The sequence below is a fragment of the Vidua macroura genome, chromosome 28 (assembly GCF_024509145.1).
Source record: "Vidua macroura isolate BioBank_ID:100142 chromosome 28, ASM2450914v1, whole genome shotgun sequence".
NCBI classification, from domain to species: domain Eukaryota; kingdom Metazoa; phylum Chordata; class Aves; order Passeriformes; family Viduidae; genus Vidua; species Vidua macroura.
In genome coordinates, this window is record NC_071598.1 from 5,549,894 (window position 1) to 5,838,251 (window position 288,358).

At 48.1% G+C, this 288,358-nt stretch overlaps 1 protein-coding gene across 4 annotated transcripts; it reads right to left on the minus strand.

Annotated features, from left to right (window-relative positions):
• Positions 1-13,701: 13,701 nt before the first annotated feature.
• LRRTM4 (leucine rich repeat transmembrane neuronal 4) lies at positions 13,702-231,745 on the minus strand. Of its 4 annotated transcripts, none has more exons than XM_054000715.1 (3): positions 230,983-231,735; positions 227,461-229,007; positions 13,702-15,042 (listed from the first exon to the last, which is right to left on the minus strand). In XM_054000715.1, the coding sequence occupies exons 1-3, from the start codon at positions 230,984-230,986 to the stop codon at positions 14,821-14,823; spliced, it is 1,773 nt and encodes a 590-aa protein (XP_053856690.1). In that variant the 5' UTR covers positions 230,987-231,735; the 3' UTR covers positions 13,702-14,820. The 4 variants fall into 4 exon arrangements, with proteins under 4 accessions (XP_053856690.1, XP_053856693.1, XP_053856692.1 ...); XM_054000718.1 differs by having other exon boundaries at positions 14,956-15,042; positions 227,412-229,007; positions 230,983-231,745; XM_054000717.1 differs by lacking the exon at positions 13,702-15,042 and adding an exon at positions 110,786-111,066 and having other exon boundaries at positions 230,983-231,745.
• Positions 231,746-288,358: the final 56,613 nt, after the last annotated feature.

Genomic DNA, 288,358 nt, shown 5'->3' on the forward strand with positions numbered 1-288,358 from the left:
TTACATTTTAATCATATCCCAAATATATCAAATTCCTTCAATTTCATTACAATTCAAAACAAATCTATCAGAGAGGTTATTTTCCTGACATGCAGTTCCAGGGCCGTAGATTTTTTAGGGATTTAATTATTCCAGCTCCTCATCACAGAACCACAAATCCAACCTTCAAAAATTATCCTAGCGCAAGGCCCATGGAATTCAGCTGATATTAAACACCAGCAGGGCTCCATTATCAGTTTTTGGATCTGAACATGGTAATAATAGCTATTCTTCTTTTATATTAAAACTGGATCTTCGGGAAAGAATTCCTTCCCTCGGCAACGCTGGTAAATGTGAACTCCCTGGAATTTTTCAGTCCCACATCCATTATGGATGAGATTATGATCTGCTCAACAATAACAGGGAAAAACACAGAGAGACAAAGAGATTTGTTTTGGGAAAGACTTCTTGCTCTCAGGGAAAAAACCACACAATATACCTGAAAAAATATACTTGGAATAACACATCAAGTCATCTTCCATGGGATGAAAGAATCTGGTTTGGTGTTTAGGAAAGAACTGAATTTTGCACAGCAAAACAACACCAAAATATTCCTGATTTGTGTGCCTGTGAGCAGCCCTCCCTTGAAAAATGTAAATTATAAATTTCCCTGCTTTCCCAGCAAGCGAAGCTCTGTAAACCAGGCTTACCTTTGGCTTTAAATGCATGTTTACATTGATAACTAAATTGAAAATTACATCTCCTGCATGCATTACCCACGCTAATTCCACAGCCCTGGCTGCAAATATTGACAGAGCTCTAACTCATTCATTAGCCCAGATACTTACAAATCATTTGGATACTCCCAGTTTATGTCAGCTCCATTTTCCATGCTGGGATCAGGCAGGAAAGGGCAGCAAAGCGCCACAACTTCAACATTTCTGCTTCAAATTCCCGGGCAGGGAGGTGGTTGTGGGTGTTAAGGCTGAAGATGGAGATTTAACTGATTCTGGCAATTTATGGAGCTGCTGTTTTCTACCTTCCCCTAAAGCAGCTGCTCCTTCCCATCCCTGACCTTTCCCCAATCCATTTACAGATGGATTCACCAGCTGGGAGCACAAACAGGGAATTTGGGGCAATAAACTGGGAACTGGCTTGTCTTAGGCTGGGGGTGTGTGTTCCATTGCCATCTGTCAGAGGTGGGGCAGTTATTTCTGTTCATTGGGCAGTTTTTTCTTTATCTCTCCCACAGCCAATCCTCCCTCCAGGAGATCTCTGCTGTTCATGGCCAGTGAGTGTCCCTGCATGGCTGAGAAAATTCCATCATCCCATGGGGAGAGGCTCTGCCCAGGGGAGCAGCCAAGCATTCCTACCTGGATACAATCTGAGGCTTTGGGACACCACAGCAGCCTGTGCCCACTGCATTCCCAGAGGAGCAGCTTTCTGCCCCACTGCATTCCCAGAGGAGCAGCTTTTTGCCCCACTGCATTCCCAGAGGAGCAGCTTTCTGCCCCACTGCATTCCCAGAGGAGCAGCTCTCTGCCCCACTGCATTCCCAGAGGAGCAGCTTTCTGCCCCACTGCATTCCCAGAGGAGCAGCTTTCTTCCCCACTGCATTCCCAGAAGAAGCCCAGGCCCATCCACACCAGCCCTGGAGCTCCAGAGGAAAACTCCAGCCTTGTCCAGGATCCTGCTCCAGCAGAAGCACAGCTGGCACTGCAGGAGGGCTGAGCCCCCATGGAATGGCACTGCTGCCACCACCCTGACCCACAGCCTGCCAGGGCCTGCTCTGACTCTGGCAGGGTTGTTTTTCTTTTTCTTATTTTGCACTTGTATTTATTTTTAATTTTCCTAGTTAAGAACTGTTATTCCTGCTCCCACATCTTTTCCTGAGAGCCCCTTAATTCCAAATTTATAATAATTCAGAGGGAGGTTTTTTACATTTTCCATTTCAAGGGAGGCTCCTGCCTTCCTTAGCAGACACCTGTCCTGTCAAACCAAGACACTGCTAAAAGGAACAGAACGGTTGAGGTTGGAAAAGACCTTGAAGGTCATCGAGTCCAGCCATGATCCAGCACCACCACGGTTACCACCAAGCCGTGTCCCCAGGTGCCACATCCAGGGGTTTTTTGGACACTTCCAGGGACGGGGACTCCACCACCTGGACAGCCAGGGCTGGGCAGGTTTAGAAACCTGTATGAACCAAACGAATTGCAGAAGGAATGAATTTTATGTGCCACCAGGAGACGCTGGTGTGTTAAATTCTGGTGCTTTTATGGATCCCACTGGATCTGTCCCCTCCTGGAACAGGATTGGGATGTCCTTGCTCCCCACAAGCAGTGCTTGACCTTTCACACCCTCCAAGTATTTTACTGAGACCTCGCTCCCTGTGCAGCACCAGCGCCTCCACTGCAATCCAGGATTGGATTCTACATAAAGTTCCACATAAAACCAGGCTGTACTGTAATGCTGACTAAATACAGACAAAGGGGATAGTCCTTGCTCATTTTATAAACTGGTTTTATTTTAAAAAGTGCATCTATAACAATAAAATCCTAGAATATCCCCAGCTGGAAGGGACCCACAAGGATCATCAGTGGGAATTGTTGCAGCTGCTCTCAAAACCCCAAAGGTCAGAGGATGTTTAACAATATTTCTGAACTGAACAGAATATTCAATTATATGCTCAGTGTTAGCCATTCTTTCTGCTATAATCTCTGGTTTTTTTAGGTGTAAAAGCACCTAAAACAGGAAAGGAAATACTAATTGTAATGTAGTACCAAAAAAGGAAATAATCACCACTGCCCCCAAAATCTTTCCAGTTCTCTCATCAAACTGCTGGTGGCTTGGAAAAAAAATTAGTTTTAATTTGTTTGCTTTTATTTCTTAAGCTTTTGGCCACTTGAGGCAGGAAGTTTGAGCATCACAACCTACACACAATCCCTGGCACCAGCCCTGGCTCCAATAGGGGCAGCGAGAGGGAAAAGTTGGGATTTTCACATGGACAGGGCAGGACATTTCATTGCCCATCATTCCACAGCCACTTTGCAGAGAAACACTTAAAGATCTCTGTAAACCCTTGAGAATAAAACAAATGATTTTGGGCTCCCCCAAGAATGTTCAGCACAAAGTTTACCACAAAGTAAAAGCCAATATTGAAAATAATTTCAAACATTTGATGGGCACAATAGAAGGAGTCCAGAAAAGAGCTGCTGACATTTCTTCAGGATTCTTTCAGAGCTAAACTTGCAGTAGCCATTGATTTTTTTGTTTTCTTCACAAGTATAGATATATTATTTAATACAACCCAACAGTTTGTAAACCAACTTTCTTGTGCTTCTGAAATATTGATGGCTTTTAGAAGGTTGGAAACTTGACTGAAAAGACTCAGTTCCACATATGAGGTCTAAAATGATGCAGCTAAATCTATACCAGAAAAAAAAAAAAAAAAGAGAGAGAGAGAAGGAAAAAAACCAAACCAAACAAACAACAACAACAACAAAAAAAAAAAAAAAAAAAAAAGAAAAAAAAAGAAAAAGGGGAAAAAAAACCCCAAAAAACCCAAACCAACCCCAACCACATTTTTCTTAACTGCTGCTTTTTATGGGTTTTAAAAGCTGACATTCATCAAGGTCTTCCTAAAAAAAAATCCCCCAAAACCCAATATGTTTTTCTTTCCCTTGTTTAAATGGACTTGTTGTTTTTTCCAAAACTTTACTTCTTGTTGGTTCAAAAGTCTTCATGTTAGGCCTTTTTAATTGAATAACATCACTCCTGCTCTGGCTCAAAAATCAATTATTTCAGAGAATACACCAAGAAAATTTGGTCTAGACAACTTTCCAATACTCCTGACACGAAGTTGTCAGCTTACACTGTGCCTCTAAAAGGCTTTTACAGTATTTCCATATTTCTACAGTAATGGAGATGTTTTTGCAGGGAAAGATTCCACTGTGCTGTTATTTACGCTAAAACAACCACTAAGATTCCAATATAAATATTCCTAGCCAGGGTTCCTGCCTTCCCTCCTTTCCTGGGGATGGTTACAGAGCAGGGATTCACAGGAGAGAGGACAAATATTGAGGGGGCCTCGAGCTCTCCTGGGGTCCCCTGTGCCCCCTCAAATTGCTCCTGGGACACTGGGGAGTCCCTGAACAAGGAGCTCATGATGAAAAAAAAAAAAAATATTGGGGTTTAAAAACAATCTCCACTTGCTGGTGTTGCCAACCAGCTTTTCTTAAAGAGTTTTCTGCAGTTTGAAGAGTGAGACCTAGTGGGCTACACAAATCCCACCCAAAAATCCCCAGAGTTGAAGCAGGGTTACAAAAATCCCATCTAGAAACTCCCACAAACAAACCAGGGCTAAACCAATCCTACCCAAAATCCCCCAGAACAAAGCAGGGGTGAAAAATCTGCCAGAATTCTGTGTGCTGGTCATGCAAACAAGAGGGAAAAGCTTCTGATGTTTTCCATGGATGCTCCCCACATAATTTAATTCAGGGAAACTGAGGCAGCGAGTGCTGAAGCAGGGAAAAGCACTTAAAATTTGATGGATTCAGGCTCTGGAAGAAAAAAAAGGGGAGGATAACTGGAGTTTATAGCACAAATCCCAGCTGCTCTGGGCCTTTCCATCCCTCCTAATCCATGACTGTTTTTACCAACAAAGTGTATTCAGCCACTGGCACAGGGCAGGTTCAGGATCCACCTGATCCCAGCCTCGCTCCCTGGGGAATCACCACACCTGTGGAACACCTGCTGGTCTTTGCAGCAGGTTTTTCCTCACCTGGCAAGTCAAAAACTGCTAAAAATGCAGCTTTGCATTCATAACCACACCCCAGGCCTGGTCCTGCCCGGCCTGGCCAGCTCTGCCCTGGCTGCTGCCCAAAATCCACTCTGTCTATAAAAATGAGAAGAAGCGTCACATAAAAGTGGAGGGTCAGCTTTTAAACCCCACCCTGGAGGGTTTAAAAACCAAGCAGAGCTGGCACTTCATGACAGGATTTATGGGCAGGGTGGGATTTGCTCAAATGCTGCACTTGGAGGCCTTTTCCAGCCTTAATGATGCAATGATAAGGTTCCTGCTGGGGTGAAAACTCACATCCCTCTTTTAACCTCATCCCAAAATACAACTGGTGTAAAGACCCTCTGGACATGATGCCAATGAGAGGTTTTTCCTTTGCTGTCAGCAGCTTTCCTCCCTACATTTCCACCCTTTATTTCCCACAGTACATCTGCTTGCTAAATTCAGATCCGTGCCTGTATTTTCCTGCGCTTCTGAAGCTATAAACTGATTTTCTGCCTGATGGGCACAGACAGAATTTCCCTGAATGAGGAGCTCCAACCTCAAGGAGGTGTTCCTAGCACCAGGTCCTGTGCAGCTCTAACAAGCAGCCCTTTATCATCTCCATCAGTTAATTTAACTCTGAGCCTTCAGATGCTGCAGCACGGACTTGTTTTACTTCATCTACATCTCTATCGACCTGTCTGTCATTTACATTATTTATCAAAGCCTGGCAGGGCATGCAGAGCTCCACCAAAACCCTGCTAAAACAGCCAGGCCCTGCCCAGGCAATCTGCTCTTTTAAAGATACAAGGTTTGACACGACGGGAAGGGCTGGTGTGGCACAGAACAGGTGCTGGACACGACGGGTTCCCCATTTTTAGTGTAATACTGATCATCTCGGGGCTGAGGTCAGGGATGCTGAGGAGGAAGGAAGGGATGGCTCCCTGCAGTGCTTCCTGAAGCTTTCCCAGCTTTTAAACTCATTTCCTTGCCTGAAATACCTGACATTTCCTGGGGTGCTGCCCAGGGCTATCAGGGAAGGTTTGCTCTCTGTGGTTATTGCAGCGGGAGGGCGAAAAGGCCCAGCAATCACAGCAGCCCCGAGGTGGGGTTTCCACTGAGGACTGAAGGTTTTACACAAATCCCACCTGAAAATTCCCAGGGCTACAGAAACCCCACCTGAAAATTTCCAACAAACCAGGGCTGCACAAATCCCACCTGAAAATACCCACAAACAAACCAGAGCTGAACAAATCCCACCTGAAAATTCCCACAAACAAACCAGAGCTACACGAATCCTACCAAAAAATTCTCACAAACAAACAAGGGCTACGCAAATTCCACCCAGAAATTCCCACAAACAGAGCAGGGCTACACAAATCCCACCCAAAAATTTCCAAGAGCAAAACAGGGCTACACCAACCCCACATGAAAATTCCTTAGAGTAAAAATAGGACGACCAAACCCTACCTGGAAATTTCTTACAATAAAATGGGGCTACAAAAATCCCACCTGTAAACTCCCACGAACAAAAGAGACCTATACAAATCCCACCTGAGAATTCCTAAGAGTAAAACAGGGCTACAAAAATCCCACCCGAAAATTCCCCAGAGTAAGCCAGGGATATACAAATCCCACCTTTAAATTCTCAAAAGTAAACCAGGCCTACAAAAATCCCACTTGAAAATTCTGACTAACAAACCAGAGCTAAACATATTCCACCCAAAAATTCCCCCACACAAAGCAGGGCTACTACACACATCCCACCTGAAAATTCCCACAAACGAACCAGGGCTACACAAATCTCACCCAAAAAATTTCCCAACAAAGCAGGGCTACACAAATTCCACCTGAAAATTCCCACAAACCAACCAGGGCTACACAAATCCTACCCAGAAATCCCCCAAGGCAAAACAGGGCTACACAAAATTCCCTCCCTCAGAGACATTTCATTTTGCTGCAATTATTAACTAAAAACTTTATTAAATGGGAATAAAACATCAGTTCCCTGATCCCAACCCAAAGATCCTGGAGTCAGTGTCCAGGTGTGTTGCTTTGTACTGTGGTATCCTTGCCTTGACAGCAGCTGATGGATTTTAATTTATTTATCCATCTTCACCAGGGCATTACCACATCTCTGAATGTTTCTATCACCCATCACATGAAAGCTAAACCCCACTTTAAATAACTTCAATAACTTCTTACACCTTAAGAAAGCCGCATTAAAACAACGAGCAGAGAGGGATGCACACTTTACAATACCCAATTAGTACAAGTTATTTTCATTTCTACAGTTCTAAACCCAGCTCCAGTTTGAACTTTCACGAGTTTAAGCACCAAGAGCCCTCATGCTGATCCACTGGACCAGAATGAAATTCAAGCACTACTTCAAAACTTATTTGCATAGAGAAATATAAACCAGGAGGCATTTGCATCTCACCAGGGGCAATGTCGGTTCTTTAAGGATTCACATCTACTCGTTCTAGCTGATTTTAGGAGAAGGAGGTGACCAGAGCCCCCCAAGAAAAGCAAGGAGCTTCTGATGAGCTCCAGATGAAGGGAATCAACCACTAAACCAAGCCTAGAACCTCTCATCTGGGTCTTAACAGAGCTGCTGCGAATGTGGGGTGTTTCTTTTTAATCAATGTAAAAACCCTTTGGTGAGACAACTTTAAACTCCCTTTAAAACATGTTTTGATAATCCAGTTTCTACAGAGTGTTTTCTGAGAACTTCGAGGTGTCCCAGAAAGCACAGGATGGGCTTAAACCATTACCAGCGTTCCAGAGGGCTCAGCACCTCTGAGGTTCACTCTGAAGGTTCACCCTTGCGTTTTCTAGCTCTTCTGAATCATGGGCAGGAAGGAAACAGCCCAGAGGAGGCCCCAGGATGATCAGAAGGATGGAGGAAAGGCTGGGAGGCTTGGGATTGTTCACCTGGAGAAGAGAAGCTTTGGGGTGACCTCACTGTAGCCTTCAAGGACCTGAAGGAGCTGCAGGAAACATGGAGAGAGAACATTTCCAGGGGCTGGAGTGCCAGGACACAGGGAACGGCTTCCCACTGCAAGAGGGCAGGGCTGGGCAGGACATTGGAAAGGAATTCCTCCTTGTGAGGGTGGGGAGGGACTGGGATGGAATTCCCAGAGCAGCTGTGGCTGCCCCTGGATCCCTGGCAGTGCCCAAGGCCAGGCTGGAGCACCCTGGGGCAGTGGGAGGTGTCCCTGCCATGGCAGGGGTGGCACGGGGTGGGATTCGAGGTCCTTCCAAGCCAAACCATTCCAGGATTCCATGATTTAATCTTGCAGGGAGAGCAGAGGGAGGGAACAGCTAATTCCTGGAGAGACTCAGGGATATCCTACCGATCCCAATCCTGCTCCAATGAGTCTTCAAGGAAGATGCATTGTCTTAGGTTGGAAATGGGGGTGTGTGTTCCATTCCCATCTGTCAGAGGTGGGGCAGTTATTTCTGTTCATTGGGCAGTTTTTTCTTTATCTCTCCCACAGCCAATCCTCCCTCCAGGAGATCTCTTCTGTTCATGGCCAGTGAGTGTCCCTGCATGGCTGAGAAAATTCCATCATCCCATGGGGAGAGGCTCTGCCCAGGGGAGCAGCCAAGCATTCCTACCTGGATACAATCTGAGGTTTTGGGACACCACAGCAGCCTGTGCCCACTGCATTCCCAGAGGAGCAGCTTTCTGCCCCACTGCATTCCCAGAGGAGCAGCTTTCTGCCCCACTGCATTCCCAGAGGAGCAGCTCTCTGCCCCACTGCATTCCCAGAGGGAGCCCAGGCCCATCTCCAGCAGCCCTGGAGCTCCAGAGGAAAACTCCAGCCTTGTCCAGGATCCTGCTCCAGCAGAAGCACAGCTGGCACTGCAGGAGGGCTGAGCCCCCATGGAATGGCACTGCTGCCACCAGCCTGACCCACAGCCTGCCAGGGCCTGCTCTGACTCTGGCAGGGGTTTGTTTTCTTTCTTGTACTATTGCATTTCTATTTTTAATTTTCATAATAAAGAACTGTTATTCCTGCTCCCACATCTTTGCCTGAGAGCCCCTTAATTTCAAAATTATAATAATTCAGAGGGAGGTTTTTTACATTTTCCATTTCAAGGGAGGCTCCTGCCTTCCTTAGCAGACACCTGGCTTTTCAAACCAAGACATGCACAAACCATGAGCAGATCCAGGTCTGGACAGAACCAGGACTGTGAACATCCAGGCCTGGCCCCTTCCTGTGTCTGGAGAGAAAGTGAACTGTAAATCATTCCCAAGGCACATGCAGATAAGGCCTAAACTAATTAATATCAGAATTATTGATGCACAGCAAATATTTTGCAATGAATTTATCTGAAACTCTGCCACTACTTTCCCTTTCCCAGCATTGATTTATAAATCATTGAACAAACAGTGGCATGTCCAATAAATACTTTATGAATGTTTGCCAGCCATTTATCTTACATAATATGATATAAATACATTGCAAATACCGCAATGTTTGAGGAGACCGTTTATAAATTACAACTTGAATATCATCAACAGTTTATTGGAGTGTTGCTCCCTTTGTCCAACACGGAATTTAAAAGGGATTTTCTAACCCAGGCCCTTCTATGATTTTATGGCAAGATTTTATGATGGATTTTGCTCTAAATTATCGTGACCACATTTTCTATCCCAGCAGGACACTGACATCACCGTATTTGCCAACCTGCCCTCTCTTTCAACCCTAAATCCCAGGAGGATTTGGGAAGAAAATGCTTTATTTTCCCTCCCTCATCAGCCTCTCAAGATGCCCTGGATCCCGCTGTTCTGAGCACACCCTTTTAGCAACGAGAGCCCTCCAGAGCACTGGGGAGCCCGAGGCGCTGATTGAAAGTCACGAGCTGCTGGAGTTTGTGCCTTATCAACTTGATTTTCCTCTGCCTTTTTAATACACAAAATATCACCGGGGGGGTAGCAGGGGAGGGGGGCGGGCACAGAGGCCTGGATTGACTTTGTCACTGATTTCTGTCCCGCTCGCACCAAAAGTTGTCACTGAGAGCAAGCTTGCAAAGAGTTGGGTTTAATCACAGATTCACCGGGTTGGAAGAGACCTTCAAGATCATCGAGTCCAATCCAGCCCCAACACCTCAACTAAACCCTGGCACCCAAGGGGAAAAAAGGGGTGAAGAAAGGAAAAAGGCTTTTTTTGGCATGTAAATGAATCCCATTTTTAGCACAGAATTGACAGAATTCACAGAATGACTGGGTTGGAAGAGACCTTCAAGATCATCGAGTCCAAACCCAGCCCCAACACCTGAACTGACCCCTGGCAGCCAGTGCCACACCCAGGCTTTGTTAAACACACCCAGGGATGGTGGCTCCACCACCTCCCCGGGCAGAACATTCCAGAACTTCATCACTCTTTCTGTAAAAAAACTTTTTCCTCACATCCAACCTCTGTTTCCCTTGGGGCAGCTTGAGAGTGAGAGACCGAGAGAACCCTGCCTCAGGGGCAGGTGGGTTTGTACCAGCCTGGGATCTGTCCTGGCGTGCCTGTGGCAGGGCTGGGATGTGTCCCCTGGCTCCAGTTAGGACTGACAGCATTCCCTGCTAGGCCTGATTTACTTTAAGCTGCCCACGGTTTATTAAATCCCAGCAGCCGGCCCCCAAGGCCAGGAACGGGCACTAAGTGCTGCTGGAGTAACTGCACGGAGCAAATGAGGGATATTTGGTGTTTTGCTCCACTTGGGACCCAGCTCTGCTGTGAGTTTGAGTTCCTTTATTGAGATTTTCTGCTTAACTCTTTTACAGAATGGGATCAGGCTGGGGAGTTTTTAATCAGAGAATATGGAATGGTTTGGGTTGGAAGAGACCTGAAAAATCCATTTCCAACACCTTGTAGGGACACCTGCCAGTGTCCCAGGTTGCTCCAAACCCCATCCAACCTGGCCTTGAACACTTCCAGGGATGGGCCAGCCACATCTTCTTCCCAAAAAGGGGCAGGTTTATTCTTATTTTTAATTTATTCTTATCTTTACCATACTGATAATGACACTTTTTAAAATCAAGATATTCAAACCTCATCTTCTCAGTGATGAGCAGGATCTCTGTGGATCAGAACGTTTCCTGCTCTTGCCTTGAGGAATGGGTGGTGTGTCCCTGAAAATTGCTTTCCTCCATTTTCTGGGGATCCAGAAGGTTTTTAATTCCTGCCCTCCAACAAGCCCAAACTCCAAGTCAGTCTGAGCTTTCTTTATTGCTCTCACTCTTATGAGGAAGGCATTAATATCAGACAGGTAATTTATTTTTCTTAATTTAAGGCAAGGTTCCAGCTTGATGGACTCACAACCCCACCAACCCCCCCTTCCTTTCTACAGCTTTAAACAAGTGACAAGTGACATTTAAAGGAGCCAAAAACACCTAAAAATTAATAACTTTCAATGCACACTACATTAGAGCCTTAAATCTTCTGCAGCTCGAAAATATCTATAAAAGCACTAGATTTGCCATGGCCATCGTGCCAAATTCCTTCAGGGACTTTTTCCAGTGGGGAGTCAGGATGAAATTGTGTTTATCAATCTTCGGAACACTTGCAATTCATTACTGAAAAGGGCAGCTTATTCCAAAAGATTTTTAAATCTCACAGCGAAATATCGCCAGCCTTGGAAATAACTCGGAGCGGGAGAAGTGCTGGGACAGGCTCTGGGATGCAGATCCCACCCCAGCATTCCCAGGACGGGGGAATTTCAGTGCCCCACGGACATTTGCAAGGTGACGATGAGCGAGGGGGAAAAGCAGCATCTGATTTTCCCCAAAATCTTGGGGAATCTGTTATTTAAACCCATCAGTAGTTGGTTTTTTTTTGGAGATCATAAATTTCACAGCTTTGGCTGGGAGCTCAGCAGCTCCTCTGGGGGCTCTGTGACCTCCAAGATGCCACCAAAGCCACCACTCACTAACGAGGTCCCTTCGTTAACGCCCCTCTGCTGTTTGCTGGGAGAGGAATCCCTGGGAACACCATCAAAGTTGAATTTTTAGTTTTTGGGTCTTACCTGGAAACCGGTTGAGTTCCTCCGTTCTCCCTTGCAGAGCAGCCACTTCCCTCAGCAGAACTGTGTGAAGAGGAGTAGAAAGGCCTGGCCTAAAGAGAGTTTGGACACGGTCTGAAGCTGAAGGTGCAACAGAATCAGGAACTGAGACTTCAAAAAGAACACGACAAATATAAAACTCATAACAAAAGGCTGGGGATCAACACATTAATCTTGGCTTTTGACATTATGGCTGGAGAGCAAATTTTGTGTAAATTTCTTTGGCTTTAATTGCAGGCAGGAACATTAAAATTTTGATTTTTTTAAAATCTGGAACCCCACATCAGTTTGTAAAGAGTCCTTTTGGTCTGATCACTTGAGCTCCGCCCAATAGCTTCTGCTTTGATCCAAAGCAATCCAGGACACAAATTTTGGCTCTTCCAGACTTCTAGCACTTGAGGAAGGTTTAACTTCATGCCATCAACTCATTCTTGGAGCATTTTCTCCTTTGTTTTTAAGGGCACAAACAGAAGTTATGGGCTTCTTATGCAAACTGGCATCAGGGTATAAATAGAGGAAACCCAGCAACATTTCAGGCAGAAAACCACGAATTTACCCAGAGATTGTGCCCACAAGAGTTTGTTTTGTTCCCACAATTCCCACTAATTACCAAGAAAATCTGTAATCTAATGTCAGTTCCAAACATCCTCCAAATCAATGCTAAAATTAGGTTATTTTGAAATAAGGAAATAAAAAAGGGAGAGTTTGTTTAATTTTGCCTTCTCTTTCAGTAGCTTTTCCCAGAGCAGAGGAGGAAGTTGCATTCAAGAAGATTATAAATGAAATTAAAAAATAAACAATACATTCTCCAATATCCACATGCCCAGCAGGTGGGGGGTTAAGGAAAAAACACACCAAGACCAGAAATATTTCTGGGTGACATTTCCTTCCCTGGTCCTGGCAGACACAGAACGATCCTCTCAGAAATTACACCAGGATTATTCTGTTAACGACCCTTAAAATAAAAACATTTTCCATTCTCATCCTTCAGGAGCACGGGAATGCTGTTCCCCTTTGGATATTTATTGGAATGCATCCTCCTGCTGACCTGGACCTGACAGAAATGAGTGGGAGCTCTTTCATTTTCAGCTGCACGGGTCAGTGTTTTAAACTCGTGCTTGGAGCAGTTTTTCCCTCCATCCATGGCTCTGCCAAGGCTGACAGATCTCAGGAGATCTGAGCTGGAAACTCCTCACCTGGATTTTCACTCCATTTTCTTTTCCTTTCTGGCCCAAGACTTAATTCTAAATGCATTACCTTCCACGCATCAGGTTCACTCTGTGTGTCCACGTTTCCCTGCCTAGCCCGGCACATCCATCCCCGTCCTTCCTTGCCTTCCAGGGAAAAATAAATCAGTTTTCCAGGTGAGAAACACAGGAGACAATAGAATATTGTGTTTGTGAGACAGCACTCAGCACTTGCAGGAATTCGTTAAGCCTTGTGACCAGGATTTCATGTAACACACCCAAATAAATACCTGAAATAATCACCAAATTCATTCTGTCCTAAACTTTGTCGATGTGTTATTCCCCGCCCCAGATAAAAACTCATCCCTTGTGTTCTAATCTGAGCTGGTTTAGCTCCAGCTCAGGTTTGCAGATGAAAACCCTCCCTTCTGATTAAAAACCCAACTTTTAGTTTAAAAAAAAGGTTGTTTTCCCTCTCTTCCCCTCCCCCAGCTTCCAAATCACCTCTTTTTTTAGACAAACCAAATAAATTGAGCTTCTTCGGGCTCAGTTTTTTTTTTTTTAGTTCAGAACAATTCCCTGATTTCCTTCCAAGAGGGGAGGAACAGGAGCCAACATTGTCCCCTCTCTCCATGGGATCCCCGTGTCACACACCCAGAGAAATCATTCAAACAGTAGCGTGGCTGTGGTGTCCCAACCACAAAATAATATGTTTATTTTTTTTTTTCCACCACTTCTTTTTTTTTGTTTGTTGTTGTCATTTTATTGATAAAAACTACACAAAAGCTAACTGATCATAATAATTAATAAAAAACAAAACCAAAACCCAAACCAAAAAACGACGTTACACATTCTGCTGTGTTTTAGAAATTGTGTCATCCAGTGAGTTGCACTAAATACTCTTTAAAAGATTTTCCTCCTGATCCATTTCAAGCACTTCACTTCCATTTTGGTTCCCAAACGTCCACGAATTTTGCTTAACAAGCACCACTGGCCTGGAAATCTGAGTCGTGACTCCGTTGCAGTATCTCCCCCCTTATTTTTTTAGAGCCCGAAAAGGAATTAGAGTGTCAACAATGAAGCACAATGAAGATAAAAAAATCAAAAGCCCCCTCCATAGTGTACAGCCTGTGTCTTAAATGTACATGCACCCGAGTTTCTTTGTTTCTGCTGCATCAATTGCCAAGGTCCTTTTGGTTCAACATAAGCTTTAATGCCCATGTCTGAAGGTTGAAATATTAATGCTCAACCACTTAAAAAACAACCCAAAAAAAAAACAAAAACCCAACCCCCGAAAGGAAAAAAAGAAAATATAGAGCTATCTTTTGTTGGTTTAAAAAGAACAAAAATAGTCAACGGATATTTGTAATAAACACTTAATAAGGGAACATGGCTGACCCTCCCCAGAGCCTCGCCCTCCCCACCCCATTTATTTTTACCTGTGGTTCTCCTTCCCTGGAACCGTGCAATGTAGAAAAATCAAATATACAAACAAAACTCTTAATCCATCCCTTTATGTAGCTAGAGTGAAATCTATTTGTTGCTGCTGTTGTTGTTGCTGCTGCTGCTGTTGTTCTTTTTAATAAGAACTCGACAATCTCTCTCTTTAATATTTACATCGAGGAATTCGTTTGAAAGTTTAAAGCAAAGAAAATCCCGAAGTCCTCCGCGCGCGTTCCGCGCGCCGGCGCTCCCGGCCGCCGCCGTCCGCGGCCCTCGGAGCGTTTGCCGCCGGAACGGTGGCGTTGGAGCGCCTCGCCTGGCCTCCTCCCAGACGAAAGGTCCCTCCCAGAGCTGTCCCCGAGGCGGCCCCCGTCAGTTGGGTATTCTCTCGATGTAGATGGCCGGGGCGGCGGAGCGCGCGATGGTGGCGATGAAGCTGTGGTCCCGGCCCAGGTCCAGGTTGGAGGCCTCCGCCGGCTCCCGGGACACCGTCTCGTAGCCCTTGTTCACGTGGAGGGGCTTGTGGGCCTGGCAGTAGCCGATCACGGGCTGGTCGTAGCTGTAGTAGGGTAAAGTCTTCATGTGGTGAGGGACCTGCACCAAAAACGGGACCAAAGAACAGCAGCTGTCAGCACCAGCGCCAGAGCCTCGTGCCCGTGCAGCATCACCAGAAATCCCAATGCGGCCTCAACCCCCCGGGATCAGCCCACAGGAGACAGCCCTGAGCGTTCCCAGCTCCCTGCAGCACATTCAGGCCCCTCTGGAGCAGCGCTGCCAGGCTGGGAGAGCTGCGGGTGTTCAGCCTGGAGGAGGAAATGCTCCAGGGGGATCTTAGAGCCCCTTCCAGCGCCTCAAGAGGCTGATAAAAGGGAGGGAGAGGGATCTTTTATATGGACAGCGGTTTTACACTGCCAGAGGGCACAGCTAGAGGGATATTGGGAAGGAATTCCTCCCTGGGAGGGTGGGGAGGGGCTGGGCTGGAATTCCCAGAGAAGCTGCGGCTGCCCCTGGGTCCCTGGAAGTGTCCAGGGCCAGGTTGGAGCCACCTGGGATAGTGGGAGGTGTCCCTGGCTATGGCAGGGGATGGAATGGAATGATTTCAAGGTCCCTCCCACCCCAAACCAGTCCAGGATTCCATGATCTGTGTCCCCACTCCCGGATGGATCCCCTGCCTGGCAGAGCTGGAGCCAGAGCAGAGGGATCAGCCCTCCCTCCCTCTCTCCCTCTCCCCAGTTTGCGGGCAGATGTTCAAACTGCTCAGATCTGACTCTTTTGGATGACCCAGCTCTGAAATACAAACCCAAGGGTTTGTAAACCCAGCGGCTTCCGTAAACTTTCCCCCTTTCCCAGCGCCTGGAAATGCACTGAGTGTTTCCAGCGCGCCCAGACCGGCCTGGGAATGTCAAAGGCAGAGGCAGCTGGCGGTGGGGGTGGTGCCAGCACAGCTGGAACATCTGTTCATTGTTTCCAGGACAAAGCTGCTCACCCAAGGTCACGGTTCCTCGTGTTCTTTATCTTCCAACCTCCCCCAGATAAACGCTGTAAAGCAGCTCCACTGCTGCTCACCAGAGCTGAGCACATCCCCACCTTGTACAAATGTATTTCCAAACCCTGCCAGATCCATCCTGAATCCCAACTCTTCCTTATGTAAATCCTCAGAAACTGCCAGCCCCCCACCTGCTTTTTTTTCTTTTTTTTTTTTCTTTTCCTTCCATAAATATTCTACGCTCGCAAATGTTAATTCTACGACTAAATATGATTTATGGCACAACATCAGATACAAATCTTTGCAGATAATTTTATCATCTGCAAGAGATGAGCTGATCAAGTCGAAAGAAATATGCTCTGAGGGAGAAAAACACATGTGGCAGGAGAGAGAGAGGCGAGAGTTGATTCTAACGCTGCCAGCAAACCTGAGCTCATTATAGCTGGAGATATCCTACACATAATCCAATCTTGGAGCAAATGCCTTTTGATTTTCCAGGCTGAACTTTAAGTGAAGACCACAGAGCTAATTTCTCCCAAATTTTCATTGCTCGGTGCACTTCACCCCAAAAAAAGCATGGAAAAAGCAAAGGCATTAAAGCTAATTGGGAAACTTTGCAGGGTCAGAGTTCCTCTTGATGTGGATCCCCTGCAGAACGCTGGAGAGATCCCAAAATCCTTCCAAGAGCTGGAATTCAGCTGAAAATATGATTTGACATGGCAGCTGAGTGGCAGGGACGCCGAGGACGAGCTGCTGGGAGGAATTTGATGGGACAACTGCGCTCACTTGTGGATTCACAAGAACCTGGATCTCCCCTGGATAGAGCAGTATCTGTGCCAGTCCCTGTCAGGGCTGAGCTGGCCTCAGCTTTAAGGCAGCTCTTTATGATTCCATAAAAGACAAGGACTGTTTGTGTTCCGGAGAGCTGAGGGATGGAGGTCCTGGCTCGGCAGCAATAACACACAGCCCATTAAGCACCTGAGGCCTGGCTGCAAGCTCCAAACGGGAGTCAGAGTGTTACAGATACATGTTATAATATTGGCTTTTCGCGAATACTAAAATGGATTTATATGTGTGGTGTTAAAGTAACTTTGTTATAAGATACAGTTTTCATTTCTGTTGTCAATTAAGCTCAGTGCAGTAGCGGTGTAAGCGTGCCTGTGTTAAAATGCCTGCTGGGCTGGGATAACATCCCACGAGCACAGGATGAGGACACCTGCACAGATCTGCCAGCCATCAGCACTCACCCTCTGAAGGCAGCGTGGGCCAGGGCCCAACAACTGCGGGGGATAGAGAAGGACCAAACCCACAACCAGGGAATGTGCATGCTCTAAAAAGGCAGAGCCAAGGAGGAGCCGTGCTAAACAGTTCTTGGAACACGTAAACTACTTTGGGGAAGAGTTTACTGTGCATAAGGGCCTATGAATGTGCAACAGGCTGATGAAATTAAAAGGTATTTAAGGGGTACCCCCGAATGGAACAGGGGGGTCTTGGCTGGGGCTGTAATCTTTGCTTTACTTTGTCTCCTATTGTCCTTTACTAAACTTTTTACATTTTCACAGGAGAGTGAACGTGTTTTGCACAGAAGGGACTGTAGCAGCGTGGGGTTTAGATGGTGGAAGCTGCTACCACTCCCCAACAAGCATCTCCTGTGGAAAAGCCGCTTGGGGAGGTGTTACCCTGATTTTTTAAGATTTTCTAAAGCCTTCTGAGTTTGCATTCTTGTAACAAACTTTCTCACACAACTTTCTGTAAATAACTTATTGTTTTGCATTCCTTCATAGAGGAGAAAGTTGATAAAGTAGTAGTTTTGGAGTCGTTGGAGAGGTGGCACTTTCACCCTCCAATCCACTGGCATCTTTAGAAAACTGTAAATGTTAGAGTGAGAAATAAAACTCTCTCTTTTTACCATCTCAAAAGCAGAAGCGTGCGCCGTGTTTTCTCGTGTCCTGCAGTGACAGGGAGGGATTCAGGCAAGGCAGCCGAGTCCACACACCGCACTCACCACGCTGGGCTCAGCCAAGAGAGGCAGGAGGGAATTTTGTGGGTCAGTTCCAGTGAGGGTTTATTCCAAAGGGAAATCGGGGACAAAAGACCTGTGGTGTGCACAAGGTTTGAATTTGGGGTCAGTGGCCAGTGGTCTGAGGGCACGGGGGTGGCACAAAGGGCAGGGCAAAGGGCACTGCCCTGCAGGGCAGACAGGGCTGGCCACCAGGGATACCACAGCAAATGAGGGAACGGGGAAAGGAGAAACCACGAGAATTTGGGACATCTGGGGAATTTGGGACATAAGGAGTTGTGGATGCGACAGTTTAGTCAGAGGGAGAGAAACAGATCGCTTTCCTAGGCATGGTTCTGGGAAAAGCTGTGAGAAGGCTGAGAGAAAGAATTAAAACAATCTTGCAGCTGGTGTTTTGAACAGTTGTTTTCTCGTGAGATGTTTACCAAAGGGCGTCTTCTTAATTAGCCAGTGGTGTGAGGGGCGTTGGTTAAATGACAAATCAGGCCCGCCTGTATCGGAATGGTGGATAGAAGAATGGGTTCCTAATAAACTCAGACTAGCCTTCAGATGAGACCTAGAGTCTGTGTGTCACCTTCATTTCCATTCCTGACTCAACGCTGACAGGGGCTGGTTCATGGGGAAGTGCACGACTCCATGGGAAGTCCTTTCTGTCCACCCAGGTGGGGGAAACTCTATGGTGAGTCTCTCCAAGGCAATGCTCTGGGGATTTCCCTGAGGGGGAGGGATCCAGAGGATTCCACAAGGGACCAGGATTCCCACAACATCCCTGAAAAGTGACAAACACTGAGTTTTTCCAGCCCTTTTCCAGTGATTTAATAGAATTTCTCGCTAATTTTCACTTCCAAGGTCTGTGCCCATACAAATCGCTGCAGTAAGGGTGGCTGGGTGGAGGGAGGGTGGATATTCTTTATCGGTGCAAAAATAAAACAAAAGAGATGTATCAGGTTAATTTGCAGGTTAAATAAAATCAGGATGTTGCGGGTTAATTTGTAGAGCATTTTTAGGATAATGAGGCCCAGCTAGGGGTTCTCAGGCCTGGCCCTCGTGCTGCCCTTCCTCACCCTCTTTTGGGGCCTGGATTTCACTAAGGGAAATTAAAGAAGTAATTGTGTCAAATGAATGTGAGAAGCTTTGTCCTCCAGTAAAGACTGAAGGCAGAGATGCCACCAGCCCCCTCCACCTCTGACAGCCCTTGGGAAGCCTCTAGAAGCAGGAAAATAACCACAAGGGCAATTCAAACCCTGTTGGTCAAAGGGAGGACGCCAGGACTGTCCCACAAAGAGTCCTGTCCTTCCCTGGGAAACAGCTTTGCATTTGCAGGAAGACACAAGGGCTCGGTTTTTATTTAACCCTGTAGGTGACACCTGAGCCCCCAGAAAGCTTTTCCAGGACACAGCCTTGGCCGTGGAATCTGCTGCAGTTGTGGGGACAATTGTGCCAGCACTCATCCAGGAAAATGATGGAAAACACTGGGGATGCTGTTCACTCTACACAGAGCTGTTACTATTCTATTTTTACAGATTCAGAGATCAACAAAACACATTCAGTATCATCTCAGTTGCAGGGAATTAATTTTAGAAGTGTTTTTGTTCTGGGTTCTGAGGTAATTTCTTTTTTTTTTTTTCACTCCTGCTATGGAACTAATACCTGAGACACTCAGATATAACCTTGCACAAGTCATTTTACGAGCTGTAAAATGAGAAGCTTCAGTCCTGCCCCTGCTCGTCCTTGGAGTCTGGAGCTCTTTGAGGTGAGAACTGTTTGTGCAGAAACTGAAACAACCCAGCTGTGACCTAAGCTGGGCCTTTTCAACTGCTTTGGCCTCCAAGAGACAAAAAAAAAAAAAAAAAAAAAATCAGAACAAATTCCAGTCAAATAAATTTTTAAAAATACAGACAAATAAATACAGCCCTGGGATCGCGTCCTCAAGCACTGCAATGAGCTGGTGGAGTCCCCATCCCTGGAGGGATTTAACATGGAATTATGGAGTGGTTTGGGTCGAAAAGGACCTTAAAGCCTGTCCAGTGCCACCCCTGCCATGGCAGGGACACCTCCCACTGTCCCAGGTGGCTCCAACCTGGCCTTGGACACTTCCAGGGATCCAGGGGCAGCCACAGTTCTCTTGAGCTGCTGTGACTCTGCGCAGCATTTTCTGAAAATCTTCTATTTAATTTTTCTCTTTTCATTTCCATTTTAATTTCCCAAACCAGCACTGCCCAATTCTTACCCGAAGCACTGAACTTTTTTTTTTTTTGCAGCAGCAGGAAAACAGAAATCAGCATGAGAACGAGCTCCAAAATCACCGACACGCAATGAGCAGTTTGGGTTGGGCCCGTACGTGGCACCAGGTAGAACTCTCTGCCACACTGTCCGTCCTTCCCCGGGAGGGTGGGAGAGGCTGGGATGGAATTCCCAGAGCAGCTGTGGCTGCCCTGGATCCCTGGAAGTCCCCAAGGCCAGGCTGGACGGGGCTTGGAGCAGCCTGGGACAGTTGGAGTTGTCCCTGCCATGTCAGGGGTGGCACCGGATGGGCCTTGTGGTCCCTTCCCACCCAGCCCATTCCATGATGATTTCATTATTCTATCCAAAATCACAAACAGTTAACTAAGCAAAGCCTGGAGCTGTTCCCCTGCGAGAGCTGGAATTGTTCAGCGGGTTTTGGGCTCCAGGCCTGGATTAGTTTCCCAGTATTGACTTCTGAAGCCCACACCCCACAGACCTCCACTCTAAACGTAATAAATGTTGCATCCAAGCAGCCGCACGCTTCAAACAGAGCTCCTGTTATGAGCACAATTTACATAAATCCCCAGCCACGGGAGGAAGACAAAAGATTTAGCGGTGGGAGTTTAAGGAATGCAAATCCTCCTTGTCAAGTCCAAGTGACACTGGAGAGGTTTCGCTGCAGCACAAGTGCTCCCCTCAAAACCAGCTGGAGTAGCTGGAGCCATCAAAAATTCAGGGAAATTCCGACCCGCATTGAAATGGTGTTTCCCAAAATTCAGGGAGATTCCGGCCTGCATGAAAAGGTGTTGCCCGAAATTCAAGTTGATTCTGTTCTGCATTGAAAAGGTGTTACCCAAAATTCAGGGAGATTCCGGCCTGCATTATAAAGGTGTTTCCCAAAATTCAGTGAGATTCTGGCCTGCATGAAAAGGTGTTACCCAAAATTCAGGGAGAATATGGCCTGCATGAAAAAGGTGTTTCCCAAAATTCAAGTTTATTCTGTTCTGCATTGAAAAAGGTGTTACCTGAAATTCAGGGAGAATCTGGCCTGCATGAAAAAGGTGTTTTCCAAAATTCAAGTTGATTCTGTTCTGCATTGAAATGGTGTTACCCAAAATTCAGGGGAGAATCTGGCCTGCATGAAAAAGGTGTTTCCCAAAATTCAGGTTGATTCTGGTCTGCATGAAAAGGTGTTACCCAAAATTCAGGGAGAGTCTGGCCTGCATTATAAAGGTGTTACGTGAAATTCAGGGAGAATGTGGCCTGCATGAAAAAGGTGTTTCCCAAAATTCAGGTTGATTCTGGCCTGCATTGAAAAGGTGTTAACCAAAATTCAGGGAGATCCTGCTCTGCATTGAAAAGGTGTTATCTGAAATTCAGGGAGACTCTGGCCTTCATTATAAAGGTGTTACCTGAAATTTAGAGAGAATCTGGCCTGCATGAAAAGGTGTTGCCCAAAATTCAGGGAGAATCTGGCCTGATGTTAAATGGTGTTACCCGAAATTCAGGGAGATTCAGCTCTGCATTGAAAAGGTGTTACCCAAAATTCAGGGAGATTCTGGCCTGCCTTGAGAAGGTGTTACCCGAAATTCAGGGAGATTCTGGCCTGCATGAAGAAGGTGTTTTCCAACATGCCCCGCCTGCTTTTAACCTCTGACAGCCACCACTGATGTTCAGCTCAACCTTCAGGCATCCAAACATGCAAATGCAATCTGGATCCTTTGTCTTTTATCTTTCTCTGACACAGCACTGAATTCTCTCAGTTTTACTTAGGTTGAAAATGTCTGGGAGTTAATTAGCTGTGATTATTACACAAGAAAGTTCTATTAATAATAGTCAGTTTAGAATTCAGCCTGGGCTTCTGTTTTTTTTGTAGATGCAGCCATTAAAACCTAGATTTTTAGCCAAACATCAACAAAAATCCTTGCTCTGGAACTTGGAAAGCACAGCAGTAGGGATGTAACCTCACCATATTCCCACTGGAATCAGGGAGCTTTCAAGGATTTGGACTGGGGTCTGAGTGATGCCCAGTGACCTCATTTCCAGAGTGCTTTTCTCTCTCTCTCTCTCTCCTCTCCTGTGTTAAACACTCACACATTCTTAATTCCTTGCTCTGCCTCCCAACAGGACACCTCAGACAAGCTGGAATCCAGCCCAACACGATCCCTAGGATGTGGCACCTCCCTACAAAGTAATTCCAGGAGGGAATACCAAGTTCTGTGCCCAGCTGCAGCTCCTGCCTGGGTATTTCCCTCTGTGCCCACAGCAGCAGCCTCATTGCAGCACAGCCTCCTCGGGGGTCAGGCAGATGCGAACTCTCTGCCTCACTTCAACCAGATGAAATCACCCGTCCCGGGTTGAAACAATTCCCTGGTGTTTGTTAAATCAAACTTTGGCCGCCCAGGTTTTGGGAACAGGTCTATTCTGTGGTGGAGATGCGATGAGTTTGTTCTTCACGCTCGTTTTGGAAGACATGTCCCTCATCATCCATCATCCTGCAGGGCAGGAAGGTCTTTGTGGAGACTCAGGAATGGCCGTGGCTGTCTGGGTGACTCACTGCCAGAATTCCCAACAGGAGACAGGGATGTTAATCTGTGGAAGGACTGGCAAGCCCAGCAGACTCTGGGGAGAAGTTTGGATGGAGTGGAGTTTGTTTTTTCCCTGAAAGGAGGTGGTGCAAAGGCTCACACTGTCACAGGAGCCTCAGACAAATGACTGCTCCAGAAAGAGCCTAAGCCCCGCATCCTGGCAGGGAAAATGATGCATTTTTGAGTCCCAGGCTGTCTCAGCTGCCTCAGTCTGGACAGCTTGGCTGTATCCAGGCACTGTTTAGACACTGCAGTTCAAACCCTTCTACTCTGGCGCCTCTGTTTTCAAAGAGGAGGAACAGCCTGGTTTAAAAACTCAACACCTGCTCCGCCCCTCCTGCTGGAGGCTGCCAGGGGACAGCCAGCCATGCCCTACAGGGGACACATTTCCCTCTTTAAACCATAAAAACACAGCATGAATTTCCTCTGCTAGTCGAACATCGTCTGGTTTCACATTTGCTGGGAATCTCTAATCCAGGTAAACTGATTCCTCTGGAAGTGCTTGCCCAGTTAATGATTGCATGAATTAATTACACGCAACTTTAGGAGCTGTCCACATGCGGTGGAAACTCGGAGTTGCAAAACGGGGAAGCGATGTTTTCTCATTAGCGCTAATATTTAGTCTCAGAGCACCATGACTTCATTGGTGAATTAGCATCAGAGCTGTTGATAAATCAAATTCAGAGTTCATTTCCAAGCCGATCATAATTTAGAGTAAAAATAAGCAAGATGTTCTGTGGTAGCGCGGTGATTAGCGGAGCACGCAGCTTCACCTCAGAGACAGATTGATTGGGCACATTAGGCAGACAGAGCTGGGATAAACAATTCCAGCGCATTTCACGCCGCTGAAAAATCACAGGCAACAGCCCTGGAACATCCCTTTGGAGGCAGCGCAGAAAAATATCCCTATTCAGGAAAATGCCCCATCAAACATTCCCATCAAACACATTCCAAAGGACAAACACAGGCGCTGAGCTTAGCGCTGAAATATGAGCAGGTCTGTGTGTTCTGCTTCCACTTGGAACAAACACAAAAGTGCCTGGCTGCTTTTTGGAACAGGCCTTTTGTTCTGCAGTCTGTGTTTCCTCAGGTAATTTTCATTGATTGAAAGAAAAAAAAAATTAAAATCTTGTTTATTAAAATGTTTAGGTGCTTGAGCATCAGTGTGCTGGGCTCTGAGCAGGTTTGTGAGCTCTGCTGTCACTGAGCTGGTCCCTGTGACATGTGAGCAGCTCAGGAAAACTGCCAGCTGCAGTTTTGCAGTTTTAGGTGAGGGTCTCCAAGCTCCTCAGTTAGCCCAGGATTTCTGAGAGCTGCAGATCCCACTGGGAGCCCCACTGGGGTTGGTGCCTGCATTGGAGCAGGAGCCTTTGGGTAGCTGGGGCTGGAGGTGCAATTCCCACAGTCAGTCTCCTGCAATTTCAGTACATTTCCAATTTACTTCCCACTGCAGACAGAATCCATGGCTGGGCCGTGGCTGGGCCTCCTCTCTCTTCTTTTCTCCCAAATCACCTCCATGGTCTGTGCAGCTGCCCCCGGCATCGAGGGAGGAGGCAGCAGCCTCAGGCTGGAGAAAAGGTCCCACAGGGCATTGAGCCACTGCCCCAAAATCAGGAGTTCCAGCAGAAACACCAGCTAAATGTTGGTTTTCTCCAGGAAATCCAGGACAACCTGCTGAACATCCACCAGTGGCTGATATTCCATGGAGATGGGGCAATTCTTGATCAGTTCCACAGGGATGGGGCAGTTCCTGGTCAGTTCCACAGGGATGGGGCAGTTCCTGACCTGTTCCATGGGGATGGGGCAGTTCCTGATCATTTCCACAGGGATGGGGCAGTTCCTGGTCAGTTCCACAGGGATGGGGCAGTTCCTGGTCAGTTCCATAGGGATGGGGCAGTTCCTGACCTGTTCCATGGGGATGGGGCAGTTCCTGATCATTTCCACAGGGATGGGGCAGTTCCTGGTCAGTTCCACAGGGATGGGGCAGTTCCTGATCTCTTAAGCACTTGTACACACACAAATAAACTGGAATATAAATCCAAGTGTTGTCCAGAATTGAGCTTGTCTTAAATAAAGCCCAGCTTTTCCTTGGATTCCTTTCTCTGCAGGCCGTTTCCCCTTGTCTTACTCTAATTTCCACTGTGAGAAATTCTACAAAGAGATCCTACGAGCATCCTGCATCCATTGCTGCCCAGGGATAGGGGAAAGTGTCCCTGCCCATGCCAGGGGGTTTTAATGAAATTATTTTAAGGTCCCTCCCCGCCCAAACCATTCCACGATTCTGTGATTTCAAATCCCACCCCGAGCTCCACTCACTTAGACTTGGATCCTGCCAGTCTGAGAATTAAATCAAGGTCTTTGGAATCAAGCCTGAAATATTTTGCAGGATGATGGGGTTGGGCATAGGGTGGCTTCTTCAGTGTATGGAATGGAAACCTTTTCCATATAAAAATCTAAGCTGGAGAAAAAAGTTTATTTTTGGCATGTCTCAGACCACGTCCTAGTGAAAAAAGTTGGTTTCAGGGGACATTTGGAGCCTAAATTCTACAAAATTATCATTAATCTTGTTAATTCTTGTATTTCTATGGGAATGAGATCCCAAAATTGGCATGGACTGACAGAAGAGACGTCTTGGCATGGAAAATGTAGAGAAACAACAGACAGGAGACACAGGACAAAGATGCTGCAGCCCCCAGTTCCTTCTCCAGGCCCTATTAAAGGTCTGTTTGTAGCTCATAAAAAGCCAACTGATAATTAGTAACTACAGGAATTAAACAAACATCATTGTGTTAGATGTGATTAGAGGCATATTAACCTAAGAAATTGCACGTCTTGGTAATAAGCAATTTAGGAATCTATGGGATTATATAATACTTCATAAAACTGGTCAATTTAATACAAACTGAATTAAAATACAGCTATTAATTTCTAATTTGAGATGAAAGCATTCACCAGCTTCTAAACCATCTGCAGGCCAGCCTGGGTGCAGCAAAGAGAGAACTTTGTGATTTATTGGGTCACCCTTGCCGAGTGCATTCCAGGTTTGAAAGCCCTGTAACATCACACTGACAGTTCCACTGACACTGTGAACTGAATTTGAAGCTTTCCTCGCCTTCCCTACAGATAAATTCCTAATCCTCCTTTCCAATCACACAAATGCCTTCCCCTTTAAAGCAGAACCTCTCCACGGACTCCTTAACTGAGTGTGTTTTTCTAGAGATCAGGAGGAAAATCATCCACACCCCACTGCTCCCTCCATGGGCAGATTTGATCTTTCAATCAGGAAATGAAAAGGTTTCCCTAAAGGAAACTCCCAGAAAAAAGAAAAAGCCTTCTAAGCCTTGTTATTGTTCCTTGGGCAAAATATTTCTTTTAAATGGCTTGATCTGTTTTTTATGACGTGTCGGGCTCCTGACGAAAAGCCCCACTGATGAAAAACTCGGCATGAGATGCACAGAAGCCTTTGATTTTCCGCCGTGGAGGGCTGATCAAATAAACAAACTATCTAGATATTCTAATTAGAAAGCCATTAATAATTGCTTTGAGTGCTCTTGGGATTGTTTCCTCTGGAAGTTGACAGGGATGGGAGCCTGGGGGTCAAACAAAGCTTGGGGACAGCGATGAGTCCCTCAAATGCAGCCCAGTCCCTTGGAGCAGTTCCTTATCCGCAGGTGGAAGAATCCCGTTGGGAGCCTCTCCATATCTTTGGGTGCCCAGATGCACAGACTTTCCAAAACTGAAGCCAACTCAGCTTTTATTTAGACACTTAAAGCCCATTTTTTTTCCCCCAGGAATTTGTGCTCCCCACTCACGGCAGAGCTGCAGACCGAAGTGAGTTTGGACTCGACCTCTCAGGCCAGGCCAAAGGTGCCTCCAGCCCAAGGGGCCGCAAAGAAAGAGCAGAGAAGGTGTCAAGAATCCCGTAACGACTCCCCCGGAGCCTTCTCCTGACCTCCAGCACTCCCAGCTCGCTGAATTCCTGCCATTTCAGCCCCGAAATTCCATGGAGCTGGACCTTCCATGGTATTCCAGGGCCTGGAGCGTCCTCACATGGAGCTGGGGCCAGAGCATCGTGTGGGGAATGGGGCACATTCTTCAAAAAGAGAATTATGGCAATAAAGGAAGAAGTGCAGTTGCTCTTCCATGCGGTGATCCAAAAGATGGCAACCTGCTCCCTCCATTACTCCCAACAAATAAATCCAGGATTTAATAGGAACATCTGATAATGTTGCTGCCACAGTGACAGATGTGGAATGAGTGGAATAAGTCCCTGTCTCATATTCAAACACTGCTTTTCATTAGATCTGCCCAGAATTGATGGGCTGCAAAAGAGCTCTCCAGGAATTGATGGCTTCTCCAAAGGTTTTTAAATACTGTTTCAAGTTGTGCATTGATCCTGTACATCGAGAGAGCAAAACTGTGTTTCCTAAAGCAGGGGGAACACGACTCAAATTGTACAATATTTTGTCCCAAAGATATGAGAGGGTATAAACAAGGCACGTCGTGACTGGGGATCAAACCCACACCAGCGTGAGAAGAAAGGGATAAAAGAAATGGGAAATTTTCCTTCACTGTTACCTATTTATCCTAGACCCTAAAGGTTTTGGCTGCAATCAGGCGAATCTCAATCAATTTTGATTAAAAAATTGCTTAGAACCACATTTGTAATTGGCACATTTGTAATTGGCACCAATTCCATTTAATATGGCAATATTAAAAATAGACATAATATCCAGCCCCTGAACCCCCACCGAACTCTAAGAGGACAAAGTCCTGCTCTGCCATCATCTGAAATTCAATGCTCAACGCTGGCCTAAGAGAGCAGATAATTTGGGTTTTTTTCAGTCATCTCAAGGGGTCGTTCTTTACAGAAAATGGGTGTCAAGGGAAGGAATGAGTGGAGGAAAAATGAGAGAGATGGAGGAAAAATGAGAGAGATGGAGGAAAAATGAAAGAGATGGAGGAAAAATGAGAGAGATGGAGGAAAAATGAGAAAGATGGAGGAAAAATGAAAGAGATGGAGGAAAAATGAAAGAGATGGAGGAAAAATGAGAGAGATGGAGGAAAAATGAGAGAGATGGAGGAAAAATGAGAGAGATGGAGGAAAAATGAAAGAGATGGAGGAAAAATGAGAGAGATGCTCCTGCTGCTGTAGTTTCACCTGAGCTGGGGTTGGGCTGGGCTGCAGCAGCCTCTCCACACCCAGAGCTGCTGATCAGGAACATCTGAAATTCAGGGAGGAGAAGGAGGCAAAACCTCACGAGTGGGAACTGAGCACAGTCCAAGGACTGATTCATTTCTGCTGAGGAAACAGGGAGAGAAATTCCCTCCAGAGGGAGAGAAGCCAGAAGCCGTCGGCACTCCCGGCTCCTCAGACACGGGAGGGAGCTCCTGTTTGTACTGGAGGTCCCAGCAGGGTTCTCCTCCTGGGAAATTCCAAAGTTTTAATTGCCTCCACTGTCTCCCGACAGAGAAACTGGTGAGGTGCCACCAACACGAATCCAGGAGCAGAGTTCCTTCTCCTCCTGGCTGTGTCACTTCCACCAGCTGTGAGCAAACTGCAGCCCCCCGGTTTCCAAAGGGTACCAAGGGTGACTCATCCATGGGACTTGTGCTGGGGTGAGGATTTGTGTCACCACCACCTGCACGCAAAGGAAGGAACAATCCCTGCCTCTGGCAGCACCAGGAGCTGAGCCGGAGCAGGGCAGAGCCCGAGGGAAATGATTATTTTATGTTGAGGGAGGGCAGTAATGGAGGGATGGGGATGAAGATTGGCAGGAAGGTGCCTGGTGGGGGTGGCACTGCCAGGGACAAAGGCTGCAGGCTCTGGGCTCAGGGCTGCCCGAGGGCAGTGGCTCCAAGTCAGCAGAGAGCTTGGAGAGGCTGGAGCACATCCTGACCCCGGGAGCAAACCCATTCCCAGCTCCAAACCCATGGAACACAAACTCTGCTGGGAAAGAAAAGGAAGTCCTCACCCACTGAGCGTGATGCTGCTCAGCAGAGGATTCCTCATCCAGTGAGGGGTGATGCTGCCCAGCAGAGGATTCCTCACCCATGGATGGGTGATGCTGCCCAGCCCAGAAGAGAATTCCTCACCCACTGAGGGTGATGCTGCCCAGCAGAGGAATTCCTCATCCAGTGAGGGGTGATGCTGCTCAGCAGAGGATTCCTCACCCATTGGGGGTGATGCTGCTCAGCCCAGCAGAGGATTCCTCACCCATGGATGGGTGATGCTGCTCAGCCCAGCAGAGAATTCCTCACCCATGGATGGGTGATGCTGCTCAGCCCAGCAGAGGATTCCTCACCCATTGGGGGTGATGCTGCTCAGCAGAGGATTCCTCACCCATTGAGGCTGATGCTGCTCAGCAGAGGAATTCCTCACCCATGGATGGGTGATGCTGCTCAGCAGAGAATTCCTCACCCATGGAATGGTGATGCTGCTCAGCAGAGAATTCCTCACCCATTGAGGCTGATGCTGCTCAGCAGAGAATTCCTCACCCATGGATGGGTGATGCTGCTCAGCAGAGAATTCCTCACCCACTGAGGGTGATGCTGCTCAGCAGAGGAATTCCTCATCCAGTGAGGAGTGATGCTGCCCAGCCCAGCAGCTCGAGGAAAAGCCACCTCCCTGCACCTTCAAAACTCCTGGCTGCCCAACTACAAAGGTACTCCTGGTAGTTACAGCTGTGTAGCTCACCCCGACTCCCCTGTGTCAAAATGCGACGCTGCAGAGTCAAACGAGGACTCCAAGCTCCCAAAAATCCCCAAGATCCTTGGATATGGAATGCTACAACTCCGTGTTTGCTAAAGCCTCTCTTCACGGTGACAGAGCAAGCGTTCGAGCACTGCTCATCTCTGACAGGCAAAGCAGGGAGGTGACAGCAGCATCGTTACCGAGCTCCAAACACTCCTGGAATGGCAAACAGGGAGGGCAGGAGGGGCAGGCCAGGGGCTCAATCACACCATCAAAAAATTAATCACAACCAGGGCTTCGTGCTTCAGTCACGTCCTGCAGAATCTTTGCCTATCAGAGATCAAGGGAGCAGAAAATGAATGTGAGAGCGTCCAGCATTGCGGGCAAGGACATTCCCCAGTGAGAGAATTCTCTGCTGATACTCTACAGAAAACAAATGACTTTTTCATTCCTCTGGGCAAGTGTTGCAATGTGCAGGGGAATCATCAGTAAAGGCATTTCAGAATCCCTGGGAAAGCTGGAACAAAGATGGTGGGGACTATCCTGGGCTTAGCAGTCTCTGCTGCTGCAGAACTGAGCAAATCCATTCCGCTATTACATGAAACAATGGGAATTATTAGCGAGCAACAGTAGTTTAGGGACACTGTTAAAGCAGAACAAACGTCTGGATGGCATTAAAAAAAAACCCCAAACCAAGCAGAAGCCCCCGATAAACCAACTGGCAAAGCAGGCACTGTATGGCAGGAGAGGAGAGCACTGAAACACCAGAAATGAAGGTTTAATGATCAACCCCGAGACAACTGCTGCCACAGAAGCTGTGGCTGCCCCTGGATCCCTGGAAGTATCTGAGGCCAGGTTGGACGGGGCTTGGAGCAACCTGGGGTAGGAGAAGGTGTCCCTGCCCATGGCAGGGGGCGGGACTGGGTGGGATTCAAGGCCCCATCCAACCCAAACCTGATTCTATGAAATCTCAGCAAACTGGCAGAGAGAATATGCAGCCAAGGTGGTGAAGATGCAGAGAAAAAGATGCTCCGAGTTGCGTGTTCATCACGGAGAGGCAAAGCAGAAAAATCTGAATTTTGCCCCATTTCCAAGCCCCCCCAGATAGCCACTGGGAAATGGCTCACAGCACTGAGGAGGACAGATGTGAATTCACTGCCTTTCTGCTACAAGACCACTCGATGTGCAACAGCCCTTCCAACCACTGCACCCCGTGCAAGCAATGGACCGTGTTCCTGTCTCACCGTCTCGTGACAGGATTGTTATCAACTTGTGACTGAACAACAATCTTGTGGGGAGTCTCCTCAAGGACAGGCTATATATATACATACATATATATATATATATATAAAATATATATTAAAAAATTATATATACATACATACATACATATATATAAATATATATTAAAAATTATACATACATACATACATACATATATACATACATACATATACATATACATATGCATATACATATACATATACATATACATACATATATATATACATATATACATACATATATATAAAATATTTAAAAAATTATACATACATACATATATATATAAATATATATAAAAATTATATATACATACATACATACACATATATATACACATACATACATACATATACATACATATATATATATACACACACACATATATCTATATCTATCTATATCTATATCTATATCTATATCTATATCTATATATCTATATATCTATATCTATATATCTATATATCTATATAGATATATATCTATATATCTATATATCTATATATCTATCTATAGATATAGATATAGATATAGATATAGATATATAGATATATAGATATATAGATATATATGCCTGATTAATTTTCTTCTTTTCCCCACTGCCTAGATTGCATAGCAAGCAAACGTCCTAGGAGCAATGGACCAATAAGAGATTTCTAAACTGAACTGCGGGCTTTGGAGATCCCCAAGCTGGCACTACTACAAGTTGACACCATTCTGCCCAGGACAGAGCATCCCCCGGCGCTGCGGGCGGCAGGATCCCTCAGGAGCCCAAGCTGCCCTGTCCGCAGCGGGGTGTGTGAATCCGAGCCGAAGCCTGGGAACACCTCCGGGAAGCAGAGTTCAGCCCCATCCAGCGGGAGCGAAGCGCTTTCCCCGCGCAGCTGAGCGCTCCTGGATGCAGCCGGGAGAGGGCTGCAGAGCGCCCGGGCTGCCGAGCCAGCTCGCCGCTCACGCCGGCAGGGCTCCGGGGTTTCGCAAAGCCGAACAAATCTGTCTCCTTCCCAACCCGACACGGGGAATGTTAACGAGAAAAAGCAGCCGCTGCCCTCTCGGGCCGGTCCTGGGGCTCGGGCACAGCCCTGGTGATGGGCGGAAAGGAAAGGCAGAGGTTCAAAAAATCCTTCAGGGAAGTAAAATCAGCCCCGGGAGCCGGGTTTGGGAATATCTGCTGCTCATGTCAACGGGGCAGCTCCTCTGAACAACCAGCCAGGCACAAACCAAAGGGGTTCCAGCCACTCTGGTATTTCCTAAGCTGGTTCTGTCTGGGCAAGGCAATGCCAGTGTGTCCAAAGGGGTCAGCCAACAGAGAACTCTGCTTTTTCAGGTTCATTTTCCTTGGTGGGACATGGGGCTGCAGCTGTTAACAGCGTCTGCATGGGATAATCCCAGAATCCCAGAGGGTTTGGGTTGGAAGGGACCTCAAAGCTCCTCTCTGACATGGGCAGGGACAATTTTCCTAGACGAGGCTGCTCCAGGTGTTGTCCAACAATTCCAGGGCTCCATGGGCAGCCACAGCTTCTCTGGGAATTCCATCCCAGCCCCTCCCCTCCCTCAGAGGGAGGAATTTCTTTCCCTTTCCTGGCTCTACACCCACTGCAGCCACCTGGAACAAACACCCAATGCCTGCTTCACCGGTAAGATCCAGGTGCTATCCCGACTTGCTCCCTGCCTGCACGAGGGCAAAACGCTGGGAGAAGAAATCTAAAGATAAAAAAAAAAACAAAAAAAAAAACCTCTCATCAACCAAAATCTGCTGCTTGCTGTGCCCAGAGGCCTCGACAAGAGCTGGAGCTGCTCTTGGTACCCGACGCTTGTGTGCTCAGTGAGCCCTTGCCCTGCAGAGCTTGTACTCCAGACAGGAGTGACAGATGAAGGGTGGGAGAAAGCAAAACAGCAAACAAGAAAAAGATCTCGCACAGATTGAGGGACAGATTTTTCCACGAGCCAAATGCATGAATACAGAGCTTTTATCCCCAGATGACTCCCCTCGTCATGTGGCTCCGTGTGTGTGTTTGGGAGTGGAGGCAGCCCAGGAGGAGCAGATCTGTGGAGCACAGGAGCTGGTGGTGAGCACACGGCGTCCACGCGTCCACCCCGCCAGGACTGACCCCAGTCAGGCTCCCAGCAACCCTCAGCAGGCCTTGATGCTCCCCCAGCGTGAGGGAGATGTTACAATCAGAATAAATCTTTCCTGTATTTAATATTTGCGCGTTTCCCTAACCCATCAGTTTCCTACTGGATTCTTGGCTGAGGCTGATGTTAATGGAATCCTTGGATGTCAGGCTCCGGGGCGGCCCCAGTGCAGTCACTCAAGGACCACAGTGACAAAAAGACCTTCTGGGGGTCACCAGAAGGGGCTTCAGAACTCTCAGAATCTCAAATTCTTGCCCCAGCGTTGCAAATCAAGGGCCATCAAATCCATTAGAAAAACCCCTCCAATTCAGAAAAGCGAAACCATTAAACCGCTTCTGCAGCCCAACACAGAAAATTTTATTTTATCTCCATCAAATTAAACTGGTTTTATCCTTCATCAAATCAACAGGACTTCAAGGTGTCCAAGGCCAGGTTGGACGGGGCTTGGAGCACCCCGGGACAGTGGCAGTAGCCCTGCCATGGCAGGGGGTGGAACTGGGTAATCCTTAAGGCCCCTTCCACCCAAACCACTCCAGGAGGGTTCTCCCACTCATATAAACAAAAACTGGGGAAGGGAAAGGATCTGGGGAAGGGAACAGAGCTGGGGAAGGGAACAGAGCTGAGGAAGAGAATGGAGCTGGGGAAGAGAATGGAGCTGGGGAAGGGTCTGGAGCCCCAAGAGGGAGCTGGGAAGGGGCTCAGCCTGGAGCAAAGGAGGCTCAGGGGGGACCTTGTGGCTCTGCACAGCTCCTGACAGGAGGGGACAGCCCCAGGTCGGGCTGTGCTCCAGGGAACAGGGACAGGAGGAGAGGGAACGGCCTCAGGCTGGGCCAGGGCAGGCTCAGGGTGGATACTGGGAAAATTTCTCCATGGAAAGAGTTGTAAAGCATTGGAATAGGTTGTCCAGGATGTGGTGGAGTTCCCATCCCTAGAAGTGTTCAAACACCATGTGGCTGTGGCACTTGGGGCTGTGGTTTAGTGGGGACCGTGGTGGTGGTGCCGTGTTGGCAACGGGATTTGATCTTAGAGGCCTTTTCCAACCTTAACAATTCCATGATTCTATTTAAGCATCCATTAATTCCCTGTAATTCACAGAATCACAGAATTCACAGAATCACAGAATCACAGAATCACAGAATTCACAGAATCACAGAATTCACAGAATCACTGGGTTGGAAGAGACCTTCCAGATCATCGAGTCCAGCCCAGCCCCAACACCTGAACTGACCCCTGGCAGCCAGTGCCACACCCAGGCTTTGTTAAACACACCCAGGGATGGTGGCTCCACCACCTCCCCGGGCAGCCATTCCAGAACTTCATCACTCTTTCTGTAAAAAACTTCTTCCTCACATCCAACCTCTGTTTCCCTTGGGGCAGCTCAAGGCTGTGTGCTCTGGTTCTGTCAGTTCCTGGAGACAGAGCCCAGCCCCAGCTGAGCACAGCCACCTCTCAGGAGCTGTGGAGAGTGCTGAGGTCAGCCCTGAGTGTCCTTTTCTCCAGGCTGAGCACCCCCAGTCATGGGGTTCCCCTGCTTGTCCTTCACCCTGGGATAAAACACACGGACTTGCACCAAAACACAGCAGCCACCAGAAGGCCCAAGACCTGCAGGGACTGTGACCAGCCTGAGGAAGAGCCTTGAGCCTTCATCTCTGTATGACAACGATGTCACCACAGCAGGAGGAGCGACAAAGTCCTGCAAAGTGCCGGTGCCCAGCTGGGCAACGCTTGACACGATTCCCCTTTCCCCCCTTTGTGCTGCAGGTGTGGAGCGAGCTCAGCTTCAAACCCTTCCCTACAGCCCAGCACAATGGGATGCGGCCGTTCCCGTTCCATGGAAAAAGGGAACATTCCATGGGGAAAAGGCGCCCTTTGGAAGCAGAACAAAGCTCCCAGCACTCCCTGACAGCCCTGATCCGCCGGGGGCTCTGTGGGCAGCAACAGGAACGGTTTTATGGACTTGTAAAGGGGAAAAAAATGATCTGCTGGAAATGAGTCTCTCGCAGTAAGTGCTGGGAATAATGAGCAGCTGCAGCGCTGCCTGCGGAAGGTGAGGCTGAGGAAATGCAGCCTTAATGTGCACGGAAAGCAGGAACGGGGCAGGCTCCAAGAGCTTTATTGGGCATGATGGAAACATTCGGTTGTCAAAGGGAACATTAAAAAAAAAAAAAAGGCAGGCTGAGGTAGGGCGTGTTATTTAAGCACATATTTATCTATCAGAAAGCAAACAGCTGCAGGTTGGAGGGGAGGGTGATCAACCATGGAGCCTCCACCAGATGGTTTGGGGCTGACAAATGAGGGCGTGAGCTTCGAGGGATGTTTCCCCCCCTTTTGCCTGGGTATCAATACAAAAGGAAAATAATGAAGTGCATGTCTGTGTGTGTATATCCTTCCAGATGTTCTCCTCGAGGGCTCTGCTGTGACTCCGTGACACAAACGACAGCTGGAATCTGCGTGTGCAGACTTCTTGTGCTGGAACATTGACCCTCATAAAATGATGGAATAACCTGAGCTGGGAGGGACCCACTGGGGTCACTGATGCTGCACAGACGCCCCAAAATCCCACCCTGAGCATCCCTGGGAGCGCTGTCCAAACACTCCCGGAGCTCTGGCAGCCTCGGGGCCGTGCCCATTCCCTGGGGCAGTGCCCAGCACCCTCTGGGGTGAGGGGCAGGATCCAGGGAAAGGCTGGAGCTGTGCCAGGGGAGGTTTAGATGGAGATTAGGAAAAGGCTCTTCCCCCAGAGGGGGCTTGGGCACTGCCCAGGGGCCGGGCACGGCCCCGAGGCTGTCGGAGCTCCAGAAGTGTTCGGACACCGCTCCCAGGGACGCCCAGGTGGGATTTTGGGGTGTCTGTGGAAGAGCAGGAGTTGGCCTGGATGATCCTTGTGGGTCCCTCCCAGCTCAGGGCGTTCCCTGCTCCTGATCTCCGGCCTGAGCCTGCCCTTGCCCAGCTCCAGCCCTTCCCTGGCTCCTGCTCCCTTCCCGGAGGGCAGGGATCCGAGCTGCCCCTCCTGAGTGCTCCCCCAGTCTCCTCTCCAGCAGAACAGCTCCAGCTGCTCCTCCAGGGCTCCTCCAGGCCCTTCCCAACCCTCGTGTCCCTCCTTTGGCTGCTCTCCAACACTCCTTCCATCCTGTTATCCTCCCATCCCCTCTTCCGGGGCTGATCCAAGCTTCCCCAGCACTGCCAGGGCCACCTCTGGCCGTGTCCCCACGTGCCACATCCACTGCTGAATCTCCCAGGCACGGGGACTCCCCCATTTCCCTGCTGCACCCCCCTGACCTTTGGCAGCTCGTTTATATTCAAATAAAGGACGCAGCATCGCTGAAGGAAACTGAGAATCACTCCTTGGAGCCCCCCTCCACCATTTCCCCAGGTAAATCAGAGGTGTTTGCTAATTTACATAACGAGCTTTGTGGCACTGAGAGCCTGAGCACATCCCCCAGCCCAGGGAACGGCAGAATTCCTTGGCTTGGTGTAAGGAAGGGCTCCTGCATCCTGAGCAGGGAAATAAGGGCATTTTTTACAGAGGCTTTTTGCCCTCTGGGCTTCATCAATAGGAATTCTCTTCACTCTTGTCACAAGACAACTCTGGCTGTTGGTAACTCCCCTCTTGGAGCTCTTGGAAGAAGCTGAGAGAATTCCCTGTTCCTAAAAATCCTTGTTGTCATTTAACCCCAAACTGCTACTGTTTGACCTCCTCAAGGAAAATCCATTTCCCTAAATTTGTCCCCAGAAGCAGTTATTGCCTTTCCTGCTTTGTTTTGGGTAAGGGTGAATTTCTTCTTATTTCCCCTGTCCCACGTCCATATTTTCAAATCCTGCAGAAGCCTTGGGAAGCTTAAACCTAATTCTGGAATTATTACCTTTGTTCCTTTAAGAGGCAACTTTTCAGGAAGCTTTTAAGCAGCAATAAACTTCAGGAAGTTTTCTTCTCGGTGAGGTATCCGTTGTTTTGTTCATTTTTGAACTCCCTTATCAGTAAAAAAAAACCTGAGATTTTTTTATCACAGAACTTTCAAGATACTTTGGTTTCAGGGAAATTTGTCTCCCCTGTATAAAATCCTAAAAGTTCCAGCTTTTTTCAAGCTGATTTTTTTGGGGATAAAACACCTGGAAAGTGCTTTCCAGGCCTGCTGCTGATGGAAGGTATTGGCCAAAACACTGCCTAGAAACAACCCTGGGGCTGCCTCTATTTCAGGCTCTTTCCAGAGGTTGGGTGTTTCTCCTCTTTCCTCAACTTTTAAAAAGTCACGAGGAAAACGTGGGGAACTGGGATATTCAGCTGGCTAAAGATGGAAACTGAATCATCTGCTGACTTTCAAAACTGTGAAACAGAGGTGAAAATTGGGGAAAATTAAGGGAGTTGGATCCCAGCCTCCTGGAACGCTTCTGTAAGTCCCAGAAATTCCTGATATATTTAAGTTACCTGGGAGTTTTTGGAAGTCTGTGGTTAAAGGAGGCTGTTCAGATTATTTCATTTTTAAACTTATTAAAGTGAAATTTAGCCCTGCTGTTGTCCAGGTCTGTGTCCACTGCAGATGGAAGAGCTGGACCCCTCCAGGATTAACTTCTTTAATGATTCCATCCAACCCATGGAAACTTCAAATTTCTGGGCAGGGGGGACTTGGCACCACAAACTTGGGCCAGAGCTCCAGAAAAACAAAACTTCTCTGGGTTTTTTAATTCTCATCGAGGTTGTTCAGTTTAGCTTGGATCTCATCAGTGTTTAATTGTGCTAGAACCAGCAACAGCTGCCTTAAATCCTTAACTTTTTATGGAATTGTGAAACTAGAAAGACACAACTGAGCCTGTTTCCATAAAAATATGGAGAAATAGATGGATATTTGTCACCAGAGGACACAAGGAAAAACGACGCACCACAGCTATGGTCACGATGAAGAGACTAATTTATTTTTTTCTGACTCCAATCTTTTATAGTTCTCAAAAGGTGCCAGTGGATTGGAGGGTGAACGTGCCACCTCTCCAACGACACTGCACAAACTACCTGTACGTCAAATTTCTCCGCCTCTGTGAAAGAATGCAAAACAACAGGTTGTTTACAGAAAGTTGTGTGGGAAAGTTCTCTACAAGAATGTAAACTCAGAAGGCTTTAGAAAACTCTTAAAAATCAGGGCGACAGATATTATTCTCTAGATGCGCAAGTAGCAGTGAAGATTTGGGGCTTTTAGTTCTATTAATTCAGTTGGTGGCTTCTGATTTACACAGGGGAGGGCGAGGAGGGGCTGGGATGGAATTCCCAGAGCAGCTGTGGCTGCCCCTGGATCCCTGGAAGTGCCCAAGGCCAGCTTGGAGCCCCCTGGGACATGGGAGGTGCCCCTGCCCACGGAGATGGAACTGGATGAGCTTTAAGGTCCTTCCATCCTGAACCATTCCACGATGCCACGATTCTCTGACCGTGGTGCATCTTTTGATGCATTCAGTTTCCATCCTGCAGATGTGGTGCCCCTAAATCCCAGTGCCTGGTGATCGGAAATGCTGTGAGCGGTAAAACCCAGCCCCAGCACCTTCCCCTCTCCTCTCCAATCCCTTTTTCCCAACTCCAAGCAGCCTCGCTGCATTCCTCTGTTCTTTGCCATGGAAACTGATCTTGGCTGGTTTTTAATATTGTTTATTAAATGCCAGGCCCCCTGGAAAGGCTGTTCCTCCCAAAGCCTGGCTGTTTCTTTGGGAATGCCATGGCCATTTCTCCAAACAGGGCTGGGTGAGGAAGGAGGGCGTTGGCGTGTCCTGGAACATCACCCTCAAACCCGAGCTGCTGTCAACAGGATGATGCAATTGAGCGCGGATTTGGTGATTTGGTGCCTAAAACTCTTTTAGCTGTGCCATCCATCCCAGAATCCAGCAGCAGGGAGGGTTTGGGAGGCTCAGGAGCACAGCTGCAGTAGCTGAGCTCTTATCTTCAAAGGCAGATCTGACCCCACCGAGCTCAGCTCATTCCCACCAACTGTTTGCCTCCCACCGAAGCTGCTTCCCGTTAATTTGTGTTCTTTTGATGTTGTCAGATCCCACGCTGACCCCAAACCTCCCAGCTGTCCCCCAGCTCCTTCACCTGGGCGTCCCTCTGTCCTTCTCAGACCCCCTTCCCACGTCTGCACCCCAGATTAACACTCTCCACCTTTTATCCCACAGGCGTCTTTTACAAATAAATCCAGAACTTGGCAATGGGGTTTCTACTCTTTTTTTTTTCCTGAATTCTTCCAGCCAGGGCTTGATCCAAACTCAGGGAAATAAAAAATGAGCAAAGAAACTGCAGCCCAAGCCCCCTGAACAGCCCCGAAAGAGCTTTTAGGGTTGAGACACTAATGGAGATTGGCAGTTAAATGCAAGTGGAACAGAATTAATGTGAAGCCTTTCCAAAGGCTGGGATCCGTGGATGCTTTTCCAAGTGCCACATCCAGCAACAGCCCCAGCAGAGCACAGGGAGCAGCAAATGTGTGCCTGGCAGTGGCTGGGAATGAGAACAACGTTTTTGAGCAACCCTTTTCCTGCCAGTACCATGGGATCCAGGGGTGGATCCATCAATCCTTCTCCCAGGGATAGATCTCAGCTCATGGGATCCAGGGGTGGATCCATCAGTCCTTCTCCCAGGGATGGATCTCAGCTCATGGGATCCAGGGGTAGATCCATCAATCCTTCTCCCAGGGATGGATCCATCAATCCTTCTTCAATCTCAGTTCATGGGATCCAGGGGTGGATCCATCAGTCCTTCTTCAATCTCAGTTCATGGGATCCAGGGGTGGATCCATCAATCCTTCTCCCAGGGGTGGATCCATCAGTGCTTCTCCCAGGGATGGATCTCAGCTCATGGAATCCAGGGATGGATCCATCAGTCCTTCTCCCACAGATGGATCTCAGCTCATGGAATCCAGGGATGGATCCATCAGTCCTTCTCCAAACTCAGTTCATGGGATCCAGGGGTGGATCCATCAATCCTTCTCCCACGGATGGATCCATCAATCCTTCTCCCAGGGGTGGATCCATCAATCCTTCTCCCAGGGGTGGATCCATCAGTCCTTCTCCCAGGGATGGATCCATCAGTCCTTCTCCCAGGGATGGATCCATCAATCCTTCTCCCAGGGATGGATCCATCAGTCCTTCTCCCAGGGATGGATCCATCAGTGCTTCTCCCACGGATGGATCCATCAGTGCTTCTCCCAGGGGTGGATCCATCAATCCTTCTCCCAGGGGTGGATCCATCAGTCCTTCTCCCAGGGATGGATCCATCAGTCCTTCTCCCAGGGATGGATCCATCAATCCTTCTCCCAGGGATGGATCCATCAATCCTTCTCCCAGGGATGGATCCATCAGTGCTTCTCCCACGGATGGATCCATCAATCCTTCTCCAATCTCAGCTCATGGGATCCAGGGGTGGATCCACCAGTCCTTCTCCCAGGGGTGGATCCATCAGTCCTTCTCCCAGGGGTGGATCTCAGCTCATGGGATCCAGGGGTAGATCCATCAGTCCTTCTCCCAGGGGTGGATCCATCAGTCCTTCTCCCAGGGATGGATCTCAGCTCATGGGATCCAAGATTTCACTGAGATTTCTGCTGCCTCCTCCATGTGGCAGCAGCTTGAACCACTCCAGGGAAAATCCAGTCCTCTATTCCCTACCCAGCAATGGGGAGGGGGAAGGAACTGCACGTGTTGGACATTCCTGCAGCCCACTTGGATGGAGATTTAACCTGGAGCCCTGGATTCCTGAGCCAGGCAAGGAAAGCTCCCCAGGGAAAATTTTCGGCTGGAAAATACTCTGTGTCAATGAGGCAAAACACGACTAATTTGGTGCTCCTGAAGTTTTATTGTGCAATTCCAAAGGAATTTCTCCTCTTCTGTAGCTAAAGCTGGTGAGTAAACAGTTCCTTATAGCTGTCTTTAGTTCATTTACTGTATAGATGGGAAATGTGTTTTCGGGAAATAAACCCAAACCAGTCACCTATTTCAACCTATGGAAAAGTTACTGCCGCCATTAGGAGCTCACAGGCTCTTCCAGGGAAATATGACCAGGACAGAAAAATGTGCACTGCATTCTTGGAATATCAGAATTATTCTTTTTTTTGCAGAACTCCCGTGAAATTAAAATGAGCAGGGTGAAATTTGGAGGGTATCACTTGAAAATCCAAGGCCATTTTGAATCTGTGCTCCAAACCATTAAAGGGCTCAGCGATGCCTGCTTAAATCTGGAGCTGTCTGGGGGCAGCACGAGGAGCTGTTCTGAGGATCAGGCACGACAGAAATGACCAGAACGTGTTCCAGATGGCAGGGCCACATCACACAGCCCCAGATCCAGGAGGAGAAGCCACAACATCCTTTTATCAGTGAGATGTTGTTCTCTAGGGAATAACAACACAGATGGAGCTCCTGTCTCCAGCTCGGGGTGGTCTCATCCGTGGGGTTTCCGGCACCTCAAACCCCTCTAAAAGCCTCTAGGTGGGAATTGCTGGTTTGTGATTTTGTTCCAAAACCAGAGCCATGTGAAGCCTTTCCTTTAACCCTTGCCAGGGAGATTCTGGAGTGGATAAACAGTTCGATAAAAACAGAAACTCTCTTCAACTGTTCTGTATCTTTGTTTTTCCAATAATTCTGTATATCTATATTTTTTTTTTTTTCAGGAGTTACATCAAAGTTACATCCATCCCTTCCATGGAGTCACCAGTTTTTGGTGCCTGTTTAACAACTGTCGGAGCAGGGACATTCCAAAGGCACCAAACACCAAAACTGCTGCTCCTGCCTGGCCCAGCCCCCCAGGAAAGCATTTCTCCTCTCAGACTTAGGAGCCAAATACACAGTTCCAGAGGCAGCAGAGGCAGGGGGCAGGAGAATACAACCCCAGCACAATTAAGGGAAGCAGCAGAAGCCCCTCGGTGCTGGGGAGCATCACCGAGTGTCACAGCATCCACGGGGACATGGCCAAGCTGTCAGCAGCTAGTTCCAGCCTGTTCAGCTTATTCCAGCCTGCTCCAGCTGATTCTAGCTAATTCCAGCCTGTTCTAGTTCATTCCAGCCTGTTCTAGTTAATTCCAGCCTGTTTCAGTTCATCCCAGCCCGTTCTAGTTAATTCCAGCCCATCCCAGTCTGTTCCAGCCCATCCCAGCCTGTTCTAGTTAATTCCAGCCCATCCCAGGCTGTTCCAGCTCATTCCAGCCTGTTCTAGTTAATTCCAGCTCATCCCAGCCTGTTCTAGTTAATTCCAGCTGACCCCAGCCTGTTCCAGCCCATCCCAGCCTGTTCTAGTTAATTCTAGCTCATTCCAGCCTGTTCCAGCTCATCCCAGGCTGTTCCAGCCCATCCCAGCCTGTTCCAGCCCATCCTAGCCTGTTCTAGTTAATTCCAGCCTGTTCTAGTTAATTCCAGCTGACCTCAGCCTGTTCTAGTTAATTCCAGCTTTCCAAACCAAGACACTGGGCAGTGCCCAGCACCCTCTGGGGCAGCTCCTGCTTGTGAACCTTTTGGGATTTGTGCAATGTGAGCATGGAACAAGTTGTCTGCTCCCCACCAGCCCCAGCCAGCAGCAAAGGCTTCCTGCAGGCCAGCATTAATTCCACGGGCACACCCTCCCACCCAACAATGGCTTTTCATTGAACAATCTCCCAACAACAACCACTTTGAGTATAATTAAGTAATTAATTATATTTTCTAATCTATTAAGCCTTGATTGCTTATCAAAGCATTCAGCTGGATCATTTTCCTCTTGTCATTTCCAATTAATTTTTTTTTTTTTTTTTTAAGCAAAGGAAAAAAAAAAAATCTCTCAAACTTCCCAGGGAATCAGAAGCTTCACTGGAGCAGAAAGAGGAATTGCTGATTTCCCCCCCACTTTTGGCTTACTGAGGAGGGATGTGCTCACTAATAAAAAAATACCAAGACTTTCTCAAATGCCCGAAACTCACGGAGCTCTGTCGAAGTCCCCAGGACTTACCCTGCTTTACTGGGAATCCAGGCCACATTTCGGTCTGGATTGCTAAAAATCACAGAAACCCAGGCTGGTTTGGGATTAAAGATCCATTCCCACCCCTGCCATGGCAGGGACGCCTCCCGCTGTCCCAGGGAGTTCCAGCCTGGCCTTGGGCACTGCCAGGATCCAGGGGCAGCCCCAGCTCCTCTGGGAATTCCATCCCAGCCCCTCCCCACCCTCACAGGGAGGAATTTCTTCCTAAATAACAATGAGTATGTACCTCACAGTGTAATCACAAAATCACGGTTTAATCACGTTTCCCCCCCCCCCCCCCCACATTAATCTGTCCTGTGACTTTAGGCAAGCACAGAAAACAAGTGAACATCCAATAAAGGGGAAGAAAAACTCCTTGCAGATCCTTATTGGCTTCGGGAAGGAATTTTTTGGGAGAAAACCCATACAAATGTGGGGAATCATTGTTCCAATGCGCTGTTTTTTTACATTATTTTAGTGTCAGGAGGCACTTAATGAGATGGAGTTTATTTGGTCTAACAACACAGTCTGCTCTGGCCTCATAGAGAAAAAAAAAAAAAGAATGTTTGAAAATAATGCCAGGTAAATGAAAACTGGTAAATGAACCAGTTTTCCTTCTCCTTTTCCAGTTGGATGATGAATTTTTTTTCCACCTACAGTCCATGGCAGGAGGTGAGTGGTTACTCAGTTCCTGGTGGGAATCTAATCCAGCTGTAATGGACTGCACAGCCACAGCTGGAGTGCTCTGGGTTACACAAAAGAGGAACCACAGTGTGCCACACATAAATACACACTACAGAACTGTAATCTCAAATAATTCCATGGATAAATGCAACAGAAAACCACCAGTTTGTGATTACAGGACGAGGAACTGCAAAATACACAAAATAAGATGTAGAACATATTTATGAGAGGGGAATTCACGCCTGATGGAAGAGAATAATCTCAGTTATGTTGGTGTGGAGCCAAAATTTCCCTGCTGACCGTGTTGGGAGGGCTCAGGATGTGCTTGGGCTGTTTGTTCCCCTGATGAGTGAGGACAGGATTTCTGGGGAGCACAGGAGTGGGGATGGAGTTGTTTCCTTCCAGCCACGGCAGCTCAGCCCTGTCTGCCCTGGCAGCGCCCTCCTCTCTCGCTGCTTTTGGAACTACACCTTCTCTTCTCAGCTCTGGGATATTTCTCATAAGGACACTGCGGTTTTCCCTCCTTTCAGGCAGGGAGAAAAGTCCCTGCAAATCCAGCACGTTCCCTGGGCAAGGGGCTAAAGGTGCCCAAGGTCATCTGGGAGAGAAGAGCCCTGGAGAATTCCCCAGCCGGGAGCTGCTCCCTCCACATAAAGCACAGGCAGGGGGAATAAACCGAAAACCCAGAAATTACCTGCAGCCACCTCGGAGGAGAATGAGTGGGAAAAGAGGCTTTGGAAAAGGGAATGGAATGTTAACAATGCTCCTGGCTGCTGGGTTTAACCGGGTACAGGGAGAGGATGGCGGGGCTGGTGTGCACACCAGGGGCTGATGTTCACACCCAGGCTGTGCTCACACCCAGGGGCTGGTGTGCACACCCAGGGGTTGATGTTCACACTCAGGGGATGATGTTCACATCCAGGGGTTGATGTTCACACTCAGGCTGGTGTTCACACCCAGGGGCTGATGTTCACACTCAGGCTGTGCTCACATCCAGGGGCTGATGTTCACACCCAGGGGCTGATGTTCACACCCAGGGGCTGATGTTCACACCCAGGCTGTGCTCACACCCAGGGGTTGATGTTCACACCCAGGAGTTGATGTTCACACCCAGGGGCTGATGTTCACACCCAGGGGATGATGTTCACACCCAGGGGCTGGTGCTCACATCCAGGGGTTGATGTTCACACCCAGGAGTTGATGTTTACACCCAGGGGTTGATGTTCACACCCAGGGGATGATGTTCACACCCAGGAGTTGATGTTTACACCCAGGGGTTGATGTTCACATCCAGGGGTTGATGTTCACACTCAGGCTGGTGTTCACACCCAGGCTGATGTTCACACCCAGGGGCTGATGTTCACACTCAGGCTGTGCTCACACCCAGGCTGTGCTCACACCCAGGGGTTGATGTTCACACCCGGGGTTGATGTTCACACCCAGGGGCTGGTGCTCACACTCAGGCTGTGCTCACACCCAGGGGTTGATGTTCACACTCAGGCTGATGTTCACACCCAGGCTGTGCTCACACCCAGGGGCTGATGTTCACACCCAGGGGATGATGTGCACACCCAGGGGCTGATGTTCACATCCAGGGGCTGATGTTCACACCCAGGCTGTGCTCACACCCAGGCTGTGCTCACACCCAGGGGTTGATGTTCACACCCAGGGGCTGATGTTCACACCCAGGCTGATGTTCACACCCAGGGGTTGATGTTCACACCCAGGAGTTGATGTTCACACCCAGGCTCTGCTCACGTTCAGGGCTTTGCAGGCTGATGTTCACACCTGGCTGCTCCCAGCCCTTCTGCACCTGGTGCCGCCCCGAGCATTCCACATTTGGGTTCTTTCCCACCTGTGTGATCCCAGGAATCGTTCACATGGACTGACTGAGTGGCTGCAAGTTTTCCCCTCAGACTGGCATTTCTTGACCCCCCCCAGGACATCTCACAATTTAACACCCAGACGAAGCTCTCAGTGACCCCCATTTTCTGCTCTAAATGGCCCATTACACATCCTTAATTACCTATTTATTTTTAAGCTTATGTGTTAAAGTCTAATTCTTCTATGTATTCATTAATATATTAATACATAATATATTATGGATAACCTAAAGAGCGCTGCAAGATCTAAATCTCTTCAATTAAATCTTGGGCAATGTTGAACCTTCCCCACTTCACTGTGGGCTTCAGCCTGGGCCTGGAATGGGCAGGACAGGGGAAGCTCCTCCATGGACGAATTCCAGGCACAGGATGTCCCAGGGATAAAATCACCTCAGGTAAAGGAAAGAGGGGACAGACCCACACATTTTCTCCTTTCACATCTCTTGCCAGCCCAACATGGAATTCCACATCCTGTGATGGACTGAGATGGAAGCCGAAGGTTTTCCCAGGCCGACATGGAAAAACCAGCACTGGGCTGGGAGGCAGCAGGGCCCTTTGCTCCCCTTGCCTGGAGAAAGCGAATATCCAAATGGGATCATCCAAATGTCTGTCCTCTCCTCCCCTTTCCCCCCAAACAGGTTTCCCTCATCTCTTCCACGTGGGAACAACTTTCCCCTCAAGTGCCAGTTCCAATTTTGTCTGTTAATGACCCCAAGATCTGTTTCACGCTAAAAAAATTGAATTCTCTTAAATCCCATCTTCCAGGAAAACCAGTGGAAGCAACAATCAAACAGAAAACTTTCTCAAGGAAAAAAATCATCAAATCCATGGGATTCAACTTGGAGGGGAAATTAATCTTTCTGTCAATACAGCACAAACAGGTTTGCTCATCCTTCTCCTGGGTATCGAAAGTCATTCATTCCAAACCAGATCCATGGACGTATTGCCATTTCCAGCTGCTGAAACAATGCTCCAGACAGGCACTAAACTGACTCTGGGCAGTAAATAAATTTCCTGCCTTATTGACTGAGGTGAATACAAAGAGATGAAGCACTAAATCCTGCCCACGGCATGCCAGCTCTAATCTTAACTTGTCATGCCAGCTAAAATTATATCCAGCTCAGGGCAAGTCAATTCTGCCTCCAAAAGATCCCTAATAAACACGTTAGGGAAGATTTGGTTATTTGTGAAATCTGGGTGAAGCCACAGCTGTCTGGGAGGAGGTTGGGGTGAGGTGGGGTCGGTCTCAAGGGACAGGATGAGAGGAAACGGCCTCAAGGTGTTGCCAGGGAGGCTCAGGTGGGATTTCGGAAATGGATTTTCCACCGGAAGAGGGCTCGGGCCTTGGAAGAGTTTGCCCCATGGAATTGGTGGGGTCAGTGTGTCCGGGAGTGCTCAGGAGGCATCTGGATGTGGCACCTGGGGACGACGTTTAGGGGTGGTGCTGGAGCTGCTGGGGTGACTGGAAGGTCTTGAAGGTCTCTTCCAGTCTTGGCCATTCTGTGAACGTGCAGACCTTAAACACCGACCCGTATCCAGAATTCTTCCATCCTGGAGAACCCCACTGTTGCCCTGAGCAGCTTACAAGGAGCATTTCAGCCTCAGGGGAGAGCCTGTGCAGCCCTCAGTGTCCCACCTGAGCTCCCCCAGGTCACTTCACAGTCTGAAACGTGGTCTGGGGGCATTAAAGGCCTGAACAAACAAATGGTGGTCGCTTTCATCCCTGCTGTGTCCCTCTATAATTTCATCCCACAGGGACACCTCCCACTGTTCCAGGTGAACCTTGGGCACTTCCAGGGGTCCAGGGGCAGCCCCAGCTCCTCTGGGAATTCCATCCCAGCCCCTCCCCACCCTCCCAGGGAGGAATTCCTTCCCAATGTCCCTCTAAACTGAAGCAGGAACAAAGGTCAGACAGCAGATGAACCAGAAATTTCCCATATTTTCACCTCTTTTCAGAGCTTTGCCCAAAAACCAAGGAACCTTCTTTTCCCTTTTGCTGCTGTGCTGAAAACAGGGAGAAAAGTTGGGGAATTCAGCCACTTGAGCCACAAAGAATTTAAAGTCTAAGACAATGTTCCTTTTTTGGGCTGGCCCTGGAGGGTGGTTTGCTCTCAGGCACACGAGACTCACAGCTCAACCACACAGATAAAACAGAAAACTGACAAATAAAATAAGAAAGTGACAATTAAACAGGAAAATTTGGGTATTTTAGGTCGCTGCAAAATACAGCAGCTCCAGATCCAAACACATCCAAATGCTTTTCTCTCCTCCCCACTTCCCACACTGTTGTTCCAGCACAGCATCGGGAGGTGCAATTTGAGGTTTTTTCCTTCCTTTCATTAAAAAAGAATTAATTGAAAAATAAATCAAGACATAAAAATATTTCGATATAAAGAGAGAGCACCACTTTAAAGCGACTGGACCTGCTCCTGGCTTTGGGGCTTTATTGGGATTTATGTCATGGAATGGCAGAGTTTTTCAATCACATCAGCTAAGAGCTGGAGATAAGATAGAGCCAGAAAAGGAATTACATGGGATATAACCTGTATAATTTGGCTTTATGGCTGGGGAGAAAAAAAAAAAATCCAAGGCAGTCACTGAAAGCCTGAGTGATTTTAAGATTTCAGCTTTAAAACAATTTATTTACTGGGGGACAAAATTGGGATAAGGATTCAAAAAGTGTCTCTGGGGCTTCAAAACTTGGATCTGCTTGTGAGACCTGCCTGAAGCTCTCCAAGCCCAGTTTAAAATTTGAGTGCCCGTGAGAATTTTGAGAGCACGAAAGCAGCTGGGGTTATCTGGGGGCTTGGAGTTTTTGGGGTTGGTTTTTACAAGGGAGGTGATCACACAGCTGGGAGGGAACATTCAAATTCCTGAACACTGGAAAACTGAGGATAGTTTTTTTTTTAAAAGCGGAAGAGGGTTTTTTGGACAAAAGCCCTGATTTTTCTAAACTAGGCAGGAGAACACCCCAAGGAAGGATGGAGGACACTCAAAAAGCCAGGCCTGAGGTTCCCCGATGTTCCCCAGGTGTCGCAGCGTGGGGTTTAGATGGTGGAAGCTGCTACCATTCCCCAACAAACGGGATCTCCTGCGGAAAAACCGCCTGGGGAGGGATTCAGGCAAGGCAGCCGAGTCCACACACCGCACTCACCACGCTGGGCTCAGCCAAGAGAGGCAGGAGGGAATTTTGCGGGCCGGTTCCAGTGAGGGTTTATTCCAAAGGGAAATCGGGGACAAAAGACCTGTGGTGTGCACAAGGTTTAAATCTGGGGTCAGCGGCCAGTGGTCTGAGGGCACGGGGGTGGCACAAAGGGCAGGGCAAAGGGCACTGCCCTGCAGGGCAGACAGGGCTGGCCACCAGGGATACCACAGCAAATGAGGGAACGGGGAAAGGAGAAACCACGAGAATTTGGGACATCTGGGGAATTTGGGACATCTGGGGAATTTGGGACATCTGGGGAGCGCAAACTGGGGTGGGTCAGTGTTGTGAGGATCTGTGGGGAGGTCTTCTCTTCCAGCCTAGGTGGAGGCTCTGCGGTGTGTTCTTCTAGGGCAAGGCCCTGGGGATTTCCCTGAGGGGTTCAAAGGATTCCACATCCAGGTGGGTCTGTAGCACCTGGCCCAACGAGCCCTGACGTTAATTGGGGTCTGCAGGCCTAATGAGGGGGACAAGGCACCCCTCTGACCCCGTTAGAACTGAGCACAGCAGCTCCTCACCCAGCCCTGCTGTCCCCGAGCCCACCCTGTGCCACCCGTGTGACACTCGCCTTGACACAGTGACCTTTGGGCTGAGGGAGGTGGGGACAAAGCCGACCCCAGGCACAGAAATATCCCTGTCACTGCTCCGGGCTCCCGGCGCTTCCAGCGGCCGCTGCTTCCCCCTGATCCTGGGTTTCTGTGGATCCATGGATCCTGGGGGATCCCCCTGATCCTGGGTTTCCATGGATCCATGGATCCTGGGGGATCCCCCTGATCCTGGGTTTACTATGGATCCTGGGGGATCCCCCTGATCCTGGGTTTCCATGGATCCATGGATCCTGAGGGATCCCCCTGACCCCAGGTTTGCTGTGGATCCTGGGGGATCCCCCTGATCCTGGGTTTGCTGCAGATCCATGGATCCTGGGGGATCTCACAGATCCTGGGTTTCCGTGGATCCATGGATCCTGGGGGATCCCCCTGATCTTGGGTTTGCCATGGATCCTGGGAGAAATGGGGAATTCAGTCTGGTTACTATGGAGAGGAAATAATCTGATTTAACCCTGGGAGATCCCCCTGACCCCGGGTTTGCCGTGGATCCTGGGGGATCCCTCAGGATCCTGGGTTTGCCGCTGATCCGTGGATCCTGGTGGATCCCCCTGATCCTGGGAGATCCCCCTGACCCTGGGTTTGCCGTGGATCCTGGGGGAAATGGGCAATTCGGTCTGGTTACTATGGAGAGGAAATAATCTGATTTAATCCTGTGAGATCCCCCTGACCCTGGGTTTTCTGTGGATCCTGGGGGATCCCCCTGATCCTGGGTTTCCATGGATCCATGGATCCTGGGGGATCCCCCTGATCCTGGGAGATCCCCCTGACCCCAGGTTTGCTGTGGATCCTGGGGGATCCCTCAGGATCCTGGGTTTGCCACGGATCCATGGATCCTGGGGGATCCCCCTGATCCCGGGTTTTCTGTGGATCCTGGGGGATCCCCCTGACCCTGGGTTTGCTGTGGATCCTGGGGGAAATGGGGAATTCGGTCTGGTTACTATGGAGAGGAAATAATCTGATTTAACCCTGGGAGATCCCCCTGATCCCGGGTTTGCCGCGGATCCTGGGGGATCCCCCCGATCCTGGAGGATCCGTGGCTGCCGCGGCACGGGAACCCGGAGCAGCAGCTGCTGGGAGGGAATTATCCCGCCCTGGCAGCAGCCCTGCTGTTGGTTTTGGGGTAGGATTTGGGATTTGGGCCCTGCTCTGTTTGTTCGGCGGAGCAGGAGCCAGGGGAGGCCCTGAGCAGCTGCTGTCAGGCGCAGGCAGATATATTCCTAAACACAACCAAATTATAAACCCTCTCTACCTAACGACCCACAAAAAAAGCACTTTCCAATAAAACCCTAAACAATAACGAAACTTTACCCAAATGAACCAAAAAATCACTCATACAATAACACTTAACCCAATCAAAACAAAACCAAATATAAAAAATAAACTTTACAACCACAAACCATAATCTATCCTAAAGCCTTTCACAAAAAATACCTAATGAAACTCAAGACTAACCGCTAAAATTATAAAATCAAAACTGCAAAAAATCTAAAACCAACTGAACTCCAATAAAAAAAATTAATAGCATATAAAAAATCCAAACTACCTCAAAAATAATCAACACTAAAGCACAACTCCTCCTAACACCCCAACTGCTGATACTAAAATAAATATTCAAAACAAAAATTCCCTCTACCCACCATACCACCAATACCATATGAAACAAATTACCCTCGTCACACAACACACCCATATTAACAAACTATATCACCCTAAGGTTTTAAAAAATAATTACAAACTAACCTAAAATTTAAAACTTTCATCTCACTAACAAAAAATCCCAAAAAATAACACATACTAAAAAAAACTCCACCGTACAACCAACTACCAGGCCAGGTCACCTGTTCAACACGTCCTGGGCTCCAGAAAACGTTCCCAGGCGGGAGCAGCGGGAAGGGAGATGGGGAACTCGGGCTGGTCACTATGGAGAGGAAATAATCTGATTTAATTGACACCCACTGTGCCTGCTCTGTTTTGATGTTCCTGAGGAAAAATTCTCTTCAGCTCCCGCCCAAAGTCACCTCCATAAGGCCCAATTTATCCAAAGGTTTAAGGCCCTTATTCCACCTGCAGGAATTCCAGAGGGGACGGGGCGTGACCTCATACACAGCTGGTGTGGGTGTGACACCTGGGGACAGGATCAGCGCTGGGCATGGGGCTGGGGTGTGACCTGGTGACCTCAGAGACCTTTTCCAACCTTAACAATTCCATGAATCCATGACTGCCTCTTTATCTGGAGCTGGGTCGAGACGCGACCACTAAACGGAAATAATTATGGAATCACAAAATCGTGGAACGGTTTAGGCTGGGAGGGACCTTAAACCCCACCCAGTGCCACCCCTGCCGTGGCTGGGACATTTTTCCAATGGATATTTTTCAACCTGGCCTTGGACACTTCCAGGGATCCAAGGCAGCCACAGCTGCTCTGGGAATTCCATCCCAGCCCCTCCCCACCCTCACAGCCAGGAATTCCTCCCCAAAATCCCACCCATCCCTGCCCTCTGGCAGTGGGAAGACATTCCCTGTGTCCTGTCCCTCCATCCCTGGTCCCCAGTCCCTCTCCAGCTCTCCTGGAGCTCCTTCAGGCCCTGGAAGGAGCTCTGAGGTGTCCCTGGATTCTTCCCTTCCCCAGGCTGAAAATGAGGACATGACCATCTACAATTAAAAACACCCCAATTTATAAAAATCCCAACTCAATCAGCTGCTGGCAAGCAGCTGGATACAAGACTCAGAGTCGTGTACACACAGAACTTAATTGAAATTAAAGTTATTAAGCACTGCAATAAATTCAGCTTGGGTGGATGAATGGCAACACCCTTAAGGAAGGAAGGGGGAAAATGGGTTTAAATAATTAAGGATCTATTTATGAATGTTTTCCTGAAGTATTCATGAGAGTCTCTTCAGAGGGATAATAAAGGATAAAATAGAGAATAAATAGATTCCTGGTGAACAGCAAAGCTTTTCTCTGAGCTGCAAACCCCTGGAAGGAATATTTGGAGAGGGGGCGGCAGAGGTGAGAAATTCCAGCTGGGGGCTTTGGGGTTGTAAATTCGGGGGCATTAAAACCCTGAACAAACAAATAGTGGGTCACTTCCATCCCTGCTGTGTCCCTCCGTAATTTCATCCCACAGGGACACCTCCCACTACTCCGGGTGAACCTTGGACACTTTGGGAAAGACTCAGGCAAGCACAGCTCAACCAGCGAAGATCAGAACCGGCCAGTGTGAATCCTTGAGACTGGAGAAGAGCTTTAATGCCATCGAGTCCAACAGAACCAGCACCACCACAAAACCGTGCCCCCAAGGACACCCACAGCTTTTGGAACGCTCCACCACTCCCATGGGCAGCCTACGGAATGTCCTGCCCGGGGAGGTGGTGGAGCCTGGGTGTGGCACTGGGTGCCAGGGTTGAGTTCAGGTGTTGGGGCTGGGCTGGACTCGATCTTGAAGGTCTCTTCCAACCCAGTGATTCCGTGAATTCTATTCCAGTGCTTTACAACCCTTCCCATGATTTTATTTTTTTTTTTCCCTTTTATCCAATCCAAACCTTCCCCGGTGCAACTTGAGGCCGTTTCTCCTGGTCCTGTCACTCCAAACCAAGATCTTTGACCCTCCCCACGTTCCTTTGCTGTGTCTGAGGTCACAGAACACACATTTCTGGCCATCACGGTGATCACTCTGCAAAGGTTAATTGGCAATAACCAGGGAATGATCTCTTGCCTTGTCGCAGAGCTCTGATTTGGGTAATTGGAGCTTTGTTCCATGTTTTCATTTCCAAGACTTGCTCCCAGGGCCGCAGCGACACTTGAAATGACAAACTGCCCCAGACAGGCTAAGCGAAGTTTCCCAAACTCCCTCTGATTCCAAGACAAAGCTGTCAGATCCTGGATTAGAGGGCTCTGGGGCTGCCTTGAGGCTCTGGAATACCTGCAAAGCCTCTGGGATCTGGGGAGCCTGCAGCTGCTGGCCTCAAGGGCTGTCCCTGGGACAATGCCAGTGCCATCCCAGTACAGCTGGAGCTGCAGTGGAGCCCAGCACTGAGACCTTTCTCCATTCTTAGACCTTTTTTCAACTTGCTGCATCGACATGTCTTGTTTTCCTGTGGAATCTTTCTGCTTGGTAAAAACATCCTTTTGTTTGTGGTCAGCTCCTCCTTTGCTCTAAGTCATAAATTCTCTTTCCAACTCAACACAACCACAGCCAGGGAGCAGGGAAAAGCTCCACGGCCTCTCACCCCAATAGATTACCATAAAACAAGGAGCCAGAAGGATTTATGGAATGTTTCCCTCCCTCTGGGGCAGCAGCATCGACAGCCGGTGTGTTTTGTGGGAGCAGGGAGAACAGAGGATTCCCGAGGCTCCTGGACACAGCCCCAGTGCCGTTCCTTAAATCAGGAAATCGCACCTGAGCAAGGGGCTGATTGTCCAGAGCAGCTCTGGCTGCCCTTGGATCCCTGGGAATGCCCAAGGCCAGGCTGGACAGGGCTTGGAGCACCCTGGGACAGTGGGAGGTGTCCCTGCCAGGGCAGGGGATGGGATGGGATTTAAGGTTCCTTCCAATAAGAGCCAGAATGAGAGATGTGGGACCCCAGGCGGCTCTTCAAAATGCAGTTTATTGTACCCAAGATGTTACAGCAGTCCAGGGACGTGGGTGACAGAGCCTGTGCCTACAGCTGTCAGCCCCAGCTGCAGACAAGCCTGAAGACCCTTTAATTTTGGTTACAATGCATTATATACTTTTCCTTGAGCATTGTAATACATAATCAACCGATCAATACCTTTACTATTACCTATAACCTATCATTACTATCATTGCCACATTATGGTCAATACGATCCAATCACATGAGTTAGTACGTTAAAGTTTAAGCTTAAAGTTGTTTTTTCAGTTTTCTTGCAGTGGAAAATTCTTAGGCTTTTTTTCAACTTGCCACATTGACAGGTCTTGTTTGCCTGTGGAATCTTTCTGCTTGATAAAAAGATCCTTTTGTTTGTGGTCAGCTCATCCTTCGCTCTAAGTCATAAATTCTCTTTCCAACTCAACATAACCTTTGCTTTCTTAGTTGTCCAGTAAGACTGGCTCAGCAAACCTCAATTTACACATCTATTATTCTTCTATATCAAAACTTGCTTCCATCTCTGTTCCGTTCTCAGGTTCTACATTCAGAGATCTTTCTGCCAAGCACACAAGTATCTGTGAGACTTTCTTGTCAAACTTCCATCCTGCCCAACACCTTCCCACCCAACCCGTTCCATGAAAAGATTCCATTTAGATCAGTCCCAGCTCCCATTGCTCTGTTCAAGGTCTGGGGTTGTTCAGCCAGACTTGCTGCTGGAATATCAGTATTGATTTCCATTCTTACAGTCCTTCCTGTCATCAAACCATTGCCAGGAGCTGGAATTCATCGCCACAGCCCGGGCTCGATGCGATGGAGATGGGCCCATGGTTTATGATGGGTTTTATTACGGACTTCCATCAGGTGTATTGTAAACCAGCCCAGTTAAAGGGACTTAATTAATGAGAATAGGGAGCAATTGGTTTGTTTGATTTAGGGAGGGAGATCTCACCACACAATTAAAATTAAATTGTCATTAAATGCATTACAACAGTTTTTCATGAGTATGGAAGTGCCCAAGGCCAGTTTGGAGAGGCTTGGAGCAGCCTGGGACACTGGGAGGTGTCCCTGCCCATGGCAGGGTGGTGCTGGATGGGATTTAAGGTCCCTCTGACCCAAACCCTTCCAGGATTCCATGATGGGCTGCACTGGGCAGAGCTGGAGCCGCCGGGATGCAGCAAAGGTCCTCCGTGTTTGGAAGCTGTGCCCTGCCCAGCTGCTGCTCTCTCCCTGTGCTCCACTCGGGAGCTGGGTTTGGTTTGGCAGGGAAGGGGAGAAAGCCCCTCCAAGCATTCCTGTCTCACCTCAAAGCTCTCATCTCCAAGAGAAAATTGTTTTACTCTGCCTCCAGCAATGGAAGGCACACAAAACCATTCCCTTCTCCAGCTGAAAGTGCAAAACCAGGAGAGGGAGCTGGGGAAATTTTCACCTGGACCGAAACTCTCCCCAAGGCAGCTCCCTCCCTCCCTCCTCTCTAAAGGGAGGCAAGAACACAACAGGTGCTTGTTTGTGAGAGGGATGTAATGGAGCAGAGCTAAATTAGAGAGGGTTTGAGTGCCATGTTCATCTCCTGGATCTTCAGGAGGATCCAGCAGGTCTCCAGCTGCCCCTGGCAGCTCCCTCCCCTGCTGCAGGTGGCTGCTGCTGCGGCTGTCAGAGGGGAGCTGGAACGGAGGTGCTGCCTTGCTGTGATGAATTGACACCAAAAACCCATCTGTCTGCAGGCACAGCTCAGCCTCCAGATAAATAACCCCAAATTCAGGCTGGGGAAAAAAAGGGAAAAATAGGGAAAAATACGGGGGAAAAAAAGGGAAAAAAGCTGCTGCTGGGGAATCTATGGAGCTGCCAAGGGAGACGCTCCAGAGGGGTCAGCCAGCCCCGGCTCCCGGGATGCACCCCCGGCAGCAGCAGCTGGAATTCGGAGCAGGGTTGGCACCGCAGCCCCGTGTCCCAGGCTCGGAGGTGCTGCAAACACCACCTGCCCTTCCCTGGGCCACATCCAGCCCTGCTGCACCTGCTTTTGCTGGCAAGGAGGCTCCCGGATCCCGGAGGGAGTAGCCAGACCTCCCCCAGCTCCACAGGGAGGACACTGGGCTGGCTTGTCACGCACGAAATTTTAGGTTGTAAGTGGCTGCTGACTTCCAGAACGGAGTGAATTCAGCTGCAGGAGCTCAGGGAGGGATATTTGTTCAACCCCAGCACGCTCGGTGTCCCCAGGCTCTGCAGGGAGCACTGCTGGGGCAGCAGGGCATCACCCCGACCCTTCCCCGTGTCCCTATGTCACCAAACAAACTCCACGGCCCCCTGGGCAAGACCCCTGGCCCCTCACGACCTGGCTTCTTTCCCCCTCTCAGTTCCTCTAATTAAAAACGTCCCAGCTCCATGCAGGCTGCCGAGCGTGCCTGCCATCCCCAAACCCAATTTCACACAATGACAGCCTAATTAATCTTCTTCTTTTGTTTCCCCGGCATCCGGACTCTGCTCGGCTGTGGAACAGGGGGGAATCTTGCTGAGAACACATCTGTCAGGATTGCAGCACGGAGGGAGGGATCCAGCAGGCTTTGGGGTGATTTTATCTGTATTTATAGAGCCCTGCGCCTCTCCGGAGCTCCAGACACACGTAGGATGGGACAATCTATACTGTAATGTCCCGAATTTCCAGAAACACCCGTGATCCCAGACACCAGAGCATCAGAATGCAGCAGGAAAGGCACCTTTTTGCCCGGGGAGACATCATCACTCCCACACACAGCTCTCAGGTAGAGAAAGATTATGTGACTCGGCCAAGGTCACCCAGAAAACGGTGACAAAGCTGGGAGCTGAGCCAGCGCCTCACGCCCTCAGCTTAACTCCTCCAACACTTGGTTCCCCAAAGCCTGCATCCCCTCCTCTCCTCCGGGGCTGGAATTGCACGGACTGGCCCCTCCTTAGCTCTCGTGGGCTGGTGTGGGACTGGAAAATCCTGATTCTGGCGCACGGAGACACCTGGACGCAGCAAAGTTCCACGCTCCTGAACGGAACCAAACCCAAGCTTTTTGTTGGATCTTTATCCCCCTTGGGTGTGGATACTCTCAGCTCAGTCAGAGAGAAAGAGAAAGGTTTTCTAACCAGGCGACAGCCTGGGAAACAGTTGGGAAAGAATGTAAATAATTCTCTAATCTACCTTGTTATTCACATTGTTTATAGATATGTTTTGCCTCTGTGCGTCATTCGCTGCCCACCAATGGTGTGGGATGTTTTTACTCTAAGACCAATGAAATTAGCCTGCTCGATGTTCTCTATATATAGAGTGGTACATTTGAAATGAGGAGAGAGCTCATTTTCTTTTGCCTTCTGATCTGGAGTTCCCTGTTCCCGTCCTGCTCAACGGCGTCACTTGGGTGCCCAGGGCCTGTGCCAGCTGTGCACCCTCTGACCCCGTGAAAAGGCGGATGAAACTTCCCCAAATCCGTCTGCAGTCCTCCATTCCTGTGGGAAACAACGTCCCAACCTGAGCCACTTCCTGGGCTGCTCCCACGGCTGGGGTTATCCTCCCAGAATATTCATTTCTGTTCTTCATATTTCAGTGTCTGACACTGTGAAATGGCAAGGTTGCCACAATTTTCACTGAGTTAAAGGTTTTGAGACCTTTCACCTAGGATATGAACGTGAAGCAGAGCCTCAAGAGCTCCACAAAAATTCCGGGCTCACAAGAAATGTGTTCCCTGGTGCTTTGATGGGGGTTGGAGCCTGGGTTTGACCATCTGGGCTTGTCAGGGCTGAGCTGAAATTACTTCACCACAAAATAATGAAAGGTCACAGGATTTCAATCAGGATCCTGGGCCAGTGTAAATCTCGTCTCTCCGTGGAAGCTCCTGGTATGGAGTAGGCTCAGGCCTGCTAAAGTCAGGCTCGATTTATAGCTTCGATATCAATCAATAAAATTTGGTGCCCAGGTTTTAAATGAGAGCTAAATTTGTCTCTGCTTCAAGGCAATGCAGCTACATCAGTGCAGCTTCTTACATTTACACCCACAGAGTTGGAGCAGCACCTGAGAATTTTCCAAAGGCAAAGCTCTGTGGTGATTTTTCCAAATTGGCTCCCTAAATTTCTGGTAATTGCTAAAGAAAGTATTTGGCTAATGAGCAGCTATACCAACCACTTCCATTGGGAGCCACAGTGATAATTAGGAAGACAAAAAGAGGGGGAAGGGAGGAGGAAGAACCTCCAGGTTCCTTGGGATAATTATAATTTGTGTCAGGTAAGACAAATATTTCATTTTGGGGCAACAGGTAGCTAAGGAATCGACGTGGGCTGCTCCAGTCACAACATGTCAGGGGAAGTGGTGTGATCCCATTGCTGCAGTCGTGCAATTAAGGCTGGCATGTGGTAATTAGCAAGGCAGGTGCACTCCGCACATCCTCCAGGGCTCCGCGCGAGCTCTTGGCTCCCATCATCCCACCCCAGGTAAGTGATCCTGGAGACAGAAGGGAACTGATACCCCCAGGGTGCCAAACAGAGGCTGGGAAAGTTTATTTATGGTGGGCGTGATGGAGAGCAGTGAGAAGGGACGGAGAGGAATTGGGGTGGTTGGGAATCTCTCTGTAACTCGCTCCCAGTCAAGAGCAGGGTGCTGGAAACCAACTTCACGCAAGATTGAGGAGGACCTTGCCAGAAAAAAAACATGGAATTATCCCACCCAAGGATTTTCAAGTTCAGTTATCAGCCTGGGAGTGGGGAATGATCCACAGAATTCTGTTGTGATGCCAGAAACAGGCTCCCCAGGGAGGTTTGGAGTCACCATCCCTGGAAGGGTTAAAAAAGGAGCAGACCAGGCGCTTCACTGTGGAACTTTCCCATGTGGTGGGATCTTGGACAAAGGTTGGATTGATGGTCCTGGAGGCCTGTTCCAGCCCCAGTGATTCCCTGACTCTCTGTGTGTCCCACCCAAGCACAATTCCAAAAGGAATTGCCCTTTGGAATTGTGCCTCAGATCCTGCCTCGGCGTTATTTGTGCACAGGGAAGAGCCAAGCTTTTATAAACCTTTCTGGATGGAAAAACCTGAACACCAGGAGCACGCCTCCCACCTGTGAGGTCTCCTGAAATTCTGCTGCCTGAGAACCCCTAGAAAGCATCAGTCACTGTTACCAGGAATGAACACGCCGGAGGAAATTCCTGCCGCTGCTCCACGAGCTCCCCGGCAGAGCTAACGAGAGCCGCAGTCCACGTGGCAGAGCACAGAGGAAAACAATTAAGAGTTGTTGTTCCCTTCTTCCTAAATACCAATATTGATAAAGCGGTGGAACTTAAATGACCGTGAGATGTTTTTATGGTTCCTGAGAACTTCCTGAGATATATGAAGTGGGCTAAGGAGTTAAAAAGGAGCATAAACTCCCCAGCTCCCGGCCAACAACAAAGTGCTCCGAGGCAGGAAGGAGATGTCACCTCTGGAACAGTTCAGGAGATAATTAATTGTCTGGAAGAGCATTTTTTATCATCTCCAACACTAACGAACTACTCACACAATTCAGCTAATTCAAAACGCTCGCTTTTATGCCTCCCACTAAAAGAGAAAATTTTTCAAAGCTACCCAGGGGCATTTGGGCGCTAAATTTTCATAAAAATTAATGGGAGCTGAGCCTCCCAATTCCCCCAGTGCCTCTGAGAGGCTCACACCAGGCACACACAAGTCCTGCTCACTCTGAAGGCTCCCGATGCATTCGGAGCACTCCTGGTTCTATCCAGAGCACGTTTCCCTGGGATGAAACGCCAGGAGCTTTTCCACTTGGGATGGGACCCTGGGCTGGGATCCTCCAGCAGCACCACGGGGCCGGGGGCGGGCTCAGGAACAAAAATGAGTGGGGTGGCCACTGGAAAGGGGGCCAGCATCACCTGGAATTTCTCTCCTAAGGTTACTCTGATAACGGACAGGACACAGGGAATGGCTTCCCACAGCCAGAGGGCAGGGGTGGATGGGATATTGGGAAGGAATTCCTCCCTGGGACTGTGGGGAGGGGCTGGGATGGAATTCCCAGAGGAGCTGTGGCTGCCCCTGGATCCCTGTGCCAGGGGCCAGGTTGGGCATGGCTTGGAGCACCCTGGGATAGTGGGAGGTGTCCCTGCCCATGGCAGGAGGTTGGAATGACACAAACTTGAAGGTCCCTTCCCACCTAAACCCTTCCACGATTCCCTAACGGAAAGTCCTGTGCAAACTCACAAGGGTTCCATGACAGCAAGTGAAGTTTCCTTTGAAGAAGAGCAAGCAAGAGTTGCCTTCTCTCCACCTGTGTCACCTCCTCTCTCCGTGTCACCTCCTCTCTCCCTCCTGTGCCACCTCTTCCTTCCCCCGTCTCATCCTCCTCTTTCCACCTGTGTCACCTCCTCTCTCCCTCCTGTGTCACCTCCTCCCTTCACCTCTGTCACCTCCTCCTTCCCCCTGTGTCACCTCCATTCTCCACCTTTGCCACCTCCTCCTTTCCCCTGTCTCATCTTCCTCTTTCCACCTGTGTCACCTCCTCCTTCCCCCTGTGTCACCTCCTCCTTTAACCTGTGTCCTCTTCCTTCCCCCATGTGTCACCTCCTCCTTCCCTCTGTGTCACCTCCTCCTTTAACCTGTGTCACCTCCTCCTTCCCCCATGTGTCACCTCCTCCTTTCACCTGTGTCACCTCCTCCTTTCACCTGTGTCACCTCCTCCTTCCCCCTGTCTCATCCTCCTCTCTCTCCTGTGTCACCTCCTCCTTTCACCTGTGTCACCTCCTCCTTTCACCTGTGTCACCTCCTCCTTCCCCCTGTCACCTCCTCCTTCCCCCTGTGTCACCTCCTCCTTCCCCCTGTGTCACCTCCTCCTTCCCCCTGTGTCACCTCCTCCTTTCACCTCTGTCACCTCCTCCTTCCCCCATGTGTCACCTCCTCCTTTCACCTCTGTCACCTCCTCCTTTCACCTGTGTCACCTCCTCTCTTCCCCCATGTGTCACCTCCTCCTTTCACCTCTGTCACCTCCTCCTTTCACCTGTGTCACCTCCTCTCTTCCCCCTGTGTCACCTCCTCCTTTCACCTGTGTCACCTCCCAACCTTTCTGCGCAGATCTCTGCGTCTTCACAGACACAATCCCATTTTTCCTGCTGATACCGACACAAACCCGAAGGAGATATTGCCCAGATGGGCATTTGGAGCATCCTGAACAGGATGAGCCCTTCGTGACACCAAAAATCTCAATAACCCCAGCCACAATCGGTTTCACGTGCTTGTTTTCAGACCGTTAAGGGCCCTCTCTGGAACAGTGAAATTGGTGCTTGCAGCCCTGACAGCAAAGGACAAACGCCTTGGCAGGACATAATGCTTCCCTAAGAATAATTAAATCCAAGCGTGGTGTAAATCCCAAGGGTGCCTCTCCTTTGGTAGTATTTCTATCAAAAATCTTCAAAACCTTAACTCCAATATTTGGAATTTATGGGTTTCCCCCGTGGTTTCAAGGTGAGAGGCAGCTGTAGCAATGCTTTGGTGCTTCTGCCTATCTTACCTTTTATTTAGGCCAGGAAAGAAAGAGAGGAGAACAAAATGCTGCCCTGCATGCCATGGCATAGATAATTTCTGTCTGAACAAACACAATTAAAGGGTTTCCAATAAAAAAAAAGGCCCCCTAAGCCGCCCGGGTAAACAGAAATACAGTAGGAACAGAACTGTTTACATTGCAGCCTGAACGTTACAGAAATGTTGGCCCCAGGCAAGGTCAGGAGCAGGGATTAGGAGACACCACAGACAGGTGGAACAAAATTTTCATTATCTTTGCTTAAAAATAGGTACCCGATGCACGAAAATGTTCAGTAAATTGCCCCAGGTTTCTGCCAGAGAACCACCAAGTGCTGCAACTAAACACTCCCTGCTCAAACTCTGATCAAATGCAATTGAGGACAAGCAGAGACACGAGAAAAGAGACAAACTTATTGATCCTCCCAGCTGCATCAACAGACAAGAAAAGAACATTCCTACCTCAGAAGAAAAGGAAAGAAAATTTCTAGCTCAGCAGAGGAAGGGGGACAGGGTATTTTCATGCACAATGTCACAAGGTTCCTTCTGCTTCCCACCCTGGGAATCATTAATGGCCTGTAGGGCTGTGGTGTCGGTGTGTGATCTGGGTCAGTCGTGTCCACCACAAAGACCCTGATGTTGGGGTCAGTCCAATGTCCACCACAAGGATCCCAATGTTTGGTTTAGTCCAATGTTCACCACAAAGATCCCAATTTTTGGGGTCAGTCCAATGTCCACTACAAAGACCCTGATGTTTGTTTTAGTCCAAAGTCCACCACAAAGATCCCAAATTTTGGGGTCGGTTCAATGTCCACCACAAGGATCCCAATGTTTGGGGTCAGTCCAATGTCCACCACAAGGATCCCAATGTTTGGTTTAGTCCAATGTCCACCACAAAGACCCCGATGTTTGGGGTCAGTCCAGTGTCCACCACAAAGGTCCCAGTGTTTTGAACAACTGAAATTCAAATTTTAATGTTTGATCCGACATCAAACACCTGCACCCTCTGGTGAATCCTGAACCTCTCTGGGTTCATCTGTTGGCAGATCTGAGAAGAAATCTTGTCCCAGGAGCTTTGGGATAAACTCTGGATCCCAGGAACATGAAGGATTATTTCCCCATTCTCTTGCTAACAAAGGCATTGCTCCATTAACCTCTCCCAGCTGGAATTCCCTCCATCAATTCATGTAACCCTTTAAAACATTTCCTCTGCCCCTCCTGTGGTTTTAAACCTTAAGCTGTGCTCTAATCTTGGCTTGGGGAAGTTGCTGAGGCGACGGATTTGAAATGTTAAACCCAACTGGTCATGGTTGGGTGAAAATCCAGTTTATTCAGCCATGCTCCCACCCCATCGTATTAATTCCTGAAACCATCGCTGCCTGACGGCCTGAGTAAAAAAACTGCAGCTCCATCATCTTGGAAGTGGAGGAGCACCAGGCCACAAGCTTTTCCTAGTTTTAATCAAATATCCTTACCCAGCTCCTGCAGGTCAGCTGGTGTCTGCAGAGATCTGGTGCTGTGCCACGGCAGGAATTGCTCTGAGCCCTGCTGGCTGAGGTTAACCACATGATACTTTTATCCCCAGTTGTCTGTTCTGTTTATACTAAATAAGACGTTTTGGACCTTTAAGGCTTGCTCCGAGAGTAAAAGAGGGAAAGAAAAAGCGCGCAGTTTGTTTTCACAAAACTACACTCACTCCTCCATGTTCCTCCTCCTAGACTGCATTATCTGCAAATAAACAAACAACAAAACACAACTCTCCTTTACTTTTAACTAGCCAAAACAAACAAAAAAGTCCCTATAATTTTTTTTCCCCCTTTTCTTTAAACCTGTTTAGAACTACTCTAAACTAAACACCCAGAAAAGCAACAGCAACTCACACCTGTAACCCAGAGGGCCAGGCCTGGGCCACAACATTTCCAGCGGCAAAAAAACCTAAAAAAACCCTAAATAAACCAAACTACAACCCATAGAAAAGACTTTCTGTGTTTATCTCGCTTTTAAAACAGCAAAAGGTTTTATTATTTAGTATTACTTAAGTTTGCTTATTTAATAAACATTTTTTCCACTTTTCTCCAAAAAAGTTTTTTCCTCAAACCAGTCAAAAAAAGAACCAATTAAATCTACTTGCTAAAAGAACCCCTTTAAAAGTTCTCTCCCAAATTTACCCTAAGCCAAAACAAATACACCTGTCCATTTTGTTTCAAAGCACAGCCAGCTCCCAAAAAAGCCTCAGGCTTGGCTGGCATGGATGAGCTTCTCCCAGTCCAGGGAGTGTCCATCTTCTGAGCCTTCAGCCCTGCATGGGACAGGTGACAATTTCCCTGGGGACCAGGCACAGCCCCGGGTTTGCAGCGTCCAAATCCTTCCTGGCTTTGTGCAAAAGCACAGCCTGAGCTGCCCACTGCAGCCCCTTTCCATGCTGGAACCATCCAGAGCGAGTGGAGAGCTTAATTCTTCGGTGTGAGACGGTTCCACTAACATTAACTGGTAAATCCAGCATCATAAACCCCCAGAAAGGGCCAAAAGTAAAGCAGTGATTTATTATCTCTGTTAGTCAAAGTACAAAGGGAAAATCTGATCAGAAGGGCAGGATAACATTGTGATTTAACCCATCCTGACACACAACAGGAGCTCTCTGCCATTCCCCAGACACACAAGGACTGCAGCCAAGCTCAGACTCCTGGTTTAAACCTCACCAGAGCCAGGGGAGAAAAGGCAGGAGCAGAAATAAAGCAAATATCATTGGGGGAAAGAGGTTCCTGGTTTAAACTTCACCAGAGCCAGGGGAGAAAAGGCAGGAGCAGAAATAAAGCAAATATCATGGGGGAAAAGAGGTTCCTGGTTTAAACCTCACCAGAGCCAGGGGAGACAAGGCAGGAGCAGAAATAAAGCAAATATCATTGGGGGAAGAGGTTCCTGGTTTAAACCTCACCAGAGCCAGGGGAGACAAGGCAGGAGCAGAAATAAAGCAAATATCATTGGGGGAAAGAGGTTCCTGGTTTAAACCTCACCAGAGCCAAGGGACAAAAGGCAGGAGCAGAAATAAAGCAAATATCACTGGGGGAAATAAAATTTGAGTCTTCTCCATGAAAGCTCCCCGGCCTTCCAGCCCCAGCAGGGAGTTTTCACTCACTCACTTGTACCTGGAAGTTTTGGGTGGGGCTTGGAGCGTCCTGCTCTAGTGGAAGATGTCCCTGCCCATGGGGCTGGATGAGTTTCAAGGCCCTTTCCAACCAAACCATTGCAAGGTTCATGATTTTCCGAGTGTAGGACAGAGCAGATAAGGCCCGGCAGAGCCAGAGCAGGCACCTGGTTTGGAATATCCAGGGAAAGATCCTGTGGTAAATTAAATCAGAGCGCCACGGAATGCTGCACAAGCTGGGAGGAATGAATGAGAGATCAAATTTGCAGCTACTTAGCAGACACAGCGAGACAATTACAGCGCTGAGAGCTACCCGGGCAGGCTGGTACATCAGCCTGCTTTTGCACAGGGCCATCAATAGGTAATTTGACTCGGGAAAGCTCTCTGGGATGGCTTGGGGTTGGAAAGTGATATTGGAGAAGAAATCTCTGTGTCCATGGGGCTTATTCTGCTGCAGCAGAAGCGATTTCATACCTTCCTCTGTGGATTTCCTCTGCAGTGCAACGAGGAGGAGGCTGTAAATGAGAGGTTGATGACTCCTTGCACTGATTTTTTTTTTTTTTTTTGAATAGAAAATGCTGTTACTGTCTAAGCAAAAAGTTCTGGGAGCTGCAGCCACCATCCTAGACATTCTGAGGGCCAGAGGCTCAGCTCTGAAATCATCTTGAAAGGTCACATGGAGGGAGAGACAACCTGCTAGACAATGCAATAAATAACATTTGGAATGCCAAGCCTGAAGTAAACTTCCAAAAGACTTCTCATGAGCAATGCTGAAGGAGGAAGATGAAAGGATGAGCTGACACGGAATGGAACAGCAAATAGTGTGCCACTGGTGGTGGGAAAAGGTTCTGCTTTAAGGATTCTAAAATGCATCAAAATAGTCATCACAAGAAGGAATCAATAAAAAATCCAAACATCCTTGGAAGGTGCTTATCAAAACCTCAGGGATGTGTAGTGCAAGCGTGTTAAAATGGGATCTTGACTATGAATTGATTCCACGGCTGGATGAACAGATAAAACATTAACCCAGAAACGGCTTTAATTACCGACCCCCTGAACACAACACCCACCTCTAACAAATGCCTTGTAATTTAGTCAAAGCACCTAATGATCACCAGCTCAGCTCTCAGAACCTATAAATAGCTGACCTCTCAGAGCATGGGATCCCAAAACCCAGATAATGAATTCCTCGGGGGCCCTGCTCTAACTCTGCCTCAGAGTTGTCTGTTAATATTCAGCTCATTTTCCCCTCCTCACATGGAAAATATCGTAAAAAGCAGAGGCTTGGTCCAGAGCTCACCGAGGAAATCAAGGGGCATTTTTTATTCTCTTTAGTAGCGGGAGGCTTGGAGCAAAGACTGATGGAGAACATTATCGTGCTGTGAGATGAAAAAGACATTGCAGTGCTCAGATGTCTCTTTTCAAAGAGAGAGTGCCTGTGCCGGGGAACTTCTCGTGGCTCGAGTGCTGCAGCTCTGGAGCAGTCAGGGGGCCAGGGCAGGAGGAGGGGATGCCTCGGGTCAGGCTGTCCCTTGATGCCATTTTGGGACTACCTAAAAACAGAGGCCAGACAAAATTAAGGGAATAAAAAGCATTTCTATTTACCGAAGGGCCTTCAGGTAAGTTTAGGGCAGACAAAGCCCCCCAGGGGCTACACCCAAAAATGGACGGCGGGTCCCGGGTTTCACACTTTTGTAAGTTTGGTCCATTGGCATATTGGGGTTCATCTCCCAGTTCCAGCTTCAGGTGATGAAGTCATTGAGCCCAAGTTTGCTGCCCCCAGGTCACTTTTGTTTCCATCTCTGGGCCCCGAGGCAGTGAGGTGTCCTTGGTTCCCAGCCTGGAGAGGAATTGCTGTGTCTGCCCCAAATGGGGAAGCAGCAGCTCACAGTGAGTTTGGAGTTCAGAGTTCTGCACTGAAGAACTGCAGGGTTACAAATAGATGGAAATAGAAAAGCTGAAATCCTAAGGCATCACTTGGTGACCTCATCAAGAGAGGCAGGACAGCCCCATTTGAGGGCCCTGACAACCAAAGGAGAGCCTCTCCCTCTCTGTGCCAGACCTGCAGAGCAGATTTGAAGGACAGTGGGGTTTTTTCCTCCACCAGCCCCTCAGTGGCTGAGCCCCAGCCCCTGCTTAGCTCCAGCTTTTATTTGACTCTCCAGAGAGCTCATTCTCTCTCTCTCTGGCCTCATTGCCTCCCACGGGAAGGAACCAGGACAGAGCTGTCACCACTGCACCCTGTGGCACGACACCGCTGCCCTCCTGTCCCCGGGGACACCCAGACACGGTCACCCTGTCGCTAGCAGCAGCTCTGACAGCAAAACCTCTCGGCACAGCCCAGCAGGGCCCGGGGAGGCTGCCATCCCCTTGTTGTGACGTTTCCCAGCCTCCTGTGCTCTACCGGAGCAGAAGATCCAGAGCTCCTTCCAAGGCCCCAAACGAGGTCCCCCAGCAGCTCTGTCCTGTCCCACCAGTGCCCCACCATCCCTTTTCCCAGTCCTCACTGAAACATAAACTTTAAGAGATTTAGAGATTATAGAGGGGCTAAGATTTTAGTTAGAGATAAGCCTTACTAGAGTTAATTAAAATAAAAGGATTCTGTAAGTAGGCCTTGATGAAGTTAAGAGTTAGTAGTTAACTGATAACTGATTGCTTGTCAACACAATGTTTAGTTAGCTGGGTTTGTAATGAAGAATACAGAAACTGACAAACAGCTTTTAGGAACATGAGACAATTGTGGGCCTCCTCTGTTCTGAAACCAATTGAAGACGGGGAATGGGAGTTCTACCAAGGTTCATTTGTCATATTTGCATTGAAAAGGTAGAAAGGTCAGAATGAGGAAGACTTCATTTACTTCCTCATTTTGGGACCCCTCCCCATGGAAGGGACCACCCACCCATTTCAAGGAACAAACTACGCATGCTTAATAGCTTTTGGAATGATTAGCACACGGAGCGAGGAATGGGATGTACCAAGATGATGAATATGTATTTGTATTTTGGGTATTCAATTCTGGTGTGGATAAAAGGACTCTGTAATCATTGGAAAGGTGCAGTGTGTATTTGGGAGCTGTCCCGCACGCTGCCCGGCGCCGCAATGAACATACATTTCTAACTTCAAACTGTCAGAGAGTTTTTGTCCGTCACAGTTGGGTATCGGTGCTAGATCAACATCCATATTTCTTTAATAAATCATCATCCTGCCTTCTTTCATAATTAGGGTTTCCCCTCCAGCTTTAGCATTTGGAATTAATTTGTTGTACATCATTAATTCCCCCTGTAATCTTTTCCAACACCTTCCTTCCCTGGATGTTTGGAAGTCCAGCAATTAACTCCTCTCATCTCCCTTTTCCTGCTGCCACCTCTCCGTGCTCCCAGTTCTGCTATTTCACTTTTTTAACTGGCGCTTGTTAGTTCCTGACAGCCAGTAGCACCACGTGAATGATTGTCTCTCATTAATTAATGGTTTTACATTAGGCAAAAAAGAAAGGATGAGCATCTGGGGGGAAAAGCAGAGCACAGGAACTAAAAATACGGCTTTGGCTGTCTCCCTGTCAATGGATGGGGTGATGAAGTATTGCTCGTAGTAGACAACTAATTAAAAATGTGAGTTTGGAATGAAATAAATTATCAGCTGCTCTTATTTTCATAGAGATCAAACCCCAGCTGTGCTCAGAGCTCCATAAGGTCATGGGGGATGTATTTCATGGCAGGAGGAAAGGAAGGAATCATGGAATATCCTGAACTGGAAGGGACCCACAAGGATTATTCAAAGTCCAGATTCTGTCTCTGCACAGGACGTCCCAAGAATCCCACGAGGACACCAGGAGCCTTTGGGGAGAAAGGTGGGGGAAGGAAAATGATGAAAAACCACCAATTTCTAAAAAAAAAAAAAAAAACCAAAAAAAACCAACAACAACAACAACAAAAAATCATGGAATAGTTTGGGTTGGAGGGACCTCCTTAAAGCCACCCCTGGCATGGGCATGGACACCTCCTTCTATCCCAGGGTTCTCCAAGCACCATCCAAGCTGGCCTTGGGCACATCCAGGGATCCAGGGGCAGCCGCAGCTTCTCTGGGAATTCCATCCCAGCCCCTCATCACCCTCAGAGGCAGGAATTCCTTCCCATTATCCCACCCAAACCCACTCCCTGGGCTGACACGGAGCTGTGCCCTGCAGGTGACGCTTGCTGGGGACACCAGGAGCTCCCTCTGGCCTCCAGGTCCCTGTGACACCGGGACAGAGCCCTGTCCCAGGAATCTGCCAGAGGAAAACTGTGATCAAACCCCACCGTTATCACTTCAGCCTCCTCTCAGAACAATCAGCCATCCTTGGAGGGAAGAGTGAGCAGGGGAAAGTGATCCCAGCCCTTGCCAGGCCCCATTTCATGGAGCAGAGGCCGGAGCAAAACTGGGAAATCAGGAGATTAAGGAAATGGCTGATTCCGTGTGCACACAGGGACGTGCTGTGGCTTCATGGATACTCCCAGTTCCCTTGGAGGGACCATCTGGACAGCCAGGAATCCATGGATTGAGTCCCTCATATCCCATTTTGGTAGCACAGACTATACCTGAATGCCTGACTGTCCATGCCAGGTAGGAAACAAGCCCAGAGTTATGTTAGAGAAAAATTAATTAACACCAAGATAAAAAGAGCTGCTGGATTCAACCATAGTTTACAAGGACATAAAATGATAAATTAACCGAGTTTGAAACGGAAATTGCACATGGTAATTGCATGATTTATATTACACAAATAATGAATTAATATTAATTAATTCCAGAGATCTGGATTCTATTCTCCTGGCAGCACAGTTGCTGTGCCAAAGAGACCTTCATCGTTCCATCTTGGTTTGTTCAAACAACTTTCCTTTAATCCTCTTCTTATCGGGACCGTTCAGATTTGCAAACTCTTCGGGAGAATTCAATTTTTTTGTATCCTAATTCCAAATATTTAGAAAGCACCTTGAGACAATCTCAGAAGAACAGATGCTTTAAATTCAGAGCTTGGGAGGGTTTGAGGTGGTTCTGCTTCATTTTTTCTTTACAGAAAAAGGCATTAAAGAGGGAAGCACAACTCCCAGATCCACAGGTCCAGTGCCCCGCAGTGGATTTCCCTGGCTCCATTTTCCCCATGGATTGATCCCTGGATGGGCCATTCACTCAAGAGCTGGACTCGTGGGTCCCTTCCAACTCGGAATATTCTGTGATTCCATGATCCTCGTTAACGGACTGCCAGTTGGATCACTGGGATAACGGATGTGCCACCTCCCCTGACACTAAATCGAGATTCCTACAGTGCCTGACATTCCTTTGGAATGCGGGTGGCTCCCAATGCCGTGGAGCAGCTCGCCCAGCCAGGCAGAGCCAAAGCAGCCTGAGCAGCGGCGAGACAGAAGAGGAAATGCTTCCTGCAGGAGAGGAAGCGCTTCCTGCTTGCAGAAGAAGAGGAAACCCCCCTCAACAGGGATATTTGGGTGCCAGTCAGGGCCCTTGAAAGACCCAGGCCCCTGTAAAATCCCCATCCCTGGAGGTGCCCAGGGAACAACTGGACGTGGCACCCAGGGCTCTGGGTTGACAAGGTGGGGACGGGTCACAGGTTGGACTGAGTCATCTTGGAGGGCATTCCCAACCTCACGGATTTGGAGATCACCAGGAAAGTGTGAAAACCACGACATTTTCCAAACTCCTGCTCTTCTTTTGCTCAGAAATGAATTATTAGGGATGCCTGGAGCACCGGGGCAGAACCACAGCCCCACATCCTGATCTGGGTGGGCATAACCCTGAATGAGGAGGGCAGTGACAGGCAGGGAACGAGGAGAGAGAGCAGGACAGCAGGGAAATCTGTTCCCTCCAGCTCACAGTGCCCCTGGGAGCGGGTGACAGTGATTTATCAGGCACTATTAAAGTGTCACAGTGTACCTGTCACTGCTGCTGCTCCCAGAGCTGTGCCGTGCCCGCTGCACGCAGACCCTGAGCACAGAACGCTCTGCCGGGGGAGTGCAATGGGATCTGACACTCTTTGTTCCTCTCGGAATCAGCACAAATCAGAAACGAAACTTTCCGTGACACTGCTGCTGTAATTTGGGAGGCAATTTTGTCGGGAGTGTGTTTGGAGCGGGGTTTATGTAAGGAGTGGGCATGGAGGGGAGGGAAGGATGAGGAACAGGGAGCTGTTTGCAGTTCTGGCAGGAAAAAAACCAGCCATGCCAGTGTGTTCTGCTAGTCAGAGAGGCAATAACCAAATTGCAGAGCTTCCCAGCGGCTTGTTCCCAGAAAAAGCCCTAATCCTACATGAATCCTCACACCTCCGTACTCCCGGGTGCGGAAAGGGCAGGGGCCAGGCTCTGCTGAAGCACCAGGACAGAGGGAACAGAAAAGGGAACCCTTGGATTGCTTCCCTCAAAATCACTGTGCAAGAATTTGTCTTTTGAAGTCCAGTCTTACAAGGAATCAGCATGGAATTTCAGTGTGGAATCAGAGCCTGGATCCCATATCCCATACCCTCCCATCCCATATCCCATGTCCCACATCCCATATCCCATATCCCATATCCCATATCCCATATCCCATATCCCATATCCCATATCCTATGTCCCATGTCCCATATCCCATGTCCCATGTCCCATATCCCATATCCCATGTCCCATATCCCATATCCCGTGTCCCATACCCCATATCCCATGTCCCATGTGCTGTATCCCATATCCCATATCCCATGTGCCATATCCCACGTCCCATGTCCCATACCCCATGTGCCATATCCCATATCCCATATCCCATATCCCATATCCCATATCCCACGTCCCATGTCCCATATCCCATGTCCCATATCCCATATCCCATATCCCAAATCCCATATCCCAAATCCCATATCCCATGTCCCATATCCCATGTCCCATGTCCCATATCCCATGTCCCTTTTCCCGTATCCCATACCCCATATCCCATGTCCCATATCCCATATCCCATATCCCATGTCCCATGTGCCATATCCCATATCCCATATCCCATATCCCATGTCCCATGTCCCATATCCCATATCCCATATCCCATGTCCCATGTCCCATACCCCGTGTCCCATATCCCATATCCCATATCCCATATCCCATACCCCGTGTCCCATATCCCATATCCCATATCCCGTGTCCCATATCCCATATCCCGTGTCCCATATCCCACGTCCCATGTCCCATACCCCATGTCCCATATCCCATATCCCATGTCCCATGTCCCATATCCCATATCCCATATCCCATGTCCCATGTCCCATACCCCGTGTCCCATATCCCATATCCCATATCCCATATCCCATGTCCCATATCCCATATCCCATATCCCATGTCCCATGTCCCATACCCCGTGTCCCATATCCCATATCCCATGTCCCATGTCCCATATCCCATATCCCATGTCCCATGTCCCATGTCCCATATCCCATCCCATCCCACGTGGCACAGCTGCACGGTCACTCCAAGGCCAGGCTGGACGGGGCTTGGTGCACCCTGGGACAATGCAAGGTGTCCCTGCCCATGGCAGGGGGTGGCACTGAATGGACTTTGAGGTCCCTGCCCATATCCCAAACCCATTCTGGGATTCTCTGGGAATACCCATTCCAGACAGACCATCCATAAGCTTTGTCCATCAGTTTTCCAAGGGAGCACAAGATTCGCTCACCTGAGGTCAAGCACCCCATGACACCAAATTCTTCACCGGGTCTGGGAAGTCGTGACTCCCATCCCCAGTTTCTGGGGAGCTCACAGGAAGAGTTTTGTTAAAAATCATGGAATTCCAGAATGGTTCGGAATGGAAGGGACCTCAAAGCCCACCCGGTGCCACCCCTGCCATGGAAGAGACACCTCCCACTGTCCCAGGGTGCTCCAGCCTGGCCTTGGGCACTGCCAGGGATCCAGGGGCAGCCATAGCTGCTCTGGGCACCCTAAACTACGCAGGACACTGAATCTCCTTACTACAAGTTTAATTCCCCCTTTTTCCGAGGATTACACGATTTTAGTAAGACCACAAAAGAATATTTGCATGTCCGCCACTCCTCAAATTTGTGGAACTTTAATCTGGGAAGATTAGGCCTGTTCCACTTCGGATGCTTAATAAAACAGATGGGGAACAAAAAGCCTTAAGTAACTAGTGTAGAGTTAATTTTCTCATTAAAAAGCTCTAATTTCCACTGCTTTTTTTCCCTCTTTTGGAGGATTTACAGCGATACAGCCATGCGCTCATGTATATCCAAGGGATAGCTTTGGAGATAAAAGAAAAAATCCTGTAACCTGTGGGAGATTTATTTTCCTAAGGAAGAATGTAAATTTGGCAGAGAAAGGCAGAATCAGGAGGATGTTGACAGCTGCCTGAAAAGAATTATTGGAGGAAATCTAATTTTACCACTGGAAGCAGATCCCGGCAATGAGATGAATAACGGGGAAAACAATTTTCCATTAAAAACACTTCCATGGGGTAGTTTTCAAGCAGCTGAAGGATGGCTCCACATATGTGTGGATAAATTCATAAATCAAGGATCTGCAGACAAATAACAAGGAGGAAATTCAATCCAACCCTGTATTATGTCCACATCAGCACTTATTGATGAATAGACACCAATTCTGGAAATATTTTGCTTCTGGTGAGGACTTCTGAGGGAAATATTTTCTGCTTGCATCTAAATCAGGATTGATGTGTATTTTATGAAGAAAAATGCTACTTTCTAGTGAATGCTAGGCTTTTAAAGCGTTGTTTGTCCTAAAAATCAAACACAGGTTGACTTTTCAGATGTTCAAATGTGTCTGGACCTGAGAGTGGTGTTTGTTGGGGTGTTTTACCTTTGGTTTCTGCAGTCACAAATGCACATCTGGTAATTCCTTACTGTTTAAGCTACTTAATGTGCCACATAAAGCCTGTGTGACAAGAAACGGTATCAGCTGAAGCTTTGCAAAAGAGAAACTCCGTGGATTTACAGAGCAGGTTCCAGCCTTGAGCAGCAGGAAAGTCCAGGCCTTCATCCAAAGGAATTTTTATCAATGACACCGTTTCTCCAAAATTCATCTCCTTGACCTCACTGCGTTCGTGAGGTTTCGGGACTAAATGACATAAGGGAGCAACTAAAAAGAGAGGAAAGAATTTATGTTTTCTGAGTTTTAATTGTTTTAATTTAATTTAATTTAATTTAATTTAAGTTAAGTTAATTGTTTAATTGTTTTAATACTCCTCCTTACAGGAAGCCCCTTTGGATAAGGGCGGGGACAAGAGGGAATGGCTTCCCACTGCCAGAGGGCGGGTTTGGATGGGATAATGGGAAGGAATTCCTTCCTCTGAGGGTGATGCGGGGCTGAGATGGAATTCCCAGAGCAGCTGTGGCTGCCCCTGGATCCCTGGAATGCCAAGGCCAGGCTGCAGCACCCTGGGATAGAGGGAGGTGTCCCTGCCCATGGCACAGGGTGGAATTAGGTGACTTTTTATTTCCTTTCCAACCCAACCCATTCCATTATAATATTTAATCCTCTTCTGGATTAAACCCTCTTCTCTCTTAGGCCCTTCTAACCAGCTCCCACAAAAAGCATCTTTCTCCTCCCCTGGCCCTTCCACTTCTCTGTGAATGGGAAATAAAAAGATGTCAGTATTTGATGTCATGATGTGATTGAACAGATCTTTTTCACCTTCCTGAGTAAAGAGACAAACCCCAGATTTCCATTTTTTTTCCCTCCCTTGCTTCCCAGTTTGAATGCCTTTGTCTGACAGAAAGGAGAAGGAAGCCGGGAAGTAAATCCATCATGGAGAAGAATAGTGAGAAGTAAGTTATAATACAGGTGTCATACATGATTTAGGGGATTCTGGCCCTAGAACCAAACAGCAAAGCTCCTCATGCAGATTCATTGATAACGCCCTAATTTATGTGACAGCATTTAAGGAAAAAAAAAATAAATTATGAAGCAGGAATACACAAAAATAAATTTCCTTCAACACAGCCTAAATTTAATAAAGCAATCTAGCAACTGCCAGCCAGCAGGGCAACTCCAGAGTGATTAAATAAGGAGGAGCATAAATTATGCAACGCAGTTAATCAGCGTGGAGCTGCTCTGCAGGGCAGGGCTCACCCAGGAGAGCACCCACTGCACCCCTCCATCCCCAGAGCCCCCATTCCCTTGGCTCAGCATTCCCACCCCCCATTCCATGAGGGTTTTTTTTCCCCCTGCTCATTCCCGGGATGGGGTTTTGGGGTCGTGCTGGAGGTCAGGCTGTCTCTGATGTTTACTTGAACGCACAAAAAGGATTTCCTTCCCCACCTTCTGCTTGTTTGGGAAGATTAGGGCTAACCTGAGCAGTGTCCCGGTGGAAATCTGGGATTTATTTTCCATACAGGCTCCTTCCACTGAAAAGCAGTAGTTTGAATTCACATTTATCCCTCTGTTTAGCATCGCTGGCTGGATCTATCAATAGCTTTCTTTCCCAGCTCCTAATGTTAACAGAAGTTTCTCTGCATCCACACGCGCACAGTTTTCCTTTGCCATTTCAAAGGCATGAATTTATGCTGGCAAACCCAAATGCATTTAAAGGGTGTTAAAATGGCATTTCCATGAGAGGAGCAGCTCAGTCTCTCCATCACCCACCTGAGCTGAGGGACCAAAGTTGGGTTTTTTGTGCCCAAAGCTTTGATTTGGATCCATCGCCCAGGTCCTTCTGTTCACAGATATTTCCAAGTTATTCCCTTGGGGAGTGTTGGGATTTATGCAATTACAGCCCTCCAAAAACCTGGAAGCTTGGAAGTTTCTCTCCCTCTGCACCTCACTTTCGTCATCTTTAAAACTCCTGTAAGTGAGCGCTCAATTCATTGAGATAATGAGGGATGTGCAGGGTGGAAATCATGAGGTGTCAGGATAATTTTAATTTAGCTGAGACTGACAACTGTCAGGCTCCTTTGAAAGTCGGAGTTTAAAAATAAACTCTGTATTATGAACAATTCCGGATGGGAAGAAATTGGAGCATTATAAACAAAGGCTTTATGTTCTATTGATTGATCCTGTGCCACTGCCATTAACAGACAGGATGGAAATATCTTTGATTCAAAGCAGTATCAATTTTTAAGCCCCTTAATTCATGGATTCTTACTTTTCAATTTTTTTTTTTTTTTCCCTTCTTTAATTCAGTCCTAAAAATCTCTGCTGAATTGAGGAATTAATCTCCAAAGCAGAGCAGGAATTCAGCCCCGTGGTCTGCTCAGCTCTGGGTTCTTGCTCAAGAAATGCCCCCACTCCACCACAGTGCCAAGATCTTCTACCTGAACAGGCAAAAACCCCTTTCCTTCTCTCAGCAGGATGAGAAAGTGGATTTCTTTATAAAACACAATGCAGTTACGTCGTGAAGAGCTGGCCCAGGTTTCACTGTATGAGAAGAGAGTCCCTGAAGTGGACAACTGAACGCACCCATGAGCCAGAAGCAGCCCAGGGAACCACAGCACAGCTCAAGGGGCAGATCCAGGTGGACCAGAACCGTTTCATCTATGAACAATTTCAGGCCAGGGGGGCAGATTTTTAAAGCCGATTTCACATTTAAGGCCGAGGATGTGATGGAGCCCAAGGAAATACGCCACGGCTCCTGACACCGCAAGTCTTTATTCCAAGCAGAAGGTCATGCCAGGCAAAAATCCTGACAAAATGTCCTGTAAAGCTGCCCTTTCTGAACTCCTGGCGGGGGCAGATTCCTCTCACCTCCCCTTTGTCCAGCCCCACACAATTATGCCCCAAACAAAGGCACTTCACCAACCTCAACGCCTCCCACAATTCCCTTCCCTTTTCCTTGTTGATGAAGATGGAAAGGAAAAGCCAAGTATTGATTTCCTTGGAGTTTCGCCCAATTTATCACCACCAAATTCCCAGTTAGAGGCATCTGGCCATCTTCATGCTGGACACCTCATGAAGAATTAAGAGTCAGGGAGCACCCATCACTTTCACAAATTTTAACTGAAAAGACGTGGGAAATAATAAGAAAACTGAATATAATCCCTGTTTCTCAGAAGGGGCATTTGTGAGAAAACTGGGCAGTGAATTTTTACCTTCTCTCCAGTTTGACACAGCCAGAAACAAGTCAAGACTTCCCTAACTTCAAGGTGACTTTGGAGATATCACTTTGAAGTTTCCCACGTATTTTTGCTTTTTGAAGTTAATTGAATTCAGTCCAGTACCAAGCAGACTGGAATTAGACCCTTGCAGCCTTCTATCGAGGCAGGAACCTCTGCATAGTGCCTAAAATGCATTTTTTTTTTTTTTTTTGGTGCATTTTCCTTGTTTATCAGGCCCAAATTCTCCACAGTGACCCCCACGGAATGCCATTGCTCAGGATGCCTGAAGAAAATGCGGGCCTCACGTTTGCCCTGGCCACCTAAAACCTCTCGCATTATTCTCACAAATATGTAATATATGTCATATATGTCTCTCAGAAATAATATTTACCCACCCTAATCTTTGTGCTCTCTGTAAAAACAACTGTCAGAGCAGTTTATTCTTTAATTCTGCTGCATAATTAAAACACTGAACCTACGTCAGCCTTGGAAGGGCTTTGAGGAAGTCAACAGGCCTGAAGTAAACAACAAATCTGGTCCATAATGAAATTTCTCTGCATTTCTGCTGCAGAAATAACTGTAACATGTGAGGGATCTGTTGGCCAAAAATTTAGAAAATGTGGCTTAAACTTAGCCCAATTTCTGGGATAAAACTTTCAGCTCAATCCATTCAAATGGCTCAGTCTAACACTTTATTTAAGAAGCTTTTGAAGAGACAGACAAACGTGAGGCAGCTTAAAAACCAGAAATGTTTTAGGGCAAACAAGATTTTGGGATTTGTCCCTCCTGCTTCAGTCTGCACCAGGAACTGAGGGATGAAAGCCCTTCCTTACCCCAGCCAGGTGTTTTTTTTTTTTTCTCTGGTGTGGACCAGAGATTGTTTAAATCATGGAATGTTTTCAGTTGGGCCCACGCAGCCCCTCAGCTCAACCCTCACACCCTGCTGTGCTCCTCTAATTAAATTGATTACTAATTTATCTTGAATTAAAACTCAATCAGCAACGACCAAACAGCACCACCATTAGCTCAATAAGGCTGTGCCTTCAGCTTTACTCCAGGTTTAATCTTGTTAATCTTTTCCTCTCCCAGCAGAGGAGAAATGGGAGTGTGTAAAACCAGGACTCCTCTGGACTCGGGGTAATTAAAACTGTGCTAAAGAGGTGTGAAAAATAAACTTGTTTTAGCACCAGGATATAAGAAATTATCTCACCTTGCTCCAGATTTTGGGAGAAGTCCCCTGCAGACCCGGCTGAGCCCGCAGTTTATGAATCTCCAGCCTTCCTCTGGGGGTTTATTAATGATTCAAGATGCACAAACAAACAAAGACCAGTTTACGCACAGGGTGGCTTTCAACCATTCCCAAATTCCTTCAAACCCCATCAGAGCCAGGCTGGGATTTATCTGGGCGCCCTTGAGCCGTAACTCCTCAGCTCTGCTGTGCCTCGGGACTGTGATTTACTCCGGGTGACCTTCCAGGATGTGCTGCCTGGGAAGTTTTATGGGGACGTGATTAATGACGAGCCCAAAGTGTGAGGGATCCAGCGTGGCCCTCCGGGTGCTGAGCGACCCTCTGGCTCTGCCCCAGCTCCTCCTCGGGCCAGGGACACGAGAGATGAGCTGGAACAGGGCACGTTTCCCTGAACGCCACGGAAAGCTCTCCCCAGTGAGGGTGCTGAAGCCCAGAGAGGCCACTGAGTCTCCGTCCTCGAAGATTCTCCACCCCCAGCCTCAGGTGACCCTGCCCTGAGCTGGAGAGCTGGAGCAGAACATCTCCAGAGGTGCCTCAGCCTCAGCAGCTCTGGTTCTGCAGGGCACTTCAAAGACGAGCACCCCGGAGAAGAGGCTGCTACTGCTCCCACACATGGAATGGCAAAGTCTCCTGGAACTGGGTTTTAGTGGATCAGAGCATCAGGACAGAATCCCACAATGGTTTGGGTGGGGACGGACCTTAAAGCCCATCCCGTGCCACCCCTGCCACGGGCAGGGACACCTCCCACTACCTCAGGTTGCTCCAAGCCTGGCCTTGGACGCTTCCAGGGATGGGGCAGCCACAAATTCTTTAGGCAATGAGAGAAAATAATGAAAATTATTCTACGTTTGCGCCTTTCCCCCAGCAAATCCCACGGTTCTGTACAAAATGGCAACTCCAGAGCACATCCCAGGGCATAATTTGCTGCTTCCAGAGGTTTTTTTCCTGGAAGGCCTCCACCTGTTTGTGTTTGAATTTGGGAAGAGCTGAAGTCCCTCCTTTGCCTTTCCCCTTCACCACTCATGTTGAGATCCACGGGATGATCCCAGCTGTGTTCTGTTCTCTCTTGCTCAGTATCACAGAATTCCGTGCAGCTCCCACAGGCAGTTCCTGAACACTTGGCAAACAATTTTCCCAATCACGATCCGCAGCAAGATCCCATTGCAGGCCCACTCTCCTGTCCATCAGACTGCCATTAGCAAAGAGAAAAGCTTTTGCTTGGAGCACTGCCCTCCCTCTCTGCCATCCCAAAACCTCCCACTCAGCTCTGGAAATAACAGCTCGCAGGGCTCGGGAAGGATCCAGCAGGAATATTCTCCTTTTTAATGAAGGGATCAGGGGCTTCTGGAAGCAGGGGTGTGCATCAATCATGCTCATTAAACCCCAAATTTGGCTCCTCTCCCCATCACTGTCTCTTTTAGGCACCTCAGGAGTTTTTCCAGCTGCTCTGAACTCCACAGTTCCCACAGAAGTTTTTGGGGTTTGGTGCTTGGGGTTGTGATTAAAAACAACCTGCCCACAACCAGAGCTGTGGGCAACTCTAGTGCAGCATAAAATTAGATCCAGAACTCTCCTCTTCCTGAATCTTGCAGCCTTGGGCTGCTGGGAGAGGCTGCCATGGGTCCCAACAGGGCTGTCTCAAGGGAATCATGGAATTTGTCTTGGAATGGACCTTGAAACCACCCAGTTCCAAGCCCTGCCATGGGCAGGGACACCTCAGAGTAACCCCAGACAGAGACAAGGTGACAGCAGAGGGAAGGAGATCCGTTCACAGAATCCCAGAGGCCCTGAGGTTGGAAAAGCCCTTCCAGACCCTCAGGTCCAAGCTGTGAGCAGTCCCCAGCTCGTCATTCAGCCCAGAGCACTGATGCCACGTCCAGGTCTTCCCTGGACACCTCCAGGGGTGGGGACAGGAGCCAATGGACACAGAGAGGTCCCTGGCAGGGAAGGAGCACCTTTACCTGAGGTGTCCTGAGGTCAAACCTCTCCTCTCCCTGTGGTAACTCTGCTCCTGCCAGCCCAGTCCAGCAGCCAGGGACAGACACCAGGACACAGGGACAGACACCAGGACACAGGGACAGACACCAGGACACAGGGACAGACACCAGGACACAGGGACAGCAGCCAGGACACAGGGACAGGCACCAGGACAGAGGGACAGCAGCCAGGACACAGGGACAGACACCAGGACACAGGGACTGGCCCCGTGACACAGGAAAAGGCTCCATGACACAGGGACAGACACCAGGACACAGGGACAGGCACCAGGACAGAGGGACAGGCACCAGGACGCAGGGACAGCAGCCAGGACAGAAGGACAGGCTCCAGGACGCAGGGACTGGCCCCGTGACACAGGAAAAGGCTCCATGACACAGGGACAGACACCAGGACACAGGGACAGGCACCAGGACAGAGGGACAGGCACCAGGACACAGGGACAGGCTCCATGACACAGGGACGGACACCAGGACAGAGGGACAGACACCAGGACACAGGGACAGGCTCCATGACACAGGGACGGACACCAGGACAGAGGGACAGACACCAGGACACAGGGACAGGCTCCAGGACAGAGGGACAGCAGCCAGGACACAGGGACAGGCGCCAGGACACAGGGACAGGCTCCAGGACACAGGGACAGGCTCCAGGACACAGGGACAGACACCAGGACACAGGGACAGGCACCAGGACACAGGGACAGGCACCAGGACACAGGGACAGACACCAGGACACAGGGACAGGCACCAGGACAGAGGGACAGGCACCAGGACACAGGGACAGGCTCCAGGACACAGGGACAGGCTCCAGGACACAGGGACAGCAGCCAGGACACAGGGACAGACACCAGGACACAGGGACAGACACCAGGACACAGGGACAGGCTCCAGTGTGCTGAGGCCATGCCCACATCGAATTAAAATGCTGAACCAGGCTTTATCCACTTGTTTCTTGCAGGATCCATCACTTCCCTGGCTGATACCATTCCTTATCTCTGGCCTGCTCAGAGCAGGGCCTGTACATCACTCCACACAACAGGGCCCCGGTCCCAGGACACCTCAGCATTCCTCCCGTATAAATAACAATTTGTGAGTGCAAAGATTAGATAAACACCTTTTCCATAACCCTGGCAGTACATCTGCTGCTCTGAGAGAGCTGAGATTCCTTGGAGCTGCTCCAGAGGTGAATTTGATCCTTTTACATGGACTCCCTTCGGAGTCTCCTGATCCTTTCCCGTTGACGCATGCTCCTAACACTTGTTTCTGAATTATATCCCAGCACAAGCTGGCTAGGTAATTTTCCACCTATTTAATTGCAATTTTTGCCTCAGATACATCCACAGGAAGCCCTTCATTTCACTGAGGGCTTTTTAATTTTTCACCCTTGTAAATAAAGGTAACATCCATCATATCCGAAGTGTGTAAGAGATCCAACCTCCTGAGAGCTCAGCACACTTGTTGAGATGATCCCGGGTTAAGGATCTGAGGTAAATTTCCTTGAAGAAAGTGTCTGGAGTGATATTTATCCTCAACAGACTTGTAAGAAGTCCACAGAGAGGTCTGGGGGAGTGAAGGAGCCCTTTGCATTCCTTGTGATCATCCCCAGGTCACATTCCCTGCACAAATGATCTTCCTGCTGAAGCAAAGAAAAAGAAATGAAAGAAAAAGCAAGTGGGAAAATAAAAAGGATCCGCAAGGAAAGCCAGAGGCCCAATTTAACAGCAGCTTTTCATGCGCTCAATCAAGCTTTAGGTTTCTGTGTTTATCTTTGATGTTTCTCCAGCAGCTTCAAACCGCCAGAGGTGCGAGTGCAGAGCAAATCCCGAGCAGTTCCTGGATTTGGGAGCTGCCCACAGATGTTCCATGTGAGCCCTGGCTCCTGTGGGGATGGATCTCCACGGCCTTCAGAGCAGGGAGAGCTGAGGCTGCTTTTCCCTGGTCAGGGAATGCCTGGCCGGCTTCCAGAGGATCCCAGAATGGTTTGGGTGGGAAGGGATTTTAGAGACCCTGTGCATCCCTTGGAGTGCTGTGCAAACGCTCCTGGAGCTCTGGCAGCCTCAGGTTGTGCCCATTCCCTGCGGAGCCTGGGCAGTGCCACCCTCAGGAACCTTTCCCTGATCTCCAGCCTTTCCCAGAGAACGGGAATCCCCCTGCCACAGCTCCAGGCACTGAGGAATTGCAGAGATGCTGGGCCTCCTGCATGCTCAGAAAATTTTCTGCTGGGCTCGTGACACCATTAAACCACTAACGAGGTGGTGACGGATCCAAGACTGGACTCGATGGACTTGGAGGTCTTTTACAGCCTTAATTTTGTGACTCTAAACACCCTGAGAAAGATTCTGTCATCTCTGTAGGACATGGAAGTCCAGATTCCCACCCTGGAGCAGCTCTGCCAAGCAGGACCTTTGGTGAGGGATTTGTTACCGAGGTGGGACATGCCCCGTGAAGAGAAGGCAGGAATTAATCCCCATCCAAGGTTCCCAAGAGAGGAATTAATCCCCATCCAAGGCTCCCAAGAGAGGAATTAATCCCCATCCAAGGCTCCCAGCCCTGGCCCAGGGAACCATCAGGCAGAACTGGACCTCCTTCCCCACTGGATTTGGAATTATTGGAATCATTAATGTTGGAGAAGACCTCCAAGATCATTGACTGAGCCCCGCCATGACTGCAAAAACTAAAAGTGCCCTTTCTGCTCCTGTTCTGAACATTTCCAGTGGCTCCACGACTTCCCTGGGGATCCTGTCCCAGCATTTATCCACTCTTCCAGTGAAGGAATTGTTCCTGATATCCAGTGTCGCAAGGAGAGAAATTCTGATAGCTCTCATTTTAAAAATATATAAAAATTAACCAAGGGAGTGGTTAAAGACCAAAGCACAGCCCAGAAAGTTTGGGGAATTTTAAAAATATATATTTTAAAAATATATAAAAATTAACCAAGGGAGTGGTTAAAGACCAAAACACAGCCCAGAAAGTTTGGGGAATTTTAAAATTATATATTTTAAAAATATATAAAAATTAACCAAGTGAATCGTTAAAGACCAAAACACAGCCCAGAAAGTTTGGGGAATTTTAAAAATATATAGTTTAAAAATATATAAAAATTAACCAAGTGAATCGTTAAAGACCAAAACACAGCCCAGAAAGTTTGGGGAATTTTAAAAATATATATTTTTAAAATATATAAAAAGAATTTTAAAAATATATATTTTTAAAATATATATTTTAAATATATAAAATAAATAAAATATAAAATATAAATATAAAATATAAATATATAATATAAAATATAAAAAATATATATTTTTTTTTTTTTTTAATTTTTTTTTTTTTTTTTTTTTTTTTTTTTTTAATATATAAAAATTAACCAAGTGAATTGTTAAAGACCAAAACAGAGCCCAGAAAGTTTGGGGAATTTTAAAAAGATATATTTTAAAAATATATAAAAATTAACCAAGTGAGTTGTTAAAGACCAAAACACAGCCCACAAAGTTTGGGGAATCTTCGTCCTTCAGACTTGGACTGGACAAGGCCCTGTGGAACCCTGAGCTCCAAAACTGCCTCCAGAGGCTCCTTCCGAAAGAAATCTCTCTAGTTCTACGACTCCGAGGTCCTTCATCCTGCTAAATGCTAATGCTGCCATGAAAAAATGCCCAGAAAATGTCACATCCTGTGGCACCACAAACGAGTGAACACAGCGCCGAGCTGAAAACGAACAGGATTTTATAGAGTGGGTGCCTGCAGCCTGTGAGCACCTTGGGGAAAACAAGCTGGCAGTCCATGCCAGAACATGCCAGCAGCCTGCAGGGATCCAGGGCCGCTGATCCAGCACCGTCCAACGGGAAAGGCTCTTCATTTTGCTGCAGATTCACACGTTCTTTTTATAATTCCTCGATGTTAAACCCAGCTAATGATAACCCTTCATGCTCTTCCTCCATCAAAATATTTCGGGGGTTATTTACAGACGGGGAGAGCTTTGCTTTGCCTGCTGCCTGTTTGAGCCGTTGGATGAGCAGGGAAAAATCAAACACAAATTCTTTCCATGCCTGTGCAGCTTCCCTTGGAAAAGCTGAAGGAAAAAACTGCATGGAATTCATGCTTTGCTTCGGGTTTTTTTTTTTTGTTTTTGTTTTCTTCTGGTTTTGGGGGGTTTTTTTTTTGAGCAATTTCTCAGCTCCTCAAAGAGAAATGCCAGGAACTGTAATTTGGAGTCCTGCCTTGCTTGCTACGGATCATCCCCACCCCAAAACGTGTGGATTGGCAACGTGCTCCCAGTTCCCTCCGGAGAGCAGGAATAATCTGACTTTTAATGGGAATTTGGACCCGGCAAAGGAGATTTGAGATCTGACTTTACCTCAGTGGTTCAGGCACAGCGTGGGGACCACAGAAATAAAGGAGTCAGAGCTGAGGGAGAAATAGCAGGAATGCAACAGGGGTGGGACTGGGATTTGTTCCAAGTGAGCCCCCATTCCTAATTCAGGACCTTCATCTCCTAAAGCACCCTCAGAAAGCAAATCTGACCCATTCACTGATAAATTCCCAGGATTAAATATTCCTAATTTTAAGCCTTTCATTAAATAAGAACCCAGAGTTTCATTAAACATGTAAAATTCAGCTCATCCTGGCATTAAAAACGACTAAAACAGCAAATAAATACACAGAACATTGTGATTTATTTTCTTTTAATTCACTGTTTTTCAGTCAATCCACTAGCAGCTGGTAATTCTGACAAGTTTGGGACTGGCACTGCTGGGAAAGGATGTTTTTCTGTGCTCTCCAAAATCCTTCAGCAGCAATTGTGAGCTAACCCAGGGACTTCTCCAGCACCAGGCTGCTGCCAACCAGCTGATTCCCAGGCAGCTGCCTGATCTCCCTCAAAATTATTCACAGCTTGGGGATGGAAAAGATAATAAACAGATGGAATAAGATGGTGAGAGGCTGGAGAAGAGAGGGGATAAATAAAGGTTCAAAATCTGCCAGCTGGGGAAATATGAGCCAGTAGGTACAAAGTAGGAGAAAAATGAAGTCTTGTCAAAGAGACAAGAGTGATTTGGTCAATTTTGGGAATGAAAATCCCTCTGTAATGAAGAAAATGAATGGAACAGCCACCCGTCCCAGGCAGCAGCGACATTTTCAAGCAATACTGGTGTAAGTAGTGAGCTGAAAATTTCATTTTTAGGGACCTGCCAGCTGCCAATCCAAAAGACAAATCTCAATGAAAGAATGTGTTGTGTGCCGGAATTACTTTCAAAAATCAGTTTTCACAGGATCCTGGGATGGTTTGGGTTGGGTGGGACATTAAATCCCACCCGGTGCCACCCCTGCCATGGCAGGGACACCTCCCACTGCCCCAGGGTGCTCCAACCTGGCCTGGGACACTGCCAGGGACCCAGGGGCAGCCACAGCCTCTCTGCTGTTCTGTTCTGGAAAATCCCATCTGGAAGGTGAGCCCAGGTTAAAAATGAACAAAAATCACCTCCGGTAGTGGGAATCAGGACCATGGAATGGTTTGGGGTGGAAATGACCTTAAAGCTCCTCCAGCCCCAGCCCTGCCATGGGCAGGGATGCCCCTCACTGGATCAAAAGGATCTTCCCTATTTCCATCTCCTCATCCACGATTCTTTTAAGTGGCTTTAATGGCCGGAATTCCACGGAAAAAGATCAAAGCCCAGGCTGTGGGTGAGGGGTTCTGTGGCCTGGCCATTCAAATGCCCATTTTCTCACATAGATTTTTGGTTCTCATTCCCCACCAAGCCCTGCCTGAGCTTCCGAGTGCTGAGAGCCAGCAGAGACAGTATTGTAGGGATGGACAAACGACCAGGAAAATGGAGAATGGAGGGAATTCCCAAACCAGCCCCGTGCTGTGCTCCTCCAGCTCTCCAGTCTCCTGCAGCTGTGCAATTTAGGCTGCATTTAGAGCAAAGTCAGGCTGGAAAATAATTCCCCACCAACAGCATTCCCCAACTTTTGGCTCAGGGAAGGAGCTGACGATTACCCTGTTGGATTGTTGTGTGTTGAATGCAGGATGGAGTAACAAAAACACGGGATCATCCCCGGCAGCCTGGGAGATGTCCAGCGCCATGCCAGCCTCTCCAGCTGGGCTGCTGCCCCCACTCCATCCCCTCCCTGCCTGAACACAGCTCCCAGGAGTCCCAGAGCAGCTCCTTGGCACGAGGAGGCGCCGATGTAAGGGATGAACGGACACGCTGGAGCTTTTATTCCGCTGGGCTGCAGGTGTGGGGAGCAGAGCTTGCTTCCCACGAGGAATTAGCGCAGCCCTGCACGGGCCAGGGAGGGAAGGAGGAGCTGCCCTGGTTTCCTTTGCCTTCAGGACGACTCAGCTTGAGTGAGAGGACAGAAACCCCACGGGCCGTGCACCCCATGTGCACCACACTGCACCTGAAAAACTCTGGGGTGAGAAGTTCCAGATAAATCACTGCTGCTACAGGCCTTGAAATACTTGTTCAAAATTGACTTTAACGTTAAAATTCCAGGTCCTGGGAGTTTCAGCTGTCCCAAATGGTTCAGGGCAGTGCAGAAATTCAGGAGATTTTCTCTGTGTCCTGCAGCACATCCTTGAGACAGCTGTTCATCCCAGGATTCCATTTAAAGCACAGGATTTTCACCTTTCCCTCTTAAGCCCCAGCTCCTCCCACCTCTCCTGAGCACAGTGACTGGGCTGAACTGGGCAGGGAGCATGGTTAAAATGGGATGATTTTTTGGGATAAATACCTGGTAATACTCTAAAACCACCGTGGAATTCCGGCTGACTAAATCCAGGCTCTGTGCACCACACTTGCTCCCCAAATATTCCTCAATCCTGGTGCTAACCAGCCCACTGAGAGCTTGCAGTGAGTGTGGGACTAAGCGTTGCATTCCCATTCTCCCCAGGCAGCAGAGAGCCAGAGAAAAATCAAATATCCCTATCCAAATACCTCAGAGCAAATCTTACAGACATGGGGATTTAAGTAGTTCAGAGAAAAAAAAAAAATCAAAGGATGTTAATGGTTAATATCTTGCAAAACATCATTTCTTGCCTCTGTGCTGTCAGGAAAAGCTCTGAGAAGAAGCGGTTTGGTGAAAAAGGATGAAAGTCTTGCAGACATGGAATAAAACCAACTGTAGGAATCTGCCAGAGTTTAATTCCAGAGGTTTTCCTGCTTAGTTAAACTCCAAACTAAGGACTCCACGTTCCTGCCCAGCCTGGGCAAGAATAATTCCAATGCATTTACAGAAAGGTGCTGAATTCCAGTCGGTCAGAAATCCTGTAATCAGGAACTTCTGGTGGGGATGGTTTTACTCCGATTATTTCAGTATTTAGGATTTGGGAAAACAGCCATGGGATTTTTGCTCTGCCACAAACAAACCCTGTGAATTGCTGTCCCACCTGTATTTGGGCACTCTGGGCCCAGAGTTTGGTGGGTTTCTTTGAGCAATTTCTCAGCTCCTTAAAGAGAAATGCCAGGAACTGTAATTTGGAGTCCTGCCTTGCTTGCTATGGATCATCCCCACCCCAAAACGTGTGGATTGGCAACGTGCTCCCAGTTCCCTCCGGAGAGCAGGAATAATCTGACTTTTAATGGGAATTTGGACCCGGCAAAGGAGATTTGAGATCTGACTTTACCTTATAAATGATCTTTAAGGAATGAAGAATCATCAAAACGCTCATGAGAAGCACTCCCAGATGTCACCTTGCAGTCTCTGCAGGACATGGGGAGCCCTCTGGGGAAACAATTCCTTGAGGCTCAGGAAATCATCTTTCCCTGCCTCTCCCAGCTCCTCCTGACAGGCCGGGCAAGGCCCCAGAGTGACATTTTAATTACCAGGGAGCTGGAATTTTTGTAGTGATACTGATGGAGACCAGAAAAAAAAGGCTCGGGCTGACGTGCTCCTTGCTTGGTCTTTGCTTATTTCAAAGCACAGGATGGCAAAAGCAATTTATAAACTACAGCTGCATCAGTGCTGTTGGTGTTGAGCTCCAGGGGAGCAAATTGGTTCCTCATTCCCAGTTCTGGCAGAAGCCACATCCAGGGAAGGAGCAGGGAACCACAGGAATCCAAACCCAGCTCAAACTCTGGAATTCCCTCCTTGCACCAGCGCTTGCCAGAAGGAAACCCTCCCAGTTTCAAGTGGAAGTGAGGAGTTCTGGGATGGGAGATCCCTTTCCATCACTGTTTTCTGATGGGTCTGAAGGCTGTGCCCTCTGCTGAGCAGAATAAACCAAAGCACCACAGGTTGCCCAGAGAGGTTTTGGGTTCCCCATGCCTGGAATTGTCCTGGGACGGTGGGAGGTGTCCTGTGACATGGAGTAGGACTGGATGATCCTTCCAATCCAAACTATTCCAAGGTTCTGTCATATTTTATAGTATAATTTTCTTCATTCCGTCTGATAAATCTATTTTTCCTCCCTTTAGCTAATTCACAAACAGAATTTCCTCACCGATTTCAGAGGGTTTAGGAAGATCCTCAGGCAGACCCTAATTTGTGTGTTAAATCCCACTGCTGATTTCCTGAACGTGAACATTCCCATCGCCTTTGCACTCCAGCTGGATCGGGTCAGACCTGATTATTCGGGGAGGTAAAGTGGAAGTGTCAGCAGGGAGAGATAGAGGATTCACTGAACACTGGGACTGGCAAACGGCTCAGATTTTAACTTCTTCTATTTTAACTGTCTGACAATTCTTACAGGCACCCCGAGTTTTACTCTGTTCTACCTTAACTTGAACGGAACCAGGTGGAGGAAAATGTGTTCGAGAATCTCCTGACCAAGAGGCCAGCACTGAGGAGCAGATGATCCCTGCAAGATGCCCACGTGCAGAGGCTTCAGAAATGGCTCGCTGACCAAACTCCCCTCTCCCAGTTCACTTCCCGGGCCTCTCCTAGGTGATCAGCGCAGCAGGGGAGGTTTGGCACTGCTTTTAAGCCTCTCAGCTGCGACCGCAGCTCCCTGGGCCTGCCCGGAGCTTCTCCCCCTCACTGCAGAACTCTCAGGCTGCTGTTTATTTATTACGTCCAGAACAGGCCCCAAAGCCCCACAATTAAACCCAGTAATTCATCACTGCCCTGGGCCAGCCAGCGCTACAATGACACGTCCATTAGCCACCCCAAAACCAGGACTAAGTGAGAGGAGGAAACTTCCAGCGCCGACTTTGAAGCTTCTTTAAAACACAAATTTAGGGCGGACGGGGCTGTTCCGAGCAGGGGCTCTGCCAGCACGTTTGAAATGGGAATTTGGCTGCAGAGGTCACGCAGAGGTTTGGGAGGGGGGCTGCAGGCAGCTGTGCATAACGCAGGCTGGAAAAGGCTCCGGGGCAGGCCTGGGGCACAGGAACGCAGCAAATGCGTCTCTGCTTGCGTCAGCCAGGGGAGCGGGCGGGACTCGGGGTGATTTTCCCAAATTTTATAAGAAATGGGGGGTTGGAGAGCCAGGCTCTGGTTTGCAAAGGGATTTTGGGCCAAGTGAGAGATTTTCCCCCTTAACAGGAAGGTAAAGGATGCACCAATGGAAAAATCCAGCACAGTCACCATTGTTAGACCTCCTCGTTTTAGCTGCACTAGGAATCAGTCAGGAAACAGCTTCTGGAAGGATTTGGGCCTCTCTCCCTGCAAATTCCATTTTCCCTGCCATCAGTGGGCCAGCACATTCACATTTTCCCCTCAGTGACACCAAGACTCCACCCCTCCATGTCCATTGGCATGAATAATCCTCATTAAAGCTGTGCCCATCCCCGTTTTCCCCTCAGTGACACCAAGACTCCATCCCTCCATGTCCATCAGCATGAATAATCCTCACTAAAGCTGTGCCCATCCTCATTAAAGCTGTGCCCATCCCCATTTTCCCCTCAGTGACACCAAGACTCCATCCCTCCATGTCCATTGGCACAAATAATTTTCATTAAAGCTGTGCCCATCCCCATTAACACTGTGCCCATCCCCATTTTCCCCTCAGTGACACCGAGCCCCCATCCATTGGCACAAATAATCTTCATTAATGTTGTGCCCATCCCCGTTTTCCCCTCAGTGACACCAGACCCCATTCCTCCATGTCCATTGGCATGAATAATCCTCACTAAAGCTGTGCCCATCCCCATTTTCCCCTCAGTGACACCAAGTGCCCATTCCTCCATGTCCATTGGCACAATTAATCTTCATTAAAGCTGTGCCCATCCCCATTAACGCTGTGCCCATCCCCATTTTCCCCTCAGTGACACCGAGCCCCCATCCATTGACACAAATAATCCTCATTAAAGCTGTGCCCATCCCCATTAAAGCTGTGCCCATCACCATTAAAGCTGTGCCCATCCCCGTTTTCCCCTCAGTGACACCAGACCCCATTCCTCCATGTCCATTGGCACAAATAATCTTCATTAAAGCTGTGTCCATCCCCATTAACGCTGTGCCCATCCCCATTTTCCCCTCAGTGACACCGAGCCCCCATTCATTGACACAAATAATCCTCATTAAAGCTGTGCCCATCCCCATTAAAGCTGTGCCCATCCCTCAGTGAAATGTGCCCATTTTCCCCTCAGTGACACCGAGCCCCCATCCATTGGCACAAATAATCCCCATTAGTGTTGTGCCCATCCCCGTTCTCCAGGCCTCCCCTCCCAACTCCCACCCACTCTCTCTGAGCCAGCAAAGTCACGGGATCCCTCTCCAGCAGCTCTGGCTCATTTGCTGCTCCCAAAATGAGGATTTTCTCTTGTCCCCAGTGCTCTGAATGCAAGGCTTGGATGCAAATATGCCCGGCCCCTCCCTCCTGGAGACAAATATGGACAACTCCAGTTATTTATTCCCCATTGTTGTTCCGACTTTAAACTGCTCTTTAAAGCCACTGCGATCTCTTTCTAGCAGTGGAGGAAAAGAACTCTTTAATCACTAAAAGTGCATTAAAAATTCAGCACTTGAATCCTGCCTAATAGATTGATATTTCCCATGAGCTGGCAGGGGAAGATTAGCTATTAAAAATTCCCCTGTCCACTGGCATGTTAAATCCACCTGAAATTGGGCCCTGCTTGTTTGCTTGTTTGTTTTTCTGGTTAAAGAGACACTTAAATTCTGACCTCCTCACACTTTAAATAAATCAGGGAAATTTATTTCTGTGTTTTTACAGGGTTTTAAGGCCGGCTTCCATTTCAAGAGCTGCAGACGCTGGATCCTGCCTGTGCTTCCCAAATTCCCAAGGCTGCCTCAATGTTTGCAGGACACTCTGGATGAGGAGCTAGGTGCATTTAAATCCAGGTCTCGTAAACCCTGCAGATTCTGCTTTGTCACCCCAAACTCCATTAGCTGGGACGAGGATTGAGCTAAAAAAGACACAAACACTGCAGAGAATCAGGAAATCGGGTGAAAGATTAAATCAGCCTCTGGAAATGCAAATTCCTCCCCACTGATGGATTATGGGGATGTGGGGAGGAGTTTATTCACGGGCTAAAACCAGGGAAAATCATCAGCTCCTTCCTCAGTTCTCCATTCCTCCCATCCACCCCTTCAGGGATCTGCCCTTCAAGAATCAAGCCTCTGGTGTTAAAATTATTATTGAGTCAGGCTTGATGATCTCAGAGCTCTTTTCCAACCTCAGTCCTGGAGTGGTTTGGGTTGGAAGGGCCTCAAATCCCATCCAGCTCCACCTCTGCCACAGGCAGGGACCCCTCCCACTGTCCCAGGGTGCTCCAAGCCCCGTCCAGCCTGGCCAAGCCCTCCAAATGTGGGCTGGAGACTGCAGGAGTTTGAAGTTTGAGACGTTCTCAGGAGACAAGTGTTCCCTGCTTTTTGCTGCCTTATAAACAACAGGGCTGGAAAACAAACAAAACCCCACAATTTTCCCTTTGCTCCAAGCCTGGCTGCTGGCGGCAAACCCAAAAACGCTGTTTGCAGGATCCATGGATGATTTTTTTTGTTTGCAGGATCCATGGATGATTTTTTTTGTTTGCAGGATCCATGGATGATTTTTTTTCTGGGATGTTTACCACCAGCTGAAGGAACTCGGGGCTCTCCTGGAACAAGGAGTCTCCTCGTTCAACTCATGTGCAGCGACCAGAGGCCTCAAAAAGGGCATAAAAAGAACTAAAATTATCCCAATCAGCATGGAAAACACTCAGAATTTCATCTCAACGCTCGGATTGTGGTCAAGTTTTGGGTTTTTTTTTTGCCTTTTTTCTCATAAAAACAACACAAATGCTTTGAATTTGATCAATGCTGGACACGTCAAATCTTTATGGTCACAAAAAGTAAGAAAAAAATGTAATTTATAGGCAAATCCACCCTGTCTGAATTCGCCAGCTGAGCGAATTCTGCTCTGACAAGATCCCGTAGATAAATTTCTGTTTCATTTCATGGTATTTCTTCCAGCGTGATGTTCCAACCAGAAACCACACTGGGAACAATTTTGGATGGAATAGAAAATGATAATGTCTAGACAGCAACGCTGCCTGAAGTATTTTCAGGGAGTATAAAAAACAAGGATTAGCAGCAGCTCTAATAGCTACAAGTTAATAATGACAATGTTAATTTTAATTTTAATGATTCGAGGTGGGCACTTAAAAAAAAAAAAAAAGAAACACAAAACATAATCAATGACCTGGAATAGGAATTTTAATTTGGAAAGCCAGACAATTATTAATCATTTGTATTATTCAATTAATAGTGACTTTTCTAATTAATAGGATGCTTTATGTCCCCATCTGGTATTTAAAGACATCATTCATTTTTATTTTTGGGAAATAAACAGCTGCAAAGGGGGTTGATGCACTAATGGGAGAGGGAAATTAAGCACTGGATTTGCTTTTCCATTTTAGACCAAATAATTCCCTTGGAAAAGAATATTTTTTTTAATGCTCCAATGATTTAATGTCCTCTATCCCCATCTACACCACCCCCCCCTTTTTTTTTGTTTTTTTCTATTCACAGAACATTTTCTGTGGAGAAACCCTTAAAATTGTGAAATCTAGGAAGTGTTTTCATGCAAATATTTACACAGGGAGCAACCCAGAGTGGAACTCAGCACTTCAGATAAAATATACATATAAAAATATTCCTCCTAAACTTCTTTTGTGTCTCAAAAAAGGCAGCTTGGACTCAGGAGGAGCCTTCCAGGGACTTGTCACATCCAAGGAGGAGAATTTAAAATTCTGGTTCCACCGAGGTCAAATTAAATCAAACTGGAGGTATTTAGTCATCGCCTCTGTTTCGTGAAAAAAAAAAAAAAAGAAATTATATGGGTTTGGGTTTTTGCAAAGAAATATGAAATAGAAGTGTGAGAGTGGCATTAAAAACATGATAATCAGGTTTTGTCAGAACAAAAACAACAGCTTGGGGGATCTGGATCCTGTAGGGTTGGGAATAATGGGAATCTGTTCCTTTCTGTCTCACAAAACCCACATTTGGAAGAGCTCAGCTGAGTTTTGCAGCTCAGATCCCCCAGCCAAAGCTGCTTCTTGTCTTTTCCAAGAGTAAGAAAGAAAAATGGGGAAAAAAACATAAAAAATTCCACACTGGATGGGGGAGAAACCTCACACAAAACACTATATATTATTTTTTTAATTAAAAAAATATTAAATTAAAAACAATTTATTACTTAAATAAGTATTCATTTTAAAATGATAGCTGTAAAAATTTGAATAATTATAAAATAGTTATAATTTTTATTATAAAATAATAAATAACTTTTTAACTAATAAATAATTATTATAATTTTAAACGTACTACTTTTATTTAATTAAGTTATACTATAAATGTTTTTATATAATAAATTTCTATTTTATATATATATACTCATATATTTTTATTATAACTCCTAAAGTTCTAACTAATTCTATATTATTACTTTACTATACTATAAACTTTTTTTTCTATTTTGTTTATATAATAATGGGCCAAGCAGCTTCCAGCACCTTCCTGGGGAATCCAACATTGCCCCTTCCCTCAAAATGCCCTTTTTCCCTCTGGAGGGGTTGGTTTACTCAAGAACTGTTATTCCTTTTTCACCTTTTTTCTCTCACTGCCCTAGAGCTGCACGCTGGGCGCCAAAATCTGTCTTGGTTTGCAGAGCCAGGTGTCTGCTAAGGGAGGCAGGAGTTTCTTTTGAAATGGAAAATGCAAACCCCCTCTCTCCAAATTATTATAATTTGGAAATTAAGGGGCTCCCAGGCAAAGGTGTGGGAATAGAAACAACAGTTCTTTACTAAGAAAAATTAGAAATATAAATGCAATAGTACAAGCGAAAAACAACCCTGGCAGAGTGAGAGCAGGCCCTGGCAGGCTGTGGGTCAGGGTGGTGGCAGCAGTGCCATTCCATGGGGGCTCAGCCCTCCTGCAGTGCCAGCTGTGCTTCTGCTGGAGCAGGATCCTGGACAAGGCTGGAGTTTTCCTCTGGAGCTCCAGGGCTGCTGGAGATGGGCCTGGGCTCCCTCTGGGAATGCAATGGGGCAGAAAGCTGCTCCTCTGGGAATGCAGTGGGGCAGAGAGCTGCTCCTCTGGGAATGCAGTGGGGCAGAGAGCTGCTCCTCTGGGAATGCAGTGGGGCAGAAAGCTGCTCCTCTGGGAATGCAGTGGGGCAGAGAGCTGCTCCTCTGGGAATGCAGTGGGGCAGGAAGCTGCTCCTCTGGGAATGCAGTGGGGCAGAAAGCTGCTCCTCTGGGAATGCAGTGGGCACAGGCTGCTGTGGTATCCCAAAGCCTCAGATTGTATCCAGGTAGGAATGCTTGGCTGCTCCCCTGGGCAGAGCCTCTCCCCATGGGATGATGGAATTTTCTCAGCCATGCAGGGACACTCACTTGCCATGAACAGCAGAGATCTCCTGGAGGGAGGATTGGCTGTGGGAGAGATAAAGAAAAAACTGCCCAATGGACAGAAATAACTGCCCCACCTCTGACTGATGGGAACGGAACACACACCCCCAGCTAAATCTTTCAACTTAAGACATTGGATCTGCCGATCTGCCAATGGATCCGCCAGTGGATCCACGCAGGATCCGGGCTCCTTCCCTGGAGCCTGGAACGGGCACTGCCGGGCAGGGAACGGAATCGATGACTCCAACATTATTGATACCCAGTCGATATCTGGAGTTATCAATTCTCCTCCCAGCCAGAGCAGCTGTCCCAGGTGATCCGGGGGAAAAAATGGGGATAGGGAGAAGAAGGAGGGGGAGGAAAGCGAAGGAAGAAGAAAAAAAGGGTGGAAATAGAGAGGGAAGGAGAAAAGGGGGGGAAGTGAGGAAAGAAGAAAAAGGGGTGGGAAAGAGAGAAGTAAAAAAAGAGTGGGAATAGAGGGGGAAGAAGAAAAAAGAGTGGGAAAGAGAGAGGGAACTAAAAAATGGGGGAAAAGTGAGGGCAGAAGAAAAGGGGAAGAGAGTGAAGGAGGAAAAGGGCTGGAAATGGAGAGGGGAGGAGAAAATGGGGGGAAGTGAGGAAAGAAGGAAAAAGGGGTGGGAAAGAGAGAAGTAAAAAAGGAGTGGGAAAAGAAGGAAGAAGGAAAAAAGCATGGAAAAAGAGAGAGAAGAAGAAAAGGTGGGGAAGAGTGGGAAAGAAGAAAAGAAGGGGGAAGAGGGAAGAAGAAAAATGTGGGAAAGAGATGGAAGGAGAAAAAGGGTGGAAAAACAGAGGGAAGAAGAAAAGTGGGGGAGGGAAGGAGAAAAAGGGGGGAAGAGAAGGAAGAAAAACAGGGGGAAAGATGGAAATAAACATGGGGGAAAAGAGAGGGAAGAAGAAAAGTGAGATAAGAGAGGGAAGGAGAAAAAATGGGCAGAAAAAGACAGGGAAGAAGAAGGGGGGAAAAGAAGAAAAGGGAGGCAAGGAAGGAAGAACAGGCGTGGAGGAAAAACAGAAGGGAGAAAAGAAAAAGAAGGGGGGAAGGAAAGAAGGAGGAGAAAAAGGAAAAAAGAAGGGAGAAAAAAGGAAGCAGAGGGGGGAAAAAGGAAAGAAGAAGAAGGAAGGGGAAAGAGAAAGAAGAATGGGAGGAAAGGAAAGAAGAAGAATAGGGGGAGGAAAAGAAAAACACCCTAAGATTAAAAATTGGAAATAAAAGCCCCAACCAGAAATAAAACTCCATCCTCCATCCATCATCTGCTCACAACATCATCCATCAGGCTGGAAGTGCTTACATGAAGGAAGCTCACATTCCCAGCCAGCTGAAGATCCTGATTCCCTGGATAAGATCTCAGATAAGATTTTTTTTTCCCCTGGTACAATTTCTCATTCTTCGGCTTCCAGCCCAGGGCTCTCCACAGGGGCTGGACAAGTTCTACAGGTGTTGGATGTTCTCCCTCCAGGCCAGTGCCTGGCCCACTGTCTGTCTGTGAAATATATTCCATTTAGAACTGGCAAAATGAGTCATCTCACAGCCTGAATTTCCCACTTAAAAAAAAGAATTAAAGAAAAAAAAAAAAAAAAGGAATTAAAAAGCTAATTATTTCTGTAACCAGGCAATGGGATAGGAAAAAATCGCAACCAGAGCTTCAGCTCCTCAGAATTTGCTGGTTTTGCTTCTCTTTCCAGTGGGTTGGGGTTTAACGCTAATCCAGACCCTGCTCTGGTTCAAACATTCCCCAGGATGCTGGGGCTGGGTCAGATTTTTACTATTTTCTCCAGGGCTCTGTCTCATCCTGACTGTTCATCTCCAAAGAGAGACACAGATTGAGACTGGGCCTAAATAAATTGATTATTTTAAGTAATTTCAGTATTAAATCAGGACAGCAGTTTGCAGCCCAGGCATGGTGTAGATGGTGAGGATGTTCTTTAATGTGTTTGCTTTAATAAAAAGGGCCATAAAACCGTATTGAATTAAAGCACTGAGGAAAATGGGGCAATAAACACAACTCATCCCCTACAACCTCCCAGACAGAGCCTACCTGCCTTCCCTAAAGTTACTCTGAAAGGCAATTTTCAGGGAAGCAAATGGGATTCAGGAATCCTGGCCACAAATTGAAGGTTTAAACTGATTTTTCATCCCGGGGTGAGCAGCCAGGTGTGTGCATTTATCCCCTGGGAACTGAGTTCTCCATGGCACCTTCCTAGGGCAGGGAAGTCACAGGGCTTGGGACAGGACAGGGCAGGACAGGTGACCCCCACACCTCCAGAGAATGCCAGGAGGGTTTGGCTTGGAAAAAAACCCTTAAATATGTGTCCCAGATTGAAAGGCAAGATGCATTCCCTTTGCCATCTGGATGGCAGTTGTCTCCTGTTAACCGGGCAGTTTTCCTTTTCTCTTCCACAACCCATCCTCTCTCAGGGGAGACACCTGCTGTTAATGGGCTACTGAATGTCACTGCGTGGCTGATAAGAACTGGAACATCCCGTTGGGAGAGGCTCCGCCCAGAGGGAGGAGCCAAGCATTCCTACCTGGATACAATCTGGAGTTTCTGGAACACCAGCACGGCTTTTCCTGTGCTGGATTTCCCCAAGGAACAGCTGCCTCTTCCACTGCAGGAAGATGAACTGCACCCTTTTCTACAGGATCCCTGCTCCAACAGAGCCACAGCTGCCACTCCAGGACTGCAGCCACAATTCCAATTGGACTGCTGCCAACACCCTGACCAACAGGGTGTCGGGTTGTGTTCTGACTCTGCCAGTTTAGTTTTGGTTTACTCATTGTTTATTTTACCTTTTTATTTTCTTCCCTAATAAAGAACTGTTATTCCTGCTCCCCTATTTTTGCCTGAGAGCCCCCCTTAATTTCAAATTTATAACAATTCGGAGGGAGGGGGTCTGCATTTTTTCCATTTCAGGGGAGGCTCCTGCCTGCATTAACAGAAAAACCTAGACAATATGATCCTACTAAATATGATCCTATGGGCAGGGACACCTTCCCCTATCTCAGGGTGCTCCAGGCCCCATCCAGCCTGGCTGGGACACTTCCAGGGATGCAGGAGCAGCCCTGGATCTTCAGGCCAGGCTGTCCCCACTCTGTCCAGGACCTGGACACACTCAACTCCCTGTCCTGGCAAATCTCTGGAATCAACACTCCCAGAGCTTTTGCATTTATTTTTTTGTGCTTTGGGATTTGTTGGATTGCAAATGAATAAACCCATCAATGGCATGGATTGGATAATGAGAACAATTATGTGGGAACTCCCGGAGGTCCTGGGATATTGCCTGGTAGTGATGCAGGGAGAAAGTTCAGATATTTCCCATTTAGCCATTCCAAGTGCCAGCTCTGGGCACAGGCACCACTGAAAGGGAGGAAGTAAAAAATAAGGAACTCCAGGATAGATTCATTCCCAACAAACAGGGCACTTGGCGTTCACACAGGCAGTTCCAGCTTAATGTGATATTTAATTTAAAGCTTGGGCTGCTACACGAACACTCCCAAAGTTATTTTATCCCACAGAATCCGACTTTTATTTGAATTCCTTCCCATTAATGCTCTGGGTCAGTTCTGAACAGGCCAAATGGAAACTTGAACACAAACACCACGACAAGCCCATGGAAATTTTCACCTTATTTATCTCCTCCCCTTTCCAGGACTCCTATTGAACAAAATTTGGTGGTTTTACCTGTACCCAGGTAAAGAATTCCACGGGCTTGTCCCTTTCCCTGCCTGTTGGGTGTCAGGAATTTTCCTGGAGGAGCCAATGGAGTTAAAGGATTCTTCCACCACAAGCTTTGACTTTCAAATGGAAGCCGTGGGATCAAGACAAATGCATCATTCCAGTGCCCAGAACGGAGCTGCTGGAGCTACAGGAAATGGATCCAGGCCATGGATCATTAGCCATGTGTGGAGTGCTGCTCCCAGAATTAATGGATGCTGTGGCAGCCTTGGGACTGCTGCAGCCTCTTCCAGTCAGCTGCAAAAGGACGGAGGCAAAATTCTGTTCTATTTTTTCCCATTTCTCTCTCTCTTTTCTTCTTTCCTGTCTGCTTTGAGAATCCATGCTGCTGGGAGCTGCTCTACGGAGTAAATCCTGATCTGACTTGGAGTAATTCATGCCCTGGCTCTGAGTAAGGGCTGCTGCTCAGCATTAACCCAAAGCTGAATTAGCAAAATTAGAACAGTACTAACGAGGAACTGCCACACCTTTCCAGGCATGGGACATTCCGGAATGGAATGTCTGCCCACCCCCTTGCAATCAGGGTTTGGGCACCTGCATAGGAAAACCACAAAAAAAATTCTGATTTTATTGCTCAAATGTCAAACTTTGGTGCTTCTGGTTTGAGACTGGCCATGAAATCCAGGGATGTTGCTTCCTCTTGATCCTGCACCAGTAATAAAATCCTGGAATGGTTTGGGGTGGAAGGGACTTAAATCCCACCCAGTGCCACCCCTGCTATGGGCAGGGACAGTTTCCACTGTCCCAGGGTGCTCCAGCCTGGCCTTGGGCACTGCCAGGGATTCAGGGGATCCAGCCACAGCTTCTCTGGGAATCCCATCCCATCCCATCCCATCCCATCCCATCCCATCCCATCCCATCCCAGCCTGGAATTCCTTCCCAGATAACAAACCCTGTGCAGAACTCAACAGTCCCTAATTAACAATTGCCAGACATCCCCTAATTAACAATGTCCACGTGCAGCCTTTTGGCTGAGAGTTTCCAAGTACTTTCTAAACCTTGGGATGCATCCCAGGACTCAGAGATCAAACAGCTCCTTTGGGATTGGGAGCGCTGTCAGAACCTGGAGAAATGAGGAAAAATCCAACCCATGGAACCTCCACTTGCACAAAGCAACAACGGCCCAGCACCGATTCCAAACTCCAGACCCTCAGGACGGACCCCACGATGCTGCAGCTGCTCAGACAGGCTCTGTCCCACCTTTAAAGCTGAAAAATGCAAATATAGATCATATTCCAAGGAATCTGGGGGATTCCTTACTTATTAAGTAATTTCCTAATTATTTTCCAGAATCATTTCCCTGTACAGACGTTCCAGTGGCTCCCTGGTGACTCCAGGCCAGAAGACTTTTCCCATCTCAGCTCATCCCATTCCATTTGTTTCTCCAAAACGTCCAACAAACATTCCAAGGGCAGCTGTTTATTTTAAGGAAATAATTCTTGGCACATAAAAATACGGAGCTGCCAAGAGATTTTCTCTTTTACCCAAAGCCCTTCCCTGACCTGGGACTGAGGTGGGGCAAGGCCCTGATTTCCTCCAGTTTGAAATGAAGGGAAGAGCTCAAGGAACAGCAGGTCTCAGATCCCCACTGGTGACTTGGGCACATTTACCTCCCCAAATCTGCAAATATTCACGTACAGGTGTATTTTTATCTGAGGTGCCACAATGTCAGTGCCACTAAGCCCCAAATGAACTGATTTTTACAGATACTCGCAAGACCCCCCCCTTAAAAAGAAATAAATAAATAAACAGAAGGCGCTGTTGGAAGGGCAACGGATGCAAATTCAATATCTCCTGATTTTATTCCAGGCTTTTGCCAGTGAGTTAATGAACAATCACAGACAAGCCACTTCATGTTGTTTCTAAATACATTAATTAGGAATAACAACACTCATCTCCCAGGCAGCTCCACAGCTGAAGGTGCTGTGTGGCAAAGATTTCCTTTTTATTGTGTTTAAAAAACCCACCCCCACTTGGAGATGGAAACAATTTGCCAGAATTTTCCACATCAAAACAAACAGCAACTCCCCCCAAAGCACCACGAGCAGGAACAACAAAGCTTTGTTTGCTGGGGGCACTGCTGAGGATCCAAATTCATTTGCCATGAAAAACTGCAGATTTAGGGTCATGCTCCACTAAACAAAAGGCAAAGGGCTCAGGGAATTTTGTAGCAGGTTTTTTTCCATGCCTACCTATCCCTTTTGGAATAATGTATCATATATGTTTAGAGAAATAGACATTGGATTTGCCAACTCTCCCAGTTCTTGCTGAATTTGCTTTCCAGACATTTTGGAGATGCCAGAGGAGGGGGAGGAGAAGCTGAGGCATCAGGACATTCCTGTGTCCACCCCTCTGGAGTGGGGGGCTCAGCAGCAGATCCTCTCCCACAGCTGGGATTCACCACAGGGCCCCACTCACCAGGACAGCGACACAAATTATTGAATTCATTTAATTAATCCAATATCCCAACAGCTGGGAGAAGGAAAGGTTCTGCTGCGGTTCCCTACGGAAGATGGGAGGCACAGAAAAATGGCTTCAATTTCCACACTGGACACACAACACCTGGGACTGGCTTTGGAATTGCAATATCCAGAATGCTTTGGGTTGGAAAGGACCTTAAAGCTCATCTGGATCCAACGCCCTGCCATGGACAGGGAATAGTTTTGCATTTGGTTTTATGTTTTATAGACAAAGTAAAGATGATTTCACTGTTGTCACATTGTTTTGGGTACTGAACTCTTGAATTCTGTCTCTGTTGGAAATTCAGGAATAGAACAGCCATGGCTGAATTGGCTCAGCATGGTGACAGCTGCAGGGTCTGCATTGAAAATCCCATTTTTCACTGATATTTCAGAAATCCAAACTTTCATGGACTCACGCTGGGTCAAAACCCGTTCTGAGAGCTCCAGCTTGGCTCCAGCCAAAGATAATGCCAATATTTGCATCAGCTCCCAAAGAACCAGGCGGGATGGTGACACACTTCTGCTAAAGAAGGAAAATTTGGGGAACTCTGAGTAAGGAAAATCTGAGTAATTTGGGTAACTTTGAGAAGTTTGAGCAACTCTGAGGAATTTGAGTAACTCTGAGTAACCCTCAACACCAGGTCACAGGAAGGTTTGGCCACCCCCACATCTCACCTTGACTGCAGGGGTGTAGAATCAGACAGAAAGATAATGCCCTTAAAATGTCTCACAGAAATGATGGAAAGAGCCAGCGTTTAATCTTAAAAGTCATCATTGATCATTTTAAGGACTCTTTGACGTCCCTCTCTTGACACAGTGTGATTCTCTGTAATTATCCCTGCAGTCTGGGAGTTTGGCACAGCACCCTGGGAACCCCTGGGATAACTGCTGCAGTGAGTTCTGTGTGCTTTGCAGGATTTTGAGCAAATAAAGGGGGAGCCACCAGACTGGAAGGAAATTCACAGAATTCACTGGGTTGGAAGAGACCTTCAAGATCACCGAGTCCAACCCAGCCCCAACACCTCAATTAAACATCTCCCCACCCAGCAGAGCCTGCCATGAGACCCGCGGGGAAATCGCTCACGGGGCCATTTCCCCCCCAAACCCTGTGCTGCAGGGCCTGGGAGCTCCTCTGAGCCCCACGAAAATCACATTTCTGGGCACCAGAGGCCACAGCCGTTCTGCAGGTGCTGCTTTTGCCTGCGGCAAAATATCCCCTGGACGTGCCTTGTGGCCTGGATGTGCCACCCTGGGGGTGACACAGCCCAGGTGCCCTTTGCCTTCTCACCTACCTGGACACGCTCCAGGAGAACGACGGAAATCATTCCTTTCCTAAAATCCAGGTAGGCACATCCACGGCCTTTCCCTCACTCACTCCGCAATTACCTGGCTGAGATAATTGTTCCCCTCTCTCAGGTCATTCAAAGCAGATTTATTAATTGTATAGGAAAGAAAGACGTCGACAATGTCTTCCGTATTTTCCTTTATTAATTTTTAATTATTTTCTCTTAATTATTAGGACCCACTCTGCAATGTCCTGGATGAATGCTCATAATTAAAGTTCAAGTATTTGCTCTAAATTAAATCTGATCTCAGCTCTTGGGCAGAGGGAGGTGTGTGGGGGGGATTTTTTTTTCCCTGTTGAACATGGAAAATTGAGGAAACACATTTGTTTCTGCCATCCACGGACGAGCTGCTTCTTTTCAAGACAAATATTCCCCCAAGTTAATTTGGAGGTGGTTACATAATGCAGAATATCAATTTTGGGGTGACATATGGGCAGAATAACAATTCCAACGCAGCTCTGGAGTGCCATGGACCATTATTGCTCCATAAAGGACCTCGCTGGGGCCACACGTTCATTCCGTTCCCTGCAGCTGACAAAAAAGCCAGAAAATGAGAAATACTTCACATTTTCCCACATAAACACTTCCCTCAAGGCCACAATCCCTCACTTCCTGGCATGGCCCCAGTTTATTAATCCAGCCCCACTGCAATGACAAAAGAATTCCACTGTGGGCACCACAAAGTCCCTTTTCCTCTGCCCATCCAGCAGTTTCCACATAAAAATTGGGATGAACACCATGAAATACAGCCCTGAAAACTCTTTGCTCCCATTTTAATACAGCCCAGAAGTTGCCTGAAAACACTCCCTGAAAATTCCCAATCCAAGGGAAACAAGCCCTGAAAATTCCCAATCCAAGGGAAACAAGCCCTGAAAATTCCTAGCCCAAGGGAAACTAGTCCTGAAAATTCCCAGTCCAAGGGAAAGAAGCCCTGGAAATTCCTGATCCAAAAGAAACAAGCCCTGAAAATTCCCAATCCCAGGGAAACGAGCCCTGAAAATTCCCAATCCAAGAGAAACACACCCTGAAAATTCCCAATACAAAAGAAACAAGCCCTGGAAGTTCCTGATCTAAGGGAAACAAATCCTGAAAATTCCCAGTTCCAGGGAAACAAGCCCTGAAAATTCCTGAACAAGCCCTGAAAATTCCCAGTTCAAGGTAAGCAAGTCCTGAAAATTCCCAATCCAAGGGAAACAAGCCCTGAAAATTCTCAATCCAAGAGTAACAAGCACTGAACATTCTCTATCCAAAAGAAACAAGCCCTGGAAATTCCCAATCCAAGGGAAACAAGCCCTGGGAATTCCTGATCCAAGGTGCTCTTTTGTGCTCCTGTTGCATCCCTTTTGGTTGGACAGGTTTGTGCTTTAATCCCAGCAGATTGTCAATGGAATTACAGAGAATTCCACTGATCTAGTGAGGCTAAAACCTGTCCTGGAGAATGAATATATAAAAATAAAATTGAGAAAATAAAACAATTTTTAAAAATAAAATAAACATATAAATATATAAATATATAAATATAAATATAAATATAAATATAAATATAAATATAAATATAAATATAAAATAGAAATATATTTGTATCTCTGGACCTGTAATGCTGTTCATTCCTCCAGGTTTGATCCTGCAGGACTGCCCAGCCATTCCATGGCTTGGAAAGCACAGAGAACTTCATTTGCATCATGAATTTCAGGGCTGCACACGTCCAGAACACAAACCCACCACCTTCCTCCACTCATTTCATCGGATTTTGATGATTTACACAGCTCTGAATGCCAACTTGCAGCTTGGGCAGCCCAAGAATGAGCACACAATTTACACGTCTGGGCTTAGCAGTGGAACTCTGAGCTTCAGAAAGGCAAGAAACCACCCAAATTCATAATTCCGTGTAAAAATTCCACTCTTCAGCCATCCTTTCCTGTTCCTATCTCACGTGAAATTCCCTTACGCAGGCCTCTGACACCCAAATTATTTCTCAGAGACCTTCCACAGCGTGAGGGCCCCGCAGCATTGGAAAACCATGGGAAATCTGGAAAAAAACCAATCCCAAATCAGAGTGCTAAACCAGAAGTGCTTTGGGGGGGATTACCCAGAGTTAGAGATCAGTGGTAAATGCAGAAGGACTTTCTCCATGCTCCCTCCAAGCATCACTCCCGACATTTCTGGGAACTATTTTCAGCATTTGATCCGTGCTGGCGTCAGTTGTTGCTACCCAGAGTAATCTCCTTGCACAGGAAAATAAAAAGGCTCCGTGAGATTATGTAAAAGCAGCCAGGAATAGCAGGGAATATAAATAGCCAGGATGGAGGGGCTGGGAGCAGGCACACAGCAGGGATCTGTGGGCAGCACCAACCTCTGCGCGCCCTCAGCAGCAGCTCAGCCTTTGGGCAGGACCTGCAGCGTCCTCGGGGATCCTTTGGGCACTTTGGGGCTGGCATTTTGGGAGCTGGAGCAGCTTTTGATCCGTCAGGGCTGAGCTTAACCACAAGGGCTGAAATCTTTCATTTCCGGCACTGGAGCAAAGCTGGGACCTGTCCAGAGCTGGGACCTGAATAAAGCTGGGACCTGAATAAAGCTGGGGCCTTTCTAAAGCTGTGACCCATCTAAAGCTGGGACCTGAATAAAGCTGAGACCTGTCTAAAGCTGGGACCTGTCCAGAGCTGAGTCAGGTCTAAAGCTGAGACCCATCTAAAGCTGGGACCTGTCTAAAGCTGGGACCTGTCTAAAGCTGGGACCTGTCTAAAGCTGACACCTCTCTAAGGCTGGGACCTGTCCAGAGCTGGGACCTGAATAAAGCTGGGACCTGTCCAGAGCTGAGTCAGGTCTAAAGCTGGGACGTGTCTAGAGCTGGGACCTGTCTAAAGCTGAGGCCTGAATAAATCTGAGGCAGGTCTACAGCTGAGTCCGGTGTAAAACTGAGGCCCATCTAAAGCTGGGACCTGTCTAAAGCTGAGTCAGGTCTAAAGCTGGGACCCATCTAAAGCTGACACCTCTCTAAAGCTGGGACCTGAATAAAGCTGAGGCCTGAATAAATCTGAGGCAGTCCGGTGTAAAACTGAGGCCCATCTAAAGCTGGGACCTGTCTAAAGCTGAGTCAGGTCTAAAGCTGGGACCTCTCTAAAGCTGGGACCTGAATAAAGCTGGGGCCTTTCTAAAGCTGGGACCTGAATAAAACTGGGACCTGTCCAGAGCTGGGTCAGGTCTAAAGCTGGGACCTGTCCAGAGCTGGGTCAGGTCTAAAGCTGGGACCTGTCTAAAGCTGAGTCAGGTCTAAAGCTGGGACCTGTCTAAAGCTGGGTCAGTTCTTCCTGTTTGTTTCTTAGGGGAGGAACATTTTATTTCTCAGGGGAGGAACCAGTTATTTAAGGCCATTTCAGTTTTACCAGTTTTCATGCTTTTTAAACAGCGCTTTCTCTTTTGTTTTTGGTTGTTTTGTTCATTTGTTCTCCCTGCGTGTGCTCTTTAGTTCTTCTTCCTCCATCCCTGTGATTTCTGTGTTCCATGGAATGAAGAGCCTGAAGCAGAACCCAACTTTGATCCTGAGCCCAATCCCAAAACCCCCTGACTGCAGGGAAAAGCTTGGCAGGAGTGAGCTGGAGCTCCCATTTCTACTGAACCAGCTCAAAGTGAGGGCTGTTCACAAATTCCCAGATCCCCACTGCTGGCTCCACACGAGCTGCCCAGGGCCCTCGATTCCCTCTGGGCTGCAATTCCCAGAGTTTAATTCCCACCTTTGTGCTGGACATGATGAGCGGCCTGCAGAGAAAATCGGGAGGGGGGGGGAGCAGTCAGGAATTTTGGGTGATTTTTTGGGAGCTCATGATTTCATCTCAGCATTTTGGCACTTCCAAAAGGCTGAGAAGGTAAATTTTCACGTTCCTCTGGTATTTCCAATCCCCTACTGCAGTGTTTTGCGGCTTAGCTGGAAGAAAAGCTCATGGAAAAGGGATGGCACAGGTCACACACGCACTGGGTAATTCCAACGAGAACCTATCCCGGAGCCACTCTTCCAGAAAAGGTGTGATTCTGTTAGAAAGGATTCTTCACTGAGGGGAAAAGACTCTTAGATCCAATGCACACATTAAAATAACATGGCCAGAGGAAAAAATTTCAAGAGGGAATATTTCTATGGCAAGGATGTACGATAACAACCCTCTTTAGGATATAGGAGTCTGTTACTGAAGTTTACAGAGCTTCCCTGGGAAATGTTGGTGTTAGCAGTCAATTCTGGGTTGGATACTAACTCGATGCATTAGAAAACTATGCCAAAGCCCACTTTTGTTCTTGCCATGAAAATATGGAAAATAAGGTCTACGTATCACTGCTGGGGTGAGCTGGCATCCGACGAGATTTATGCTGTTTGAAACCCCCTCCCAGCACCCTCAGAAAACCCGAGGAGTGAGGAACTTACACCTGGTTTGCTCCAAGGGGGAGGAATGATCAGCACTTCCACCAGCCCCAGTGAGCAGGGCACACGAACATCTCCCCACCCAGCAGAGCCTGCCATGAGACCCGCGGGGAAATCGCTCACAGGGCCATTTCCCCCCCAAACCCTGTGCTGCAGGGCCTGGGAGCTCCTCTGAGCCCCACGAAAATCACATTTCTGGGCACCAGAGGCCACAGCCGTTCTGCAGGTGCTGCTTTTGCCTGCGGCAAAATATCCCCTGGATGGGCAATGCCAGAGCAGGGAACAAAGCAGAGCAGGGGAAAAGCAGTGCAGCAGATTAAAGGAAAATCCAGAGAAGTGCTTTTCTGAGCAGAATGTGCACGAGCACTTCCCTGAGTGACAGCTCAGGATCTCCTTAAATCAGGCGGACCTGCTGGAAGGACTCCCCTGGCTTTAGCTCCTGCCTGTAGCCAACCCCTCAGGCACTTCCCCGCTCGTCTCCTGTCAGTTTCTGGCTCCGGGGAGCCCCAGATCTCACCAGCCTTGGTCCCACTGTCCTGCCCTCACCTGAGAGCTCCCTGCCCATGCTGTGAGGCCCCCGAGGCCCAGGAACTTGGGGACAACGTGGTGATTCCATTGTTCACAGGGAGCTGCCAATGAAATTCCCGGTGCCACCGCACCTTCCCGGGCCCTGCATCCTGCCCTGACACATCCAGGCTGCATTTTCACTGCTCTGAGCAGCTCAGGTCTCTGAGCACGTGGCTCTGCACTAGAAATCAGTTTCATACCCATCTTGTTCAGCACAAGATCCTCCAGTGTTTACAGATTTGGCCATAAGTCGCAACTGAAAATATTAGGTTTTATCCCTTCTCCTCTCAAATCCTTGTCTGTCTGTCAGATCACAGCAGAAATTCCAGATAATGAATATAAAAAGTGCCAGTGCCAAGCCGGTACCTAAAACCCTGCAGTTTTATCCTGAAACTCTAACGCAGAGGAGAATAAAGTTTAAAGCAGATCTCAAGACACCATAATTAAGAAATCTGCGACAGTCTGAACATGAAAAGCCAAAAGGCACACTCTGCTTTTAATTCATTCCACTCCTCGCAAACAATGCAGATGCTCCGGAGCCGGGAATTGCGTTCTCTCGCTGGGAGCACGGGAACAATGGGATGTGAGGATGATGGAACGCCAGATCCAGCCCCGTCTACCACTGCAAGCTCAAGGACTGCACTGCTCCCTGGAAAGTAATTAATCTTCTTCCTCCTGCCAGCCTCTCATCTACCAAACGAGTAGGAAAAAATCCCCGTGCCTCCCGTGTCTGCAGCAGGAAACTCCAGGGCTGTCTGCATGCAGAGCATTGGTGATGAGCTGTCCCGCATCTTTTGGGGGGATAAAATGCCTCCAAATTTAGGGTTTCTGAAGATTTTCTTTGTGTGGCCGATACCTTGGGTTTTAAGGTTTTCTGTCCTGTTTTGGTGTGCAGCTTTTAGCTTTATATTAAGTGTTACTGGGATCTTTTCACAGGGTGGTGAAGACAAAACAATCCTACTCTAGCTGGAGGCTCAAGGACAATCTCTTCAAACTTCAGGCCCTGTTGTCTTGTTCTTTTAAAAATTTTAAAGTTCCTTTAAAATTTTTCTATGTTTTCCGATGTTTACATATTTTTACTGGAGTTCTCACGCACTGCTCGTTTAAATAATGACTGTTTTGCATTCTTCTTTGTGGGAGGAGAGAATTGATGGGCTGTTGGTTTGACCAGTGTGCTTGGAGAGGTGGCAGTTCCATCCTCCAATCCACTGCCACTTTTGGAATTCTATATATTGCAGAGTCAGAAATAAAAGTTACTTCCTTTTGCTCTTTTGATCTTAGTGTGAGTGCGTGAGTTATTTCATGTCGTAGTGCAACAAGGCCCAAAGCACAAACGACGTGAAAAGAGGAGGGCGGGCGGGCAAGCAAGGAGAATGAAACTTCATCGTTTGAAGCCATTAGTTGGACAGTTGACTCCTACATGCAGATGGACTAAAACTTATAAAAATGTGAGATCTCCTGACCAAGAGCCATCTGGGCACTGCCAGGGTGTGGCCTCTGAAGGCACTTCAGGAAATCTCCACTTTACTCCTCTTAACTCCCTCTAGGCTCTGTTCCAGCTCCAAAGAGTCCTCCGGGCCTGCCGGGCTGTGGCACCACAGGTGGCAGAGCTGTGTCCAGGGAAAAGTGGGGTTCCACCCCATCTGTAAAGGTGTTTTGTCACATTAAAGGGTTAAAAGCTGCCCAGGGCAGCACAGTTTCCCCAGGCCGGGCTGGATAGGGTTTGGAGCGCCCTGGGATAGTGGGGATTATCCAGGGAGGCACAGGATGGGATTTAAGGTCCTTCCAAGCCCAACCCTTTGGGGGTTGTAAATAAACAAAGTAACTCAGGTGAAATACTGCAATTATAAATATTGCAACCGTGTTAATGGTGCTGCCACTTTCCCGCTGCCAAAAATCCCTGGGCTCTGGGAGCCAACCTGCATCCGAGAGAGGCAGTGAACATCCATTGCTCGTCCTACCCCCGGCCAGAGGGGGTTCCTGGAGGCAGCCGGATCCTTGGGAATCACTGTGTGCCCCCGGGAGCAGCCGGATCCTTGGGAATCACTGTGTGCCCCCGGGAGCAGCCGGATCCTTGGGAATCACTGTGTGCCCCCGGGAGCAGCCGGATCCTTGGGAATCACTGTGTGCCCCCGGGAGCAGCCGGATCCTTGGGAATCACTGTGTGCCCCAGGGAGCAGCTGGATCCTTGGGAATCACTGCCTATCCCAGGGAGCAGCCGCATCCTTGGGAATCACTGTGTGCCCCCGGGAGCAGCTGGATCCTTGGGAATCACTGCCTGTCCCAGGGAGCAGCCAGATCCTTGGGAAACACTGTGTGCCCCAGGGAGCAGCCGGATCCTTGGGAATCACTGTGTGTCCCAGGGAGCAGCTGGATCCTTGGGAATCACTGTGTGCCCCCGGGAGCAGCTGCATCCTTGGGAATCACTGCCTATCCCGGGAGCAGCCGGATCCTTGGGGATCACTGTGTGTCCCAGGGAGCAGCCGGATCCTTGGGAATCACTGCCTATCCCGGGAGCAGCCGCATCCTTGGGAATCACTGTGTGTCCCAGGGAGCAGCCGGATCCTTGGGAATCACTGTGTGCCCCCGGGAGCAGCCGCATCCTTGGGAATCACTGTGTGCCCCCGGGAGCAGACGGATCCTTGGGAATCACTGTGTGTCCCAGGGAGCAGCCGGATCCTTGGGAATCACTGTGTGCCCCCGGGAGCAGCCGCATCCTTGGGAATCACTGCCTATCCCAGAGAGCAGCCGGATCCTTGGGAATCACTGCGTGCCCCAGGGAGCAGCAAAGCTTTTGGCTGACCTTGTCCCTTCTCTTCCTTTTCTCGGCGTTCTGATTCCCAGCCAGGGCTCGAACCTTGCAGAATTAAATCTCAACTCCTGCAGCTTCCAAGTGCTCTCCCTTTCCCGTCCCAGATCATCCTGACTAATTGCTGTGAGTGGACAAAAACAAGGAACGTTTGCCAGGCAAACAACGAGGGAATCACAGCAGTGCCAGGGAGGGAGATCTCAGTTTCAGCCCAAAAGGAGCCCCCAGTGAGCCAAACCCCACCAGCACGGAGATGAGGATCTGTTCTGCACGTCTGCAGCTGATTCACGGTGCCTTGGTGATGTTCTCAGGAGACTGAAATAAACATATCTGGAATTCACATGTGCCCATTTCATCCATTTATATCAGCGGGGCTTCCAAGTCTTTTACTAAGAAAGCACAGCTAATGACAGGAGGCAAATGCTGATTCTGTTTGGTGGCTCTCCCTCCATTCAGGTTCACCGATCAGGCAGACAAATTAAGAAAGATGGTGAGCTGATCCAGGAGCCATTTGTTCGACATCTCCCCGAATCAATGCCTGACACAACGAAGCATCTTTGTGCAATAGAATTTTATTTGTCATCTTGGGCCAGAAGCAGCAGTTAATAATTCACTGCACAGCTCCACGAAGCTCCCTCGCTCTCTTTCACACAACCTTGCGGTTTCACAGGCTCTTGTTAGGAGCAGCTTAAAATAGTCTGTTATCAGAGCGGCGGTCGCTGTCAGAGCCCGGCAGGGGCACTGCTGTGATCGTTCTGACAAGGGAGCAAAATAAACAAGCCAGGAACTTCGGGAAGGACGTGGACACGTGGAATTCATCCCCACGGGATGGCTACTCCGGAGCTCAGACCCAGAGAGATGGAGGAAAAAGGGCAAATCACCAACGCTCAGCTGCTCTCCCAACCTCGTCACTGGAACCATGGGAATGCTTTGGGTTGGAAGGGGCCTTAAATCCCACCCAATCCCACACAATCCCCCTGCCACGGGAAGGGACACTGCACCACACCAGGTTGCTCCAAGCCCCATCCAACCTGGCCTTGGAGTCACTTCTGGTTCAGGTTTGGATTTTCTGCTTCCCCAGGTCCTTGGCTGCTGGCACATAATCACCTGCTCGGGGTGCCTGAGGCCAGAACAGTCAGGCTCATGTCACGGTGCCTGGAAATAACAGAGTGGAGAACACGGGTAAATATTCCAAGCAGCCAGGCTTGGTGATCTCTGATCACCACAGAAAACCCCAAAGGCAGCAAACGAAACTCTCAAGTAAGAGGAGCAGTTCAGAAACGGCGCCTCCTCTGAGTCCAGCACACTGTGCTCCATTCTGCAGGGTCAGGACACTTCCCGTCCTCAATCTCCAACCTGCCGCGTCTGGTTTAGCTCAGCTCCCTGATTTCCAAGCTCACGCACCAGGGTGTCAGCGCCAGGCGTCACCCCGGACTTCACTGCACCACAAAAGCAGCAATTCACACCCCCGCCAGGTCTTCAGGACAACAAATAACATTGTTCTCTGTGGAATCAGAAAACAGCCAGAGGCAGAGCTGCTCCTCTCAGCCGTCCCCAAACCTTCACTCACAGCTCCGTGCAGGCGCTCTCTCCTGCTGGGCAGTCCCCGGGGAGTGAAGGTGAAGCTCACCTGAGCAGCTCAGAAAGGCTCTAACTGCCCAGGGCGCAGCTCTGGGACTTGATCCAAACAGAGCCTGACAGAGGAGCCGTTCCCACTGCTGCCTTAGACCCTGGCAGGGTCATCCTGGGGGCCCACAGACCCTGAGGAGGAAGATGCTCAATGCAAGGGTGAAGGGAACTCCAGGCACGGGGAAACTTGTGGCTGAGGGAGTTGGGAATGTCCAGCCTGGAGAAGAGGAGGATCCAGAGACAGCTCAGAGCCCCTTCCAGGGCCTGGAGGGGCTCCAGGAGAGCTGGAGAGGGACTGGGGACAAGGAGGGACAGGACACAGGGAATGGCTCCCACTGCCAGAGGGCAGGGATGGATGGGATTTTGGGAACTGGGAATTCCTGGCTGTGAGGGTGGGGAGGGGCTGGGATGGAATTCCCAGAGCAGCTGTGGCTGCCCCTGGATCCCTGGCAGTGCCCAAGGCCAGGCTGGAGCCCCCTGGGACAGTGGGAGGTGTCCCTGCCATGGCAGGGGTGGCACCGGGTGGGGTTTCAGTTCTTCTCCAAGCCAAGCTTCCCAAGGTTCTGTGCCATTTCCTTCCTCCAAGCCAAGCTTCCCAAGGTTCTGTGCCATTTCCCTCCTCCAAGCCAAGCTTCCCAAGGTTCTGTGCCATTTCCTTCCTCCAAGCCAAGCTTCCCAAGGTTCTGTGCCATTTCCTTCCTCCAAGCCAAGCTTCCCAAGGTTCTGTGCCATTTCCTTCCTCCAAGCCAAGCTTCCCAAGGTTCTGTGCCATTTCCTTCCTCCAAGCCTGCTCCCCATGGCCAGCTCAGTTTGTTCGGGCAGGAGGGCAGAACCTGCTCCTCTCCTTTGCTGTGACAGCACCTGTGGGTCACACCTGTGTGTCACACCTGTGGGTCTGTGTGTCACACCTGTGGGTCTGTGGGTCACACCTGTGGGTCTGTGGGTCACACCTGTGGATTTCTGGGTCACACGAGTACATCCCTGGGTCACACCTGTGAAATTTTGGGTCACACCTGTGGGTTTGGGTGGGTCACACCTGTGTGTCACACCTGTGGGTCTGTAGGTCACACCTGTGGATTTCTGGGTCACACCTGTGGGTCTGTGGGTCACACCTGTGGAATTTTGGGTCACACCTGTGGGTTTCTGGGTCACACCTGTGGATTTCTGGGTCACACCTGTGGGTTTGTGGGTCACACCTGTGGGTCTGTGGGTCATACCTGTACATTCCTTGGTCACACCTGTGGAATTTTGGGTCACACCTGTGGATTTCTGGGTCACACCTGTGGGTTTCTGGGTCACACCTGTGGGTTTCTGGGTCACACCTGTACATTCCTGTGTCAGGGAGGAAAAATAAAGTTCAAAGCTAAAGACTCCCAAATTTTTCCCTTGTTCAAGCACAGCTCAAGCCCTCTCTGCCTGGGCCGTGTGGACAGAGGTCTGAGGGATCCCAGGAAATGGGGATTTGGTAAAACGAGGGATTTGGGAAAACGAGGGAAAACCCCGACATTTGGCTGTGCAGTGTCCAGTGAGATGGATGGCCAAGGACAGGTGTGGCATTCTCATTAAATCCCTGTCTTGGGTATGTTTAATTAATGTCGTTGTTCTCTATCAGATCAGTAATTAGGCGAATGCCTAATTCCATCCCTGATTTTTAATTCCTGATTAAAAAACAAAGAGATTGTAATTAAGGGCTGGGAACAAGGAGCGCTGGAGTTGGCAGCAGCGTGTTCAGGTGGTTCTGAGGCTCTGCTTCAGCTCCGAGGGGATTTACCCTCAGACCCCAGCTGGATTTGGGCCACGTTTCCCCCAGTAAATATTAAGTATGTAAATATTAACTACGGGGGTTTGTTATTTTTTTTTGGGCTATTGCGTTTGTATTTTTAGTTTTCCTAGTAAAGAACTGTTATTCCTATTCCCACATCTTTGCCTGAGGGCCCCTTAATTTTGAAATTATACCAATTTGGAGGGAGGGGGTTTACATTTTCCCTTTCAGGGGAGGCTCCTGCCTTCCTTAGCAGGCGCCTGTCTTGTCGAACCAAGACACGGCTTTGATGAATTCTTGAGGTTTTTTGATAGCGAACCTAGGAGCAGGCTGGCTGGTGCACACCGTGGCCTAACCCTTGCAAATGCACTGCAGCACTTTCCCCTCACCTCCCTCTCCCTCTGGGCGCTCCTGGCCACGTTCCAGAGGCACCGAGAGCTGCTCCCTCCCCGAGCATTCCCAGGGATTACCCGGAATGGGGGGATTAGAGCAGTGCAGGCAGCTGGGAACCCCATCCCCCTCCTGCCTCCCCTGCTCCCCTCCCCCGGGTGGGAGAGGGAAAACACAATGGAAATGCTTCTGGCGGAGTGTCCCTAATTTAAGTTTTAGCCCCTGGTTTTATCTCTTTTTGGAAAAACAAGGAGTAACTGTTTGGATCCTGGGGTGTGAGAAGTCAGAGCTGGCTCGGGAAGGAGCTCGGGGCTCCGTCCAGGGTTAACAAGGGAAATATTGCAGGGAGAGAGGAGCCTAAAGTGGATTATCTGGGGGTTCCTTCTGGCTTTGAAAACAAAGAGGAGTCTGTGAGCCAGCTGATTATCCCAGTGTCCTCAGCCTGAACTTGGGGCCACCGGAGGGACAGTCCCACACCACTGGCTTGGGCGAGGGAAAACCAGAAATAAAACAAGGTGGAAAAGGTTTCTAATTATTTATTTCGGCCCCTGGAGATAAATTCTGTCCTCAGGGGGTGCTGCACGTTCCTGCTTGCTGCCCACCCCATGGCTGGCAGCAACGTCCCACAGGTTTAGAGCAGAAATCACCCATCAGATTATGATCATATCCCACCGAATTTTAGGCAATTTGTGATTAAAAACTCCACCAAAACCCATTAATCCTTCATGCACAACCGCCCGATGTTTGGTTTTTAGGGCAGCTGGAGGTTTGGTTTTGCTCTCTGTTGCTTCTGTGTACAAAATTCTGACAAAGGAGGATGGATTTCACATCCCTGTAGCACCAAATCCCAGGAAAACACCCCGGAAAAGCCACCCCGCTGGCCAGGTCGCATGGAAAACAGGGGGCAGCACACAGTGTCACCTCTCTGGTGGCACCAACCACCGTGGCAACACCTCCCTGACACTGATGCAAACTTTATAACAATTTCAGTGCCAAAAGAGGAAGGAAGGGGAAAATAATTCCACCAGACACAGACACAGCTGTGCCTAAATTAAAATATAAAGCCCAAGCAGGCTTAGAGAATATCCTGATTAGCCTTGAAAAACTGTTGTGCATTAAAGAGACCCTAGAATATATTTCATTTTTTTTTCAGTCCAGCGGAGGAACCCACTGGTGCTCTGCCATTTGTTCATTTACAGCAAATATTAACACGGGGCCCAATTTTCTGCCTGGCAAAATCATTTTAATTTTTACCAAGACGAATGTTTGGAAGGGCGAGGAATAATTAAATCATTTTCTGCTCCAAAAGAAGCCTCACGGTCTCGTCGCGGGGTTCCAGTGTTTTGTAAATCATCTAATGATTTTCTGCTCGTTTAAATATTGCCTCTCCGTCCCAAACTGATTAGCCAAGGGAAAAAATACAGGGTGGAGGCACTTGCAGGAGGGATAAAGTTCCTAAATCATCCAAAGGTTTCCTGCTCCTGGGAACATCCCTTGGCCTGGGAAACTGGAATAATCCGCAGGGCTGATTTTGGAGCACCAAAGCCCTGAGCAGGACACCCAGGCGCCAGCCTGCACCTGCCACAGGCAGGTGGAGAGAGGAGATCCGTGTTTGGAGCTCAAAGCAAGCTTGATTCCTATCAGAAATCTAACAAACGGCGCCAGAGATCCCTTCAGTACCGATTTACAGATTTCCTCTCCTTGCCATAATGAATCTGGAATTCACCGCTGCTCAGTGACAGAAAATCAAGTTTTAAAAGCACGAGGCTCATATGGAGACAGAGTTTTTAAAGGACTGGAGGTTTTCTTAGGGGGGGAGGGAAGAATATGACAAGTTAACAATGGTTGCAAATTATATTAAAATCTTATTGAAAAGAAAGGAAGACTCGCTTGCTCCTACAGGCAGCGAAACTGTAACCTTCCAAAAGCATCATTATTCTGCTGTTAAAATGACAAAAAAAATAACCCTCTGCCCCCAGAGATAATGCAATTTATTAGTATTTCAGTGCTGAATGCGCTTGTCAAATATTTAATCATCCGATTCTTTACATTAGAAACTCTGTGGAGGGAGTCTGCCACTGGGGAATAGTAACAATCCACAGGAGTGGGAATGGTTTTGGAGGATACTTATGGAGAAGAGCTGGAGATGCCAGTGGGGGAAAAGGTTCTGCTGCTGTTGTGCTCTGAGGAAAACCTCAGGAGTGGGTGGGGAATGGGAACTGTGGGAACAGCCGGGCTCGTCCTGATGCATTTTGGGACTACCTAAAAACAGAGCCAGACAAAACTAAGGGAATAAAAATAATTTCTATTTACTGAAGGGCCTTCAGGTGCATTTAGGGCAGACAAAGCCCCCCAGGGGCTACACCCAAAAATGGACGGCGGGTCCCGGGTTTCACACTTTTGTAAGTTTGGTCCATTGGCATATTGGGGTTCATCTCCCAGTTCCAGCTTCAGGTGATGAAGTCATTGAGCCCAAGTTTGCTGCCCCCAGGTCACTTTTGTTTCCCTCTCTGGGCCCCGAGGCAGTGAGGTGTCCTTGGTTCCCAGCCTGGAGAGGAATTGTTGTGTCTGCCCAAAATGGGGAAGCAGCAGCTCCCAGCGAGTTTGGAGTTCAGAGTTCTGCACTGAAGAACTGCAGGGTTGCAAATAGATGGAAAATAGAAAAACTAAAATCCTAAGGCTTCAGACCAGGCCTTGATTTGCTCGATGCACACCTGAGAGAAGATTTTCACCCTGGGATTTTGGGGTGTCTCACACACAGAGAGCAGAGATTCCTTGTAAAGAGGCGTGGGAGCAACAGGCTCGGGGAATGCTGGCCCTGAAAGTCTGCTGGGTGCGGAGACTCCAGGAAATCTGGGATCCCTGTTAATGCGGGGGGCACAGCTAGAAGCTCCAGAGGCTGGTGGAGCTCCTGAGGCTGGTGGAGCTCCAAAAGCTGGTGGAGCTCCTGAGGCTGGTGGAGCTCCTGAGGCTGGTGGAGCTCCAGAAGCTGGTGGAGCTCCTGAGGCTGGTGGAGCTCCAGAAGCTGGTGGAGCTCCAAAAGCTGGTGGAGCTCCAGAGGCTGGTGGAGCTCCAGAAGCTGGTGGAGCTCCAAAAGCTGGTAGAGCTCCAAAAGCTGGTGGAGCTCCAGAGGCTGGTGAAGCTCCAAAAGCTGGTGGAGCTCCAAAAGCTGGTAGAGCTCCAAAAGCTGGTGGAGCTCCAGAAGCTGGTGGAGCTCCAGAAGCTGGTGGAGCTCCAGAAGCTGGTGGAGCTCCAGAAGCTGGTAGAGCTCCAAAAGCTGGTGGAGCTCCAGAGGCTGTTAGAGCTCCTGAGGCTGGTGGAGCTCCAGAGGCTGGTGGAGCTCCAAAAGCTGGTGGAGCTCCAAAAGCTGGTGGAGCTCCAGAGGCTGGTGGAGCTCCAGAAGCTGGTGGAGCTCCAAGAGCTGGTTGAGCTCCTGAGGCTGGTCGAGCTCCAGAAGCTGGTAGAGCCAGCCCTGATGGACAGGGTGAGGTGCTGGAGGCTGGGGACAGGACAGGACAGAACCTGAGTCTCACTCCTGGATTTTCCTCTGTTTCCCTGAGCACCGAGGCCTGAGCTGACAGAGGGAACAGCATTGAGTTTAACTCGGAATTTAACACAGCTGGCACAGCTTCCTTAACTCTGCACCATCCTCTGGCTCCTTCCTGCCCAATTCCCTCCACACTTTGTTTTCGTTGCTCCTCCCCAGCTGCTTTCCCTCCCAGTGTGCCCATTGCCACTTTGCCTCTCGATGTAAATCAGGAGTGCACAGAAAATCTCCGTGATAAAACACCTGCTCACTTCAGAACAATCCCCAATCCTGACAAGTGACCTTTCCATCACACTCCATCCGCTGGTGCCAAGAAGAATTTCAAACCTGTCTTGCCTGAGGAACTCGGGTGCTTTAACCTGCAGAGATTTATGGCTCCAGAGAATATTTAACTTATGAATAAGCTGATTATTGTTGGCCCCACTTTGTAACAGAGCACTTTGAGTCAGCAGTGTGGCTGAGTGAAGCCTTCCTGCAGGTGAAATGTGTTTCCATCCGTCATTCCCAGGAATCCAGCTCAGCACTTTCAGCAGAACCCCTGCCCTGCTCCTTCAGCTCCATTTCTCACCCTCCCCTTGCCATCAGGATCTGTGGGGACAACTTGGACACAGCACAGAGCTGATTCCTCGACCCAGAGCAGCTATTCCCAACACAAATGTGAGCCAGGAGGCGAAAACCAGACCAGGGAATGCATGGAAGTACATTCCAGCCAGCGCGAGAGCTGCCCCCAGAAAATGGAATTTCCCTCCCAGGAAAATTCTGCTGTTTCAAAATTAATTTGCTTCTAACGGGAGACCAAGACAACGCCTGCTACTTCCAGCAAAAGAGCTCTGGACTTGTTTCAGCCCTGTAGACAAAAGATTTTTAACGTTTCCAGGAACACAGAAACTGAGAACACCGGCACAGATCCCGGTTTTATGTACGTAACGCCCTGACAGCCACAAATGCCATGTAAATCTAGGCAATTTATACTGATTTATCTGCAGCCTGAGCAACAGCAAACTACAGACGGAACTTTTCTCCTAAAGGATGTGGAATTCCAGCAGGCATCCACACTGGTCGGTTAATTATAAATTATGGTTTTACCCCCTGAAAAATGGCAAAGTGTCCCTGTCACATGGGCTGTGGTCTGGAATCCATATAAAGATATATTCACCATCTGATTCACATGGTCAGAATTCATCTGCAGGACAGGAAAATCACCCTCTGCACCTCCTCTAATTCACTGCTATTCCAAGAATCATCCTGGATGACCTGAAAGAGGAACCACGACGGGATCTGACTGAAATTGAACCTCCAGCCAATGGTGTGAGGTTGCACCTTGTGCTCCAAGGCCCCACTGAGAGGGAAAAATTATCAATTAATACCACTGAGACTTAATTCTCTTTGTCATGATGCCGCAGGTTTCAGCTTTTCTATTTTTCACATTCTGTGCTGCTTTAGTGTGTGGGTCTTGGCTCCATATTATGGGATGGTGAGCTCTCTGCACAGAGCAGGGAGACAAAACAATTCCTTCTCCAGCTGGGGACCAAGGACAAATGATCCAAACCTCAGGCCCAGGAGCACAAACAGCGTGGGCTGGAGAGAGAAAAACAAGCAGGATGGGACTGCATGGGCTGGAGCTGGAATTGGGCAATTAACTCCAATATGCAAATGGACCAGAACTCATAAAAGTGTGAGACCTGGTGACCAGCTGTCCATTTTGTGACCATTTTGGGTTCATCTTGGGTGTCGCCCTAACTAAGCTCTTTTGCTGCCCAAAGCAGATCTGTTAAAGCCTCCTAATGAACACCTACTTTATTATGTACCCACTTTATTCTTTAACTCCACCAGGTCTCTGTTCTAAGTCAGCCTCCACAAGGCATCAGTCAAATCTATTTTTGCTGGAATTCCAGGAGCCCCTCAACCCACAGGACTGTGGTGTTTGTCCAGAGAGGCTGGGGCTGGCCCTGGATCCCTGGAAGTGTCCAGGTTGGACACTGGGGCTTGGAGCAGCCTGGGACACTGGGAGGTGTCCCTGCCATGGCAGGGTGGCACTGGCTGGGATTTAAGGTCCTTTCCCAGCCACACCATTCCACGATTCCATGGTCCTGGCATCACCATTCCATGCTCCCTGGTATCACCATTCCATGGTCCCTGGTATCACCATTCCATGGTCATTCCATGGTATCACCATTCCATGGTCCCTGATATCATCATTCCAAGGTCCTGGTATCACCATTCCATGGTCAGTCCCTGGTGTTACCATTCCACGCTTCCTGGTGTCACCATTCCATGGTCCCTGGTATCGCCATTCCAAGGTGATTCCATGGTATCACCATTCCATGGTCCCTGGTATCACCATTCCATGGTGATTCCATGGTATCACCATTCCACGCTCCCTGGTGTCACCACTCCATGCTCCCTGGTGTCACCATTCCAAGGTGATTCCATGGTATCACCACTCCACGCTCCCTGGTGTCACCACTCCATGCTCCCTGGTGTCACCACTCCATGCTCCCTGGTGTCACCATTCCGAGGTGATTCCATGGTATCACCATTCCAAGGTGGTTCCATGGTATCACCATTCCATGGTCCCTGGTATCATCGTTCCAAGGTCCTGGTATCACCATTCCATGCTCCCTGGTATCACCACTCCATGCTCCCTGGTGTCACCATTCCAAGGTGATTCCATGGTCTTGGCATCACCATTCCACGCTCCCTGGTGTCACCACTCCATGCTCCCTGGTGTCACCACCGTGCACAGCAGCAGCAGCAGCAGTGAAATTCCAGCGTGCGGGAGCTCACCACCCCCGGCAGTGCCCGCCTTGCTCCCGGCAGCTCCCGGCGCTCACAGGGTGTGAAATTCCCCTGAATCAGATCCGTGTGATCCGCAGCAGCTCAGCGGGGCCGACTCACACGTCGCTAAAAGGCACATGAGCCCCCCAGATCCCCTTCCTGGGAGCACAGGGATTGACTCATCCTGCCCACTCCCAAAACTCAGCTCCTCTTGCAAAATAGTCCGATTTTATCTCTCAAAGTTAAATTTATGGGGTGGGGCTCTGCTGGAAGGTGTCCCTGCCCATGGCACGGTGGGGAACGAGATGGGTTTTAAGGTTTGTCCCAACCCAAACTGTTCTGGGATTCTGGGATTATAAATTCTAGAGCCCCTCACTGAAAATGGAGCTCCTTCATTCCCAGTTCACCACACATGGATTGTCACATGCAATTTATTCCCTTAAAAATTGAAGATTAAAGAGCCACAAGTGTAGAATAAAAAGGGACAGCAGGGGAATAAGGAAAAGAAAGGGTTGTTGTCTCCATACGGAAAGTGTGCCAGGCAGTGAAATGGCGATATTAATATTAAAATTAATATTAACTGAAGCTGAGTCACTTTGCCGTGATGAGCGCAGAGTTACGGAGCAGGGTGTGGGGGAGGCAGCAAAGGGAATGAAAAGTGACAATAAAGGCACCGATAAACCTGAGCTATCGGAGAGTGGCACTGCAGGGGAGAAGCCACACGTTTCTTGTCCATATTTACTTTACCAAATCATGGTTTGCTCTCTGTCACTGACATTTACCGTGCTGAAAGGCCGTTAAAGCTCACCTGGCAAATTCCAAAAGCCATTCCTGGCCTGATCCCCGTGTGCCCGCTGAGCTGGGGGCACAGGCCTGGAACGCAGGAGCAAGGGCACGTGGGGACAATTAACCTCCCCCTCGTTTGCCTCACCCAGCACAGCCCATCCTCCCTCAGAACAGAAGTTCTGTCAAAGAGTTCTGAAGAAAATGTTCCTGAACAAGCCCGTGGCTCAGACATCACATTCCTTCAGCTGCACTTGGAATCACAGAACCCTGGGATGCTTTGGGTGGGAAGGGACCTTAAATCCCAGCCAGTGCCACCCCTGCCAGGACAGGGACACCTCCCACTGTCCCAGGCTGCTCCAGCCTGGCCCTGGGCACTTCCAGGGATCCAGGGACAGCCACAGCTGCTCTGGGAATTCCATCCCAGCCCCTCGCACCTTCCCAGGCAGGAATTCCTTCCCAATATCCCATCTAAATCTCCCCTTTCCCGGTCTGAAGCCATTCCCTGTGTCCTGTCCCTCCATCCTTGTCCCCAGTCCCTCTCCAGCTCTCCTGGAGCCCCTCCAGGCCCTGCCAGGGGCTCTGAGCTCTCCCTGGAGCTTCTCCTCTCCAGGTGAGCAGCCCCAGCTGTCCCAGCCTGGCTCCATTGGGCACACAGAATGTAAGGAATTCCCTAGAAAGAAGTTCAAGCAGAACTAGAATCAAAACTTTCAGATTTCTCTGTTTCAATTTTCACACCAATTTATTCATCAGTGAATTAATTTGGCTCAAGGGGGGCCATACATAAAAAATCTGAAATATTCAGCCCGAAAAGCCCCTGGACACACCTGAGGACTGTAGGTCTATGGGGTGGGTGGTTTCCCAGAGGGATAAATCTGCAAAGGGCACACCACCAACACTGTTTCAGGATTTCTTACAGGAAAAAGGAAAGCCAAGAAGTTCCAAAGGCATCCAGAGAGCAAGAGAGGAGGAGCAAAGGGCCGAGAGTTCCTGCCCAGGGCTTCCATCTCTCCCTCTGCTTCCAGCTGCAAACTTTGCCACATCTAAACCATGCGGCAATTTCCTTGGCTCCCGAGCTTAATGACAGCTTTTGGAATAAATGACCTTTCCCAATAAGATTTGGGAACTTTATGCATGAAGTGGATATTTATAGATGCGTTTCCAACCTCTGGAAGCGTTTGAAGGAGTAGTTTCCCAAGTTTTTGTTACACATTAAAGCCCAATCTAATTCCGGGGTGTTTGGGGGATTCGTTCAGTCCGACCCAGCGAGTCCTGGGTTTGCAGGGGGAGGTGGGAGAAGGCAAATGCAAACTGTCAAATCCCATCTCTGTGAGGGCTAAAATCTCAATTGAGGACTTGCGGAGCTTGTCAGGAAAATTAATTACCCTCTTGATTTAAGGAGTTCATTGCTGTCCCCACGGACAAAGGCAGCATTTAACCATTCAAATCTTATATTGGCCGACAAGTGACAGCGACTCCTAACACAGCCAGAATCAAAACAGAGCATATTTAAAATAGCCATCCCCAGTGCTTCATCCCTTCTGTGATTTGATTGGGTTTTAGCAAAATTTCCCTCACCTCAAACCCTTCAAAGATTTGCCCAGAACTCATTTGAGTCATCATTTTATTGCCTCAGAGCAGAGATTTGCAACCTGGGCTTTCTGTGACATCAGGACGTGTCAAAAATTAACAAAAAAATCCAGATTATGCGGAAAATGCTTGGCTGGCCACAGAATGCACCCACTCCATGCCTGGCTCAGGGGGATGCTGTCAGCCCTGGCAGCTAAACTCTAAAAAAGAAGAAAATCGGGATTTGCTTCCTCCCACGTTATTCCCTTGTGTCCAGTAAGTTCCCCAGGAAAAGGGAGCCCAGCGAGTGAAAGGTTTAGTGCAAGACACTGACCAAGCAGAAGCAGAGTGTGCAGACAGGAGATGAAACAGAAGTCCTGAGAAAAAAACCAGGTTTTTAATGAGAAAAATGGGTTTAAACGGGTCCAAAATCTTGGATTTATTTTGGAATGGAGTATTTTTTACCACCCCCCCCCCAGAAGGGAGAGTCAGCCTAAACAAACCTGGAGCCACAGGCTCAGGGAGAGAGAAAATAAACACAAACCACATAAATCTCACACAAGATCTCCAAGGGTATGCAAGGGAGAATAAAAATAATTGTTCAACCATCGCTGAGACGTGACAGCAGCTGGAAAAACTGGGGAGTGCACAGAGGAGAAGCTGCAAAAAGCGGGATTTGGCAAACACAGATCAGAACCAACCACAGAAACTGCCCAAGCACTTGTCCGCCTGGGATCAGAAATGATGGAAAACTCACAAAACCATCTTTTTTTTTCTACCTTCCTGTCCATATAAACCCAGCAGTGCTGAGCAGCCGTGGTGGGATTGAGCCTCAGGATCACTTTATGGAGGGGGAGGAGTTCCCAGCGCTGGTTTGAGTGCCCAGCAGGATTTCTCAATGTCAGCAGTGAAGTGAGGCCATCACCCTGCTCCCCGTGTCCCATAAATCACACCAGGAGCAATAAATCCCCAGCTTTACACCCCTCCAGGTAAAGGGCGAGTTGCCAGCACTGTGAGGAAAAGGAGCTCAGTAGTGCTCTTGTTCTTTGCAGATCTTTTAAACCACCACCAAAAGAGGCAGAAATCACCTCTCCTTCCCTGTGTGCACGAGCCTGACCCTCCAGGACAGCGTGTCCTCGCCCAGCACAACATTCCCTGCTGCCATGGCAGGCTTGGAATCCCTGACTGGTTTGGGATGGAAAAGACCTTAAATCCCACCCAGTGCCACCCCTGCCATGGGCAGGGACACCTCCCACTGTGCCAGGGGGCTCCAGCCTGGCCTTGGGCACTGCCAGGGATCCAGGGGCAGCCACAGCTGCTCTGGGAATTCCATCCCAGCCCCTCACCGCCCTCCCAGGGAGGAATTCCTTCCAAAAATCCCATCTAATCCTGCCCTCCTGCCTGAGTCCATTTCCCCCTGTTCTGTCTCTTCGCTCCCTCCAAGCCCAGCCTGGCCCTGGGCACCCCCAGGGATGGGGCAGCCACAGCTTCTCTGGGCAACCTCTGCCAACCTTTGAAGCCTCTCAAGTCCTCTGTGAAGATCATGAATAGTTGAGTTTACTTGGATAGTCAAGCCAGGCTCAGTGTGTTAAAAACCAAACAAAATTCCCCAGCAGATCAAGGACTACAGGAGGTACAATTAACACAAGTGCCCCAAAATCTCACGGGATCATCGGGGTTGGAAAAGAACATCGAGTGCGATCACAGAAACACTGCTGGGGCAGCAGAGTTTCAGACATGGAACTGCTCCTCCAGGATAGTTTTCCTGACTATGAGGCCTTTGTCAGGCTTAGCTAGAAACAGAGGCCAGACAAAGTTAAAAGAATAAAAAGTATAAAAGCAGATGTATTTATTGAAGGGCCTTCAGGTACATTTAGGGCAGACAAAGCTTCCCCAAGGGGCTGCACCCAAAAATGGACAACGGTCATGAGTTTTTCAGACAGATTTAAGTTTGGTCCATTTACATATCAGGGGTTAATTTTCCAATTACAGCTTCAGGTAATGAAGTCATTTACCCCAAGCTTGCTCCCCCCATAACTTACTTTTGTTTATACTTTCTGGGGCCTGAGGCAGTGGAGTGTCCTTGCATTTCAGGCCTAGAGGGATTGTTTTGTGCGACCAAAATGTGCGGACAGCAGCTACCACTCTATAAAGTTCATTTACATATATATATATATATCTCTATATATATGGGTTTATATACATATATACATATACATATATATATACATACATACACACACAGAGATAGATATAGATATAGATATAGATATAGATATAGATATATAGATTAGATATAGATATAGATATATGGAGTTTAGAGTTATACACTAATGCACTGCAGGATTTGAAAAAATACAAAGGCTGAAATACAAAGGCATCAACTCCACCAAGTGCTCTCTGAGCTGACAGACAAGTGCAGGACAAAATTCATTTTCCCTTCCCTAATCTCCGTGTGGTGGAAGCGCAGGGACCCGGCGGAGGTTTAGGGGATTTATGCTCCCAATCTCTGCCCCTCCCCACACGATTAATGCTGGTTTACACTCCATTAGAAAATCGGGCTATAAAACTGCCTTCACGGGGATGAGTCGGTCTCCAGTTGTGCGAAAGAGTAAGCGAAACTCGGCTAATTTTATTAGCGAGATAGATTTCTTGTCACGGTGTTCACGTTGCTCCTGCAAACTGCTGCAGAGCTGGGCTTATCCTGCCAGCCCAGCAGAAGCAAGAATGGGAATGCCCAGAGTCAGTCTGCTAAAAAAAGGGAGGAAACTAAACCAAAAGGGAGGCCTGGGCTGGAGAGGGGAAGGATAGAAGAAAGATGGCAGAAGAGGGGAAATGTGGTCTGGTTTAAAATTGTGAAAAATGTTTTTGTGATTCGTGTCAACAGGCAATGGAGATCAGCAATTGGAACTTTCTGGCCCAATAGCCAAATAAAGCATTGAAATAGAAGGAGTATAGTAGAGTAAAGAGATGAGGTAGCAAGATGCTTAGAATAGAGTAGAGGAAGTTGTGGTAAAGCTAAAGGGATATTGCAGGAAAGCAGCTAAATGCTTACGTATAATAAAAAACTTGATGCACGATGTAGCAGACACCGGTGCAGGGCCTCCTCCAGACAAGCAGGACAGGAAGCCAACAACCACCTGGAGAGGTTGTGAAATTGCTGATCCCAGCTAATTGATAGCTGCTGATTCGGGCTAACACAAGCACGCTGGAAAACGCTGTGTAGGCTTAAAGCCAGCGCGCTCTGGTGAACTTGGAGTGGTGTGTGCCCTCAGGGGAGCGGTGACTCCCCGGCCACCCAGCGCTGCTCCCTTGCTTTCTTTGAAATAAAAGATACAGAAATAAAATCCGCTTTGGCTACCGAAATTTTGTGTCAAAATCAACAAGCAAAAATGTTGCACTGTATTTGCAAGGGTCAGGCCACAGTGTGCACCAGCCAGCCTGCTTCTAAGTTTGCTGTCAAAGCCTCAGGAATTCGTCAAGGCTATTGGAACGTAAATTGTGCTAAATTAAGAAAGAAGAGGCTGAGAAACTGAATATCAAAACTACCAAAACTAGATAACAGAAGGCTGTGAAACACCTGGGCTGTGACCAGTCATATACTCCCAAGAAAGGCAAGCAGAAAACGAGTGAACAAAACAAAAGCACCAATCAAGAAGTGTGCACTTAGTTGTTTGTAGAATCTATAAAAGAGTGTGTAATGTAAACAATAAAAAGCTTCTGCTTGATCACATTGGTCAGTTGTTCAAGAGTCCTAGATTTCCCACAATAAAATAGAAAATCCACAACATACACACAAAATTGAAAAAAAAAAAAAAAAACAGAAGAAGCCTGCAAATAGAATAATTAAGTCATAGAATCATGGAATGGTTTGGGTTGGATGGGATCTGAAAATCATCCAGGTCCAGCCCCTTTCACTAGACCAGATTGCTCCAGCCTGGCCTTGGACACTTCCAGAGAAGGGGCAAAACCCCTCCAGCGAAGCACTGGAGGCTGACTTTAAAGAATCCAGTGCCCAGCCCTGGCCACGACAGGTGGTGGAGCTTCCTGAAGCTCCTTTCTGCCCTCACCAAAGCTCTAAATTGTACAAAACTCTGGCTCTATTTTACTTTCCTGCCACATTTTCCTTTTCTGAATTCCCCCCCTTTCCTCTCCGCCCTCAAACCTCCTCGGACCATCAACACGGCGAGGGCGGGCAATTCCCAGGCTGCCAGGATGAAACTCTGGGATGCCTGGGATGCTGCAGGGCTCTGCAGCAGAGCCCAGAATGAATCACGGGCGTGCACGGAAACGAAAGCAAATCCAATCCAGCCTGAGCTGCGCCGTCCATCATCCCCAGGGCCAAGGGGGGACTGGCAGAGTGCACAGCAGCACCGAGGCGCCCGAGCAGCTTTTCCCGCCGGGAATTTTCCCTCGGGATGGGGCAGGTGTTGGAATGCGTGAGACAGAAGCCTCTCTGAGTTCTGAGAGAGAGAGATAAGTGCAGGGGCTGAATTGAAGCCTGGAGAGAAACTGAGATATGTTAAAGCTACATAAATACGAAGTAGAAGCGTTAAGTCTTAGTTTTAAGTAAGTAGAAATGCATTTTAAGTGCCTTAAGAAAATGAAGTATTCGCGCAATAAACAACTTTACTACAGCCAACAGCTGCTCTTGGAAGACCCCAGACCCACAACAAGCTCAACAGGCAGGGACGCTGGAACGTGCAGGCATTGCTGCCCTAACATCCACAGACGGATCAGACAGGCATTGGGGAGTATTTACAAATAAATGTGAGAGTTTTTGCATTATTTAGCAAATGGTCACGCACCAAAACAAACGTTCGGGATAAAGAGATTTTTCCAAGCTAATGATCCGACTGCAGAGAACAGGAACCACGTGGATGTGGGAGAGCAGCACCATGAACTGTCAGCTCCAAATGCCATTTTGGAGTTGGTTTTTATTGGGGTTTTTTTTTTTGCAGACAGCATGTTGAAAAGGGGCTTGAAAGAGCAATCAGGGTTATTTTGCAAATTGCTCTGGAAAATCCGTGAGCACACGGGGAGAAGGCATAAAAGAGCCTGTAAATTTAACGGGGAGAAACAAACACAATTATCCAAGGCAGAGCAATTCCAGCCGCTCCAACACTTGCTCGATACAGAACGGGATCTTAATCACAACAAGGCCAGAGCAGCTGGATAATGAACAGCCCCTGCGAGTGCTGAGCACCCTCAGCTCTCCCAGCCCCAGGAATTGTTCCCTCCACCTCCCAATTTACAGCTCCGGGAGGAGGGAAGGGTTTCCCGTCTCTGTCACCACACTCGCTGATTTATTTTGTGCGTCACCTGTCCCCAGCCAGGCTCTGGTTCTTCCCCGCTCTGTCCCATGCTAGGCAGGTAAAAACCACCAAAAAGAGAGGTTCTGTGCCTCTGTTAGCTGGGGGTCCTCGCTGAAAGGCTGAAACACAAAAGGTTTCCTGGCAGGACCCCAGGCAGGGCTGATCCCTGCCCAGCACTGGGGTTTGAAACAGACTGGGGAGCAGAGCCTGTCACGGGGGAACGCTTTGGCCCTCATCAATATTGAGTCCAAAAATCAGCATCAGCTGATTGAATGCTGGTTAAATTAACTCAATTAACACCTTTACAATGGGAAATTATTGATAATAATAATAATAATAGCAATAATAATAATCGTAATAATAATAATAATAGCAATAATAATAGTAATGATAGTAATAATAGTAATAATAATAATAATAATAGTAATAATAATAGTAATAATAATAATAATTTACTAGGTTTATATATGATAATAATTTACAGTAGTTTACAAGGAAATAAAGAGGTGGGGATAAAATCATTTCAGGTAAAATCCAAGCTGGGAATTCAGCTGGTGGCTGCTGTGTCCCTGTCTACTGTGTCAGACACAAGGAATACTGAAATTATCCAAATCCTGTGGGTCTTGGTGCTCTTCCAGCTCTGTCTGATTGTTTGAGACACCTCGCTATTGACTTCTCTAAAGGGGATTGGAAAACACACAGCAAACCCAAACAACTCAAACACACAGAACAATCCCAAAGAGCTGAACTCCAACCTCAGCTCAGGAGAATGTTTTTCTCCTCTTAAATTTCTTTTCAATTTCTCTTAAAAGAGAGAAAGCCACATAATGTCTCTGACTTTCAAATCTGCATAAATAACCTGAATAATTGATGAGTTTTGCACTTTATAACCATTCTGCACTGAATATGAATTATTCTTTAAAAAAACCTGAATAAAGTTGAGAAAAATAATGGATACATTAAGAGCATTTTTGGAGGATGAGAAACAGAATTGGCATAGAAATGTGGAATGGTTTGGGAAGGAAGGACCTCAGAGCCCACCCAGTGCCACCCCTGCCATGGCAGGGACATTTCCCACTGTCCCAGGGGGCTCCAACCTGGCCTTGGGCACTGCCAGGGATCCAGGGGCAGCCACAGCTGCTCTGGGAATTCCATCCCAGCCCCTCCCCACCCTCCCAGGCAGGAATTCCTTCCCAAAACCCCATCAAATCCTACTCTCCATAACTTTGAAGCCATTCCCTGTGTCCTGTCCCTCCATCCCTTGTCCCCAGCCCCTCTCCTGGAGCCCCTTCAGGCCCTGGAATATGCTGGAAGCTCTCCCTGGAGCCTTCTCTTCTCCAGGTGAACATTCCCAGTTCTCCCAGCCTGGCTCAGCTGCTCCCACATAATCCCAGCAGGTTGATTCTGGTTCCAACTGGTCTAAAATAAATTCCCAGACTGGTTCCGTTGCACCAATTCCTATTTTAGAAGGACCCCACTGGAGTGAGACGCAGATGTTGACTCTGCTTTGTCCTGTCTGTGCAAGCCTTTAATTCCTTGAACTCTGTGTTTTGTGTGTGTCCAGCACAGCCCAGACTGCCCCAAATTCCCCACCTGCATCCCCAAAAACTGTGACCAAGGGCTGGAATTCCCTGCAGGCGGTGGGTGTGTGTTTCAAGGGCAGGCTGGAATGAGGTGCTTTGTCATCCCTTTCAGCCAAACACAAACCAAATCTGTTTTATGGGGTAAACTTTCAAAAATAAACCCCCACATAATCAGAGTGATGTGTTCATTTAATATAAACACTGAATGAATTCACTGTAAATGGTAAAACAAAATTATTCCATCTCAACACCACCAAATATCAGGATATTCTCAGAATGAAGTGGGAACCCTTGAAGAAGATGTTTTGAATTATAAAGTTGCTCTGCCAGCAGAGAAATGTTTCCGTGAAATGCTTGAAGTTTTAATGAAATTGCACATTGTGACAGAAAACTGTTCCCTAGAACATGTGTGCTCATTCCCACTCTGCAGCGATGGCTTTGAGGAGCCAGGACTGGGACGTGTAGAATGATTTTATTTCAAGTACGTGCTGTAAAGCACAGCCTGCCACCTTCAGATCAGCGGTTCCTGATAAAAGCAAGGTCCTGACAGTAATTAAGGGAAGGGAAAAGGTTCCTGGAGCTGCCTGGGGTCTGTGTGCTGTGGATCAGCGTCTTAGGCTGGAAATGGGGGTGTGTATTCCCATCAGTCAGAGGTGGGGCAGTTATTTCTGTTCACTGGGCAGTTTTTTCTTTATCTCTCCCACAGCCAATCCTCCCTCCAGGAGATCTCTTCTGTTCATGGCCACTGAGTGTCCCTGCATGGCTGAGAAAATTCCATCATCCCATGGGGAGAGGCTCTGCCCAGGGGAGCAGCCAAGCATTCCTACCTGGATACAATCTGAGGCTTTGGGACACCACAGCAGCCTGTGCCCCACTGCATTCCCAGAGGAGCAGCTTTCTGCCCCACTGCATTCCCAGAGGAGCAGCTTTCTGCCCCACTGCATTCCCAGAGGAGCAGCTTTCTGCCCCACTGCATTCCCAGAGGAGCAGCTTTCTGCCCCACTGCATTCCCAGAGGAGCAGCTTTCTGCCCCACTGCATTCCCAGAGGAGCAGCTCTCTGCCCCACTGCATTCCCAGAGGAGCAGCTTTCTGCCCCACTGCATTCCCAGAGGAGCAGCTCTCTGCCCCACTGCATTCCCAGAGGAGCAGCTCTCTGCCCCACTGCATTCCCAGAGGGAGCCCAGGCCCATCTCCAGCAGCCCTGGAGCTCCAGAGGAAAACTCCAGCCTTGTCCAGGATCCTGCTCCAGCAGAAGCACAGCTGGCACTGCAGGAGGGCTGAGCCCCCATGGAATGGCACTGCTGCCACCACCCTGACCCACAGCGTGCCAGGGCCTGCTCTGACTCTGGCAGGGGTTTGTTTTCTTTTTTGTACTCTTGCATTTGTATTTTTAGTTTTCCTAATAAAGAACTGTTATTCCCGCTCCCATATCTTTGTCTGAGAGCCCCTTAATTTCCAAATTATAATAATTCAGAGGGAGGGGGTTTGCATTTTCCATTTCAGGGGAGGCTCCTGCCTTCCTTAGCAGACACCTGGCTTTGCGCATCACGACAATTGGGCACTGATGGAACTGGTTCTGCTGATGGTTTTCCACAGCCACCTTTATCCCAGGGGAAAGAAGGGTCCTGCCCAGGCTGCACCCAGTCAGGGAAAAATGGGATTTTATCCCCAGGGTGCACTTAAGGAGTAAACAGGAGAAAAACCAGCTCTGAAAGGGAAGCAGGGCTGAAGAAGGGCTGAAAGAAACTCGATGCCACAGGAAAGGAGAAACCTTAAATACTGGCAAGAACATTAAAGTCATTTGTGCCTCTTGCTTTCACTCGATTCAGGCCCTGTTTGCACCTGAGGCTGGGAAATCCGAGTTTAGGGAGAGCAGAAATCTGTGGGGTTCGGTCCTTCTCGCTCCCCCTCCTGCCAGACACGAACAAACCCCCTAATTGTCAGCAAACCAAATTAATAAATCCAGAAAGGAAAGCGTTTTGTGACCTTTGCCTCCCACAAAGGGGCAAAACCGCAGAGCAGCAGCCCAGCCCTGCAGTCACACACTCTGCCAGGGGAGAGGCTCCCTTCCCGAGGGATGTTCCCAGCCCAGGCAGTTCCAGGACAATGCCAGAGAACTCCAGAATGCCAGGCAGTTCTGAGATAATGCCAGAGAACTCCAGAATGCCAGGCAATTCTGAGATAATGCCAGAGAATTCCAGAATGCCAGGCAGTTCCAGGATAATGCTAGAGAACTCCAGAATGCCAGGCAGTTCTGAGATAATGCCAGAGAACTCCAGAATGCCAGGCTGTTCCAGGACAATGCCAGAGAACTCCAGAATGCCAGGCAATTCTGAGATAATGCCAGAGAACTCCAGAATGCCAGGCAATTCCAGGGTAATGCCAGAGAATTCCAGAATGCCAGGCAATTCCAGGGTAATGCCAGAGAATTCCAGAATGCCAGGCAATTCCAGGGTAATGCCAGAGAATTCCAGAATGCCAGGCAATTCCAGGGTAATGCCAGAGAACTCCAGAATGCCAGGCAGTTCCAGGACAATGCCAGAGAATTCCAGAATGCCAGGCAGTTCCAGGATCATGCTAGAGAATTCCAGAATGCCAGGCAGTTCCAGGACAATGCTAGAGAATTCCAGAATGCCAGGCAGTTCCAGGACAATGCCAGAGAACTCCAGAATGCCAGGCAGTTCTGAGATAATGCCAGAGAATTCCAGAATGCCAGGCAGTTCCAGGACAATGCCAGAGAACTCCAGAATGCCAGGCAGTTCTGAGATAATGCCAGAGAATTCCAGAATGCCAGGCAGTTCCAGGACAATGCCACACATTTCTGCTGCTGCCATGAATCCCTGATGTCCAAACACCTCCTGCTGATGGGCACGAAAGGACCCAACTCCAGCTCCGAGGAGCCTTCAAACCTGAGGAGGATCCTGTAAGGAAAGGGCTGTCAATCCCTGGATCATTCACAGCTGTGAATATTTAACCCAGGGAAGAGGAATGAATTCTAAACAAGGAGCCACAAACGCTGAGAATCCTTCAATTTAAGCGTTCACCTGTTTTGTTTTTTTTTTTAAACCACAATTTTTTCATTAGACCATTTTCCCCTCTCTCCCCCAGCCCCTGGCAGAGAGTTTATTGTTGGAGGATGTCATCGGGGCTGCTTCAGATCTGTCAGAAATAATCTTCTCATCTGCCAACTTCTCCCGGGGAGGAGATGAGCTCATGTTCCGACTGACAAGACGTGCTGAAGAGCCTGGGCTTCTCGGAGCCTGTGAGAAGCTGAAGTTCCCCCATTGTGTGAATCCTGTCAGAGTTGGCCCTGCAATTTTCCTAATGACAGCTGCTGTCAGCCGAGGAGGGGAAATTGTTCTGTTCAGCGGGGAAGGCTGACAGGAGCTGCAGAAAGGGCCTGGGCGCTGGAGGGAAGAAAAAGGGACCAGGTATCTAAGGGAAGGTGTAGCAAATTCACCAAGCACACGAGAAAGACTCGACTCGAGGTATTTTCAGCCTCCTTCCAAAATCCTGGGGAGTTATTTACTCTAACAAGAAAGGAGTGACATAAAATTAAATAAACCAGCTCAGGAATACTGTTTGAGACACCCAGCCAAGCTCACAAAGGTGTTTGGTGTCTGTAATGCACATTTTGACTCCATTTCCAAGGGCAATTGAGATTGTCCAGCTCCCACATGCTTTCAGAAGGAGATCTGAAATTATCTGAGATCGTTTTTAAGGTCATTTAAAGAGCTTCATTAGGTGCCTGTGTGCATTTTTTTGGAGCCTGTTTCCACTCCTTCCTATGGTAAAGGGGACTCATCACAGAAATATTGCAATTTCTTCCTTGTCCTAGAGCCAGAGATCCACCTTTGCAAATACACTTTTGTGGAGACCCATCAAGTTTGGAGATGGACAGAGGGACAGAAATTGCAATTCCACCATGCTCCGGTTGAATGGAAATGAGGAGAACAAACAGAACAACAGGAGGGCTCCACGGTGAGCTATTCCTGCTCTGCCAGCACCTGCAATTCCCGTTCCAGATCTTCCTCCTGCTCTTCCACCACCCTGAGCAGGTACAAAGGGTGGGAAGCAGGAGCAGAAAGGGGAGACCTTCCACCATCTATAGCCGTATTTCCAGTTTCCTCCTGGACCTTGTGGAACAGCTCTCAACAACCACCCCGTGGGGTTTGCCACATGTTGTTAAAATATCACAAAAAATACACACATCAATTACACACAGGGGCACGTGGCTCTTTGAAAACGGGTTTATTTCAACTGAAATGCATTAAATCAGGTTGGAATAAGAGAAACTATTATCATTACTCTCCAGCAGCTTGGATAAAGGATTGTTTAAGTGCATTCCAACCTGCACCATCTATTATTGATTACAAGTTAGGTTGAGCAGCTACAGACTCAGCGTGGGTTTGTGTTCCCTGTCCCTCACTGCCACACTTTAGAACTTTCACTGCAGACTCAGAGTGATGCATATTCAGCTCTGGAGGAGATGTTTTACCCAGACTATGGAAATAAAAATTGTTCATGGGTCCTCCAGCATTGTCTGCAGCGTTTTTGAGCCGCCCAGGTCAAAGGAGCCCTCCCTGTGCAGAGAGATTTGTTCCACACTCTCATCCATTCCCTAAGGAAATCTGCAGCATGTTCTCTCATGAATCTCTCAAAAATGACACCAAGCTGAGGAAACTTTCAGAGCAGGCCTGAAATTCAGTTTTGTTTCTCCTTGTCGTTTGTACTGAGGGGCACCATAATTTCCTGGCAATACCAGACAGCCCCAGCTCAGTTTGCTCCCAGTTTCTCATCCAGTGCTTCCTCCAACCCCCTCAAACTCTGAGCTGCTCTTTCAGGACCTCAGCATCACATTGCTGATGATGATGATGGTGGGGATTTTTTACCTGGCTCCCAGAGTCACTTTAATTTTGTGTTTATAAAGGTGTGCTTAATCTGCAGTTTAATTTTCATCAAGTGACTCGTGTCTCCTCTTCATCTCTTGGTTTCTCTTGTATTTTAAATATAACCATCTTTTCAATGGTTATATGTAAAATTATCACAAACTTGTGTACAGAAATGCCTTTGCTACATGAGGCCAACCAAATTATCCCAAAAATCCAAGAAGAAAATAGACTTTCTGCCATTAACCAGTTGTTTTAATGACCCTCCAAAGCTGCATCCCTGCAAGCAGGGCCGTGCTCAGAACACCTGAAGTGTGGGGAGGAGACAAACGGGACAGAGTGCACAAATTCCTTGGGCCCAGGAGTATTTCAGAAACGTTCCCAAGGAGGGAATCCATGATTTGAGCCCCCACTGGGTGAGGGTCTCAGGCAGGTCCAGCTGGGTGCAGCACGTGGAACTCCAGCAGGTTTTTTACTGAGGGTGCCCAGGTCAAAGCACAGCTCTGGTGCTGAGAAAAGGGAAAAACCAAACCCAGAGAAAAAAAAAAAAATATAATGACAATTCAAAATTCATCATCTCCTAAGGAAGAGATTAAATGTGATACGAGCAGGAAACTCTTTTCCCAAATGGGGAAGGAGACTCAAGTGCAGTAGCCTGAGGTTCCAGACTTGTATTTGTTATGCAAAACTAACTAAAAACAGACCTCAGAAGCCCACATCATCACAAAGTCTGGAGAGATTTTTATCTCCTAAACAGTTTTCCAGCTGTTGCACTTGTAATTAACACCATAACAGCTTTTTGCCTTTCTAATTTCTACTCCCAGGGAAAGAAATGATAAATCAAGAAATGAGAAAGGGAAGCTTTGCTGGACAATTAAGAACAGCCAAACCAAACAAAACCCCTGCCAATTATTTCCAGCTTAAAATCTTGTCGGTGTCTCAGTGGCTTTAAATCCTATTCAGGTGATTAGTCAGTTCCACTGTCAGAAAGATTAAGAGATTGATCTTTGAGGAGGATTAGAAGAAGATTTTAGTAATTTTTCTGAGCACAGTGCATACTCTAAGTGGGAAGTTTCCCCTCCTGGACCTTGCTTTGTATCATTAGGAACAATTCCATTCCTTCCCTCCTTTCACAGCCTCCTCCCGTGGATGATCAGGTGACAGAGCCACGCACAGAGCACTTAGAAAACATCTGAGATAAACACAGCCCCGTGGATGTGGTGGTGTTGGGGAAAACAAGGAGGAGCAGCTGATCTTGTGGGAGCAGCCAGTTCTCCATGAGCCACCCGTGACCCACAAGCCACAATTTAGGGAGCTCTGTGTTGTAGAGGACAAAACCAGGGTGATGTTTGTTCTTAGTCCATGCAGATCCTGGGCTGCTGCATCCTGGGGGATGGTCCCACCAGCAGGTGCGCCTGAAATAAAGCCAGGCTGCCAGGAGCTGCAAGAAAGCATCAGTCCTAGGAGTTATTTTCCTTTCCTACTAATTCTTTCACATCCTTTTGCCCAGAGCAGCTGTGGCTGCCCCTGGATCCCTGGAAGTGTCCAAGACCAGGCTGGACAGGCTTTGGAGCACCCTGGGATAGCGGAATTCCACCCATGGCAGGGGTGGAATTGGGTGGCCCTTAAGGTCCTTCCAACCTAAACCATTCAGGATTCTGTGGCTATACTCACAAAAAGCAGCTCAGGCTGGGGAAACCCAATGAAAGCCCTCTGTACCCGTCAGGGCTTCGCTGAAACCGCTGGGAGCTGAAACCTCCCCAGGAGGAACCTGGCGGAGGCACCAGCGGTGCCAGTTTGGCAAAGCCCTCCCTGCCCCACAGAGCCCAGGCCCAGCTGTGATTTACAGAAGGTTTCTGGAGGTCCCGGCCCTCAGCTCTCCTCCCTGCTCTCCTCATCCCATTTCCTGGAGCTGGAATGCAGGAGCCCCGAGCAGGACAGAGATGAACATCCCTCCCTCCGTCCCCAGGGGCTGCTTTGAATTCCCCCAGGCGCAGCTTTGGCTCCTCCACTGCATCCCTGTGGGTTTTGAACTCCCCAGGGGAGCTCAGCTTGCCCCCGGTCCGATTTGTGTTGTGTTTTCGGTGGTTCTGGTCAAGGGGGTCACGGAGAACATCCAGCTCTGAGCAGACCCTCCTGGAGCAGCTCCCACTTTATCTGGTGCCTCGTCTCTTGATTTTAATTCCTCACCCCATTTCCTTTATAGCTTCTGAACACAGTAACAAAACCTTTAAGGTTTCATTCACCATAATTTCAGTATTTCATACCAAATAACTTCATTTTAATGCAATTTGAAGTGTTCTCAGCACCACATTATTTGTACCTCCACCCAATCAAAAGTACAAAGCTAACAGCTTTATTTTTCCGCGACACCCACTGCCTGGTGCGGGGTAATTCCAAGCACTGAAAGCTCCAAATGGATGAAACACCACTTTCTTAAGCACCTACTGTGCTTAAAATTTCTGGTTAGGCCAAAAATCTCATTTATTTCCCACCCAGGGACCTTTATAGAGAGATGGGAAAGGCCATGGCCTGAAGGGAACCCTCTTCCCACCCTTACTGGTGAACAGAAACATCACAAAGGAATTGTTCCGTTTGATTCCTATAAAAGATCCTTTAACTTTGTTGTAGCATCTGCATGAAGCCTTTGACTTCTAGCTCAGAATTTCCCAGCTCTGCATTTTGCATTTTTTCTTAATTCTGCACTTTCAGAAGCTGAGAGGAATTCCCTGTTTGTTCTCCCTGAGTCTGTATTTTCTTTTCTTTCAAGTCACTGAATAATGGTTGTATAAGGAGAAGAAAAGAGGGGGTGAGAGGGATCAGAATTGGGATTTTTGAGCTCCCTCCCTGCCCATTGCCTGAGCATCACATGGGGCAACAATTCAATTTAGAGCAAGATTGACAAACAACACTCAAGCCACTGAGAATTGTCAACTCCAGGCAGAGGAGAGCAGCCACGTGGGATTTTGGAAATCCCATCTTCAATATCTGCATCAGGATGCTTTGGCATCTTCTGGAGGTGTGGAGAACACTTAATTAAAGCTGATTCACCTCAGAGCTCCCAGATGTGGAAGGCAGTAGATTGAGGCAAAACTGTTAATTAAAGGCCCCCTGTCCAGACAGCTTTCAACAACTTGCCCTCAGAAGAGGAAAACAAAAAGTCTCAAGAAGGCATTTTTATAAAGGATTTCCTGGGCATCTCAAGGGAGCAGCAGCTTCCAGGGCTCACTGCAGTTTTGGTCCCACTGGATCTAAATCTGGATCTGAAGCTGGATCTGAATATGGATCTGAATCTGGATTTAAATCTGGATCCAAATCTGGATCCGAATCAGGATCTACATCTGGATCTGAATCTGGATTTAAATCTGGATCCAAATCTGGATCCGAATCAGGATCTACATCTGGATCTGAATCTGGATCCCAATCTGGATCCAAATCTGGATCCGAATCAGGATCTACATCTGGATCTGAATCTGGATCCCAATCTGGATCCAAATCTGGATCCGAATCAGGATCTACATCTGGATCTGAATCTGGATCCCAATCTGGATCCAAATCTGGATCCGAATCAGGATCTACATCTGGATCTGAATCTGGATCCCAATCTGGATTCCAATCTGGATCCGAATCTGAATCTACATCTGGATCTGAATGTGGATCTAAATCTGGATCCCAATCTGGATCCAAATCAGGATCTACATCTGGATCCCAGTCTGGATCTACGTCTGGATCCCAGTATGGATCTGAATCTGGATCCCAATCTGGATCTGAATCTGGATCCCAGTCTGGATCTGAATCAGGATCTACATCTGGGTCTACATCTGGATCTGAATCTGGATTTAAATCTGGATCTAAATCTGGATCCAAACCCTTCACACAGCGACTTTTAGAGAGGAACAAACCCTGCCCTGGACAGGCAGAACCTGTGCAAAGGCAGTTCTGGCTCTCCTGGGGGCTGGAAATTCCTGACAGGAATTCTTCCAGCTTCCTCTTTAAATACACAAAGAAACCAAAGCCTGATGTTCTAAAGGACAATCCAAGGTCGTCAGGTTTTGTGGGGGTTTTGTGGGGGTTTTCCTGTTTGTTTGGTTTTGGTTTTTTTGTTTTTTTTTTGGTTTTGTTTTTTTTTTGTTCATTTGTTTGGGGTTTTTTGGTTGGTTTTGTTTTGTTTGGTTCTTGATTTTGTTAATTTTCTTCGGGCTTTTTTTGGGTTTTTTGGGGTTGTTTGTGTGTTTTGGTTTTATTTGTTTAAACATAGCATTCCCCCCAAGAGTTTCTGCTTCTCCTTCAGACAGCTTGAAAGCACATCTCCAAAATGCATTTAGGACATGTCTGCACCCTGGAAAGCCTTGTTAGCATCCTCCTTTATTTGGGGAGAACAAAGCAAGTTTGATTCAAGCAGCAACTTCAACAAAGGGAGCAAAAGAAATGTTATTTCAGTTAGGAGGATAAAACCCTCTGCAAGGGCTTGACAGCCGAGAGGAAGATGCAGCCTCAGAGAAACGGAAATCATTAAAGGGGGAGCATCAGAAGGCAAAACTACTGTGAGGAGACTGAGTGGAGCCTCAGTCTGGGCCAAAAACTCATCCAGGCCCGGCTCAGGGCTGGGGAGGGGATGGAATGAGCATGGAATGAGCAGAGGGAAATGAATTCCAAGTAACCCAAGACTCGTCGGCCCAGTGCAAAGCTCTGCACTGTGTTAAACATCGCCCCCGAGGGCTGAGCAGGCACAGCCGGCGCCAGTGTGGGATTGGTGGGGAAGGAAAGATGGTCCCCCATCCCTGAGGGAGTGGGAAGGGATGGAAAAATGATCCACATCCATGAGGGAATGGAAAAATGATCCCCATCCATGAGAGAATGGAAAAATGATCCCCATCCATGAGGGAGTGGGAAGGGATGGAAAAATGATCCTGATCCATGAGGGAGTGGGAAGGGATGGAAAAATGATCCTGATCCATGAGGGAGTGGGAAGGGATGGAAAAATGATCCCGATCCATGAGGGAGTGGGAAGGGATGGAAAAATGATCCCAATCCATGACAGAATAGAAAAATGATCCTGATCCATGAGGGAGTGGAAAAATGATCCACATCCATGAGGGAGTGGGAAGGGATGGAAAATGATCCCCATCCATGAGGGAGTGGAAACATGATCCACATCCATGAGGCAGTGGAAAGGGATGGAAAAATGTTCCCCGTCCATGAGGGAGTGGAAAAATTATCCCAATCCACGAGGGAATGGGAAGGGATGGAAAAATTATCCCGATCCATGAGGGAGTGGGAAGGGATGGAAAATGATCCACATCCATGAGAAAATGGAAAAATGATCCTGATCCATGAGGGAGTGGGAAAGAATGGAAAAATGATCCACATCCATGAGAGAATGGAAAAATGATCCCGATCCATGAATCCATGAGGGAGCGGGAAGGGATGGGGAAGCAGCAGTCCCAGCTGGTGTCACCGTGTCCTGTGTGAGGAGAGGCTGAGGCCCCCTCGGTGGCACTGGAAGTGCAGCACAGGGATCAGGAAAACCGAAATCCAGGGAAAAGGCAAACCCAAAACTCTGCTCTGCTCCTCCCCCCTCTCCTGGCTCCGAGACCACAAGACACCCCAGACAAGGAGACCCCTCCTGAGGACAGGCTGGCAAACCTGTGCAGGAAGGAGGTGTGGAATTCCACCCCGCTTTTCCTGCTGCCAGGGAACAGGGAATTCCTGTCCCCTGTGCAGAGCCGGGGGAAGGAGCCCCTGGCCAGCCCTGGCCGGCCCAGGGTGAGGCTGCTGCTGGTCCCACCCCGTTCCAGAGTCCTCCCCAAACTGGGGGTGCCCGAGGCAGGGAAGAAGCAGCACCTGGGGAACAATTTCCCGGTTGCTGTGAGGGAGCCGTGGAGGATATCCCTGATTTCCATCCCTTCGTTTCGTGGGTCTCCTCCCAGCCAGCCCAAAGCTTCCAGGGGGTGTCTGGAATAAACACACCTGGTGTGGTGATGCACAGGGCGGTGAGGTTTTGCTGCCTCACATGTCCCCCCACATTCCCTCACGGGCCCAGGCTGTTCCCAGCTGGGATCAGGCCGGGGAAGCACACCCCAACTGCCAGGGCTGAGAGAAGTCACCCCAACTGCCAGGGCTGAGGGAAATCACCCAACTGCCAGGGTTGAGAGGAGCACACCCCAACTGCCAGGACTGAGAGAAGTCACCCCAACTGCCAGGGCTGAGAGAAGTCACCCCAGCTGCCAGGGCTGAGAGAAGTCACCCCAGCTGCCAGGGCTGGGAGAAATCACCCCAGCTGCCAGGGCTGGGAGAAGTCACCCCAACTGCCAGGGCTGGGAGAAATCACCCCAACTGCCAGGGCTGGGAGAAATCACCCCAACTGCCAGGGCTGAGGGATGGCTCATCCTGGTTCTTGTTCCTCAGCCCAGCTGGCACAGCTTTGCTCCAGGGAGCACCTCTCAGTGACACCAGTGCCCACCTGCCCGAGCTGAGTGACACCAGTGCCCCCCTGCCCCATCTGAGTGGCACCAGTGTCCAATCTGAGTGGCACCAGTGCCCACCTGCCCGATCTGAGTGACACAGTGCCCGATCTGAGTGACACCAGTGCCCGATCTGAGTGACACCAGTGCCCAATCTGAGTGACACAGTGCCCGATCTGAGTGACACCAGTGCCCACCTGCCGATCTGAGTGACACCAGTGCCCGATCTGAGTGACACCAGTGCCCAATCTGAGTGACACAGTGCCCGATCTGAGTGACACCAGTGCCCACCTGCCGATCTGAGTGACACCAGTGCCTGATCTGAGTGACACCAGTGCCCACCTGCCCCATCTGAGTGACACCAGTGCCCACCTGCCCGATCTGAGTGACACCAGTGCCCGAGCCGAGTGACACCAGTGCCTGATCTGAGTGGCACCAGTGCCCGATCTGAGTGACACCAGTGCCCGAGCTGAGTGACACCGGTGCCCCCCTGCCCGACCTGAGTGGCAGCAGTGCCCAATCTGAGTGGCACCAGTCCCGCCTGCCCCATCTGAGTGACACCAGTGCCCACCTGCCCGACCTGAGTGGCACCAGTGCCCGACCTGAGTGGCACCAGTCCCGCCTGCACCCAGAAGGAAACAGCTCCTCAGCCATTCCCAGCCCCAGAGCGGCAGCACCTCCGCGGATCAGACACCGCGGGTCTCTCCTGGCGGGTGGTGCCGCCTCCAGAGCAGTTTCTTGTTTAAAACACTGAACCCTCACGCCTGCACAGCACAGAGCCTTTAGGTCATCACCGGAGCCACAGTAATAATTAAACCTCAGAAGAGGAAAGGGAAAAATGCTGAAGATTAAACTTCCCAACTGCTGCTGAGCGTCTAACAGAAGTTTCTGACCACCGCAGCAATATGAAGAGATTTTTAACGGACAGATTGGAGTAAGTTGAAGTGACAGGAGTGGGAATGAACTGTTGTTCAATAGGAAGTGACAGTGAGAACACCCAAGGGCTGCTGCTTTACTCACTTACTGTGATTAACAATGTTGTCCACAAAGATTGAAACTTAATTAACATTTTTAAATTGTGCTTTGACATTTTTAGCTCTTCCTATAAAAGCACTTGTGCAGCTGTGTGGTTAAAACGGAGCTTTAACTGTTTGAAGCACGCGCCCACTGGAGGCTGACTGTGTTTGACTCCTGACAACAAAACCACCGAAATCCAGATGTGGCCAGCGTTCAAAGAACTGCCCCGGGCTCCTGGAGTGATTTGGTCCTGGGATCAGAGCCCTCCTTCTCAAACAGGATTAAAACCCTCACAAAATGTTCCATTAACTTTGGCAAAAGCGTTTTGCTCAAATGGGATCTTGGAGCAGAGGATTACAGTAAGCTTGACCCTGGTGAGTTGATAACACACTATCTTTGGGTGAAAAAAAAAATAAGAAATTCAAGCTTCTGCAAGAACTCTTTGTTCACTGCTCCCACTGAATTTCCAGAGTGAGCTTCCCCATTAAAGCAGGAGCACCAAAGAAGATGGAATGGGACAGAATTATTTACTTTCCTTGTAAAAGGGCAGGGCCCGCAGGAGGAAACACAGAATTATGAGTTACTGGAAGAATTATTATTATTATTATTATTATTATTATTATTATTATTATTATTATTATTATTATTATTATTGAATTTGACTTATGAGTTAGATAAATGAGTTAAATAACTTATGAGTTAAATAACTCAGAATTATGAGTTCTTCTTATTATTATTATTATTATTAAAATTATTATTATTTGACTTTGGGGTGCTGAAGTCAGAGTTCCGTGAACTTTCCCAGTCTCCCGGGAGTTTAGCCTCTTTTCCAGGTCACTCCTTGGCTTTTTCACAGGTTTGATCCAAGGACAAACAGTATTTCTCTTTGGGTATTAAAAAATAGGACAGAAGGACTCTGGAAAAGAAGGAAATACAATTCTGATTCTGTTAAATCAGTAAAAGAAAAGACATAACTCCTATATAAAATACGTGGGAAAGTGGGGAAAGAAGGAAATTTTTTTCTGAGTTCTGGTAGGAAATCCACATCCCCTCGAAGCCTCCCACGTGCTCCAGGGAACAGATCTCATCTTTTGAGTGGGAACACAATGGATTTAACAAAATTCACTCTGCTGGGCAAAGGAATGCAAATATCTGGAATTATAGAAACACTGCAGCAGGGCAATGTGGACATGGCCAGCCAAGGCAGGCTATAGGAAATAACTCTGTTCCACGGAATATTTAACAGCTTCATTTAGAAAGCAGAGCTGCTTCGCCTTTCCTGTGTGCACCAGGTGTGTCAGGACACAATCACACGCATCAATCCATCCAAATCAACCCCAAACCAGAGCCTCTTCTAGAAAAACACAATGCAATTAGAAGGAAATGGTCAGCTCAATATTGGCCCAGTAATGAGAACTGCCTCGATGAAATGACTATATTCATTTAATTAAAAAGCCCATTATGGACCCCATTCCAAGTGCTGCTCACTGAACTCTTTCATATCAATCTCATTTGTGTGTGCAGCATGTTTGGGGCTTTATGTTGATTTGTGCAAGCAGGTTCTGGAGAACAAAGTCTTGGGGGAAAAGCACTTGGCCCCTCATGAGAGGGTTTTACGAGAGACAGATGTGTATCTAGATGCATATGAGCACTAATGGTTATTTTCTAAACTACCTGCAGCTCAGGTTCAGGAGTAGGAGGGATGTAGTAATTCCCAACCCCGAGCACAGCTCAACTCCACGTGCAGCGGTTGCTGAATCACCACAGGTTTCACTCAGGTGGTTTTAGAAGCATCCACGCCACCCTGGAGGAAGGAGGGACCCGGAGGGGGCAGCTGCAAACCCTGCAGCAGCCCCTGCCCGTCAGGAAATCCAGGGGAAGCTGCACTTGTCACCCTCAGGGGAAACGCAGCAAGGGCGGACACAAGAGGAAAGGACATTTTCCAGCGGTTGCATGCCCAGGTTTTGGCCCTCGCTGAACAAACAGGAGTTGGACCTGAGAGCTGCTGAGGAACATCAACCACTGCTGTGTGAAAGCACTGAGGGAAAGCACTGCAGTTTTTTTTTTTTTTTTTTTTTAGAGCAAGTGAAAAGGCTTGTAATCAGCCAGATGCACAACTTCTGCTTTGACAAGGCACTGCAGGGATAAGCACTTGGATTTTTATCCCCTTTACCTCAGAGGCTTAAATACTATGGAGCAAAAGCACCTTCAATATGCAGAATCACTGTCTGGACAGACAAATTCCAAAAAGGTAACCCCAGCACAGGCAGAGCTGCAAAATATTTGCATGTTCAGCTCAACCCCACCCCTGAGCTGACCCAGCTGTGAGAAATTTGCTGCAACCTGGGAAATTATTTGGAATCTGGAAGATTATAACATAAATCTTTGCTTATCACAGGCACAGCCCTGTGTGTTGGGTGATAACTATCCAACATCCTTCCCCACCAGGCCCCTGGTACCACCAGTTGAGCAGGAGTGGCAAAGCAGGAAGAAAATCTGATTTGCACATCTGATTTCTGCAGCTTTTCAGGGTTTTGGGGGCAAATGTTGCCTGTGCAATCGAGATATGCTAGGAATCTGCATCTGGATAACATCTCGACGGAACGCAGACTTGGGATGGCCTGCAGGTTAAAGGGGGGCTCAGTTCCAGGGCTGAGGGGCTCAGATCAATAACAGGGTTGAAATATTCAATTCCAGGGCTGAAAGATTCGATTTCAGGGCCGAGGGGCTCAATTCTAGGGCTGAGGTTCTCAGCTCCAGGAATGAAATACTGAGTTCCAGGGCTGAAGAGCTCAATTCCAGGATTGAGGGGTTCAGTGCCAGGGTTGAAATATTCAGTTCCAGGGCTGAAATAATTCCAGGGCTGAGGGGTTTATTCCAGGGCTGAAATACTCAGTTCTAGAGCTGAGGTTCTCAATTCCAGGATGGAGGCTGAATTGCAGAGCTCAGGGGCTGAATTCCAGGGCTGAAATACTCAATTCCAGGGCTGAATGGCTCAATTCCAGGGCTGAAATTAACAATTCTAGGGTTGAAATCCTCAATTCCAGGCTGAGGGGCTCAATTTCAGAGCTTAGGGTCTCATTCCAGAGCTGATGGCCTCAATCCCAGGCTGAGGGGCTCAATTCCAGGGCTGAAATATTAAATTCCAGGGCTGAGGGGCTCAGTTCCAGAGCGGAGGGGTTCAGTTCCAGGGCTGAAATCCTCAATTCCAGGGCTGAAATCCTCAGTTCTGGGGCTGAAATCCTCAGTTCCGGGGCCGAAATCCTCTATTCCAGGGCAGAGTGTCTCCATTGCAGGGCTGAGGGAGCTCAGTTCCAGGGCTGAACTCTGCTGTTAACATTTAGCCGAGGTCCAGCCGTGCCAACACTTGAATTATTTACGTGATTGCCAATGTTAAGACCCAGCATTTCCAAGAGGGGCCTCGTGCCCTGGCCTTTGGCACCGGCAGCTGCTGCTAATGAGGGCGTGTGATGCCAGTGATCTCCATCCCTGTTCCAGCTCCAGTGGAGCACGCTGGGGGCTGGAAACCACAGGCTGTCCGTGCTCCCAGCCTCCTGGAGTTCACAGAGCCCTGTCCGTGTTTGCAGCCTCCTGGAATTCCCAGAGCTCTGTCCGTGCTTCCAGCTTCCTGGAATTCCCAGAGCTCTGTCCGTGCCTCCAGCCTCCTGGAGTTCACAGAACTCTGTCCGTGTTTGCAGCCTCCCAGAGTTCACAGAGCTCTGTCCATATTTCGAGTCTCCTGGAATTCCCACAGCTCTGAACGTGCTTCCAGCCTCCTGGAATTCCCAGAGCTCTGTCAGTTCTGTCTGTGCTTCCAGCCTCCTGGAATTCCCAGAGCTCTGTCCGTGCTCCCAGCCTCCTGGAGTTGACAGAGCTCTGTCCATGCTCCCAGCCTCCTGGAATTCCCAGAGCTCTGTCCATGCTTCCAGCCTCCTGGAGTTCACAGAGCTCTGTCAGTTCTGTCCGTGCTTCCAGCTTCCTGGAATTCCCAGAGCTCTGTCCGTGCTTCCAGCCTCCTGGAGTTCACAGAGCCCTGTCCGTGTTTGCAGCCTCCTGGAATTCCCAGAGCCCTGTCCATATTTCCAGTCTCCTGGAATTCCCACAGCTCTGAATGTGCTTCCAGCCTCCTGGAATTCACAGAGTTCTGTCCGTGTTTCCAGTCTCCTGGAATTCCCAGAGCTCTGTCCGTGTTTGCAGCCTCCCAGAGTTCACAGAGCTCTGTCCATATTTCGAGTCTCCTGGAATTCCCACAGCTCTGAACGTGCTTCCAGCCTCCTGGAATTCACAGAGCTCTGTCCGTGATTCCAGTCTCCTGGAATTCACAGAGCTCTGTCCGTGTTTGCAGCCTCCCGGAGTTCACAGAGCCCTGTCCATATTTCCAGTCTCCTGGAATTCCCACAGCTCTGAACGTGCTTCCAGCCTCCTGGAGTTCACAGAGCTCTGTCCGTGTTTGCAGCCTCCCAGAGTTCACAGAGCTCTGTCCATATTTCCAGCCTCCTGGAATTCCCAGCGCTCCGTCCGTGTGTGCAGCCTCCTGGAATTCCCAGCACTCTGTCCGTGCGTGCAGCCTCCTGGAATTCCCAGAGCCCTGGCACACACAGAGGGGGCCATCTGGGGCACAAGGCTCAGCTTTTAGCACAGATTCTGGCCCACTTTGCAGAGCTGTCGAGCATCTCTGCTGAAAGCAGCCTAAAAAGCAGCAAGGAGCCAGCAGAGCTGCCTTGTTTGCTCTCACAGCCCCTCGGAAAGCCGGGATTTTGGGGAGGCTCACGGGCCATGATGTCTAATCCTCTCAATGCAGTTATGTCCCACCAGATGTGCCTGAGTGCTCTGGGCGCTCCTCTCCAACCTCCAGGGCTGTGCTGGCCACCAGCAGCCTGTCTGGGGGTCACGGGGTTAAATTTGGGTTCTCCTGGACCTTTGGAGATTGCTACCAAACACATCTGAAAGTTACTTTCTGAGAGTAAAAGAAGACACCAAAAATATAAGAGGGTGATATAAAGGGTCATTTATATCACTGTAAATGCAAGAGAGGGAAGAGTGTGACCAGCATTAGAGATGCTGCCAGAGTCCAGACGGGCTCCGTTTCTTCTGGAAGCTCATCTTCTGAATCCTTGGATAAGAGTATTTTGTTCTCTTCCACGTGTTAAAAATGAAAACCTTTTTGTTTTCTTAGATTTCCTGATGGAATCTGGACAAGCATGAGCGGGAAAATCTCACCCTTCAATCCACTGAGTAGCACCAGGTCTTAGTTTTCCTGCAGGGACCAGCACACAAACAATGAAAAGATGCAAATCATCCCCTCACTTGTGCAAAAAAACATCATGGGACAGGGGAATGCATTGTATTAGACCCACCTGGACACAACTGCTCTGTCAGGAAGTGTCATCAAAGCCTCTTTCTGAGACAACAGAAGAGGCAGAGAAGAGAAAAAAAATAAGACCTATTTTTAAGCCACTGTTTAAAGATTTTATTCTTCTCCACAGCAAGGCCTAGCAGGGAGGGCCCAGCAGGCCTCGCTCTGCTCACCCCTGGGGTCTGGGAGGCTGGGGGGAGGTTCAACTTTCTTAAAAGGTGCCAAGCAATGTAGCAAGCACATTTCTCTCTCTCTCAGGATTTTTTATTGAGGTGCACAGAGAGAAATGTAAGGGAAAACAATTTCTGTTTCTGCTCCTTGTTTTTCTCTTGTGGAATGTGTTTGGAGAATTGTTTACCCAGAGTGAGCGCTTGGTTGGACCATGGTGGATTGTTTGGGCCTGATGGCCAATCCAACCCACCTGTGTCTGGGCTCTGGAGAACAGGGTCACGAGTTGTGAGTGAGTGAGATATGATAGTCAGAGAAAGCAGCATGTAGTATTTAGTATCCTCTTTTATATAGCATATTAACGTATTATAACATAATTATAATAAAGCAATCATTCAGCCTTCTGAAATAGAGTTAGACATCATCATTCTTCCCACTAAGTTCGCCGACATCTACAACAAAGCAACATGAAAAGACTTTTTTTGCACTCCAGGTTATCCTTAAAGCTGCACAATGCCTGCAGCCCCAGTTTGGGCAGCCTCTACCCCCAATCAGCTGTGACCACTTGGGAAGGCCAAGCATTAACCTCGGCCCTTTCTAATGACTTTCAGACAAACTTGGCTTCCTCCCTTCGTCCACCAGGAAAAAAAATCCAAGGAATTTAAAATTGCATCGAGCATTTTGTACTCGAGTGCTGTGTCCAGCTCTGGCCCCTCAGTTTGGGAAGGACCCTGAGGGTGCAGAGGGGACAACGAGGCTGGAGAGGGGCTGGGAGCACAAACCCTGTGAGGAACGGCTGAGGGAGCTGGGGGTGCTCAGCCTGGAGAAAAGGACACTCAGGGCTGACCTCAGCACTCTCCACAGCTCCTGAGAGGTGGCTGTGCTCAGCTGGGGCTGGGCTCTGTCTCCAGGAACTGACAGAACCAGAGGACACAGCCTCGAGCTGCCCCAAGGGAAACAGAGGTTGGATGTGAGGAAAAAGTTTTTTACAGGAAGAGTGATGAAGTTCTGGAATGTTCTGCCCGGGGAGGTGGTGGAGCCACCATCCCTGGGTGTGTTTAACAAAGCCTGGGTGTGGCACTGGGTGCCAGGGGTCAGTTCAGGTGTTGGGGCTGGGCTGGACTCGATGATCTGGAAGGTCTCTTCCAACCTGGTCATTTTGTGAATTCAGTGAATTTTAAGGGGGCTGTTCAAAGGCAAAGAGCTGCTAAACTCCCCGCTGCACTTTTGAGGGACCATAATTTCACTCCAAAATTAGCCTTTGCTCGAGCGGTTGTTGGGATCAACACAAACCCTCTCGTTCGCCTCAGCACGGCCTGGACTTCAAAGGTTTCTGAAAGCAGCAGGCACCGAGAATTATTTACCACAGAGGGATGGCAGACAGCTCTGCACAGCCCTGTTTGTCCAGAAACTGCAATCCCTCTGCACACAGGATGCAAAAACAAACAGCAAACACAGCACTGACCGTGGAGATTTGCTTTGAGCTGCTCCAGCACCAGGCACTGCTCGACCCTGAGCAGCACACACCCAAATTTTGCATGTCTGCACATCAAAAACCCACTGGGGATGGCAGGCAAATGCTGTCAAACGAGCCCAAAATCTCAGTTTGGTGCTGAGTGACTTGGTTCTGACTTGCTGTTTTCCAGGAGGTTCAAAGCCTGGGATTCAAAAACCCCATCAGGAGTTTCGACACGATGCTTATCAGTCAAAATGAGTGTGTGTCAATAGTTTTGACAGAAAAGTGATTATCTGCGTTATATAAACCATGGAATTTCATGACTATTCCTCAGCATATCATTAAAATACATTGACATTTCCATTTAAGTCATCTTGGATGTTGCTGTGACTCTCCTTTACTGCTACTCATCCTGAAAGGGGGTGTGGAGCAGGGAAGGGCTCTGAGCTGCTGGAGAGCTGGGCTCAATTCATGGGCAGTTCCTTCCATCCACAGCTCCCGGAAAATGCAGGGGAAATCTGCTTCTGCAAGCATGGGATGTGCCCTTGTCCCCCTGCAGAGAGGAGATGGCAGAAGAGACGTGTGGGGGGAACAGGGGATAAGGAACAGGAGCCCTCCTGGTGGGAGATGGCTGCAGAGTCACCCTGAAATCACAGAACCATGGAATGGTTTGGCTGGGGAGGGACCTTAAACCCATCCTGTGCCACCCTGCCCAGCCAGGGACAGCTCCCTCCGTCCCAGGCTGCCTCAAAGGGGTGGAACTGGCTGCTCTTCCCAGCCAAACCATTCCTGTGATTTTCTGATTCCCAGATTTCCCTCCTGCCGCTGGGAAATGTTGGTTGTTCCTGCTGGGAGCATCTCCACAGCAGTGGCAATTACCCCGCAGGATCTGTCACCTTAATCAACCCCAGAACAGGACAATTTATTCTCAATGCAACATTAATTTCAGACAGGCTAAAGTGAAACATTTTAGTGGCTTAATGCAAAAAAAGGGGGAGAAAAAGCAGATATCCCACTAAACAGCAGTAGTTAAGGATAAAAGGGAAAATAACAGCCATCATGGGATGGAATTCATCCCACCTGTAGGAGAAGAATTACAGACTGAATGCATAGTCAGGAAAAATTAAAAAAAAAAAACAAAACAAGCAGGGTTTGCCTTATCCATGGAATTAAATCCAGATCCCATAGATAACAACGTGTACCCCTGCGGGGTAGTTCTATGCATTAAATACCTGGGCAGGTGCATTTTAAAGCCCTGAGGCTCCTTTGAAGCCACCTGTAACTCAAATAAAAGTTTCAGCAGCGAGACTGGATGCAAGGTTGTTTTTTTCAAAAAAGATAACCCCGTTGTATTTTGACACTTTCAACAGGACATGCCTTCAGCTCAGGAGTTTCAGAAGGGGTTTTTGGGGGTGGAGTATTTCGGTTTTGCCTTCTGGGTTTCTTTGGAGGCTGAGCTGTCACAAGTTACAACCAAGCACTGTGCAAACAAGCAGAGCATCCATGGAGCAGTGCATTGGAAACTTGGATTTATTCAATGCCACACTCACAAAAGCACTTTCTCTTATTTTACCCATGGATCAAACAATGGGGGTTTTGTTACTTTTATTTCCAGCTATTCTTTCAAATATTCTTTGGACTCCCAGGTAGCTCTTCATGGAATTCAAGAAGTTTACAGCATTTGGGGTTTCATTGCATGACCTCTCCTCTAACTCGAGGTTGGTGCTTCCTAAAGACACCTGATTCCTGTCCTTTGGGAAGAGACTCAGTGAGATTTTCTTCCCTCAGTGAGCTCTGTTGGCAAACTCGTTTCTGCTGCTCCATCAGAGATTTTGGCTTCCCTTTCCAAATGCAAATATCCAAGCACATGCATTTTGTAAAAGCCATAATGGGAATTTATTTACACTCCAAACCATCAGACCAGTGCTTGTCACCGGAATGCAAATACCAGATGGAAAACACTCCACCACTTCCCAAAGATCCCACTTCTTTAATATTTTCTTCCCAGAATGCCTCCACAGTGAGTTAAACGCATTGCAACCACTTCTAGTCAGCAGAGGCCTGGCTGTGGCTGTCACCCCTGTCACTGCACGCCCAGAAACCCAAGGATTTCCGTGGATTTTTAAAAAACCAAACAAGCAGGGTTTGTCTTATCCATGGAATTAAATCCAGATCCCATAGATAACAACGTGTACCCCTGGGGGGTGGTTCTGGGTACGTAAATGCCTTAAATACATCAGCAGGTGCATTTTAAAGCCCTGAGGATTCAAATCCCTGGATTTTTTAAAAAAAGTCCACAGGGAGCGAGTTGTGGGGCAGGAGGAGGTGACGCAGCCAGGGCCACGCTGCACTTACAGGTGGCAAAGCCAGGAGTTTGATGCTCAGCCACCAGGCACCTCTGTCACACACACAGGGCAGGAGAGCTGGGATTTGGGGGAGAAATTCCTGCCTGGGAGGGTGGGGAGGGGCTGGGATGGAATTCCCAGAGGAGCTGTGGCTGCCCCTGGATCCCTGGCAGTGCCCAAGGCCAGGCTGGAGCAGCCTGGGACAGTGGGAGGTGTCCCTGCCATGGCAGGGGTGGCACTGGGTGGGATTTAAGGTCCTTCCAACCCAAACCATTCCAGGATTTTGTCATTCCATAGTCGCCTGCAGCTACCAGTGGTGTCCCTGTTGTTTGGGGAGCCAACGCACACAAGCATTTCTCTCTTCTCTTAAATTCTCTTATCCCCAGAGCTCTTATCTCCAGATCCAGCTGTAGGTGCTGTTTCAGGCCAACCCAACATCCATCCCACGTGGAACTGGAAGAAGAAAAGTGGCTCATTCCAAGGAAAACATGGAAAGCTCTGCATCAGGGAGTCAAGAGTGTGTGGTCTTGGCATTCCCTCCATCAGGTAAGTCCTTTAAAAAAGCACACATTTTTTTTCTTTACTCTTCATCTCTTTGCTGCTTTGGCCTCCAGCAGTTCCCGGGGACGCTCTGCATCCCCTTTGCTGGGACATCCACAGAGCAGAGCAAACAGCTTCCAAAATTAGTTCTGCTCAGCTGTCTTTGAGTCACATCCCTCCAACCTCTGTGACTCCCAGGATGTGAATGCAGCTGGAGGTAACGTGCAGACCGGCAGGATTTAAACAAATGCAAGATTTGCACTTGCTGGCCCCTAAATCTGCTGGTGCTGAGCGACCTTGTTTGCTCTGGCTTGGAAAAGGCACCAGCCTGCTCCAGCATGGGCCAGCCCACGCTCTGCTCCCTCTGGAATGGGAGCACTGGGCGTGGTGCTGCAGGGAAGAAGTTTTTATCCGGGGGTGAGATGGGATCAGGCAGCCCGTGCTGTGTGCCCTGGGAGGTGCCACCGTGTCCCCAGGGGACAGGCAGGCAATTCAGAGCAGCCCCTGGAGCAGGGAGGTTATTCCAGGTGTTTCCAGGAGCAGCTCTGCTCTCTGTTCTCTCCCTGACACACAAAAGGCTGAAAGAACAATGTAATTATGCTCGTGAATCAGCAGCACTTCGTTATGACAATATGAGAGGCTAATGAAAGCAGCTCCTTTCTGTGTCACTGCAGAGTTACAGCGGGTTTGGAGTTGGGGAGAGTGGAGCTGGGAGATATTAAAGATTCTGCTCTTCCTTCCTCCGGAGCCAGGCGAGCACCCAGCAGATAACACCGACAGCTTCCACTCACAGCAGCAGTGAAAAGGCTGCCATTAAATTAACACACTGCAAGGCACACTATTATTTTGTTCAAATATGCTTTTGAAAAATCCTCCTGGAGCCCTGAGGATGTGGCACAAACCCAGCGTTGCCTGGACTAAAGGAGGAGCTGCCCCAAAGCCTCCCGCGGGCATCTGTCACCGAGTCTCCCGGTCTGAAATGTCCCATCCTTGAAGTCTTGCGGGATTTCACCCTCATGGAAGGCCACGTCTCTATTCTGTAACTTTCCTGGATTTTGCCCGTTGTTTACTCTGCCAGCTGAAGGGCTGACAGGCAGCAGCGGTCACGTAAATCTCACGTCAGGGCAGTGACAGGCGAGCAAAGAGCTGGCTCGAGTGGTCCCCTGCAAACTACAACATCAACAAGAGCTGGGCACAGAGGAATTCAGGAACAATTGAGGAAAACAACTTCACCCCTCCTGTGCAGATGAAAGCGAGCTCTGTTTCTTTACATAAATAACATTATGCTGGATTCTACCATCAGATTTGCTTCACAATTTCAGTAAGAGCTGCCACGCAGACATTAAGAGTTCTCCTTGCTAATACTGGTTCTTAATTTGTCATTTCTGAGCTCGATTGAGGTTATTCTCCCCCTCACCCTCGATTCCTGGAGCTTAATGCCAGCAGTAACTCTTTCATCCACTTAAGTGATGGCATGTTTATTGTAAACAGAAATTAATCCCCAACAAAAAGCAGGAGTCGGTGAAGAGTTAAATCAGAAATGGCCAGCTCCTGGGAACAACACACACGGTTTCTTTCTGAGCTTCCCCAAAAATAAAGCACAAGGCAGGGCTGAAACTGAACCAAGCCTAAGCCTAAATAAATCAACCTGTTGTTAAGAAGAGCCAGACAAGGTCCAGGAGCACAGCCTGTTAATAAATCCATCCCTGAGCACACAAAAGGTGTTGTTGAAGCCCAGCATTTTATAATGCTCCAGAATAGAAATGTTTTTCTTTAACAACACCAACAGATTCCACCCTCAACCCATGATCCTGCCAATAAACAGCTCATTATCAGCCTTGTCCTTATGGCTCATTAATTTTTTAAAAAAGGGGGGGAAAGAAATGGAGAAAACAAGGGGGATCAGTGGGGTCTGATGAGGATTAAAGGGAATGATGGCTCCTTCTGCCTGTGCCCCCTGCTTGTCCTTCCTGCTCCAACCTCAGCATCATTCCTGGTCTGGGGGAGGGCAAAACACCAGAAATAAACTGTGATCCTGTGCCTGAGCTGGGTTCCTTTGAAAAAACAAACTTCTCTGGGTGCTCTGTGTTGAAGCAAAGGACCAAGGATGTAAAAAAAAAGGGTATGAGGAAGGGAATCTGCATTTAAGCTACTGAGAAAAATTGTACCCCCGATTTGTGAACAATTGTACCTTTAAAATCCCTGTCTCAGCTCTCCTGAGACAACTCCAGAGCAAAAAAAAAAAAACAAAACAGTTTGGAAAGGCTTTCAACAGATTTCAACATTTCATCTCCTTCCATCAACTAAATTTTGCCATTTGGTAAAAAAACCATTTGGGGTTTTTCCACCATTTACCCATTTGCTTCCATAGGAACAAACCTGCCGGAACAGCAAAGTGTTTCTGGAGGTTTCAGCCTGAACATCCAGAATTCCCAAAGCTTCTGCAGTGAGTGGGTGCACCGGAGCTGCTCTGCGCTCCTGGCAGATCAGATTATCCAGGATTCATCCTCCTGGGGGAGCATGGAGCTGATCCTGATGAGTTATTGCTGCTTTCTGAGTTATTGTCCAACCCAACCTTTTGTTCACAGGGAGGGGAAGAGCTCTATTTATACAAAAAAAATTGAAATCATGTGCTCTAAAACCGTGCCTCCCTGAGCCTCAAAGCCTGGCAGTGACACTGCTGATCCAAGTCAGCATCCATGACCTCCTCCAGAGTTTCTGGGATGACTAAAATTTAGGCCAGCACAAGAAGTGGAGGGAAAAGTTTAAAACCCACCACAAACTGTGGTTACTGACAGTCTGGTCAGAGGGAGAGAGTCAGGTAAACTTTCCCAGCCGTTGCCCTGGGGAGTTTTGGGAAAGCTCAGAGAAGGAATTAAAACAATTCTTAATCTTTGCAGCTGTTTTCTCGTAAGATGCTTTACAAGAGGGTGTTGTGTCTAATTAGCCAATGGTCTGAGGGATGTTAATTAAGAACCAATCAGGTTCACCATTGTTGTAACTGTCTATAAGAAGAACGGGTGGTTTTTGATGAACAAAGGTCTCATTTGCCTTCTGAGCCCTCTGAGCCTGTGTGTCGCCTCATTTGTCTGGTGCCGGGTGACCAGGCTGTCAGTGACCACACCCAAACCCCCAAAAAACCCCCCCAGAAATTCAGCTCCGTGCGTGCTGCCTGCTCCCCCACGAGCCAAAGGCACGGCCGAGGGTTTCGGATGGTGGAACTGCTCCCCGCGTCCCTGCGGGGACGGGACCTGGCAGGAGCCAGCCCACGGTGTGATAAACTGTGGTAACTTGTTTGTTCATCAAAGAAATTGGAATATTAAAGGAGGAAATATAAAATTGAAGTATGAGGGACTAGCTTGCCTGTTAGGAGATAGGGGAAGCATCTGTGAAGTTGGGAAACAGCAACTTGTGGGTTTTACTAAAAAAAGGACAATAAAGAAGCAACTACTACAAACCGCAAGGCTACAGGCATATTGCAAGGCTATAGACATATTGCAAAATGCAAGACCACAAGTATGATTAATCACCATTTAGGGAGCTTTTCTTAGCTTTTTTTTTGCAGACACAGGCTAAGGATGTTGGGGGATGGCCGGAGCTGATTATGAAATCAGCGACCACCAGGCAACGGCCACCGGAGTGGACGGCGTGGGAGTGCTCCGGGTACGCCCATCACTGTCCGGAACCGATTGTGAAACCAACGATCACCTGCCTCGACACAACGTAGAAACGACGCAGGGAGATGCTCAAGCTACGCCCATCGCTATCGCAAAATACACGAATGAAGAAACCTCCAAGAAACTACAAAAGAGACTGGATAAGGGAGTGGGGTGTGGGGCACTGCAGTGTGGGACACTGCAGGAGGGGCGGCTTGGAGACCCCCACCCACCCAGCGCTGTTTTGCTTGCTGCTGCTTGCTGTAATTAATAAAATTCTAACTGACCTTAAAAAGGCTGAATCAAGTTATTCGCCTCAATTTATAACAAAGGTGCCTTTGGGGACAGGCAGAGCAACGCTGTCCCTGTGCCAGGGCTCCCGAGTGGCCAGGAGGAGTCCCCAGGGCTGGCGTTTGCCACCCGCTGGGGGCCACTGGGTTTTGTGTGGCTCTCCCCAGAGCTCCGCCGTTGCAGCCTCTGTTTATAAATCCGGCAGGAAAATGCATTTTCCTGAGCTGCAGCTATGGCAATGAGCAGCTCGATATTGAGCTGGGTTGCAGGGGGTGATGTCCAAAGGATTTTGTTGTTTTGTTTTGGTTTTTTTTTGTTAACTTGTGAAACAATTTATTGGAAAATCCGGGGCAATTAGAACTGCTGGCCACGTATTTATTCGGTATGGATGGGTTTCGTATTCTGCAGTGTTGTCTGGTAAAAACTCAATTTTTTGACCTTTGTTTCTTAGAGCTTGTGTTTTATTGAAAAAGAAAAAAATGAAAATAAGAACCCCAACCGACTGACCCCAAACTTCAAATTCTTCTGTTCAGCAAGATTTCTGAAAATCTGTGATTTGACAAGTGGCCCTAAAGCCAACTCTTCCATAAATGAGATTCCATAACATTTGGAATTTGGGGATATCTGTAACTGTCTCTTCTTTTGACACTGTTGTGTGTCAGCTGCTCCTGAGTTACAGCAAAGAGGGGGACAAAGATTTAGGCTTTAAACCTGTGCCTTTAATAAACGCAGCTCTGAAAATGGCTATTTTGGGACCAAGTATTTGAAATATCCAACTGGTGGCACCAATGTTTCAATTAACCACATCCTTGGTATCGCCTGCTCACATATTCTTAGGGTGTTGTCATCTGAATTTATCACTTTATGGGGAAACCAGTCATTTTTGTGCTACTTTAAGAGACAAATTAAAGCAACTCCACAAATTAGGAGTAGGTGTTATTTGGCCAAGGAGGGACATTTGATGTTTGTGGCTTAAATCAAATCAATCCATGCCTCAACGTGGTTTTGTTTTGTTTTGTTTCTTAACCAAGGAAAACAGCGCTGCTTTAGTTGTGAAACACTTTGAGATCCATCAGGAAAACGCGGACATTATTGGCGATATCCAGCTGGATCCTGAATCCCTGCGTGTGTCTCCTGCAGCTCCAGGAAGACATAAGATAATTGAGGAACCATCTGCACACAAATGGCCAAATAACGGACTCCGGATCCTAGGATTTCCTTTGATTTCCTCCCAACACTCCTGCAAAAAGTGCAACCTTTCCCTCCTGGCGTCAGGCGCCGGCCTCTCCCCAGCCCGTGCTTGCCCTCAGAGTTGTTGCCACAGCTGCTGGGAACGTGGTTATCAAAGGAGCAGCTCGTCTAAATTATTAAGGGAACAGCACAATTGATGTTTCTCTAATTCACAGAATTCCCCATCCGAGCCTTGAAATCAATTATGGAAAACATCAGGCTCCTCTGCCTGCCTTTGGAGCAATTTCAAGTTCCACTGTTTTATCCTCATTTGTTCCAACGTTATAATTGGCCATCGACTTTGATGAAGCTCCTGAGCACGAAGGCTCTGTCCGGCCCCTGCTTCTCTTTGCAGGGGGTTCCACCCCTTCCCCTCACTTGTTCCTTATTGCAGCTGAGCTGGTTATTTCCAATGTATCTTCTGCAATTTCCTTCCCATAAACCCCTTTCCCCCTTTTATTCTCAGATTTAGGGACTATTCTTCCTTAGGTTTCTTTTTCTGCTTGCAAAGCCCTCACTGTGTGTTGGGAGCACAAACAAACTAGGAGGTTCTCAACTGCTGGGCACCAGGTTGTTGAATTTTGGGCAGGATTCCTCATTCCCTTCACCAAATTACCACAATCATTGAAATTCTCTGCAGAACGATCACTCCTTTGAAATTAGGGGTGTCTGAAATTAATTCAGTGTCTCGAATGCAGAGCACCCAAAGTGCCAGCTCACCACTGAGAGCTCCACGCCCTTGTTCCACCTGGATGCCAGGTGGAAAAGGAGGCTGGGCTGAAAACCAGGCTCCAGAACTCTGGGATCACCTGGCAAGGTTTTTGCCTCTCTTGGTTTCAGCCCTGGGCTGGACAAAAATGACATTTTTATGCCGTAAGGAGGGTGTGTTTAAAAGCATCCAACCCTACAAAGGTCAAGGTGCTGTAACACTGAAATGGTGCTGAATCCCTGATTTCACTGTTTCCATGTCAAACTGGAGGGAGGAGAATCCACCGGGGATCAGGCAGGAACGGGTCCCGTGTTTGACCGTTAACAGCTGATAGAGGGCATTGGTAAATACTGAATTCTGACAACACCAAGCAGGCCCTTTCCTGACTTTTCCTCCAAATCCCCGGCTTCTAACGACAGCAGATCACCTCTGTCCATCTCCCCAGCTCCATCCAACCCCCCCTTCCGTTCCTCTGGCTGGAAAACTGTGGATCAGAGCAATGAACAGCGAAAGCAATGCCCTTTTCTAGCAGAGAAAACAACCCCGATGAACCTCCTGAACCCTGACAGGACCCTCGGGCTTTCACCGCTTGCCCTGCAAAACGTTTCCTTTCGCCTGGATGAGCACCAGGAGTCCCAAAAGGGGCCCGAGTCCGGCATCTGCTTGACCTGGCTGCCTCACTCTGCCAGGTATTTAAGCATGAACTTCAAACTAAACCCTGGGGGATGTTTGTGCATGGTGAGCAGCTCACTCGGTGACCAGCGCTCTGCCCACACCAGAATTCTCCATTCCAAACAAATTAAATCTATCAGACTTCAGCGGGGCGGCTGAATTTCACCAAGGAGAGAAGAAGAGAGGAGGGAAGGGCAGGTTTGGAGGGTTTGGAGGGTCTGCAGGTGTGGAAAAGGTGAGGTTAGAACCCAAAACTGGGCTTGTGTGGTGCTGACAGAGCTGGAGTTTGGGATGGATATTGTTTAACTTCCCTAAAAACCAGTGCTTGTGCTGGCTGCTGCTGGGAATAAATTCTGGCCACTGGGATCAGGGCAGGTTTAAAGCCATTATCACTCGGGCAGAAAGTCCATTATCCATTCAGCCATTTGGGCCTCCTCTTCTTTTCTCCTTTCTTTTCCCCTTCCCTGCACATCAGCTGACGATATTGACTCATCCTCCTGCAAAAATAAACATTCTTGGATGTTGAAAGAATATTTGAAATCAATTCTTGACTCACTGCTGAAATCCAGGTCCTTGGGCTCATCTGGCTCCTTCCTGAACTGGAAGGCAGAACTCTCGTTAGAGACAAATTGCTCCCATAAATAAAACAAACCCCTGAGGCCCTGCAAGGTCCCACAGAGGGATTTTCCTTCGGAGTGGTCAAAGCACTGCACGAGCAAAGCCAACATTGGGTTATTTTCTCAGGATTTCACACAGCAGCTTCCTGAAAAAGCAGGGAGGAATTGCAGTGGCACAGGCAGAAACAGGGGATGAGTTTATCTGAGGAGAAAGGGGGGTGTGAAATACAAATCCTGAGAGGCTCCTCAACCCTTACACCTGCTTGGAGACCCAGGATTACACGGCTGTGATGTCCAGCTTTGTGCTGCAATCTACAGAGGGGTCTGGAAAATTGGGGTGAACTCAGCAAGACAGCCAAAAATGAGTGGTAGGCTTGGAAAAAAACCTCCTTCAGCACGAGATTTTAAATCCTCAGTCTATTTATGCCGCTGCAAAAGAGTGAGCAGCTTATCCTGTGTACATAACTCCTGAGGAAGCAAATAGTAGCAAAGAGAGTTTTAAAATCCAGATTTAAAAAAGTTTCAAGTATCCGAAGGAACAGCAGCCAGGCATGAAATCCCAGAGTGGCCAAAAGGAGGAGTCAGTGTTAATTCCATTATTTATGCGGAGAAGGTTTTCTGTGCTGAGGGAAGGGGTGGCACCTTTGTTTTCTGGGTGCCCCAATCAAGCCTCAATGGCTTAATTAATTAAATTAATTTGACACAAGCGAGGGAACGCTGACGCCCCCTTCAAGCAGGTTTTTCTATCCCAGCAGGTGTTTTAAAACTTCTAGTGGATCTCTGTCCACCGCAGCCTGGCGGGGTGAGCACTGCAGTCGCCCCAGGGGAATGGGAACCCATTTTCTGTCTCATTTGCAGGAATGCACACCCAGGAGGTGTTTTCTGCTGCCAGAACCCAGCAGCCCCACCTGAACACCCAGCACTTGCTCTCTGCCTGCTCCAAACAGCACACGAGGATGTTTTTCAGTCTGGTCTGGCCTCATTAAGCTGCCTGGTACTGGGTGTGGGGGAAAGAAAACCTGACAGAGATTTGTGTGTTCTGCATGCAAAACACGTGGGCTGGGTAAGGGGATGCAAGAGCAAATAGCAGCAAATAATAACCTGAGTTTAGGCTAAGGAGAAAAGCAGGAGAGTTAAAAATGAGCTTACCTGGAATTGCATTGGGAATGGGGAAAAGCAAAGTCTGGCTTAGCAAGGAGAGCATAAAAATCCTGTTTTGTCCCACTCCAGGAAGAATTAATGTGTGTTTGTGACAGAGGGTGTGGGGTTTGTAGGCAAATCACCTGAGAGGACAGATTTTATTTTATTTTATTTTATTTTATTTTATTTTATTTTATTTTATTTTATTTTATTTTATTTTATTTTATTTTATTTTATTTTATTTTATTTTATATTTTATTTTATATATTTTATTTTATTTTATTTTATTTTATTTTATTTTATTTTATTTTATATTTTATTTTATTTTATTTTATTTTATTTTATTTTATTTTATTTTATTTTATTTTTATTTTTTATGTTTTATTTTATTTTATTTTATTTTATTTTATTTTATTTTATTTTATTTTATTTTATTGTTCTATTTGTTATTTTCCTCGCTGGCTGGAGTGTGGCCCTTCCTTAGCTCAAGTGCCAGGTGCTGCCCACAACATTCCAGCTGCAGCCAGACCCTGCCGAGGGAATAAACCACCCAGGATTCCACAAGTGAGGAACTGGAGAGGCCTCGCGTGGGGCTGAGCAGAGCCGGGCTCCCACTCCTCCATCCCGCTGGGCACAGCTGGAACGTTTTTATTCAGTCTCGTGTTCCCAGCCCCGACTCACAGAGGGCTCTGGTTTTGTTGGGACTCCTGTGGCTCTCCAGGAGTGACACACGGCCACCCCCTGAGGAAACAGAGTGGCCCAGGTGCCTCAGCCAGTCCCTGCCCAAATCCACATCTGGGCTCTGGCACATCCCAAACATGAACCCAGCCCAGGTGCCTCAGTCCCTGCCCAAATCCACATCTGGGCTCTGGCACATCCCAAACATGAACCCAGCCCAGGTGCCTCAGTCAGTCCCTGCCCAAATCCATGTCTGGGTTCTTTTCACATCCCAAATATGAACCCAGCCCAGGTGCCTCAGTCAGTCCCTGCCCAAATCCATGTCTGGGCTCTTTTCACATCCCAAATATGAACCCAGCCCAGGTGCCTCAGCCAGTCCCTGCTCTGGAGCTCCCCAAATCCACACTTTGGTTCCAGCACACCCCAAACATGAACCCAGCCCAGGTGCCTCAGTCCCTGCCCAAATCCACATTTGGCTCCAGCACATCCCAAACATGAACCCAGCCCAGGTGCCTCAGTCCCTGCCCAGATCCAAGTCTCGGCTCCAGCACACCCCAAATATGAACCCAGCCCAGGTGTCTCAGTCATTCCCTGCTCTGGAGCTCCCCAAATCCAAGTCTCGGCTCCAGCACACCCCAAACATGAACCCGGCCCAGGGCACAGGTGTGGAGTCTCCCGGGGCTCAGGCTGATCTCCACTTCAGGGCCCACAGAGCACTCAGCCCTTGGCCCTGAGGGCCCCGAGCTGAGCTCTGCTCCTCACCGAGCTCTGCTGGAGCTGCTCCCTCCTCCTGCGTTCCCTCATCCATTGGGAGCGCGCGGCCTCTCAGGGCAGGGGGATGCTTTAGGATTTCAGCTTTTCTATTTTCCAGATCCTGTAGTGCTTTAGTGCAGAACTCAGAACTCCATACGCAGTGTTAGTTATTGCCTTCCCATTCTGGGCAGACACAACAATTCCTCTCCAGGCTGGGAACCAAGGACACCTCACTGCCTCGGGGCCCAGAGAGGGAAACAAAAGTGACCTGGGGGCAGCAAACTTGGGCTCAATGACTTCATCACCTGAAGCTGTAATGGGAGGATTAACCCCTGATATGTAAATAGACCAAACTTAAAACTGTGTGAAAAACTGGTGACCATTGTCCATCTAGGTTGTAGCCTCATGGAGGCTTTTGACTGCCCCAGATGTATTATTGAAGGCCTTTAAAATAGGTTATTAATAAAAACCCATTTTGTTCTCTTACTCATGTCTAGCCTCTCTTCTAGGCAGCCACTCCAAGGCATCAAGGGATTTGTGCTTGGTGCCAGGGCAGGTCCAGGCATGGGGAGCCCAGAGCCTTGACTGGGGCCACCATGAAAATTGTGTCTTTGAATTAACCCCAAACGACCCCGCTCGGCGCGGCTAACGAGCTGCTCGGAGCCATCCCAAGGATTTCATAACAATGTGTTCCACAGGGAAGGATCCCTGCTGCGAGGAGCCTGCCAGGCTCGGCGCGTCAGTATTTCAGCAAACAAGATTAACACTCCACAGTGCACATCCTCAGCGCGGAAGTACAGGCTGCACCTGGATAACAAAAAAATTATTAAAACATTCCCACCTGTACAAGTTTGCAAGGCGAGCATTGTGTCCCAATTGCTCCAAGGAAAGAGGAATGCTGCAAAAATTATCAGAGCTTTGCCCTCCTTGTTATTAACATTCCTTGCTAAAATGTGAGCAGGATCATGTTAAAACTATTACATTAATATTCCCCAGAGACTCGGGCTATAATTTTAGCTTCTCTTTCTCACTCTCCCTCGTTTTGCCCTGTGAGTCAACATCAGAGGATGGCTGGCAATCAGCTCCTACAATTATCCTTCTCCCTGGACTGGAATTGTTAACCGTGCCTTCCACTAATAGAACTGCAAATGAAAAGGATCCTTTTCGCTGGTATTTACTGGCTGCTGGCTCTGCTGCTGGCTCGGGAGCTCCAGGCAGAGCAGAGGGCAAAGAGGACAAGCTGGATTTCCTCTGCTCCTGCGAGGGTGGGGAGCAGACAGGAGCAAAGGGCCACACCCCGCAGCCAGGGGCACCAGGGGGCCCAGGGAGATCCAAGTGGGACACAGAGGTTCTCCAGTCTGGGGAATTCTTGGAATTCACAGGATGGTTTGGGTTGGCAGGGACAGTAAAAATCTGTCCGTGCCACCTCCCACTGTCCCAGGCTGCTCCAGCCTGGCTGGGGACACTGCCAGGGATCCAGGGGCAGCCACAGCTGCTCTGGGAATTCCATCCCAGCCCCTCCCCACCCTCACAGGCAGGAATTCCTTCCCGATATCCCATCCATCCCTGCCCTCTGGCAGGGGGAAGCCATTCCCGTGTCCTGTCCCTCCAGCCTGTGTCCCAGCCCCTCTCCCTGGAAGTGGCAGCCCATGGAAGTTCTGTCCCACAGCCCTGAGCTGCCCATTCCCTGCCATTGGCCACAGGCTGGGAAATGCCACAGGAACTCAAGGTGCTAAAACATGGCATAATCCAAGTTTTAAAGGCTGGCTTTCGCTTTATTTATCCTGACTCCTGAGGAGAAACTGAAGGATCGTGAGTTCGATCCTCACACAGGGCACCAATTTGTCGGACAAACCCTTTTCTGACCCAGAGATGGGGCGACTGAGAGGCGTTTTGAAAACCTTTATTCCATTTTCAGTCCCATCTGAAGGGTGAGACAATACAGATGTTGTAGTTCACGCCATCACAATCAGAAGCCAAATATCTCCTAATTACAATACATTAGAAGTGTTTCCTGGCCTATCAGCTTTTGCTACACCATGCTGTAGATGCCTTAAAGCCAATCATATAAAATTACCCTTCGTGGGTCCTACTACAACGTATCTATAGTTCTATTTCTCTGAAGTACCCAGTCTTATTTGCAAGGCCGTGCTTTGAAACTTGTTTCAGGCCCATTTCTCTCTCAGCAATGTCTGTCCATTCCGTGGCGTCTCTAGGTCAGCATTTCTTATCTCAAGGTTTGAAGACTGTGTGAGCCTTGAGAGCTCTCTACAAATCCATTTCCCACACGAAGCCACACGTATCACACCACATATGATCCCAGACCTAGAAATTCCAGCTGTGACTGTTCCGGGGATTTTTTTATAACTGAAGAGCCCTGTTTGGAAATGTCCTTGTGCTCCAGAGCCAAACAAACACATCCTGGACGTACCTGAGCTCCCCGGGGGGGAAAGCTGGCTCCTGGACCTGATGGACTTTTTCTGCTCTTCCAAACCTTTTTATTCAGAATTATCCCTCTTCCTAGAAACCCCTACTCCTCCTCGTGTTTCCCTAAGTTTAAGAAAATCTAAATCTGAACACAAAATTCTTTTCGTTCTCATCAAAACTTTCAGCAGAGGAAAATAATTTCCTTTTCCCCCCACCTCGTTTCATTTTCTGCTAGGCTGTCATCAGCAATTCCACATGCTAAACTCCTTTGAAAATCCAGGGTGGAATTATAAGATTTAAAATACACAAGTCCCCTTTGCTTTCAGTGGTTGTTATCCAGTAGATACTTTTCTCTTTGGAAAATCTGGTGCATAATGGCTCAAAATTATCTTCCCTTGCTGCTGTTTGGCTCTTTAATGCTCAGCTCTTTCAATCCCTCTGCCTGTTCCCTGAAAAATTCCATCTATTTTGGATTATTCTCCACTGAATCTTTCAGTTCCTACACCAGAACATCGATGGGATTCTGTATCCATAAAAAGGAGCTGGTATTTCCCAGATTTTCTCATTAGTCCTGAAAGGAACAACTCATTCTTTTATCCCTTTGGATGAATCTCCACAGCCCAGATCCAACCACAGGAGCTGAGCATGAACCTCCTGAATTAGGGCCAAAAGAAACAGAAACGAGACAAATCCCCACTGGGAATTTCTGCCACGGCTTGAGCTGAAAGATTTGGATTACAGCCTGAAAATGGTGTAAAATTCAGAGGTACCTCATTAACGTCCACTTGTAATGAATAAACAAATGAGCCCCCTTGGAAGGGACACCCAGGAAAGGGCTGGGATCCTTCACAGCAGCCACAAGGGTCAAATTCCGCCCCAGAAAACTCACGGAGGGAATTTAACCCAGAAGATTACTCTGGATCCACACAATTCCTCTCTGTAAAGCCTTAAACCCAGCAGAATTCACTGGCCAAAATTCACTCAACCAGAACGTGATTAAATGAGGGGAGAAACGGGGGCCAGGGGATGGGAAAGGGAGAGAAGGACTTGGGTTTCGAGGTCCTGGAGCTCGGAGCTGCTCTGGTTTGGTTTGAACAGAAACCCTGCAGGACCCACAGCTCTCGCCACTGCCCAGAAGCCAGAAAATACCTGGATTTAGCCTGGAGAAAATATTAACTGGAATTAAGAAACAAAGAGAAGAGAATCTGCATAATCTTCAAAGTCCTTCCCCTGGAGGGAGGGCGGCTCAGGGAGAACATAAAGACAATCAGGACAACATCAGGAAGCAACATTTGAAGTCTTAAAATCGTAAAATCAAAGCAAAGCAGAGCGCTGGTCACTGCTGGAAATGCTGGACAGGAGTTAATGCTGAAATAATCCAAGTTTCCAGGCCAGGTCTTTGTCTAAAATTGTATTTATTCTATGGGAACAATGGCTTGGGCTCCTCACTCTGATGATATCAGCAAAAGGATTCTGGGAAGGAATTGAACTCGGTCTCAGCTTCCCTGTGATCTGCTGCTTGATAGCAAAGACCAAATACAGAACTATTAAATTAGAATAAATTACAATTTTATATAAAATTATATAGAAATTAATATACTATATCAATATATGAAATATATTGATATTTATAATGAATTGTAACTTATTTTACAGGCAGTGGGTTCCCATTTCCATGTCTAAAAGACTTGGATAAAAGGAATCCCAATGTTTGCTGCTTCCACAATTCCAATTGCTCATTTCCAAGGCAAGTTTTCCAAAGTCACTCTGGGAATGCTCCCTGCAAATCCATTAAAATCTGAGTAAGCAGTTCCCGGCAGGGCCCTGAAATTCCCATTTTCCCGCCTCAAAACAGGCATTAAAGATTGGGATATTCCCACCAGCATGGAATTCCTGAGCTGCTTCCCAAAACGAGGTGGATTCAGTCAAACAAACAGAGACGCTGCTCGGACAAATAATACCCTCCCGATTTAGAATATTATTAATAATATTTACACTTATTCTGCTTTTTTTCTACCTAAACTGTGCTTCGGGGAGTTCGAGCTGGGGAGCTCCTCCCAGCTCTGCTATTCCAAGCTCCACCTGCTGGTTTTCCTTCGGTGCCAGCTCAGGCAGAGCCCCGGCAGCTCAGAAACGAAGTCTCAACCCGAATGAATTCTTCTTTCCCTCGCTCCCCATTTCCTCAGTGTCCCCAGGCTCCTGTAGGATTCTCCCGGCGGCAAAACCTCGTGCGTGGAGTTTGTGAATCCTCAAGGGAAAGCTTCAGTGTGCTGGAAATTTGCTACTTTTTCCTATTTTTTTTTTCCCTATTTCCGTTTTCCCCCGTGCCTTCCAATAAAAAGAGGAATTTCAGAAGAGAAAGGAAATCAAAAGGAAATGAAAAAGAGGGAATTTTAAAGGCCCGGGTAACTCCCAGAGCTTGTTCTCTGCCAGGTCCCAGACCTGCCCACCCTAATTCCAAGCTCCAGTGCCACTGGAATGTTCCATTAGTTCCACGTCCCAAACCCAACCTACACCTCAGTTTCAAACCGTTTAGAATTTTGGATCGAAGCACTCAAACTCAGCATTGAATCTTTGGTGTTTCACCACTCAGGGTTTGCACAGCCTCTACGTCATGGGAATGATTGTTTTGCATTTTCCATCTGTTCCTGAACCACTCAGTTCTTGTGCACCTTCCTGGGGTGAGAATCAGGAGGGAAAAGGGAACAGCTCCAGGACAGAAAATATTTTGTGTGAGGCGAGACCACTTAAATACAGGATTTTTTCCCCAAAATAATTAAATTTATTAAATTGCTGCTACTCAGAACAACCTCTCAGAGAGCTAAAACCACTGTTTTATGCTTTGCTCAAAATGTTTGTGTTTTGGCAGCGACTTTGTGGGGATTTGGGATAAAAATTGGAGTGTTCTGGACTCAGAGTTGAAGGAGATTCTCAAGACTCCTGAAATCCACGCATTTCTCATTTCCCCCACACTTCCCTGCACCACACTCAGTGCTGGATTTCAAAGATCATTTCCCTGCTTCCCACTGAGTTTCACGAGGCTGCCAGAGATCCCCCAAATGATCCAAACTGTGAAAAACTGCACGGAAAAATCAGCAAAGGAGTCTAATCCCAAAAGTTAATGAGGCATTTTGGAAATCAGCCTCGCTTTTAAGGAATAATAAAAACCACCTGGCATTATCCATCGGCATATTGGGAAATTCAGGCTCTGCACACAACTGAGGAGGATGTGGCAGTGCACAAATAAATCAGAGATTCCCATTTATTGTTCCTGCAATCCAAGGAGGAAAAGGAAAACTCATTGAAACAAACTGTAGAAAATGCAATTTTGAGGCATTTTTTGTAAATAACGTTGATCTCTAAAGAGCAAAAGCTCGTGGACCATGAGAACTGCTGGGCACATTTTTAATAAAGGAGATTTTTTTTTTTTTCCCCCCCAGAGAGTTTTAATAGAAAAAGAATCAGAGGAACCCATTTGGGAGTGGTTTTTGGGGGCTCATGTGAGAGATCAGTGGAGCCGGGTGGAAAACTCCCACTTCCCTTACATCATCCATTAGAACTCCTCAGTACTGGGAATTAATCTTTATTTTAGCTCCTGAAAAAAAAAAAACACAGATCGTGTTTCTCCAGCACAAACCACGCCGAAACCTGTGGAAGATCCCTGCGTGTTCCTGCCACGCAAAAAAAAAAAAAAAAACAAATAAAAGCAGATTAAACCTAAATTTTGGGAGGCTGCACCCACAACTTGCCAGCTGGTTTTGTGACGGGGCTGGGGAGAGGCAAAAGTGGGAGCTGGGAGCTTGGGAGGAGCAAAGTTCAACACGAAATGGGGCAAGGGCCGAGGTTTGGATCCTTCCCGGGGGGATTCCGGGGCTGGCACGGCACAGCTGGATCCAGGAGTTGCACAGCACAGCTGGATCGGGGCTGGCACGGCACAGCTGGATCCAGGAGTTACACAGCACAGCTGGATCGGGGCTGGCACGGCACAGCTGGATCCAGGAGTTGCACAGCACAGCTGGATCGGGGCTGGCACGGCACAGCTGGATCCAGGAGTTACACAGCACAGCTGGACCGGGGCTGGCACGGCACAGCTGGGTTCAAGAATGACACGGCACATCTGGCACAGGGCAAACCAGCACATCTGGAGCAGGGCTGAGACGGCTCATCTGGCTTAGGGGTGACATGGCACATCTGGCTCGGGGGTGACCCAGCACATCTGGATTCAAGAATGACACAGCACATCTGGCTCAGGGCTCACAACTCATCTGGCTCAGGGACGACACAGCACATCTGTCGGAACCCAAGGTGTCCCTCAGACACTCTTGGATGTTCCGGGCCCAGGGCAGAAGCCTCTGAGACCCTGGCAGGCAGCCAGAAACCCCTGTGGTTTTGAGTTCGACCCATGGAACAATTTACCAGCTTTGCAGGAAGAACAAGAAATCACAAAAGTTTAGATATTATGATAGAAGTAGTCACAAAGTGAAAGGAAGGATTTTTGAGTGCTGTACAGGGGGGTTTAGGCCTTGTACAGAGGGGTCTGAGTTTTGTACATGGGGGTCAGAGGTTCTAAGATGGAGGGATTTGGGCGTGCCCTGTCCTCCTTCTTTCTCCTTCCTGTTCCCCATGTTCTTGGTGATGTTGGCACTCCCAGATTGGTTTAGAGTGGAAAGCCACTGTTCAATGTAGGTGATAGGCATTGGGGAAAAACCATAAACATTTAATAGGTAATGTGTGATAGAAAAGATGGCACCAGCCCCTTGGGAGACGGAGACGGAGACGGAGGGAGACGGAGAGAGACGCAGAGGGAGAAGGAGTCAGGGACAATGTCAGGAGGTCTGTGTGCCTTGAGATAACGTGCAATAAACTGCCTTGAGACCACACGACTGAAGACTGCTGAGCCTTTCTTTGAAGGCACGGGTTGGAGGAGAGACTTTACCACCACCCGGGGTCACCCCAATCTGGGGGTGACTCCGACACACATCTGGCTCCAGGATGACCCAGCACATCTGGCTCCAGGGCCCTCCTCTCCCTTTGCTCTCTCCTGGCCCAAGAGCCCAAACGGAGCCAATTCCCAGCCCAGCTGCAGCCCCACAGCCCAAACCCCTTCATCGGGGTCCAGCACCGAGGCTCTTACTCTGCAAGTCAATGGACAAACACACAAAGAGAGGAAAAATGTGGAATTTTTAAAACTTAAAGGGTCTCTGATGGGACAATTCAGGAACAGATTCTCAGGAAGGTAAAATCCTCCCAAGTTCTTTTCCTGCTAAGGGAAGGGAAGGGAAGGGAAGGGAAGGGAAGGGAAGGGAAGGGAAGGGAAGGGAAGGGAAGGGAAGGGAAGGGAAGGGAAGGGAAGGGAAGGGAAGGGAAGGGAAGGGAAGGGAAGGGAAGGGAAGGGAAGGGAAGGGAAGGGAAGGGAATCTTTCAGCCACCAGAAGCACCTGGTGATCCAGAGCTTTCCAGGAATGCTCTGGGCCAGCATTCCATGGGAAATCCTCTCTCTGCAGCATAATGCACACATCAAACCTCCTGAGACAGGGAAGAAAATGTTCCCTTTTCTATGTCAAAATTTGTATTTATCCTGCTCTTCTAGGAAGGAGAGGCGAATTCTTCAGACTCGGTGATATTTATAGCTGGAGTTTGGTTGGAGTCAGAATTTTAGCATCTTTCCTTGAGGGTTTTCAGGGAGAAGGGGGCAGGCAGTGACCTCTGACTCCAAAAATAAACAGAAATTATGACAATTTTACACTTCAGGTGCCACACGAAGGAACCTGGGGGCTGTAGCACCATTTCAGAGCAGGAAAATGGGAATTGCAATGAACTGAGCAGCACTGATGGGCTGGAGATAGAACTGAGTTTTCCAAGGCTGGGTTTTCCAATTCCTGCTCCAGTCAGACACAGCCTCGGAGCAAACCAAGTTGTTTTCCCTGGAAAATGGGTTATTATTTTCCCATCATCTCCCAGGTGCTCAAACACTCCAAGTTTTGATGTTATGGAGATATTTGCATTCCATCCCAATCCCATCTGGCTGCGATTTCCCCGCTCCCTCACCTGTGCGGGATCTGTCTCCCATGGAAACATCGCTCAGAAGATCATGGAAACGACTCCCCAGACTCCCTGGGTTCCAGTAATTTCAGGCGGGAGCAAAAAGGAGTCGAAAAAGGAGACGAAAGTCCTACAAATGCAAAAACCTCCCTCCTTTCCCAGCCCCTCTAGGGACACCTCCTCTGTCCCAGGTCTGTGACAGGGTCACAGGGTGGCCTCGGGAAATTGGGGTTTTCTGTTGTGGTTTGTGCTGCAAAAGCCCTAAAACTGCCTTGACTTGCATTAAAACCCTGTTCAAGGGTTGTTTATTGATTTTATTCACCATCCTCACTCAAGACACAGCTCCCCAGATAAATTTTGCTCATTTTCCTTAATTTGCTTCATTTTGCTCCCCAAATTCCTACTTTTAGTATTAAAATAGTATTAATTATTATCCACCATTAGTCTGAAAGGAGCATTTTTACCGTTTTTATGAACGTTGTTTCTCCGTTATCTCTGTGTGTTGGTCAGGGCAACTATTCCAGCTCAGCTGTTCCGCCCAAATCCTGCCCAAATCCCGACTTTCCTGCCCAAATCCTTCCTGCAGGTCCACCCCGAGCCTCCTGTGCCGTTTCTCTGCTCTGTGCCCTGGTTGCAGCTCCCTCCCAGAAGGATGGGAGCCTCCCCCGAGTTCCCAGCGTGACCCAGGGACACCGTGCCACCCTCCCCAGGCAGACACCTTCCACCAGTCCGTCTGGAACGTCCCTTTCCCCCCATTTCTCGGGATAACCCCAGGACAGGATTCCCCTGATTCATTTCCATGAAAATCCCATCACACCTCACTCAACTTTCACCACCCAAAACCCACTGGGCTCGCTCAGGATCTCGGGACAGCCCTAAAATTCAACATAACCCTAAACCCTGCCTTGAAGAGGAACAGCTTCCCTCAGCTGCTCCCTGAAAACTCAGGATTCCCCTAAGAAATCTCCACTTTTCAAAAGACTTCCTGAAACTTTGCTGTGTGAAAAGCACTTTGAACTCCCCAGCTGGAAGGTCCTGGGAGGATTTCTGCCATCCCTGTCTCCTTGCAGAAGCTGATTAGGTGACATTAATACCTTGCAAAGAATCTTCCCCCCCCAAAGCTTCTCTGCGCTGCCAGAAAGTGCCAACGTCAAGCATTTCATTTTCCCACTAATAACGTTTCCCTATTACAGCTTCAAAAAAGAAATCCCAATCTGTTTAGCACTTGCTGCATTTCAGGCCTCCCATCACTCCTCTGCTTCTCATGTGTGAAGAGGGAAAGGGGAAAAAAAAAAAATTCCATGGAGTCACCTTGAGAATGTGTTTGAAATTTGGGAGAGTGCAAATTAAAGTGAGGGATGGGAGGGGCTGTGAAGGTGCCACGTTTTTTAGGGTGGCCATCCAATCAATCAGCAATCAAGGGAGATTAAATTATCGCTGGGGGAAGTGGCTTTGTTCTGTTTATCTTCCCAAGGATCCTGCACTTAACCTTCCCCGGAGGGCTGTACCCGCCTGGAGCTGGGCTGCTGTCTCATCAGGGAGGGCTGAGCAATAATCAGAATTTCCCGATGGACAACTCTGCTGCCGGGAGATTTACGGCAGCCCACATGGCCGAGAGTGCCACAAAGATTCCAGCACTTGACAGCCCTGCAGAGTAAATTTAAGCTTTCCCTCGGTGACCTGGTGCAGATCCCTGAGAGGGATTATGGGGATAATTACCGGGATAATTATCGGGATAATTACTGGCATCTTGGGCATGTTTTGTAAACCCCCTGCGAAAGCCCCCAGGGCTCTGCGTGAGCCACCTCGGGGACAGGGGCTGCTCTTGTGGCAAACGATTTGGCAAAGAGGGCGACATTCCCAAGGAATGTTGTGTTTTGAGGCACAGGTCAGAGCTCAGGGCCGGTGCAGGTGGTTGGGATGGTGAGGTCACCCCCAGTCCCATTTTCCTCAACACTATCCAGCCTTTGCCTGGACCTGCTGCTCCTCCCGAGGCTGAGCTGCAGCCTGGGCTCCCAGTGCTGGGGCATTCCCGGGAATTATCGATGCCTTTGCGTTTATTAGACTGCTGATCTCGTTAAAGCGATGACCTGCCTTAATGAGAGCTCTTCCTGGGTTCAGGCTCCCAGGGAAGCAGCAGATGTGGATCCTGTGGATCCTCCTGCTGGAAGGGACTGGGAGGGACTGGGCTTGGAGCCCCCCTGCTCCTCTCAGGCCCTTGTCCCAACCACACAGCTCCTGCTAACCCAGAGTTTTTGGGAAGCTGCTGACACCTTGGTGACTGCAGGGATGTTGGGAAGCAGTTTAAGGCCTCCAGGCATGGAATGATGGAATGGTTTGGGTTGGAAAGGACCTCAAAGCCCACCCAGTGCCACCCCTGCCATGGCAGGGACACCTCCCACTGTCCCAGGGGGCTCCATCCTGGCCTTGGGCACTGCCAGGGATCCAGGGGCAGCCACAGCTGCTCTGGGAATTCCATCCCAGCCTCATTCCAACTGCTGTGCAAGGATTTCATCCCACTTCACTTTGTCCAGCTGGCTCAAACACAAAACCGCAACAGAAACAACACAAAATATGAATTAAATATCCCCTCATTTGTTAAGAAAACACTTTTCTGCTAATATTCCACCTCCTCTGCTCCCAAGGTGCCGACTCTGGTTTCCAGCCAGAACACTTCATATCCTCCTACAAGGGAAAATATTCTCATCTCCGAATTGGTGCCACTTTTTTTTTTTTCTGTCCCAGGGCAGTTTCTCCTCCATGGGGGACAGAAAAAGGGAATCCGGAGCAGCATGGGCTCCACGGCAGCCCCCTGCCCCGGAGGTGCTCCCTGTCCTCTCGCGGAGCCAGCGCAGCCCCATCCCCGCGGTCAGAGTGGCACGGTCAGAGCCTGGGAAGCAGCAGGCAGCTCCTCGTGCTCCACCTCAGATCAGCCCTTTCAGAATGAGCCTTCTCATCTCCCCTCGCCGCTCAAAGCAGACAGCTTTGGTAAAATCCCGTTTCCCGTGGGGGTTCCCATTCCGCTGCCCCAGCAGTGAGGCCGGCACAGCGCCGAGCCGCTGCTTCTTTCATTAGGGCACTCCCAGGATGGAAAAATATTGCCATTGTTAGGCACCGAGGTGTCTCTTAACAGCAACAAACAACCTGGAATCTGCACTTTAAAAGGAGCAAATGAACAAAAGGCTACGAAAATGGTGAAGTTGCTCTGAAGTGCCGAGTGCTGCAGGAAATGCTCAGCTCGGGAAATATTCCATGGTTTTTCCCTTTGCAGGGGGAGTTTGGGGATCTCTAACTCCATCCCGTGTCAACAGGCAAAGATCTAGAGGGGGTTTGGGCTGTTTTTAATAAAATTCAGGAGTTTGGGAAGGGAAAGGTCACTTTTTTCTGGGATGCTTCTCCTGCCCCGACAGCCCCAACCCAAATGAATGGAGAAGGGATTGGCAAACCCTGGGAATTCCCAGTGCCATCCCAGGGCATTCCAGCAATCCAAACCCTGGAATTCCCAGTGCCATCGCAGGGCATTCCAACAATCCAAACCCTGGGTATTCCCAGTGCCATCGCAGGGCATTCCAACAATCCAAACCCTGGAATTCCCAGTGCCACTGCAGGGCATTCCAGCAATCCAAACCCTGGAATTCCCAGTGCCATCCCAGGGCATTCCAGCAATCCAAACCCTGGGAATTCCCAGTGCCACTGCAGGGCATTCCAGCAATCCAAACCCTGGAATTCCCAGTGCCATCCCAGGGCATTCCAGCAATCCAAACCCTGGAATTCCCAGTGCCACTGCAGGGCATTCCAGCAATCCAAACCCTGGGAATTCCCAGTGGCACTGCAGGGCATTCCAGCAATCCAAACCCTGGGAATTCCCAGTGCCACTGCAGGGCATTCCAACAATCCAAACCCTGGAATTCCCAGTGCCATCCCAGGGCATTCCAGCAATCCAAACCCTGGGAATTCCCAGTGCCATCCCAGGGCATTCCAGCAATCCAAACCCTGGGAATTCCCAGTGCCACTGCAGGGCATTCCAACAATCCAAACCCTGGAATTCCCAGTGCCACTGCAGGGCATTCCAGCAATCCAAACCCTGGAATTCCCAGTGCCACTGCAGGGCATTCCAGCAATCCAAACCCTGGAATTCCCAGTGCCACTGCAGGGCATTCCAGCAATCCAAACCCTGGAATTCCCAGTGCCACTGCAGGGCATTCCAGCAATCCAAACCCTGGGAATTCCCAGTGCCACTGCAGGGCATTCCAACAATCCAAACCCTGGGAATTCCCAGTGCCATCCCAGGGCATTCCAACAATCCAAACCCTGGAATTCCCAGGACATCCCAACTATCAGCTCCAAGTGCAGAAAACACCCGTCCAGAGCAATTTCTGTCCTTTGCTGGGAATTCTGGTGGGATTTGATGCACCTGTCCAACCAGGCTGCTTTGAGGGTTAAATTTCCTCATTCGTGTGTTTTTGTGGTTATTTGTTGGACAATTAAAGCCTCCAGAGAACAAGAACTCCTGGAATTATATCCTGGACACAACTGGAGAGTCCCCGTTCAGGAGGATTTGGAATTGCAGCCAGCCAGGAAACTCAAATTATGAGAAAAGCAGTTTTTCCATAGATTTACACTTCTCATGACTCATTACTCAGAGGGGCACCTTTAATTGTCCCAGCCACGTGTTAATGAACCACAGCAGAAGATTTGAATGCTCCTCCTCTTTCCAAGTCTCTATTTGGGTAAAACCCTGCCTGTTCCTCACCTTCTGCTCACCGTTTTATCCTCAGTTCGCTCCTCTGTCCGTGTTTGTTCTCGTGTTGGACGGGTTCAGTAACCAGACGGGATCATTTGAGGGGAGTATTTGTGCAGGGAGACACAAATTTGTCCATTTTGGTTTTTTTTTTGGGTCAGGGCCACCTCTTTGATCTCTGTTTCTACAGCTTCTGCCACTGCAGGTGCTGGTGTCACCAGAATAATAATAATAAAAAAGGCAAATATACCGGTGCCTTTCCAAATCCACCTGGAGCTGCTGCACAAACCCAGTGTTTTCCACCACAACAACCCAATTTTCCCATGTTTCCTGTCTCCAGTGGACCCTCCTCGTGGAGCCTCCATTTCCATGGTAACTGAACTCAGCACAGTCTGCACTGCTCCCAGCACAGCCACAAACCACGGCAGCACAGGGATCCTGGGGCGCCCAGGTCGCTGCTTTCCACCCCAAATCCGCCACCTGCAATTTTCCAGCTGAAACTGGATTAAAACCAGTGCCTACACGGCTCCTTCCAAGGGATTTTTCCCACTTTGGAGTCAGGGATTGGGGTAAACACCCCAAAATTCATCAGTCTGCCCCAAGATGGTGTGAAACCCGTGAGCCGCCGTCCATTTTTGGGTGTAGCCCCTGGGGGGCTTTGTCTGCCCTAAATGCACCTGAAGGCCCTTCAGTAAATAAAAATGATTTTTATTCCCTTAATTTTGTCTGACTGCTTTTAGGTAGTCCCAAAAGGCATCAGAGGTGCTCAGAGCTGCGGCACAACCTGCAGCAGCCCTTTGGGATTCATGGATTTTTTGCAGGATTTATCACCAGGCTTGCCATTATATCCAATCTTTCAAGAAAAATCAGACTTCAGAGTCAAGATCATCACAATTATTCCAAGGACATAACCTAATTCCAGCCCTCCTTAATTAGAGATTAACAAAAAAATTAACACCATCCCCACCTGATGGCCCTTTCCAAACCACAGGGACAAGACAGGATTTTCCATTTTCAATTTTCCTCATCCCAGTCATATTTGCGCCAAACTCCTTCTCGTGAAATGAGAGCAGCCCTGAGCAGATGCTCGCGGGGATCCTGGACCTGCTGGAAAGCCCGGGAAGTTTCAAAGGCCAATCTGCAGCAGAAACTCTGTAAACCAGAAAAACCCCATCAGATCTGCACAGACCACGTGCACGGAAGATAACCTGACGAGCACCACTCCATGCACGTTCAGGAGCCACCCCCTCATGATTTTTTTATTTGTTTGGTCGTCTTATTTGGGGTTTTACCTCTTCAGATTTAAAAAAAAAAAAAGGTCAAATAATATAAAAATCTACAGTTTTAAATTAAAAATCCTTAACATATTTCCCTGTTGCTGCTTCAAAATCCATCTCCCTCTCCCAGTACGGGTTTTTCTTCTGGGCTGGAAGACACAGCAGATGCTTCAGGAAAATATATCAGGATTTGGTTGTTTTGTGGGTTTTTTTCCCCTTCACTTTAAAATCCCTTTATTTATTTTTTTTTTTTTTTTTCTTTGAGGATTAGGGATGTCAATGCAGGGTGGAGGAAAAGGGGAAATCTATGGAAAACCTCCCTTGCTTTTCTCATCGTTTGAGTTTCCTGGCTGGCTGCAATTCCAAATCCTCCCAAACAGGGACTCTCCAGTTGTGTCCAGCATATAATTCCAGGAGTTCTTGTTCTCTGGAGGCTTTAATTGTCCAACAAATAACAAAAAAAACACACGAATGAGGAAATTTAACCCTCAAAGCAGCCTGAAATAATAAAGCAGCTGCTGAGGTGGATTAGCACCATCCAAAGAGCTGCCAACAGGAACATGCCACGCTAAGAGAGGCACTCAGGATAATCCCAGTTTCCCTCGAAAAACCCATCCAGAGATGAAAAAAATACCTTAAGGGGGAAAAAATTAACATGAGAAAAGGCTTCAAGAGTGAGCTGTGCCACTTGATGCCATGCTAATTAGGGGACCCTTGGACAAATTCTGTGGTCTTTTGATTTGTTCTCAGGCACAACGCGGCACAAAAAGAACTCCAGTTGTTCCTTTTCCTCCTGATTTTTACTTTAAATGTTCATTTTCAGCTGCTCCAGCGTTGAGCTGGTTCATTTCCAGCTTGCCCTCTCTGGGCATTATCTGCTTTCTTTTTTCTGCAGTTGCCATAAAAAATATGTGAGTCAGAAAAAAATAAAAATGGCCACATTTTATATCAGCCTCCAGTACAAAATAATTATAGCATTCCCTGCTGAGTGATGGGCTCACACAAAAGCCTGGAGGTTTAATCCCATCTATTTCCAGGAGCAGCCAACAACAGGTGCTGCTGTGTCCACCTCCAGCATTCCAGGGGTTCCAGCACTGCTGTCACTTCCCATGGCCTGGAAGGACTGGTGGCCACCAGGGAGTCCTGAAAGCATCGACGTTTTAATGCTGCAGCTCATTTAACTACAGGAATCAGTGAGGAAAAGCAGGAGAGGCTGCTCCCCAGCACCAGGAAAACCTCTGGGATTTGGTCCCTGAATAATGACTGCTTTTGTTTTTCACACAAAGAAAGAAACAGGTGCAGGTCAATAGTTTATAGAATTATGGGATCCTGCAGTGGTTTGGGTGGGGAGGGACCTCAAAGCCCACCCAGTGCCACCCCTGCCATGGCAGGGACCCCTCCCACTGTCCCAGGCTGCTCCAGCCTGGCCTTGGGCACTGCCAGGGATCCAGGGGCAGCCACAGCTGCTCTGGGAATTCCATCCCAGCCCCTCCCCACCCTGCCAGGGTTAATTCCTTCCCAAAAAAGGGACCCTTCCCTTACAGCTCTGCAGCTCCTAGCGTCCCCTCCCGAAGCAGGACAGGCAGGATGTGGAGCGAGGAACATCCCCGCTTCCAGCAGGAGCTGCTGGTCCTGCAGCAGCTCCAGCAAGCGCAGAAATCCCACATTTCCCGTGCCCGGAGTCCCCCGCCGTGGCTCTGGATGAAACGAGCCCCACGGCCCAGGCCAGCCCCTCCTCAGGCCCCTTCACCCCCGCGCAGCAGTTCTGAAACAGGGGGGGACATTCCAAGCCTCCCCTCCCTCTTTGCTGCCTCCTTCACTCTCCGTGCCTCGCCCTCCCAGCCTGGCGTTCCCAGCAGGAGCACAAACATCCCTGGGAGCTTCCCAGGCGAGACCCACCCGCCACCAGCTCCTGCAGAGCCCCTGCCTCCCACCCCAACTCCTCTTTAAGGGAGAAGAGAGGATTGCTGGAACTTTAACCTCCTTAAACCATCCCGACTTTTCCGGGCCCTTTCCCTCTCGTCAGCATCGCGTTCCCTGCACATTCCCTGTCTGAGCAGGGAATTTTCAGCGAGACGAACAAACCAGGTTTTTGTGCAAGTTTTATGCATATCTGAGTTTTCTCCCCCACCCCGAAAAGCCTTCATTCTTCTCCTGAAAGCTCTGCCAAACTTAGGTGCTATTTCTGGTGAGCAATTAGCAAAAGAATCAGTCCCAAAAATACTGCCGTTACCAGGCAGCAGGCTTTGGGAGGGGAAAAAAACCAAGGGAAAAAAAAAAAAAAAAAAAGGAACACATGGTGGAGCCCAATGGCATCTGATATTCCTGGGGAGCATGAGCAGGGTTTCACATCCCAGGCTGGGCTTTAATTGGAGAATCCTCTTTAATTGGGTGCTCTTTTCCCTCTGCCCCATGATCCCATCTCGCCATGTTCTCAGAGCTGTCCCACTCCACTCCCTGGCACATCCAGCCACCTGCACCTGCCACCAGCTGAGCCCTGGGGTGATGGAATGTCTCCTCCTAAAGTTCAGCTGCCTGTCTGAGCCTGCCCTGATGAGAGGGGTGGGAATTCTCTCCCAGCTCCGAGGCACAAGGACGGCCACTGTCACTGTCACTGTCACAGCACTTCACGGCCAAAATAATCATTATTATCCCCACTTCAGAAGGGTTTCTGAAGGAATATCATCACCCATGTGGGATCAGGGGCTCAGACACCCCGGATCCCTGAAGAGAAGGGTTTCTGAAGGAATATCATCACCTGGGGGAGGTCAGGGGCTCAGACTCCCCAGGTCCCTGAGGAGAAGGGTTTCTGAAGGAATATCAGAAATATCCATTATTTCCATTATGGGGGAGGTCAGGGGCTCAGACACCCCGGATCCCTGAATTCCATCACCCATCCGTCCCGAGGAGGAGGGATGGCACTTGGAACGCTGTGCTGGCTGCAGCCAGCCCTCATTCCAGGGAGCACTGTCAGAGCTGACAATAAACCTGTCCCAGCTGCCCTGGAGAACCGGGAGCCCCTGGGAGCTGGGCTGGGATGTGTAGGATGCAGGAAGGCAGAGCAGCCCAGCCCTGCTCCCTCCCCTGACAGCTCGGGATCACTGCTCTGTCTGAGGCCACACCAGGCAAAAATTCCAGTGGCACCAGTGCCCCTTTCCAGTGGCACCATGACTCTCTCCAGTGGCACCAGTGCCTCTCTCCAGTGGCACCATGACTCTCTCCAGTGGCACCATGACTCTCTCCAGTGCCATTCTGGCAATCAGGGAGCTCGGGAGCTGCCTGGATCCTGCCTCGGTTGTGCCAGAGAGGAGCACGGATAGCTGGTTCCATCTCCTTCACTTTACATCCTTTCAACACCCAAAAAACTCTTTGCCTTCTCTGGCAGTGACCTACTTAATTATTGCAAAGGGGGCCCGGAGTCTGGCAGAGCCTCCCACGTTCACACCCAGCCCCACAGCACCCATTCACCTCAGGAAGGAATTCAAGCAGCCCCAGCCCCTCCAGAGCATCTCCTGTGCTCAGAGGTGTTGGATTGCACTCCCAGCACCTGGGTAAATGATGATGGAGCTGGAAAGGGAGGATAAATTGATAAATGAAGGATATAAATCAGCTTCTTTCAAGTAAACTCATACGGTGACACCACATAATACCAGAGTTATTCTGTAGGAAAACCTAAAAGCATCATGATGCAGAGATAACTCACTGGAGAAATATCAGACATAGAGATAACACAGAGATAATTCGTGTAGGATCCACTCTTAGCTCCACAATGGGAAAAAATAAAGTGGTGGATTCTGCCTTGACCTCTTGGTCTCAGCAGTGAACCAGCTGGGAAAGGGGAGGAATTAACCTTGGTGATTTTTAGGGATTTTTTTAAAAAGGATTAATTCCTTGAGAGTGGGTTCACAGAAAGCCATCAGTGCTTAATCAAGGGGCTGGAACTTGTGACACGGAGCAGGGAGTGGCAGAGGGAAGTTCATCAGGATTGTCACCTGGCCACGGAACCCACGGGAAACAGGCCAGGTGAGGAGGCCCTGGCTTTGCAAAGGTGGCTCCTGGGCAGCTGCAGGCGCTGGTTCCTTCTTGACATGAACATCAGGAGGTGACTTTTCCTGGCCTGAGGGCCTGATCACATCCACCCACGGGATCAGAGCTCGGAGTGGCCCAGGGATCTCATTCCAGCACTCCCACGTGGCTCAGAGTGCCCAGCAAACATTTCAGCGCAGGTCCTCCTCCTGCCAACTGCCCTGTCACTGCCACCTGCCCTATCTAAATGCTCCTCAGGGTCAATCAAACCACTCAAGGGTGAAGGATGGAACAATGCCAGTTAGCCAAGCAAGGTATTAAATCATCAATGATTAATTGATACTAAATCACCCATCATTAAAGCTGAGACAAGGAATGATGGAGAGTGGGGCCTACAGAACCTCAGGGGGAAAAAAAGTGATATGGGATGGTGGGATACGATCCAGGATAAGTAATCCTGCACAGAACAGGGCAGAGGAACAAAGAACTTCCTTGGATCAGGCCATAACTTTCCCTGGACAACGTCTAAAAGTGAGCAGGAAACTGGTTTTAACCTGTTATGACATCCAAAGAGACACTGCAGGAATTTCAGTGATGTCCCAGGGGTGGGTACCCAGTAACCCCTTTGGTGACTCTCTGGGTGCTCTTCCACACCCCAAATCCTGACAGAGCCCCTGGCTCTGTCCCAGGACAGGTTTGTGTTGCAGCCACAGCCTGAAAAAAACCAATTTTATTGTTTCATATTGAAGTGCAGAGTGAGCTGACACAGGGAAATATTCCCAGGACAAACAGAGCCTCTCCTAAGAAGGTTCTTGCAGAAATTCGGGGTTAAAATCTCGGGTTTTCTGTCTGTTTGGGAGCATGAAGTGTTTCCAGCACACAATTCAGGAAAAACAGGATTGTGCCTCCGTGTCTGCCCAGAGCTCAAGAGACTGGATCCTCCTCTGGGAACTCAGAGTGCTGCGGTCTGAATGAGTATCAGGAGAGAGACCAGCGCACATCTCCAACCGCCTGCTGCTGGTCTTGGCCTTTGGCTTATCCTGGCATTTCCCAGCTTCAAATTTATCCATAATTAGCGTGATTGGCGACTGATTAACACCACATTTAATCGCGGGTTTCAACTGCAGGGAGCTCAGGAGAGTTTCCAAAGAGCTGCACCAGCAGAGAACACCCAGAGATCTCCAAAACCCGGTGGAAAAGATGCTCAGAACTCCCCAGAACTGGGGCCACCACAAGAGACCCCAGCCAGCCTTAACCTCCAGGACTGAAGCCCTTCAGATCCTCCTCACGTTTCCAGCCATTCATCCGGAGGAATTGTTCCCAAACTTGGGAGCTTAGTAGAAATGGGAGCCACAGAGACTTTTCCAACGCCATCAGGTGGAATTGGCTCGGCCGAGCCACTGCACGTGGACTGCAGAGATTTTTCCTCCATGAAAAGCAGAGGGCGGGGAGAGGCAGAGCCTGGGATTCGCCAGGCAGTGTAATTTTAGTTGTTTTGCTGGAGAAGGGGGGGGCTGGGGGGAAATAGAATTAATTTAAAGGCTGGTATTTTAGGCTGCATTGCTGCGCAGGAATCTGAGTGCAGCCCTCTAAAAATAAGCTTGTGCAGAAGAAATGAAAAGAACAAAAAGCGAGGTTGGAGGTGTGCTGGAGTGACTAACGCTCTGTAATAAGTGAACAGCTCAGTGCTTGCCCTCGGAGTGTGTCGGGGCGGTATTTTTGAGAGCCCAAAACCAGCAATTCCTCTGGGGCTCAAAACCGGCTTTTGTTCGGGTGTTTTACCTTATTTCTGTTGCCAGCGTCACGGTGAGTACAAATTACTGTTGTATTTTCCCACATCCATCCAGGAGTCCTGGCTCAGAGCCCTGCAAACATTTATTTAATGGATCCAATCGACACCCCTGGAGCCTGGGGGCACTGGAAGGTTCTTCAGTGGGAGGTGCTCGTGCCCATGGCAGGGCTGGCACTGGATGGGATTTAAGGCCCCTCCAACCCAAACCACTCTGGAGTTCCATGGTTCCATTCTACACCACTCCGTTCCGTGCATCCCAGCCGTACATTTTGAGGAACTCCATGAGTTTCACACCCCTCAGGAAGAACTCCAGGCTTTTCATCCCCAGCTGAGTGATTGATAAAAATCTGTATTTCCAGGGGGTGTGTGAGTTCCTCTTCTGGCAGTGACATTTAGCGTGACACAAACTGCTTGGCTTTCCCTGGAGTGAGCTCTTGCCCAAAAAATTCGGGAGAGGACTGGCTCTGAGCTCTTGGACTTGACTTTAAGGTCTGGGGTCAGAGTAGAGAAAATGAGTCTGAACACCAGAGAGGAGCACAGGAGCTCTGGAGCAGTGCAGGCGTGAATCCCAAAGCGCAGGTATCGTTAATGAGGGAGGTAATTCCAACACTACTCAACATTTCCAACCAGTCTTGGACCACTTGTATTCCTCCCTGACTTTTCGAGAATCCACAATAAATTTTCCAATGCAGTTTCAAAACACAGCAGTTTTCCCCAGTTCTCTGGGATTCTTCTCCTTCCACACCAGGCACGTTGCTGCCGATGCTCCCGAAGAATTTGTGATGCTACAGATGTCCAGAGGCGCAAGGGGACAGACCCAGCCATGACATAAACACAGCAAACCCAGATTCCTGTTGTTGTTTTGTTGTTATTATTGGTATTATTTTTATACTAATTGTTGTTTTCATGCTTTCTCTTCACACCTTATCCCAAGGGCAGAATTGGCCTGAACAGCCAAACCCCACAATATAAAATTGAGCACTTTTGGGGAAGATGAAGCAGGAAAGCCTTATAAATATGATTGCCTGGCAAAAGATTTTGAGAATATAGGAACTATAAGCAAGATTGAAATGAAAGCAAGCTTTGAGATAGCAAGCCTTGGCTACTGAACAACTGGAAAACAATGGCATGGCCGGCTGAAGGCAATCCCCTTTTGGTTAAACAACACCCTCTGCTTGCAGACAGCTCCAAGGGGCAGAGCAGACCCTGCCAGCTTGGCAGAAGGGGTCCAAAGAGTAGTTTGGATGTAACATGGTAATGTCATGATTCTCACAGGCTGTATGTAAATGCTGTAAGGTTCGTATCTTGTGCCTGATTAGTTGGTGAAAATTGAAATGTTCAGCACAGAAGAAGATTTGCTGTATTGTAACGAGAACTTCTCTCTCGTGCTCTCCTGCCCTCTTGCTCTTTCAGCTCTCTCTTTCGGCCTGCTCCGAGCTGTGGCTGGCAGCTCCCTGCAGGGCCCTGCACCCAGGCCCTTGGCAATGAACCACGAGTTCCAAGGCCTGGCTGCAGAGATCTCCTGCCCACCCTCGCTCCTGCTTGGCTGGGTAATGAACTCAGGAAACTGGTCAGGGTTTGTCCCAGACAGACCCAGTCATTTCCTTAAGTGCAAGGCGCTCAAGCCAACTCTTTAACAATTCTGGGCGTGTTTCTGGTTGTAAGTGGGCAGCAATCGAATTTGGGCCATTTCCTGCCTGTGTCTTGGACTCTTCTTCATAAGGAAAGAGAATTATCAAGCCCTTCCCTGCAAAGCTCTCTGGGCCTCACCACCAGTAATAATTATTTCCATTAAATGCTTGGAACCTGCAGACAGAGCAGTTCTGAGCTGTGTGACAGAGCTTTGGCAGCCCTGAGGAGCTGAGGATTGCAGTGCTGGGGGCTTCATGGGCCCACAGCAGGACTGGGAACAAAATAATGTAAAAACTGAGGTGCCAGGTTGGGACTCGACGAAATCCCGGCTTCAGGTACCCCAGGGCTCCCTGAGGAGGAGCAATCCCAGCACACAGCCATGGAAACGAAGCTGGAAAATCCCTCTGAGATGATCACACCCACCGGCCCAGCACCATCACGGCCGCCACTCAACCACGTCCCCAAATCCACGCGGGTTCTGAACAATTCCAGGGAAGGGGACTCACCACTTCCAATGCTTTACAGTCCTTCCTGTGACAAACCTTTCCCTACGACCTGACCTAAAGCTCCCTGGCTTGGCTGTGGCTGCTCCCTCCGTGCTGTCCCTGGTCCAAGTGGGCAGCAGGCAGAGCTGCAGGAGCGAGGAGGGGACAAGGGGCAGAGGGCAGCCACGTTCCCAGCTGGACACTCTTCCACCCAAAGTGGCGTTGCTGCTCCTCCTTGTTCTGCAACCCGCGGCGAAAACGACGTGTTGGCTTCTCCCATTTTGTATCTGGAACCCAAATTAAGCCTTTTCTTTACCCCAGCATTGTCATAAGCAACTAAGACTGCAAAAATGCACTTATTTTATTCCACAGTGCTGTACAATTATTGACAAAAGCTCTTTGATTTACTGGCAGAGAAGAGGGAGACTGTGCCCAGTCCGAGCCAAATGCAGGTTTTTTCCAGTCTCTGGCTTGCCCACCAACCCTTTGGCACAGTTTGTTCTAGAAAGTTCAATGCTGCTGCGGGTGGAGAGGGATCTCAGGATTTCTCCTCCAGGAGCAGAGTCAGCACTGAGCAAAAACTGAGAGGAGACTGGTCCAGTTCAGCTGGGAGTCACCAGATGATGAGAAAGCAGCAAAAACATGTTGTGGGAAGAGCAGAACTGAGCAGAACCTGTGCCCTGGTAAAGGTGATTTTTGGAAGGGCTCGTGGTGACCTCCTGCTTTTCCAGGAGCCTCCTACTGCACTTTTGTCCTCACCTGGGAGCAGTTTAAAATTGCATTTACAGCCACTGCCCCTCAGAGCCCGCACTTCTGTTTATGCCTGAAAACCCCTCCTTTCGCAGCTCTCGGGAGCTGAGGAGTTAATCCAGCTCAGCGATTCCCAGACATTCCCAGAGAAACTCTGCCCTGGGGGGCTGCACCAGGGCAGGGAGAGCAAGGCGAGCTCAGAATCAGAAAGAATTTAAAAAGCTGCACTTTGGGACTCAGAGTTTTGGGAGCTCCCCCAGTCTGTCTTTGGTCACTTATTTAATTATTTTATAGTTATTTACTGTTAGCATTAGTATTTTCAAATCCTTGGGTTAAAGGCATTGACGTGGTGTTAAAACGTTTCAAAAGAGGCAGCGGATGGATGGGAGTGATCATTGTGATTATTTCTGTAGGTCCTGCCTGTGCCAAACCTGCCAGGTGAGCCCGGTCCAGGTGAGTGAGGCACCAGGGCTGGTTAAACCACGTTAACCCTCGAATAATTCCCTTTTAACTCAGCTGTTCACTGCTACGTCGATTTAAAACGCTTTGTTTCAGCCCATTTCATCTCCAGTTTGTCAGCAGGGAAGGTGGAAGAAGTGCAGAGAAGGGAGCAGGGAGAAAATGGAACTGAAACTCAACCCAGAGTTGTGCTTCTGTAAACCACGGTTGAGAAGCCACACCCAGCACAAAACACACCTGAAGTGGGTTAGAAACGGGTTTGGGTTAAAATTTACTGGTTCTTATGCTTCTGTGACACATCCTGACCTCCCGGACTTCAGGCTTGGTAACTCAGTTTACGTCCTTGAGCTTAAGATTTTGCATCCCCACCAAAAACCCAGACCTCTTTGAATAATAACCCCAAATATCCTCATTAAGCTGCTCTTTGAAATACATTCCTTTTACTCCCTGGTGCTCTGGATCTCGAAGCTATCTCAGAGTCATGAGCTCCAAGGAATGACTTTATGTTACATAAGCTGAAAAAAACCCCACAGAAAGCTTTTGTTTTAAATGCTTCCTGTCAGCTCCTCGAAAGGTTCCATTTTTCTTTGGGCTTTGAAGTGAAATTTGAGCTCTCTGGGATGCTTTTCCTGCCCTCCTTGATGAGCAGGGAGCTGTCCTTAATCCAGAGCGTCCCAAGTTTCCTGTCAGCCCAGGAGCTGACGTCCCGTTTGTGTGAGACCTGACAAATTCTCATTTTTAAAGCAAATCAGAGCATGCAAAGCCTTTATGGAGCTGTCTGGACTTCATCCCCCCTCAGTGTTGTTGTCTAAATGATTGAACACAATTGCCATATGGAATTTGTTAAATATTCCACAGGCCAGGAGCGGGAGCTGTTCCCAGTGCTGAGCCGCCGTGGCAGCCGAAGGTACAGCAAAGCCTCATATTTCATTTATTGCTGACTGGGAATGGCTTTGTGTGCTGGGCTGGAAACGAGCAAATTCCCTCATTCCAAATCCACGCCTGAGCTCCAGTCACACACAACAACTCCCTTTCATTTTATTTTATTTTTTTTTTTTTTTTTTTTAATTTTGGGAAGCCACAGCTGGTTTTACCCCCAGACACTGCCCCTCCTGCTGTTCCTGTGTTCCAGGGGGATGAGAAGGGATCACTGCCAGCCCTCCCTGAAGGGACAAATGCTCCAGCACTGGCACAACTGGGCACAAACTGGGGCAAGGGAGTAGAAAGAATTAACTTCAATAATCAGATTATTTCCCCCCAGGCACTGCCTCTGTCTGAAGCCAGACACAACTTCGGGCCCTGCCTAAAAAGCTCCAGGTAATTTATTTAAATAACTTCATGAGGAAAGGAAAAAAAAAATCCTCTTTGATGAAGGGTTTTGAAGAAGTCAGAAAGATTCCTGCAATCCCATTCCCTGATCACTCACAGGGAATTATCTCCTCAGCTTCTTTGGTGCCTCTGAGGAATCAGCAACAATTCCTGGGAGTGGCACAAACTCACAGGAGCTCAGGATGTCCATGTGCCACACCACGAGTGGCACAAACTCACAGGAGCTCAGGCTGTCCCTGTGCCACACCAGGAGTGGCACAAAGCTCTGGGAGCTCAGGCTGTCCCTGTGCCACCCCACGAGTGGCACAAACTCACAGGAGCTCAGGATGTCCCTGTGTCACCCCACGAGTGGCACAAACTCACAGGAGCTCAGGATGTCCCTGTGCCACACCAGGAGTGGCACAACCTCACAGAAGCTCAGGCTGTCCCTGTGCCACCCCACGAGTGGCACAAATTCCCACAGCTCAGGCTGTCCCTGTGCCACACCACGAGTGGCACAGATTTCCATGGGTTTGGGGTCCTTGTCCCCCTCAGCTCCCTCTGGCACCTGTGGGATGCCAGGGAAGCTGTCCTGGAGGGAATTTCCACGTTAATTCCCAATTTTTCCACAGGAAGGAGTGGTTTGTCCATAAACTGGACTTTCAAGCTGTCCTGGAGTGAATTTCCACGTTAATTCCCATTTTTCCACAGGAAGGAGTGCTTTATCCATAAACTGGACTTTCAACGGCCCCCGCAGCAATCCTGCCCCTGCAATTTTGCATATTAAACATAGAATATGCCATGTAATATGTAGGGTATATGCTGGAATCGGTATCATTTCATATCTCTGTGATATAAATATAATTTCATGTGTATAATATATATATTCCTGTATCTTATGTATAAATATATTGGCTAAATGCAGGTATTTGCTCCACTGCCTCCTGTGCCTATAAATGCAACCAGGTCAGGAATCTCCCTGGGCATTTTCCCTCTGGATAGCCCTCTGAGTGGATTCCGGGACACAGCTCCTTGTGAAACCTCAATCCCCTTCCATTTCCAGAGGCAAATTTAAATCCACTTGGTTTTGCTCCCCTCTGCACCCCTTCAAACTCCGATATGCTTGTATGGGATCTCCTTCAAATCCTTGTTTTGCCAAGGGCTGCGTGGCTCCAGCTGGAGTCTGGGAGCCAAAATCAGATTAAAGCATCGAAGCGGGGCCCTGTGGGGATTTGTGTGCGGGGTCAGGGGCAGGTGAGGGCAGAAACCCTGCAAGGAAACTTTTCCAGCCCGGTGTGCTTGGCTGGAACAGCTGCAAATCCCAAACTTTCCCGCCTGGAATGAACCTGCTGAGTGTGTGGAGAGCGAGCAGATTCCGGCTGCAGGACGCCTGCATCCGAGGGCGCAGGAAAGCCACGGCAAAAGGGGAAATCAGGGGGAAATCAGGGGGAAATCAGGGGGAAATCAGGGGGAAATCAAGGGGAAATGAAGGGAAAACCAAGGGAAAACCAAGGGAAAATTAAGGAAAAACCAAGGGAGACTCAAGGGAAAAGCAAGGGAAAATCAAGGAGAAATTAAGGAAAAACCAAGGGAAAACCAAGGAAAAATTAAGGAAAAATCAAGGGGAAATCAAGGGGAAACCAAGGGAAAATCAAGGGGAAACCAAGGGAAAATCAAGGGGAAATCAAGGAAAAATTAAGGAAAAATCAAGGGAAAATTAAGGAAAAACCAAGGGAGACGCAAGGGAAAATCAAGGGAAAATTAAGGAAAAATCAAGGCAAAATTAAGGAAAAACCAGGGAAGACTCAAGGGAAAATCAAGGGGAAATCAAGGAGAAATTAAGGAAAAACGAAGGGGAAAATCAAGGAAAAATCAAGGGAAAATTAAGGGAAGTCAAGGGAAAATTAAGGAAAAACCAAGGGAGAACCAGGGGACATCTGGGGGATGCAGTGCTGGGTTATGAATTCCGTTGATTTTCCAGCAGCCACGCGTGAGGCGATCCCCCAGCAGAGCTGCAGAAGCTGCTCCTCCTCCTCACTGAGCTCCTGGACCCTCCCTGCCCCCTTCTCCCGTGTGGCACTGGGGTTTGGGATCAGGGAGCTGCTCCCACTCTGAGATTTTCTCTTTATTTTCCAGAAATTCGCTGCAATAAAATGGGAGATCAGGGGCTCACCAGGAGCTTCTGAGAAGGGATAAAAACTAAAGCTCTGAGAGAATATTCTCTTTTCAAATGTAACTTTAAAAAAAAAAAAAAAAAAAAAAAATCTGACATTGAAAAATCCTAACCCAGACATTGCCTTGGGAACAACATTTTTCCCTGCATCATTTTATACCCCAGCACTTGGTTTATGCCAGATTCAAACAAGGAGCAAACAACAAAATTCCAATTTGGACAAAAGAATTCCTTGCTGTAGTTGCATAAACACGAATCAGACAACATCTGCCTCAGAGCATTTTGAAGTGAGCGTCTCTATAAATTGCATTTTCCTATCTGCATTCCATTATTTCTCTAGAAGGAAGGAAACATGAGATTTTTCTTTGATTTTCCCCTGCAGTTGAGCCCAGAAGTGACATAATTGCAGCTAAATCTGCACAGTTGGGCCATAACTGGGCTTTTTTTGGGTTTCCTGCCTTTTTTCCCAGAGCAATTCCGTGTTCACCACCAGCAGTTTCTGGCTGTGTCTTGGAATTTATTCATCTGATCCAATTCACCAGTGAACAAATAAAGGAATCCCGATAAAAACGATCTGTTTGATTCCTGAAGTCCCCAGATGGAACTCCCACGTGGGATCTCTGACCCTTCTGGAACTGATCCTCTCCCACTGACATCAACCCCACCTTTTATTTCCATCCTCTTCGCTATTCCCATGCAAAAAGGGAATTGTATTAATTGGGTTTAATTAGCTGGAGGCTGGCAAGTCCAAGCTTTTGGATGTGGAAACAGAATGTTCATAACAGAGCTTTTAAATCCATTATGGGAATAACAGAAATCAGGTTTACACCTGCTCTGCATTGAAACTCACTTCTGCTTTCCCAGTTTAATTCAAAAATCAGGGTGGCAATGTCACTGTCAGAGGAAATTGTAGCCTGGGTAGGTTTTTTTTTGGTTTTTTTTTTGGGGTTTTTTTTTTGGTTTGTTGTTTTGTGGGTTTTTTTGTTGTTGTTGTTGTTGGGGTTTTTTTGGGTTTTTTTTTTTTTTGGGTTTTTTTTTTTTTTGGGTTTTTTTTTTCTGCAGTTGCAGAGATTCTGTGCTCACATTTCAGCTGCTTTTCACAGGTGGGAAAGATGCAAGAGGTTAATGCTGCTTCAAAGCTCACCAAACCCTCCTCCCATCTCATCAAGTGCTCCGGGTCCTTCACTGACACACAGAAAAATCCTGAGAATGTGGAGGGAGAGCCCCCAAATGCTCAAAACATGAAACCAAGCGGTGGCAACCTCACATTTGGGAGTTCTGTTGATTTAAATGGCTTTGGGGAATTTATGGGCTGTATTTAAACACACAAACTCTGAATTTTGGGATTAACCACTGTTGTAGTCACTCTCTCCTGGGATCCCTGGAAGTGTCCAAGGACAGACTGGACAGGGTTTGGAGAAACCTGGGATGGTGGGAAGTGTCCCTGCCCGTGGATGGAGGTGGAATTCGGTGACGTTTAGGTCCCTTCCAACCCCAACCATGCTGGAATTCCATGATTTTCCATGATTTCCCACGCACTGCCCACCCCATGCTCCCACCTGCAGCTCAGCCTGGCCGTGTTCCCACAGCCCAAACCTCCCGATCAGAGAGGAGCTCAGGGCCCCCCTGCTCTTCCATCCCCGGGCTCTTTGTTAACTTAAAACATTCATCTGGAACAAGATGTTCTCCGAGGTTACAGCGGAGCTTGTGAAGGACGCAAGCCCAAATTCTCCCTGTAGGAAATTAATGGAGAACTTGTGTAAAACGACTTTTATCAAGCAGCATCTCCAGACTGGAAGGGAAGCGCTCGCTCCGGCACTTGTTGCCAGTGTGAAGTGGATGAAGCTCTCTGAAGCGTGGCTTTCTTACCAATCCAAGGGCTTTTCCTGGTGAAATGATCATGAGTTTCTAGATTTGCACAGTGAGCAAACAGCAATAAAAAGGAACATGACATAGACAATTACTTTTATATTTTCAAGAGAAAAATCAAATATTTGTGTGGATTCAGAGAGTAACTTCCACCAAGTATCAGAGGCACTTAGAAAGCAGCTGGGCTTTTTTCACGTGTAACCCGTGGCAGGACAGGGGAAAAACCTTCAGAGTTTGTTTAATGGTTTTTTTTGTTTGTTTGTTTGTTTTGTTTTGGTTGTTTTTTTTTTTTTTTTTTTTTTTTTTTTTTTTTTTTTTTTTTGTTGTTCAAATAAAGTGCAGGAGCAGAGAAGAGAATAAAAAAGGACTGAGTTTGTTTGATCCTGATTTTTTGACCCTGTTGCTCTCACAACCTTGGGACGTGCAAAATTCACCTGTTAATTCTGAGTTAATTGATGCCATCCTTCCCTGAGGGATGTTCGGATAAATTGGGATGTTCAGATGACTTTGGATGTTCAGATGACTTGGGATATTCAGATAAATTGAGATGTTCAGATGATTTGGGACATTCAGACCATTTGTGATGTTCAGATGATTTGGGATGTTCAGATAAATTGGGATATTCAGATAAATTGGGATATTCAGATGACTTTGGATGTTCAGATGACTTGGGATATTCAGATGATTTGGGATGTTCAGACCATTTGTGATGTTCAGACTATTTGTGATGTTCAGATGATTTGGGATGTTCAGATGAATCGGGATACTCAGATAATTTGAGATGTTCAGACAATTTGAGATGTTCAGACTGTTTGGGATGTTTTTCCCCCTCAACATCTTTAGAATCAGAAGGTACCAAAATAATGCCCTGATTTTTAAATGTTGTCTTCAATAATCCCAATCCAGCCCCTCATCCCACAAAATGAATATTCCAAGGAACATGTGGATACCACAAAGCAACCAGGCTAGATACAATACTGAGCCTAAATTATTGATGCTGAGTCAAATTCTTTGCAGCATTATGGGTTTTTTCTTGATGGGGTTTTATTTTTCATAATTATTCTCTGTTCCAACATTGAAAATATTCAAAATTTCATGAGGTGTAAGCTCTTTAGGCTGCAAATCCGGAGCTCATTATTTTCGAATAAATAAACATTCTTTCAAGAGAGAAAAATATTGTATTATTAAATGCAAATTAAAAAATGGTATTTTTGGTGCTCTGTTTTGATTTCTGGGTGAGCAAGGCCTGCTGAAAATGCAGCTCAGTGGGGGTTGGCTTTTTTCCTAAGAATCAGCATTACAGAGATGCACCAACACTCTGTGTGCCATCCAGTTCCTCTTCCACATAAAATCCTGAGCTTTCCAGCCCCTGGTTCTGGTTCTGGAGCCAGTTTGGTGTTTGGGACTGGAGCAGCTCTACCTGGGCCACACTTGCTCACCTCCAGCCAAGGGACCTGTCCTGAGCCTGATTTATTAAAGAAATCTGGATATTGATCTAGCACCGAGACCCAACTGTGACGGACAAAAACTCTCTAACAGTTTGAAGTTAGAAATGTATGTTCATTGCGGCGCCGGGCAGCGTCCGGGACAGCTCCCAAATACACACTGCACCTTTCCAATGACTACAGAGTCCTTTTATCCACACCAGAATTGAATACCCAAAACACAAATACATATTCATCATTTTGGTACATCCCATTCCTCGCTCCGTATGCTAATCATTCCAAAAGCTATTAAGCATGCGTAGTTTGTTCCTTGAAATGGGTCGGTGGTCCCTTTCATAGGGAGGGGTCCCAAAATGAGGAAGTAAATGAAGTCTTCCTCATTCTGACCTTTCTACCTTTTCAATGCAAATATGACAAATGAACCTCGGTAGAACTCCCATTCCCTGTCTTCAATTGGTTTCAGAACAGAGGAGGCCCACAATTGTCTTATGTTCCTAAAAGCTGTTTGTCAGTTTCTGTATTCTTCATTATAAACCCAGCTAACGAAACATTGTGTTGACAAGCAATCAATTATTAGTTAACTACTAACTCTTAACTTCATCAAGGCCTACTTACAGAATCCCTTTATTTTAATTAACTCTAGTAAGGCTTATCTCTAACTAAAATCTTAGCCCCTCTATAATCTCTAAATCTCTTAAAGTTTATGTTTCAAGCCACCACTGGGTGTGGCCAAGTCATGAACCAGTAACGAGCCAGCTGGAAAAATGCCTCTTTCCTTAAAAAAACCATGGATGGGAGCCTCTCCCACATCCCTGCTCAGTGACTGGGCTTCTCATCGATAAGAGATGCAAAAGTCCCAAATACTTTTATTATTTGAGAGTCATTCTCCTGCAGAGCTGCTCTCCCCTCCCTCCTCAGGCGGGCACACCAATGGCAAAAACAAACCCATCTTTGGGACACTTCACTTCCAGTTTCACCTCCTGGCTGATGGCTTCTGCTGGGAACAGGATCCCAACAGATTCTGGGGCAGCGGGACCCCCCCAGCTCGGGGTTCCTCCCCATCCCTCCCCAGTGCCACCCCCCTGGGCTGGCATTATGCAAACGAGCCGTGCCGCAAAGCATTTTATTCTGCTTTGCCTGATTATGCAAATTCCAGCTCCACGGAGCCGCTTTGCCTCCTCTCCTCCTCCCTGCTCCCTCTGCTCAGCTCTGCTGGCAAATGGGTTTCACTGGAGCCACGAGCAGTTATGAAACAGAACAAATTCAACACAACAGTTGGGATCACTTTTCCGTCGCGAGGCATCGCGTATGTCGCGCTCGAAGGGCTGCAGGAAATGGCAGCTCTGCCTCCTGCACTCCCTGTCCTGATTTCCCAGCTCCAAGCGGGACTGCACAGGCGCCCCGCGGTGTGTTCAGGTTTCCACAGGTCCAAAAGCCCAGGGCCCTGTGCTCTGGGCCCATCCCTGGGACTTCCAAAGGCTGGGTCCTGCAGGCTGGAGAAGAGGAGGATCCAGGGAGAGCTCAGAGCCCCTGGCAGGGCCTGGAGGGGCTCCAGGAGAGCTGGAGAGGGGCTGGGGACAAGGATGGAGGGACAGGACACAGGGAATGGCTCCCACTGCCAGAGGGCAGGGATGGATGGGAGATTGGGAAGGAATTGTTCCCCTGAGGGTGGGGAGGGGCTGGGATGGAATTCCCAGAGCAGCTGTGGCTGCCCCTGGATCCCTGGCAGTGCCCAAGGCCAGGCTGGAGCCCCCTGGGACAGCGGGAAATGTCCCTGCCATGGCAGGGGTGGCACTGGGTGGGCTTTGAGGTCCTTCCTTCCCAACCCAAACCTGGGATCTGATGATGATTCCTTGTCCTGTGGTGTTGCCCTAACTCCAGAAATGTGGACAGGACAACAGATGGAATTAGGGGCTCTTATTCCAAAGGCTCAGGAGCCCTGTCTGTGCACAGGAATTTCATGGAATCATGGACTGGTTTAGGTTGGAAGGGACCTCAGAGATCCTCTCGTTCCAGCCCCTGCCATGGGACACCTTCCTGGGCAAGGGAAGCTTTCCAGCTCTAGAAGCCCCGTGGTGAACAAATGCTGGGACACTCAGGTTCGTTTAATCCAGGGTAAGGTTGATAAACCTGACTTTAGAAAATCCTGAGCCCCAGCTGTTGGCAGTGGGGATGATCTTCCCAGCAACATGAGACAGGAGCTGACAAAGTCTTGTCCCTTGTGCCCTGAGGCAGTAACCCAAGAGAAATCCCTGTCGGAAAACCCCACAACATTTCCACCCCACCAAAGTCCCAGGGAACACACTCCTGGAGCAAACCCAAGATCTGAGGCACAAAAAGAAACATTTTAGGAGGGGCAGGAGATATCCAGGATCCTCGGGAGAGCAGGGGATGTTTGAGGAGCAAGGAAACCCCCCAGGCTTGCCCCACACTGTGAAGGAGGCAGAATTTTTAAAACTTAGAGTCTCTGATGGGACAATTCAGGAACAAATTCTCAGGAAGGTAAAATCCTCCCAAGTTCTTTTCCTGCTCAGGGAAGGGAAGGGAAGGGAAGGGAAGGGAAGGGAAGGGAAGGGAAGGGAAGGGAAGGGATTCTTCAGGAGTTCTGCTGCTCTGGAAAACCACATTCCAGCAATTCTGAAGCTGTAATTTAACCCCTTCCTTTTAAAGGCCCTATTGTTTAATGCATGTCTAAAAATCCCAAATACAGTGCTTTTTACCTAAACAAAACAAGATTTAGCATTGAAAGCGGTGACAGGGAAAGATGGAAGAGGGGGAAATGCTTCCCTTTGGGAATGGTGGGGGAATCCACTGTTCAGCAGAGCTGTTCTGTCACTGCAGCAGCCTGACTCCTTACGCCCCAGCCCTTTCCTCTCAGGGTTTGTGCTGAAGAGACCCTCAGCAGCTCAAAGCAGGCGACACTGTGACGATGGGAGCTCCTGAGACAGGGCAGATGTGGTCAGGGATAAGAGCCAGTATCTGGGAAAGTCAAGGTTGCTTTTCCCCCTGAGGACCGAGTGTCAGGGATCTGTACAGACTCCAGGACACATTTCCTTTGCAGGGTTGGAATTCAAACCAAGCCCTGGCACTGGCCAGGGAAAGGCGGGTATCAAACTGCAGCACTCGGTGCTCCAGAGACCGGGAGTTTCCCTCTCCCTCCCCGTAAATTCTCCCTGTAAGAGGTTTGTGGCTGACAGTGACACCTCAGCTTTCCTTTTGTCCCCTGCCCAATCCCTGAGTCAGCCTGGAAAATTAGAAAATGGCAATTCCCGACTTGCAGGGCTGGGGATGCGCCCCAGAATACCCTGCCACTGCTTCCCAACACCCTGGGGAGAACACCAGCACTACAGGCTGCCAGCTCAGGGAGCTCAGCAATTTTTTTTCAACAAATTTAAACATTTTTAGCCCTTTTGAAGAAGGCCAGACACCCACTGGGCATTATCAGTCGCAAAATACACACACTTTTCCTTTCCCACTGGATATCTCCAAGTGCTGGGAGGCACTCCCTGAACCACCACATTTCATTCTGGATGCCATCAGAATTCCGAATTTTCCTAACTTCTTTTTCGACTGCTCTAGAAAGAGAAGGCTCCTCCCTAAACCAGAATTCCAGCTGTGGCAACACCTTTTTGTCAGCGCCTTTGGTTTAATTGGCGCTTGACCCTGATGATCCCTGTGGCTCCCTTCCCGCTCAGGACACTCCCTGATTTCTCTGACTAATTACTTCCCGTTGCTTAAATGGATCTCCCATCCCATCTTTTATCTCCATCATTAATTAAGGCGGGCTGAAAGCCTCCATCTGCACCGTGGGGTCAGGACTTCCTCGTGCTTTGATCCGTGTGGAAATTCCTTTGATCCTGCAGCACACTGGCACCACGGGACACCCGTTCTGCAGATCTTCCCAGGGAGCACGGCTGAGCATCAGATCTTTTTTCTTCCTGGGAGGCAGAGGCCGGAATAGAAACCTGCTCTGCCGCTGCTCAGATGGGTTTCTCTGGGGGTGAAGAGGGAAAGGTATTTCTGAGAGCTGATTTGATTCACTTCAGGCTTCAAAAGGACCTCAAGACCCCATGGAAAAAAACCAATTAATTTGCAATCCATTAAATGGCATTAAATAAATCACTTCCAGGGCAGCGGTGCCTCCTCCTGAACACTCAGTGACACAAAAGAGGTGTAAAAACCAAATTATATTGGACCTAAAGAAGATTCAGGAGCAAAACCCCAACATTTCCAGTGTTTTGCGAGCTTGGATATTCCCAATTAACTGTGATAAATCCTCTCACAGCCTCTTCCCGTTTCCAGAGCCTGCCTGAGTCAGAACATATGGAAAGCTCAGCCCATGGAGCTGGAGGATGGTACTAAACAGATTTCTCCCAAACCTGTCTGAGGGTTTCTTTTGCCCATCACCACTAGAACAGAACTGTGAGCAGGGAAAACTCTGGCAGGAGTGATGATGATGGTGTTCCCAACGCCATCCCCAGGCTGGAACTGCACATCTGCAGCTCCTGGATTGCAGCTTCCCCATTAGCTCAGATTTACAGAGGGGCCCTTCTGGGCTTTTTCCTGCTCCTGTTTCTTAAGGAGAAAAGGAATTCTCAGTATTCTCAGCAGGAATTTACAATTCGTGTTCTTTTAACAGCTCTCCTCCCCCAGGCTGGGAGAAGGAACTAAAACCAGAGCCTGCACTGGCACAAAACCATCTTCCCAACACCTTCTGCCTCTTCCCTCGTGGAATTCCACTCCACCTTCCTGCTTGCAAAGACCCTGGACTTCTGTAGCGTCCACCAGCTGAGAGTCCTGCAATGATAAACTGCAACATAAAATCATAACTGTGCCAATTGTACCTATAATAAATTAGACATTTGTAACAAATGACAATTTTGTGGGGGCCATTTTGGGGTGATTTGTCTGTTTTAACCCCCGAGCACTGAGGGACAGGGTGCCTGTGCGGGTTCTTGGGTCACCAAGGACTGGGAGGGTTGAGGAAAGTCGGGCTCAAGTGGTTCTGTTTCTGTCTCTGGAACATCTCCTTATTCTCCAGTAGCTTTGGGGTGCTTTGGGCTCATTTCTTTCCCTTGACTTGTTTGTTTGTTTGTTAAAGATGGCTGACGTAATTAATATAATTAATGGAACCAAACTGTTATCAAAAACGAACACACGCAGAACTCCAAGATGGAAAAGAAATGGGACCACAGAGGACACAAAGGGATTTAACCCCTCACAGCCACCCACACCCACCAGATCTGTGCTCCAGAGTTCTGTTTAAGCAGCAACTGAGAAAATTAAAATATCTGAGGGCTAAATCCTGCAGCCTCTCTCCCCAGATCCCCGAGGATTTTAGCCTCTTCACTCGACTGAGGTGAAGCTTTGGCTGCAGTCCCTGCTGCCACAGAGGAGCAGCAGCTCAGATAATATCTTATTTATTTATTTATTTTATTCATGTTATTCATTGGCCTCAGCCTTGGAGCCCTGGTTCAGAGCTGGGAAAACAGGATGTTCATCATTATCTTCCTGACAGAACATGAATTTCACACCTCTTTTTGTCCTGTGCACAGGACTGCACACAGAGCCGAGGAGCACAAGGAATGTGTCCTCTACCAGATGGGTTTGAGTGGCTTCAGGGTGGCCTTTGGGGACAGAGCAATGACAGAGCCCTGGGGTCAAGTCTTGAACCCAGAGCTGTGAGAAGGACCACAAATTCTGGTCAAGGAGCAGCAGGAAAAGACGGGAGAAGGGAAAAGCACGAAGTTACTGCTAAAAAATTGTTGTGTAGCTTCATATTCTTTTTAAGTCTAAATAAATTCCCTCAGAGCAGGTTTTGAACTTGGGTTTTTGATCTGGATTAAAGAGAAACCCGAGTCAAGAGCAAGCGTTAATGACAAGCACTGGAACATAAATAATTAATGACTCTGCAGGGGGAACCCCTCATCTCCCTCCTGCCCAGAGCAGCTGCTCCCACATTTGAGGACTGGTTCCCCCAGTTCCCACTCAAATAACTTTCAAAACCACAGAATCACAGAATGAACCAGGCTGGAAAAGCCCTTTGAGATCATCAGGTCCAACCTATGACCCAACACCTCCTCAACAACCCAGCCATGGCACCCAGTCCAGGCTTTTTTAAACCCTCCAGGGACAGTGACTCCGGCATCTCCCTGAGCAGACAATTCCAGTGCCCAATCACTCTTTCAGGGAAGAATTTTTTCCCCGATGTCCAACCTAAACTTCCCCTGGCACAGCTTCAGGCTGTGTCCTCTGGTTCTGTCAGTTCCTGGAGACAGAGCCCAGCCCCAGCTGAGCACAGCCACCTCTCAGGAGCTGTGAGAGTGCTGAGGTCAGCCCTGAGTGTCCTTTTCTCCAGGCTGAGCACCCCCAGCTCCCTCAGCCGTTCCTCACAGGGTTTGTGCTCCCAGCCCCTCTCCAGCCTCGTTGTCCCCTCTGCACCCTCAGGGTCCTTCCCAAACTGAGGGGCCAGAGCTGGACACAGCACTCGAGCTGTGCCCTCACCAGTGCCGAGCACAGGGGACAGTGACCTCCCTGCTGCTGCTGGCCACACCATTCCTGATCCAGGCCAGGAGCCATTGGCCTTCCTGGCCACCTGGGCACACGGCTGGCTCATGTCCAGCCTGCTGTCCATCAGTCCCTGCAGGTCCCTTTCTGCCTGGCTGCTCTCCAGCCCCTCTGTCCCCAGCCTGTGGCACTGCCGGGGTTGTTGTGGCCAAAGTGCAGGACCCGGCACTTGGACTTGTTAAACCTCACCTTGCTGGACTCTGCCCATGGATCCAGCCTGTGCAGGTCCCTCTGCAGAGCCCTCCTGCCCTCCGGCAGATCCACACTCGCACCCAGCTTGGTGTCATCTGCAAATCCAAGAATCACTGAATGGTTTGGGTTGGAAAGGACCAGTTCCAACCCCTGGACACCTTCCACTGTCCCAGGTTGCTCCAAGCCCTGCCCAACCTGGCTTTGGACACTTCCAGGGGTGGGGCAGCCACACCTTCTCTGGAAATTCCATCCCACCACTCCCCAGGGGAGAATTCCTTCCCAGTATTCCATCTGCTCTCTCCCAGGTTGAAGCCATTCCCCCTGTCCTGCTCTGTGTGCTCAAGTCTCCCGAGTTCTGCTGTTGGTAACAACTCCAGGGTTATTTTTGTGTCCTGTGACTTGATCCGAGGCAGAGCCCTGCAGTGTTAGTACAATATCTGCCATAATTTCCCACACAGCAAATGAGAGTCAGCCCAGCTCTCAGCAAGACAAATCTCTTTTGTTGTTGTCACGCACATTATTCGACTCTCTCCCACTTAAGACAGATGCTTTTGTGCTGGTTTGTGCTCTGAGTTTGTAAATGTTCATCTTTTTAGTGATGTTTGCCTGATAACAGAACGACGGAATAAAACAGAATCTGCAATGAAATCAATGGGATGTGAGCTCCAGCAGGCACAGAAACACGCAGAAATGATGCTCTGGCCAATCGCTCCAGTCAGCAATGAGGAATTGTATCCAGGACGCATTTTGGGAGGTAAACATGTTAACTTGCTCCTCCAGCTCCCCAGATGGACCTCATTTATCATCGGAGCAGCTCCGGAGTTTTGGTGCTGGCACTCCAGGACTCTCCATGCAAATGATGATTTATATCCCCAGCCATGGGCTGCTCCAGTGCCACCTTCAGAGCAGATTTCAGGGAAATAAAAGAAACTTTTGTGTCTCTTCATCTAAAAGAGGCAAATACAGCTGAACTCACCCCACAGATATTGGCTGCTGTTTCAAAACCAGCAAGAATTCTCTCTGAGTCAAGGACAGGCAGGAAATCGATTCCCTTCCACATAAATTCCCTTCATGGAATTCCCTGCTGGACTATTACTGTTCCTCTGCTCACTTCAAATGGAATCCTGGTTCCCTTCAAACCAACAGCAAAACTTCTTGGGTGCCTGGTTTCGATTCACCCCCGACTCCTCCATCCCCAGGAAACACACCCAGGTAAAGCTTTCGAAGGGAAAGGAGCTTCTGTTCAGAATCCTGACTTGAAAGGAGGGAGAGAGGTCAGTGGGGGAGGTAAACAAACTCCTCCAGGAGCAACAGGAGCCCTGGAAAGTGAAATCTGAGCTGCAGCCTGAGGAGAGACAGCAGGGATGCAGGTACAGCCTTGGTGTCAGCTTAACCTGTTCCTGATGCTGGGATTAAGGAGACAGCAATGCACGGCAATGTCTGCCTCAAACGCGAGGCAAAACTGCCCTCAAAATCATTAATGCTGGGAAAGACCTCCCCGGTCACCAAATCCAAGGGTGAATCAGCCAAACCCAAACTGCTGAGGAAACACAAGAAGCAGCTTTTGCATCACCAGACTCCCAAAATGAGGGGGCAGCCGGGGCAGAGGGGGGCACCACCACTCACAAACCCTTTGGGGCTGGAAGGGTCATCTCAGGGCGACTCCTGGAATCCATCAGGGAGCATCTGTTCCATCACAGCCAGGAAATCATCACCCAGAATCAACCATCAAACCCACTCGGAGCATGCAGCCCTTTTCCTGCCCCTCTTTCTCCACGATCAAAATGAATTCTTTTTCCAGCTTGTTTCCCAACAAGCCCTGCCTGCCTCGGATGGGAGCAGAGAGGATTCCAATAATAACTGTGCCCCTGGGAAAATGTGTCTTGCCAGCACCTCCCTCCTTTGCACAGCCAGGAGGGATCAGGCTCGAGTTCCTCTCCATCCCTGCTCTGGGCAAAGGGAATCTCACAGGCAAATTTCAAGACGTTTGGGATTTTAGGGGTCAAAATCTTGCATTTTTAACTGGAAATTGGAAATTAGACAACCAGTCCAGAGCACTGAGTGCCACGCCCAGGCGTTCCTTGGACACTTCCAGGGACGGGGACTGCAAACCTCCCTGCACAGCCCCTTCCAACCCTTCCCGTGAAGAAATTCCTCCTGGTGGCCAGCCTGATCCCTTACATTGAATTGGCAGTAAGGAAATAATCATTCCTGATCTTGGAATATCGGTGCAGCGTGACACCGCCGTGAGGCGACGTGTGACAGCAGGGAGATGCACCACCCTTGCGAGGGGGAACACCTGGGAATGAGCCAAAGGAAAAGGACAGAGTGGACACAGGGATGAGCCGGGGACGGGCAGAAGCTCAGGAAACTCCCAGGTTGAGCTCACGGGTACTGGGAAGAGCCACAGCTCTGGGCAGGTGCATCAAGCTCCAGGATATTCTCCTATCCATGTAAATATTTGTGTGTTTTAGTAAAGAAAATACTTACTTTAAACTTATCCCAATGTCCTTTAACAATATTTACAGAAGGATTTAAGTAAACACATTAAAAAAAATTTGAATAAATCCAGTTTCAGGTCCTGAAATTCAGGAGGGATCTCTCTCCCCAGATACAGCAATGTTCATCCTCCACAGCTGTGAACAGAATGAAACTCCTGCTTTGCTTTCTGTCTCTCCCCACCACAAATTCCACTTATTCCAGTAAGACTCCAAGCTCCACCCCCTGAAGCACTGTCTAAAATTAAAATCTATTGTAATTATGGTTGACTGAAAAATACAACTTTGTCTGTGCAGAGAATTCAATTTTTTGTTTTTTTTTTTGGCATTTGCCATTGGCCCAAACCAAAGGAAGCAAATACTCGATGGAACAAGAAGTTCAGCATAAATGCATTGAAAATTCCAGAAGGATTCCAGCTCCCATCAGCCTCTTAAGCTGCAGGTCAGGAAATCCTGGGCCTCCACATCTCCCAGTGATCTCCCACCATCTCCTTGGACTTCCCTTCCTCCCCTATTGTCACTGCCCGTTTTTACGCACTTATTTCATCCTCCAAACCTCTTTGGGAAGGAAAGGGATCAAAACAGCTTTGAAAATGTTGGTTTATGGAAAAGGGGGTTGTAGCAGGGTGGGGGTCGGGCTGTGCTCCAGGGAACAGGGACAGGAGGAGAGGGAACGGCCTCAGGCTGGGCCAGGGCAGGCTCAGGGTGGAATCAGCAGGAATTTCCCCATGGGAAGGGTGCTCAGGCCTTGGAACTGCCCAGAGGGGTTTGGAGTGCCCAGGGAGGTGTCCCAGGAGCTCCTGGAGGTGGCACTCAGAGCTCTGGGCTGGGGACCAGGCGGGCATCGGGCACAGCTCGGACTCGTTGCCCTTGGAGCTCCTTCCCCACCGAAATGATGCCGTGGTTCTGGGATTCTACAGGAGAAGGATCTGCAGGAATCGATCCTGGGCTCAGCCTGATGAGTGACAGGTAGTGAGTACATGGTGCTTCTGCCTAATTATTAACCCTTAATTGTTAACCCTTGCCTGATCTGCCAGATAAACGAAATTACAAAGTGCTAAAAACTCTTGATGATTATAATAAAATTATAATAAAAGGACTCGCACTCCAACGTCCCAGAAACTCTTCTGAAGATGCTGCCATGACAGCCTGGCAATGCCACCCCCCTCCAATTAAGGCGTCCTCACAAACACTTCTTAGGCACAAAGGTGTCATCTCATTTGCATATTCATGAGCCTAATGAGGGAATGGAACGGACAGACTGATGCTGGTGTTTGCCTTTTCACGGGAAGGGGAGCAGCTCTCCCTGAGCTCACAGCCTGAGCAGTTTTGGTGGTCCAAGAATGAGGCCACTCAGGCCAGGGCTGTCCTGGCCACCCCTGGAGCTCTCGAGCCAAGATTCCAACATCCCCTCCGAGCACCCTGGTGCTGATAAAGCTGCTCTACGAGCAAATTCCAGGGAAGTGAAACATCCCTCTGTCTCGTTTTCCATCAATTCCATGGCATAAAGGAGCCTGAGGCAGGCAAAAACCCACAGGACAATTTAGGGGCAGGAAGTTTTAGACTAATTGGAAGAAGTAAGACATGAGCCAGTCTGGATTTCTCCCCAGCCAGACTTAATTCTTAACATAAAAATAAAATCTGAAAAGAAATTGAAACAGTGGTGATTTTAAAAAGGTTAGGAAATGAGGTTGCAGTAAAACATGCTGCAATTCCAAGTGCTTGGCACTTCTCAGACAGAACCTGGGATTCTTTCTTTTTCCAAGTGCTCAGCACAGGATTTGCACGCCTGTCCTTGAGAAAGGAACCTGGGGTAAAACACCAAAGTAAAGGAATCCTAAGACTGAACCACTCACAAATGGTTGCAAACCCGTACTTTGGGATGGTCCAGGGGCTCAGCTCGGTGCCAGGTCTCTTTGCTGAGCTCCCCCTGTTAATTCCCGGCCTCCAGGGCGGCTGCTCAGCCGCGTTTGCACCCAGCCAGCACAGACAGCTCTGGTGAGCTTTCCGTCCTCTGAGGTCTTCAGGGCAGGAAAGGAAAGCAAAACACATCCAGTGGAAGTTTAAACACCCACGGGAGAGATGTTAAACGTGTCCTGCCAAGCACGCTGAGGCCGTGTCGTCCTTTCCCAAAGCAGTGGGAATTCCTGGACGTCGGGTGAGGGAGTTCTCTCACCGCTGCTGGATTTTAACCCAGGGGTAAAACCCAAACCTGGAATTCCAGTTCAACCTCACCAGCACCACGCTCCCAGGGGAGAGGATTCCACCTTTCCTGGTGTCTGCTAGAATGAACCAAGTTCCTGTTCAAAGGAAGATGAAATCACAGCTTTTCCTGCTGCCCATTCCTTTCCCTTCTGTGTCAAGTTTCTGGAGATTCTTCCTTGCCCGGGTGCCTGACAAAAAGTCCCACTTGTTTGGGAACAAGCCGGACCTCAATTCCCTGCTCTGTCCTAAAACTGATGCAATTTTGGGCCAACAAATCTCATTTTTCTGGCTCTCATCCCATCAAAAGCAACTTGGTTCCTGAGCCGCCACTCTGATTCATCCCTTGTTTTTTCCTGTACTTCAGTTCATCAGAGCCTCAAAACAAACCAACAAATAAAAAAACCACACAAAAAAAGCATGAAATAGGTAAAGATTACTCCAAAACAAGTTTATCTAAGCAGCTGTGAAGCACTGAGCAAGATCACCCCCTTTGTGCCACTCCCACAGGGAAAATTTCTCTGTTCCCAAGTAATTTACAAGCTCAATAATCAAAACCAGGCAGGGGAAGGAAATAAGGAGAGAAGAATGAGTTTTGTTTCTGCTCACTTGCTGTTTTTAATGTAAGGGTTAAACAATTCAAAGAGAACCAGACTCAAATGAATCCCCAAATCCAGGAATTACACTTACCCCAAATTTCAGCTATTTAGAGACATTAACTTAATATTTCAGTAGGACGGGACAGAAAAAAGAAATGCCTGGGTATGATGTTCTCCTTTTTTCCCCGTAATTCAGGGCGCTGCCACAAATTTTCTTCAAAAGCCCGGGTTTTTGAGGAGCTCTCATTAGTGCCCATGCCAGATGTGTATAATGGGGAATTTCCATATTTACAAAGAGGAACGAGCACGATCCCTCTCATCTCCCTGCCAGGGAAATGAAGCAGCATCCATTCCTTTAATTTAGCCTTGTCAGGAGCAGCCCTTTGTGACATCCCTGGGATCATTTTGGGGCTGCTCCTGCAGGTGGGAGAAAGGAGCCAGGAGTGCCTGTGCATCCCTGTGTACGTGAGGATCCAGGCTGGCTTTTATCTGGGATTAATTAGCACCCACTTGGGTTTGATGGCTCCAAGGAGCACAAAACCACCACAAAGAGAATTTAGGCTTAGACGGGCCTGGAGAGTCTGTGCCAGAGCTGGGGCTCAGATCTCCAATATCGCATTCCCCGGGAAATTTGGCAGCAGGTTATAAACTGAGCTCAATCCTAAAAATATTTATCAATTGACCAATCATTTGTTAGGCTTTGGTTGTCAGGGAAACAGGCATTTAGGGACGTCATCTCCAGGGACACGGAGCCAGAGCAGCTGGGGCTGGGATGCAGGAGAGTGATGCCTTTTTGGGACTACCTAAAAACAGAGCCAGACAAAACTAATGGAATAAAAAGCATTTCTATTTACTGAAGGGCCTTCAGGTAAGTTTAGGGCAGACAAAGCCCCCCAGGGGCTACACCCAAAAATGGACGGCGGCTCACGGGTTTCACACTTTTGTAAGTTTGGTCCATTGGCATATTGGGGTTCATCTCCCAATTCCAGCTTCAGGTGATGAAGTCATTGAGCCCAAGTTTGCTGCCCCCAGGTCACTTTTGTTTCCATCTCTGGGCCCCGAGGCAGTGAGGTGTCCTTGGTTCCCAGCCTGGAGAGGAATTGTTGTGTCTGCCCAAAATGGGGAAGCAGCAGCTCACAGTGAGTTTGGAGTTCAGAGTTCTGCACTGAAGAACTGCAGGGTTACAAATAGGTGGAAATAGAAAAGCTGAAATCCTAAGGCATCAAGAGCAGCAGCCCCAGCCCCAGGGCAGGACCAGCCCTGACCCACCTGGAGCCTCTGGGGAATCTCCCTCAGTGAACCCCACTCCCCTCACAGCAGGACACTCCATCCCCACCCGTGGCTCTCTCAACATCCCCGAAGGCCCGTGGGCTCATTTCTCTGCCACAATGTTTGGTTTTTGTAGTCAAAGCTCACTCTTTGGGCCACCAAACAGCAAATTTTCCACCCCCCCAACCCCCAGAGAAACTGGCCAAAAGATGCCCTGGCTCGGAATGATGGGATCAGGACCCAAGAATTATAAAATCACGGAATGGTTTGGGTTGTAAGGGACCTTAAAGCTCATCCAGTTCCAGCCCCTCGTCATGGGCAGAGGATTGGCAGTGTCATTCCTTGGGCTCGGGGAAGGAAGCTGCCCAAGCGCTGGACTTCTGCCCCAGCATCACTCACCAGACCTGCTTTAATTAATCCTGAAAGAGCACAAAAGCCACTTTCAGGATTCATTCATTAATGCCTTTGTTCTTGGCAATTCTTTGAAGATCAACCAGCCCAGCACACCTGGACAGGATGAACACAGACCTTGCAGTCGGATCAGGCAAAGTCTTACCTGAGACATGAGTGGTTTTCCTTTTATTTCCTTGCTGAAAGCTTTTAACAGCTCTTTTTTTTTACTGGAACACAATTAAAACCACTACAAGGACAAGTTCTGGGAAGGTATTTATAAATTCCCCACTTTTGACAAAAAGTGGCATTTTCTGAATTCTCCTTGCAAAGAACACGACCCCCAACCCCCCCCCCCCCCGGTTGCTGTGGTTACCTGGAGGATGCTGTTCCCACCACAGTGATCCCAGAGCTTTCCCAGACTAACAGGCTGCATTTAGCCCATATTTGTATTTTCACCTCCTCTTCTTTAAAAGAGAGGAGCAAAAATGCCAGGGGAGGGAAGGAGAGACTTCCCTGCAGCTCTTCCCCTCAGCCTTCTGCTCCATCTGCGGCCGCCCGGGAGACGACGGGGGGAATTTTTAGAGTGTGGCTTCGAGCAGCAGACCAAAATCCGAGCAACTGTTAACAAAAAGTGTGAATATGGCAGACAGGAGAGGAGTTCCATAAGGAATGCACTTCTAGGGGTGTTTTCTGTAAAGGGAGAGCCTCGTTTCACCCAAAGGAACACTTCAGATCCGGGGACTTTCAGCTCCCTCTGACCAGTGTGGGCAGAGCAGCCAAAAGAGACAGCGAGAGGAGTAAAAATAATTTACCAGATGAGAAAATCGTCTTTTCCCTCATGATCTGAGGCTGGCTTAAACTCAAAGAATGAAATTTTATATCATAAATCATCAATTCATGGAATGATTTGGGGTGGAAAGAACTTTTAAGACCCTCTCGTTCCAACTCCTGCCATGGGCAGGGTGGTGTCCGCTGCAATCCGGGGACAGTTCTTGGAACATGTACTGACACGTCATAAAGTGTCTGCACATATTCCATAAAATATGTTTTCTAAAATATCTTGTTGTCTACATGTTTTCTAAAATACCTTTGCATATCTTGAAACATCACCCAATGCATTTTCGGTTGTTCCTGCCCAGTTCTCTTCAAAGCCAGGAAATCTCAGCCCGTGGACATCTCATGACTGCGACTCCCCCAGATTTATTTCTCCCAATGAAGAAAACTATTTTTGCTTTTTTTTTTTTTTTTTTTTTTTTCTCACATCTTTCAGTTTCACTATCTCCTAATTTCTGAGCAGCAAGACAGAGAGAAGCTCCAAATAACTCTCATTGAAATCAGCCATTATTGAGAATTCTTTAATCACGCCTCATCCCAGTCATCTCTTTTCCAAGATTAAACACTTCCAATCTCCCTCATGCTCCCAAAAGTGCTGGGAAAGCAGCAACAATTAAACAGCAAATCTGAGTAGAGAGACATTTGCAGAAGTAGTGACAGACTGCACTTTCCTCCTGATATAAATATATTTATAGATAAATACCTCTCTCTATAGATATCTATATTATATACAGAGACATATACAGGTTTTCACCAGATTAAATTCCAAACAGCCACCCAGAATGGATTTACTCGATCGTGGGATTTGGATTTTTTATTCCTTTTTCCTGCATCCATTTCCCTTCCCACCACTTTGCCCCCTCCCTTGATAACAATTTCAGAGGATTATTGAGGTTGGAAAAGCCCTCCAAGAGCGTTCAGCCATGAATTCACACTCAGGGCTGTCAAGGGGATGCTTTGGGGGCCTGACTCACCTGAGCCTGGAGAAAATGAGATAAGAGAAAGGCCAAAATAAGTAATAGTCCCAAAATAAACAATAGCCCCAAACCAGCAGTGGGGGTTGGAACTGGATGAGCTTTAAGATCCCTCCCAACCCATTCAGGGATTCTGGGAGCCAACAAAAGGAGGAGGTGATGGCACAGAATCCCGAGGACACCTTTTCCTCCCACTGGGGCTGAGGTGGGAGCAGCTACAACCCCACCTGGGAATATTTGCAAACGGATTCATGGCAGGAAAGCGGGGGGGTGAAAAAAAAGCAAAATGTGTCGGATAAATTCTTCTCAATGAATAATTCCTCCAGCTCCGATAGCAATGCATAATTACAGCCCGTACATAATACTATGTATTAGTTGGGGGTACTAATTAGTTCATGTTTGTACAGATCCTGGAAGGTGTAATGTGCTCAGGCATTATCATTAACTAAGCAGAGCAGTCAGGTTTAAATTCTTTTTACCACAGCTCAGAGCAGGATCACCTACACCCTCTCAGATCAGTTGAACGTGGTACCTGCTGATCCTCCAGGGAGGAAAATTCACAAATTGGGGCCTGGGAGGAAGCACGGAGAGCTCCTTGCTGCTGAGCAGATTAGAAGGAGAGGAATTGTTGCCAGTTTAGAAGATCCTGCTTTGAAACCGAGGCAGGACTGATGCACTCAGGTGGCAGCAGCTGAAGTTTACCAGGTAAGATCAGTCAGGTTCTTGATTTGACAGAAAATCAGAAGCTGCTCTGGGCTTCGGAGCGTTGCTGAGCACCTCTGAACGCCAGAGAACGACGTCCTGAAGCCGTGCAGGTGCCTCATACCAACATTAGCTAGGCCAGAAGAGCCAAAAGCCATTGGGTTCATCTGTGCTTGCCCAAACCTCATCAACGCCGTGCTTCACTGCTGCAGAAAGGAAGAAAAAACCCCCCAGGCGTCGATACTCAGAGCTTCAGCATCCGCTTCTGAGGCTCAGAAAGAAAGCATTCTGAGCCCCATGGGGAAGGGTTTTAATTGGTGCCACTCTGCCCAGGGACAGCGGAGGTGAGCAAGCCCCAGAGCCCGGCTGCTGTGTCCCTCACTGGGAAGGCAGGAGGGGACGGGGTGCTGCTGGCTCAACTGCCCCTGTCTCACCCTCACTGGGAGCAAAAGCCAAATAACTGAGCCCGAGCACACCACACCTGCAAGCAAAGGTTCGTTTTAAAGGAAAGCAGAGGCTACAAAAGGGACCGGCGGGATTTTAAAGCACATTTTTCAATGTTTTCTAACTAACTTGAGTTGTACTGTGAGACAGATTTAGCACTCGTGGAACTGTGTAGTTTTGTCGGCATCTGTCTCCTGTTTTCATCTATTTTCTTTCTTCTGGGTCGGACTCGATGATCTGAAAGGTCCCTTCCAGCCCAGGGATTCTGTGGTTCTGTGGAAGGCAGTGCTGGGATGTGGAGCTGTCAGGCAGCCCAAAGGACATTAATGCCCCCAAACCCATCCGCATTTTTATGCCAAAAGAAAGGAGGATTATTTTTCATGAGGAGATTCATCACAGTCCATCTGGGCTGCTTTTAGAACTTCCAGTATTTGCATTTTTTAATAGTTCTGGGCTGTGGGCAAATGATCCATGAAAGAGGATGCCGAGCACGTCCTTTTTCTGCAAAATCCACGGGAAATCCTTGTGAGGCTCCTCTGCAAAGGGCAAACCTGGGGGCTTCTGCCTCTGCAACCTCTCCAGGAGCACCCAGGGGTCTGCAAGGCACAGGAGCCTTTGCCACACACGAGGAGCTCTCTGTGCATCAGGGAAATGTTTAATGCAGGCACATTATACGTATGTTACACACACATATGTGTGTGGATTACATGTATGTTGTACATACATTGTATGTATGCAATGGTCTGTTACAGGCCCCCAGAGTGGTTTTTGCAGGGGTTTGGCCTGTGTTTGTGAAGCCAGAAGCAGATTCATCCCACGGCTGCAATCGCCCAGATCCTGACAGTTTATTTGTGTCCGTCCGTCGCTGCTGGCAGACGCCAGAATGAACATCCCTACCTCCAGTGCAGCGTGGAAATTAAAATCAAATGTTTCATGCTGTGTCCACCCATTGCTGGCAATCTCCTGCATCCGGAGTCTGCTGGGACTCCACAAACGCCTCCCAGGGTGGGTTTTTAAAGTGTGTGTGGAAGTGAGAGAAGGGAGGGGCAGCTCGTGCTCCGTCCCAGCTCTGTCCTGTGAGGGAACAGCCTCAAACCCTCAAAGGGTGGGTTCAGGTCAGGGTTTTGGGCACCCTGGTCTGGTGGGAGCTGTCCCGACCCTTGCCTGGGTTGGAGCTGGGTGGTCTCTGAAGTCTTTGCAGTCCAGGCCATTCCATGTAAGAATAAATTAATTTATTAAATAATTAATCTATAAATTAGTCTCTATTCAGTTCATTTTAAGCAGCAGGTCACAGCCACCAGGATGAACTTCAGAGCCAAAACTGCTCCTTCACCTTGGCCAATTCCTTTGCATCACTCTGGTCCATTTGTGAGCAGATCCCAGGTGCAAAATTCAGGGATCTGGAGAGCACCAAACAGAAATTCATTTATAAATCCATTCATTGCTGTAACCCCTCTCTCCAAGCTGCCCCATTTGCGGGGTGGGGGGGGGGGGGGCAGCACACAGCCTTGCACCCCCTGTTATCCCTCAAAAAAGCCCAAAATCTGGAAGAAAACCAGAGCTCCCACCCCAGCTGGGAATGGGGATGGCGAGGGCAGGGATTGCACAGGGAGAGCAGAGACCTGAACCGAGCACACCCCAAAGCTCCCGAATTATTTCACTCAAAACTTGCCTCCCCTCCTTGCCCACACACATCCAGCGAGGCTCAGTAATCCCTACCAGAGACTATAACACAAAATTAATTAGCTGTTTAATTACTTATCATTTTAGAAGCGAAATCACTGCAGAGTCCCACACAAACACAGAGATCTCTCTGTGCCAGAGCCAGCTCAGCCCACACCCCCGAGGCACAGCTGCTGCCAGAATTAAACAGGGCAAATCCAGAGCACTTCCAAGGAGGCTTCTCCCACTGGGACTTCACCCTGGACCACCCATCCCACAAGTCAACCAGGAAAACATCCCCCAGGCAGTGACAGTGGCAAGGAAACTCTGGAGGAAAAGGGGAACCATGCAAAATAAGCTCATAAATAAGGAAAAAGGGAAGATGGAGCAGAGGTGGGAGAATCTCTGCTCTTCCAGAAATGCTGATGGAAAATGCAGGAGGACGCTTGGACAATCCCTCCCTGCTGCAGCGAGGCTGTGCCTCAGCCAAACAAATGATGATCCTGATCCTCACTTGGCAATTTTTTATTTGCAAACTTGGTTAAAATGTAGAAATATATTGATATATGAGCAATCCCAGCAGCAATGATTCACAGCATTGGAAATCCAGGACAAAATTCCATTGCTGTGTGTGTGGAAGGGAGGACTCTTTCCTTGTCTCTTTCAGGGAAAGGCAGGATGGTGACAAGGAAAGGAGAGAGCTTCTAAAATAGCAAATATTGGAGAATGCAGCATAAATATCCGTGAGAGCAGCTCAGTTGTGGCCTAAAGGCAGAGCCAGCTCCCAGTGCCCAGCCCAGTGACGAGATTCCCTCAGGAGGTCCCAGCCCAAGCTGGGAATTCCTCAGGAATTCCACGCAGCAATCCACAGGCTCTCTGCTACCTGTGACTTTTGCAACTCTCCGCCTTTTTTATTCTCCACTTGAAATGCTCTCCCAGCCCATCGGTCTCCTGGTCTCCTCCAACCCACTCCGTGCTCCAGCTTTCCTCCCCAAGGCTCCTGGAATTCCCAGCTTTCCCTCCCACAGGAGCAGCTCATTTCCAGACTGAGCTGTTGGGATTCCTGCAGGCAAACACCGATTTTGGGGCTGTCCTGGGCCCCATTTGAGCAGTGTCAGATCTGTGAAGATCAACGCGCAGGGTGTGCAAATGACTGGTTAAATAAACGTCCAGAACCTGGAACACCGAGGCTCTCTGGGTGATTCAGCTGATGGAAAGAACTTCCAGTTTGTGCAGGAGCCACCACAAAGAGCACACAAAGTCACAACGAGGCCCATATTCCCGTTTTTGAGCACACTGCCTGTCTTTTCCACGTATTTTTTTCATTAAAGCTATATATTTCCTATCCAAATAACTGATTTTTTTTTTTTTTTTCCTAGAAGCTGATGCCCTCCAGGCAGGACTCGAGTGCAGCACATCAGCCCTGAGAGCGACTGGACACACAGATATTTCCATGGTTTCCTTGTTCACACTTGGCTGGATCAATAAGCAATTTCCCCACGTGTGGGATATCCAGGAGCTGTGATAGGCAGCAGATGGTTTATCCCAGCTGCAATCTGCTTCAGCATTTTACAGCAAAAAAATAATAACAGGCAGAATAAACAGAAGGAGTTTCCTCTGTTGACCAAAAAATGTTCTTCGCTTAATTCTTCTTGTGCAGCAAGAGACCCGCCAGTAGCACCAGTAAGAGGCAGGGGAGAGTTTAGAGATGAGGCCAGCCAGAATTCCATGCAGAAACAAAGGCAGAATTCCATGCTCGTGTTCCCCTTGCAGGAAATGCACCTCATTCCAGCTCAACCCTCTGCCAACGGACCCAGCCAGAGGAGAAGTATGTTTATTTATGTGTTCAGAGTGAAATAAGCCCCACAGGGAACCCGGAGTCCAAGTGGCCCCCTGGGCTTTTGCTGGTTTTCCTCATGCAGCACATCCAGGAGGGGGGAATGGGATGATCCTTACAGCCCTTCCAAGCCAAATCACTCCATGATTCCATAATCCAGCCTTACCAAAACCCCAACCCTTACCCCAAGGCCTGGAAGTTCCCGGTTTTCAAGCAAATCTCAAAGCATTCTGAAAACCAAATTCAACTTCCTAAAATACTCACGGGAACGTTCATGTCAATTTTTTTAAAATAATCCATATAAACACTGGGTTTATCTTGAGATTGTCTGGAAATCTTTTCATGAAGCACTAAGGAAAATGAGATTGGGTCCATTAAAATGAAGGGAAGGGAAGGGAAGGGAAGGGAAGGGAAGGGAAGGGAAGGGAAGGGAAGGGAAGGGAAGGGAAGGGAAGGGAAGGGAAGGGAAGGGAAGGGAAGGGAAGGGAAGGGAAGGGAAGGGAAGGGAAGGGAAGGGAAGGGAAGGGAAGGGAAGGGAAGGGAAGGGAAGGGAAGGGAAGGGAAGGGAAGGGAAGGGAAGGGAAGGGAAGGGAAGGGAAGGGAAGGGAAGGGAAGGGAAGGGAAGGGAAGGGAAGGGAAGGGAAGGGAAGGGAAGGGAAGGGAAGGGAAGGGAAGGGAAGGGAAGGGAAGGGAAAGGAAGCAGAGCCTCTGTGCACCCCCTCCAGTAAATACAAACGATTGGTGCGGAAAGCAAAAACAGGAAGGAAACGATGATCAGACCTTTTAGGAATAAAGTGATTTTCTGCTCAAAAATTTCAAATCACCTTGTAAAACACAAGGAGGGAAATATCAATCCAAAGTCCCTTTGGGAAAGATAAAAATGGACAGCACCAGAGCAGCAGCCTTTGTAAGGATCCTTCCTGCAGAGAAACCTGGCAGGTTCAAGGACCTTCCCTGAAGAAATCAGCTGAGGCTCAGAGGTGGGGGAAAAACACCTGCCAATGAAACGGGGGGAGAGAGGACAGAAAAGCTTCAGATAAAGCATCAAATGGATGAAGGGATGGAAATACATTAAATAAAAAGATGAGAATTGCCTGTTGGCAGGGAGACCGGTGGCACGGGGAGCTCTGATTGATGTTCCTGCCGCTGTCTGCTTCCAAGCTGAGGATGAAATGGTCCCAAGCAAAGGCTTTCCAATGGAAACAAAGCCATCCTTACAGCCACAAAATCCGCAGTCAGCACAAGGAGAGGGGACAGAAAACGCCCCCCCTGAAAGAAGGGAAATATTGCAGAGCTCTGAAACAAAGGCAGAGCTGATGCCCAGGGACACCTCACTATGAGCAGGGCTCCCAGTGGGATCCCAGTGCATCAACGGGAAAACAGACAGAAAAGAGGAAATTTTTTTGCTATTTTCTCTTTTTTGGAAGGTTTGTAAAGACTCTGGAATCCACAGGACAAGTGGTGCATTTTATCTGGGAGCAGCACATCCTTCCTGGCACAGCCCCAGAGGACTCGGCCGCTCACAGCTGGGGATTTTGGGACAACTCCTCAACACGCATCGTTTCTGCTGCTGAAGGAAACACCCAGAGGGTTTGTTCCACCTGGGCTTGCAGTGGCTCCGGGTTCTCCCAGTTCTTCCCCCAGAGGGTTTGTTCCACCTGGCACAGGAATGGTGGGCTTGCAGTGGCTCCGGGTTCTCCCAGTCCCAGTTCTTCCCCCATGGAAGTCCAGGCTCCTACACTTGCCTCCCCCACGGAGGTGTAAGAACTCTGCCATGGTTTTGTGCGAAGGACAATAAGATATCCAGGGATTTCTGTGTGGTTTGCACCGGCATGAGGCTCTGACAGCCCAAGCTGCCATCTCCAGGATCACCTCTCGTCTCCAGGATCAAGGAAATCTCCTTGGTCTGAAGGTGCTCCAAAGAGTAACTTTACAACTGCTAGTAAGGCAAGTCCGTGTTCGTGTACAGGGATCCCCTCATGACCGCTCTGACCTCAAGGTAACTCAACCCACACCACTCCTGTGTTTGAAAAGGCTGGACTAACACAAAACATCCCAAAGGAGACCTTTTTGACCACCAGCTTCCAGGCTGGGACTGGCCCAGAGGTCCCACAGTCCCACTTTCAACCTCAGCATCCGCTGGGAGCAGCTCCACCCCGTGCTTTGGTCCCTCAGCGGCTCGTCCCTGGAGGAGGGAAGTGTTTCTGTCGAGGTCTCCCTCCTTTTCTGAGGGCTTTATTTGCTTTCTGACTGCAGCTGGTGCCAGGCAGTTTGTAAACAGCTCTCCAGAATTAATAAAGAATTAATACACGCTGTAAGAAATCATCAGAAATCACATGTGGCCTCTTATTTATGCGCTTATCCTGCTTTACAATTCATCAATGTTTAACCAGTACTTCTTAAGCCACTTACAGAATGTACACACAGCCATCAATTAATCGCTGCTCTACGTTTGAATTGAGGCCAGCCCCTACCTTGTCTTACCTGGCCATCAGGTCAGGATGAAAAATGCCAGCCAGAGGTGGACTGCAAAAACTACAAAATTACAAAAAAAAGGGGGTAAGAGGAAAGTTATGGGGGTTTGTACGGGTTTTGTTTATAATTGATTTTATTTCCTTTGACCTGAATTCAGCTGTACGCTGCTAATTTAGGTTAATGCTGATAATTCCTTAAAACAGTGAACATGGAATATTAAATCACTCAATGGCTTTTCCTTTTTTTTGAATAGTAAAGATTGAACCTGTCCTGCCACTCCCCACCCCCCTGTGAAGGAAGGATTTAACACTTGCTGGGAATGAAGAGAAATCCGTTCCATTTTGTTTTTTACCTGACACATTTTCAAAGGGAATAATATTTTTTTCCCCTATTGGATCTTGGTTTTTCTCCTTAGTGGTGATTTAACCTGCTGTTCCAGCTCAAATGAAAAGGTAGATTTATTTTACAGAAATGTTCTGTCTCTGAAGGATCCATCCCCAGGGGGAAGGAATTTTATCCACTGCTGGGAGGAAGGAGCAGCGAGAACTCAGCATATCCAGCTCCCTCTTTAGCAGCCCCGGCTAAAACTGTTATGGATTTATTTAAAGTGAAATTTCCTAGTCAGAAATCATCCACAGGAAACATCCAGCCACGGGAACACTCCAGGGGTGTGGCTGGTCGGGTTTTCCTGGGAACAGCCACCTTCCAGGGTGCAGGTTTGCGTTTTAATGGGGGTGTCAAAATCCTGGGGTATTTCTGGGAAAACAAGATGTTCACAAAACCTGTCTGGTTTTGGCCCACAGAGACAATAAATCTCCTCAGTCTTCTGACATCAACTTCACCTTCGGCAGTTTCTCATCCCAGATTAAAGGGGGAAATAAAACTGGATCAATTGCTGGACTCCTCAAGGATTTTTAATGAACTCTCCACAAGCAGGAATTTTTTAATTCTGCAGGACAGGACAGGCTTGGGGTCTTTGGAAAACACCTTCATTTTTCCCTCACCCAACTGCCAAAATCCTAAATTTACAGAAGCTTTTGAATTTACTTATTCCAGAATAAACCTGATCCTTCCAGAGCCTGTTTTTTATGGGTATGGAGTTAAATAATCATCAGTACATCCCCACTGGAACAGGAAAAGCAAGACTACAGAATTCCGTGTGGGTGAGGACAAAACCTCCCCACATTTGGGGCCTGGGTGGTGAAAAAGTCTTCTCTTCAGGCTGTTTTTGGACAGCTGATATTTGATAATTTGTTAAATTGCTCTGAATGGGAAAGGAAACAGCTTCCACAATTCCCACCAATCTGAGAATGTAATAACTGATTACTGAGCTTGGTTTACAGCGATTTTTGCATGCATGAGACTTTTGGTGACTTCCACCTTCATGGGAATGTAGATTGCAGCACTTTAAATGGTATTTAAATGGTATTTGACCTTAAATGGCATTTCATAGCAGGGAAAAACACCCATGCTATCCCCTCAAGATGAGGGTCAGTGTTCCATGGAGAGAAATGTGGAGATGCCATGGGCTCGCAAAGGGCTCTGGCTTTTGGTCTAAGAGAGCTGAAGAGCAAGTCCATGAAGGGAAAACCTGGGAACAGGGCAGGACCGAGGCACGGACTGGACTGGACTCAAAACAGGATGAAAGGAGCGGGAGAAGTAGAGCCGAACTGGGAATTTCTTACAGCAGCAGGGATAAATGCCGATTTTCCTGGAATGATTCCATTAAAATGGGATTTCGCTGAGGGGCAGGAAGGGGCTGTTTCCATGTGCAAATCTCCACATGGGTTTGTGGCCGCGGGGCTGGGGAACACACACAGCTCTCCTGAGCCACGGATTAAACCCCAGATTCATCCTCCTCCCACGTGAGCTTAATGCCACGCTGGAGAAAGGAATGATTTTAGCAGCTGGACAAGTTATTTCGTGCTGTGGGGGTTATTAACCTTTGGAACAAATTATCAGGGAAGGAAGAGGAGTTTGTTCTGTGAGTCCTCAAGTGGCTCTCTGGAGGCACCTTCTAGTGCAGAGAAACACTGGTGGCGCAAACAGCGAAATTTCTCAAGGTGGGTGGATGGACAAGGTGCCAAAGCAGGTGGGGAAGTGCCTCTGCCCCACTTCCATTTTTGATGTAGACTCAGAAAATCCTGGAATGGTTTGGGTTGGGAAGGACTTTAAAACCCACCCAGTGCCATTGCCCTGGCATGGGCAGGGACAAGTTCACCACACCAATACATTTATGAGACTCATGGCAAAATACCGAGGAAATATGAAATTTTTCCCTACTTTTCTTTATCGCCTCCATGGAAAACTCATTGTGACAACATTAATTCCAGTTCCTCACCTTTTACAACAAAACAACAGTGTCCAGACCTCACTCTTGAAAATTAATAGAATAAATTTGGAAGCTAATCATAAATAGAGAGAGGTTAATGAATTCCTCAGATTGCTGAGGAATTTATGCACGCTGGGACCCTTAATGTATTCAACAAAGCAATGGCACCAAAGGAAATGCCCATAGATTTTGTTTTCAAATAAAAATCTCTCATAATTCGAAATCGCCAGTGGGCTCCTTCCTCTCCTGATTTGTACAATTTGTGTTCCCACTGCAGAGAAGCCACGCTCTGCCTTCATTTGCCTTCACAAGTGACATTGATGTGGCTTTTAAAGCCAGCAGCCTAACAAGTGATTTAGAGGCTCCGAGAAAGAAAATTATAACTCTGGGGGAAGAAATGGCTGCGGAATTTCCATTGAAATCATTCGATTTCACTCCGGGGATGAGGCAGCACCTGAGTGGCTGTAAGTCAGTCTCTGTTGCATCTGAATATAGGATAGGGTTTAAAAGCACTAAACAGCCTTGTGCTAATGCCTCCCCAAGACAAAGCAGAGCTCTTCAGACTGGCTTTTATGGCAGGAACAAAACAGGCGCAGCTGGAGGCCCTGGGGGCTCCAGACAATGCTTTTCCCTTTCATGCTGCAGCAGCAGCCAAACCCCAACCCTGTTCCAGAGCCCCCACAGAGGCAGCAGCAAAAGGCAGGGCACCCCAGAAAGCGGAGGGGAGGGCAGGAACAGAGAGGCAGGAGGGATTTTCAAAGGTTCAAGGACCGGTTTCAGTGCTCAGGTTCTAATGAAAGTCAACACGGCCTTGCTTTGCTGTCTCCTTTTGAAGCACAACAGTTTGTGATGAAGAGAGCTTTGCCTGCTCACAACACCTTACAGCAGAGTTTGCAACAGCTCCCAAGCCCTGCGGCCTCATCCTGGATCCTCCTGCCTGCCAAACTCACAGCAAGGAGGGACATGCTCCAGTCTTGGAAAGAAGGGTTGAGTTTCCCATGGAGGAACTTTCTCCAACATGAGGAAGCGGCCTCAGGTTGCACCAAGGGAGGGTCAGGTTGGACATCGAGGGAAATCTCTTCCCCAGAAGGGTTTTCAGGCATTGAACAAGGGCGGTGGTGGAGTCTGCATCCCCAGTGGGATTTAAAATCCATGTGGATGTGGCACTTGAGGGCGTGATCAGTGGTGGCCTTGGCAGCGGACTCGATGATTTTAGAGAGTTTTTCCAACCTAAGCAATTCCATTTCAATTTCCAATCTTTTTGATTCCACTATTGAGTAGATCCTTGAATTTTGCAGAGCCCTGGACCGTGCCAATCAGCAGGACACGTCCCAGCACTCCGGAGCTCAAGGAACTGGTGTGGTTTCCTTGGATAATTGGAAGAGGAAGGAGGATCCAGAGCAGCAGGCCAAGCTCTAGCCTGAGGTTCTTCTGCAAATTAGAGCTGCAAACAGCTGCAGACCCACATTAAAGGGGAGCAGAGCCTAATTGCCCAGTGGGATCGTGCATAATGCCAGCCAGAGGGTGTTCCCATTCCCATCCTTCCTGCCTCATTCCCACACACTCCAGACAGAGCTGCTCTGAAGCTGGGGAAGATCGGGAGGGGAGCAGAGAGAAGGGTACAAAGTCTTGACCAGTGTTCGCAGCATTTTCTTTTCCACCCTCTGAACTGTAACTGGGATTTGTTTCCAGAGCAGGTGTGATCCCACCAGGTTGTTCTGCCTTCTTCCAGTGACTGCACAGCAAAGCTGGACCTGGTGATTTAAACTGCCTTTAATGGCTTTGAGCTGGAGGGTTCATGGATGGGATATCAGAAAGGAATTCCTCCCTGGGAGGCTGGGGAGGGGCTGGGGTGGAATTCCCAGAGCAGCTGTGGCTGCCCCTGGATCCCTGGAAGTGCCCAAGGCCAGGCTGGACGGGGCTTGGAGCAGCCTGGGACAGTGGGAGGTGTCCCTGCCATGGCAGGGGTGGCCCTGGATGGGATTTAAGGTCCCTCTGACCCAAACCATTCCATGGCAGCAACAGAGGAAAACGATGTTCAGAACACCAAGGCTTCTATTTCCACAAAATCTTGGATGCAACAGGATAGATGGAGGTAGAATGATGACTAAAATATGTCAGTGTTTATTCAGAGCGCCCTGTCACGAGTGTGTACACGAACCTCCTCCTCCTCCCTGACCTCTGGAGCTCCTGACCTCCCATCCTTAAATTAAAGGGATAATGATGAAAAGCACTTCTCTCCTTGTCCTGTAATGTGAGAAGTGCCTGGCAATTAAGCAGCCTTTGAGGATGACACTGCTGATTATTTCAGGACAATCAAGTCCCAGCAGAGAAATGGGGTTGGAATGGGAAGAGCAGTGTCAGAGGCACAGTTAAACAATGGCTGGTTTGCCTGTCATTCCCAACAATTATTGCAGGAGGGGGAGAAGGAAAACTATTTATAACCTGTCAATCTCCAGAAACCACAATTATGATGATTTAATTAACACGTGGAGAGGCTTTAGGCAATCACATCCTTCTAAATTTAAGAAGCAGCACATTTCAGGCCCAAGACGATTTAGAACATTAACGAATGCTGGTTGAACCAGGGCAGGAATTTGATGGCCTTGTTGGTTCCTTTTAAAGCATCCATCACGGCCCAGAGATAATCCAAATGGCTGTGGCAGTGAAGGATGGGAGCAGTGAGGCATCAGCAGGGCTTTCAGAGGCTGGTTTTAATGGGGACTGGCTGAAAACGAGCAAAGCCAGCACAACTCAAGTCTTTTCATCAAAGGCACCCTCAGTGTGTTGGAAAAACACGGGAAAATGGGGTTTGGGTGGATGAGAGTGCAAGACGTGGGGAGTGGGCCTGACTTTTCCACGGACACCTCGCACTCGGTGCCCAACAGGTCCTTCCTTGGCCCAGTGCCCTGGAGGCCTAACCTTGGCCTAACCTTGGGCTGAGCTGTTCCACCCCTGGGCTGGAGCACCCAAAACCAGGGTATTGCCAAAGGATTCCCAAATCCCGGGCTGCCCCACTCCCTGGCCAACTCCTCCAAGGAAAATCACACTTCAGGTCTCATTTCCTCTTTCTGGCTCAGATTATTTGCTGTGTCCTGTTCTCCCAAGCAAAAAAAAAAAAAAAAAAATTACTCCTTTGGTGTTTCCATGCAGTGATTAAACCTGGAATTTGTCAGCTGCTGCCCAAACACACATAATTCTTGCCTTCTTTCACCATCTATTGTTTTTTAAATGGATTAACACCCAAGTAACATAAAGGAAAATCCCACTTCTTCCATATTTCACCATCAATTGCCTCTTGATTGCATCAACAGCCAAGTAACATAAAGGAAAATCACACTTCTTTCATACGATAAGAAAAATCTTAACCACAGTTTACATGGGGGAAAATAAAAATTACAAAAAACCTCCTGCTCCATAAGGGATTCTTTCATTCACTGCCTACCAAATGTGGGAGACGGGGATTGCCTTTCCCACCCCGTGTATTTATTCCAGGAGCAGGTGGAAACACTGGCCCCAAAGCTTTGTACCCCACTGTAATTCCTGAGCTCTGCCTGCTGCCACGAAGGATGTGCCACGTCCCTTCCCACTTCACAGCCAGCTCGTTTCCCTTCTGGCACAACCCTTCTGCAGCTGAAATGTTCAGGCAGGAAAGATTCAGTGTTTTATTTGACTAGAGGACTCACAAATCTCGGGTTAAAATCAAGAATAAAATCAATTTTCTCCGTGAACAAAATACATGCCTGTACAAGGACACAACATCAAAGGCCTCCCTAGATCATGGTCAAATTGATCATGTTGGTTTTCCCCACAGCCTAAACACACAAATATTATTTTTCTTTTTGTTATTGTTTATTTCAGAGGAAATGGAATAAAATTGTGTTGGTGAAAGAACAGGAAAAAAAAAGGAACCTTCAAAGCAAAGAGATTTTGATATGATGTAGGCACTAAAAGTCAGGAGAACGTTCCTTATCTCATGAGATTTGAGAGCTTAAAATATGAATGGAAAGGAAGTCCCACAAAGGATAGAAAACAAAGCAGAGAAGCTCCAGCATCCTCACAAAGCCTTTTTGTAGGAATTTGCCCATGGATGGAGACACATCCCTGGACCACAGAGCTTTGAGGAGACTCTGCCTTGCCAGCACCCGAGAACTGCTCCTGCTCCAGCCAATTTCATCCAAATGTATCTAAAGAACCCCAAAATAAATCTATATTTGAGCTAAGGAACAAAAGGGGAGTTTTACTGCAGCTCGATATGCACAGAAGGTGAGAAATCTGAGATAATCAGCATTTTCTGGCCTTCCCTTCCTTCTTCTTGGAATTCCCAATCCATTGCCCATGACACCACCACGACCGATCGATCTGCCAGGAAGAGATTCCTATTTCCTTGTAAATTAAAAAGGCAAAGGCAAAACAAATCCTGCAGGCCGAGAAGCCAGCGTTGCCAACAGCCTCTGATGTCGTCCTTTCCCTGTGTGCTACAGCTTCAACAAAGAAATTCTGCACTGGGGCCAGAGCTGACGACTCCCTGGAAACCCCTCAGGGTCGAGCCCCTCGCCGTTTTGCGGAGGTGGGAAGATCCAGGGGTGATCTGAGCCCACGTGGCCGCACAAGGGGCAGAGGTGAGAAAAGCTGAGCCGCGTCAGAGGCGTCTCTGGCCGCAGCCAGGTCGGGGCTGGAACACCTGCCTGGGAACCACAGCCCGGGCTGCTGGCAGTGCCGTGGGCACGGATCACGTGGAGCTCTCCCGTCGCAGCTTCACACCCCGGGTTGCACCCAGGAGCGAGGGACGCACGCTTCCGAGCGCTGGCAGCTCCCACCGGGACAGGCTGACAATTCCAGTGGTACCACGAGCACCTCCAGGGAAAGCTGGGGTCTGGACCACAATCCCAAGGGATTTGAAGCCTGTGGATGTCTTCTGCATCCAAAGGAATGTCCAGGAGCAGAGCAAACCATCACAGCCCTGGTTATTCCTTTTTATTCCTGGCCTGCTCCGTGCCACTGGAGCCACTGGATTTTGGGGAAGATTCCCAACATCCAGGCTCAGGTCAGCTCTGTTATCTAGGAGGAGAGTCTCAGGAACATTTCCAGCAGCAGGACATTTCCTAATAAAATTGTTTGCCCCCCATCCCCAGAGTGTGTCGTGTATTTTGTGTGTGTTCAAAATTAAACCCCGCAATTGAACAGATTCTTTCCCTAATTCCATGAGTGTTGTTGCTGCTGGCATAAGCTCCACTAAAATCTATTCCTTTCTCCTCCTTAGAACACTGGCGGCTCATCAGAGTGCAAGCAAAGGCAGGGGGAGCAGGGAGAGCAAGGAAAAGGGAGATGGAGAGGGAAGAGGGCACCTGTCACAATTCCAGGAGTGTAGGAATCCCTCCCAAGGAACATAACGGGAATAACAAGTGTCCTCCTCCCTTGTACAAAGCTCTTCAGTGCAGCAGCCTCTCCACTGGAGCACCCTCACGGGACATAACTTAAACCACCAGGGCTCTGGAAAGCGGCAGCATTTGGGGAAGTAGGAAAAAAGGTGAAGAGGAAGCAGAGGGAGGATGATCCCAGCTGGACATTGTGCCTGAGGCTGGGACTCCACAGTGCAATTACAGAGCGCTGTTAATGAGCTGTCAGCCTCAGGGCAAGACCTAATGGAGCAAATGCAGTGCCTGGACTCTGCTCAGGGAAGTTCCCAAGCTCAGGAGAATTTGGGAGAGGTGGATTCAGCTCCTTCCTTTGCCTCTGAGCTCTGCATTATCCCAGAGCAATCCACTTCCAAGGTCTGAACAGCACCTGTACCCCAAGCCCAAATTCCTGATGAGCTCCTCTCTCAGCCAGGCACCAGAGGAAGCACCGAGTAAGAGTTTCAGAAGTGTTCCACATCCTCCTGCATTTCCTTTCCAAATCTGCAGCCCTCAATTGCTGCAGGAGGCACAGCTGGCTCAGCTCCGCCGGAAACACGGCCAGTCAATTTTGGGAACATCTTTGGGAACTCTCACACTTTACAAGTGCTGAGCCCAGGGAAATTTTGCCCCTGTGCATTTCTTGCTACATCACTGGTGCCTCTCCAGCACACCTCCCCTTAGACTGGGGTTATATTTGCAATGCCAAGGGCAAATAAAGGCTCGGAGTGATAAAAACTGCCCCATCTCTGGAATGTCCAAGGCCAGGCTGGACAGGGCTTGGAGCAACTGTGGAAGGTGTCCCTGCCCATGGCAGGGGGTGGCACTGGGTGACCTTAAAGGCTCCTTCCACCCAAAACCCTTTTATGATTCGATGATTTCTAAAATGTGTCTTCTCTGAGCCCCTTCTGAGCCGTCCCTCCATGGGCAGAGCCCTGAGGAGCAGCACTGTCACCTTCCCCTCTCCTGGCTCTGCCCACACAAACCCAGGGCTCCGGACACTTCCCTTGGGCTGGTTCACCCTCCGTTCACAGCCCAACAGAAATCCAGGTTCCAGAGTCACAGAGGGCTGGGAGAAGAGAGGAGAGAAGGAGGCACAGCACAGAAGGGAGCTGAACAGTTCGGCTAACAGCGCTCGTCCTCCTGTGTCCCACAAGAGTCACGGGAAAGAACCCTGCTGCTTCGGCCCTGCAGTGAGCACGGAGGGTCAGTGAGGAGTTCCTGCTCTAATTCTCCTCACTCCTCACCTCCCCGGGGACCTCTTTGCCAAGTCCCACCTGTGGGATCACTCCCCTTTCCATTCCCCCGAGCTCTGGTGAACTCACACCTCAGCCATGGGGTCCTTGCTCAACATTCCTCTCAAACCCCTCTGGCTGATGATCAAAGGGAATGCAACCACTGCTCTTAAAAAAAAAAAAAATAAAATTAAAAATGTATAATTCAGGCAGTCCTTGAGTGATTTCTCCCATGTGGTCCCAAAACCCCCTGAGCTTAGGCTGAACCCCCAGGCACCCCTTTTAATGCTGAGTTAAAGAACTGGAACCTCACCCTAAACCCTCTCTGGAGATGGAAATTATTCTGGTTTATCCTCTTGTTCCAAGCAGCCCCATGATGTTTAATAAATAAATAATAAAACCAGCATGCCAACATTTCCCTTTAAATTAGGCTCAGAAGAAGGTCTGCAGCAGCCCAGCAAGCCTGCATACGTTTAATTCCTTTATCAATGCACTTCTTCCCAGTGGAGAGAGGGGAAGGAGCAGGATTCCAGCTGGAGGTGATTCCGTGTGTCTGGTTTAAAACGTGTGAACACGAGTGACACCCAGCCCTGTCCTGACTCCTGTGGAAAACACAGCAGAGCTGTCCCTGTGTGTGAGCAGGCAGCTGTTTATCCACGGGATGTGGCCAGGCATGGAGAAGGAGAGGTGCAAAAAGCGACCTCAGAGCGCTCAGTTCACACAAAAAAGCTGTTCACCTGTCTGCCTGTTGCTTGTTTTGTCCCTGCCAGCTGGGGAAAGGGGACAGCAGTGACCTTCCAGGAGACAGAAACATTTTCCTTCTCCCCACAGCACCTTCCAGCGAGCCATTCTCAGATCTTCTGTGAGTGTGATACGCATGAAATACAGAACACCATAGCTGGCTTTATGAAATCCCTTTTTACAGCTTCCAGATCTCCAGCAAATGTACAAATAAACGGGAAAGTGGGAGGGAGGGAGACGCACAAAGCAAATCCCAGGCTGAGGGAGCAGCACTCTGCTAACTGGATGGCCAGAGCCAAAATCAGGAGCATCCAGTTATTTCAGCAAGCCCTGCCAAGAGACTAAACAGAGGAGCACAGGCCAGGTGTCAGTGATTATAATCCCACTGCTGCCAAAGTCACTCCTGTCTGCAGCCAGCCTGCCTTTGGCTCCCTCCCCCAGCACAAAGAGTCATTCCTGAAGCAGGGACTGGGAAAAGCAGCCCCACAAAGCACAGCTGTACCTGCCCTGCTCCAGGGCAGCTCGCACCTGCGGGCCTCTGCTGAATGCTCAAAACCCCATAGAATTTTAAACCAGCTCCATCCCTGGAGCTGCTGCGGAGAAAAGAACCTGTGGAAATACCTCAGCACATTATTCCCAGGCCAGTTCTGCCACGGAAAATGAGTGGTTTATGGATGAGATGAGCTGGATGCTTCCACACCCAAGATGATCCCTGTGAAGGTACCAGCTCTGCTCGCCCGACCTCAAACCCCACCCCAGCACCCACAGCAGAGTCTGGTCGGGCACCTCGTTCCTTTCCCAGTTCAAATGGAACTGATCCATCACCCCTTCCCAAAATCACACCATTTCTGGACCCTCAGCTGCCCCCAGGCATGGTGGGAGAACACATGAAAGCAGACAATGCTTTGGAAAATACTGCTAAAAGAGGTAAAATCAATCAACTGCTAAAAGAAGTAAAATCAATCAATGAGTCCTGGAGCCTGCCTGCCCTCACACAGGTATCCAGGCACTCCTCTCCCCTCTGAGGCCTTCTATTTTTGGGAGAAACCTAAGGCTGAGCCCAGGGAATGAGCCAGGCAGCCCCAGGGGAGGATGCGCCTGAGCTGCATCACACCTGCACAAAATAATAGTTTTCCACAAGTACGGGTAAATTAGGAAATAAAGAGAGGTTCCATTTCCTATTTTTTTTCACCAAACACAAACCCTTTCCACCGTTGAAGACTCTACAAGGGATTTTTTTACCATTTTTAAGTGCTGTACAATGAATATCTCTCCTTTTACAAGTGGAACCTTGTAGCTATGGAGACGCAGAATGTCAAATCCAAGCTGAAGACAGGATTTCAGTGGGGGCTTTGGGTTGCTACATGTGCCTCCAACGATCTGCTTTCCAGCTCCTGAAGTCTTTATCATTCTCTATATTTTATTAGTCTCTAACAGTGTGCAAAGACCCACTGGATGTTCAATAAGGACACAAACACAGAGTGACCTGTCAGACGTGGCTCTGGGGCGTCCTGCACGGTCTGATTTACACCCAGGGCACCACAACCCCCCCCACCCCAGTCCTGCAGAGTTGTCATCGGTTTCATTTAATCCAAATTACACCGTCCTGGTGCTGCCACAGCACCTGGAAGCCAGGTGAGCTGGGGTCCCCTGGTGTTTATTGCTGTGTGCAGCAACCGCGGCCACCTGGGGGAATTGCACCACACTGACCCCACGCTGCTGCACCTGGGAGGACTCTTGAACCTCGGAATTGCCCGCTGTCATCTGAATTATCCAAATCCCAGTCTCCCAAACACCACGCCTGTCTTCTGAGATCCCAAATGCATTAGGGGTGGTGGTGCCATCACCTGGATCCTCAGTTATCACGTGTGCATTCATCTGTCTGCTTCCCACCACGCAGTAAATGAAACAACATTTCAGTCAAGCTAGTGAAACTTCAGTGGTGTTAGGGGACAGAGCCTTCCAGGCCAGATTAATGCTCTCTGTGACAGCCAGGGGAAATTCAAAATAACTTGAACATCACTCATTCTCCACTTGTGCTGGTAACAGAGAACAAACCAAACCGCACACCTTCATTCTACGTTTTCCCGGAGCAATGACAGGGACGTGGCAAGTGGTTCTCTGTTCTGAAGACAGCACTGCTCCAGAGAAAGCGACCCCAAACCAGGCATTTTTCTTCCTTCCCCTTAAACTCCACAGTTCAAAACCACCTGAGGACTTCAGGTGCCAAATATGAAACCTCTCAGAGGCGCCCCACTGTCAGAGAATGAAAACACTGTGTTTTGAGCAATCCAGATCCCAGAACTGCAGATCCCCCTCTGCTCATCTCCACCACACCTCCCACAGCACCTGGGTGCCAAAGCCAGGGCTCACAATTCCCGCAGCCAATCCCAGCCTGCACAAAGGGGTGGGAATAAACTCCAACAGGCACATGGAACATTCTCAGGTAGAACATCCACGACCAAGGAAGGAAAGTCCACCTGGTGCCACCTCACAAGCAGCATTAAGTGATCAGGACTGCAATGGAATTGTGCAAATCCTCCTCTGCCAGCTCTAAATAAGCAGCAGCATTCCAAGCAAACCCATTCCTGCATCCACAGCAGTGGAGTCATTGCCAGGAGAGCAACAAAGCAATTTAGAATTTCTTTGCAAAGCTGGACAACAGAAGAGAAGTGCTGAGAGCTTTTCCTGATTGTGTTTCCCGTGTTGCTGAGTCAAATCCTGAAGATTGTGGAAATCAACTCCAGCAGGGCTGTCTAAGCCTCTGCTGATCACTGAAATGAAATTAAACCCTCCTGGAATCCCCTTCTCCCAACCCAGATACTTGCAAATGTGCTGTTTGACAGAGGCTCACATCCAGAGGAGCCCCTGTGTTCCTTCTGCTCCAGGAAAACAACTCCAAGATCCTGCTGCAGTCCTGTTGTCCTCCCCTGGTTTGCTCCTGAACCAGATCAAAAATGCAGGAAATCTCTGGCATCATCATTAAATAGGCCACAAACCCCTCAAGATTTGATGTGGGGCCTGGAGAAAGGAGGTTTTCATATTTAGTTTTAAACCAGAAAAGGCTCATAGGCTCCTCTGTATCTACCAATCCATTAAAAATAGGATTTGGTTGTAGCCACAGCTCATCAAATGGGTGCAAACAGGAGGAGAACAACACTCCAGATGCCTTTATCACAGTTGTTGACTCCAACTTAATCGCTTTTTTAATAAGTCTTAATTATTCAAAATAATCACCATCCCTTCCCTGCCTGTTGTCATTTAACATGAGAGAACCCTCTACAGAGCAAACCCCAACGCAGGGAAAAAAAAAAAACCAAAAGCAAAATCTCATTAATCTTTCTAATAATATAGAGAGATACCTCAAGAGCTTCGAACATTTACCTCTCCTTCCCAGCAGCTGAAATGGTTTTAGGAGGATCATGGTTCATACCTCGCATTCCCTGGAGCCAGAGATGGTGTAGGTGCAGGGCCCAGATCCATTAACGGATACATCCATGGTCTCAGAGTTTGTTGGCTTGTAGTCCACGTAATATTCCTGCAAAGGGGAGTTCATTTGCCTCTCTGACTCCCGGGCCTTTTTCCTGCGCCTCTTCATGAGCGTGTGCTGCTGGAGCTGCTTCATGCTGGCGGGATAACGCTTCCAGGACACGTAGATGACCAGCAGGATCATGGCCACGGAGAGAAAGAGGGCCACGCTCCCCGCGATGATCTTGTGGAAGGACACGTGCTCGTATTCCGGCTCCACCGCGGGCGTGGGGACGTCTGCGGAAGGGCTTGGCATTGCAGATGTCGGCTGGTGGCTTTCCAGTTTGGAGACGGTGGGCCTGGGGATGAACACGGGTCTCTGGGGGGTTTTGGGAGCCTGGTAGGACCTTTCAGTGGCCACCACCTGGATTTCAGCACAGATATTATAGGTTTCCACGGCGTCGCTCACCTTCTCGCCCTGGATGTGTTTGGGGCCCGCACAGATCATGGTGCTCTCCTTATTTCCCTTGAAATTCTTAAGCCAATTAAACAGGGGGCAGATGCTTCGAGTACATTCCCACATATTCCCGGAGAGAGTGATGGAGATGAGCGAGATCCACGTGTTGATGGTCTCCTGAGAGATGTTGGTGAGTTTGTTGGAATCCAGGTTCAGCTTTTGCAGGTTGGGCAGGCACTGGAAGGTGCCGGGCTCTACCCCTGCGATGTCATTGCCTGATAAATCCAAGTTGTGCAAGGAACTCCAGGTCCACGTCAATCCCTGGCTGATGGAGCGGATCCTATTCCACTGCAAGTAAATGGAGCGGAGGTTGAAGAGCCGCGGGAAGTGGGCAAAATTGATCTTAGAAAACTGGTTGTGCTCCAAGTGGAGCTCCGTCAGCTTCAAGAGGCCGGCGAACGCGTTGCGGGACAAGCTCCGCAGGCGGTTGTAGCCCAAATCCAGGAAGTCGAGGTTGCGGCAGTCCTGGAAAACGCGGATGGGCACCGTTTTCAGCGAGTTGGACCTCAGGTGCAGGATCAGGAGCTTGCGGAGGCCCTTGAACTGCTCCGCCTGCAGCACTTGCAGCTTGTTGTAGGACAGGTCCAGGTTGCGGAGGTTGGGCACGGGGTGGAAGGTCTTGTTGTGCAGGTGGGTGATTTTGTTGGAGCTCAGGATCAGCTCCTTCAGCCGGCGGATCCCCTGGAAGGCATCCTCATCCACAGAGCTGATGTAGTTGTGGTCAAGGTAAAGCCATATGAGCTGATTGAGGCCCGCGAACTGGTGGGATTTCAGCTTCTGGATGCTGTTGTAGCGCAGGGACAAGCCCTGGGAGCCGCCGGAGATGTTGTGGGGGATGTCCCGGAAGGCGTGCGACTCGCAGTACACGATCTTGCCGTCGCAGCGGCAGTTCTTGGGGCAGGCTCGCTGAGCGCCCGCCAGCCCCGCCAGCAGCGCCAGGGGAAGCAGCCCCAGCAGCACCCAGGAGCCTCCCCGCTGCTTGATTACATGGAGACCTGCAAGATCCGAAAGGAAAAAGGGCCGTTGGAAAGCCTGGCAGGTAAATTACCAGATTACCGCGTCACCGGGGGCTCGGGGACAGCCTGAGCCGAGCCGGGATTTGGGAGACAACCTGTTTGCCTCCTGCCTCGGCTCTTTGTGGTGCAAATCGCCGTCCTTGGAGCGCCTGCCTGGCCGTCTCTCCTGCCCCCGCCACCACCAGGCTCCCTTGGTGGGGCTCAGGGTCCCCCAGGAGCAGCAGGAGCCTGTTCCCTCCCGGCTGCGCTCCTGTCCCCCGGCTCTCCGAGGAGCTGGGGTGTCCTTAGCGCTCCGTGCTGAGGTTTGAACAATAAACATATTTGTCAAGTCACTGTGCTGGATGCTCCATAGTGCTGGAGAGGAAATGAGCCAGAGCTTCTGCTCCTACGTGCTGCTCAACGTGCTCCTCAAGGAAAAGCAACTGCAAGTCTAATCCCCCCAAAATTACCCCAGAAAGAGTGAAATCTGCTCCTCCTGAAGTTTGATCCATCTTTATAACCTGTATTTATTGTAAAATGAGGCACTAAGTAAAGGTCTTACTTTTTGCGCTGAATGGTTCAGGTTTAAGAGTAGGTTTAAGTAAAACTCGTGAGTTTTATGTACCTAAAATACAAGAACAGATGCAGAGAAACGAAGTTCATCCATACAGAGACGTGTACCAGGAATGCTGGCACGGGACCCCAGTGCCAGGTAAAGGTAGAAGATGTATTCCTTTCAAATGAACCACTGCCTTAACCCATGTTCATTTAGCTCACCCACATATGGCTGTGAATACCTAAACAGTTATTAATTTGAATTAATCCAGCAGATGATGAAAATACCCACCCCAACCCTTCCAGATAGCAGCAAACACAGAAAGTTTAAAGGGGGGTGTTTCTATTTCTATTTCAATTCCCCTCTCCTGACTGATTTTAAGGGTTTGCCTTTAAGATGTCATGTTTGTCACACAGCAGCAGTGCTGGATGTGAGGACGTACGTAATAATTGAATATACAGAAGCCTGAATAATTATGAGAGGGCGTGGAGGGGGTGTCAGAACCCCCAACACCCATCTGCACGCCTGGAATAATTTTAGGGCTGCTGCCTCCAGAGTTGCAGTCTTGCTGAGAATGAAAATGCATTCTTCCAACAGGAAATATTTCAAGGGCTCATATCTCCTTGATAAATAATCACTTTATTATTTGTCACACACACACAAAAAAACCAACCCAGTGCTGCAGGTCTTTAATCCAATTTTAAACCAAGAGACAATCTGCAAAAATAATTCCTGATCTGGAATGCCCCTGCCTTCCACTTTAATGGGTAGATTTGTAATTTAAATCCTCATTTTTTTTGCTCCGTTCTCTTTGCCAGCAGCAGCCAGCTAGAAATATGTTCTCGCTGTTAGAGACTCGGGGGCTGGGGAGGGGGGAAGGAAGGAGGGGAATAAACCTGTCACACTCCGAAAAAACCCCGACTGGCAAATGACTGCTGGAAATGTAGCAGAGGTACCGGGGGCATCTTTTCAGCCTCTTCAAAACCACCTATGCAAGAAACAACTCCCCCTTCCCTCCCCTTTGCTTCCCACATCCTGCCAAGTGTTAACGGCAGCCCGAACGGCGCCGGGGGGATCGGGAGGCGAAGCCGGCAGGAATTTTGGGGTGTCGGGCACAGCCGCAGCTCCCGGTGCCCGTGCGGGGGTGGGCGGCACAGGGGCTTTGCTCCGGCCAGCCCCTCACTCGGGGCAGGAACCCACCCGTGGGCTCCACTGCGGGAGGAAAGGTGTGTGCGTGCCTGGAGGGGGGGACAAGGGCTAAAAATGCAATGGCAAGTGCCGTGAGTCACCTGGCAGCGGAATGCGCCGCTGGCTGCTGCTCCCGGTGCCCCCCCCGCCGCCACCGGCGAATAATCCAGCTGCAAAATCCACCCCGCAGCTGCAGCTGTGCCAGCAAACAAACCACAAAAGTTCACTCACCCATCCTTTTGTCATCAATAACGTCCTCCTTCGCCTTCCTCCAGCTGTTTTCTCCTCTCTCTTCCCTTTTTTTTTTTTTTTTTTTTTTTCGCTTTCCCCTCGCCTCTCTCTCTCTTTTCCAAAACCGGCTCCTTCGCTCTAAACCATCAGCATCTTCATGTCACAGCGCGGCTGCCGCTCGCCCCGCCGCCATCCAGCGTGCCTGCCAGGAACCCCACAAAGTTCCCCGGAGAGGACCAGCGAGAATTTTGGGGATGAGGAAGGGAAAGGATAAGGGAAGGGGTTGGGGGTGGGGAAGACAGGACGAAGGATGGGGGGAGTGTGGGGGGGTAGGGAGGGACTCTAAGCTCTGAGAGCCATTGTGGAAGTCATCAGAGAACCGGCGGCGTTAAGTGGCAATCGGCGAGAAAAGCCGGAGCGGGCGATGGAGACGAACCAACTTCTCTGGGAGGAAGGACCGAAGCTCTGCCGGCGCCTCGCATCCCTCATTCTGCCGCCTCTTGCCATTGCCGGGCACGGCGATCCATCCTCGTCCTGCTCCCGGAGCAGACAGGGCCTCCCGTGCTATGCCAGAGCCCGGTTCAGCAGCCCCGCAGGCTCGGTTTATCCATTTAACCGGTCGGGTTTAAAGTGTTTTGTAGCTGTGCTGAGAGGCAGCTCTCGTCTAATTCCGAGGCTTTCCAGAGAGCGGTGATGCTCCGGAGCTGGTTGGTGCCGAGGCTGGAGTTTGTGGAGCACCGAGTGCCCTCCACTGGAGAAAACCCAACGCGCATTAAGGGCTGAACAAGCGAGGCTGTCATGGCTCTGCAGACTTTGCTTCCCTCGGAAAAGAAAATTAAAGACGCAGCATTGCCTTGCCCACCGCCCTCCCCTGCCAGAGCCCTCCGTCTCCCCTGGATTATGGAACGTTTATGGTGTGGGATTTTCAGGCAGAGACGCCAAACAAAACATCTGCTTCCCTTGGGATTTGCCAACCTGAGCTTGCTCTAATCCACCTGACCTGTGTATTCGGCTTGGGCAAATTCTAAACTGTTCTTCTTTTTTTTTTCCTGTATTCCCGGGGGAGGGGAGGCAGGAAAAGGACTGTTTGCAGGTTAAAAGTGACAGTCCTGGTACAGGGTCGAGGGCAGAGGCCGCGAGCACAGCGATCATCCCCACAGAAGGCATTTGATTTGACTGCAGGCAGCAACTCCAAATGTAAACACTCCGTGTCCTGCTGTGGCTGGGACAGGGTTAATTCCCTGCCTCGTAGCCTGTAATTTTCTTCTTTTTAAATCTAAGTGCCTTTTAGTCAGAAAAACACTGACTTTGATAAACAAGGCAGAACTGAAGATGCAGAATCAGTGACACCTTTTTTCCTCCTGAGCTCCTCTCCCGTGGCTCTCGCAGCAGGAGCCGGGATCCTGCAGGGTCCAGGGTGGGACCCGGGCTGTGACACCTCCGCAGGTGTCACCTCTGGCTGGGGCTGGCCAGGGCCCCAGGGCTGGGCCAATTCCCATTTCACCAGGGCTGGGCCAATTCCCATTTCACCAGGGCTGGGCCAATTCCCATTTCACCAGGGCTGGCTCAATTCTGATTTCACCAGGGCTGGGTCAATTCTCATTTCACCAGGGCTGGCTCAATTCCCATTTCACCAGGGCTGGCTCAATTCCCATTTCACCAGGGCTGGGTCAATTCCCATTTCTCCAGGGCTGGGCCAATTCCCATTTCACCAGGGCTGGGCCAATTCCCATTTCATCAGGAGGGTGTCAGAGGGATGTGGAACAGGGCAGGGGCAGCAGGAGCTCCCTGAGCTGGGCCTGGGAGCCTCTTTAGCCAGAAGCTGCAAGGAGCTGAATGCTCAGGGCAGGTCCAGGATCCCACAGGGACCATTTTGGCTCCGGCACACTCGGGTTGCTCAGAGGGCAGCACTGGACTGTTCTGAACAGCTTTAACAGCTCCTAAAACTTGGATATTTGTGCCATTTCCATCCCTCCCTGTGCTAAACACCCCCATCAGTTATTTGGGGAACAACTCCCTGCCCAAATCCTACTTCAGCTGCCAAAATGGTGGCAGTGCTTTATAAAGTCAGGCATGAGCCAACCATCGTGTGTTATTTGATTTTTAAATATTTAAAATATTTCCCACTGTGGCCCAGGAGCTCCCTGCTCAGCATTCCACAGCCTGGATCTCTGGGGGTGTCTGTGTGCCACTGATGATCCCACTCTGTGCCAAAAACGAAATTTGCACAAATCTCAAGGTCAGATTCCAGCCCTTCCATCCGAGTTCCTCATTCCTGGCTCAATGCTTGCCCCTGCAATCCATCCCAGGTGGAGTCACCCCTGGCCAGCCCCAGGATCCAGCCCTCTGAAGGAGCAGGAAAAAGACTGGGACACAGGATGGGCCAGGAGTTCAACTCCATTCCGAAAAATAAATAATAATCCACAAAACAATCCATAGAAACCAACCTGTCCTCCCCTATATCTGCATCCAGACTGCATCTGCACCCACACTGCATAAATATTCACTTCTGAATAAAAAACCTTGCTTGGTTCGTTCTGTTATGACAATTTGTCGCTACCTATAGATCAGATATTCATTTGCATATGAAAAATATCATCATTAATCACTATTTTTATTCTGGATTGGACAGCAGCACACACAACTCCCTCAAACAAGATTCAGAACTTAATTATCATAAGTAATGTTGAAAATACCTCTCCCATATCTCAGTTAACCCCATCTGCATCACAGCCAGGAGCACTGGAGCAGGAGTCCATATTTATTATTCCCAATAAATGTAAAGGCTGAAGTGTGCAGTTATTTATTCCACCTCGGATTGATAATTCTCCAGGATGGGTCCATTTGAAACTCTGCCAGATCCGGGAGTGAGCAGAGCAATGTCCACGGGAACTGCACCCATTTCCAGGATGTCTTTTCCCAGATCCTTGGATCCTGCAAGAGCTGGAGCAGCACAGCCATGAGGTCTCCTTCTGCCACTGGCTGACCCCCAAAATCCCCACCCTCCTACCAAAAGGTGAACATCATTTTGCTGCCTTAAAAATCCTGTGATGCTCTAATGGAAAATTTCACAAATTCCAAGGCAGAAAACTTGAGGAGCTGAGCTGAACCAAGGGAGCTTTCACTCTGCAGCACAAACGCCACCCCCTCCTTTTTTTTTTTTTTTTTTTTTTTAATTTTATTTTACATTTTCTGATTAAATAGAAAACAGACCCACTTGAACATTTGCCAAAGGAGGAGAAATGGGGAAGTTTTAATCGGCATAAATAAGGGACTCTGAGCTAAAAAACACATGGAAAGGAGGAGGTGGCAAAGGCTTTTAGTGGTTTGGTTCCATTTCCTTGGAGCAGGCAGCGAGGTGAAGATCCCTGCCCAGAGACCAGGAGTGTTCTGAGTGCTCAGCTGATCCTGCTCCAGCTGGCAGAGCTCCCTCCCACCTGAGCAAGGGTCACCTACAGAAATTGCCCATCCTGGGAAGGGCAGAGGCCATGGGCTCTGTGGCTCCTCTGCCACGAAAAGGGGTCTGGACAGGGCTAAGGGTTTGATCTTGAGCTGTGATTATTTTATATATGAATGTCGGTGTATAGTTATTTATTTACATTATTTATTCATTTATTTATAGATATATTTATTATTATATATTTTATATATATATAAATATATTTATTTATATTTTATATTTTTATATATTTATTTATATTTTATATTTTTATATATTTATTTATATATATTTGTGGAAAAATATATATAGGAATAGATATATATATATAAATATATATATTTATATATTTATATTTTTATATATTTATTTATATATATATATTTGTGGAAAAATATATATAGGAATATATATATAAATATATATATCTTATATATATATCTTATATTCACAAATATATATTATATATATTCACAAACATAATTTTTTATATTAGTATTTTATATATCATATTTGATATGTTATATTCCATATTTATCTGTTACTTGTTATAGATTTCTATATTTATTATATCTAGGTTTGTATCTTTATTTCTATATTATAAAAATATATATTTTATAATATTTTACATATGCATGGGTGTATATATATATATAAATATATACACATATACACGCAGGTATACACATAGTATAAAATATGCTTGGAATTTTCATCCTACCCATTTTTTTCCATGCAAAAATGCTTTAAAATTAACAATAACTGATGTTTTCCATGTTCCACCAGCTTTGCCACAGGTACCTGCACCAGCAACTCTCCCAAGCTGCCTCCAAGGGAGAGAAGGACACGCTTGTGCTTCCTGTGTGGGAAGAAGATTTACCGGGGATTTACAACCCTGAGTAACTTCTCCTCACAGGATCAGCAGTGGAGCAGCCGCTGGGAGCTCCTGCGCTGCTGCTCTTCGGCCAAGTTCCTCTTCCTGCCCCTTCTCTGGTCATCCAACTCTTTTCTCTCCCTAAATGAGATAATTTTTCAACGATGCATCAGAACCTGCCTTGAAAATCAGTTTTTGGTTCTGCCTACCAGGGACAAAAAGCAGGGAGGTTTGGGAAGGGCTGATCTGGGGAGGGAATGATCTGGGAAGAAATGTTTTGGGACCCTCTCAGGTCACTCCTCTCCTGCCCAGTCTGTTCCAAACACTCACTGGGGAGAAGAACGACACCGGCTGGGGCTTGGAGCACCCTGGGACAGTGGAGATGTCCCTGCCTGTGGCAGGAGTGGCACTGGGGGGGACTCAAGGTCCTTCCAACCCAAACCACTCTGGAATTCCAGGGTGCCAGCCAGGCTGGGAGGTGAGTGCGCACAGTGAATTTCTCCAAAGTGATCAACTCTTTCATCCTCCAGTGGCAGCATGAGCCAAATCCATCCGGAATCCCACTGGACAGTTACTGCCCCCCAAAATGCCCCACATTTCTGGGATTTTCTGCTCTGAAGGGCTGTCACAACCCTATGAGGGTGACACTGGCCCCTCTGGAGACAGGGCCACCCCAGTGAGAGCCGAACTGATGGAAACCACCGTGGTTTTCACCCACATTTCTTTACTAGTGGGACAGGAATGCACTGAAAGCCCCAGTGTGAAAAACACGCTCACTCTCCTGTGAAAATTTTAAAAGTTTAATAAAGGACAATAGGAGACAAAGACAATAAAGCAAAAATTACGGCCGGGTGCATCTTGGCACTCAGCCAAGGGCACACCTGCTAATTTTGGAAACACCCTTTATATCCCATTTCTATTGCATCAGCCTGTTGCACATTCATAGGCCCTTATGCACAGTAAACTCTTCCCCAAAGTAGTTTACGTGTTCCAAGAACTGTTTAGCACGGCTCCTCCTTGGCTCTGCCTTTTTAGAGCATGCACGTTCCCTGGTTGTGGGTTTGGTCCTTCTCTATCCCCCGCAGTTGTTGGGCCCTGGCCCACGCTGCCTTCAGAGGGTGAGTGCTGATGGCTGGCAGATCTGTGCAGGTGTCCTCATCCTGTGCTCGTGGGATGTTATCCCAGCCCAGCAGGCATTTTAACACAGGCACGCTTACACCGGCTACTGCACTGAGCTTAATTGACAACAGAAATGAAAACTGTATCTTATAACAAAGTTACTTTAACACCACACATATAAATCCATTTTAGTATTCGCGAAAAGCCAATATTATAACATGTATCTGTAACACCAGGAAATGTCCCTGTCCTGCTTCCCCACTCACAGAGCAGCCAGCAGGGTCAGGGCAGGGTTTGGGAATATCTGTGCCTCATCAATGCTTTTAAACTCCTCATGAATGTTTTTATAGGTGTCAGGAAAATCCACAAACCCCAGAGGTTTATGTCCACAAAGGAGACAGAGCAGTCCTTCAATTTCATTTGAATAAAGGGGCAGAGCCCACCGGGGCACAGGCCCGCAGGGTTTTCTCTCTCGGGGTTTTGAGGCGCGCAGCCTCCCTTTCATCCTAAACTCCTGTTTTCATCCTAAACGCCCGTTGTGCTTTTCCTTTCCCCACTGGCTGAGGTGCCCGGAAGGAATGCCCCCTTGAACCTACCGGCTTGCCCCAAAGTTCAGAAGTGCAGGCTTGTGCAGACCCTTGTCTCTTCAAGAGCCAAGCTGTCTGGGCCCGGTAAGGAACCTGCTGCCCAAAGTCAGTAGAGAGATTAAGACCCATTTCAAAGATGTTAACAACCATCAAATCGTTTGTGAAGACACCAGTCCACATCTTCCCTCTCATAGGGATCAAACTGCCTTTGGCGCGAGTCACGTGAACCAGGCACTGGTAACACCCCAAATCCCAGGATTAAACACCACCAGCTCAGGGTGGGTTTTTGGGGCTCCAAAACTCCATGGTTTTCCCCATCCTCCTGACCGCAGGAGTGCCTCACTCTGCTAGCATTCAGCTCCAGTGGATGATTTGGTGATAAGGCCTGCTCGGAGTCAATTTATCTAGGCTGCATTCCCTTGCTCCCTTTTAATTTGGACTCATTCTCCAAGGATGAAACACATCCACAGCTCAGGAATCAGCTGCTGCCAGTGCAGCCCCTGTGCAGCTTTGTTCCAAGGGCTGCAGAACTCACACCTGGGGTTTTCCTTTTCCCCCTCTCCCCACCGCTGGTAAATGATGAATAAATTAGCAATTTGCGTGTAATGGCTGGAGCAGCTTCATTAATACCCTGTCAGGGCGTGCTTAGTACAACTTCTGACATTGAGGCTCTAATGTCCTGTGAATTATTGATGAAAGCACTCACAACCAAGTCCTTATCTCCAGCTCTTCACGTGCTAAGTGTTTAATTGTCAACAATTCATGACTTCTGCCTTGGGCTGGTGCATTAAAACCCGAGTGGAGCAAACCCCTCTAGATTTCTGGGTGTGTTCCTGTCGGTGTTTACTAGTGTGAAAGCAAACCATTGGGAGATCCCAAGTCAGAAATACAATTTAATAGGAAAATTAAAATAAATGCACTACAGAAACACTGCCAGAGTCAGAGCAGGCCCTGGCATGCTGTGGGTCAGGGTGGTGGCAGCAGTGCCATCCCATGGGGGCTCAGCCCTCCTGCAGTGCCAGCTGTGCTTCTGCTGGAGTTTTCCTCTGGAGCTCCAGGGGTGGTTATGGAGCTCTTGTCCTTTGGGAATTCAGTGGATAAGGCTGCTTGTGTTATATATAACACAAGGTGTTCCAAGTCTCAGATTGTATCCAGGTAGGAATGCTTGGCTGCTCCCCCTGGGCAGAGCATCTCCCCATGGGATGATGGAATTTTCTCAGCCATGCAGGGACACTCACTGGCCATGAACAGCAGAGATCTCCTGGAGGGAGGATTGGTCATGGAAGAGATAAAGAACACTGCCCCACCTGCTTTTCAACAGATGGCAATAGGAACATACTTTTCTTTTCATCTTACATTATAACCTAAGACACAGTGTTTGTTCTGGATGCAGGATGTGCTGAGTTTATTCTGGATGCAAGACGTGCCGTGGTTGTGCTCTGTTGGCGGTTTTTTGGGTTTTTTTTTCTATGTTTTTGCTCTGTTGGTTTTTTGTTCTGGGTGCAGGACATGCTGTGTTTGTTCTGGATGCAGGATGTGCCGTGGTTGTTCTGCATGCAGGACTTGCTGTGGTTGTGCCCCATCAGTGTTTTGTTCTGGATGCAGGATGTGCTGTTTTTGTTCTGGGTGCAGGACGTGCCGTGGTTATTCTGGATGCAGGATGTGCTGTTTTTGTCCAGGATGGAGGATGTGTTGTGTTCGTTCTGGATGCAGGATGTGCTGTGTTCATGCCCTGTCAGTGTTTTGTTCTGGATGCAGGATGTGCTGTGTTTGTTCTGGGTGCAGGACGTACCGTGTTTTGTTCTGGATCCAGGATGTGCTGTTTTTGTTCTGGATGCAGGATTTGCTGTGTTTGTTCTGGGTGCAGGATGTGCTGTGTTCATGCCCTGTCAGTGTTTTGTTCTGGGTGCAGGATGTGCTGTGTTTGTTCTGGGTGCAGGACGTGCTGTGTTCATGCCCTGTCAGTGTTTTGTTCTGGGTGCAGGATTTGCCGTGTTTGTTCTGGGTGCAGGATGTGCTGTGTTTGTTCTGGGTGCAGGACGTGCTGTGTTCATGCTCTGTCAGTGTTTTGTTCTGGATCTAGGATGTGCCGTGTTTGTTCTGGATGCAGGATGTGCTGTGTTCATGCTCTGTCAGTGTTTTGTTCTGGATGCAGGATTTGCCGTGTTTGTTCTGGATGCAGGATGTGCTGTGTTCATGCTCTGTCAGTGTTTTGTTCTGGATCTAGGATTTGCCGTGTTTGTTCTGGATGCAGGATGTGCTGTGTTTGTTCTGGATGCAGGATTTGCCGTGTTTGTTCTGGATGCAGGATGTGCTGTGTTCATGCTCTGTCAGTGTTTTGTTCTGGATGCAGGATTTGCCGTGTTTGTTCTGGATGCAGGATGTGCTGTGTTCATGCCCTGTCAGTGTTTTGTTCTGGGTGCAGGACGTGCTGTCATCAGGGCTGTTCCTCTGCCTCTCAGAGACACAGAGGATTTGGGAGCTAAAGGGATGCAGAGGCAACAGGAGTGTCCCATGTGACAGACCAGGAACCGAAACTTCAAGGGACTGATGTGCCCAGAGTGTCACAACCAATCTGCTGAGCTGAGCCGGTGCCTTCTCACATTCCACCCATGGCTTACCTCTCTTGTAGCCCAGCTGTTGGAAATGAGACAACTTCTAATATTTCTTAACAAACTTTATCAGGGATTTTGTCAGTGTTTGCCCAGGGGGAAGGGAATGGACATTCATTTTCAAGAGGCTCTGTTCCGCGGGCAAGGCCTGAGGAGCTTCAGGTCCCTGTGGACTGGAGCTGCCTGAGGATGCACAAGCCATAAGCGACCACTCACGAACATCAATGCCCCAACATCCTTCCTGGTGGGCTGGAGACACCTGGTCTGGGAAAAGATCAATAAGAGAACAAAGAATGAGGACCTAATTTCCACTGAAGGCAGATGGATCAATAACCAATAGGAAACCAAATAATGTAACTTGGGACCAGTGGACATTGAACCAATGTACTTCTTTGGCTTTGACTGTGTAAGTCTGTGAAAAATCTATCTGGGTGATAGAATGATTTTCTCTGCACAGTCTGGAATACCATACACGTGAATCTTTCCTGTGGTTTCTATTTGTTCAGGAACTCAGAAAGGCTTTCTTAAATTTCCCCCCTTGTCACTGTACCCCTTATGCTGCTACTCACAGGAATCTTCCAATTTCCCTCAACTCAGGACCCAGACGGCCAAGAGGGCAGAGACCTCCTGCAAGCCCCTGGGCTGACCATCAACTCCACATGAAAAAAGCTGAGAAGGTTTGCACAGGAGACTTGACACGTGAAGGAAACAGCAAGAGCAGCACCAGAAAATCCTGCCCTGCCACTTCTCATTATCCCAGCTCTTCCCAGCCAGGTTAAAGCCTCGTCCAGAGCTCCTTTCCAGAGGCTGAGCATCCTTCACACCCATCGACATCAAGGGCACTCAGCTCCTTGCCAAATCAATTTGCTTCCTCAGATTTACCAAGAAGCCTCTTGTAGGAGAAGGACTGCACTTGAAAATAACAATGCAACACGTGTTGGATGGGAGAGACTCTCGGAGTAGCTCCTTTTCAGCTCAGGACCCAGGTGAAACCTGCTGGGGTTGAGATTTTCACTCCAGATCCTATTCCTGCTCCCTCTCCATGACAAGTGGGCATTCCTCCCCCTTCCAGGAATGAGCCTTGTGTTTCTGGCAGGATAAATAGATTGGACAACGCAGTTCCAGGCCATTATATTTCATAGGACTCTTTTAGAATTAAATATAAAAAGGGTCTGCAGAGAGAGACATCGTAGGACAAAGGAGTAAAGAAAAGGAAATTACACAAAGTAGCTGTTAAGTCACTAAATACAGGAAATCCAAGCCATATAAAAATGTAAGAGAACAGGAAAATGGGAATAAAGCCATTTAAAAAATAAACCACCTTATTCAGAAAAGGGAGTCCCAGTGATGCCTGTACTCTCCATGGAGGAAATCCCTGTTATCCCAAATTGGGTAATTGGATAACTGCATCTCCAGGACTCAGCCCGCACTCAGCCACCCAGCCTGGCTCTGAAATGGATTGGTACAGAAATGGATTGGAGCCAAAAGTCACTGCCCCTTCAGGATTCTGCTGCGTGTGCCCGTCTTGCATAAAATCAAACAATGCCACAGTCTGAGGGCCTGGCACTGCTGGCCCCTGAAGCAGCCATTTAGCAGAAATCACAAGCAAAAGCAAAAAATGAAAGTAATTTATTTAGTTTTGAGCTTGCAGGGTGCTAAATAAGCTCTAAGGGCAACAATTACTTGAAATGGCTGCACTTCCTGCCAAGCAGGGAGATCCCCACCTTTCCTTCGCCTCAAACTTCTCGTGTTTGCGTGGCGACGTCAGCGTTTTCCCACTTGGATACCCAAGGCAGGGAGCACAGGCTGGAAGCTGGGATGATTGCAGGATAATTCGCGTTTGCCAGAGCAGACAAAATCAATGGCAATTGTTTAGGCACCAGGCGCGTTTAATGGAGGTGAAAAAGGTGTTTGTTGGACTTTTCCAATGTGGTTTTTTTTAATCCTGGTGCTGGTATAGGATAGGCTGATCCCTTAGGAATTGTACATCTCTCCTTTCCCAGGGGGAACGCAGGGAGCTGCTGGATCTGCTGCAGGGGAAGCCAGACTGGGTTTGGACAATGCTTAAAAACTACCAGCAAAGACCCAAAACAATCTGAGAGAGGGAGAGAAATTGATCGGTTCAGGAAGTCAATCGAATTCTCTGTTATTACAGATTAAATACAGAATTACTCAATTAACTTCAGATTAATTATGCCTTTCAGGTAAACACAGTGATCATCATCTTTGCTAACAGGAGACACTGAGGGGTCACACAACAACTTCATCAGGGCTCTGAAAATGCTAATCATTCCCTTTTCCACACGTCCCAAACCTCTCCCATTGCCAGATACACAATTCCCAATTCCTAGCCTGTGCTGAGGGTTTCAAAGATCTTCTCCCAAGAGCTCTGCATTCCCAGGGAGGGCTGGGGAGGGAAAAACAACTCCATCCTTGTTCAAGTTTTAGCTACAGACCAGGTTAATTCTAATTTTTTCTCTCTGCTTGAAATCAGAAATGTGGATAGAGACTGAGATCAAATCAGGAGCACATCAGGCAAGGAGAGGTGGGATGATTTAGCCTTGGGAAGAGAAGGATCAGGGGAATCTCATCCAAGCAACTGCCAGGAAGGAGCAGAGGTGTCCAAGCCAGACCCTGTGAGCTGCCCAGAGCCATGGAGGGGGTGATGGGCACACACTGAAACCTGGAAATTGTTTTTAAAGTGAAATAAAAGCATTTTATTGTGAGGGAGCTCAACCAAAGAGGCTGTGGAGACTTCATTTTCTGAAATATTCAGGAGTCAGGAGGACACTGCCCTGGGCTCCTGTCCCTGCCGGGATCGGGCACTGGATGGTCCAGCTGCAGATATTCCCATGGAGAATTCAGGTTCAGAGTGCTGGGAATCAGCCCCAGACATTCCTGTGGATGGTTCAGGTGCAGAGTGCTGGAAATCAGCCCCAGACATTCCCATGGAGGGTTCAGGTGCAGTGTTGGGAATCAGCCCCAGACATTCCCATGGATGGCTCAGGTGCAGAGTTGGGAATCAGCCCCAGACATTCCTGTGGATGGCTCACGTGCAGAGTGCTGGAAATCAGCCCCAGACATTCCCATGGAGAATTCAGGTGCAGAGTTGGGAATCAGCCCCAGACATTCCCATGGATGGCTCAGGTGCAGAGTTGGGAATCAGCCCCAGACATTCCCATGGAGGGTTCAGGTGCAGAGTTGGGAATCAGCCCCAGACATTCCCATGGATGGCTCAGGTGCAGAGTTGGGAATCAGCCCCAGACATTCCCATGGATGGCTCAGGTGCAGAGTTGGGAATCAGCCCCAGACATTCCTGTGGAAGGTTCAGGTGCAGCTCTGCCTTTGGGAATCAGCCCCAGACATTCCCATGGAGGGTTCAGGTGCAGAGTTGGGAATCAGCCCCAGACATTCCCGTGGATGGCTCAGGTGCAGAGTTGGGAATCAGCCCCAGACATTCCCGTGGATGGCTCAGGTGCAGAGTTGGGAATCAGCCCCAGACATTCCCATGGATGGCTCAGGTGCAGCTCTGCCTCTGGGAATCTCCCATCACACGAATGGTGCAGATAATGAAGGACCTGGAGATGCCCCAGGAAGGGGAGCTCATAAAAAGTCCCCAGTAATGTGCTTGGGTTAATTATTGATGGGGATGCTTGATGGTCTCATTACCAGGTCAGCCACGACCTCTGGGCAGTGTCTTCATCTTTCCAGATTAATAAATTATTGTGACACAAACAACACTGGCAATTACTTCCTTAGTGCCAGAAATCTATTTTTTTAGCTGAAGAGAAAGGTTGATTTTAACACAAGCAAATGTCCTTTAGAAATGGACTGTATTTATACTCAGGAGGCCAATTACTCATTTTCAGTAATTTTTTTTAAATCCTGATTTCTGCTTTGTAAGACCTGGGCAAAGTTGTGAGGGGTTATCTCGACTGAGGCCCTTTCGATGGTGTGCATAAAATGTGTAAAGGGAATTTTAACATGTAAAAAACTTGTCAGACTGTTGGAAAATGCATCAGGCAGCACCTATTTTTACTTCTAACTTGATAAATGAAAATATTTTCTTATTTATCTGCAGAACTCCTCCGTTCTGCACAGGCACTCCAAGGAAAGGTAGATTACAGGACATCCAATCCTAGCAGGTTTTTGTCCAGCTCCCCATTTGGGATTAAATTCTCCCATGGAGTGAGAGAATTATTCTCAGCAAGAAAGGCCTTGAGGGGAAAAAAAGGCAAGGACCCACCATAGGAAATTATCCATAAATTTTGGATATTGATATTTAGTTGTGATTATGAACACCCTAAAAATGCTGACCTGCAGTAACATGGAAAAGATAACCAGGAAATAATGGGTGGGAAGACACACAGTGAAAAATAAAATCCCTCAGCAGAGAGCGTGGGATGAACCTGGAAATTCAGGTTCTATTTCGGGCTGTGTTGTGACAAATCCCTCCCCTGTCTGTTCTCACCTTGCCTCCTCCTGGGACCAGGATTTTGGGTTCTGGCAGGGTGGGAACCTCAACTGTGCAGGGCAGGAACCTTGGGAGACGTTCCCCAGCAGGAGGAAGTGGCACCAGACCCCCGTGACCTCTCTGGCCCCTAGAAATGCTGGTTTGTCAGTGGAATCCTTGAATTTAATCAAAACAAACACAGAATCATTGTGAGAAATGTCTAACCTGGGTCTTCTCCTCACACGGAACTAAATCCAGCAGCACTGCAGAAAAAATCCAGGAAAAAGCTCTTTGACAGCAAACAAAATCCAGTAAGTAAATAATGTTTTCTCACATTTATATAAATTTCTATTTATTCAGTTGAGAAAACTGTTTTAGTCTATTATTTGAGTGCAATTACAGGTGCTCCAGAGCCTGTAATAAGGAAATATTTCCTGTTACCACATTTATTTACCTGAGAGGTTGGATGTACCCGTCACAACTGCAACGTGTTTGATGGGCTTTTCATAGAATCACATACAGAACCTTGTCTTTATCTCCATCATCTCAGCACACACTGAAACAGCTCCTCAGGACCTGCTTGGGTCTCTCCCATACAAATTTTCGGGGGACTCTTTTTCCTCCGTGTTATCTCCTAATTGTCCCACAACTACTTTGGCACAATTTGCTTCAGGTCTTTTATTTTCTGACAGTAATGACAGAGAATCCCTTTTGAGCTTTCAAATGCAGCCCCAGATCAATCCCCCAGAACTCTGAGGTGATTCCTTGCACCCCTCCACACAACTCTTCCAGAAAAGGATCCATGAGGGAGTCCACTGGACAGCTCCATTCCCTTAGTAACTGAGAAAGAGAGATCTGAAGAAAACAGGCACCTGGATTCCAGCATCATCAAAGATTAGGACAAATCATGGAATCCTGGAATGGTTTGGGTGGGAAGGGACCTTAAAGCCCATCCAGTGCCACCCCTGCCATGGTCAGGGACCCCTCCCAGTGTCCCAGGCTGCTCCAGCCTGGCCTTGGGCACTTCCAGGGATGAGGCAGCCACAGCTTCTCTAGGTTCCTTGCTTATTTCTGCCTCAACTCTATGGAACAGGGATTTATGGATTTCAAACCTGCTTCTGCTTGAGAAGACCCTGATAAAAGCCTGCTGGCGTTCAGCCCCTTGGGGCTGCACTCAGCAAGTTAAACTGTGCTTTCCTTCAGCCTCTGGTTCCACTGAAGCCGTTCCAAGCCCATTGCTGCACCGGGAGGGTGGCGCTGGCTGTTGGAGCAGTGGGAATGGCAGGGTGTGGGCAACGGGGCTTGCTTCCCACAGCAGCGCAGGGTTATCCATCCTCCTGCTGTTCCAGCCACAGACGATTCCTTACTGCACCATAACACAGGCAAAGCCTGACCCAAAACCCGATTCTTTCCTTCCTAGAGCTCTGCGAAGCCTCTGCGTGTTGGTAAAGCAGAAATGGATTACAAGAGGCCATACAAAGAGTCAGTATTTCCCTCCCATCCCACAAAGGGCGTGAGATTTCTTAAAAACACCACCAAGAGACACGTGGGTCACATCGGCCTCACATCAGCCACGAACCAGTTCCTGCCAGGACTCACAGGGTCACACCAGCTCAGGAGTGCGTCTGGATTAATTAGGTTTGCTGAGACACAGATCTAATTAGCTCATGCACGATGTGGACACAGCTTCAGGAGACTGAAGCCAACATGGTAAAAAACTGGGGAGGGGCTGCCCGGGTCTGTCTGGGTGTTAAAAGGTCAACGATGGCCAATCCCAGCGGGTGGGGAAGAGGAGAAGCGGCCCCACAATCATGGATTCTGCAGATAACAGCGGCATTGATTCAGGTAGGAAATTGTAATTCTGCACATTGGAATTCCTGCTGGCTGCATTTGCCTCTCTTTCCTCCTCACCTCCCTGCCTGCTCCTGCTGCTCGGGTGAGGCTCCAAGCTGCTTGGCTGGACACATGAAAGCTTCATTTACATGCCTGCAGCAGCTGGAGTGGAATTAATATTGGGCTCATTATCTCTGCTTAGGAGGGAGAAGCCCCCGAGTTTGCAGCGCATACTGATGCAAGACAGAGAGGGGGGAAAGGCAAAAAAGCTGCTGTGTTCACATGGCAAAGAGCTGAGGAAACCCCAGAAAGGAGAGAGTTAATCTGGAGTAATCCCCGGAAGTTAATGGCACCATTTATTAAAGGAAGGTGTTGGAGCACACAGCCCATGCCACAGTGCTTTTAATTAAAAGGTGGAAGAAAAGTGAAATCATTTATCCAAATCACCCTGCTTAAAGTTAGGGCCCAGTTTTGAAATATCCATTTCCATACATCCCCAGCCTGGGCATTAGCAATTCCAAGATTTAAAAATTCAAGAGACTATTAAAAAAAGGATTTATTGGCTGCTGCTGTTTAATGAGGCGGCAGGATTCACCCAGGTCAGCTGTGACAAACCCCTGTCCTGCAGCCACACAGAGCCAACCCAGCGTCCTGGGGCAGGGGGTTTGGGTATCCAGAAAGTGATGGAACATCAGGAAAGTTCTCTACAAAGTCAGGGAGGGGATTCTGCCCCGTGCCCTGCTCAGGTGAGACCCCACCTGCAGAGCTGCCCCAGCCCTGGGGCCCAGCACAGGGAGGAGCTGGAGCTGCTGGAGGGTCCAGAGGAGGCACCAGGATGCTCAAAAGGATGGAGCAGCTCTGCTGGGAGAAAAGGCTGGGAAAACTGGGATTATTCAGATGCCTTGGGATTTCAGCTTTTCTATTTCCATCTATTTGTAACCCTGCAGTTCTTCAGTGCAGAACTCTGAACTCCAAACTCACTGTGAGCTGCTGCTTCCCCATTTTGGGCAGACACAACAATTCCTCTCCAGGCTGGGAACCAAGGACACCTCACTGCCTCGGGGCCCAGAGAGGGAAACAAAAGTGACCTGGGGGCAGCAAACTTGGGCTCAATGACTTCATCACCTGAAGCTGGAACTGGGAGATGAACCCCAATATGCCAATGGACCAAACTTACAGAAGTGTGAAACCCGTGAGCCGCCGTCCATTTTTGGGTGTAGCCCCTGGGGGGCTTTGTCTGCCCGAAATGTACCTGAAGGCCCTTCAGTAAATAGAAATGCTTTTTATTCCCTTAATTTTGTCTGGCCTCTGTTTTTAGGTAGCCCCAAAAGGCATCAGTTCAGCCTGGAGAAGAAAAGCTTCAAGGTGACCAAACTGTGACCTTCCAAGGAGACAGGAAAGATGGAGAGAGACTTTGGACAAGGGTCTGGAGTGACAGGACACAGGGAATGGCTTCAAACTACAAGAGGCGGGGTTAGATGGGATTTTGGGAAGGAATTCCTCCCTGTCAGTCTGGTGAGGAGCTGGGATGGAATTCCCAGAGAAGCGGTGGCTGCCCCTGGAAGTGTCCAAGGCCAGGCTGGAGCAGCCTGGGACAGTGGGAGGATGGAGGAGGGTCTTTACAGGCCCTTCCAACCCAATCCAGTCTGGAATTCTCTGATGACAGACAGGAGGGGAGTGCTTTGCTCACAGATCCCCCAAGTCAGTCCCTCCCTGATTCCCATGGATCCAGCCCAATCCCACCAGCATGCTGTGAAACATGGAATAAAACAGGATTTAGAGCTGGCTTCACAATGAAGAACTGAACCAATTGTTTAATGATTGATGAGGGAAATGTCAGGTGAATTATTTGCCAGACGATACTGGTCCATCTGTTGCAGAATTTTGCATGTAATGACAGAAAGAAATTAATTATGTCTCCTTCAGAGATAGAAACATTCCAAATTGTGACTCTCAGCTCTCTTCATAAACAAGTCCAGCATCATTATCTCCACCATCCAAGTACAAAACCGGGAGCGTCAGTGGAAGGGGAGTCACAGGCCTGAATTTCAGAGAGATGAGGAGCCTAAATCCACAGAAAGTGCTCCCGGGGTGACCCAAAACTCACTCCTTTCCCAGAGGCTGGAAGTCACAGAGGGACCTTCCTGTCTGCAGGTGATTGCACCTGAGATTCAGCCATGGGAGCGCCCCAAAGTTACCTGGACACGAGGCAGAGCCAGCGGAATCCAGGGCTGGGACTCCCTTCCCTCCCTGCCTCCCTCCTCTACAGCTCTGCCTTGTCCCCTGATTCTTCATGCCACTCCAGTGGCCTCAATTCCCAATTCCACTGGTGTGCTACATCAAAGGCAGTTGGATTTAACACCATTCAGATTTCAGCAACATTGGAACTGCAGCATTTAATACTTTTTGCCTCAAAGTTAACTCCTTGCTCACCTCCATCTCTGAGAGGACACCAAGCACACAAAGTTTTCCACTACATTTCACAGCACGTTCCCCAAACATATGGATCTTCCAATCCCTTCATCTATTGGGATTTCTCAGACTAAGAATGTTTTGACATTAGGGGGAAAAAAAAAAATCTTGCAACAGGAGGAGCATCCTGTGGCACAGGGTGTCACACTCCGTATGGTGCCACATATTGACAGTAACTGGGAGGTGCCAAGAGGTAAAATACAAACATTTAACCTCTTTTTGGTTTAGTTTGGGAATGAAAATTTCATCCTGAGCCACATTCTGCCCTGATTTTCATTAAAACCACATTTTACCCCTGATGATTCACAGAGGAAGGGATCTCCTCATCTCTGTGCTACACTTGGGTTTCGAGATCTTTACATTCAGGTTCCTCCAGGCTGTCTCAGCGAAATTTCTTTGCTGTATTTCACATTTCTACCCAAATAAAACCCCCAAAGCAGCAACTTGACCTATTATAACCCAGCTCCACTCACTCCTCATTTTTAATTCATCTTTCTCCTTTGACTCCAGAAGACAATCCTTCTTTACAGGCCATGAAAAATTCAGGAGATGTAGAAAGGGAGATTGAGAGCAGCCCCGTAAAGAACAATTTGGCAAAGCCAAGGTTTAGTTCAGGATTGAGGATGTCACCGGGCAGGTCGACAAATGCTAAGTGAGGCGAGGATAAATCACTGGAGAGAGAAGATTTCACATAACAGATCTGCAGCTCCTGGGAGGGGGCTCCAGGAGTACGGAAAAGCTGGGAATTGCTGAGGTGGGTGCACTGAAGGGAGCAAATCAACCTGAGCATCCCAGTCTCTGTCAGCCCTCCTGTGGGTGCTCTCTGGAGGAAGAGAAGTGCTCTAAATCAGCTGCAAGCTGGGCCCTCTAAGCCTGCTCAGAGGCTTAAGGCTAAGAAAGCTTTGGGTTTTGGTTAAGCCTGTCCCAAAAGCCTTTTCAAAAAATGATGGAACTAATGACCATTTAGAAAAAAATAGAAATTTGTTTCCAATTGTACAGGCACGGCCAGAAGGCTCTGGGTTTATTTTGAACCCAGACTAAACATGTCAGATGAATTAATGTGACAATTAATATCAGATGAAATAAATTTCATGCACTGAAGATGTCAGGAAAAGGGTGATTCAAGAATTCGCAGGTTTGATCATGTGGTCTGGAAGGGTTTCTGCTTTGCCAGGAGCAAGGCTGAACTTTTAAACCCTCAGACCAAACATCAGAGTTCGTCCTGCTGCTGATGCTGAGGCAGCCTCTTATCAGCACATCTCTGCAATGCCCAAAACATGCCCCAAGCCTCATCAGCGCAGCTGAAAGGGGAAAGCCAGAGCCACTGAGGCCGAGGCCGCCACAGGAGCTGTCTGGAGGCACCATCTGCCACCCAGCCCCTGCCACAAACCCATCTGCTCCTCACGTCCCCGTCCCCAGCCCGGGCTGGCCACAGCTCGCACACCCAGTGACATCCTCTGCTGTCCCTGGCTCAGGTCACTCTGCCCTGGAAAGCAAGGATCTCCAGCTGGGAAATCCTGGAGCAGGTGTGGGGCAGGCAAGCTGCATAAATCCACACAATATTTCCGTGCAGCTGTGATTTGGGTGACGCTGCCAGCCCTGGTGCACGGAGGCAGATTTGGGCTTGGTTTTGTTTCCTCTGTTGAGTGGCGAGGAAAGACACAAGGGAAAGAGAGGAAGAGCAGCAAGGAAGGAGGTGAGAGAGGGAAGAATGGCACAGTCTGGTCCTGCAATATTGAATCTAGGAGATGTAGCAGCACTGACAAAATCCTGCTTTTGTCAACTTAGCTCACATCATCTGAGCAGCTCGAGGAGCGGTGCCAGCACAGAAAGTTTTGCTGGCATATGCTGAGGTTCTACAGGGAGGAGCTGCCAGCAGGGCTTTGCAGAAATAATGACAAAAGCAAAGAACGAGGCTCTGCTGCCCTTCAGCTCCTTCGGGGAGAGCTCACATATGTTCTCCCTGCTCCCTTCTCCGTCACCTCTGAACACAGTCCTGCAGCAAGAGCATGAACAAAAGCTGAAGAAGTTTGGTGTTCCCACCTGATTACTGGGTGCACACGGGATTTAACAGCTATGCCCAGGGATTACAGAGCAGTGGGAGAACCTCAGGCACCTCCCAGTTCTCCAGCAGGAGCTGAGCATCACTAAAACCCTTTCCAGGTGAGTAACGTGATGAGGAAATCTGGTTCCTTCCACCACCCTTGTCTTCAGAGCAAGGCACATGGGACAGTCCCCTCCTTAACAATACCCAAGTTATTGCCTCTTCCCATCCTACAAGTCTATTGGAATAATTATATTTTGAAATATATTTAATAACACATAAGCCTCAAAACCAAGGTAAGGATGGCTGCTACATTCTTATCCATTTTTTCCCCCCCAGAAATCATACAAATCTGTGTATCAGTGCAGGGAATTCCAGCAGCTGGAAGAGGTGCTGAGTGTGAGAGGTGCTGCACGTAAAGCAGACCCCGTTTGATTTTCAGAGCAGGGCACAGGGAGCAGACGAGCAGAGCTCTTTGTTTATGAACTAATCCTGTTGCTGGTAATAGGATTAGCAGCAAGAACAGATGCAGAGCAATTCCTGGTGTCTCTCCCAGCCCCAGAGCTGTGCAGAGCTGTTCCTGTGCAGTGCCAAGCAGGTAAATGATGTCTGCAGGTACCTGCAGCACAAAGGAGCTCTCTGTTTGCAGTGCCCACCCTGCTCTCAGCACATTCCCAGCAGACAGGACAGCGTGGGACAAGGCAGCTGCAGGCACTGTCACATGACAATGGCAGAAGCACAAGAATTAAATGTTCCGTAAGAAATGCTGGGGTTTTTTTTGAGAAAGGAAGCATATTGTTAAGGTATTTTTGGCCTGTGCTGGAGATAATGACACCTCTGCAGGCTGCTCAAACCTGCAGACAGGCACATTTCCATTAGGGCAGGTTTAACTACGGTATTTTTGCACCCTGGCTGCAGCTGCTCCCTAAAACCCACCAGCTCCAGGAGGATGTGGCCAGCAGCAGTGCGCCCAAATGCATTTCCAGGAAACCGCAGCCATGGAGAACAGAAATCACGAGTTTCAGAGACCTGTTTTCACCTGTGCACAGCCACACCAGTGGAGACCTGCCCAGCTCTCCCCCTACAAAGCCCCACTCCTCTGCTATGGATTTAATCACCATTTAATGACCTGACACCCGGCCTGTGCTGTCTGACTGCACAGGGCTGACACGGGGCTTGAATGAGGAGACGCGGCAGGGCCAAAGCAGGGACGGATTCCAGAGCGGCCGCAGAGGCACCCAGAGCTTTGCCTCGACTTCCGTGGCATCAGAAATCCTGGCCCTGCTGGCCCCCGGCTCAGGAAGGTGTCCCTGAGCCCCACAAGTGTCCCCCCATAGAGGTCAGGCTCCATCTCTCCTCACCCACACCAGAAGAAGAACCCATGGGCCAAATTCCGTGTCCAAGGAGTCTGGAATGGCTCCGGCCCCCACACCAGCTCTGTAGCCTCAGTACCAGTGCCAGGCTATCCCAAATGCATTCCAGGAGTCCGGGTGATGCTGGAATTGCCTTCCCGTGCAGGATGTGAGGAAGCAAAGCCCAGCAGCGCCAGCCTGGTGTTGCTGCAGCAGCATCCTGGCTGCTTCAGATCCTGGAGTTCCAGCTGGGAATCTCCAGTTAGAAATTTAGGAGGAAAAAAAAAAAAAAAAAGCTGAACTTCCTGTGCCACGAAAACCACTAAAAGGAAGGAGCATAGAGCTGGAAGAGGAATTTCCTCTGGATCATCCACATTCTGATAAAAAATATCCTTCCAATTTTGCCGTCAGCCAGGAAGAGGGTGCAGAAGGAAACATTAATTTTGGTTCTTTAATTTAATCTCCCATTTCACGCCCCAAAGCCTGAGGAGGGTGAGGCAGCCAGACATGCTGTCAATAAGTGGAAATTGAGGTCAAGTTGTCTCACAGGGAATTTGAGTTTTCATAGACAAATCCTGTAAATTGGAATCACAAACTCAAGTTATTATCCCCATTTTCACAAGAGAAGTAATAAATAATATTTGGTGTTTCCAGCATGCTCCTCAGCGAGCAAGCTCTGTGACACATTCAGTGAATTTTAATTAATTAAGCCCCGCATGGGCTTGCACACATTTTATGGCTTCAGTCAGATTGACCATTGCTAATTACATAAAGAACCTCCTGGGGGACCTCTCTGAAATCCAAGGCCAGGGTGCTCTGGGCTGTGCACAGGGCAATAAGTGACAGACCTTGAAGAACCTGGAATGTAAATGCAAATAAAGAGAAAGAAGAGAGAACTCCCCTCCCCAGTATTGCCCTTTTCTAGGGATGGAGAACTGATTCTATAAAATCATGCAATCAATAGGGTTGGAAAAGACCTCCAAGAGCCTCAAGTCCAACCTTTGGCCAGATCCCACCTAAACTAAACCATCATCACCAAGGGCCACATCCACTCATTTTTTAACATCTCCAGGATCTGGGACTCCACCTCTGCCCTGGGCAGCCCCTTCCAGTGAAGAAATTTTCCCTAAAATCCAACCTGAACTTGCCTTGGCATAACTTGAGGCCATTTCTCCTCATCCTAGAGGGGAAAAGATGCCAGGATTCTGGAAAAAAACACATAAATTTTCATGCAAAGAGCAGAAATTTGTGTTTCCAACTCAGCATTTAGGACTGTAACAAGTCAGAATTCCAAATGTTCTGAGCAAACACCAAATTCCATCTACACCACGGGCTTGTCAGTCCTGGAAAACGAGGCCGTGCATTCCAGCCTTCCTCTGGAAGGCTCCATTGTTCCATTTTCCTCACCCAAACAGCGGCTCCGGGCCCAGGCACTGCCAGTGGGGAAGGTTTGGAGGGGCAGTGCTGATCCCCCACCTCTCCTGCCTCAGGCTCAGCCTCCAAAGATGGACCTAGTGCCTCTTTTTTCAGATTCTCCAACTCTCTGGAGCTGCTCAGATGGAGCCAGCAAGGGCTGACACACTTCAAGTTCACCCACAACCCAAAGTGAGGAGCACACGGCACACCATGGAGAATTTCCATTTGTAGAGCTCCGGCACAGGCTGGCCATTCCCGTCCTTTTTAAAATTCCAATCATTTTGTTTAAAAGCGCGAGCTTTGTGGGGAGTTGGCTCCTTCTGCACTGGGATTCTTTGATTCAGAGCTGTGTGTTATTCTCTGGAGGAATGCCACACGTGTTCATTTTCCAGTCATTAATTTCTGCTAACAGTTCAATCTCTGCAAGATCAAAGGTAGTTTTGCTATTTAGGTCAGCCATATTTTTCCCCAAATGAACCAAATGAAAAGTTTATGTGCAGTGCTATTTAAAAATAACAATTAAAAAAAACATATAAATTAAGTATTTCAGGACATTTGCATGCTCTGTAAGGAAAAAAAAAATCAGTAAAAATATCATTTATTACAAAACTTGTTGGGAGTAAGAAGAATCCCAAGGAGGCACAACTCAAAAGCAAAGTAGAGGGGGAATGGCTTCCCATGGCCAGAGGGCAGGGATGGATGGACTTTTGGGAAGGAATTCCTGCCTGGGAGGGTGTGAGGGGCTGGGATGGAATTCCCAGAGCAGCTGGGGCTGCCCTGGATCCCTGGCAGTGCCCAAGGCCAGGCTGGAGCCCCCTGGGACAGTGGGAGGTGTCCCTGCCATGGCAGGGGTGGCACTGGGTGGGCTTGAGGTCCCTCCCCACCCAAACCAGTCCATGATTCCATGAAATCCATGAATATTTCTACTTCCCTTATGCCCTGTGGCAAGCACATTTCTCTCTCTCTCAGGATTTTTTATTGAGGTGCACGGAGAGAAATGTAAGGGAAAACAATTTCTGTTTCTGCTCCTTGTTTTTCTCTTGTGGAATGTGTTTGGAGAATTGTTTACCCAGAGTGAGTGCTTGGTTGGACCATGGTGGATTGTTTGGGCCTGATGGCCAATCCAACCCACCTGTGTCTGGGCTCTGGAGAACAGGGTCATGAGTTGTGAGTGAGTGAGATATGATGGTTAGAGAAAGTAGCATGTAGTATTTAATATCCTCTTTCATATAGCATATTAATGTATTATAACATAATTATAATAAAGAAATCATTCAGCCTTCTGAAATGGAGTTAGACTCCATCATTCTTCCCATCGGGTTCGCCGACATCTACAACACTGCCCACCCAGAGCGCCCCTCCAGCTCCCTCTTTCTGCCTCCAGGGTCCCCAAACCCAGACTCCCTTTCCGCGTTTTCCCATTTTAAGACCAGTCCTTGTCAATATGCATCAAACTCAACTTTTAGCCACAGCTTTTCTTTAATATTTTACGAGCAGCAGATTTACAAATTATTCCATAAAAGTTCTGCTGGATGGGCTTTCTGATGTTGTAATGCTGTCAATTTATCATCTTGTAAAATTAATTAAAGGGAGCTCAATGCTATGGACTTTTTAAGGAAAAAAAACCCAAACCAGGCGTGCATTTTCCCAGGGATTTCACATTCTGTGTCTGTATCTCAAAAAAATGGGAATGTGGGGGATGGATATAGGGAAGGGAAGGGAAGGGAAGGGAAGGGAAGGGAAGGGAAGGGAAGGGAAGGGAAGGGAAGGGAAGGGAAGGGAAGGGAAGGGAAGGGAAGGGAAGGGAAGGGAAGGGAAGGGAAGGGAAGGGAAGGGAAGGGAAGGGAAGGGAAGGGAAGGGAAGGGAAGGGAAGGGAAGGGAAGGGAAGGGAAGGGAAGGGAAGGGAAGGGAAGGGAAGGGAAGGGGGCTGCTGTCTACAGGCCTGGTCTCAAGTATTTCATTACAGCTCATGCAAAGAAATAATTTTGATCCCCCACCATTTCTCCTCCCCCACCATGAATATTTTTTTCCCAAGAATCCTCATCACTTTGCATTATTTTAATTACAGGCAATTCTCCTGTTGTCATTGCAGGAAGGAAAAGGCAATGAGTGTTCACAGCATTGGAAAAGGGAGATAATTTCTTTATTTTTATATAGACATCAACAGCCCAATGATTGTGCTTAGTAAACAGTGCTACAGAAATGCTTTTAGGAGTGGAAAGGACTCCAGACTTAATGAAAATATTTAATATCCAACCCCAGGTGATAACACCAAAGTCACTGCTTCCACTGAGCTCCAGACAAGGCAAAGTTCTGTAAATGCACTGTGAGGGTGGCAGGGGCTGGGATGGAATTCCCAGAGCAGCTGTGGCTGCCCTGGATCCCTGGAGTGCCCAAGGCCAGGCTGGACGGGGCTTGGAGCACCCTGGGAGTGGGAGGTGTCCCTGCCCATGGCAGAGGTTGGAACTGGATAATCTTAAGGTCTCTTCCCACCCAAACCATTCCATGATTCCATGAAACATCCCAGGTTTGGTTCCAACACGGAGTTCACAAGTTTTTATCTCTTCCTTCTGCCAAGTTCTGCTTCACTTGCTGGGTGAGGAGGGTTCCAGAAGGGCTCGAGGAAATCTGTGTTCTGGAAAGGCAGAATCAGGAGCAGGCCCTGGGAAGGCTGTTTGTGTTTATATATTAAAATATACACTTTTAAAAGGCACGAGCGCCAAATGAGTGGCCCAAGGCTACAAATCCTGTAGGAAAGCCAGGACTTGCTGCCAGCCCTCCTGTAGCTCTCCCATTGCCACAAGGCCCCTCTCCTTGCAGAACCAAATTCTGCTCTTAAGGAAAGAGAAAGATTCCTTTCAGGAATCCTTTCAGGGGAACTGCAGGATTTCAGAGCTGTTGTGCAGGAAGAACTTCCCATGGTGCTGGCAGTCAGCTTGGTGCCCTGTACACACAGCAGCTTCCTTTGCACTCATGAAAAATGTTGGTATGAGTTTAGTTTTGTTTACCTTTGGGAACAGGAAAGGGAATTCCTTCCAGCAGGAAATGCTGACAGGGATTTAGGTGCTCCTTGGAGTGACAGGAGCCACCAGGCTGGGCCTGACCCTGTGCTGGGTGAAGCCTCCCCTGACATCCAGGAGGAAAAGGAAAGGGAGCAGCGGTACAATGGGAATTGCTTTAATAACCTCACGGAATCATAAAATCATGGAATATCCTGAGCTGTGAGCGACCCCAGGGATCTCTGATCCACCTCTGTCCTGCACAGACACCCCAAAATCCCACCCTGAGCATCCCTGGTGCCCAAACACTCCTGGAGCTTGGGCAGCCTCGGGGCCGTGCCCATTCCCTGGGGCAGTGCCCGGCACCCTCTGGAGGCCCTGGCTGACTGGGAAGCTGGAATCTCAGATCGGGCAGTGAGTTTCAGTTAAATTTAGGCCCTAAACCCCAGCATAGATAATTTATGAGCAGCTGACCATTATTATCATGTTCCAACAAGGCCTCGAGCCAAGCAGAGCCTCCCTGTCGTGGATGTTCCCAGTGTCTGTGAGAAAGAGCCACAGGGACAGGGATTGGTACAAGGTACAAGCACAGGAAAAAAATCCCCCCAGGTCGTTTTAATGTGCCCAGAGTTTGCTTTTCATGGAATCCTGGAGTTGTTTGGGTGGGAAGGGACCTCAAAGCCCATCCAGTGCCACCCCTGCCAGGGCAGGGACACCTCCCACTGTCCCCGGCTGCTCCTGAGACACTTCCAGGGACCCAGGGGCAGCCACAGCTGCTCTGGGAATTCCATCCCAGCCCCTCCCCACCCTCCCAGGGAAGGATTCCTTCCCAATGTCCCACCTGGATTTGCCCTCTTTCATTCTCACTTGGAGAAATCCCACCAGGCTCTCCCTGCCTGCTCGGCGCGGTGCTGGTCTGTTACTGGGAGCACTGGGCGACTCTGCCTGGAGCCCCTCATCTCCTCCCCTGCCCGAGGACCAGGAGCAGTTAAAAAGAGAAGAAGAAAAGCCCTGACAAGGCCAGGCTGCTGCAGCTTTAAGGGCTTTGGCACAGAGGCAGAGCCGAGGCTGCTGAGCCAAATCTCACACAAGCTCCTTTTATTCCGTGTGCTGCTCGCTGAGGGGGGAAGGAGAGCAACTGTGGCAGAAACAACGTGTGACATGAACACAAAACAAACGCCTCAATTTCAACGGAATTCCCCAAATTCACGGGACTTCGGCGCAGGACGTGGAGAGGGGAAAGCGAGGGACAAGAAGGGTTTGTGTGCCCCACAGGCAGAGAGAGGAGCTGACAGAGCAGCCCCAGGGTTTGCAGCAGGAATTCTGCTGGGGGAGCCAGTCCAGAGCTCACTTCCAGAAATGCGTACCCAGAGGAAATCCACTGCCAGGGGAATTGAGAGCGTCCAACAAGCAGCAGACCCAAAGGAACAAATGGGCCAGTCTGCCAGTGAGCAATGGAGATGGCAGCAGATCGTGCAAATCCCTATTTTAGCCCCCAAAAAGGGCTAAAGATTATCCAATTCTGTGAGCGTTGCCAGCATTTATGTGCTTAATCTATTTAAAAATTCCAGCCGGGTTACTACAGATCCTTTGGCACGTGCTGGGGTGTAAAACACCACTTACAGATGATCATGGCTAAAAGCCTTATCAATAACTGATGGACTCAAAGGAATAGAAAGCATTCCACTGCCTTTCCTCAGCCTGGTTTACCCACATGGGATGGATTTGGTTGTGACCAGCTCACATCAGCATCACCATGGTTTGTTTAGGTTGGAAAAGACCATTAAAACCATTGAATTTTTTTTTCAAGGAGATGGCAAAAATTCTGGCCAGGCACAATATGAGCAAAACTCACCCCACAGCCCAAAACCTCATGAATGTTGTGTTCTGAAAATCACCCAAACACAGGGCTTAGGTCAACCTGAAGTGGAGCAAAAGGTGTTTCCCTGACCCCATTTGTACTTTATAACACTTCGTAAAATATATTTTATCAAACACAAAAGAATTTAGAAGTGACAGCGTTTCAATGGCAAATCAACCTTTTCTCTTGCTTATCTTTCTCAAACACAGATTTTAAGATAAAACCTCTCAGGATATTCAGAACAGCTAGGAAAGTTATTGACATCATGTCAGAGAAATGAAAAGTGCATTTCTGTAATCTCTGAAGCTGCTGATCATTAGACTTGTCATCTTATTACAAACCCAAATCAATGCTGGGTGGTTTTTTTGTTTTTTTTTTTTTTTTTTTTGCTTTTACAGCATAATCTGTGCTGAAGAAGAATTCCACTGATTGCTTTGTCAATGCCTGATATGGAACCAGACAGGGACTTTCACAGGAATCAGCTCCCCCTTTCCCCTCCAAAATCTGCCAGACCCCCAGACCTGATATTAAATTCTTTGTCTCCAGACTCCCTGGCTGGCAAGGACGAGCTCAAACAGCAAGTCAGGAATAAAAGCGATTTTTTTATTTTATATAAAACAAACAGGAATCTTTCTATGGATTTCTTTCTATGGATTTCCATGACAGTCTGTATTTTCAGCTTTGAGAAATTAGCTCCATCACATTCAGTTCTATGAGCTACATGAGCAGAAAAATGTTTCAAGTGCTAAGTATAAAAAAATCCTTTTGCCACTGGAGAAATGTCCTTCAGTACAAACCTGGGTCAGACCTTAAACTTGAGGCCTCTGGAATAGATCATCAAAGTGCAGCACTGTCAGTAAAAATCAATGAAACTCAGCAAAGCCCTCAAAATTCACAGCCACAACCACAGCACTTACACCAGGACTTCCAGAAATACCTGTGTGAACACACCCAGCCTGTGTGAAAAGGGAGAGGAACATCAGGAATTCTCAGGGATGCCACTTGTTAAAAAAAAATGTGAAGAAAAGACATGAGGAGATACCCATAGGCCAAAAAAATAGAGAATAAATAACATAATGTCATTGTGAGGGTGCACGGGTTTGAAAGATTAGGTCTTCCCTCAGGTGATGCTGGAGCCCATCATCTTCCCTTGGTCCTGTGCACATCCAGGGGCTGTCCCACATGGCAGAGGATCAGGAGCTGCTCCGTTTGGAATACAAGCTGTGAGAAACTGCAAGATTGACCCCGGGGCCTTTGGGGTCCGATCCGGCTAGCCCTGGACCCCCGGCCCCTCTCAATCTCACAAGGACAGAAGTAAAAGGCCAGAGGCACTCTTTCCTCTCAGGACCAGAGTCCCACTTTATTCCTTGATAGGAGCTGCCTGGGGATCAAGGCAACGTCCCTGGGGGAAAGAGAGGGAATGCCTGATGGTGGGAGATTTAAACCCTGGGGAAAGAGAGGGAATGCCTGATGGCAGGAGATTTAAACCCAGGGGGAAAGTGAGGGAATGCCTGATGGTGAGAGATTTAAACCCTGGGGGAAAGTGAGGGAATGCCTGATGGTGGGAGATTTAAACCCTGGGGAAAAGAGAGGGAATGCCTGATGGTGGGAGATTTTAAACCCAGGGTAAAGTGAGGGAATGCCTGATGGTGAGAGATTTAAACCCTGGGAAAAAGTGAGGGAATGCCTGATGGTGAGAGATTTAAACCCAGGGTAAAGTGAGGGAATGCCTGATGGTGGGAGATTTTAAACCCAGGGTAAAGTGAGGGAATGCCTGATGGTGAGAGATTTAAACCCTGGGGAAAGAGAGGGAATGCCTGATGGTGGGAGATTTTAAACCTGGGGAATGGGGCGAAGGAAAAGGACCACAGCCAATGGGATACAAGTGAGGAACCACTACCAGTGGGGCTTAGTGGGGAGGGGAAAACCATATAAACATACTATTCAGTCCCAAATACAAAACCCAGTGCGAAACAGCAACTAAATAAACTATTTAGTGAAATACAACAAGAAATGATACTCACTTTCAAAAAATTTAAAAGGTTTAATAAAACCTTATAAAAAATGTTAAAAATAGGTTAGAGACTGATGTGAAATAGCTGATAAGTGTTAAGCATGCTCTGTTAGGTTGGTTATTAGAGTGTAAAGGGGTTTAAAGGGGGGTTGTCAGAAATACGGTCCTCAATGTACCGCATTACACCTGAGTAAAACACACCACCCCCAGCGAAACGAGCCAGCCTGGCCAGAACTGGAATGGGCCAATCGAGCACCTTAAACCTTCATGCAAATGAAGGATCCAAACAGAAACCAATCCAAAGGGACAAAAAGTGGCCCAAGGCTACAAATCCTGTAGGAAAGCCAGGACTTGCTGCCAGCCCTCCTGTAGCTCTCCCATTGCCACAAGGCCTCTCTCCTTGCAGAACCAAATTCTGCTCTTAAGGAAAGAGAAGGACAGGAGTCTTCCTTTCAGGGGAACTGCAGGATTTCAGAGCTGTTGTGCAGGAAGAACTTCCCATGGATGCTGGCAGTCAGCTTGGTGCCCTGTACACACAGCAGCTTCCTTTGCACTCATGAAAAATGTTGGTATGAGTTTAGTTTTGTTTACCTTTGGGAACAGGAAAGGGAATTCCTTCCAGCAGGAAATGCTGACAGGGATTTAGGTGCTCCCTGGAGTGACAGGAGCCACCAGGCTGGGCCTGACCCTGTGCTGGGTGAAGCCTCCCCTGACATCCAGGAGGAAAAGGAAAGGGAGCAGCGGTACAATGGGAATTGCTTTAATAACCTCACGGAATCATAAAATCATGGAATATCCTGAGCTGTGAGCGACCCCAGGGATCTCTGATCCACCTCTGTCCTGCACAGACACCCCATGTTCCAACAAGGCCTTGGATAAAAAGGATAAAAAGGGGCATCTGACCCACCGAACCCGTGCCGCTCCACCTGGACCGTCGGGGACGTCGCTGCTCAGCAGACCCAGCGCCGGCGCTGCAGCCTCCTCGACGGGAACGCTCCTGCTCAGCCCGGACGAGCCCCCTTGCTTTAGGCCTTTCTTTTTATTGCAATAAATGCTGAAATCACTTTTAGTACCGGGAGTGTGGTCGCGTTTTTAACAAAAAATACTACAGAAGATTGAATCCTCTGCCAGGAGCAGAGGATTTTTCCCACCATGTGCTCACCCACAGGATGGAGGTTTTGCCTTTTAACCCTTTGGCTCCTCCCAAAGTTCTGTCCATCGACTCCTTCTTCGCTGCCCAGTGGTGGAGGTCACTTCCTGACACCTGGATTGGAGCTCAGCTGTTGCCGTGGTAACAAGCCGACCCTCCCAAATGTCCCAAACCCAGGGCACCCCTGATAACAACGCAAGGGGGGTAAAACAAAACCATAAATCTATAAAACTTCTCCTGACATATATCCATGATATTTGCCTTTTAATTGTGAGAGCCAACCATCACATTACTCATCTACCACAAAGCTGATTTATATTTCAATTCCTAATTGATAAATAAAAACAAATATTTAGCAAAAACCCCCTGCTTGTGTTCCAGAGGTCAGATCCTGCACTTGAAAAGGACAGCAAAGAGGAAAAACCTCCAGTTTCCCATCCTGATGTTGGGAAGGAGCAGCATTGACCTTCTGCAATGATTCCCATCTGAGCAGAATCTTTCTGCAGGCACGAGACCCCCAGGGTCGACATAAATACAGCAGTCAGAAAAGATCATAATTATTGCTGGCTTTTAATGATTTTAATAAGCTGGGAGAATGAAAGGCAGGTTAACCATTCATCTGTACCTGACAGATTTCATTAAAAGCGCAGAGCCTCTCCGTGCTGAAAGGTCTCATTTGACACATTTTGTCTGCAGGTCAGAACACAGCCCTTCCATCTTTCCAGCTGCAGTCATGTTGCATTTGCAGGATCTCTGCTCTCCATAACAAAAGAAGGTTTTAAGAGGCAAACACTGCCTGACAAATGAGCTTTAAACCAGGCATAATCCCTGTGGCACCACTGAGTTATTTGTTTCTCTTACTTTGGCATCAGTTGCTTGCATGGCACTGCTGGGGATGGGGAGGGTCCAAAGGGAGGGAAAATAAATCCATAAATAAAATTAATCATCTTTCCACGATGAAACCATTGCCCTTTTTGTTGTATTGATAAAGCAGGGCAATATAGAGTGATGCAATAAATATCTTTTATTATTAAAAAACCCCGAGATGAACCACACCCAAAACCCCAAACCAAGCCCTCCCTCCTCAGTGACTCAACTCCCAACTCATTTCTGGCAATATCAAGGGAATCAGATATCAGGGAATGGTTTGGGTGGCAAGGGACCTTAAAGTTCATGCAATTCCAGCCCCTGCCATGGGCAGGGACATCATCCACAATCCCAGGGTGCTCCAAACCCCATCCAGCCTGGTGTTGGGCATTTCCAGGGATCCAGGGGCAGCCACAGCTGCTCTGGGCAGCTCAAAATTGGGCCCATAAAAGGCTCATCAGTGAGGAATTCTGGCCACAGACCAGAGCAGGAGGTTCTGAAGGGTGTGCTCGCAATTTGAAAGGTCAGAAGTGACCCTAAGGGTGACCCCACGTGCCCCCAACACCGAAATTGCAATTGGGGGCCCAGGAATGCATTCCAAGACTTTGGTAAATCACTTCCCTACTCTATTCCATGATCTCCTTCTCTCCTTCAATCATTCCAAGCGCAGGAAGTTTGCTGGCAAAGCTCTTTGTTAATGTTGACTGAAGCAAGGCATTCCGGCTTCAGCAGGAAAGAACATGACGGGTTCCAGGAATGGGAACACAGACACTCTCAGGAGGTGCCACCAGCAGCAGAAGGTTTTATTGGAGACGCTCTCTCAGACCTGCAGCAGCTCCTTTTCCTTCCAGGAACACTGCCACAGTCCAGGCAGGATTTTTCCCTTTCTCGATTGGAACGGCAGAAGAATTCCATGAGGGAAATCAGCAGCCAAAGGAAGATGATGGCAGGGAATGAGCACCGTGAAAGGGATTAGCTGTGCTGAGCTAACAGGATCGCCGTCACCTCCCAGGGAATGTGGGCAAACCCCCTCTCCTGCCTCCCCTCCCAAGGCAGCTCCAGCCAGCCATACCCTTGGCATCTCCTCAGAATAAATGTGCCCATTTCAGGCTTCTAGGAAATAATGACTTGCACTAATTACTCTAATGAGGATTCTACTTTGACTTCCCTCTTGCTGGATTTCTTTTCTCTTCCACATAAAGCCATGCTGTTGGAAGAGCCGAGTTTAATGAGTTTCATGGTGTCAGTCCAGTTTCTCTTGGAGCAACCTCCATTAGCACCAACCCAATCACACTAATTAGGCCCCTGGTTGCCACTGTCTGCAGTAAAGCCAAGGACAGGAGGGATATTAACCCACCTCCTTTATGAGAGCAATCTCAGAGCGATCCCCACAGATTTAAACGGAATTACACTTGCAGAGGGCCGGGGAGAAAGAAATACACTGAGAGTCCTCACCTCAGGTTGAGGACAAATCAAATATTCTGAGGTTTGATGCATCCCTGCCCAATGCAATTACAGCTCTGGTGAAGGTCGTTATATTGATCTGAGACAGGGGAGAACAAGGGAAGATGTTCCTGCCCTGCTCAGACAAAACTTTGGAGGAAAATCTCCCAAGCAATGTGGGAGGGAACTTCAGTAATCAGAAAGGATTGTGTTGGCTTTTTAAATCAGAGAGGAGAAAGTTTCTGTTGTCTCCAAGAGTGAATTTTTAGCAGAGGGATGGGGCAGGAGAGGAATAAATCACCTTGGCAGAGTGGGAATGTGGGGCTGTTGAAGACATTCCCACTTGCTTCCTCACGCTGGTCCCAGGTCAGGAATGCTCAGGAAAGGAAGGAGAGAGCACAGAGCTTGATTACTGTCTAAGTTATCAACAGGGATCTTGGGCAGAGATCAAGATTTGACCTTACCTGGTTCCAGCCACCCACAAATAAACACCGCGGACAGAAAGGTGAGGACAGCTCCAAGTTCAAACCTCCCTCCTGTAAATTATTCCAGACTGGGCTGCCAAACCCAAAATAAAGCTCTGAGATCAGCAGCCCCTTCTGGAAGTGTCACCCCCCACTCCTCAGCTGCGCTGAGCATGGCAGGGAAGCTGAAATCAATAGGACAATGACAGAGAGTCTTTGCACACTTTGTGACATCCCCTTTGTCTGAACACTCCGAAAGGTATCCTGAGAGTTGCCTAATACCACTGTAATTTTTGCTGGTTCTTTTACAATAACATTTAGAAAATTAAACACAAGGGTAATATTGTGATCTAAATCCTGTTTTAAAGAACACTGGCTCTTACGAGGTCATAAAATTTGGAAAACATACAAGAGGAGAGTTCCCCAAGGAACTGGAGGGATCTTGGAGGATGAACTGTAGGCAACATGTGCATTTGCATTAATTAACAGTCAGCTGGTGATCGTCCTGTCTCTGTTTTTTAAACACCTCAGAAAGTGCCAGCAAACAGAGGGACACGACGGAGCTGAGCAGCACCACAGCCACGTTCTGCCCTTGCTCTTCATGGTCTCCTTGTGAAAAACGCCAATCACTTGGTTTTCAAAATTTTTAAAGTTTAATAATAATAACATGGTTATAAAAATAGTAATACAATTAGAGTAATAAAAATTTAGAGTTAGGACAATTACAAGACAATAAAAAGCAAACAATTACGGACGTCCGGATGCTCTCGGGCACTTAAGCCACGACAAGCATGCCTTGTGAACAAAGGAATCACCTTAAAAGCAACAGCCTGTTGCATATACAGAACACTTCATGATTATGCATATATTTTATTTAAAACAAGAAATTCATATGGTACATGTCAAAAAGTTTCTGTTAATCCCCAGGCACCTTCGAGTCTAAGTCAGGCTTGAAGAACTTCGTTTGTGTTGATAAGGAAAACCATGAATTCCTCTTCTCTGGAAAATTTAGGAGTTTCTGTAATTGTTATCTCTGTGTGAAGAATTCCTTGATTATCTTCTCCTTTTCTAAAAAAAAGAATATCTCACACACATGGTTTCTATTTTAACTACTAATGCTTAATTTTGATTACAAAACTACATTTACTATATTATTAAAATGTTCATACAGCATAACTTTCAGCATAATACATATAGTAAATATCTGCGTAGAGCCATATAATATGCATTTTTCACATCCTCGAGTCCACAAAGGCACTGAGCAAAGGGCACGTCCCTGCTGCAAACATCCAACAGCCCAGCAGGAATTCCACGGGGACATCCTGGAGCTGTTGACTCCTGGAGTACAGAGGGGCTGGGAACTGAGGTGCGGCAGAACTCAGGCCAAAGGGGGGAAAATCTCAATTGCTGCTGCTCGGATACAAACCCCCCTGAAGTCAATAAGGATTTTGCAACAAGAAAAGGAAGGTCAAGCAGGGAATGCTGGGAAGAGCGGAGCAGGGAGTGGTGATCCAACAGCAGAGGTTGGTCAGGGTTAGAATCAATAAGAAAGCGCCCTGCTCAAGGGTATTTGCATTTTTGGTCAGATGTGCTTTGAGTCTTCCTTTGAAAAGGTAGATTAAGCTCAGGACTTCTTCGTCTATCAAGGAACTGGGGGGAAAACCCCTTGGAATGTAAGCATCCACCTTGGTTTAGGCTGTTTAAAATCTACCAGTTCCTAATCTCCTTTCAGAAGATTTAGTTGGATTTAGATGGCAGAAGGAAGAAAAGGGTGCAATGGGCACGGGAGGAGTGGAAAGAAAGGGAAATCTTTAAATTGCCATCGATGATCAGAGGAAGGAAAGCAAAGGCTGCTGCCCTCGGGGCAGGATTAGTTACAAATCCGCGTTGGGAGCAGCTGCATCCTCTGGGGATTGGCAGGGGGAGGGGAGCCTTTCACCCTTTGGGGTCCGGTTCAAAGCCGGGGCACGGGTGGCTTTAAGCAATCACAGGGACAGGCTGGAAGCTGATTTTCCCTCCTAATCTCAAAGCACCGAGGGATCTGCTCCTCGCTGCACGGGGAGCTCCCCCTCCTGTCCTGCTCCTTGGATATTTGCAGGATATTCCCTCTGCTCCCTAAGACAGAAGCTGGCATCTCAGCCCTCGTACTGAACCACTGTTTAATGGTTTTTGTGGTATTTCCATTGGCAAAAAAAAAATTCCAGTTACTCTGGAATATGCCGTACAAGGCTAAACCAAGAACCAAACAAAACCTGCTCGCTCCAATGGATGGATTTTTCCATCAGTTCCATGAATGACTATGAAAGTTTTTTTTATGTGAAACTGGTTCAGTTCTGCTCCTTTTCCCCCTCATGCTACTTCACAGGAAACTCTGATTATTCCCTATCATTTGGGACAGGAACCAGTTTCCAATGGAACAGATTTCCTCAATTCAGCAGGGAGACAGAGATGAAGTAAGGAGCTGGTTCACAGAGGAAGCAAGAAAGAAGAAAAATCTTAGAGGCTTTTGTCCTACCCACATCCCAATTGTGGCAAGTATTTACTGCCCCACTGAGATCCTTAAAAGGCTCCTGTCACCCACAGAAACCCCCAGACCCCTCCCAGGCCCAGGCAGTGGTGGCTCCTTTCTTCCTTAGCAGGAACTTTTCTTGTTTTCATCCTTCAGGTTAAGAAAGGTTTCCCTAAACCCTTGGAGCTGGTTTGTCCTTCAGTTGTCCAGAGGAAAAGCAATCTAAAATCACAAACCCACGGCAGCCAAAAGTAATGTACGAGCAATTGCGTGGGATTCTTTTTAATGAGGGACACAAATTCCCAGGCTGACTGAGCTCCAGGAGCCAGGCTGCGGGGCCACCACACTCCTGAGCAGGAGCAATCCCATTCCTGGAGAATTCCAATCCCTCTGACTGCCAGCTGCTGGAGGATGCTCCCATTCCTTTTTTTTTATGCTGGAAAAGCTCCTTGCAGGAATGCAATTACTCAGCACAACAAGTTTCCCCTGGTTTTCTTTAGGCCCCTTCCCTCCTCTCCTTTGCTCCTGTGTGTTCTGGCAGCAGCAGAAGTATTTCCAACACCATTTTTCCAGCTTATGTTACACTTTATCAAAGGAGGAATTAGCAAACATCCTCAAGAAGAGCCCCTAGGGAATGTTCTCTGCATGCTCTCATTAGAGCTGGCTCCAACTTTTATTTTCATTTTGGTTGAGATTATTTTTTCCAGTTAAAAAGCACCTGTCCAATGGATCAAACGGGGCATGGAAGCGTCCGGAGCTTCCCATTTTTCACAGAGACAAAGAGAAAGACAAAGGAGAGAAGGGAGATGGGACAAAGAAAGGAGAAAACACACAGAGAAACCAGGATTAACAAATTTAATTAAGTCAAAGGCCCAGAAGAAGGCAGAGGATCAGATTTATTCACAAAAAAAAACAGGATCTTCATCCTTTCAGCCAGGAATGAGGGCCACAGGTGGAGCACAGAAATGACAGCGGCACAATAAAGAGCATTTTGCTGCTATGTATTTTGAAGACATCCCACCTGCACGGCTGAAATTTCCACGTGGGGACTTCATTCAGGGCAGACATTTCCCTGCCCCACCGCAGCAGCCCACAGCTCTGGCAGATAACAAGCACAGCTCTCTGTGTTTTATCCTGTTTGCAGGTGTGGGAATCTTTAAAATCAGAGGGTTTTGGGAAAGCTGCAAAAGGCAGGCCTCAGAACCAGCAGAACTGCAGTTAGAGTAAGCAGCAGCCATAGGATTTGTCAGCAGGAAAGTTATAAAACAAGTAGAAAGTAAGGACAAATAGAACAATGGGCTGTGTATTAACGCTTGTCTGGAATAACTCCCTAAGCCACAGAAAAGTGTATCCAGCGAGATGTTAGGAAGTTCTAAGCTTAAGAATGGAGCTCTGTGCATTGTGTTTTAAGGCTTACGAGCAGGCATTGCATTGGAAATAAGCGAGCGTTGTTTTAACCAAAGGTACGTGTGCTTGCAGTGGTTGGATAGAACGGGTGTCAATATGCTTTTGCTTCGTGTGGTTGGTCAAAAATCTTAACGTTAGGATTTACATTAAAGTTCTTTGTCTGCTGCCGGGGACGTGAGCTGCTGGCATCTTCCCATCGCCATAACCATGGCATGAGAGCGATGCAAGAAAATGAACCAGCTCGAGACGCCTTCCTCAGCAGTCCCGTCCCGTTCGTGATTTGTACAGAGACCCCCAACCAACAGCAGCAGGCACTGAGCTCCCGTGCAAGCAGCTCCAGGGGATTCAGGCTGGCCCAGGGTGGGGTGGGCAGGTGGGAAATTCACATCAAGATTTTTTTCTAAGCATAAAAATGCAGCAGTCGCAGCCTGTGCAGCCTGTGCTCTGATCACCGGGATCGCCGTGATCTGAGGGATCACTTCCTGATCTCAGCTGTCCCTGTGCTGCTTTTCATGGGGAGAGCAACGCTCTGAGAATTCATGAGGCAGATTTTGGCCACAGCCACTTGTTTGCTTCCCACAGGGCAGATCAGGGAGGTTATATCTCCAAAGACCCCAAAGTGGGACATGCCCTGACCCCTGTCGTGCCAGTGCAGTGCAGGATGAACCTGCCCAAGCACAAGGGACTGGAGAGAGGCACAGTGATATTCCTGACCACAGAGATATTGCAAAGAAATCAGTCCCCAGAATAAGGGCACAATTTCACATGGACAGATCTGAGGACTGAGTTCCTGCACACCCAAAATTCTCAGAGATCCCACAGAAAATTGCAGGGTTCCTGTGGGATAATCCACACCTCACACCTGCTCCCTACCCATTGAATTGTTTTCTACTTCAAGAACTCCTAATGGCCTCTGAAACCCCAGCTACCCAAATCTTGTCCCTTTTTTGGAGGCCCTGCATTAATTCCCATGCAATTTGCACTGTTGCCTAGGACAGAGAGAATTCCTAATGATAGGCAAGGTTTGTCGAAGGCAGCAGCTCATTTAGGCCTGGATCCCCTTAACAAACCAAGGCTCTTCATCTGTCCTTTTAAGTTATCCTCAAAAGGCTTTATTTCAACCGTGCAGATGAAGACTAAGTCTTTTTAAGTAACTGCTTTATCCTCTTTGGGAGGCAATTAAAGAGTGCAAGAAATTACCACCTTCTGTTTCTATTCTTGTCAGGCCTGGATAATTGGTTTGTTTTAAGGGAGGGAAAACCAGTTAGACACTTCCAACTTCAACATTTCGAGCTGCTTGGAGAAGAGCAGGGCAACAACAGCGCTGCCAAAGCAAAGGACATTTGGGAGAGGTGCCTGCATCTCCCTGCAGGCAGGTGAACCCTGTCAGCTCTGGCATCACCTGGATCTTCAGAATAGCAAGGAGTTCCTGTAAGAGCCAGAATGAGTGATGTGGGACCCCAGGCGGCTCTTCAAAATGCAGTTTATTGTACCCAAGACGTTACAGCAGTCCAGGGTCGTGGGTGACAGAGCCTGTGCCTACAGCTGTCAGCCCCAGCTGCAGACAAGCCTGAAGACCCTTTAATTTTGGTTACAATGCATTATATACTTTTCTTTGCTGAGCATCTTAATACAGAAGAACCAATCTATACCTTTACTTTTACCTATAGCCTATCATAACTACTATAATCACCATATTCATGTTGCTATTCTCCAATCACTAGAAGTTAGTTTGTTACAGTTTAAGCTAGAAGTTGTTTTTTAGTGGAAAATTCTGAGACCTTTTTTCTACTTGCAACACCAGCAGTCTTGTGAGCCTGTGCTATCTTTCTGCTTGGTAAAAACATCTTGTTTGAGGTGGGCTTATCCTTTGCTCTAAGCCACAGAAACCCCTTCTAACACGCCCTTTGCCTTCTTAGTTATCCAGTAAGACTGGCTCAGCAATTCTTTTCTTCTTTATCAAAACTTGCTCCCATCTCTATTTCATTCTCAGGTTCTACATTTCAGAAATCTTTCTGCCAAGCATACATACCTGTGAGACTTTCTTGTCAGACTTCCATCTTGCCCAACAAGTTCCCTCATCAGCGTCCTGCCATCCTCTCCCCGTCCTGCCTCTGTCTGGGACACGCACAGAGTTTTCGAGCACACTCAGGTAAATTTTTGCGTGACCAGGCCCCGGGTGAGCTCTCCCTGCCCTGCTGTGCTGCTTTCCTTGCCTCTCCTCAGGGCTGGGAAATGCAAAATAAAGCCCTGTAGATCCCTCTGGATCCCTGTTTCCCTGCCAGCCCGCCCCAGGGGCTGGGAACACCCTCCCGTGTGGCAGCAGCCCTGCAGGCTCCGGCAGCAGCAATCAGCAGCCTGACCCCCCTTAGCTGCCTGCCAATAATGCAGCTCCTTGAGCTGCTGCTCTTTAACTACAGGCTGGGAATCAACTGCTGGAAAGACAAATCCATACAATCACTAAAATCGATCAAGAGTGGATGAGGGAATGACAGAAAGTATTCTGGGCTGAATGTATCCACAGTGCACACGCCTCAACTTGAAAGCTTCGAAATTCAATTACAGAAACTGAAATAAATGACCATAATGTTTTCTATTATCAGATACATACAAATCATCTTCCCTTCCTTCCCCTGCCCCAATAAAACAAATTTCAATTACTTTTTCATAATCAACAAGCTTGACCTTCTATCAGAGTCCTTTGGCAGTGCAGAACTTTGGAAGTGGAATCATAGATCAGAATAGGACAACACAGCAGAGGATCTGCAGCTTCCAAGTGCAGCATCTTGCTTTAAAAAAACGAGGATCAAGTGCTTAAAATGCAGCTGGGGCAACCAGAGGAAAAGCTGAGCCTGGCACGTGCTATGGAACACCAAAATCCAGGATAGTTAATGGGTATATACAGAATTTCTCATGTTTATTCAGTCTTTGTGTGAGACTGCAAAACTCTGGGGTGTCCACAAGAAATCCCCATCTTTGCCACTCAGCTAAAAAGTCATGGATGTGACTCCCCCTTGGAATCTGCAACTCTCAAAAAGGAAAAGTATTTATCAGGTGGCTAAAGCCATGGCCTTAATGGAATTAATTAACTGAACTAGTGCTTGGTGCAGATGTTTGAGCTGGTTTTAGGGCTGATATTGAGCTGGTCCTAAAAACCCCCCCATGCTCAAATCAAAGAGGTTAATTTACATGTCTCAATAACGTGCTGCCAGAAATAGCAGAGCTAAAAGTAAGATTTTTTTCCTCTGCCATTTGAAATGAACAGGGCTAACGCCTTTATTGATGTTCAGCTCTTTATTAAAAAGATCAGCTGGGCAGGGGGCTCGACGCAGAGCTCGCCCCCGCGGTCGTAGCTTTCCCAGGCAGCCGAAAGGAAGGCGGCGTGCAGAGTCGGTCACTGGAGTCCCGAGCAGCAGCTATCCTTTCTCCTTTCCTTGTGGCACACCGGTGGCCAGAGGATGAGGAGGCGTGGTGTGCAGAGTCTGTTGCTGAAGTCCAGAACAACAGCTGTCCCCGCTCCTTCCGTGGTGGCAGCACCAGGGCTCTCTGTCTCTGTGTCTCCCTGCGTCTCACAGCCTAACCTAGTCTGTTCTTTCTTAGGTGATGGATGGGTAAAAGTCAATCAGGGGATGTGTTTCCCTCTTCCTCAGCTAGGGTATTTATCTAGGCCCCTCTACTGTGTTCAGTTTTTGATTTATATTCATTTTTATCTCCTAAAAATACTCCCATGATCCTAAGGGTTTTTTTTAATTTGCATGTTAGTCCCAGAATGGCAGAGTGGGGGATGGGAGGCCAGTTATCTCCAGGTAGTTTAGAGAAAACAAACAGAGCAATTAGCTAATTAGCATTTCAATATCGGTACCTAGCTGGAGTTAGTATTTTTTTTTAGTGTTGCCATGGGAACTAAGAAGGCCCTGCCCGCAGAACACGTGGAAACTGTTCATTACAAATCCCTCCTCTATTTCTTTGATCGGGCTTAAGCATCAACTTACAGTCTTTGGCTTTTGAGGGCTAACTTCTTTTGGCATTTGTATGCTTTTACTTATGTCTGATGGTAATTCTCGTGTTCTTTAGAAACTAAGACTTAATAATATTCTAATTAAAATCTTTTCAGTTAACTCCTTTGGCTAAAGGACACTTAGTCTTATTAAACAATTGCCAAGTACTTAAACCTTTACTATGGTACTTTAACTCAGAAACAGTTATTAACACCTTACTGTATATCAGTCTCCAGCAAGTCTTCTTTAAAGTTAATTTTAAGTCCTCTGGTTTGTTAATTACTGTCCATGCACAAGAGGAGGCGGGTGACACTGTTGGGTCTGGTCTGGCGTCCCTGGGTGACTCTGGTGACGTGGGTCCAGCCTTTTTCACCGCAGTGTGTGTGGTGAGTAACACCTGGAAAGGTCCTTGGAATTTGGGGGTTAATGGAGTGGTGCTGTTCCAGGACTTTATCAACACCCAGTCCCTGGGACTGATGTTGTGGGCATTGGCATCCAGAGGGGAAGTTTGGGGGAGATACCCCTTCTTTCTGAAGCCTTCTAGGGATTTTCCTATGACCTCTAAATATTTCTGAGTTGCTGCCTCTCCTTCCAGATAATCTGCTGTACTGAAAGGGGTGATTAAAAAAGGGAGTCCAGAGATCCTTTCACAGGGAGAGACCCCTCTGTCGGACCGAGGTCTTGTTCTGAAGATGAAGGACCCCAGCTGGGCTTGCTGCAGCCTCTGTCTTCACATCCTCACAGGCCCACAGCTCTGCTGAGTCCGCGGTTTTGGTATTGCTGGGGGATTGGAGAATCATGGAATGGTTTGGGGTGGAAGGGACCTTAAATCCCACCTATCAGTTCCTCGAGGTTGGGATTGAAGGCACTTGAGACGGCATTCCGTGTTCGGACTCAGGTGTTTATTATTTCTTACCTTTGTTACAGTCTCACAACCATGAGTTCGGCAGCTTTTCATTAGCAAGGCACAAAATGGCTAACTAGCTCTTGTTACAAGCTCTTGTAAAACTAAACTGTCCAATTAAGAAAGGACACCTGGATTGTTTTCCCTTTTAACCCAATCACTGATCCCTGGAAGCCCGCAATGCGGACCCTTCTGTCCAATCACAAAGCATCGCCCAAACCCATGAAGAAGAAGGTAAAGAAGAACAACCTGCCTCCACCCTAAAACCTCCATCTTGCTTCATATTTATTTCTATATTCTAAACCCCCAAACTCTAAGTTTTCCACCCTGTGATATTACACACTTCAACCAACTCCATACCCAGAAATCCCAGTGCTGTCAGAGGCTAAGGAATAGTGGGGACTGATGGAGACCGAGCTCAGGAATAAAGGGAGTGCGAGAAATTCAGCGTCTGCAGGGGACAGAGGCTTTGCCTTGTGACTCCTCTGATCTGAAATTCCCCTCTCCAAGCCATGATTCAGCATCCAGCTCTCGGATTCCTCTGACTCAGCTGCCTGGGAGTGAGAACACTTGGAATTTGATGCCTTTTTTCTGCCAAGTGTCACTGGAGGAGAGTCTTGTCCAACAGCAAGATGAAGCTGTTCTTTTTCCATTTCCAGCTGCCTCTCCCAGTGCCACTCCTGCGATTCCTCTCTCAGGACTGGCAGAGCACACGAGCTTCAGGCACCTCTTCAATTCCTCTCTCCTAATGTGTGCTCGTTTCTGGAAAAACTCTTTTTTTTTTTTTTTTTTTTTGCCTGTTTAACTCATGTATTAATCTCCATTGAACTCTCCAAAAATAAATTTCAATCTTCATGGTACAAAAAAAAAAAAAATCATTTTTGATTCACACCCTCCTTGATTTTCATCAATCAACCTCTGCTGCTCAGGTACTGTTTAATCAAAAAAAGAAAAAAAAAATCCCAGATGGCTTCTAAGATTTATCACTGGAATGGAAAATGCTGAGTCTCAGCTCCCACATAGAGTGGCTCCTGAGACCAACTTAACTAATCAAAATTACAGAAGAAGAAATAAAAGCCCCACTAAAACAGGGAAAAACCCCAACCCTACCTCCTACCCTTGTGTGTGCCAGACTATTGGATATTTCTATGCAGCTGGATGGATTTTATAGGGACACCAGTGTGTCCAGCAGCATCAAAAGCTGCTCCCAGTTAAACCTGGGCTTGCACATTTCTTTAAAAATTTCAGGAACTGCAAATTCGAGGCCTTTTCCAAAGCTCAGTGGAGTCCCAGAGCTCATCCCTTCTCCAGATCCATGGGGCTGAGTTGTTACAAATCATCAGAAATACAAACTGGCAGCTTTAATAGTGCCCAGGGGATTTGGGCACTCAGCTGCCATTAAATCTCAAATTAACTCGGTTATCTGAGATCCTGATAAAAATTGTGACATAAACAAGGTCCGAGGTGTGTTAAAGCACAACAGGAAACCCAAAGAGAGAATAAATTAATGCCAGATAAGTAATTTATACAGCAGGTAGCGCCAGGACAGCGGGGAATGGATTCCCACTGCCAGAGGGAAGGGTGGGATGGGATGTTGGGAAGGAATTCCTGCCTGGGAGGGTGTGAGGGGCTGGGATGGAATTCCCAGAGCAGCTGGGGCTGCCCTGGATCCCTGGAAGTGCCCAAGGCCAGGCTGGAGCCACCTGGGACAGAGGGAGGGGTCCCTGCCATGGCAGGGGTGGAAAAATGATCTTTAATGTCCCTTCCCACGCAAACGATGCCACGATTCCATGAGTTTATTCACGATATTGGAACAACTGGGATCATTTTCAGCCCCTCATCTCCTGCAGAACACGTTGGCGAGGCAGCAGAACCTGTCTCTGGCCAGAGATGTGTTTTTGAAAAGTCATATTTGTTGATATTTTCCTTGAAGTTTACCACTGAGAATTTCAATTTAAAAATGAAAACCGTGTTAAATTGACAGAAAATGCAGCACTGAGAGAATTAGAATGAAAAAAGAAGCCCAATAATCCTGCAGCTCCAAATGCTGCACAATAAATAAATGGTGACCATATGCCACAGGACTATGCCCAGCTCAGGACATCTACTGCAGGGCCTGCAGGTGCTAAAGACAAACGGCCTTTGGGAGCCCCTGAATTTCATCCCAGGACTGGCTGAAGATTCCAAAGGCCCATCCAAGCACTCACAGATGGACACACACACAAATGGTCCTCCTGGGGGCAACTCTGACAGCCAAAAAGCATCATGCAGGAGCAGAAATTTTGCCTGTCTGAGTTGAAAACGAGGGAAAGAGCCAGCAAGATGCCTGAAATCCATCTTGGGAGTCTCCACAGTTTAAAATAAATGCAAATTAATGTTAACATTCACTACCTGCCATTAAATCAGAACAAAAATACTTTCCTACCTGCATTTATTTATTATTGTCTACACCTGATCTGCAAACCCCCTCCCAACGGGAGATTTGCCCCCTGAAACCTTGTCCTTACAGCAATGTCAAAATGTTGGGAATTTCCAAATTCCTTAACCCCCAGTGACATAATGGTGAAAGTTGAAACAAATTTCATTTTCACTCCAATTCCTGGACCCTGAATGAGGGAGTTTAACACAAACCCTGTGTGGGAACAGAACAGGGAAGAACAAACAGAAAAGAACAAACTGTTCTGCCAAAGGTTCTTCTGCCTCCCAAAAGCTCCTTTCCCCCCCAAAACTGCAAATGTTGTTTTATTGCTGGACTTTCCATGGAAATATTATAATATCCATGGGAAGCAATATCTGACTCAGCAATCTCAATCTATTTTATTCAGTTAATCTGAATAAAATATTACGGGTTCGGGCTTAGAAAGGTAATAATTCACCAAGTTTTATGCATTCCTTACTAAGCTCTAAAGCTGTCCTTCTTAAAAATTATTTTTAAATAAATAAAAATTCCCAAGGACTGACCTCTCTGTCAGTTTTTGTCCAGCTCACTCTGAAATAACTTCCTGCCATCTCCTGGAAATGAGAATTATTAAGGCTGGTAAGAGAGGAGCTCACAGCTACCCCCATCCTGCCTCTAGCAGCACAGAGAACCCCAGGAATGAGGAGAAAAGCAGGACAGGGCATGGAGGAAATGGACTTTGCCTCCTCCAGCCGAGTGCCCCCGGCTCACTGCTGCACCAGGGACCTCCTGGGCCAGCGGTGGCCGCTGGGCTGTGCCTGCAGTAGCCAGGGCTGCCCCTCTGGGCTGCTCGGTGCTGCTGGCCCAGCCCCAGGGACGGAAAACACCCCAAACTCCAGGGCTCCTCAGTGATCCCAGTCCTGACCCTCTGCCTGGAATTCTGCCATCAGTCCATGAGTTTTGCCTCTGGAATTTAAGATCTCTTTGCCATTAATGCCACATATTCTTTAGCCACGGGAAGACAACCTCCCATCCATTTTAATTCTATAAACATCTCCCATCTTGGAGATGTTTTTGTGACCTTTTTCCCCTTCTACACCATTTCCTATCACGATTCTTTGCATATACAGAAATCACTCTGCCTTAAGCTACTCAGCATTGTCCAAAAAGAGACATTTTGCTTCTCACTTTATCATTAGAGAGCCCCTTGTTTCTCAGATTTATTTATGGCATTAAACCCCTCTTTGTTTTCATTGGCACTAATTAAATAATTTATGGCATTCCATGACAATAAGAGCTGTTCTGGATTTTTTTTTTTTTTTGTTCTGTTTAACAGTTCTTTAATTAACTTTCATCAGCTGTGCACTGCTTTTGAAGACCTGTATCAGTGGAAACTGTCAACCTCCAAGGACAATTCCCTTCCCTTCCCAGGCTCCTTGCTCGTAGTGGTGAAGTCAAGTGGGCCATTCCTCCCAGCTCTGACTCTGAGCTCAGCTCACGCCTCTCAAAGCCCTGCCCTGCCCTGGACAGGTTTTTTTGTGTGGCCATCACTCAGATAATGCCACAGCTGATGCATTAGAGGATTCCAAACCAGGATCAAAGTGCTCCATCCTGATTTTGGAATATGGGGATGCACAGAACCACAGAACCAAAGATGTTCTTAAAATGAATCGATGGGCACAGGACAGAGTCATGAAACAGAGCCGCAAATGCCATTTCGTGGCAGAAATTCTCTTTTGTGCATTAATCTTGGGGGTCAGGAGTCCTCCAGTCATCTGCCACAGTCGGGAATAAACTTAGCATGAAACTTTACCTGAATTTACCTTGATGGGGACAGGTTTTCCCAGGGAGAAGACACACGAGGTCCTGGTGCTGAAGGACACACAAATTCCAGGATTAAGCCTCAGTCTCCTCCTCCCTGACCCCAGGTTTGATCAATACCTGGTCCTTGACCAGATCAAACATTTTCACGGAGATTTCTCTCCTCTTTTCCCAAGGGTTTATCCAGGGACAGGGGGTTTGTGTCACTCATGCCATTAATGTGCAAATCGCCGGAGGCATCCCCAGGTCAGCCTGGGAAATCAGGCCCTGCATTCCCAGGATTTCACCGAATTCCTGCCATACCTTCCCACCTGGATCGGGGTGCCCAGGTTAACTGTCACCAGAGGTCACCACCGCTGCTTGAAGTGGAGGAAAGAGAAGCAGCACTTCTGCAGCTCTCAGGTGATTCCCAGCCTGCCTTTCCCATGGATTGTCCCATGGAAGTCCCTCCCCAAAACAGTCATTCAGTGCTGACAGTTCACTCAGCTTCAAGGTAAATTCCTCATTCAGAACTCACGATGGGGCAGCTCCAGCTCAATAAAGGGTTGGGGCAGCCTTTAAAAAATACAGGATGAAATCCATTTTCAAAACAAGAGCAGGAGCTTTTTAGCTTTGCACAAACATGGCATATGGAATAAATCCAGTACAATTCTCTTTCCTCTCCCCAACAAAACACGCCAATGGCAGCAGCCGCTTCAGATGTGTTCCTAAAAAAATAAAATTTGCAGGTTTTTTTCTCCTTCCTTATGTGCCGAGCCTGGTGTGTCCCAGAAAATCCTCACAGATTTGCATGTGCCCGGATCAGAGCTCTAAAAGCCCATGTCATTAAGTGATATAAAATAAAGAATTCCATTATCAGCACCACATTCCAGCAGGAGAAAAGAATGCAGAGCAGAACTGTGAACCCTGACCACGAGGAAGCATTGAGATTATTGGTGCTGATTAATTTAGAGGGAAAATGACTGAAGCAAGATATGATAATCACCTTTAAATATGAAAAAGATTTCTGCAAGGAGAAAGAGAATTTATTTTCTAGCACACGTTTATATTGAATTAATGGAAATGTAAATGAGGCACTGGGAAAAAACTTTTAATTGCTCTGACACTGGCACTGAAATGGGCCCTGGATGAAATGCTGGGGAGACAATGAGCACACAAATCCATGAAAAATGCCAGGAGCAGCACATGGACACCACTGATCTCAGGACCGGGACATGACTGAGTAATTTCCCACATCCCAGCACCTCTGTTCTCCATGATCCTGCAATAGGATCCGCACAATTTCCCTCCAGAGGAGCTCCAGAGGCTGCTTTCCGTGGGAACTCCCCGTGGAGGAGGGAGGTGGATGGCCAGCACAAGGGACGGGGGCAGCTCAAGGAAAGATTTTGTGGAGAGAAGATTTTGGTTCCTGCTGCCCTGGGAACCTTTCCTAAGCTTCACTGATAACCCGAGCTACAGAAGTCAGTCCTGGATTCCCCCCACATCCCATGACCACAGAACGATGGCAGGCATGTGACACGTAGAGAAAGGACAGTCCAGTGGCATTAGGGGAAGGTTTGGGATCTCTGCACTCTTCGTTCCCTAAATGTTGAATCACCGTGGGTCACTGAAGTGCCGACACTTCCATTTGCTTTGGGAAGTGCTGAACACCTGCCCCTAGCATGGATACAGCTGATTTTAAATATTAGAATCTACAGATAACCCAGGATTTATTTCAGTTATCTGAGCGCAATATTTCACCTAACTTTTCATCTGACTGAGGAACTTCCCATCTGTACTAAGAAAGGCTGCCAGAAACTTGAGTGAATTCCCCAGGATGAATTATTAACATGGCAATGTGATCAATTGATCAACTGGGAATTCTCTTTTCTAGCAGAACACACCTGCCCATCACAGATTCAATAAATGTGACACCAAGAAGCACAAGAAGAGGCAGGAGCCATTCCCAGCTTCTGCAGCAGGGGGGTTATGTGCAAGGACATCCAGTGGCTTCATTCAGGTTCCAGGGCTTCCAAGGCAAAGCTGGAAAAATACAATTTTTATTGATTGGAATCTTCCCCCAGACCAGGCAGGTGAAACGCCAGCAACGCCTGAGGTTTGTTAACCCAGCTGGATGAGTCAGGGGCTGGAAAAAGCAGAGGATTTCATGGCCCTGCAGAGGAACAGGGCATTTCCCTGGGATCCATTCTCCCTGCTCCAACCAGGAATTCTCCAGGAATTCCACCTGCAGTTGCACCTCCACACACACACACACACACATTCCCTTGATGCCTTAGGATTTCAGCTTTTCTATTTCCATCTGTTTGTAACCCTGCAGTTCTTCAGTGCAGAACTCTGAACTCCAAACTCACTGTGAGCTGCTGCTTCCCCATTTTGGGCAGACACAACAATTCCTCTCCAGGCTGGGAACCAAGGACACCTCACTGCCTCGGGGCCCAGAGATGGAAACAAAAGTGACCTGGGGGCAGCAAACTTGGGCTCAATGACTTCATCACCTGAAGCTGGAACTGGGAGATGAACCCCAATATGCCAATGGACCAAACTTACAAAAGTGTGAAACCCGTGAGCCGCCGTCCATTTTTGGGTGGGGCTTTGTCTGCCCTAAATGTACTTGAAGGCCCTTCAGTAAATAGAAATGCTTTTTATTCCATTCGTTTTGTCTGACTCTGTTTTTAGGTCATCCCAAAAAGGCATGACCCTGGAAGCAGAGGAAAATGAGAGGAACTCAGTAATTCCGGCGTTGTTTCGCGGGCGGCTCAGCCGGAATGTGCAGGGGTGGGAACCAGCCCAGGGTAACTCACGCTGGAACGTTCCTCCCCCAGCCCAGTTCCCCCTGGCACCACAAAACACGGCCCAGGAGCATTCCCTGGCGTTATTAAATGAACACTGGAGAGGGCTGCATGTGTCAGGATGCGGGAGCCTGGAAAATCCACAGCTTCCCTGAGACAGCATCCGGAGCTGAGCCTCCCAACCTATTTAGGACTTTCCTTTCAACCTCGGTGAGTTTTTAAGCCTTATCTGATGAGCATAATGATATTAAAGTGTTTTTCATTACCCATAAAAAATGAACAAAAAGGATAAAGCTGCTCCAGACTGAGGCTGTTTGAAAGGAATCAATAGTCTCAATCCCTCAGTAGATCCTGCTCAGAAAATAAAGCTTTTGCTTGAAACTAAAAGGAATTATTTGGATGTGAGAAGGAAGTTTCACCAGAAGTATCTTTGGGAAAAATAAAAATCCTGCAAAGATTTAAGAAACAAATGGAAAGAACTTCAGATAAATAGTTAGTAATAGGTATATTCATGGATATTCCTGTTTGTATGTGTGCAACAAAAATCTCTGCATAGAGAGGCACAAAGCCCCCAAATTCACCACCCTGGAGGAGGTTTGGAGGCAAACAGTTTTTAGTTGGAACTCATGGAAATCTGATAGAGTTAGCACAGGGCAGAAAAGGATACACTGAGCCTGAGGCACAAGACAAACAAAAAAACTGCTCTGTACCTGAAAACCTAAAAAAAAAAAAAAAAAAAATCCTTACAGTTTTGGAGCTCTATGTTCATTTTGCTACCAGGCAAACCCACGATCCCACAGGGGAATATCTCAGTCAGGAACAAGACCCAGGAGCAGCACTAACTGTGAATTTTCTGCTCTTTTTTTGTTGTTGTTGTTGTTGTTCAAAATATATTGATTTTTGGAGCTGCAGCTTTTCACGGGGATGTCTCCACTTCAAGGAACACTTGTCACAGAAATTTGTTCGCACCTGACAAATTCTGGGCGAAATGTGAGAAGGAATGTTTGTAGCAACAAATCCTTGTTTGGAGAATTGTGGATTCCACATCCCTGCAGTGCCCAAGGCCAGGTTGGACGGGGTTGGAGCAGCCTGGGACAGTGAGAGGTGGCCCTGCCATGGCAGGGGTGGCCCTGGATGGGCTTTAAGGTCCTTTCCAACCCAAGCCAACCCAGAATTCTGTGATACTTCTCAGATCTATAAAGAAATCAGGCTCCAAACTCTGCTCCTGCCTATTTTTCACATTATTTGCCCAGCTTTGGGCTTCAAGAATGGGTTGGGAATCCTGGGAACCTTCTGGTCTCAGCTTTCCTGAAATAAATGTTCCTCTCTGTTTACAGCAGGACTGCAGTGGATTAATTTGGTTTTGATTCGGCGTGGGGAAGAAACGTTTTTCATGAAGAGAACAAGAGATTATTTCTCATCATAATCAGAGGTGTCACCTTCACTGTGACACGGGCCACGCTCTGCGCCCGTGCGGGAGGGAAATGGGGACAGGCCAGGAGGCAATTAGGGAAAAAATCAAACCTGTGCGACTGGTACAGGATCTGTGCTGCTCCAGCTCCCACCTCAAAACTACTGAACACCTCCCCCTGGAAACACACCCTGTTGCCCACTGAATAATGAATATCCCTCTTTGATAAAGAACTTGTCTATGGTAATTGAAGACATCCAGATCTGAGCACAGAGAGGATTAATTCTCCCGTGGTGTAAGTAAAGCCGAGCCCTTTCAAGCTGCCTGAGCCAATTTACAGCAGCTCAGGATCAATCCTGGCCGCCCTCAAGGCTTAATTAACCCCGGGCACCTTGGCTATCGGGAAATGCTCTCCCAGGCGTCCTGCGGAGCTGTTATCACCTGTGGGATGCACTGCTCTGCTCAGAGCTGCAGGAACAGGGTTTTATTCTCTTCACAGGCCTGGCGTGGCATCCCAGACCCAGGATGAGCTTTCCTTGGGAGGAGCAGCAAAAATTGTTGTATTTATGTGTTCAGTTTAATAAACAAGCACAAAAAAAAAAAAAAAAAAAAAAAAAAAAATCACTGAGGAGGCAGCCTGCCCATGGGTAGTCCTCCCAACTGAAGCACTTCTGGGGAAAAAAAAAACCAACTCCAGCCTCAAGTTTGCAAACCCAGCTCAAAGACCAAAAAATGAAAAAAAGAGTCTTTGCTGCCATGCTATTGGAAATATCCATAATGGGTCATTTTGCAGCTGGAGGGTGGGGGCAAAAAGCAACAGTAAATGCAGTTACAGCACATTTTTTTTCCCTGGCTTAGGGGGTGGGGTTGGGGGAGTTAATTATTAACTTCTAGTTATCAATACAGCTTACTGAAAAGTTCATCAAGGCCTTTATTCAGCCCCTGGTGTCCCTCCCAGTGCCAGAGTGTGGCTGTGGCTGTGGAAGGAGCTCTGGAACATCTCTCCTGTTTTGAAGGGGTTTAATCCTTATTGCTCCCATCTCTGGTTAATTCTGGAATACTGTCTCGTACCAGAGGGAAAAGCACCTGTCCTTGTGAGGCTGGATAATAAATGTTCATCCCCAGCTATTGCAGACAGGTTTATAAACTAATTAAGTACAACAATCTTCCAAGCACCGCTTGTGTCTGAAGAGTCTCGGATCAAGCAGCTGAGTAATTCCTGTGGATAAAACCCCAAACTATTCCATGGGAACGCTCCAGAACCAGCCTCAAATTATTTTCTGACTGATGCAAACCAGCCCACGTGCAAACCTCTTCCCAAGCGATTAAATTATTTGATTTGGGAACAAAACCCGTTGGAAATGTTCTTTCCCCTCCCCTGTTCCTGTCAGCCCTTGGTTTTTCGAGTTCAGCACAATGAAGTTGCTCCAGACAGCACGAAGTGGCACTTTCCACCCCCCAGAGCTGGGATATTTTGTTAGGCTGGGCATGGGTTGGGTACAAAGAGCATCTCAGACTATTTTTATTCCTGTCTCTGTTATTTTTCCCCTGTGCAGGAACACACCAGCCTCAGTTTGTTGCCTGTTTGCTCCCGTGTCTCACACATATTTTCTGCCTCCTCAATCACTTCAGTTTGCTTGTTCCTCACACAAAAATTCCATAGCAACCTGTACTTAAGGAACTCTTTTTCCTCCTGCAATTTTAGTGCAAACAGGCATTAAAACAAAAGTTTAAAATCACAATTAGCTGATCAGCAAACAGCTCAAGCTTAGTTTTTTCCTGTTGTTTTTCCAGTATTAAAGACAGTCTTTTATGATTCCCTGTTGCGGATTTTGATGGTTTATAAGGAATTTTCCAAGGGGGAAAGATGTTTTCTCCATAGAATTTAACTCAGTATTATTGCTGTGGATGCTTGGGAAAATCTGGAGATTTCTGAAATTTCTCCCACATTGAAAATGGGCTCAATTCTGCCCAAGGCTGCCCTGACAGCCCTCCCCTGACCCTTGGAATGTGCAAAAATCCTTGGATTTCTAGTGATTAGATCCAAGTCTCTCTTCCTGCATCCAATGCCAGTGGGAATACAGAGATGCAAACATGCAGGAGTGCAAGAAGTTATAAATCTGCTGTCCTGGCAATTCCTCTGGAGCTGGGGCAGCTGAAGAGGTTTCTCCCCTAGAAAAATCATTTAAACTCGAGCTGGGTTGTCCCACCCCGCTCCAGGGCTGGCTGGGGGAGCTTCTCTGTTAATAAAATAGAAATTATCACCAGCAGCTGTGTGTCACACCCTTACTGGAAAAGGCACAGGACCACACATCTGGCCTTTCGATAGGCACGACTCACTCAGCCAACACTGAGAAGTGTGACTCAGTAAATATTGATTGGCATGACTCAGTCAATATTGATAGGCATGACTCAGTGAATATTGGTAAGCGTGACTCAGCAAATATTGATAAACATGACTCAGTAAATATTGATAGGCATGACTCAGTGAATATTGATAAGCATGACTCAGTGAATATTGATAGGCATGACTCAGTGAATATTGATAGGCATGACTCAGTCAATATTGATAGGCATGACTCAGTGAATATTGATAGGCATGACTCAGTGAATATTGATAAGCATGACTCAGTCAATATTGATAGGCATGACTCAGTGAATATTGGTAAGCGTGACTCAGTAAATATTGATAAACATGACTCAGTAAATATTGATAAGCATGACTCAGTGAATATTGATAGGCATGACTCAGTCAATATTGATAGGCATGGCTCAGTCAATATTGATAGGCATGACTCAGTGAATATTGGTAAGCGTGACTCAGTAAATATTGATAAACATGACTCAGTAAATATTGATAAGCATGGCTCAGTCAATATTGATAGGCATGACTCAGTCAATATTGATAGGCATGACTCAGTGAATATTGATAGGCATGACTCAGTGAATATTGATAGGCATGACTCAGTGAATATTGATAAGCATGACTCAGTGAATATTGGTAAGCGTGACTCAGTAAATATTGATAAACATGACTCAGTAAATATTGATAAGCATGGCTCAGTCAATATTGATAGGCATGACTCAGTCAATATTGGTAAGCGTGACTCAGTGAATATTGATAGGCATGACTCAGTCAATATTGATAGGCATGACTCAGTGAATATTGATAAGCATGACTCAGTGAATATTGATAGGCATGACTCAGTCAATATTGATAGGCATGACTCAGTGAATATTGATAGGCATGACTCAGTCAATATTGATAGGCATGACTCAGTGAATATTGATAGGCATGACTCAGTGAATATTGATAAGCATGACTCAGTCAATATTGGTAAGCATGGCTCAGTCAATATTGATAGGCATGGCTCAGTCAATATTGGCAAGCATGGCTCAGTCGATATTGATAAGCATGACTCGGTGAATATTGATAAGCATGGCTCAGTCAATACTGGCAAGCATGGCTCAGTCAATATTGATAAGCATGGCTCAGTCAATATTGATAAGCATGGCTCAGTCAATATTGATAAGCATGGCTCAGTCAATATTGAGAAGTTGTCACGGTTTGACACTGGTGCAATGCCAGCGCCCCCGTGAAAATGCACCTTCCCCAACTGAATGCTGTGAGATCCGATCAGGAACAGAGCAGAGCAGGCCCAAGCTTAATAACAAAGGAGAAAACTTTATTATCCTACAACTACACTAAAATCAACACACAGAATCCGGAATGAAAACCCTCCAAAACATTCCTCCTCCTTCCCCCACCCAAACTCCAACAAACCACAGTGAGACACAACAATCCATTTCAATATTGGTGCAGCAGAGAGAACAAAGCTATTTCTGTGATCATCAGTCCCTGTCCCGTAGATGCTCCCAGGACAGTGGAGTTAGTTTAATTCAGTTTATTTCAGTTTATTTGTTTCTGTTTCTTTCAGTTTATTTATTTCTGTTTATTTCAGTTTCTTTCAGTTTCTTTCAGTCCGGGGGAGCAGCTGACACCAAACTCAGGCGTTTCAGGCCTGGTTTGTGGAGCTGCAGCACAGAGGGATAACAAAGACAGATTCCTCTTCCCCCAGGAAAGGCACTCCCAGGTAGAGCACCCAGCACAGGGACAGGAACAGGCCAGGGTGGTTCCAATTCCTGATCGCATCTGCGATATTTAGAGAGCTTTTCTGGATTTATTAGATAGAGGAGACCAGAATTTGTCCCAGAGTGCCTCAGATGCAAATAATTCGATGATGATCTAACATCTGCCCTCTTCCCCAAAACCCTCACCTGGTTATTTAAAGCCAATAAATGGAATAATGCACAACTGTAATATTTAATTGCTGGGCATTTGTTTATTGTAAATCTGCTTGGATGATAATTTCCTATCCCTCCAGGTGACACACTGAGTGGAGTTTCCAAATTCACATTCTTAGGGCAGAGAGTTCTGCATCCCGTCCTCCCTCAAGGTCATCTTTCACTCCTGAAATGTGGCCACAAATCAGACATTTGGCAAAAAAACTTCCTAATTTTGAAGAGGAGGTTGGCTCTAAGCAGGTATTTGGATTTCCTGCTCCCAGCACTCTCAGGAAACCTGGGGATTGGGAAGCAGATGGGCAACCAAATTCATCCTGAACCTCCAAAACCCATTTTGGGCAAGGTTGAAGTGTATAAAGCAAAGTAATTGATCATCATTTCATCTCACCCATTGCTGAAATTAGTTTTAAATAATCTTATTAAGAAAGGGTCTTAAAGGCATTTGGGTTTGGGGGTTTTCATTTAATTTTTTATTCTTTGGGGGGACATGGGGAAGAATTCTGAGTTTAATTTTTCTGCTCCACCTTTTTTTTTCCCGCTAATTAACATAAAACATTTATTATATTAGAAGAGATGGGGAATTGCTCACAGAACACTCACTTCTTCCAGCAGTGAAAAACTCTTTTTTTTTCCTTCCCTGCTAATCCTCAGTTAATAAAAAAGTCTTTGAATATTTCTATTTTTTTCAAGAGCAGATTGAATCCATGAACGAAGAGTGAGAGCAGAGCTGCAAACCCCTGGATTTGCTCCTCTGGGCGCTATCCCTCCTGTTCCCCTCTGTCCATTCCCAGGACTAATTTAATCAACTTCCCCACATCTGCAGTATTTATCATATGCTCGCCGACTTTAAGCTAAAGACTCTAAAAAAGACATAAAATCGTGGCATTACATTAATCAGAAATAAAGCTTGTTTAAGCCCGAATAGCTGTGATTTAAATGCTAATGAGGCTGACAGCTCCGGAGTGGCAGAACGGGAGCAGGAGCACCCCGAGCTCGTCAAAAGGATCTCAGAAATGGACTCAAATCAAACCCTAAACTCAACTATTACTCTACAGACTTATATTATAAATTTATCTTATTTTTAAGCACGTACCAAGATTTATTTAATTTTTCCCGGATAAGGTTTGATGGTCCCTAAAAGAAGAATTCGAAACACTAAAAGCTGTGGATATTTTAAGGCTGTGACACCAACACCAAAACTTTCCAGGTTTTTCCTGGCTCTGTAATTGATTTTTTTATATTCTTGGGCTTGTTACTTGAATAATTTCTATTAAATCTTGCTTTTGAGAAGGCCTACAGGGTTTGGTGAGGGACTGGAAGCCAAACTGCAGCAGGCAGTGGATGCAGCACAAAATCAGATCACCCCAAAAGGCTTCCAGTGTCAGTGAGAAACACACACAACAAAATCAAAAGTATTAATGAAACTCTGAAAAATAAGGAAATTTTTTTAATGTTCTGAAAAACTTTCTTTGCAAGCAAAATCTCTTGTTTGGAAAACAGAATCAGAATAGGAAATGTGAGGAGAAAGTAATACTGATTTTCCTGTTTTATCACTATTTCTTCTGGAAATTCCTAGGCTCCCTTTCTATTTATTCCCTGTTTTTAAAAAGACATATTCCAACCACCAAAAGGCAGTCCACAGAATCCTGGAATCACTGAGGCTGGAAAAGACATCCAAGGTCACCAAGTCCAACCCTGAACGCGCCATTCAGTTTGGTTTGAGACCCTTTAGTGAACATCCCTGCAGGCGACGAACATTTTCCTGCCCCTAAAACTGTGGTTTTGGGAATAATTTACTGAAGAGAAAAATTAACTCCAGGTGCAGCTGAACAAAAAGACAGTAAGGCACAGGTGGAAATATTCAAAGGCTGGAAAAGTCAAAGCCTTCTAAATTCCAGGTATTTTTTCCAGCAGTGATTTATTCCTGGTGTACGGACATTTGACTCCTGAAAAGCATCTCCAGGTCCCAGCGATCCCCTCTGGTTTTCATGGATCTGTAAACGAGCAGGGCTGGAACTGCAACCCGGCGCTGCCTTTAAAGGGAAAAATGTCTCCTCTTGCCACTGGAAACATAAAAGGAGACTGGAAACATAAACAGAGACTCAACTCCAGCAGATCACACTGGGGGAATTTTATACACAGCGCTGGAAAAGGAAAAAAATTGAGTTTCAGGTACATCCAAAGCTGAGCTGCCCTGCACAGTTTGGTGTTTAATTAGTAATAAACACCCTTTGATGACCCTGGCGGGCAACTTCACCCCCATTAGGCTTTTGAAGTCAGACAGAGTATTTTAAATTGAGAGCTCCATGCCTTTGGCCTCCTCCCTGACCTCCCGCTCCGATCCCTCCGCAGCGCCTCCGCTCCTGCTCACCTGTGCACTGTCCTTTCAGCCCTGCTGTTAAATGTTTGTGTCACCTGCAGCCCGGGGCTGGGAGCAGAGCACGGCCTGGGGACTGCTGCACCTCCCTGAACAACCCGGAGCAGCCCTTAATTGGCCCGGTAATGACCAGGCTGTAATGCGTGAGCCAGAAAGCGCCGCTGGAACGAGGAGAAGCTCCTTCACCCAGCGCTAATTAAGACAAAGCTCCGGGGAGGTGCCAGACCCGCAGGTTCACAGAGGGCACCAGGAGCCAGGGGCGCCTCCCTGGAGGGGCAGCAGTCCAAAACACGGAGCCAGGGCCGCGATTCTGCAGCGGGACGGGCAATTCCACGTCCCCAGAAATCCTGCGGGGCTGGCACAGCCCGGCAGCGATGGCGTGGAGCACGTGTGTGCCACGGGGCAGTGGGACATGTGTGTGCCACGGGGAAATGGGACACGTGTGTGCCACGGGGCA

Excerpts from the sequence above, each read along its gene's own strand:
- LRRTM4 (XM_054000715.1), bottom strand. Across the intron at positions 15,043-227,460 it reads CTGGCTCCAGGGAATGCGAG|GTCCCTCACCACATGAAGAC; the intron begins GTATGAACCATG and ends TTTTTGGTGCAG.